The sequence below is a fragment of the Trachypithecus francoisi genome, unplaced genomic scaffold (genome assembly GCF_009764315.1).
Source record: "Trachypithecus francoisi isolate TF-2019V2 unplaced genomic scaffold, Tfra_2.0 Lachesis_group12, whole genome shotgun sequence".
In the NCBI taxonomy this organism is placed as follows: Eukaryota; Metazoa; Chordata; class Mammalia; order Primates; family Cercopithecidae; genus Trachypithecus; species Trachypithecus francoisi.
In genome coordinates, this window is record NW_022681457.1 from 104,163,400 (window position 1) to 104,444,976 (window position 281,577).

A 281,577-nucleotide genomic window follows, 5' to 3' on the forward strand; every position below is an offset into this window, starting at 1 on the left:
CCGGGTTTACGCCATTCTCCTGCCTCAGCCTCCGGAGTAGCTGGGACTACAGGCGCCCGCCACCTCGCCCAGCTAGTTTTTTTGTACTTTTTAGTAGAGACGGGGTTTCACCATGTTAGCCGGGATGGTCTCGATCTCCTGACCTTGTGATCCGCTCGCCTCGGCCTCCCAGAGTGCTGGGATTACAGGCTTGAGCCACCGCGCCCAGCCGACCAATTCTTAATACTTACTTTAAAGAGCCTGTGAAATTATTCTCTCAGGCTGTGATCGTCTTGCCATCTTGCTATGTCATGAGAACGAAGCTCACCACCCATGTCCATTAAATACTGCATTTAACTAAGAGAAACTAAAAATTTAGGATTATAGTTAAGGTCTCCTATCTTTGGAACCTGATTAATTTATCTTTCTTTGGATTAAGCAAAAATTCTAATTTTAGCTGTGAAAGAAGAGAAATTCTATTCTTAATTGGAAAAGACCATTAAACTGTTTCCCCACAGGTTCTGGTTGACATTACTCTCTAGCATGTAGATTTTGCTTTTGCATTTTCATGGTGGAACAGATGGTCACTCACTTCTGCAGAGCCAAAGCCAAGGAACCAGAACTGTTGAAGCTCTTGGCTTAGGAACCACTTGACAAAGATTTGTTTAGAAGCCATTACAGATGGCTAAACAGTACCCCTAATCAGCTACATTATTTTCTTTTTTAAAGAAATTAAACTCTATCATCTTTATAGCTGTATTCTTTTACTTATTTTTTTGAAATGGAGTTTGCTGTGTCGCTAAGGCTGCAGTGTAGTGGTTTGATCTTGGCTCACTGCAGCTTTGAACTTCTGTGCTCAAGCAGTTCTCCCCATCTCAGCCTCCCAAGTAGCTGGGACTACAGGCAAGCTAATAAATGCCTGGCTAATTTATCTTTTCTAGAGATAGGGCCTCATTATTTTGCCCAGGCTGGTCTTGAACTCCTGGCCTCACACGGTCTTCCCACCTGGGCTTTCCAAAGTGCCAGAATTACACGTGTGAGTCACCATACCTGGCCCTATTCTTTCTTCTGTTCTTTTCCACAAGATTGCTAATTTCAGTGGCTTTTTTCCTGTTGGAAAAACTTTCTACCTTTGATGATTTATCAACTTTTTGACTGTTTTAACTGTTCTTAATTCTGTCTTGTCAACCGCTGGTATGGCAAAGGAGGCCTCAACAGGCTGAAGCAATTTTCCTCAAAAATTACAACTCTTTTTTTCTCCTGATATTGTATATAATATATAATTAACACTGTTCACTATCAAATCCTTGCTTGGCAAAAGAGAACTCTGTGGTGCCTAGAGTATGTCTCATAAAGTATAGTTTGGCTTATTAATGTAACTAGTAATAGTCATAACACCTAACACTAGCTGAGCTTCTTCCACATCAGGCTCTGTTCAGATATTTTTATTTTATTTTTGAGATAGAGTCTCGCCCTTTCACCCAGGCAGGAGTGAAGTGGTGGGATCTTGGCTCACTGCAGCCCCCGCCTCCCTGGTTCAAGCAATCCTCCCGCCTCAGCCTCCTGAGTAGCTGGGACTACAGGCATGTGCCACCACACCCAGCTGATTTTTGTATTTTTAGTAGAGGTGGCGTTTCACCAGATTGGCCAGGCTGATTACGAATTCCTGACCTCAGTTGATCCTCCTGCCTTGGCCTCACAAAGTGTTGGAATTATAGGTATGAGCCACTGCACCCAGCCAAGCACATGTTTAAGAGCAGAGGGCTTGGAAATGAAATTATTGCCAATTTTGCCAATAGTCAAGTCAGTGTGGCTTTTAATTTTGATAACTGTCAAAATTAGACCTTGGATTACTGGAGGATACTATCTTGGCTACACTTTGGGGGTTTTTTGTTTGTTCATTTTTATGTCACAAGTTACTAAGCGATCCCTTAAGTCTTTTTTTAGGACACTTCAGGTATTTGGTCATTTTTGTGGGACACTCTGGTTTCCTCACGGTGTACTCATTGTAGGAAAATTGATCCTGTGAATTCGTCCAGTTTGCAGGACGCTGATACTCGTGAGAGCTTTTCCCCACCAGGAGCCACAGCTTCTATCAGAACTTTATGTTGCTAAATGAGCAGCTTTCTTTTATAAACTGTGAACTTATATTCCAGGAAGCAAGAGAAATTCCAGAATGGGGATTTGCTCAGAAAACTCAATTTTTTGGACATGGGATCTGCTTAGTAATCATGAGCTGAAATGTTGGAAATCCTTGCTCTTTTATTTATGATTCTGAAAGAAACCTTAGTCATTCAGTCTCTCCTATCTTTGTGTGCTTTGTCTAATACCAACAAATACTCTTTTTCCTAATTCGCAGAGCTTCACATCCTGCTCATCCATTCTACTGTTTTGAGAACTTTTGCTCTGGTGAATTTATTCTGTCAGACCTAAATTCCTTGTTACCGGTTTGTGTAACTCAAACTTGCTGATATAGTCTATAGAATAATAAATGTTCTTCTGTTTCAAATTGAGATTGACTCCTGGTGAGAGTATACATTCAGTCCAGTGTCCTAACATCTGTGGCTGTGGTCCTGCACAGTGGTCGTTGAAGACTGCATCACTTACCAGATGTATGACCTTCGCCACCACTTAATCTCCCTGAGCCTTGATTTCCTCATCTTTAAAATGATGGGCTTCACGTTCACAATCCTTGTTTTTTCAGAGTAATACCTAGAAGCAACATGAGAGTCTTCAATTCCAAAGAGATACTGAACTATGTTCACTACACTACAGTTAGTAATGCATTTAGTATCTTAGGAAAGACTTTTAAAAAATAAGAGAACCAAAACATCCAATTTCACAAAAGTTCTGTTTTGTTTAAACTACATTGTAGTTTCTTATTGCTAGATGCTTTAAATCACATCTCAAATTCTCACAGATATATTTTCAAAGATATATGAAATTATCCTCAATTTTCAGAAGCAAATAAATTTAGTTGATTTCCCCCAACTTCAAGATGTAGTAAGTAAAGGAGTTAGATTGAAGCCAGGCTTGACCACTCATCCTTCTTCGGTGCCTCCTTTAGTGGTTTTGTACACTGATAGTTCAAGCAGCAAACTCTGACAGCAGGGACGAGAGGGTCATGCCATAAAATTAATGGGCATTGGTTAACGTATTTTTTTTTTGATTCGCAGATTTTAAAATCAAATTATTAAACTGTTAGAAGCTTACTTAGTAAAAGATGAACAAGAACAAAGGAAGTATATACAGCCTCGAGTTTCAAAAGCCAAGGAGCAGGGAAGAGAAGCCAGGTGAGCAAGAGATGTGAGTTCCTTCTGAGCTGTGGCCACCAGATGCCTAGGTAGCCATCAGCTGCCAACCCGGGTCAAACCTGGTGCCTCAGTTGGCTCACTTGTCCGTGTAGATGAAGAACAGAGCTGCAGAGAAAACTGAAACTACTTGATGTGCAATCTTTATTTATTAAAATTTCCATTAAAGAATACCAGCTTAAGTCTTTCAGCATAGGCATTATTTTAATACTGGTTAATACCTGCCTTACCTTACTTTCTGGAATGCATTTCAAGACCTCCTGTTTTGTCTCTGGTAACAAACTTTGTAAAAAGCATTTCTGGGAAGGAGCCATCTTTTTCCAGACCTGTGCTTTTCAGTTGGGAAGGTACTATAAACCATTCCTCGTTTCTCTGCCTCTCAAATGGGATAAGCGTAGGAACAAAAGAAATATGGTGCCTCTTTCTGGGGCATCAGTTTTATTCAAAGATACTGCAGGGAGTGGCTTCATGGTAATATTGACACAAATGGAAGGTAGTATGGAGCCCACAAGAGTTGGTAAGATGAAATGAGATTTCCCAGAAACAAAGCGGCAGGAGTGCTTCAGGTAGGCTCTGCTGTCTGATCCCCAAGACATGTACGTTCACTCACCTTGGAAAACACGAGAAGCAGTGCCTGGGACCCTCCGAGAGTGTACAGCTACCTGTAGTCTATGTCCAATTGGGAACCGGGACTAGCAGTGCTACCTTGGGCAAGTCACTTAACCTGATTCTCTGGAAAAGTGAGTTGAACTCAAATCTTTATCTGTTGCAGCCCCTCCAGCTCTGACATTTCTCTGTATAACCTCCACACTTTCTGCCAACCAGAAGAATACACAGGGAAGAAGAGCCAAGCAATACTGTGTTGTGGCCCATTTCCTGATGGATAAGGAGCCTTACGTTTCTTAGAGATGGGGGTCTCACTGTATTACCTAGGCTAGACTGAAACTCCTGGCTCAAGCGATTCTCCTGCCTCAGCCTCCCAAGTAGCTGGGACTACAGGCATGTGCCACCATGCCTGGCCAGGAATCTTATTTTAATCACTCTATTAGTTTTCTAGGGGGGACCATAACAAAGTACCACAGACAGGTTTAAACAAAAATGTATTAATATTTTCTCCAGTTTTGAAGGCTAGAGGTCCAGCATCAAGGAGTCAGCAGGGTTGGTTTCTCCTGAGGCCCCTGAGGGAAGGATCTGTTCTAGGCCTTTCTCCTTGGCTTACAAATGGCTGTCTTTTCCCTGTGTATTTATGTCACCTCTGTACTTGTCTGTGTCCAAATTTCCTCTTCCTATAAGGACACCAATGTTACCGGATTAGGACCCACACTAATGAACTCTTAATTTACCTCCTTAAAGACCCCGTCTCCCAATATGACTCTGAGGTACTGGAGATTAGGACTTCAACATAAGAATTTAGGGAGGACAGTTCATGAACTGTCTCTGAATTTTTTTTTTTTCTTTTTTTTTTTTTTTTCTGGAAACGGGATCTTGCTCTGCCGCCCAGGCTGATGTGCAGTGGCATGATCATAGCTCACTGCAGCCTCAAACTCCTGGGCTCAAGCTGTCCTTCCACCTCTGCCTTCCAAATAGCTAGGACTATTAAGTGTGTGTCGCCACACCCAGCTAATTTTTAACTTTTTTTTTTTTTTTTTGGTAGAGTCTTGCTCTGTTGCCCAGGCTGGTTTGGAACTCCTGGCCTCAGGTGATCCTCCCACCTCAGCCTCCCAAAACATTGAGATTACAAGTATGAGCCACTGTGCCTGGCTCGGAATATTTATTTATTTATTTTTTTTTTTTTGAGACGGAGTTTCACTCTTGTTACCCAGTCTGGAGTGCAATGGCATGATCTCGGCTCACTGCAATCTCCGCCTCCTGGGTTCAAGTGATTCTTCTGCCTCAGCCTCCTGAGTAGCTGAGATTACAGGCACGCGCCACCACGCCTGGCGAATTTTTTATTTTTAGTAGAGACAGGGTTTCTCCATATTGGTCAGGCTGGTCTCAAACTCCCGACCTCAGGTGATCTGCCCGTCTCGGCCTCCCAAACTGCTGGGATTGCAGGTGTGAGCCACAGCACCTGGCCGGAATGTTTTTTAAAATCACTGTTCTAGGTCGCTTATTTTTGGGGGACAATGTTGGTAAATTGCAGGGACGGCCGCCAGGACACATCTGAGAGAACAGAATGATAGTGTTCAAAGGTGAAAGTAACTCAACATGTGAAGGTGTTGGAGACTTGAGATGGAGTGTGCACTGTTAAAAGTGGATGTGGATGACCTGTTACTGTGCTAAGCCTGTTGGGAGCTCATCATCTTGGCTCTGGTTTTCAGTCCTGTTGTTGGAGAACAGCTTCTCAGTGATGTGGTGGTACTTCCCACACATTTGTCAGCTGCCCACTCCAGCACCAGATTCTGGGATTTTAGAGAAAAGGAAAGATTGATAGCAAGCTCACACATGTGTGGTTTAGTCATTGTCATTGACTCGTCAGGATATACCATGACATGGCATGTGCACCAACATGTTCAGCAGTCATGACTCCCACCCCCAGCCCAGCTTGCCTTTTTGTCGTCCTTCCCTGCTTAATACGGGTCCTTTGGGCTTCCTGCACACATGAGTCATTAATCCAGTGGCTGAAGTTTTACACCTGGTGGCTCCCAAGAGCTTGTGTTGTCATGAATGTGAGATCACAGACATTTGGCAGATGACACAGTGATGGCCGTTTTATGCTGCAATCCTGAGCGGAACCCAGGAAATGGCTAACACCCACTGAAGTTTGTTACATTTGATGTAAACCTTTCAGTTTGTACATCGAATATACCTTTAGCGAGGCTACATCTGTGGTACAAGTTTGGTGTTTCTGCGCTTTTAGGAGAGGCAGGAGAATTGCTTTTAGGACCAACTGAATTTGGTAACCTGGGGGAATAACTCAGATAAGCAGTTATATTATTTCTATGCATAAATTAAAATGAAGGCCGGGCACAGTGGCTCATGCCTGTAATCCCAGCCCTTTGGGAGGCTGAGGCAGGTGGGTCACTTGAGGTCAGGAGTTGAAGACCAGCCTGGGCCATCTCTACCAAAAATGTGAAAATTAGCCAGGCGTGGTGGTGTGCACATGTAATAGGCTACTTGGGAGGCAGAGGCAGGAGAATTGCTTCAACCTGGGAAACGGAGGTTGCAGTGAGCAGAGATTGCACCCTAGTACTCCAGCCTGGGTGACACAGCAAGACTACATCTCAAAAGTCTCACTCTGTTGCCCAGGCTGGAGTGCAGTGGCACGATCTCAGCTCACTGCAAGCTCCGCCTCCTGGGTTCAAGACATTCTCCTGCCTCAACCTCCTGAGTAGCTGGGACTACAGGCGCCCGCCACCACGTCCAGCTAATTTTTTTGTATTTTTTAGTAGAGACAAGGTTTCACTGTGTTACAAGCCAGGATGGTCTCGATCTCCTGACCTCGTGATCCACCTGCCTCAGCCTCCCAAAGTGCTGGGATTACAGGCATGAGACACCGTGCCCAGCCACAAAAATTTTTTTAAGTAAAAATAGAAAATTTCAAATATATAAATGCATTTGGTTTTGAAACCTTGTATTTCTGAGTCGGACTGAAGACCAACAAAAAGAAGACCCTTCTTGGTAGTAGAAGTCAGTAGTCAATGTCACAGACTTTGAACATACTTATCTTTCTAGATTTTCTTTTTCTTTTTTTTTTTTTTTCTGAGACAGAGTCTTGCTCTTGTTACCCAGGCTGGAGTGCAGTGACACGATCTCAGCTCACTGCAACCTCCACCTCTTGGGTTTAAGCAATTCTCCTGCCTCAGCCTCTCAAGTAGCTGGGATTACAGGCGCACACCACCATGCCCAGCTAATTTTTGTATTTTTAGTAGAGATGGGGGTTTCACCATGTTGGCCAGGCTAGTCTCCAACTCCTGACCTCAGGTGATTTACCTGCCTTGGCCTCCCAAGTGCTGAGATTACAAGTGTGAGCCACCGCACCTGGCCTCTAGATCTGGTTTTTGCAGCACTTTGTATGTTTTATTGTAAATCTCTGTGTTCCTGGGATCTAGCACAGTGCCTGTCACTCAAATATTGACCCTCTGTTTCCTTCTGAGAAAGATTTAGAAAGCGGGATTCTCCTCCTGGTTTTGACTATTTCATCATCTGAATTTAAACTTTTGTCATTTTGATCTGAAACAGATTCCAGCCACTATTTTTTAAATTACATGTATCAGAAATGAATTGTATGCATCAGAAAACTTGTTAGAGTTAGTATTTAACGGAGCTGTGCCTCGTGTTGCTTTCTCTGAATATTCTCAAAACGGGGACTGGGGAGCTAGTAATTGTCGAGTCCTCTATTTAAAATGTATGCGTTTTTCTCCCTCCCGCCCCACTCAAGAAAGCTAGGAATTAACCCTTTATTCTTTGTGAACTCCGAGTTTAATAAGCTGGATTTGCAGAGAATAGGAGCGACTTGTAAACCATCTTGGTCCCTCTTGTCACTGGACTCGAGGCTGGCAGATGGCTGTGGTGAAGTGTTGCCCAGAGCACTTGACATATAGAAGTCAAGAGAACCCTTGCTTCAGCCCTGGGCAATATAGTGCGACCTCGTCTCTACTAAAAAACAAACAAAAAAATTAGCTGGGCGTGGTGGCATGCACCCGTAGTCCCAGCTGCTCGCTGCTCGGTGGCTGAGGCAGGAGGATCGCTTGAACCTGAGAGATGGAGGAGTGAGCAGTGATCGTGATCGCGCCACTGCACTCCAGCCTGCGCGAGGGAGTCAGACCCTGTCCTAAACTTTACCTTGCTGTACTGTCATACAAAAGAAAATCAAGAATAAAAGTAAGGTCTAATGTCAGCTAATATTTATTGGGTGCCTCACTTCCTGTGGATCAGGCACTGCGCTACGCACTTTGCTCGTTTGAATGCTCACGTGGCTGTGAGTCAGGCGTTAGTAACGCTCCTTTCCATACGAGGCGCTCACAGATGAAAGTGATGAAGGCGTTTGCCCAAGGCCTCACGTTCGTAAGAGGAAGCGCCCAGATTGGGGCCACGCCTCATTGCTGCCTCTGGGTTTCCAGATCCCCTGAGGAGGAATGGCCAGCATGGCCTCTTGGCGCAAACCCGCCTCCTCTGGAACTCCAGGGACCCTCAGGCCCTCTGCGCTGTTCCCGCCTGTCAGGGTGCCCCGCTTCCGGGCTGCAGTCTTTGTCCCCCCACTGGCCCTGAGCCCCTGTGTCCTGATTTCTCTGTGGTGTGGTGCATGGGCAGGTTCCGGGGGGGTTTCTGCAGATGTCAAGTTTGATACACAGCAGCCTTGGCTCGTCGCCCGGTCTCCTGGGACGTTAGCGCTCCCCGTCCCAGTGCCGTGGCTGCAGCTGCTCGCCCGATTCCCCACCTAAAGGGCCCGAAGGACGGGGCCACGGCCCGTGTGCGGTGAGCAACGTTCCTTCCCAGACTTCTCGGTGCTGAGCCCCGGGCCTAGGCAGGATCGGTCAGTTCCCTGCTGAGAACGTCCAGGCGGGAAGAAAGTGAGGAGGAAGAGGATGCGCAACGACCCTCCACCCACAAAGGCCGGGCCCGAACCACTCCTCCCTGAGCGCCTCCACCGAGCCAGGCTCGGTCCTACACAATTGGGACGGAGACACTCCGGTCCAGTGTCACTTGTCCTCGAGTAAGAGGAGAGGGATGACAGGCGAGCAGGGGAGTCACAAGGGCTCTGCAGAGAGTGAAGCGGTGGTCATGGAAGGCTTCCCGGAGGAGGCGGTGCGGTAGCCGCGGCTCCGAAGACGCGGCTCGGAAGACGCGGAGGAACCAGCCAGAGAGGGGAGGGGCAAAGGCTCTTCAGGAGGAGGGACCCGTGAGTGAGGCACGGGGGATTCAGCGCCCCCAGCCCGGGAGGAGGTGCCTTCGGAGCTCGGGGCCAGCCTCTACCGCCCTTCCAGGCGGAGGGCCGGGCGTGGGCGGTGCCAGGGCCCCTCGCGGCCGCTGATTGGGCGGCGCGGCGGAGAGGAGCGGCTCCGCGGGCGCCGATTGGTGAGTGAGGGGAGTCGCCGCCGCCAGGTAATCCGGGGGGTCGGTTCCCGCGGCCACGTGTGGGGGCGCGGGGACGGGGGCGGGGGCGGCGGAGGGCTGGCACCCGAGCGCGGGGCGGCGGCGGCGGAAGACGCGGGGGTCACGGGCCGGAGCAGCGGGGACCGGACTCGAGAGGCGGTGAGTAAGCGCCGGGAGCCGGGCCGGGGCTGGGGGCTTGGTACGCGGACGCGGACGCGGGAGGGTCTCGGGAGTGAGGGGCGCCGGTCACTCGCTCGGTCATCTGCCCTCCCTGCCACCGTAAGCCTCCTCCGTGCCCTGGAGCAGAGCCCAGCCCGCTCCTGGGTCCGGGGACTGCCGGGGCCCCTGGTCGTCCTCCGCAGCGCCCCGAGCGAGGTAGCGCAGCGGCACCGGCAGCCCACTCTGGAGCGCCTCGCACCCCCGCGCCCGCCCCTCAGGGGCCTCGGTCCACCCACCCCTGGAACAGCACTTCCCGCTCCCGTGTCTCCTGTTTCGAGAGGCCGTGAAGCAGCACCCCCAGCACACGCACGCACCTCGCCTTCTCCTCATCCCGCTGTTCTCTTCTCATTACTTTACCCCCATGCCGCCTCCACCACCCCAGCTGGGTGCCCCTAGAGGGCGGGGACCTTCGTCCACTGGCGGCGGGGCCTGACACACAGTCAGCCTCAGAAACATTCCAAGAAGGACCAGAGCTACGAGCACCCCAACAGGTAGTGCTGGGGGATTCCCACCCTACAGCTGAGGACCTGGAGGCTGAGAGCTTAAGTGACTTGCCCAAGGTCACGCCAGCCAACCACGTTAGACCCCACAATCCAGGTTCTTGACCCCTGGCTGGGTGGCCTTGGGTTTCCCCGACCCTGTGGCCCAGGACAGGTGGGCGCTTGTTGGGGCAGTGGGAGGAGACCCTCCGGCCAGAAGGCAGCACCTAGTTCCCTAGCCGGCGGCTTCCTTGCCTCGCCTCCTCCTGGACTGGCGAGGACCCCTACCAAACTCCAGCAGTGGACACTCTGCTTATCTGTGGGAGGGGAGATCGAGCAGAAAGGCACCGCCATGGCCTGAGGAAACAGCAGGAGACATGGATTTGCTTCCCTGCTCTCTCACTTAAGCTGTGTGACCATGGCCAAGTGACTTCACTCCTCTGAGCCACCCTTTGCTGACCCAGGGTCTGCGGGCTGGTGGTCTCCCCAACTCAGCTATGGTGCAGTGCCCCAGAGGGCTTCTGCGCCTGGCCCACGAGGCAGGTCAGCCCATCCAGTCTCCTGCCTCTGAGCAGGGCCACCTGGAAAACCTGAGGACAGCCCCAGCCTCATTCCAAGTGTGTCCCCTTCGGAAGGTGCTGGCCCAGCCAGACTGCAGTGGAAAGCCTGGGAAAAGCAGATCTGCCCCCAGAGAGATAAGTGGGTGTTTTGTGCCTGGAATGGGTAAGGTCTGTTTCCAGGGTTAGAGTGAGTCCCGTGCCCTCCCTGGTTCCCCGGGAGCCCCCCACCCCAACTCCAGGCCTGGGCTGAATGCACTGTGCTCCTCAGGCTTAGGAAGGAGGGAGGAACTTCCAGTTTCCAAGGAGGCTAAGGACCAGGGAGATAGGGAAAGGATCAGGTGATGGTGGGTGGGGTGGGGCCACTAAGAGGGCCAGTGGGTGGCCTCCGCACCCCCACAGCTGGGATACTGGGGACGCCGAAAGCTGCGGCTTTGGGTGTGGAGGGAGGGGCTACAGTAGCCCTGGACACAGCTGTGTGTGCGTGTGAGTGTGAGATGCCCACGCGGCTCCTCCCCATCTCTTGGTGCCTGAGGGGCTGTGTCCGCCAGTACAGGATGAGAAACGTACCCTTCCCCTCTCCTCCCCATAGCTCTCCTTTGTCTCCTTTGCTTTGTCTTTCTCGCCCTTCTCTGTTCCTGCCTCTGTCCCTGGCCACCCCCCAATCCTCTGTACCTTCCCTCTCCTTTTCTCCGCCTTGCGTTGTCTTTGCCTCCTCCCTCCCCACTGCCTGCCATCCTGGCCTATCCTGGCCCCAGGATGTGACTATGAAGTTGAAAGGTGGCTTCACTGGAAGCCCCCCGCCCTGCCACCTCCTTACCTGGAAATGATGTCACTGGAAGCCCCCCACCCTGCCACCTCCTTACCTGGAAATGATGTCACTGGAAGCCCCCCGCCCCGCCACCTCCTTACCTGGAAATGATGTCACATGGCTTTAGTGCCAGTTGCACATCTAACTTTGCTTTATTTAAACATAAAAGGTATAGTAGGTAAAGGATATGACATGAAAATGATCAGGGTGCAATAGCCCAGAAAAGCAGGAGGGCAGCCAGGGTAGGAGGGGGTGCCAGGAAGACTCCAGGGGACGGTACAGTTGCAGCGTTTTTTTTCCTGGCTCCTGGCTGCTCACTGAAAGTGGATCAGTGCAGGCACCTCCACCCTGGCCTGAGCCTGGGGTTAAAGGTCATGGGCGGGCAGAAACAGGGTCCCTTCCTGGGCTCTTGGTGCTAACAGAGTCAGTTCCAAAGCACCCCAGCCCTCCGCCTTGAGCGAGAGCACACCCCAGACCCGTCCTTGCTGCCCAGGGCTCTGTTGGATACCTGCTCTCTGTGGTGGGAATCTGAGCCCCCAGGCAGGCCTCCCCTGCCTGGCCCTCCCACCCTGGGTGGGCGCCTGTCAGGGTGGCCAAGGACAAGGAGGAAAGCGGAAGTGGTCAGACCCCGCTGTCCTCCCAAGCTCCCTCCTGAGCAGCAGGCTTTGTTGAGCTTTGGATCCAAGCCTGGCTGATGTCGGGCTGGGCGCCTGCTCCTCCATTCTTGTCCCCATCTCCTTCTCACATGATCCCAGGTTTGCAGATGAGGAAGGGGAGGCTCAGAGGGTTGAGGCAGCTGGCCGAAAGTCACACGGGATTTGGACCCAGGACTCTGATCCCAAGTCAGTGATGACAAGCAGGCTGGTGAGAGAAGCCAGCCAGGATGGGACACAGAGGTGGCTTTCTCATTGGTCCCAGCAGAGACCGAGGGAGCTGAGTCCTGGGGGAGCTCGCCAGAGGCATTCAGCCGTTCTTTCTTGGAATCATGGGGCTATGATGTGTTAATTCCACATTAATTGAGCACCAGCTGTGTCCTGGGCTCCCATGGGAAATAGTGTGCTCCCTGCCCTTGAGGACAGTCGCCTAAGAGGGGGTCCACTCCTCTTCCACGACTGGATGTGGGAGAGGGGTCCCAGGAAAGACCCGAGCCTGGATGGGCTGGGCAGTTGGGGGGGGGTGGTCCTTAGCCCCCAGGGCAGTTGTCTTCCTTCCCCACATCCTGTCTGCGTCAGCGCACTGTCTGGCTGAGTTCTGGTTTTCATGATCTGCAAGGGACTGGGGGGTTCAGGAAGGGGCTGGGGTCCGTTTGGGCTGAGTGAAGCATGGTCTCCTGCAGCAGGTCCCTGGCCTCATCAGCTCTGGCCATCCAGCTTGTAGCCACCTTCATGAACTACAGAGCTCCTGCCCTAGAACCTGCTATAGCTCCCACTACCCACAGGGTGGGGTCTGAATTCCCGAGCCTGGCATCTAAGGCTGATCCCAAACTGGATCCAGCCTGCTGTTCTGGTCTTGCCCCCGCTGCCTGCCTGCCTGCCTGCCTTTGTGTCTTTGCAGTCTGTTTCTGCTGCTGTCACTGCCTTTCTCTTTGATGGCGCCCTCTCAGGTGGCCCTACCTTCCCTCGGGCACTTTGTGAAAGCTGGTTACAGGTCTATCCCTTGACTTCCACCCCCTGGGGGAGGCCCCAGCCCGGAGCACCACAATCCTCAGAGCTTGCTGAGTGAATGAGTGAGTGACCCTGGGCATGTACCGCCACACCCTTCAGATCTTGAACCAAACCTCCCCTCCTCAGTGAGGGCTTCCTGGCAACAATCAGCCTAGCCTCTAAGCTGACGTTTCCTATTCTCCTCCTCGCTCCATCCGCATCTCACGTGTGATCTATCTTACTATTTAGTTCAATGTCTTTCCCCCCAGCAACAATGTAAGCTCCTTGAGGGCAGTCAGAGATGTCATCATTTTCTTCGGGGCTGGCTCCGCAGTGCCCAGGGCATTGCCCAGCATTGCTGCACACATAGCAGCTGCTTAGGAAGCCAGTGAATGAATGGCCTGTCGGGGGCACTCTGTGGCTTGCCTGTCTCGAAAGCAGCCCTTCTCCCTCTGCCCTTTGCAGCCTCCCCTCCTGTGGAGCTAGAAGCCAGGCACTCCGAGGGCCATGCAGAAGGCAGGGGCTGGGGGCCGCAGGGCCTCTGACTGCGGGCTGGCCCCTCACCGGCCCAGGTGCATCACCAAGTTTGCCCAGGTGGGTGGGGACGCCCTGTCCAGGTGTGCTCTGGTGGGTGGCCCTCAGGTAGCAGGCGCTGGTGGTTGGGAAGTGCTGTGGGTCTAGGACCTATTTCTACCTCTCTCTTCCCTGACTTGGGCTGGGGAGTGTGTGTGTGCCCTGATGAGGGACTGGGACTTCGGAGAGCTTCAGTGACCTGACCAAGGTCACCTGCCGGGAAAGCAGCAGAGCCTGGGCTGCGAGAATGGAGCTCTGTCTGTCCACAGCCTGCCTGGCAGAGCAGATGTGTGTTTGGGGGGAATTTGGAGGATGGGGTTAGGAGCCATGGACCTGACTCCCTGACGTACTCCCTTCGCCCCACCGCTGAGCAGTACGTGGGCTCCTTCCCTGTGGACGACCTGGACACCCAGGAGAGCGTGTGGCTGGTGCAGCAGCAGCTGTGGGCGCTGAAGGTGGGTAGCCTGGGAGGGCACTTCCCTAGTGAAAGTCACAGCCTTGAAGACCAGATAAACCCCGAGACCAGATCCACCCTCCCCACAGTTAGAGAGGGGCAGGACACAGGCAGTGTTTGTGGTGGGCTGGTCAGGACACACACCCAGGCTCCAGAGGCCCCATCCCTTATGCCCTGGGCTACTGCGACCTGGGCCCCACAGCTGGAAACCACAGAGGGAGATGTGGGTGACAGTCATAGCCTGGCCAGTGGTGGCCCTAGCTAGGGGTCGTCTGCCAGGAGCCATCCACACTTCCCCAGCGCCAGGGGGTTCCACCAGCCAGGGCCCCACCCCGTGCCAGGGGTGGTGGAGTGGGCTAACCAGCCTTTGGTGGATGGTACTGAGGCTGGGCAAGCCAAGGCAGGGTCTGGGAGGTGGTGCCTGTCCCCACTACTATTTTCCACCCAGGACTGTCCCCGACGCCGGGCCGTCATCCTGAAATTCAGCCTTCAGGGTCTCAAGATCTACAGCGGGGAGGGTGAGGTAGGAACCCCTGTGGGTGCAGGTGAGGACTGGATGGGTACAGGTGTCTCCAGCCTCAGGATGTGCTCTCCACCTAGGTCCTGGCTTCAGCTCGGTCCCCTTGCTTCCCCTGGGGTCCCCCTGGCGCACCAGCCTACCTGCTCTGGGCCTTTGGACTTGCACCAAGGGCCGCCTCCTCCCAGGGCTGGCTCGGGCAACAGCTTCCCACCCCTGGGCCTCCAGAATCCCTCCAGGGCCACCTCCCCGCCTGAGCATCAGGAACATCCAGCCCACTGAGGCTCTCGCAGCTTCCCTGCCCCGCCCTGGCTGGTGGGCCATGGGCAGCTTCACCCAGGTGCAGTAGGGCTGCTCCTGGCCACTGCTTCTCCTCCCTGCCCTGCTGCAGGCTCGTCCTCCTGCTGAGCCAGCGTGGGGCGGGTACTAACTGCGCGCCAGACTGCACCTCACAGCTGCGGGCATCAGTCACCTACCACTGAGGCACACCTGGTGTCCCCAGAGCTGGGCATTGCGGGGCCCTGGGGTCAGGTCCTGTGCCACTCACATGAGCTCCCACTGATCCCCAGCAACAGCCCTGTCAAGAGGTGCTGGTATCTCCTTACCTGACGCGTCACCACAGGCGCTCAGAGGACTGCCCTCACCTGCCTGAGTCACACAAATGAGTGGCAGAGCCAGGATTCGCACCCCAGTCACCTGCCTCCAGGGGCCAGGCGTGTCACCCCAGTGCCTGCCGTCACTCCCGTTCTCTGGGCCCCGGCAGGCCGAGTATCCCATGGGGGCGGCGATCTTGAGCCCAGGGCCCATGTGAAGGATGAGGGCTTGAGACCGGGCGGGATGGAAGGAGGGAGGGTTTCTTCACCCCCGCAGGCTGGCGAGCAGGGGTGGGGCTGCCCGGTGGGTCTGATGGGGGCCTCACGCTGCTGCCTCGCCAGGTGCTTCTGATGGCGCATGCCCTGAGGCGCATCCTCTACTCCACCTGGTGCCCTGCCGACTGCCAGTTTGCCTTCGTGGCTCGAAACCCACGGAGCCCAGCCAGCAAGCTCTTCTGCCACCTCTTTGTGGGCAGCCAGCCAGGAGAGGTATCTGGGGCTCGAGGCAGGGGACCACCATGGAGGCCAAAGGGACTGTGTGCTGGGCATCAGGGCAGGTTCCTTGAGGGCTTTGTCAGGGCGGCCTGATCCCCCTCCAGGCATGCACCCCTTGCCTCTTTCTGTGGCTCTTTCCACTGAGGATACCACAAAGCAAGTCAGCGGCCTCAGCATTCCCTAGGGCCCAGGGCGGGAACCTGGCCACATGCTTAGAGAGTGGAGAGTCACACCACTAGGCCTTCGCTCATGCCATTCTGTCTGGCATCTCCCTCCCCTTCTCATCCTGGCACATTCCACTCACTCTTCAGGGCTCAGCCCAGATGTCTGAACCCCGCCTTGATTCCTCCGGATGGCCCCTCTCTCTGGGGTCCTGTGACATGAACCGCACGCTACCATCGTTTGTCCTAATTACAGGCACTTGAGTTCTTTGAGAGTAGAGTCTGGGTCCAGGTCTTGAGACAGTGCTTGGCCCAGAGCAGTCGGGGTGGGCAGGTGGATCAGAAAGTCAAAGCCAGGCTGGCTGTCGCGAACAACAGAGCCTCAGCAGCTAGGCGTTTGGCAGACAGGCTCTGAGTTTGGTTCTAGCTAGCAACCATTTGCTGTCATCCTGTATATCCAGGCCCTGTGCTGGATACTGGGGTGACAGGTGGCTGAGTCATGGTCCTTGATCTGATGCTCATGGGTCTGACACATTGGGTCTGGATGGTGTGTGTGGTGGGTGGGATGCGCTGCTCCCAAAAAGCACTGGGCCTGTGCTGGGAATTTCCTGTGCTCCATTTCACTGACTCCTCAAAGGGGCACAGGGAGGTGGGAAACCGAGGCACAGAGAGGTGCCATGCTCTACCCAGGGTCCCACAGCCGCTCCTATGTGACAGAGCCAGGATTGGAACCCAAGTTCTGACTTCAGGGCCTGGGCTTTTGGCCCTTCCTGGAAGAGGGTGCTGATGTGGCGTGCAGCTGATGTGGCGGGGGTGGTAAGCCTGGGGGCAGGAGTGCGTGAGCTCATGCTTCCATTCTCTGCTCCATGCGTGATACCTGGACCACAGAAGGTCCTCAGTGTTTGTTAAATAAAGAGAGGAAGCTGGTAAGGAAGCCTGCATGGTGGTGAGGTTTTGAAGGGTAAGTAGGAGCTTTCCCAGGAAGAATGGGAAGAGCCTCCGAAGCCAAGGGGCTGCATGCACCCACCGTGAGTGGGCTGAGGCCCAGGGAGACGGAGACCTCCTCCAACTGAGCCCACCTCTCTCCCTCCCTCCCAGGTCCAGATCCTGTACCTGCTCCTGTGCCGCTCTTTCCAGCTGGCTTACCTCTTGCAGCACCCTGAGGAGCGGGCACTGCCAGAGCCCTGCCCAGGACCCACAGGGGAGGTGCCCCTAAAGTCACTGTCCAGCTCTGGGGGCCCCCCTGGGGGCCTGGTGCGGGAGCCCTTCAGCCGTGATCAACTCTCTCAGAACGTCCATGCATTGGTCTCCTTCCGGCGGCTGCCAGCAGAGGGGCTGGTTTGCAGTGGGGTACGCAGCACCCCAGCCAAGGAGTGGGCAGTGGACAAGGGAACTGGGTATGGGTTTGGGGCCATGTCGGGGGCAGGTGCTTCACTTGGCCTGACATGGCTGGACCTGAGTCTGCCTGCCTGGGGGCCCCTCTTGGTGCCCTAGAAGGAGCTGCCAGAGTCGGAAGGCCGCGCCCGCCATGCCCGCCTGGGGAATCCCTACTGCTCGCCCACGCTGGTGCGCAAGAAGGCCATTCGCAGCAAGGTGATCCGCTCGGGGGCCTACCGCGGCTGCACCTACGAGACCCAGCTGCAGCTGTCGGCTCGGGAGGCCTGTGAGTGGTGGGAGCATGCCTGCCCTGTGTGTACCTGGGACACGTGCCTGTGCGCTCCTGGACCAGCCAGAGGTGGGCGTGCGTGCCCATTCCTGCAAGGCTGTGGCCACACCTCCAAGTGATGCCTGTGCATTGTGTGTGTTTGCCTGCATCCGGGTCCGTGCACAGGGGACTGCGTATAGCTGCATATGGACCAAAACTGGCGGGTGGAAGGCCTGTGTGCGGATGTGTCTGCTGAGCAGGGCAGAGAGGTGATGGGTGATGAGGCCTGCAGCTGTAGGGAATGGGAGGGCTTGGTCACTCTCCTCCTGACTCCTGGATGGTCTCCACAGTTCCTACCGCATGGGAGGCATGGCCCCGGGGTCCTGGTGGCCACTTGTGCCTGGTGGAGAGCGAGGGCAGCCTGACGGAGAACATCTGGGCCTTTGCTGGCATCTCCAGGTAGGAAAGGCCTGGCCTGGCCCAATGCCCAGTCCCTTGGAGTGGGCAGAGAAATACGGGCTTCCCAGGCCCCTGAGGCACACACTCCTGTGCACGGGCAGAGCGCTGCCAACCTCGGTGACCTCAGGCCTGGGACTTCACCTCCCTGAGCATCCATTTTCTCTCATGTAAAATGGGCTTAATAAAAGGAGCTTCATCTTAAGGCTGTGGAGAGGATCAAATGAGGTAACTCGGGTAGAGCCCTCAGCACCTGGCCTGCACAGGGCGAGGCCCCTAAGCGTCAGCTCTTTAAGCCTCTTTCCTGAGAAAGTCTTGATGTTGCCAACAATTACAGACCCTGGAGAAACCTTCTAAGCTTCTAAAAACTTCTTTCTGTTGAGCCTGACTCTGAGTCAGGCCCCATGTTGGGTTTTTGCGGGTTTTTTTTGTTTTTAAATTTCACTTTAGAGACAGGGTCTCATTCTGTCACCCGGCCTGAAGTGCAGTAGCATGGTCATGGCTCCCTGCAGCCTTGAACTCCTGGGCTCATGGGATCCTCCTGCCTGGGCCTCCCAAAGTGCTGGGATTACAGGCATAAGCCACCAAGCCCAGGCAATGCACAGTGTGTTTAGGGGCATTTAATCCGCAGGCTGCCTCGATGCTGCTGGGGTTGTGATGATCATTGCCCAGGAGAGCAGTCCAGCCTTTACCCTCTCCCCTCTGTGCCCCTAGGCCCTGTGCCCTGGCCCTGTTGCGGAGAGACGTGCTTGGGGCCTTCCTGCTGTGGCCTGAGCTGGGTGCCAGCGGCCAGTGGTGTCTGTCTGTGCACACACAGTGCGGCGTGGTGCCCCACCAGGTCTTCCGGAATCACCTGGGCCGCTACTGCCTGGAGGTAAGAGTGCAGCGACCAGAGGGGCCTGGGCCCCGCCGCATCATTGGCTCTATCCCTGGTTCTTGGTGCCTTCCCTTTTCTAACTGCTGAGGTCCTGAATGCGCCTCACTGCCATCCCTGTCTCCCATTGTCTCTCCCTGGCGTCGCTCCTTGTCCAATTCCATCCTGCCTCTACTGTCCTGCTCCTTCCTCATGGGCCCTGCTGGCCTGGCCCCCAGCTGGCCCACTTGGCCCCACCTCTGCTGGCTCTGCTCTGCTCTGACCTGAAGGCTCTTGGAGGGGAAGAGAGGTGCCTGGTCACTGAGGGCCCTTCTCTCCGGAGGGGGCTTCGAAGGGTACCTCTAATAAAGAGTCTTGAGCTGGGGTCACGTCTAACATTTCTACAGGAATCCTGGCTTTCCCACACCCTAGCCCAAATTAGCAGAGGAGGAAACTGACTCAGAGAGGGCAGGGGCTTGCCTAAGCTCAACAGCCTCTGAGTCTCCAGTGTGACGTCTTGTCCTGCCCCCCAGTTTCTAGGGATGGGAGGGGGTGGCGGGACTTTTCACACGTGTGCCCTGACTTCCAAGCTTAACATCTCAGTCCTACCCAGGCTGGGAAGAGAGAGGGTGGTGCTTGGCCTTGCCACGATAGCACATGTGAAGTCTCTGGCCTTCGTCCCCTGCTCTCTGAAATGGGCAGGTTCCTGTGGGAGGAGGTGGCTGGTGCCTGGCATGAGCCCTGGGGAAGGGGACGGGAGCTGAAGGCCCTTCCTCCCCTAGCACCTGCCAGCAGAGTTCCCCAGCCTGGAGGCTCTGGTGGAGAACCACGCGGTTACTGAACGCAGCCTCTTCTGTCCCCTCGACATGGGCCGCCTGAACCCTACCTACGAGGAGCAGGACTGTGGGCCCCCGGGCAGGCCGCCCCGGACTCTCCGGCCCCTCAGCCATGCCAAGTCCGAGGCAGAGCTGCAGGGCCTGGGCTAAGAGGTAGGGCCCGGGTCCCACAGGCCCCGCCTCATCCCGGCTCCTGGGCCCCGGCAGTGTCTCTGCCCTTCCTGCACCCCTCTGGTCGCCAGTTCCATCCAGTCACCCTGCCCTTGGAGCAGTCTTCCATCGCCTCACTGTCCGTGGGAGGGGAGCCCTGACGTTGGGTATCGCCAATGGCTTCTCGCAGAACATGTGGGCCGCTGAGATTCCAGGAGGGCAGGTGGAGTTGCAGGCTTTGGGTAACCCATTGGGTGGCTTTGGATGACCTGCTGGGTGGCTTCGGATGCTTTGGGACTTCTGGGCTTCCGCTTTACTCCTGGGACAGCAGCTTGTTCACGGCGGAGTTGCGGCCCTCTCCTAAGGAGGCCAGGCCTTGGGGCCCTGACTGGGAGTCTCCAGAAAGCTCATGAGACGAGTGAGGGAGAGGGGTTTGGGGAGGCAGGAGTGAGTTTTCACTCTGGGCAAAGACCTGGAGTGAGCCACTGTGTCTGTGAGAGCAGAGATGACTCTGTGGAGCTTGCGGGCAGGAGGCTGGGGATGACCCCATCTGGGCTGACAGAGCAGGGCTGTTTCTCACATGTATCTGAGAGCGAAGGAGGGGTGGGAAGGTGCAGAGAGGGCAGGAGGGACAGAGAGCTGTACCCAGTGCTCACGCACGGGTGGGCTCCTGTGTGCACAAAGGGATGCCCACAGCAGATAGGGCCAAGAATCTCCATGCTATCTCCACTCAAAACCTCAGGGCTGTGACTCCCACTTTCTCCGAAGGGATGCACAGGCTCACCCCTTCTCCCTAGGAATCATCAGGGCACCCCCACCCCCAGCTCATCTCCTTTAGCCATTTGATAGGGAGGGGCCAGCAGTGAGCTGCAGGCTTAGAGGGGTGACCAGGGCTCTCCCCAGCTCGACCACATGTGGTTTGGTGGCTGCCTTGGGAGGGAGGCTGTCCGATGCTGACATTCCCCTTAGCATGGCACTGACCATGGCTGTCAGGGGCCACCTTGCCTCACCAGGCCAGCCCCACCGGGAATGGGGTCAGTCACAGCAGAACTGTCGAAAGGTGGACCTGGTGTGGGCCCTGCCAGGGGCACTTGGCCTCAGTGGGCCATGGGAGACCCAGGGAAGCGACTCTAGTGTGAGGCAGCGGTCCTGCCAGGGACCGACAAACCCAGGTAGCCGTCTTTGTAAGCAAACTTGACAAACATGAATCTACTGAACTCAGTAATAGAACAAGTTCATTTTGCATGAACTTCTCTTATTGAAGCAGAAGCCGCGTCATGAGCCTGGGGGCTGCCCTCTCCCCGTCTGGGAGTGGGACAGAACTGTTCAGTGCCTTGAAAGTCACAGATTTCTGACTCTTGGAAGGAAGTGGGCAGCCCCACCAGAGCAGAAAGAAGGGAGGCAAACTTGGGGAGTGAGAAGCCAGCCTCCCAGAGGCCCAGGCCTCGTGTTCCCCACCTCCAACCCTCCAGCGAGGACAGGGGCTTGGCTTGGAACCTGGTAACTTCCTTGCAAGTTAAGTGAGCTATCCTGTCACAAAAGATAGAAGGAACTGCCCTTTGGGACTTCTTTATGTTGAGTGTGAGTGGGAAGCTGGGACTCTGCTTTACAGCCATCTGTGCTGGAGCCATCCCCTTCCTCGACCAACCACTGGTCTCTATGGGAGGCCCCAGCCTCACATTTCCCTGGCAAGGAGAGAGGTTTAGCGATGTCCTGGGCCCAGGATGATAGCCCAGAGATGGGCAGTTAAGGAGACCTGGTCATTGGTCCAGACTTGGGCCAAGGCTCTCCTCTGTGAGGGATGGGTTTTACTGGTGAATTACCTGTATGGAGAAGCTGTCAGGGCCATGTTTAGCACACTGAAGGGACCAGTCTCCACCAAGCACTTTAACATCCCTCCAGCCAGCATTGATTGATCTCATGTTACAGAGAGGGCAAGGTTTTTGGCACCTGTTTGCAGACTCCATGTCTTAATCAGAGCCCACAGTTTTCTCTTTGTTCCAATCAGTGCCACCTCGGTAGCCCTGCTTTCCTTGCTGTGTGGATTTGAAACAAAATAAAATGTGTTGCTTCAGATTATCTGCTACAGCTTTTCTTTCTTTCGAAAGGTGAGGTTTTTATCCAGTTTCCCTATTTCGTTTTTGCCAAACATTCCTTCAGCTGGTGCTGAATGGTGAACCAGAGGTCCTGTCCTCAACGGCTCAGAAGGAATTGCTCAGGGAGACTCAATCAAATTACATTCCTCTTCTGCTGTAACTTTCAGTGGATATGTCTATAGGAAAAAGACTCAAGTCCTTCTGCACTGACAACCCGGGCTTGCTTTCTGCTTCTGCAATGTGCCACAGGACCTCCGCACAGCCCAGACCGGCATCCTCCACCTCCTCCCTTCCCTTCACCTTATTAACCACTCAGCCACTATATTTCAGCTCCAGTCAACCTCAAGATGCCTGCCCTAAGCCCTGGGCTGAGTGAGGTTCCTTTTTTAGATGTTCCATGGGCTGGGTGCAGTGGTTTGTGCCTGTAATCCCAGCACTTTGGGAGGCCAAGGTGAGAGGATTGTTTGAGCCCAGAAATTGGAGACCAACCTGGGCAACAAAATGAGATCCCATCTCTACAAAAAATTAGCTACTGGGGAGGCTGAGGTAGGAGGATCACTTGAGACTGTGAGGTTGAGGCAGCAGTGAGCTATGATTGCACTCCAGCCTGAGTGACAGGGCAAGACCCTGTCTCAAAAAAATACGTTGCATGGAACTCATTATTCAGTTTTGTTTTTTTTTTTTTTTTTTTGAGATGGAGTCTCGCTCTGTCGCCCAGGCTGGAGTGCAGTGGCCGGATCTCAGCTCACTGCAAGCTCCGCCTCCCGGGTTTACACCATTCTCCTGCCTCAGCCTCCCGAGTAGCTGGGACTACAGGCGCCCGCCACCTCGCCCGGCTAGTTTTTGTATTTTTTAGTAGAGACGGGGTTTCACCGTGTTCGCCAGGATGGTCTCGAACTCCTGACCTCGTGATCCGCCCGTCTCGGCCTCCCAAAGTGCTGGGATTACAGGCTTGAGCCACCGCGCCCGGCCTCATTATTCAGTTTTTAATTACATTTTCGTTTAAGGGATTCTGTTTGTGGGATTTTGTTTCCTGTGTCTGTCTCTCCAGCTAGATCATGGGCCAGGAGGGCTGTCTCCCCAGTATCTGTCACGGTGCCTGACATGGAGCTGACACTCAGTGTTGCAGTGCAAGGAAGAGCCCAGAGGTGTGACAGAGGTGCTCTTCTGGCTGGGGAACTTGCGCTGAGCCAGGAGGGATAGGCCAGGCAGCCTTCCATCCAAAAGACGTGGTTTGTTGTTGTTTTTTTTTTGAGATGGAATTTTGCTCTTTTTGCCCAGGCTGGAGTGCAATGGTGCAATCTCAGCTCACTGCAACTGCAACCTCTGCCTCCCGTGTTCAAGTGATTCTCCCGCCTCAGCTTCCTGAGTAGCTGGGATTACAGGTGCCCACCACCAGGGACGGAGGTTTCACCATGTCAGCCAGGCTGGTCTCGAACTCCTGATGTCAGGTGATCCACCCGCTTGGCCTCCAAAAGTGCTGGGATTACAGACGTGAGCCACCGCGCCCGGCCCAAAAGACTAGGCTTCTAAAGTGTTTGTTTGTTTTTTTTTTTTTTTTTTTTGAGACGGAGTCTCGCTCTGTCGCCCAGCTGGAGTGCAGTGGCCGATCTCAGCTCACTGCAAGCTCCGCTTCCTGGGTTTACGCCATTCTCCTGCCTCAGCCTCCCAGTAGCTGGGACTACAGGCGCCTGCCACCTCGCCCAGCTAGTTTTTTGTATATTTAGTAGAGACGGGGTTTCACCGTGTTAGCCAGGATGGTCTCGATCTCCTGACCTCGTGATCCGCCCGTCTCGGCCTCCCAAAGTGCTGGGATTACAGGCTTGAGCCACCGCGCCCGGCCTAAAGTGTTTGTTTTACAATCTCGGGTCTTAGAAATAACAAGGGTGGCATGACAGGAAGCTGTCCAGGGGCTGTGGGTTGTGGGCAGCCTTCCCCTGAGCCAGTACGGGGACATGGATAAGGGGCAACAGGTCCTTGCCGCTGTTCTCAGTTAGGTCTAAGGCCGGGGATCTCTCTAGGCCGGGGGCCCCAGTCTTACCGCAGCCTCTGCAAGCTGCGCAACATCTCTGAACTGGGGCTGTGCGGATTCGAGAAGACAGCTGACGCGAAAGGAGCCCAGCCAGGACTGGCGCTTCTCGCAAGTGGTCGCGCGTGGCTGCCCAGGGATTACTCGGGCGAAGCTCGCGGGCCAGGCCAGGCATTCCCGGGGCCCCTCCTGTGACGCCACGGGCGTTGCCCAGCAACCGCGAACGCCGAGGCGGTGAGCGTGCTGGCGGGCGGCTGGGGAGGCTCCGGGCTCGGGTCCTGCGGCGGCGCCTGCAGCGCAGATCCCCCACGTCCCCGCTCGGGCCGGGCCTCAGAAACGGGCGAGCCCGGGGGCGGGAGGAGGCGGCGGCCCCGGCTCGGGTCTTGCGACTCCCCGCTCCCCTCGGGGCGCCCCCCAAAGAGTCCCCCCCCCCCCCCCCCCGTCGCGGCCCCGCCCCCGCCGCAAGGCCCCGCCCCCCGTGGCTGGCGCTGGCCCTGCCCCTTGGCCCGGGCTGCTGGGGGTCCCCGGCGGGGCGGGGGTCGGCTCCGGTCCCGGTGGTCCTGTGCGCGGCGCCATGGCCTCCGAAGCGGTGAAGGTTGTCGTGCGCTGCCGCCCCATGAACCAGCGGGAGCTGGAGCTGCGCTGCCAGCCCGTGGTGACTGTGGACTGCGCGCGCGGCCAGTGCTGCATCCAGAACCCGGGCGCCGCGGACGAGCCGCCCAAGCAGTTCACCTTCGACGGCGCCTACCACGTGGACCACGTCACCGAGCAGATCTACAACGAGATCGCCTACCCGTTGGTGGAGGTGAGGGCGCCGGACAGGCCGCCCTCCAGGCCGCAGGGCATGAGGCCGCCCCGAGGATACCCAGGGGGCGGCGCTGCCCCCCAGCCAGGCGGAAAGGCCCTCGAGGGGCACAGGCAGACGGGAACAGGTAGGTCCGGAGGCTTTTGTCCAGGCGGGACACAACCACAGCCTGCCTCTGGTGTCGCCTCCAGGTCTGCACTGTCCCCAGCGCCTCCGCCTCCTGGGTTCAAGCGATTCTTGTGCCTCAACCTCCCAAGTAGGTGGGATTACAGGTGCTTGCCACCACGCCCGTCTAATTTTTGTGTTTTTAGTAGAGATGGGGTTTCACCATGTTGGCCAGGCTGTTCTCGAACTCCTGACTTCAAGTGATCTGCCCGCCAAGTGCTGGGATCATAGGCATGAGTCACCGCATCTGGCAGAATGGTGACTTTTTTCATCTTCCCTCACTGGCAAGTCGGGGCACACCCAGCCCTGTTTTGGTTACAGCATGCGTCTTTGCAGTGGAACTGGGCATAGATGCCATGTGGGCCCTTGGGGCCTCAGAGCAGTTCTCTGGGACGATGTGCTCACACAGGATCCACCCCAAGCCCACACTAAGGTCTAGAATTTGCAAGCTCATGAGCTCTGCAAGGACAGGAACTGTATCTACCTGGTTCACCACTTTGTCCCTAGGCTGAGCATAGTCCCTGTTGAATGAATAGAAACAGCGATGAACAAAGAATGACTTTGGGAACGGCACCGGGTTTCCCTCCTCTCTTCCTTCCAGGCCTCATCTTCCACCCCTCCCCCAGTACCTCCTGCTCTTCACACCTCACCTGTGTGGCTTTACTCAAGCTGTCCCCTCAGCCTGGAATGCCTTCCTCTTCCTGTCACCTGCCCAATTCTCCCTGTCTTTGCCGCCTGGAAAGCTGTGCTTTGTTCTTCCTGCACCATCCTGTTTTCACTTCTTTGTACTCCCCATCCCTGCTGGCTGCCTGGACTCTTGTCGCTGTGTGCCCGCCCCATAGCCCGCCACGAGAATCACCTGTGTGTGTCCAGCTCCCTCCATTGCAAGCGGACATTGGGCGATCACCTGTGTATGGCGGTGCTTCCTGTGCCAATGCACAAAAGAATCCCCATATGCACCCTGCGGGAGCCTCGCAGGTGCTGTTCTTACCCTTTAAGATGTTGATCCTTTTTTTTTTTTTTTTTCTTTTTGAGATGGAGTCTCACTCTGTCGCCCAGGCTGGAGTGAGTGGCGCGATCTCGGCTCACTGCAAGCTCCGCCTCCCAGGTTTACGCCATTCTCCTGCCTTAGCCTCCAGAGTAGCTGGGACTACAGGCACCCGCCACCTCGCCCGGCTAAGTTTTTATATTTTTTAGTAGAGATGGGGTTTCACCGTGTTAGCCAGGATGGTCTCTATCTCCTGACCTGGTGATCTTCCCGCCTCGGCCTCCCAAAGTGCTGGAATTACAGGCATGAGCCACCGCGCCCGGCCGATCTTTTTTTGTTTGTTTGTTTGTTTGTTTGGATGGAGTCTCACTCTGTCCCCCGGGCTGGAGTGCAGTGGCATGATCTCGGCTCACTGCAATCTCCCAGATTCAATAAATTCTCCTGCCTCAGCCTCCTGAGTAGCTGGGACTGCAGGAGCTCACCACCACACCCAGCTAATTTTTGTATTTTTAGTAGAGACAGGGTTTCACCGTGTTGCCCAGGCTGGTCTCGAACTCCTGACCTCAGGTAATCCGCCCGCCTCAGCCTTCCAAAGTGCTAGGATTACAAGCGTGAGCCACCCCGCCTGGCCTAAGGTTGCTCTTATCATCTTATCAATGTGCCTCAGTAAGGCCAGCCCAAGGGCACACAGTAAAGGTGGAGATGGATGTGAGTCCAGGGGGCCAAGCCCACAGCGCAGGCTCTTCCCCACCCACACACAGGGACAGCTTCTACCCCACCAGACAGTCAGCTCCTTGAGGACAGAGCTGGGCCTTGTTTATCTGCACACTCCAGTGCCATTGTTGGGTGGGGGGGACCAGGAAGGGCCCTGAGTCTGTGAGTTAGGGAGCCCTGTCCCGAGCCCTGCTGTGCCTGGTCCGCTGATCACGGGGTCCTGGCTTCCTCCCACTTAGGGCGTCACTGAGGGCTACAATGGCACCATCTTTGCCTACGGCCAGACAGGCAGCGGAAAGTCCTTCACCATGCAGGGCCTGCCGGATCCACCCTCCCAGAGAGGCATCATCCCCAGGGCCTTCGAGCACGTGTTCGAGAGCGTCCAGGTACGGGCCTCGTGGAGGAAAGGGGCAGGGCCAGAGCTGCAGCTGGGCCCCAGAGCACTTCTGACAGGTGGCAGGGACACGGGAAGTGTTCGGAGTCCGGCCTGACCCCGTGCGGGTGAGCAGGGAAGGCTCCGGGTTCTGAAAAGGTGGTGGGAAAAAACTTAAAACAGAGAAAATTCTGTCCATGCTTTTCTCGCGTCATTTTTGGCTTCTAACCCTTAGTGGAGCATTTCTTGTGGATCTGCTGACCCTGTGCACTGGGCCAGGAAGTGGTTGTAACGATCACAGCTTCCCTCTTTATTGAGCAATTGTTATGGACCAAGTCGTATGTGAAGCCCTTGGCATCCTTATCTCACTGAATCTCCAGCCTGACCCAGGAGGTAGCTGATAGCCCCATTTTTGAGATAGGGAGGTTGAGACTCTGAGCCTTTATGGGCCAGGTTGAGACTGGACTCTGAATTCATCCCAGTATCCAGGCTGCAGGTGAGAATTACCTGGTGACCATTTGTGGCAGTGCATGGGGAATGGCGGATGGGGATGACCCTGGTCAGCTGCAGTGTCGCTGTCACACCTGTGCCGCTCCCAGGACTCACCATGGTAGCCAGAGCAATATGTAGGGCCTCGGAGAGCTGCCAAGGACCAGCCCAGAGCCAGTGCTTGGCCCAGGCCTTCCCTGTGGCCTCAGATTTTTGTTGTTGTTTTTTGAGACGGAGTCTTGCTCTGTCACCCAGGCTGGAGTACAATGGCGTGATCTTGGCTCACTGTAACCTCTGCCTCCCAGATTCAAGCAATTCTCCTGCCTTAGCCTCCCAAGTAGCTGGGATTACAGGCACCCGTCACCACATCCGGCTAGTTTTTATACTTTTAGTAGAGATGGGGTTTCGCCAGGTTGGGTCTTGAACTCCTGACCTCAAGTGATTCGCCGGCCTTGGCCTCCCAAAGTGCTGGGATTACAGGCGTGAGCCACCACACCCAGCCAGGGTTTTTGTTTTTGGTTTTGTTTTTGAGATGGAGTCTTGCTCTTTCGCTCAGGCTGGAGTGCAATGGCACAATCTTGGCTCACGGCAGCCTCTGCCTCCCTGGTTCAAGCAGTTCTCCTGCCTCAGCCTCCTAAGTAGCTGGGATTACAGGCGTCTGCTACCACGCCTGGCTAATTTTTATATTTTTAATAGAGATGGGGTTTCGTCGTGTTGGTCAGGCTGGTCTTGAACTCCTGACCTCAGGTGATCCACCCACCTAGGCCTCCGAAAGTGCCGGGATTACAGGCATGAGTAGCGCCTGGCCCTGTTTTTTTGTTTGTTTGTGTTTTTTTTTACCCTGAATAGTGGGGAGGCCTCTGTTTCCTTTCCCATGAGGATTGTAGACAGAGCATTAGACAGCAATATGAAGATTATACAACTCAAAGAGGCCTGAGCACCCACCAAGCTGGAGACGAGGAGAGAGCTTGCCAGGAGGGCCAGCAGGGTGGGTTGGGTTGGAGACTCCTCTTGCCTCGACGTTCCTTCTCCTCCCATGATGTCCTGGTGGCAGAGGGCCCAGGGCCCAGGGCCCAGAGCCAAGCCTGGCAGCAGGTGGACTTGGAGCTCTGATGTCTAGATTCTTTCTGTGTGCTCCGTGCAGTGTGCAGAGAACACCAAGTTCCTGGTCCGGGCCTCCTACCTGGAGATCTACAATGAAGATGTCCGGGACCTCCTGGGGACTGACACCAAGCAGAAGCTGGAGGTGGGCACAGACCCAGTGTGGGCAGGTGGGGCTGGTAGGGGGGAGGTTGGCATTGGTGCTGCTCCCTCAGAAATACGGGAAAGTGTCCTGAGGGTGCCGGCACTGGGACACTGGAGTCGGGACATTTTTTTTTTTTTAATAAAAAAATTTTTTAGGCAGGGCACGGCGTCTCTTGCCCATAATCCTAACACTTTGGGAGGCCAAAGTGGGCGGATCATTTGAGGTCAGGAGTTCGAGACCAGCCTGGCCAACACGGTGAAAACCCATCTCTACTAAAAATACAAAAACTAGCTGGGCGTGGTGGTGCACGTCTGTAGTCCCAGCTACTGGGGAGGCTGAGGCAGGATAATCACTTGAACCCAGGAGGTAGGGGTTGCAGTGAGCTGAGATTGTGCCACTGCACTCCAGCCTGGGCAAAGCAGCGAGACCATTTTGAGACAGAGTCTCGCTGCGTTGCCCAGGCTGGCCTCGAACTCCTGGCCTTGAGCCTTCTACCTCAGCGCCCCAGTAGCTGGGACTGCAGGCATGTATCACCACATGCACCCAGCCACTTGGTGTTTTTTATGCGGGAGCCTGCAGCCTCCCACCTAGAGTTTTTCTACCACATTCTCTCTCCTAGTGCAGCTGAATCATAGCTCATCCCCCGGACAGGGAATCAGAGACAGGAGGCAACACAGGGTGTTGTTCCCACATGTGAGTCCCAGAAGGTCAGCCTGTGGGGTTAGGGCACTCTGGCCCCCTGCAAACCTTCTGCTAACCTGCACTGGAGCAGCAGGGAGCCCTCCTCCCCCTTCTCACTACCCTGGACCCTAGAAAGGCCTCAGTTACCCGGGCTTAGAGGGGCCAAAAGCTGGCAGCTGCGCACACTTGCTGCAGCTGAGCCACGGGCCTCAGGCCTATTGAACCAGCTGCCTTGGGGGCTGCAGTGACAGATGCACTCTCTGAAACACACTCCGGGGGCCACCGGGCTTTAGACACGCTCCCTCGAGGAGGATGTGCAGATGGCTCTCATGTAAACCTCCTGGCAGTCCAGGAGGAGGCACCTTTCTTATCCCTTATAATGACAGATGAGGAAACTGAGGCTCTATGTGCTTAGCTAAGTAAGACCAGCCCAAGGACACACAGTCAATAAAGAGTGGCGATGGGATTTGCTCCACAGCACACACTGTTAACCCGTGTTTAACAGAGGCCCGATTGTGGTTATAATCAGAGGTTATTACATCACTTAAGGCCAGCAAGAGGTTTGGGGAAGCAGAGTTCTGTGCCCTCCCCCTAGCCAGTGTAAACTACCATCCCAGAACCCAGCCCTGTACTACCTGATCTGGTGAGGTCTGAGGGGGCCTGTCCAGCGGGTTCTCCCCACCTATGTCCCGGCAAAGTGTCAAGGGCTCCCCTCCCTGTGGCAGCGATGGACACGTTCCTGCCATGCTCCCCTCTCTCATCCTTGCCGCATCCCAGCTGGTTGCCATGGTGACCCGGCTCTGGCCTCCGCAGCAGAGATGAGCAGTTACCAAGGAGCCTGGTGTGCAGCTGGGAGCTGTCACTCAGCGCCTCCCCAGGTGTCGGGGGTGGAGTGAGGTTGGGAGTGCTGTGGAGGGAGGACCCCTGAGGCCGTCACAAGTTTGGGAGCAGGGAGCCTTCCTGGGCTGGAAAATCTCGTGGCAGGAGACCTCTTGGGTGACGGGTTGTCTCCTCGGGTTGCTCAGGCCCGAGATGGCGACCTCATCCTTTTTGTAACTGAGCCCCTGCTGAGTACCCACAGAACTTTTTTTTAGATCTGTTCTCTTCCTAATCCTCATAATGATCTTGTAGAAATAGGAGTTATCATCCCCATTTTACGGAAGAGAAAATTGAGACCTAGAGAGGCAAATTAACTTCCCCAACCAGCAAGTCACAGAACGGGGTGCCCTCCGGCCACATGCAGCTCCATCCTCTGAGCTCCCTCCTCACAGCTGCCACCTGGGCCAAGACCCACCCTCTGTCATCTCAAGCTTCAGCCACTGCAGGATGCTCCGGCCTGTCTCTGTGCCTTGCCCCTGGAGCCTTCCATCGGCTGTGACCCCCACTAACAGCTGTGACCTTCACCTTCTCCTTTCTGGGTGTCAGTTACTCTTCTATTCCATGAAGCCCAGTCCCTTGGTGGGGCTTGGCTGTTTTTCCACGCTGCAGCAGATAGGACCACCCCTGACCCCCACCCATGCCCCTCCTACAGCAGGGGCCTGAGCCCACCTGGGACCCCCCTAAAGCTACTGGGAGCAAAGCAGCTGAGCCTCCTGTGGCTCTGACCTGCAGAGCCACTTGGCAGACTAATGCCTTTTGTCCTCATTCATTCTGCTCTTGTGCCAGAGTGGTTTTATTTCCTCTCACACTTGAAAAATACTGCATTTCACTGCTCTGTGTCTGCAACAAAATGACTTTGCTGCCTGGAAAACCAGCAGGGAGCCAGCAGATAAATTAATTTACTGCTGCCATCGCCCTGAGGGCTGGGGGCCTCCGGGCTGTGAGCCTGTGGGGTTCTGGGCAGCTAGTGGCCTCACCTGTGATCTGAGGGTTTGGGGATATTCCTGTTGTTCTAGAGCCACGGCGGAGGGGATATGGAGCCCTAGCAACAGGGCGAAAGGAGACAGCACTCGGGGCTCATGGGTAGCGACAGGCACAGCCCCTGGGATCTGAAGCTCCCTGACGGAAAACCGCCTTTGCAATCATAGCACTAACAGTGGCTGGCATCCATGGGGCACTTAGGTGCTGGCACCATGCTAAGCATTGTATGTGCCTTATTTTACGGATTCCTCCCCATATCCCTGTGAGATAGCTGTCTCATGCCCATTTTATAGATGTGGAAACTGAGGCTTAGGTTGTCACTGGCTGAAGGTCCCACAGCAAGTAGGAGGCAGGGGTAGGTCTGAGGCTGGCTGAGCCTGGAACACACCCCTCCCTGTGACAGGCGTGTGAGGTGCCAGCCTGCACTGCAGGAGGGCGAGGGCGGTCCGCATGGGGCCCTTCTCTCTGGTTCCTTGACCATCCCTGGTCCTAACCCTTGGGGGCTGGAGGTTCCACCCCTGACCCGTTTCTCTTCCCTCAGCTGAAGGAGCACCCAGAGAAGGGCGTGTACGTGAAGGGGCTGTCCATGCACACGGTGCACAGCGTGGCCCAGTGTGAGCACATCATGGAGACTGGCTGGAAGAACCGCTCAGTCGGCTACACGCTGATGAACAAGGATTCCTCACGCTCCCACTCCATCTTCACCATCAGCATCGAGATGTCTGCTGTGGGTATGCGAGCTGCTGCAGAGGGGGCGGGGGGACAGATGACCCAGCCACACTTCCACTCCCACTAGCCAAGGCATGCCACCTCTCGGGGTCGCAAGAGCCCCTGGAAAGTGGGAAGAGATGCTCTAACAGCCTGGAGGAAACCCAAGAGGATCCTTGGGATGCTGGGACCGTGTTCCCAGGATAAGCAGCAGCAACGACAGTAACACTGGGAGCCAACATTGAGCACTTACTGTGTGCCAGACAATTTTTATTTATTTTCTTGTTTTTTGAGACAAGGTCTCACTCTGTCACCCAGGCTGGAGTGCAGTGGTGATCTCGGCTCACTGCAACCTCTGCCTCCCAGGCTCGGGTGGTCCTCCCACCTCAGCCTCCTGAGCAGCTGGAACTACAGGTAAACCACCATGCCTGGCTAATTTTTTGTAGAGATGGGGTCTTGCTATGTTGCCCAGGTTGGTCTTGAACTCCTGAGCTCAAGCAATCCTCCCGCCTTGGCCTCCCAAAGTGCTAGGATTACAGGCGTGAGCCACTGCGCCCAGCCAATATGCCAGGTAATGTGTGTGCATTGTCTCACTTACTCCTTCAGCACTCCCATGAGGTGGATACTGAATCATCCTCATTTTACAGATGAAGAAATCGAGGTCACACAACTAGGAACTAGCGTCAGAGCCCGGCTTCTCTCCCGGGGTCTTCCTCTGGAGTGTGTGTCACTCCAACCCTGTGGATTCTCCTCTCTCTCTCTAACGTTCTCTACTCCTCAGTCATCTCATTATTATTTTTTTCTGGAAGAGCTTCTGAGAAAGCGAAGAGGAAGGAAAGAAACCCATGTTTATTTGGGGGCCCCTATTGGCCATCTGCAGTGCCAAACTCTTTATACCTTTCATTCCATTTAGAGACAGGCACTAGAATCCTCATTTTATAGATGAGGAAACAGAGGCTCTGAGAGGGAAAGTGATTTGCTTGTTCAAGGTCTTACTGCCGCTAACTGGTGGCGCTGGGATTTGAACCCGGGTCTCCCTGATGTCTGGGTTTTCCCATGAATACTGCAGCTGCCTCCAAGTTGTGGTCCATCATGACTAGAACTCCAAAGAACAGTGGGGCAGGAGGTGGCCTCAGCCCAACTGGGAACATAATTCTGGAGAGATCCCTGACCCAGGGATCAGGGTCAGGAATTAGCTGGGTGTGGTGGTGCATGCCTACAGTCCCAGCTACTTGGGAGGCTGAGGTGAGAGGATTGGTTGAGCCCACCGAGGTTGCAGTGATCTGAGATCGCACCACTGCACTACCCAGGGTCAAGGCCTGGGTAGATGGAACCTCCTGGACATATTGCCCAACCGGTGTGGTGACCTGGCCTTGGGCCAAGCCCCATTGCTTGCTTGGGTATGAGGCCATGAGTCTCAGTGTCCCGGGGGTGCTGATATGGGGAAGGCTGGGACCAGCGTGGTCACAGCCTCAATGCTGCAGCTTGGGGAGGTGCAGAGACCAGGGCAACTGAGGACAGATCAGGAGGGAGGAGGGGGGAGCGGGTTTGGGGGGGCACCTCTTGGTCTTTGCAGGAAGGTTTGAAGGATGAGGCAGGCCGGTTGCACATTCACCTTATAAAATAATGTGAGCTCAGTGATGATGGTAAGAAAGTAGGGAATGGGGCCGGGTGCGGTGGCTCAAGCCTGTAATCCCAGCACTTCGGGAGGCCGAGACGGGCGGATCACGAGGTCAGAAGATCGAGACCATCCTGGCTAACACGGTGAAACCCCGTCTCTACTAAAAATACAAAAAAAAAAAAAACCTAGCCGGGCGAGGTGGCGGGCACCTGTAGTCCCAGCTACTCCGGAGGCTGAGGCAGGAGAATGGCCTAAAACCTGGGAGGCGGAGCTTGCAGTGAGCTGAGATCCGGCCACTGCACTCCAGCCCAGGCGACAGAGCAAGACTCCGTCTCAAAAAAAAAAAAGAAAGTAGGGAATGGTAGGGAACAGTTACTCATGGTTCTGACACCTAAACACCACTAACATTTAAGCATTATACTAATATATAATAATTATTTATATTTATAATATAATTATTTATATTATGTTTATTTATATATAAATATACAATATATATACACACACATATATACACATTGGTTTGTTTGTTTGGTTTTTTTTCTGAGACAGCTCTGTTGCCCAGGCTGGAGTACAGTGGTGTAATCTCAGATCACTGCAACTTTGGTCTCCCAGGCTCAACCAGTCCTCCCACCTTAGCCTCCCAAGTAGCTTGGAACTATAGGCATGCACCAGCACACCCAGCTAATTTTTATGTTTTGTAGCAACAGGATCTCGCCGTGTTGCCCATGCTGGTCTCAAGCTCCTGGACTCAAGCAATCCATCTCAGCCTCCCAGGCATGATTAAACGCATGAGCCACTGCGCCCAGCCCATATTTTCTTTTGATCCTTTTCTTCCTATGAATGTTTTAAACACAACTGAAATCTTATGCCATGGTTTCCCCTGGTTCCATCTCCCTTGCCATCACTAAGCATTTCTGCATGTTACTGTCACCGTGTCTTCATGACCATGTGTAGTGGCCTGGCTCATGACCTTTTCCAGCCCGTCCTTGATCAGTGGTTTCCAGTTTCCCCGTGCTGGAAGTCATGCCATGATGGACATCTGTGTGCACAAAGCTTTTTCTCATCTGAGAGTCATTTCCTCAGACTCGGTTCCCTGGAATGGAGTCCTGGAGCAAAGATAACACACGTGGTTAAGACTCCTGTTCCGTTCTGCAAAGAGCTTCCCAAAGGGGCAGCACCAGGTTCCTTCCTGTCCTATTTTTAGAGACAGGGTCTCACTCTGCCACGCAGGCTGGAGTGCAGTGGTGCAATCATAGCTCACTGTAGCCTTGAACTTCTGGGCTCAAGCATTCCTCCCATCTCAGCCTCCTGAGTAGCTGGGACCACAGGCACACGACACTACACACCCAGCTGTTTTTGGTGTGGTTTTTTTTATGTTTTCTTTTCTTTTTCTTCTGAGTCAGGGTTTTATTTTGTTGCCCAGGCTAGAATGCAGTGGCACGATCACAGCTCACTGCAACCTTAACCTCCTAGGCTCAGGTGATCATCCCACCTCAGCCTCTGAAATAGTTGAGACCACAGGCATGCACCACCACACCTGGCTAATTTTTTTTTTTTTTTTGAGACAGAGTCTCGCTCTGTCGCCCAGGCTGGAGTGCAGTGGTGCAATCTTGGCTCACTGCAAACTCTGCCTCCCAGGTTCACACTATTCTCCTGTGTCAGCCTCCCGAGTAGCGGGGACTACAGGCGCCCACCACCATGCCTGGCTAATTTTTTGTATTTTTAGTGAAGACGGGTTTCACCATGTTAGCCAGGATGGTCTCGATCTTCTGACCTCGTGATCCACCCGCCTCAGCCTCCCAAAGTGCTAGGATTACAGGCGTGAGCCACCGCGCCCTGCCCTGGCTAATTTTTTTGTTGTTGTTGTTAGAGAAGGGGTTTCACCATGTTGCCCAGGCTGGTCTCGAACTCCTGGGATCAAGCAGGAGTTGCAGTGAGCCGAGATTATGACACTGCACTTCAGCCTGGGCAACAGAGCAAGACTCTGTCTCAAAAACAACAACAACAGGCCAGGGGCAGCAGCTCACACCTGTAATCCCAGAACTTTGGGAGATGGGCAGGAGGATCACTTGAGACCAGGAGTTTGAGACCAGCCTGGGCAATATAGGGACACCCAATCTCTAGAAAGAAACAAATTAGCCAGGTGTGGTGATGTACACCTTCAGTCCCAGCTACTCAGGAGACTGAAGCAGGAGGATTGCTTGAGCCTAGGAGTTCGAGGCTGTATTGAGCTAGGATTGCACCACTGCACTCCAGTCTGGGCAACAGAGTGAGATCCTGTCCCAAAGGCAAAAAAAAAAAAAAGGCCGGGCGCGGTGGCTCAAGCCTGTAATCCCAGCACTTTGGGAGGCTGAGACGGGCGGATCATGAGGTCAGGAGATCGAGACCATCCTGGCGAACACGGTGAAACCCCTTCTCTACTAAAAACTACAAAAAAAACTAGCCGGGCGAGGTGGCGGGTGCCTATAGTCCCAGCTACTCGGGAGGCTGAGGAAGGGGGTAAACCTGGAGGCGGAGCTTGCAGTGAGCTGAGATCTGGCCACTGCACTCCAGCCTGGGCGACAGAGCGAGACTCCGTCTCAAAAAAAAAATAAAAATAAAAAAAAAAAGAGACGTCCTACTGAGGATAATAGACTGGGGCCTACAGCCCAGAGCGGCTCTGTCAGTATTTCAGGTCACAGTTTATATACAGGTGGTGAAGGCAGCACCTGCAGAATAGCATCTGACTTGCTCAGAATCACATCAAGGTTTGGGTGCAAGAGCACATCTGGTGATAGATTCCAGAGGCTTCCTCACAAACCCTGGCAGACATTATCTCATGTGTAGGAAAAGGCATGGCCTAGGGTCTGTCTTTAAGTGAGGTGGTGACTCAGCCAGAGACGTGGGGAACTGTAGACTCCATTCAGTTTTGTCTTCAAAGCATATCTGCGGAGCTCTGCACAGCTCTGCACGTTGGCACAGAGGCAGCGGCTTTGTGAGCTGATTATGCTGGCAAGTGGAAAAGAGCAAACGTGGCTTCTGACATCTGCCGCTTTGTCTCACAAACCCTAATGGGGTCTCATTTTGTTGATGTGGGGAATTGAGAATCTGGGAGATAGGTGGCTCTGCTACTGCCACACAACAAGGAGAAGACAGGACTGGGTTGGGAACCGGGTCCAGGAGTCTCCAAAGCAGATGTTTTCTGTGTTGAGTGACATAACTCCCTGGCGATCCAGCCACACCCCTGTCCTTCTCCACCTTTGACCTTGCAGGAAGCCTTCGGGAGCTGCTGTGGCAGCCAGAGGCCCTGTTGCACTCAGAATGGTCTCCAACTCCAACCCCTGCTCCTGGAGACAGCCTGCCCTGGGTTCTGATGGTGGCTATAGCTTTTAGCAGCTGTGTGACCTTGGGCAAGTTCCATGCCCTCTCTGAGCCTCAGTCTACCCATCTGTAAGATGAGCCCAATAATAGCACCTGCTTCCTGGGGCTCCTGTGCAGCTGAGGGGAAACCCTCGGTGGGCAGACATTGAGCACCCAGTGCCTGGCACTGATTGCCCTCGATACATAGGGCTCACCCAAGGCCCTCGCCCCTCTGCCTGGTCTGTCTGCAGATGAGCGGGGCAAGGACCACCTCCGGGCGGGCAAGCTGAACCTGGTGGACCTGGCGGGCAGCGAGCGGCAGTCCAAGACCGGGGCCACGGGCGAGCGGCTCAAGGAGGCCACCAAGATCAACCTGTCGCTGTCGGCGCTGGGCAACGTCATCTCGGCGCTGGTGGACGGGCGCTGTAAGCACATCCCCTACCGTGACTCAAAGCTGACGCGGCTGCTGCAGGACTCACTGGGTGGCAACACCAAGACGCTGATGGTGGCCTGCCTGTCGCCTGCGGACAACAACTACGATGAGACACTCAGCACACTGCGCTATGCCAACCGGGCCAAGAACATCAGGAACAAGCCACGCATCAATGAGGACCCCAAGGACGCGCTGCTTCGCGAGTACCAGGAGGAGATCAAAAAGCTCAAGGCCATCCTGACACAGCAGATGAGCCCCAGCAGCCTGTCAGGTGGGACCATGTTGGGGTAGTGGCGGGAGGGCCGGGTCCCCAGGAGAAAACTTCCTCCCCTCCGTTTTCTCGCCTCCAACTTCCCATCTAAAAGACAGTGGCAGCGGCATCCTCCCGCCCCTCAGCCCCATGTGAGCGCAGGGCCCTGGTTGGAGATGGCCCAGATGGTATCTGCTTGTCAGTGCCCTGGGAGGAGGGCAGTCTGTCTGGCCTGTCCCATCTGATGCAGGCTGTCGCCCACTCCCTGCCTCTGATCTGCTCATCCATTATCCCCACCCCCCGCACCCCCCGTCTGCTGCTGTCCGTGGCATTGTCGCAATGCGTGTTCGCTGCTCAGCGGCTGGCAACTCGCTCCCCACAGCCGCATCTGCTCTTCACGGGCACCTCGTTATAGCAGCTTGTGCGCCCCGGCATTTGCCTGTCACCTGGCAGGTGGAAATCCACACCTGGAGCATTGGCCTGAAGGGGCTTTGGAATTGAAGGAGTCTTAAGATTTTTTTTATCTCAGAAGCTCTTAGGGAAGGGAACACAAAAAACCTTGTGTCCATCTGTCCATTCATCCCCCTCCCACCCACTTTCCTCTCCATCTGTTCATTCTACACACACCCATTCACCTACCCAGTCATCCACCCATCTGCCCATCCTCCCATTTACCCATTCATCCACCCACCTTTTCGTCCACCTACCCACCTTCCTACCCACCCCATTATTTATCCATCTGCACAGTCCCCCATCCACCCATCCACTCACCCACCTATATATCTATCCATCCATCCATCCATCCATCCATTGATCCTTCCATCCTTCCATCTACTCATCCCTCCCTCCATTCCATCAATCCATTTCTTCCTTCCATCCATCCATCTACACAGCCACCCACCCACCCATCCATTCATCCATCAATCCATTCACTGACCCTTCCTTCCTTTCTTCCATCCATTCATCTGTCATCCATCCATGCGTCCATTCATCCATTGATCCTTCCTTCCATCCATTTGTCCATGCATCCATCCATTCATCAATCTTCCTTTCATCCACTCATCTATTCATCCAGAGATGCTTTCTTCCTTTCTTCCTTCCATCCTTCCGTCTCCCATCCATCTTTCCATCCATCCACCCACTCATCCATTCATCCATCCATCTCCATCCTTCCTTCTATCTACCCACCTACCCATCTTCCATTCATTTTATCTACCCATCCATTCACCCATTCTAATCACCCACCCCATCCACGCTATCATCCATATATCCACCCATTCATTCACTCCATCCTATCATCCATTCTTTTATCTATTTTTCCACTCGCCTGCCCATCCATCCATGCAAGGTTCCCTGAGCTGCTCCTCTGTGTGTGGACCTGTGCTGGGTACTGGATACACAGAGATGAATCAGATGCAGGCTGTGCCTTGTGGGGTACCTAATCTCCTGAGGAAGAAGGACACTCCAGCAGACCATCACATGCAACCTGACACACTCTAGGGCAGACAGCTGTACAGGGCAGAAAGGAGTGCATGGTCAGCCAGGTCTGTCTGTGGTGGGATAATGTCAGTGAGGGAAGGCTTCCCGGAGGAGGCAGTAATTGAGCAAAGTCTTGGAAGAGGAGACATTTCCTTGTTAGGATAAGAGTGTCCAGTGTGTGCAGAGATGCGCAAAACTCTAAGGTGCATTTGGGGAACTACAAAGCCCTCCGCTGGCTGCCTTGGGTGATGGGAGGTGGTCAGGCAGGACTGGGGTGGAGAGGGCCTTGAACACCGTTGCAAGGCATTCCACCTCAGCCATCTGCCTTCCTCCTCTTTCCCTACTCCTCACCCCAACCCTACTCACTCCCAAGATTGGTAAGGGGGAAGACAAGAATGGTGAGGGTACCAGGAGGGAGTGGGGGAGGCTAGGCCTGCGGCCCCCGCACCCAGCAGCTGACACCTATGCAGCCTTCCAGTGGTGACGGAGGCAGTCCCCAGGGTAGAGGCTGCTAGCATCCCTTCTCCCTGGATGAGGAGCAAGGAGCCCAGCCAGCAGAGTGACTGGAGTGGTGCTGGGTGGATAGCTGAGGGCTGAGCAGTTATCACCGGCTCACCTCCCAGCTCCGCAGACAAGCAACTCAGCCACTGAGAACCTCAGTCTCTTCATCTGTAAAAGGAACATCATAGCGATACCCACCTTGTGTGTGCTGTGAGGCAACTGGGAAAATTGCCTGAGATCATGCATGTGTGGGCTCAGCACGAGGCCTGGCACGGTGGGCTCCAGAGACAATGCGTGCTGCCTTCACTTTGGAGCCGGGCCTTGAGACCAGGCGTGCCTGACCCAAAGCTGCCTGTGTTTGCCCCGCCCAGGACTCACTTTAGGCATTTCCCCCTTAGCCCTTGTTCTCCCTCTAGCATATCCCTCTTTTTCTGTTTCAACAAAACTTGAAAAATCCATCTACTTTTACCAGTCCCAGTTTCTCTCCCTCCACTCTCTCTTGCCCCTACCCAGGCAGGCCCTGTCCTGGCCCACTGATGCTGTCCTTGTCACCTATGGCCTCCTGTTGTGGAGCACAGTGACTGTCCTGGGGCAGGCCTCACCTTGCCGCCTCAGCACCAGTTGGCTCAGCAGACCCCCTCCCTTCATGAGAGCTTTGCTTCTTACATGCCCTCTGCCCTGGCTCCCCGTATGCCCTCTGCCCTCAGTCCCCTCCTGCCTCCCCACCCACCTCTCCTCAGTTCCCAGGGGCAAGTCCTCCCTGCTCCCTGGTCTCCTAACCCTGGGCTGTCCTGGGCTGGTCCTCTGCTGTCCTCTCTCTGCATTCGCTGCTAAGGTGGCTTCACCTGGGTCCCTGGTGTTACCACCAACTCTGCGCTCCCGACTTGCCCACATGCACCTCACAGCCTGGCCATGCAATTTGTGTTCGTGTCTTTTTTTTTTTGGGACGGAGTCTTGCTCTGTCGCCCAGGCTGGAGTGCAGTGGCGCGATCTTGGCTCACTGCAACCTCTGCCTCCCGGGTTCAGGCCATTCTCCTGCCTCAGCCTCCCGTGTAGCTGGAACTACAGGTGCACGCCACCATGCCCAGCTAATTGTATTTTTGATAGAGATGGGGTTTCACTGTGTTAGCCAGGATGGTCTTGATCAGGACCTCGTGATTCGCCCACCTCAGCCTCCCAAAATGCTGAGATTACAGGCGCGAGCCACCTTGCCCAGCCTCGTGTCTTAATTTATAAAGGTGACTGGGTGACAGCACAGAGAGGTCAGCGCCACTGAAAGGAAAGTTCACTGTGACTCACAGTGCTCCTGGGAACCCAGGGTCCATCACGCCCACGGGGCCATAGGGAAGCACCAGCATTGGTCTGGAGGGAGAAGGGAGTGGGGCCCGGGCCACAGCCTTTACTGGGCTTCCTGTGGGAAAAGCACGGCAGGGCCTGGGAGGCGGATTGGGACCAGCTGATTTGAATAATTCTGGTAGGTTTTGGGGTCAAGGGGCTGTTCCTTGTTGTCTGTGCCTGGCCCTGGGTCTGTTCAGGGCAGGGGGAATCTTGGCCTGGTGTGAGAGTTATATACAGCAGGTGGCTTGGGGTGTGGACTCGGGCTCGGCTGGTTTATATACCAAAGATGGACTCACTGACTCGTGGTTTACGGTTTCTAGGAATTATCTAGCCCTGAAGGGCAGTCTAATCCTGCCCAGCAAGTCCTTCAAGATAACAGAACATCATGCAATGTAGAAAAAAAGTAAAACATGCTATCCATGTCCCCTGAATTCCGGATTTGAATCTGCAGCTGTGTAATAAGCATTTCAAACCCAACATGTCCCACTGTCAACTCGATGGGCCCCCAAATCTCCTAGGCATGCTTCCCCCCAACAGCTGAGGGCGGCAACTCGGGTGTTCAAACCAGGCACCTTGGGGTCACCCCTGGCTTCTCACTTTCTCTCAAATCCACATCCAGTTGGTCAGCAGCTCCTGCCACCTCCACCTTCAAAACTGGCTACAGCCTGGCCGGGTGCAGTGGCTCATGCCTATAATCCTAGTACTTTGGGAGGCCGAGGTGGGCAGATCACTTGAGGTCAGGAGTTTGAGACCAGCCTGGCCAACATGGTGAAGCCTCGTCTCTACTAAAATAGAAAATATTAGCCGGGCGTGGTGGTGTGTACCTGTAGTCCCAGCTACTCGGGAGTCTGAGGCAGGAGTATCACTTGAACCTTGGAGAGGGAGGTTGCAGTGAGCCGAAATTATACCACTGCATCTAGCCTAGGTGACAGAGCAAACACCCCATCTCAAAAAAAAAAAAAGAAAAGAAAAAGAAAACACTGGCTACAGCCTGTACACTGCTGCCCTCCAGCCTGAGTTTCTGCACCACCCACCACGGGTCTCCTAGCACCTGCTCTGGTTCCCCTCAGTGCACTCTCCACGCAGCAGCCAGGGAGAGCCTGTTCAAATGCAAGGCCTGTGACTGCCCTGTGCACACCTGCTCCGTTCAATCCAGAGTCACAGCCAAAGCCCTCACCCAGCCCTCCACAGCTCTCACAATCTGGCATTATCCCTCTTGGACTTCTCTGCCTGTCCTGTCCATCACTCCCTCCCCTCCAGCCACACTGGCCTCCTGGCTGGGCCAGGAACAGTGCAGGCTCACAACTGCCTCAGGACCCTCGCACTCACCACTCCCCCGTCTAGCAAGCTCCTCCTGTGCCTGCCCTCTCCTTGCTGCTTCCTTCATGCCTTGACTAAAAGGCCTTCAATAAATAAGCTATTTATTTATTTATTTTTGTAGATGGAGTCTTGCTCTTTCGCCCAGGCTGGAGTGCAATAGCACCATCTCAGCTCACTGCAACCTCTGCCCACCCGGTTCGAGCAATTCTCCTGCCTCAGCCTCCTGAGTAGCTGGGATTACAGGCTCCTGCCACCATGCCCGGCTGATTTTTGTATTTTTTGGTAGAGACGGGGTTTTACTATGTTGGCCGGGCTTGTCTTGAACTCCTGACCTCAAGTGATCCGCCGCCTCAGCCTCCCAAAGTGCTGGGGTTACAGACATGAGACACTGTGCCTGGCCTAACACACTAAATGGCAACTTGGGCCAGGCAAGGCAGCTCACACTTTAATCCCAGAACTTTGGGAGGCTGAGACGAGAAGATTGCTTGATCCTAGGAGTTTGAGAGCAGTCTGGACAGCATGGTGAGACCCCATTTTTACAAAAAAATGAAATAAGATTAGCTGGGCATGATGGTGTGTGTCTAGTCCCAGCTACTCGGAGGCTCAGCTGGGAGGATCAGCTGGGAGGATCATTTGAGCCCAGGAATTTGAGGCTTTGGTGAGTTATCATCCCACCACTGCACTCTGGCTTGGGTGGTAGAGCAAGACCCTGTCTCAATAAATAGATAAGTAAATACATTGCAACCCTTCTAACTGCTTCTAACTCCCAAGCACCTTCCCTACTTGCTTTTTCTTCTCAGTGCACATCACCTTGTAACGTGTTACCCATTTTGCTTATTTATTTTGATGGGAGGTGGTCAGGCAGGGCTCAAGTGGAGAGGGCCTTGAACACCACCACGAGGCATTTCACCTTGTCCGTCTGCCTTTCTCCTCTTTTTCCCAGTGGAAAACTCAGCATGGGTGTGGAGTTTTGTCTTTGTTCAGTGCCGCATCTTCAGCGTCTAGAACATCGAGGTGCTCCATAAATATTTGTTGGGTGACTAACAGCCTTTTACATGGAGATGTGTTTGAAATAAGCTCAATACTTTAAAGTCTTTTTGAATGACCATGAGGTCGTCTTTTTACAGATTTCCATTTAATTCCTGCACACCATCTGCCCTTTGTCCTGGCTGCTAATTTCTGTTTCTCCTCCAGCCTTGCTGTCCAGGCAGGTGCCCCCAGACCCTGTGCAGGTGGAGGAGAAGCTGTTGCCCTCGCCTGTGATCCAGCATGACATGGAGGCCGAGAAGCAGCTGATCCGGGAGGTGAGATCCAAATGGGTGGGAACATGGAGAAGGGGCAGGCAGGTGGGGCCCAGCAACAAGGCCAGAGCTGCCGCTGGGGTCCAATGCGGTATCACTGTACCTTCACCTTGGGGTTGGTCCTGAGAAAGTTGAGGCTCAAAGAGATGCCAGGACTTGCCCAAGGTCACACAGCAAAGAGTCTGAGCCAGGATTTCAACTTGAGTTCTTGACTCCAGACTGCAGTCAATACTGCCTCAGGGCCTGCATGGCGAGAATAGAGGGGTGCAGAGGCATCTCCAGGGGCATGTTCTCCCTTCAGTTTTGAAGGAAGGGGTAGCTGTGCATTGATGGAAGCAGAAAAGGCTTCCCTGGCTGTGGAAATGGCCTGTGCAGAGGCGAGGCAGCCAGGGTGGGGAGGAATGTGTCCCGCAGCAGCCGTCAACAAGCCGGGGTCTTAGAGCCAGGCAGCCCATTTGACCAGCAGGTGAGTGTGGTGTTGGCCTCCTGGAAAAAGCTGTCACCTGGGGCACCTGGGTCCTCTCATGTGAGTGCCTCCCAACATCCCTGGGAAGCAGCGGGTGAGATGATGCCCCTGATTTCCGAAGGCAGAGCTGGTCCCCAGAGCGGGACTTCCACAGCCAGGCGTGGTGGGGCCTCCCCACTCCTGCCTTTGGCTCCATCCCTGACTCCAGGCTCTGTTGGTTTCCAGAGATTCCCGCCTAAATGCTGCATCCTGAGACCTGAGTGTGCGGTGGGGTTTGACATGGGGCAGTCCCTTTATTCATTTATTTATTTACTTATTTATTTTTGAGACAGCATCTTGTTGTCACCCAGGCTGGAGTACAGTGGTGCGATCTCAACTCATGCAGCCTCAAACTCCCTGGCTCAGGTGCTCATCCCACCTCAGCTTCCCACGTAGCCTGGACCACAGGTGCACATATGTCATTACGCCTGGCTAAATTTTAAATTTTTTTGTAGAGATGGGGTTTCTATGTTTCCTAGGCTGGTCTTGAACTCCTGGGCTCAAGCGATCCTCCCACCTCAGCCTCCCGAAGTGTTGGGTTTACAGGCATGAGCCACTGCGCCGGGCCTGATGGTCCCTTTAGAGCCCTGGCGTTTCCTGATTTGGAACCCGATGCCTGGCAGGACGAGCTATCCAGGGGCTGGGCCTGGATGTGTCCGCTGCTGGACCCCCTGCCACTCAACTACGACCTCCCATTCGGGTCCGCCCTCAGGCCTCGGAAGCCCCTGTTGGGCTGTGGGGACCTGGGGCCCAGCCTCTGGGGCAGACAGGAGAAGGACTGTGGGGGGGTCTCAGTCCCGTGGGCCAGAGGCCTGGGAGAAATCCATCCAAGAGCCTCCGGTGCTGTACGTGACGGGCGGGGCCTGTGCTGTTTGGGGAGAGGCTCGATGGTGCCCCCAGCGGACGCCGTCCGCCCTGCCGGCTCTGGGAGCTCTGCGGCGGGCACTGCCTTTCTGCCTCCACTGCGGTTTCCAGCCCGGGTGTCAGGTCCCTTCCTGTAGCCCTGGGGAGGCTCCCGGGGAGGCTTTAGCAAGACGGGCCCTGGGGGATGGCTGAGCTCAGATAAGCCCACAGAAACCAGAGAAGTCAGCCTGCTGGAGTTCGGAGTGGGTATGGAGTCGCACAGGGGGGTTCGGAGGCTGGGAGTCACACATGGAGTCGCAGCCCGGGGGCTTTGGTCACAGATGGAGGGGTGGGGCGCGTTGTGCAGGACGGGGACGGAGGCTTCCTTCCCGGGAAGCCCGATGGGGCCGGCGGCCCCCACTCTCCAGTAAGTAGGGCACTGCCTCCCCCTGGTGGTCACCAGGGAGAAGCGACGCCATTCCTGGCGTGCCCCCGGAGAGCCACGGATGGGGGTGCCTTCTGTCCTGGGGATGGGGTCGCCTGCCTCCTCCTCGTGGGGCGTCCCAGTGGACACTGCGTCAGAGTTCTGCTGCCTGACGCCACCGCCACCAGGATTCCAAGAAACCCTGAGGTTTCTTCTGTGAGCCATGCTTGCCGGAAGCGTTGAAGATGTGTGTGCCCCCCGCCCCTCTGCTATCCCTGCTTCCTTCCTCCCTCCCGTTTGTTCTTTGTCTCAACTCTCATATTTATTGAGCTCCTGCTGTGCTCCTGGGACCATGTTTCCCTTTATTCCAGAACCATTCAGGAAAAGGGAGGCGCCCCCTCTGTGTAGGGAAGAGGGCACGGGCCGGGAGCCGGGTTTCGGTCCCCAGTCTGAACTAGGGGTTTGGACCAGAAGATTCTTAGGGTCCGTCCAGCTTTCACTTTCTGCAAGTCCATCCTTATAGACTCTGCGACCTTGGGCAGGTTGTTTGTGCTCTCTGAGCCTCTGTCTCATCTACAGAACAGGCATCATAGCGCCTTTCCTGCTGCTGCTTAGGGATGTAAGAGGATGAAATGAAGGGCCGTCTTCTCCTTGACAGGCTGTGTATCATGTACCGAGCAAGAGTTGGGGGTCAGCTCCGCCATTCAGACCTTAACAGGCATATTGTGAGCGCTTGCTGAATGCTGGACACTCTAGCCAGAGGGAGATGTGGGGCCAAGGAAGGGTTTTTCATGCTTTAAATATTGGAGGAGAGCATGTCTTGTAGACTGTCGAGAATTATCCAGCACAGAGGGAGAAGGCGAGGTACAGGAAGGAGGGGGCGGATTGCAAGCACAAGGTCCTGGAGCTGTGCTGCGTGGGTTGAGAGGAGGTGGAGATTCCGGGTAGACCTGCAGGTGGACGGGAAGGTGAGGGAGTCCTGTGCCTCCCTGTTCTCTGTGATTTACCAGGCAAGGAATGTGGGAGGAGAGGAGGGTTGAGAAGACAGAGTGAAAGGGTGGGACTGGGGCTGTGGGCTCAGCCATGTAGAAAGCCCACCTTCCTGAGATTCAGGTCTCGTGTTTAAAAGTGAGAATGGGGTTGGGCACAGTGGCTCATGCCTGTAATCCCAGCACTTTGGGATGCCGGGGGGGGGGGGGGGGGGGTGGATCCCTTGAGGTCAGGAGTTCAAGACCAGCCGGGCCAACATGGCGAAACCCCGTCTCTACTAAAAGTACAAAAATTAGCTGGGCATGATGGCACGTGCCTGTGATCCCAGTTACTTGGGTGGCTGAGGCAGGAGAATTGGTTGAACCTGGGAGGCGGAGGTTGCAGTGAGCCGAGATGGCGCCACTGCACTCCAGCCTGGGTGAGAGTGAGACTCTGACTCAAAAAAAAATTAAAAATTAAAAAAAAAAAGGAGATTGGTGGTGCTGTGCACAGGCATGTGTTGTGTGCGTGTGTGCTTGTGTGCATGTATGCCTGCATGCGTGTGCATGTATGTGTGCATGTGTGCCTGCATGTGCATGTGTGTGAATGTGTGTGCATGTGTGAATGTGTGTGTGCATGTGTGTGCACATGTGTGCCTGCGGGTGCATGTGTGTGTGCGCATGCGTGCCTGCGGGTGCATGTGTGCCTGCATGTGCATGTGTGTGAATGTGTGTGTGCATGTGTGAATGTGTGTGTGTGCATGTATGTGCACGCATGTGTGCCTGTGGGTGCATGTGTGTGTGTGCATGCGTGCCTGCGGGTGCATGTGTGCCTGCATGTGCATGTGTGTGAATGTATGTGCGCGCATGTGTGCCCGTGGGTGCATGTGTGTGTGCGCATGCGTGCCTGCGGGTGCATGTGTGCCTGCATGTGTGTGCGTGCGTATGTGTGTGTTTCCATCCATGTATTGCTAAGGTGAGGCCTGGGTTTAACCAGGGTCAGGGCTGTGCTGGGAGAAAACAATAGAGGGGCTGGGTGAGGGAGTCAGGGATGTTTACTGACTCTAGCCATGGGTCCTGGGATGCCAACTGGTGAGGAGGGCAGCGAGAGCAGGGGGCAGTGGAGGAGAGGGCTGCAGGGTTCTGAAGAGCTGCCTGGTCATGGAACCTCCCTGGGCCTCAGTAACACTGTGAGCATTGCTTTGAGGTTCAAGTGTATCTAAAAATGTACTGAAGAATGCACGGTTACATCTGAATTATTCTCCGTCCCCGTCTCTCCCTCCCTAAGAGCCTAAATCAGTGCTATCCATGCCAGTTTGTATTTGCCAAAGGGATCCGGAGATGTGGGAGTATGACGTGGTGCTTGCCCACCCCATCCCTGTCCTTGTCACCTCTCTCTGGCTTACTACAGTGGCAGGCGCCTCTGGCAGCAGTGGCTCCAGAAGACAAAGGGTCCCAGACTATCTTTAATTCATAAATGCCCTGCCCTTCTCCTGGGACGTGTGTGTCAGAGGCCTGAATATATTGCATGCCCATAACCTGCAGTTCTGCCATTTACTGGCTCCACAGGTGTTTCTTGAATCCCTCTTCTGGCAGGCTCTGAGGTTACAAGACAGGATGGTCTTTCCAGCCTGGCCAAGATGGTGAAACCCTGTCTCTACCAAAAATATAAAAAATTAGCTGGGTGTGGTGGTGTACACCTGTAGTTCCAGCTACTCAGGAGGCTGAGGCAGGAGAATCGCTTGAACCTGGGAGGTGGAGGTTACAGTGAGCTGAGATCACACCACTGCACTCCAGCCTGGGCAACAGAGCGAGACTCCGTCTCACAACAACAAAAAAGGACAGGATGGTCCTTGCTCTCTGGAGGGTGCCTTCTGGTAGGGGAGACCAACAATAAACTGTAATCAAATAAGTAGAGATTATCATGAAGGAAGCAATGGGTCAGGCAGAAGTAGCAGCTCGTGTGATTACTAGGAAGCTGGAGAGACAGAAGAGACACAAGGAAGGAAAAGAAGCAACTGGCGGCCCTTGCCCTGGTGTCAGAAGACAGCAGCTGTGCAGGGCTGTGAGGAAGGGGGCACTGCTGAGACAGCTCACACACTGTTCACACTCATTCACACACCACACACCCATTCACACCCATCCACACACCATTCACCCAGTCACACCCGTTCACACCTGTTCACACCCATTCACACCCTTCCCCGGGCAAGTGTGTCCTGCCCTTGGCTGTCTCCCAGGAGTCCTCATCCTGGGGTAGTGAAATGATTGAAAACCCCATCTCTACCAAAAATACGAAAATTAGCCAGGCATGGTGGGGTGCGCATGTAATAGGCTACTTGGGAGGCAGAGGCAGGACAATCACTTGAACCTGGGAGGCAGAGGTCGCAGTGAGCCGAAATTGAACCACTGCACTCCAGCCCAGGTGACAGGGTGAGACTCTGTCTCAGGGAAAAAAAAAAAAAAAACAGTAGAGGAAGGGACAGAGAGCAGTGCAGGAGGGTTTCTGAGAGTATGGTCAGGGAAGGCCTCTCTGAGGGGTGTTACTAAGCTGAGGCCTGGGAAGGTGCTTGCCAGGGAGCAGGGCACAGGCCTTGGGGCAGGAAGGAAGTGGGTTTGTCTAGGAGGCCCCAAATGTGCATCATAGCCATTGAGGGGTAGGCAGGGCCAAATCACTTGGGACTCAGATCAAGTTGAGGAGCTTAGATTTCATCCATGAACATGGGATTCCATTAGCAGATCCTAAGCAGGGGAGACACCTGGATGGGCACCATGGCTGTGTCAGAGAGAGGTTGGGGCCAGAGTGAGAGTAGAGGTGAGGACCAGGTGGCTGTTTGGATGAGAGCTGGCAGTGATAGCAAAGATGGAGAGAAGTGGGTGAATAAAAATATATTTTGTCATTGATGGATTGAGGACCATTGGGCAGAAAGGTATTTGCCAACATGGAAAGGTGTTCTTGATATATTGCTATGTGGATAAAATAGATTGCAAACAAACGCACATATTATTAATCTGTTAAAAATGCACTGAGCAGCCTGGGCATAGTGGCTCATGCCTGTATTCCCAGCACATTGGGAGGCTGAGGCTGGCGGATCACCTGAGGTCAGGAGTTCAAGACCAGCCTGGCCAATATGGTGAAACCCCGTCTCTACTAAAAAAAAAAAAAAAAAATTAACCAGACTTGGTGGTGGACACCTGTAATCCCAGCTACTTGGGAGGCTGAGGCAGGAGAATCGCCTGAACCTGGGGGATGGAGGTTGCAGTGAGCCGAGATTGTGCCATTGCACTCCAACCTGGGCAACAAGAGTGAAACTCCATCTCAAAAAACAAACCAACAAACAAAAAAGAAGCACTGAGAGGCTGGGTGTGGTGGCTCATGCCTGTAATCCCAACACTTTGGGAGGCCGGGGTGGGAGGATCACTTGAGTCTAGGAGTTTGAGAACAAGCTGGGCAACATAGTGAGACCCCTACTCTAGAAATTTTTTATTTATTTTTATTTTTATTTTTTTATTTTTATTTTTTTTTGAGGCGGAGTCTCACTCTGTCGCCCGGACTGGAGTGCAGTGGCCGGATCTCAGCTCACTGCAAGCTCCGCCTCCCGGGTTCACGCCATTCTCCTGCCTCAGCCTCCCGAGTAGCTGGGACTACAGGCGCCCGCCACTTCGCCCGGCTAGTTTTTGTATTTTTAGTAGAGATGGGGTTTCACCGTGTTAGCCAGGATGGTCTCGATCTCCTGACCTCGTGATCCGCCCGCCTCGGCCTCCCAAAGTGCTGGGATTACAGGCTTGAGCCACCGCGCCCGGCCCTTATTTTTATTTTTGAGACAGAGTCTCACTCTGTCACCCAGGCTGGAGAGCAGTGGCATGATCTTGGCTCACTGCAACCCCCACTTCCCAGGTTCAAGCAGTCTCATGCCTCTGCTTCCCCAGTAACTGAAATTACAGGCACGCCACCATGCTTGGCTAACTTTTGTATTTTTAGTAGAGACCGAGTTTCGCCATGTTGGCCAGGCTGGTCTTAAACCTTGGCCTCAAGCGATCTGCCTCGGTTTCCCAAAGTGTTGGGGTTACAGGCGTGAGCCACTGCGCCTGCCCTACAAAAATTTTTTTTTAAATTAGCTGATGGTGGCATGCCTATAGTCCCAGCTATTCAGGAGGCTGAGGCAGGAGGATCACTTGAGCCTGGGAGTTTGAGGCTGGAATGAGCCATGATTATGCCATTGCACTCCAGCCTGGGGGACAGAGTGAGACCCTGTCTCAAAAACAAAACAAAACAAAAAAGCATTGAGAACAGTTTAGAAAGGTCTTCACTAGCAAGTAATTATCACAGTGTTGTACAATTGGATTCTCTTGGCTTACTTATATGTTCTGTATTGTTTGAATAACAACAAAGGAATACCTAAAGCTGGGTTTCAAAATGATGATAAAATGCTGCCTGCCCTCTGGTCCCCCCTCCCCACCAGGAGTATGAAGAGCGCCTGGCCCGGCTGAAAGCCGACTATAAGGCCGAGCAGGAGTCTCGGGCCAGGCTGGAGGAAGACATCACTGCTATGCGTAACTCATACGATGTCAGGCTGTCCACACTGGAGGAGAACCTGCGGAAGGAGACAGGTGGGCACCCCTTGCCTCCCCAGGCTGTCTCGAGGGAAGGTGGCCTCCTTTCTGCCTCACTGCAGTAACTGCATCACAGAGCATTTTCTACACCCCAGGCTCAGATCTGTTTTGTCCTCACAATGGTCCGGTAAGGTAGGTACCACAGTTATGCTCACTATATAGATGAGGAAACTGAGGCACAGAGAGGGTAAGTAAGTTGCCCATGGTCACACAGCTGATAAAGGAGAGCCAGGATTTGAACCCAGGCAGTCTGGCCCCAGAGCCAGTGTTCTCACCCACAACACTGCACTGGGATGGCTTAGCCGTGGGCTGGGCTCCAGCTCGAGGCTGACTGTGAGCTGTGAAGTACCACTCTTTCTGTAGAGGCAAGCCCCTGCCCCTAACTTCTGTGTTTTCCATTTTCTCCTCTTACTTTCGAGCCTCTCTGTTACCAAAGCAAACACATCCCATAATAAGGATTTAATCCGTAGCCACAAATTTTTACCTATCTGGAAGTTTTTGTCTTTAAAAAAAAAAAAAAAAAATTTGTTTTGAGATGGAGTCTTGCTCTGTCGCCCAGGCTGGAGTGCAGTGACATGATCTTGGCTCACTGCAACCTCTACATCCCGGGTTTAAGCAATTCTCATGCCTCAGTCTCCTGAGCAGCTGGAATTACAGGTGCACACTACCACACCTGGCTAATTTTTGTGTTTTCAGTAGAGATGGGGTTTCATCATGTTGGCCAGGCTGGTCTCGAACTCCTGGGCTCAAGCAGTCTACCTGCCTTGGCCTCCCAAAGTGGGATTACAGGCGTGAGCCACTGCACTTGGCCTTTAGTTTTTGTCTTCTTTTTGCCACCCTAGGATGTTCTGCTGTACCAGTGTCAGTCAAACACACATGCTGCCTGGAGGTTCAGACCTCCTAGCACTCATGAATAGTGTAGAATCCAGGCCTGGAATGATGATGATACTGATCGCACCATCGGTACCATTTGTTGCACATTACCACGTGTCGGGTAATTTACTTGCTTTACCTGTACCTTCTCTTTTTTTTTTTTTTTTTTTTTTTGAGACGGAGTCTCGCTCTATCGCCCAGGCTGGAGTGCAGTGGCCGGATCTCAGCTCACTGCAAGCTCTGCCTCCCGGGTTTACGCCATTCTCCTGCCTCAGCCTCCCGTGTAGCTGGGACTACAGGCGCCAGCCACCGCACCCGGCTAGTTTTTTGTATTTTTTAGTAGAGACGGGGTTTCATGGTGTTAGCCAGGATGGTCTCGATCTCCTGACCTCGTGATCCACCCGTCTCGGCCTCCCAAAGTGCTGGGATTACAGGCTTGAGCCACCGCGCCCGGCCTTACCTGTACCTTCTCACTGAGCCTCTCTTTCCCCAGTCCAGCAAGGTAGGACTCCCTGAATCTTCCCATAACCATGTGGAAACCAAGTCTGAGAGAGATCCAGGCCATTTAGCTAGGGAGTGGATGCCATATTTCAGCAAAGGGAAATACCAAGACCCGCTTACAGGGGTCTGGGACACAGGAATGAAGAAATGGGTGGGAGGAATGAGAGGCGCAGGGAGCCCCCTGAGCCGGAGCACTAAGGGGTCCATGTGAATGCAGCCCTGTCTCCACTGCAAGGGAGACGCACTCCTGGAGGAGACCCAGGGGAAGAGGAGGGAGCCGATTCTAGCATTTTCTGCCCTTTGGAGTGTTCCCTGCAGTCCGGATTGAATATGAGGCCTCCAGCTGCTCTTTGGCTTCTGGAGCTCTGACCTTCATCCACAGCATTCATTTAGCTCTCGCGGACCTAGCATATCCAGTGGACAAGAGCCCTGGGCTGGGCACTCCAGTGGGGGCTCCTAGGGCACCTGGGCATGAAATCTGCTGAACTCTCAGCCTTGGAAGGCAACAAGGCCCCAGGAAGCCTGCCAGTGTGTGAAGAGTGGTCCCAAGGCAGGGCATGCCGTAAGAGCCCAGCACTTAGTGGCTGTGGAGGTCAGAAAATGGAGAAATCACAGTGTTGGTCAGGGAAGGCTTCCTGGAAGAGGTGGGAGGTAGTAGGTTTGGGTTCTGATAAGAGCAGAGATGGGAAGGCAGGCAGGCTGTAGCCAGCCTCTGGAGGGCCTAGGAGGCTCTGACTCTTAAGCTGGTCTTTTAGAAATGATGGGCTTGGGCCGGGCACGGTGGCTCACGCCTGTAATCCCAGCACTTTGGGAGGCCGAGGCGGGAGAATCACGAGGTCAGGAGATCGGACCATCCTGGCTAACACAGTGAAACCCCGTCTCTACTAAAACTACAAAAAAATTAGCCAGGCATGGTGGCAGGTGCCTGTAGTCCCAGCTACTGGGGAGGCTGAGGCAGGAGAATGGCATAAACCTGGAAGGTAGAGCTTGCAGTGAGCCGAGATTGTCCCACTGCACTCCCGCCTGGGCGACAGAGCAAGACTCTGTCTCAAAAAAAATAAAGAAACGAAACACTGGGCTTGGGACCGCCTTCTATGGAAGGGTCTCTCATTCTGACCCTTTAAAAATCTGAAGGAAGTTCTCCATTTTGCAGAGGCTGTCCTGCAGGCGGAAGTCCTCTACAAGGCTGAGGTCATGTCCAGGGCCGAGTTTGCCAGCAGCTCTGAGTACCCGCCTGCTTTCCAGCATGAGACAGTGGTAAAACCCGAGGTCTTCTCCACGACCGACACTCTGCCCAGTGACGACGTCTCCAAGACTGAGGTTTCCTCCAGGTTTGCGGAGCTGCCCAATGTGGAACCCTCCAAGTCTGGGATTTCTCTGGGCTCCAGTGAGTCATCCTCGCTCGAAGAAACCTCTGTGTCTGAGGCTTTCCCTGGGCCTGAGGAGCCCTCCAACGTGGAGGTCTCCATGCCCACTGTGGAGTCCAGGAGCAGATACTTCCTGGATGAATGCCTCGGGCAGGAGGCCGCTGGGCACCCGCTGGGGGAACAGAACTACCTCCCGGAAGAGGAGCCGCAGGAGGTGCCCCTACAGGGGTTACTAGGCCTGTGGGACCCGTTTGCCGAGGTGGAAGCCAAGCTGGCCAGACTCTCCTCCACCGTGGCCAGGACAGACGCACCCCAGGCAGACATCCTCAAGGTCCCCGTGCAGGTAGCTGATGTCATGCCTGGTGCCATCGAACACTGAGCAGGCAGAGCTTGCCCGGGGTCTGGAGCTCACTGTCCACACACTGTTCACACACATGGCCTCTGCTACTCAAGCCGTGGCTCCACTGTGTCTGCTGTGGCTCTGGCACTGGTGGCTGGTTCAGGGGCACTGGTGTCCAGGGGTTGGGAAAGGAGAAGCTCTGTCTCATGCTCTGTAATTCAATAAGAAAGTTGGGGTCGAGGTGCAAGGTTATGCCAGGTGGGCACCTGTTCTGCAGATGGGGTGACAGCTGTACAGGGCATTTGCCCAGTTGCCATGGTTACAGTGAGTGTCCAGGCCTGACGGAGTCTTGGGCAACCCTCACCGGCTCATGAGCTCCGTAGTGAGCTGGGTGGGGGGGTCTGTGGGAATCCAGCCACCTTTCAGTGACTGTGAGGCTTCTGGGACACTGCTCTTCATCTGGCCCCCTGACCAACATCTTCTCCCTTTTCAACAACCCTCTTGTTTTTAAAAAATGTTCCTTTTGGCCAGGCACATTGGCTCACTCCTGTAATCCCAGAACTTTGGGAGACTGAGGTGGGTGGATCACCTGAGGCCAGGAGTTCAAGACCAGCCTGGCCAACATGGTGAAACCCCATTTCTACTAAAAATATAAAAATTAGCCAGGTGTGGTGGCGTGCACCTGTAATCCCAGCTACTCAGGAGGCTGAGGCAGGAGGATCACTTGAACCTGGGAGACGGAGATTGCAGTGAGTCAAAATCGTACCACTGTGCTCCAGCCTGGGTGACAGAGTGAGACTCCATCTCAAAGAAAAAAAGAGTCCTATTTTCTTCTCTTTTTGTTCTCTGCTTTCCTTTCCTTTCCTGTGTGTGTGTGTGTGTGTGTGTGTGTGTGTGTGTCTGTGTGTGTATTTAGAGAGAGCGATCCCAGGTCTACCACTTCCTTGGTGTGTGACCTTTCTGGGCTCGGTTTCCTCATCTGTAAAACGAGGATGCTTCAGAGGAGTGGATGCAGGCAACGCTCCTGGCATACAGCAGGAGCCCACCACACGCCCTGACCTGCAGCCCTTGTCCCATTTCCTCTCTTCCCTGTTCTCTCCCTCATCTCTTCCCCCACTTTGTGCTCCTTCTCTCAGGAGTGACAGGCAGGGGAGGGTAGGGGGTGGTGGGAGACCTTGGGGAGTTGAAGTGAGGCCAGGGGTAAGGGAGTAGAGGATGGTTCTGGCCCAAATCAGCCTTCTTCCTCCCCCATCCCCTCTCTCCTCTCAGGCCCCCGTGCTGACAGACCTGCTGGAGCCCAGGGATGCCAGACCAGAAGCCGAGGCGGCTGATGACTTCCCGCCCAGGCCTGTGAGTACCTCCCTGGGCCTCCGTGTTGGGGACGGGGTTCTCTTCAACTTCCTGGGAAACTGCAGCTTGTCTTCTCCCTCCCTGCGCCTCAGTTTCCTCATCCATGAGCTGAGAACAACAACCCCAGCCTTCCCCGGGCTTGTGGCTCATGGCCCGTGACCAGGCAGTATGCAGTGGGAGGAACCATCATCATCTTATGGAGTGAAAGAGGCCTGTTAGCCGGGCGCGGTGGCTCAAACCTGTAATCCCAGCACTTTGGGAGGCCGAGACGGGCGGATCACGAGGTCAGGAGATCGAGACCATCCTGGCTAACACGGTGAAACCCCCGTCTCTACTAAAAATACAAAAAAACTAGCCGGGCGAGGTGGCGGGCGCCTGTAGTCCCAGCTACTCGGGAGGCTGAGGCAGGAGAATGGTGTCAACCCGGGAGGCAGAGCTTGCAGTGAGCTGAGATCCGGCCACAGCACTCCAGCCCGGGCGACAAAGCAAGACTCCGTCTCAAAAAAAAAAAAAAAAAAAAAGAGGCCTGTTGTTCTAGATGGTGGCTTTCAAACCTTCCTCAGCCTTGGTGCCCTTTGTGTAAAGCAACTGAGGCCCAGTGTATGTAAAGGACAAGGGCTGCAGGTCGGGGCTGGTAGCCCCTAAGACACCATCAGGGAACCCAGTTTGAACTCCCCAGGAGAGCGAGAGGAGGCTTTAAATCTCCCCACATTTATAGAGAAGAAGACAATCTAGACTCAAGTGTGGGCTGGACACAGGGCCTGCAGCAGACTCTCAGCAGGGCGTAGATGGAGCGGCCGGGGCAGCCCTGGCTAGGAAGTGACCCTGAGATGGGACCCAGGCGTGAAGGAGGGACGGGGGGAAGCAGCAAGCAGAGGGGACAGCAAGTGCCAAGGTCCTATGGCTGGAAAGACCTTGACTTTCTCAGCGATGGAAAAGGAGGCCAGGGTGGTGGGGGAGGCCGTGGAGGCGGGAGCTGGCAGAGAGGAAAGTGGACTTTGCTGCTAACGCGACGGGAAGTCACGCGGGGCTCATTGGGAACGGGATGTGATCGGTTTCTATTTTAAGATGGCCCTGGCTGCCTGTGGAGACTGGATTGTGGGAGGTGAGAGAGGAAGCTGGGAGCTTTCCTCCCAGCGTGGGGGTGTCAGTGGGAATAGCGGCAGTAACAGGGCGTGTTTTTGTGTCACTGGTGTCCCTGAGCTGGAGGTGATCTGTCGGGGCTGCAGCAGGTGGAATGGCCCCATCTGGGACTGAGCTGCCTGGGAGACATCGGGCGTGGGGGAGGGGGTGGCCTTCCCACCCTCCACCTGGGTTTCTCTTTACACTCAGGAGGTAGATCTGGTCTCCGAAGTGGCCTTGGAGGTGGTGCCGACAGCAGAGCCTGGCGTGTGGTTGGAGACTGAGGCCCCAGTGTCCATGGTGGCTCAGCCTCAGTCCCTGCTGGCCACAGCCAGTGTGAGGAGGGAGAGCGTGGGCATGGAGGTGGCGGTGCTGACCGATGACCCGCTGCCCGTCGTGGACCAGCAGCAGGTGCTGGCCCGGTAAGCAGCAGAGCATGGGGCTGGTGGGACCCCACGGTGGGGTGGGAAGGGGCTGCGTTCCAGGATGGAGGTGGGGGTGCCATAGCTTCCTCCCAGCTCTGCCTTCTAACGTGGCAGGGCGGCCCTGATTCCCCTCCAGGCACAGTGGGGACTGGGCGGGCAGGGCTCTGCTCTGGAAGCTACACAGGCTGCCTGCTGGCCTTCAGGTTCAGGAATCCCAGGGCAGAGTGTCACAGGCTTTTCTCCCATCCCAGTCAAGCCCCCAGCCCCCTGGCCCCCAGTGCCCTCCCTGATGTGATACCCACTCACCCACAGGACAAGTCATCCCCAGGCACTCTCTGAGACCGCCTGGTGAGCTGGCCTTTCCTCACTTGCCGTGTGGCTTTGTTAGGTTGCTTAACTTTTCTGAGCCTCGGTTCTCACTTCTGTTAATGATGTCAGTCCGACCTCCATGCCATAGTCATCCAGGGGTTCAATGGGGGAGACCCAGTCCCAGAGGCCACAGTTGAAACACTAACTGAATGACTCCTGAGTGCTGGGCACAGGACGCAAGGATGAGCAAGCTGCTGTCCCAGTCCCAAGGGCCCACAGGCCAGGGCAGGGGACAGGCAGAGCCAAGAGGGTCCTGTTCTCTAGCAGTTCCCAGCCTGCCTCCTCCACTAGCTCTGCCATCTCGGGCCAACTTGAAACCTCTCTGTGCCTTCACTGCCCATCTTCAGAATGGGCGATATCAATAGTCTCAGCGTGAGAAGCTTGTGGTGAGGGTCAAAATGAGGCATTGCCTGCAGCGTGGCAGCCCCGCACCAGGCACGCAGTAAACACTTGGCACGTGTCCTGGCTATTTTCGCAGTGTGCTGTGGAGGGAAGGCTGGGGTGGGGGGGGCTCTTCACAGAAGTGGAGACACCTGAATAAGGTTTGCTGCAGGGGTGGCATCCTAGAGAAAGGGCACAGCACCTGCAAAGGTGGGACCCGGCCTGGGCGTTTGGAGACGTGCAAGCAGTGAGTGAAAGCTGGAGTGAACCGGGGAGGGGGTGCAGGGGAGCTGGAGGGAGGACCCTGTGTGCCCTCCTTGGGTGCTTGGGCTCCACCCACAGCAGGATTTTTTGTTTCTTTTTCTTTTTTTGAGACGGAGCCTTGCTCTGTTGCCCAGGCTGACTGGAGTGCAGTGGCGTGATCTCAGCTCACTGCGACCTCTGCCTCCTGGGTTCAAGCCATTCTTGTGCCTCAGTCTCCCAAGTAGCTGGGATTACAGGTGTGCACCACCATGCCTGGCTAATTTTTATGTTGTTAGTAGAAATGGGGTTTAACCATGTTGGCTAGGCTGGTCTCAAACTCCTGACCTCAAGTGATTCGCCTGCCTAGGCCTCCCAAAGTGCTGGGATTACGGGTGTGAGCCACCACACCCAGCCCCGCAGCAGGATTTTAAACAGAGCAGTGACATGGACGTGGTTCCCTTTTGCACCAGCTGCCATGGAGCCTGAAGGGGTTAGAGCCTGGCTGCTCAGGTTGCAAAGTTCCATTTTTTTTCATAAGCATGATCCTCTCCTCCTTTTGTGAATCCTTATCAAGCCTCTGGGCTACTCACTCCCTTTGGAAAGAGGCAGGGTTTGAAAAATTTTTGTGTTGCTTCATGAGGTGGCAATTCCCATAAGCTTTTCTCTATAGTTATTTAAAATTTGTATCTTTTTTTTTTTTGGCATTGGTGTATTTTTATTGATTTTTTAAAGTTTATTTTATTTTATTTTATTTTTTGGTAGAGATGGAGTCTCTCCATGTTGCCCAGGCTGGTCTCAAACTCCTGGGCTCAAGCAGTCTACCTGCCTCAGCCTCCCTAAGTGTTGGGATTTTAGGCGTGAGCCACTGCACCCAGCCTAAAATTTGTACGTTTAAAGGGCAAAACTCTAACCATTTTTGAGCATTTTGGACATAATAGTCTTAACAATGTATTGTGCATGTCCCTGCCTGATTAAATATTGTGCGTTCAGTGCATTGAACATTTTTCACAACCCAGGGTTCTTCTCCTCATGCCAGTGGCCTCAGACACAGAACGCACCTGCTCAGCTGCAGGGAGCACCAGCGTGGGAAGTCCACGGGGTCAGGGGTGGGTTAGCTGAGCCCACAGGAAGATTCCCGCCCTGACCCACCCCTGTGGTCGAGTGCACAGGCAGGGAGTTGGGCAGGAGTCCTGGTTGTGACCCTGAGCAAGCAGCGTCCTGTCGCCGAGCCTCGGTTTCCCTCCCTGTGAAGTGGGGTTGTTGGAAGGATTTGGTGGGCTCACACGTAGCCTGGAGCCTGCTGGATGGCACGTGCTCGGTGATGGGCAGATATTTTCTTGTTTGCTTTTTCCTCTGCGCCGGCAGTCTGCAGCTGTTGGAGCAGCAGGTGGTGGGTGGAGAGCAGTCCAGGAACAAGGACCTGAAGGAGAAGCACAAGCGGCGTAAGCACTACGCAGATGAGCGCAGGAAGCAGCTGGTGGCTGCCCTGCAGAACTCGGATGAGGACAGCGGGGACTGGGTGCTGCTCAATGTCTACGACTCCATCCAGGAGGAAGTCCGGGCCAAGAGCAAGCTGCTGGAGAAGATGCAGAAGAAGGTGAGGCCCAGGTGCAGCCCCCCATGCCCAGCTGTCCAGAGATGGGTGAGACCCCCATCCAGGCATCCCTACACCTTGTGGGAAGCCAGGCAGCCCTCTACTCTTTATATAGCAGGCATGCATGCATTGATTATTTATTTTCAGAGACAGGGTCTCTCTGTTGCCCAGGCTGGAGTGCAGTGGTACAATCAGCTCCCTGCAGCCTCCACCTCCCAGAATCGAGCCATCTTCCCTGTCTCAGTCTCCTGAGTAGCTGAGACTACAGGTGTGCACCACCACACCTGGCTACTTTATGAAATTTTTTGGACAGTCAGGGTCTTACCATATTGCCCAGGCTGGAAAGCACTTATTAAGTGCCTGCAGTGTGGCACACCCTGTTCTGATGCTGGCAGGCAGAGCAGTCACAGTGACAGATGTGTCCCTGTCACTGTGGAGCTTGTCTCCCAGTGTGTGTGTTGTGTGTGTGTGCATGCATGCGGGTATGTTGTGTGTGTACATGCATGTATGTGTTGTGTGTGCGTGCATGCGGGTGTGTGTGTGTAAGAAATAACACAGCAGAGAAATAAGCAAGAGAATATAGAGGAGTGGTCAGTACTGTGAAAAGAATACCAGAGCGAGACAACTCCGTTTTTATGTTTTCATTTTTGTAGATGCTTAAGTGCACACATTATAAATGCACAACTTGATTCATTTCTATAAAGTGCTTTCCACAAAGCATGCCCATGAAACAAGCACCCAGACTGGGAACCTCAGAAGGACCTGGGCTACCACAGGTCGGGGACAGGGACGTTCTCCTGGAGGTAGAGACTTCTGGAAGAACTGAGAGAGACAGAACCAGCCCTGGGTGGTGTGAGGAGGAGCACTGGGATGGAGCCTGAAGCAGGAGAGAGGTCAGCATGTTCTAGGAGCAGAGAGTGGGCAGATGCGGCTGGAGAAAGGGAGTGAGGCCGGAGTCAGGGAGAGCGCGATTCTGCCCGCAGTGAGGGTTACATGCGCTGCCTTTGGAGCTTTCTCTGTGCTGTCTGGGTTTCCTGATCCTCATGATGGCTCCTTGGCCATCTTCAGGGTCCTCCCCACTCCTCCCCGCCCCCACCACCATCCTGGCAGCCAAAGGATCTTGCTGAGCATAAAACTTTTTGCCTCTTTGGGCTGGGTGCGGTGGCTCTCACCTGTAATCCCGGCACTTTGGGAGGCTGAGACGGGCGGATCACCAGAGGTCAGGAGTTCAAGACCAGCCTAGCCAACATGGTGAAACGCTGTCTCTACTAAAAAAAAATACAAAAATTAGTCCGGCCTAGTGACGCACGCTGTAATCCCAGCTACTCAGGAGGCTGAGGCAGGAGAATCACTTGACTCTGGGAGGTGGAGATTGCAGTGAGCTGACATCGCACCACTGCACTCCAGCCTGGGCAACAGAGCGACACTCCGTCTCAAAAGCAAAACAACAAAACAAAACCTTTTTGCCTCTTTAACCTCCTTAGTTTTTTATTTTCTTGGCTTTTTTTTTTTTTTTTTTGAGACAGAGTCTCACTCCGTCACCCAGGCTGGAGTGCAGTGGCATGATCTCGGCTCACTGCAAGCTCTGCCTCCTGGACGCCATTCTCCTGCCTCAGCCTCCCGAGTAGCTGGCACTACAGGCACCCGCCACCACGCCCGGCTAATTTTTTGTATTTTTAGTAGAGACGGGGTTTCACTATGTTAGCCAGGATGGTTTCTATCTCCTGACCCTGTGATCTGTCCGCCTGGGCCTCCCAAAGTGCTGGGATTACAGGTGTGAGCCACCATGCCTGGCCCTTCTTGGCTATTTTTATGTCTTTTCTTAATGCTTAATGCTCCTTGTTATATTTCCAGTTGAATTCATTCTCACGTAAATATCTTGAATTAGGTCTACATTTCTAGTATTTTTTCCTTTCTTTTCATTAATGTCCTATTTCGTATCTTGATTTTTTTGTCCCTTTCTCAGTTTTTTGATTTTGGATTAGAAATGTTCATACCTGTGACTGCCTGTTTAAGAACATTTTATTCAAATGTATTCTAATTGGGGTTATTTTTTAGTTTTTAGTTTTAAGAGTCTCACTTTGTCACCCAGGCTGAAGTGCAGTGGCACGAGCATAGCTCACTATAACCTTGAACCCTTGGGCTCAAACAATCCTCCCGCCTCAGCCTCCCAAACTGCTGGGGTAGGTGTGAGCCACTGCATCCGGCCTTGTGTTACATTTTTAATCTGCTGGCTAGGTTCTGTGAGCTTGTGCTTTCGGGGAGAATTTTCTTCACTGAAATGTTTTGATTTTTATTTTCTGTTTCTTCTAGTAGCTTTGGTTAGACACATCTGTTCTTTCCTTCTTTTCTGTTTACTCTGTGATGTCTTGTTTTTCTGGACTATCAATAACAGCTGAAGGCAGAGATGAAGTCTGGGGTGATATCTTATGTTTTTTCATTCAATAGCACACTCTTCTCTTTGTATAGTGAAGTGTAGTTTCAAATAGAACTCTAGGCCGAGCACGGTGGCTCATGCCTGTAATCCTAGCACTTTGGGAGGCTGAGGTGGGCAAATTGCTTGAGCCTGGGAGGTGGAGGTTGCAGTGAGTGGAGATTGTGACATTGCACTCCAGCCTGGACAGCAGCATGAAACCCTGTCTCAAATTAATCAATCAATCAATCTCTGATTTGTTTCCTATTACTGTGTTAACAAATTACTATACATTTATTTACTCAATATACACAAACATACCATCTCACAGTTCTGTAGGTCAAAGTCTGGGTACAGTGGGGCTGGCTTCTCTGCTTAGAATTCCACGAGGCTGAAATCAAGGTGTTAGTGGGGCTGGTCTTCCTTCAGGAGATTCTAGGGGAAGAATCCTTGTCCACAGTCATTTCAGGTGTTGGCAGAATTTAGTTCGATGAGGTGGTTTGCGGGGCTGAAGCCCTCATCTTTTTGCTGACTGTCGGCCACTCTTGGCTTCTAGACACTGCCTGCACTCCTGGGCTCCTGGACCCCTGCAAAGACAGCCAGGGTGGGGAGCAGTCCCTCTCACGCATGGAATCTCTCTGACTCCACTCCTGCCTCATCTTTCAGAAACATCTTTTCTACCACATCGCTCCTGCCTGCCTCTCTGCCTTCCTCTGTTGCTTTTATTTTTATTTTTCATTTTATTTTGAGATAGGGTCTCGCTCTGTTGCCCAGGCTGGAGTGCAGTGGCACAATCATAGCTCACTGCAGCCTTGACCTCCTGGGCTCAAGAAATCCTCCTTCTCAGCCTCCTGAGTAGCTGGGACTACAGGTACGCACCACCACACCTGGTTAATTTTTTTTTTTTTAATTATTTTTTGTAGAGAAGGGGTCTTGCTACGTTACCTAGGCTGGTCTCAAACTCCTGGGGGTCTTGCTATGTTACCCTGGCTGTCCCAGGCTCAAACGCTTCTCTTGCCTCAGCCTCCCAAGTAGCTGGGACCGCAGGTGCGTGCCACTGCACCCAGCTAATTGTTTTGTAGAGAAGGGGTTTTACCATGTTGCCCAGGCTGGTCTCGAACTCCTAAGCTCAAATGATCTGCACCCCTCAGCCTCCCAAAGTGCGGGGATTACAGGCATCAGCCACCGAACCCGGCTGCAGTCTTTTTTTTTTTGCCGAGGAAGATACCATATTCACAGGCACAAAAATAGGGGGCAGAAATCTTGGGGGTGAAAGGAAAGCTTGTTTTTTTTTTGGTAGTTTTTGTATTTTGTGGTTTTCTCTTGTTTCTGCAGGACTTTCAGTTTCCACATCAAGGGTGCTTCCCACTTCTTTTTTTTTTTTTTTTTTTTTGAGACAGAGTCTCGCTCTGTGGCCCAGGCTGGAGTGCAGTGGCTAGATCTTGGCTCACTGCAAGCTCCGCCTCCCGGGTTTACGCCATTCTCCTGCCTCAGCCTCCCAAGTAGCTGGGACTACAGGCGCCCGCCACCTCGCCCGGCTAGTTTTTTGTATTTTTTTTTAGTAGAGACAGGGTTTCACCGTGTTAGCCAGGATGGTCTCTATCTCGTGACCTCATGATCTGCCCATCTCGGCCTCTCAAAGTGCTGGGATTACAGGCTTGAGCCACCGCGCCCGGCCAGTGCTTCCCCTTCTAAATGCAGCACCTTCTGGAGACTAACTCCTCTGGTCCTGTGCACATACTGGTCTCTTCCATCAGTTTCTCATTTTCAGGTTTCAGATCTGTTTTTAGGATTTTCTTGCTCCTTGTGGAGGGACTGTACCCTGCCTTTCATCACCTCATTCCTCCTCGCCCCATGCTGTCCTGGGTACTCTCTGCTTACCTCCCCATGGGGTGGCTCAGGGGCTGTCTGCTGGACTTGAGGGTTTATCTCTGTACTTCCATGTAATTCAAAGCTTCCAGCATTCTCTGTCTTCAGGTCATGCTGTAGGCTGGTTAAGGGTGGTTTTATTTTTCTCTCCCGGTTCTTCTGTATGTTTTTTTGGAGGTCTTATGGGAGAGATTCAGACTTAGATAGATCTTTTCATCCTAAGGTACCTAGAGAGCTGGTTTTTTGTTTTTTGTATAAGGAAATATGTATGTATGTTTGTGTACACACTGACATGGTTTGGCTGTGTCCCCACCCAAACCTCATCTTGATTTATAGCTCCCATAATTCTCATGTGTTGTGGGAGGGACCCGGTGGGAGATAATTGAATCATGGGGTCCGTTTCCCCCATATTGTTTTCGTGGTAGTGAATGAGTCTCGTGAGATCTGATGGTTTTAAAAGGGGAAACCCCTTTCGCTTGGTTCTGATTTTCCTTTTGCCTGCCACCATGTAAGACGTGCCTTTCACCTTCCACCGTGATTTTGAGGCTGCCCCAGGCATGTGGAACTGTGAGTGCATTAAACTTCTTCTTCTTTATAAATTACCCAGTGTTGGGTATGTCTTTATGAGCTTTGTGAAAACGGACCAATGCGCACACACAAGCACTCAGGCTTCTAGACACTGCCTGCACTCCTGGGCTTCTGGACCCCTACAAAGACAGCCAGGATGGGGAGCAGTCCCTCTCACACGAGAAATCTCTCTGACTCCACTCTTGCCTCATCTTTCAGAAACATATTTTCTACCACATCGCTCCTGCCTGCCTCTCTGCCTTCCTCTGTTGCTTTTATTTTTATTTTTCATTTTATTTTGAGATAGGGTCTCGCTCTGTTGCCCAGAATGGAGTGCAGTGGCACAATCATAGCTCACTGCAGCTCTTTCGTAGATAAAAGTAGCTCTAGTGCACGCTTTCTTCTACCTAGCTTTCCTTACGTAACAACATATAATATCCTGAAGGCCACAGCAGTATGGAAAGATCCTCCTCATTCTTTTTTGTTTTTGAGGTGGAATCTTGCTCTATTGCCCAAGCTGGAGTGCGGTGGCCCAATCTCAGCTCACTGCAATCTCCACCTCCTGGGTTCAAGAGATTCTCCCACCTCAGCCTCCTGAGTAGCTGGGACTACAGGTGTGCACCACCCATGCCCAGCTAATTTTTCTATTTTTTAGTAGAAATGAGGTTTCACCATGTTGGCCAGACTGGTCTTGAACTCCTGATCTCAGGTGATCCACCCATCTCAGCCTCCCAAAGTGCTGGGATTACAGATGTGAGCCACTATGCCTGGCCTCCTCATTCTCTGACAGCTACATAGCTCTCCATCGTGAGGTGGGATCATTGCTTATTGAGTCAGTCCTCTCTTGATAAACACTTGGGGTGTTTCCAATATCTTGTAATAATAAAGGCTGCTGTAGTAAACAGCCTGTGCATATGACTTCTGTATTCTTGGTAGGTTTCTCTAGAATCTATTCCTCCAACTGGGGATGCTGGAACAAAGGGTAATGCAAGTGTGATTTTGCTCAATGTCACTAGATAGGCCAACTTCTCCTCCATAAGGATTGTATTGTTTGGTATTTCTACTAGCATATATCCATGTGTTTCTCACCAACAGAGTATATTCACAAAAGCCTGGATTTTCTTTTTCTTTTTCTTTTTCTTTTTTTTTTTGAGACGGAGTCTCGCTCTGTCGCCCAGGCTGGAGTGCAGTGGCGCCATCTCGGCTCACTGCAAGCTCCACCTCCCGGGTTCACGCCATTCTCCTGCCTCAGCCTCCTGAGTAGCTGGGACTACAGGCGCCCGCCACCATGCCTGGCTAAGTTTTTGTATTTTTAGTAGAGACAGGGTTTCACCGTGTTAGCCAGGATGGTCTCGATCTCCTGACTTCGTGATCCGCCCGTCTCGGCCTCCCAAAGTGCTGGGATTACAGGCGTGAGCCACCACGCCCGGCTCTTTTTCTTTTTTGAGATGAGATCTCACCCTGTTGCTCGTGCTGGAGTGCAGTGGCACGATCACAGCTCACTGCAACTTCAGCCTCCTGGGCTCAGGTGATCCTCCTACCTCAGCCTCCCAAATAGCTGGGACTACAGGCGTGCATCACCATGTCTGGCTGATTTTTGTGTTTTTTGTAGAGACAGGGTTTCACCATGTTGCCGGGGCTGGTCTCAAACTCCTGGGCTCAAGTGATCCTCCTGCCTTGGCCTCCCAAAGTGCTGGGATTACAGGCATGAGCCACTGTATCCGGCCCCCAAAACTTGGATTTTTACCACTTTGTTAGGTGAGAAATAATATCTTAGTGTTTTTTGTTGTTGTTGTTTACTTTATTTTATTTTTCTGAGATGGAGTTTCGCTCTTGTTGCCCAGGCTGGAGTGCAATGGTGCAATCTCGGCTCACCTCAACCTTCGCTTCCCAGGTTCAAGTGATTCTCCTGCCTCAGCCTCCCAAGTAGCTGGGACTACAGGCATGTGCCACCATGCCTGGCTAATTTTTTTAATTTAATAGAGATAGGGTTTCACCATGTTGGCCAGGCTGGTCTCGAACTCCTGAGCTCACGCGATCTGCCCGCCTTGGCCTCCCAAAGTGCTGGGATTACAGGCGTGAGTCACCATGCCCAGCATCAGTGTGGTTTTAATTTGCATTTTTCTTATTGTGAGCAATGTTGAATACTTTTTCATATGTTTTGTGGCCATTTGTAGTTTTTCTCTGAACTATTTTTATCTCTTTTGCTCATTTCTCTATTAGGGTGGTTGTTCTTTTTCTTTTCTACATGTAAAAACTCTTTATACACTAGGAATATTAACTCTTGGTCTGTGATATAAATTGTAAATTTTTTTCCAGGTTGTCTTTTGTCTTTTACTGTGCTTTATGATATTTTTATCATATGAAAATTTTCAATGTTTAGATTTTGTCAAATTGACCAACTATTAAAAAATTATTGCATATTCATTTTCAATCATAGTTGGGAAAATTCCCTCATGTTTTTTCTAGAACTTCTATGGTTTCATCTTTTTTACATTTAAATCTGTGATCCTTAATCTGCCACTGAATTATCTTGGCATCCTTATCAAAAATCAATTGACAGGTTGCACGTGGTGGCTCAGTCCTGTAATCACAGCACTTTGGGAGGCTGAGGCAGGTGGATCACCTGAGGTCAGGAGTTCGAGACCAGCCTGACCAATATGGTGAAACCCCATCTCTACTAAAAAATACAAAAATTAGCCAGGTGTGGTGGCATGTGCCTGTAGTCCCAGCTATTTGGGAAGCTGAGACAGGAGAATTGCTTGAACCTGGGAGGCAGAGGTTGCAGTGGCAAAAGGACAGTCTTGTCAATAAATGGTGCGGGGACAACTGGATATTCACATGCCAAAGAATAATGTTGGACTCTTACCTCACACCACATACAAAAATTAACTCAAAATGGATCAAAACCTAAATGTAAGAGCCAAAACTGTAAAACTCTTGGAAGAAAACGTAGGTATAAATCTTTGTTACCTTGGATTAGGCAGTGGTTTCTTAGGTATGGCACCAAAAGCACAAGTTACTTAAAAAAAAAAAAAGAGGGATAAATTGGATGGTGCAGTGGCTCATGCCTATCATCCCAGCACTTTGGGAGGCCGAAGTGGGAGGATCGCTTGAACCCAGGAGTTCAAGACTAGCTTGGATAACGTGGGGGAAACCCTGCCTCTACAAAAAATTTTAAAAATATTAGCCAGAAGTGGTGGCTTGCACCTGTAGTACCAACTACTCAAGAGACTGAGGACTGGGAGAGATGGAGGACTGGAAGGTCGAGGCTACAGTGAACCAAGATCACGCTACTGCACTCCAGCTTGGTGATAGTGAGAATTGTATGGCATATGAATTATATGAATTATGTCTCAAGAAAACTGTTACAAAAATTATCATGCTGGGTGCGGTTGCTCATGCTTATAATCCCAGGACTTTGAAAGGCTGAGGCAGAAAGACTGCTTGAGGCCAGGCACTCCAGACAAGCCTGGGCAACACAAGGAGATCCTGTCTCTACAGTAAATTAAAAAATTAGCAGGGTGTGGTGGCTCACACCTGTAGTCCCAGCTACTTGGGAGGCCGAAGTGGGAGGACTGCTTGAGCCCAGAAGGTCGAGGCCACAGTGAGCTGAGAAGGTGCCGCTGTACTCCAGCCTGGGCAACAGAGTGAGACCCTGTCTCTAAAAAAAAAAAAAACAACAAACAAAAATTATTGTGTGTGATTCCAGATGTCCAAATATATATACTGATTATTATACCCACTAACACCATGTGCTTACTACCCAGTCTAAGAAATGGAGCAGGGCTGGGCTCGGTGGATCACACCTGTAATCCCAACACTTTGGGAGGCTGAGACGGGCAGATCACCTGAGGTCAGGAATTTGAGATCAGCCTGGCCAACATGGTGAAGCCCTGTCTCTACTAAAAATACAAAAAATGAGCTGAGTGTGGTGACTCAAGCCTGTAGTCCCAGCTAGTCGGGTGCTGAGGCATAACAGTCGCTCAAACCCTGGAGGCAGAGGTTGTAGTGAGCTGAGATCTTGCCACTGCACTCCAGCCTGGGCGACAGAATGAATCTGTCTCAAAAAAAAAAAATGGAGCAGACTGGGCCATTGTGGCTGCTGGCAGGAGCCAGCCATAACCACCAGCCATAACCACCCTCTCCCTAAGCCCCAAGACTCCCTGGTACACAGTCTGTTTCCTCAAAGAGCAGGTACAGTTTGATTAGTAAAGAGGGATGTTTGAGGTTGGGCGCTGTGGCTCACACCTGTAATCCCAGCACTTTGGAAGGCTGAGGCGGTGTCCTGCCAGCTGTTCTTAAATGGGTGTCAGTGCATGAATTCAAACATCCTTCTTATTTATTTATTGTGAGACAGAGTCTCACTCTGTCGCCAGGCTGGAGTGCATTGGTGCTATCTTGGCTCACTGCAACCTTCACCTCCCGGGTTCAAGCAATTCTCCTACCTCAGCCTCCCAAACAACTGCGATTACAGGTGCCCACCACCACACCTGGCTAATTTTTTTGTATTTTTAATGGAGATGGGATTTCACCATGTTGGCTAGGCTGGTTTCAAACTCCTGACCTTAAATGATCCACCCGCCTCAGCCTTCCAAAGTGCTGGGATTACAGGTGTGAGCCACAGCGCCCAACCTCAAACATCCCTCTTTACTAATCAAACTGTACCTGCTCTTTGAGGAAACAGACTGTGTACCAGGGAGTCTTGGGGCTCAGGGAGAGGGTGGTTAGGGCTGGGGCTGGCAGTCACCTGTGCTCAGGAGGGACCAGGGGGACCAGTCTAGCAGACTTGAGCAGGAGACCAAAAGAATCTGGAACCCTTGATCAAATCAAGGTGGGCCTTACTCTTAGGTCCAGTGTTTGTCACACCATAACACAGGGCTGTAGCAGTGGGAGAGTGAGGATTGTCAATTGGAGAGTTTGTGCCTGTTGTCCTCCTTAGAGATGTCACTTGTGCAGTTCTCTGAGATCCTTTAGAACTGTGATGTTGGATGGGGGGCCTCTAAAAGGCCCCTGAATGAAACGTATACTGGGGGATAGTGACTGAGGGCTGGCTGTTGGAGGTGCTGATCAACTTTTCCCCTGCATTTTGCAGGGCTGGGGGGACACATTAGGTGCTTATTTAAATGCCAGGTGGAGAGGCAGCAGGGTGGTTGGATAGACGGAAGGATTGGTGGGTGTGAGAGAAGGTGGATGGATGGATAGAGGGAAGGATGGCTGGATGGATGGTGGGGATGAGAATGGATGGCTGATCAGGCCAATGAACAGACGATGTGTGGCTGCTGGCAGGACAGTGAGTGGAGAGGGTGGTTAGATGGAATGGGAGGTATCTTTCCTTACTCACTGCTTGTCATCCTTTGCTTTCAGCTTCGGGCAGCAGAGGTGGAGATCAAAGATCTGCAGTCCGAGTTTCAGCTGGAGAAGATCGATTACTTGGCCACCATCCGCCGGCAGGAGCGTGACTCCATGCTCTTGCAGCAACTCCTGGAGCAGGTGCAGCCCCTGATTCGCAGGGACTGTAACTACAGCAACCTGGAGAAGATTCGGCGTGAGTCCTGCTGGGATGAAGATAATGGCTTCTGGAAGATCCCACAGCCCATCATCACAAAAACCAGCCTCCCAGTAGGTCAGGAGCTTGGCTGGCCCTTGCCCTCCCCTGCCTCCTCCACAGTTCACCATCCTGCAGACTGGCAGGGAGCGTGGGCCTCTCCTTGCAGGCTGTGGGTGTAGCAGACACGTGGCCCTGGGTATCTGATGCGTCAGGACTCTGAGAAAGTGGTGTGTTTCCACACTGTCTGCAGGCAGACAGATGTGGGTTGGAATTCTGGCAGCACCATTGCCTGTGTGCCCTTTTTGGGACTCAGTGTCCTCATGTGAAATGGGGATGAATAACAGCACCTTTCTTAAAGTTGCTGTAAGGCTTGAACTGTGTTAACAGGCCAGGTGTGGTGGCTCAAGCCTGCAATCCCAGCACTTTGGGAGTCTGAGGCTGGCAGATCGCTTGAGTCCAGGAGTTCGAGATCAGCCTGGCCCACGTGGTGAAACCATCTCTAAAAAAAATACAAAAATTAGCCAGGCATGGCAGCGTGTACCTGTAGTCCCACCTACTTGGGGGGCTGAGGCAAGAGGATTGCTTGAGCCCGGGAAGTCAAGGCTGCATTGAGCCAAGATTGTGCCACTGCATTCCAGCCTGGGTGACAAAGTGAGACCCTGTCTCAAAACAAACAAACCCCCTCCAAAAAAACCAGAAATGTGTTAATACGCATAAAACGCTTAGAGCAGTGCCTGGCACATAGTGAGGGCTTGCTGCATGTTATCCTAATCAGCATTGTCACTGGTTCATCCTTACAACAGCCCTAAGAAGGACAGGTTTTCTACCCCTTTCACATAGGAGCACACAATCTCAGAGGGTCCAGTCACAGTCACAGCAGTGAGTGGGAGGACCATGGATCGAAACCCACAGTTCAGAGTTTCAGGCCTGGTTCAGCTTCCGCTCTTGCTGCTGACCTTACATGTGACCTTCCGAAGATCACTGTCCCTCTCTGGGCTTCTTTACAAAGAAGGGGTTGGATAAGATGACCTTGAAGGCCTCCTCACCTCTGATGAGTCTCAGAGTAAAGCCAGACATGCTGTGGCTCTTTCTCCAGCCATGGACCTGACTCTGCGCATTTGGGGAGCCCGCAGTGCCCCCCAGGAGTCCTCCCTCTTGCTCAGAGTGTTCATCCAGGTCCGACATCTCTGATATTTATAGATGGCATTGACACCATCCCTGCTGAGACCCCAGCCCGCTCCATTTCCCACATGCTCTCGGATGCAGCAGCCTTCCTGTCTGTCCCCACCCTCGCCTGCTGTCTTGCCTGGAAGCCCCTTGGCTGCTGTCTTGCCTGGAAGCAGATGAGGGTCTTCTCTGGTGTCTGAGCCCCTCCTGCTGTCTGTTTCTTAAAATTATCCCTTGGCTTGGGCTGGGAAGTGTCCTCCCCTGTTTAAGCCTGAGCCAGGCCTGACCCCCACCTCCACCTGTGCCCTCCTCTGGGCCTTGCACCAGGCAGCAGTGACTTCAGCTTTTGTTTTCTCATAGCAGTTTCAACTGGGCCACAGAACAAACCAGCCCGCAAAACCTCTGCAGCAGACAACGGCGAGCCAAACATGGTGAGGACTCCCTCCCGGTGAGGAGAAGGAGTGGGGTGTCAGAGGCTGGGAGGGCTTTGCCCCCAGTGCCGTGGGTCAGCGTTACTGCAGAGAGCTGGTCTTCTACTTTCCTCCTGCCTAAGGATTAAAGAAGGGTCCAAAAGGGTCCTCAGAGGGTTCATGAAGCAGTCATTGGGATTCCTAAGTCACTTTATTTTCATCTCTTTCGTATTCTTTTTTTTTTTTTCTTTTTCTAAGCTCAGTGGCAAGACCTATCTCCTATATTTTGCAGTGCAACAGAAATGCGTGTTCTTAAAGCATGGGTGGTTTTTTTTTTTTGAGATGGAGTCTCACTCTGTCACCAGGCTGGAGTGCAGTGGTGCGATCTCGGCTCACTGCAACCTCTGCCTCCCAAGTTCAAGCGTTTCTCCTGCCTCAGCCTCAGCTGGGATGACAGGCATGTGCTGCCATGCCCAGCTAATTTTTGTATTTTTAGTAGAGACAGGGTTTCACCATGTTGGCCAGGATAGTCTCCATCTCTTGACCTCGTGATCCGCCCGCCCTCATGATCCGCCCGCCTCGGCCTCCCAGAGTTCTGGGATTACAGGTGTGAGCCACCATGCCTGGCCTCTTTTTTATTATTACTATTATTATTATTATTATTTTGAGACGGAGTCTCGCTCTGTCGCCCAGGCTGGAGTGCAGTGGTGCGATCTCGGCTCACTGCAAGCTCTGCCTCCCGGGTTCACACCATTCTCCTGCCTCAGCCTCCCAAGTAGCTGGGACTATAGGTGCCCGCCACCACGCCCAGCTAATTTTTTGTATTTTTAGTAGAGACGGGGTTTCACTGTGTTAGCCAGGATGGTCTCAATCTCTTGACCTCGTGATCCACCCGCCTAGGCCTCCCAAAGTGCTGGGATTATAGGCGTGAGCCACTGTGCCTGGCCAAGCAGGGTGTTTTCAACGAAACTCTTCAAGTTTGTTAACTTAGCTGGGAGCTACTGTCCCCAGCAGCCACCAGAGGCCCAGACAGAAGGGCACCAGCGGGGAGTCCACCGGTCCCTGGGGGTGGCCTGGTCAGCAGGCACAACTTCCATGACACAACTCCATGAACAATGATATGAAAGTTGTTATTATTTACAGATCCCCAGGCTAGGCAGGGCCACCAGAGAGGGACCCAAGCAGCTGGACCTCCTGTTGGTGTCCTTGTGTCTGGGCCTCTGGTGGCTGCTGGGGACAGTAACTACCAGCTAAGTTAATAGAGAAACTCAAAGAGTTGTGTTCAAAATAAGGGGTCAACAAACTTTTTCTGTAAAGGACCCGATCATAAATATCTTGGGCTTTGTGAACCATGTGGTCTCTGTCACAACCACTCAACTCTGCCACTGTAGCACAAAAACAGCCACAGGTAATACACAAATGAATGGTGTTCCAATAAAACTTTATTTACAAAAATAGTCTGCAGGCCAGATTCTGCCTTAAGCCATTACAAATATTTCAGAAAACCCACATAGAATATACCCTTACAGTTATGATAAGATCACTCCTAGGCTAATGAATTCCAACCAAACATCTTTGGCTGAGCAACTCAGGCTGCAAGGGGCCACTTGTGGTGGTCTAGAGCTTGATTGGCAGTTTCATAAAAAGGAAATTTGCTGCCAGGAAAAAAGACATTCTTAATCTGGGACCACAAAGAGGTTATGTCAGAATGCTTTCAGCTCCAAGTGATAGATACCAAAGCAAACAACCCTAAGAAAAATAGGGATTTTTTTAGTTCATGTAAGTGGACCAGTTTCAGGCATGGCTGGATCTAGGGGCTGAAACAGTCAGGGTCTGTGTCTGTCTTCACCTTTTTTTTTTTCTTTTGAGACAGAGTTTTGCTCTTGTTGCCCAGGCTGGAGTGCAGTGGTGTGATCTCAGCTCACCGCAACCTCTGCCTCCAAGTTCAAGCGATTCTCCTGCCTCAGCCTCCAGAGTAGTTGGGATTACAGGCATGCACCACAACATCCAGCTAATTTTTTTGTATTTTTAGTAGAGACAGGGTTTCTCCATGTTGGTCAGGCTGGTCTCGAAACTCCCGACCTCAGGTGGTCTGCCTGCCTTGGCCTCCCAAAGTGTTGGGATTACAGGCGTGAGCCACCACTCCTGGCCTATGTCTTCACCTCTTGTTCCTGCTTCCCTTGGTATGCTAGCTGCAGGCTTTCTCCACATGGCTGGAAGGATAGCTGCTGGCCATTGGTGATCCAAAAGGGAGAGAGGCCTGGTCTGTTAAAGCAACCGTCCCCTGTCTTTTTGGCACCAGGGACCAGTTTCGTAGAAGACAATTTTTCCACAGATCAGGACAGGGTGGGGGTTGGACAGTTTCGGGATGATTCAAGTGCATTACATTTAATGTGGACTTCATTTCTATTAGTATTACATTGTAATATATAATGAAATAATTATATAACTCACCATAATGTAGAATCAATGGGAGCCGTGAGCACGTTTTCCTGCAACTAGACGGTCCCATCTGGGGGTGATGGGAGACAGTGACGGGTCATCAGGCATTAGATTCTCATAAGGAGCGAGCAACCTAGATCCCTGACATGCGCAGTTCACAATAGGGTTTGCACTCCTATGAGAATCTAATGCCACCGCTGATCTGACAGGAGGTGGAGCTCAGGCAGTAATTCAAGTGATGGGGAGCAGCTATAAATATAGATGAAGCTTCACTTGCTCACCTGCCGCTCACTTCCTGCTGTGCAGCCCATGGACTGGTACCAGTCCATGGCCTGGGGGTTGGAGGCCCTTGTGTTAAAGCATCCTTAAACTACAGCTCGGGGAGAGATTCTGATTGGCTCTGCCTGGGTCATGGACCTACTCTTAGACCAATTACTGTGTTTAGGAAGATGTGGTTCTGTGATTGGTGCAGTCTGGGTCACACGTCCAGCTGTGTAGCAAAGGGTTGGGAGTCAGATGTAGTATAGGGCTCTATGAATGCTCACCCCACTGGGACCTTCAAGTGGGAAAAGGACAATTCCCTGAAAAGGGAGATTTAGACTGAAGAAAACAAGTCCATAATAGTGGTGAAAAATAATAGCTCTTGGTGATAAAAATGCTAGGATTCCAGTTCTAATGGTCACAAATGTACCTGTGAGCTGAGGATAGCATCGCATTGCCTATTCTATGAACATGTGATAGATTTGGGGTTTGTGTATCACCCTGGCCCCTGTTGGAGCCGGCAGGACACCCTGTTTTGAGCTTTGGAAGACAGAATAAGGCACATCCCATCTCAAGGAAGGGGAGGCCAGGTGCAGGCGTGGCTGGAGACTCTGACTTCCTGGCCCCAAGCTGCCTGGGATGCCACCCACGAGTCCAGGGCCTACGGTGTAGGGTACACCAGAGTGCGCAGTGCCTGCTCCAGCCCTGTGATAACTTGGGGGAGGCTCGGAGTGGCCCCCACTGCCGCAGGATGCCAGAGGCTGCAGAGCCCTGTGCCAGGGGCACAAACAAGGGGGTGTGACCACGGGCATCTGCATCTCGGCAGGAGGAGGACCGCTATAGGCTCCTGCTCAGCCGGAGCAACAGTGAAGACATCGCCAGCAACTACTTCCGGTCTAAGCGGGCCAGCCAGATCCTCAGCACCGATGCCAGGAAGAGCCTCAGTGAGTGGCCCTCCCCTGTTCCCACCCTCTCCACACAACTGGGAGAGGCATGAAGGGGATAGTTTTGAAGTCAGACAGACCTGGGTTCAAAAACTCCTTTCCCTCTCGGAGCCTCAGTTTCCTTAGCTACAAAATGTGGGGGGTAACACCAACTTCTCAGGATTAGGTGAGACGAGATGAGGAAACGGCCCAGCCCGGGGGCTGGTGCTCAATACAGAGTCTCCTCTTTGCTCCACCCTTGCCTCCCCTGGCCCTCAGCGCATGGCTCAGGGGCCCGGCTGGGGATGCACAGGTTTAGGTCTCACTAGTTACGCACCAGCTTCCTGGCGAGTTACACGCCAGCATTGTGACTTCCTCCAAATGCGGATTGACTTCACTTGTCAAGGGCCACAAATGCGAAATACGCTTTTAAGAATTAAGCATCACTTCATTTATCTGCTTTTAAAACTGAAAGCAAAGCCCGCAGAGCTTCCAATAAAATAGCAATAAAAAGCAAATCTTGGCCAGGTGCGGTGGCTCACACCTGTAATCCCAGCACATTGGCAGGCTGAGGCGGGTAGATCACTTGAGGCCAGGAGTTCGAGACAAGCCTGGCCAACATGGTGAAACCCCGTTTCTACTAAAAATACAAAAATTAGCTGGGCGGTAGTGGCGTGTGCCTGTCATCCCAGCTACCTGGGAGGCTGAGGCAGGAGAATCATTTGAGCTTGGGAGGTGGAGGTTGCGGTGATTTGAGATTGCACCACTGCATTCCGGTCTAGACGACAGAGTGAAACCTTGTCTCAAAAAAAAAAAAAATTAGCTGGGTGTGGTGATGCACGCCTGTAATTCCCGCTACTCAGGAGGCTGAGGCATGAGAATTGCTTGAACCTGAGAGGCGGAGGTTGCAGTGAGCTGAGACCATGTGGGCTGAGACCGTGCCAGTGCACTCCACCCTGGGTGACAGAGTGAGACTCTGTCTTAAAAAAAAAGCAAATTTTAGTTGTATATATTGAGGTTATTTAAGAGACAGGATGGGTAGAGTTGAGGAATAAGGTGGCGGGGGATGGGTGGGGAACTAGGATTAATTGAGCGCCCGGCATTGTGCCTATGTTGCAGATGAGGAAACTGAGGCTCAGAGATGAAACAGCTTCTCGAAGGTTATAGGAAGCAGTGGAGCTGGGCTTTGAACCCAGGCTTGACTGGCTTGAGATCCCAGGCTGCCTCAGTCTGAGGCTTTAAAACCCCAACTCCCCAGCCCAGCCTCTTTAGATGCAGACACAGTTGCTGGGTCTGAGACCTCAGCCAGAGCAGCCTTGCAGAGCCTGGGGTCCCAGCTGCAGGGCCAGGGCCTCTGGCTGGGTAGGGGGCGGCGGGAGCGGGGTGGGCCAGGCTCTCCATCCTACCCACTTAGGGCATTTTCTCTCCATCCCTGCTCTCTTGGCTTACCAGCACCTCTGCCCCTCTTCCCCACAGCACATCACAACTCGCCACCAGGCCTCAGCTGCCCACTCAGCAACAACCCTGCCATCCCACCCACCCAGGCCCCTGAAATGCCCCAGCCCCGGCCCTTCCGCCTCGAGTCCCTTGACATCCCTTTCACCAAGGCCAAGCGTAAGAAAAGTAAAAGCAACTTTGGCGGGGAGCCTCTGTGAGCACAGCTGCCTGCCATTGTCTGCCTTATAGGCATCTAGAGCCTGCCAGGCCCTCCCAGGGCAGTCCCAGCCAGGCCTCCTCCCACCTGCCACAGCGCTGCGGGGCCTGGGCTCCCTCAGCCCTGGGAAGACACATTCCCTTCCCTGTTCCCCAGAGAGTCCACCTCTGCCCTGGGCAGGAGCCCCTTGGAGGCTGAATAGTCCACCTTAGAGAGGCCTGCTCCAGCTGTTCACACCACATCAGTGTTTCTGTCTGCTCACCTGCCACGGAGCCCACACCCATGCCCACCAGTGTTGGTCTTTGCTTCAAAGCCTCAGACCTGCTTCATGGCCTTCACCAGCCCTGATGGAGTGGGCAGCAGCTGCCACGTGGAGGAAGCTCAGTATCCGCTGAGAAGGAACTGTGCCTCTGTCTGACTGGCCCCACTTCCTGAGAACTGCCCTGCCCCGTGGGGTGGAACAGGGGTCCCACAGCAAGTCTTCCTGCACTGCTCACCCCCGGCTAGTCTGTGGCCCAGGGAAGGCCACTCCACATTAAGCTGCCCAATAAACTGCTTTTAAGATAAGCTCCCCTTCTCTGGCCCTCTGACCGTGTCACTTGGGGCCCCTCCCTGCCATTGTGGCCTGGCTGTCCCAGGGAAGCTCTTTCTGGAAGAAGGGTTCTTTTGCATGGGACCTCCAGGGTTTCTGCAGCTCCCTACAATCGTGAGTGCATTCTCCTGGGAAGAGCGTCTGAATTTTCATTAGATTCTCGAAGGACCTGTGACCCAAGAAAGCAGACCCCTTGCTGTGGAAAATAGGGCCATGTCTCACTGAGGCCAGACAAGGGCCCAGCTTTTGACAGTCCTGGGGGCTGTGCTGGGACTGGGTTCCCTGATACAGCCAGAAATGAATCCAGGCCAACCTATTTGTGCCCACATAGGGGGGTACCTCCCCTTGCCCATTCTATCCCAGGCCTCTCCTGTGGGGGGCCCCACAATCTAAGGGAAAAGGCTTGGCCTTTGGCACAGTCCTGGAACCCATTTCACTCTGAGCTTCATCTGTGAAATGGGGATAACGCCCACCTCACAGGGTTCATGTGAAGATTAAATGAGATAGTAGGTAAAGCTCCTGGGGCATAGCAGGTGCTCTGTTCATTCTCCACCTCCCTATTTTGTATCAATTTCCACGGCAGGCCCCACAAGACACATGCCCGGGCTCACACTCTGGAGAAGCTCACACTCTTTTTTTTTTTTTTTTTTTTGAGACAGAGTCTCGCTCTGACGCCCAGGCTGGAGTGCAGTGGCCGGATCTCAGCTCACTGCAAGCTCCGCCTCCCGGGTTGACGCCATTCTCCTGCCTCAGCCTCCCGAGTAGCTGGGACTACAGGCGCCCGCCACCTCGCCGGCTAGTTTTTTGTATTTTTAGTAGAGACGGGGTTTCACCGTGTTAGCCAGGATGGTCTCGATCTCCTGACCTCGTGATCCGCCCGTCTCGGCCTCCCAAAGTGCTGGGATTACAGGCTTGAGCCACCGCGCCCGGCCAAAGCTCACACTCTTGAGAAGCTGGGGTGGAGGTGCTTAGACAGCTACAGAGATGTCCAGCCAGTGGCAGGCGGCAGTGCGTCCTGAGTCAGAACAGGTGACATCAGGTCTTTTTAAAATTATTTTTATTTTCTTTTTTTGAGATGGAGCCTCACTCTGTCACCCAGGCTGGAGTGCCGTGGCACCATCTCAGCTCACTGAAACCTCCGCCTCCCGGGTTCAAGCGATTCTCCTGCCTCAGCCTCATGAGTAGCTGGGATTGCAGGCGCCCGTCACCACACCCAGCTAATTTCTTTTGTATTTTTAGTAGAGACGGGGTTTCACCACGTTGGCCAGGCTGGTCACGAACTCCTGACCTCGTGATCTGCCCGCCTCAGCCTGCCAAAGTGCTGGGATTACAGTTGTGAGCCACCGCACCTGGTGGAGATCCGGTCTTTATGGGGAACAAAGGGTGCCTTTCTGAAGGAAGCAGTGCTGTGTGGGGCGCCCAGAAAGATGGAGAAGATCCCGGGAGGTTTAAGATGGGGGTGTAAGGAGGGCGCTCCTGGCGGAGAGCGCTGCAAAGCAAAAGGCAGGAGGTGTGGAACTCAGGGTGTTTAAGGCTGGGCCATTCCTGTTGCATGGACGCCCTGAGCAAGGACTGAGGGGGATGAGGCTGCTGAGATGAGTGTAGGTGGAGACCTGAGAGCAAAGAGCCTTGGGGTGTCCCTGTGCTGTGGCCGACTCCTAAACAACAGTTTAACACCGTTGGCTCTGAATTAGAGGTGTGCGGATGTGGTACTGTGTGTCGAGGGTGGAAGGGCAGGAGTTAGGGTGCAGGAGCCAGGAGCTCTGCAGAGGCTTAACTTGGGGCGGAGCCAGGGGGAATGGAGAGCAATCAGAGTCCGTTAAGAAGATGCATGGAGGGAGGTTTTGATTTTTGCCCCATTTTTGGGTTGGTGGACAAGTGTCAGAAAGGAACTGCTACCTTCTGTCTCTACAGTTGCCGTCACCATTGGCCTCAGGATTGTGGTTGGGACGCAGAGAACAGTGGAAGTCTTGCTGCTTGTGGTAGTTTTTACTTAGACCCCTGGTGGACAAATGCAGGTCTGAGGTGAACCGGGTGGCCTACGTATTAACCTAGAAGAGGTGGGAGTCACATTATTGAATGGATGTTCAGTCTAGCCCGGCGCTAAGTGCTTCAAAACCTGCCATGTTCCTCCCAAGAGCCCAGAGATGAGTTAATTAAATAGCTGTTCCTAAGGCACAGAGATAAGCAGCGAAGCTGGACCTCGTTCTTAGCCCTATTTACAGCCAGGGAAACTGTACTGGAGAGAAGTGCAATGCCCGGGTAACGGCTAGTGAGAGATGCAGCTTGGAAACAGAACCATCGCTAGGCCAGTCCACTGCCCATCCACGGTCTCCAGCGTGGGCCACCGAGCTGGGCAGGACAGGCCCGTCCATGCCATGGCCCCTGGAGCCGTGAGCCCCAGGAAGTTGGCTCCAAGTGCCCTGGCCCTGATTTTACTCTTTCAACCCCCCTTCCCTAGAGATGGTGGAGGTGGGGCTTAGTTCCTGATCCCGAGCCTTCCCAGGCCCAGTGAAGACCCCGCCAGCGAGAAGGTGACCCCACAACCTGTCCGGGACGCGACGGTCAAGCCCAGGCAGAAACCCGCAAGCTCCAGCGGGCAGCGGGCTCCAGACTAGGGGGCGGGAGGCCGGCTTGGGCGGAGCAAAGGGCGCTTGGCCTCGTTGATTGGCCGCGGCTGCAGAGCTGTCTCTTTAGGATTGAACCTTTTCTTTAGGGAGGCGGGGCCTTGATACACTCTCACCAATAGGGTTCAAGGAATCCGCCTCCCATCAGGACATTTCCGGTTGTACTCTGCGCTCCTTACTGCCAAAGCTACGGCTCTGGCGCCTACCCCCGGCGTATGCCGATCACTTCCGGGTGATACTCCACGGCCACGAGCCGCGATTGGGCTACCGTAGACGGGGTACTTCCGGTGTCCAGGTGCGGGGTATTTTGGTAGGAGGAGGAAGATGGAGCCCAGCACCGCGGCCCGGGCTTGGGCCCTCTTTTGGTTGCTGCTGCCCTTGCTTGGTGCGGTTTGCGCCAGCGGACCCCGCACCTTAGTGCTGCTGGACAACCTCAACGTGCGGGAGACTCATTCGCTTTTCTTCCGGAGCCTGAAGGGTGAGAGCGGGGTCTGAGGGAGGAGCGTGTGGGGGTCTGGGGTTGTTACGGCATCGAGGGCATTGACCACTCTCCTCCCCACTGCCTTTCCTGGAGCAGGCTGCCCGGGTCTGGCCTGCCGCTTGGGGTGCGGGTCCGCGAAGTCTGCAGCAGGGGTTTCCCTTCGCGTCCCGTCTTCCTCAACTACCTGTTTTTTCTTGTCCAGACCGGGGCTTTGAGCTCACATTCAAGACCGCTGATGACCCCAGCTTGTCTCTCATAAAGTATGGAGAATTCCTCTATGACAATCTCATCATTTTCTCCCCCTCGGTAGAAGGTAAGGGTTCCGCGTCGCCCCAGCACTGGGATTCGAGACCCGGGACTGATGGATTGCTTTCTTCTGTTTCTTGGGCATGTCCTGGGTGATAGGATGGGCGCTGCTACCACGGAGATGAGAAAAATGCTCATTTCTGACCTGAACCTAGGAGGGGAGATCTTTCTGAAAGACACAGCTAAGGATTATGGAGTCAAGTGTTGCTGCAGACCATGGAACCCAGGACCCTGCTGCTCTACTGAGAAGGGAGTTTACTCTGTAAAGGGCCTGACAGAAAGATGGAAATCTCCTGGGTTGGTTTCCCTGGGTGGAAAGAGGAAATGGCCTGTTATTAATATGGATTGCTCTAAAGAGGCATTGTGCATTGTGGCAGTTGATCTTAAGAATTCGGATAGATTCATAGCCTTGGGCTGAAAAAAGAGCCTTAGCAATTATCTACCAGTCTACCCCTCCTCCCATTTGAGGCTGGATAGATACGTCCAGCAGCCTCGCAGAGGGCTAGTCGTTTAACAGAATGAATATCTTGGCTAGATTATCCAATTTATACTTGAGTATTCCTGTTTTACGAGGCAATCCACTCCACCACTGAACAATTCTGTTAAGAAATTCTTATATTAAGCAAATACTGTCTCCTGCTTTATTTTGTTCTTAAGCTCCCCAGCACCTTAGAGAATAGATCTAATGCTTATCTCACTTGGAGGCATAGCCTCCACATAGTCATAGCTTATTCAGTTGTTTCTCCTCCAGGCTGAACATCCCCAGCTCCTTGGCTGTTTCTCTTTTGCCATACTTTTTTGGTGAGCATGTTAGTCATTCTCTTATTTGCTTCAGTTTATCTTTTTCTCAAAAGACTCAAGTTATCCCTAAGTAAGACAGGACTACCTTCCTCCCTTCAGTTGATGAAGCTTAGAAAGTTCTTCATTGGTGCCTTTTTTTTTTTTTTTGAGACAGGGTCTTGCTCTGTCCCCCAGGCTGAGTGCAGTGGTGCGATCATGGCACACTGCAGCCTTTACCTCCCAGGCTCAAGGGATCCTCCCTCAGACTCTCGAATAACTGGGACGTGGCTTGTTTATTCTCTGTAGTTCACGTGAGATTCCGTTCCACCAAATCCCTCAAGTATTTTTCCTAGGCTTCTGTTACTTACTGTGTCACTACCAACTCCCTTGCAACATGTGCTTTTGGAATTGGCTTTCTGAAGGCGAGATTAGTTAGGCGGATGTCACCCCCCATTGGTATAAGTTGAAATCTTCAGATGACTGGGCAGGTGAATGGAGGCTTCAGTGTAGTAATGGGTGGTTTGCCAAGTTTTTACTGTGTTTGAAACTTTGAAATAGGTACCATACAGTGGACTGGGGGAGATCTTAAGGATAGGGAGTCTGCCCTCGAGGAGTTCTTTCAGTCTGTTTTTGAGGAAATAAAAGTAAAGACCTGAAATGAGTTACCAAACCCTGTGTCAGGATGTAAGATGAAGTGGAAGCACTGTCAGCTTGTATCGACTAGAAGGAAAGAGGCAGTGAATGAGGCTGGTCGGGAGTGTGCTGAGAGAGGATTCTGTTGGTGGGAGAAATGGCAGAGAATGTAAAACAGTGTTTCCCCAGCTTTAGTCATTTGCACACATCCTTCATGGTTTTTACCATATTACATATCTCCTGTGCTAATAACTACCTAGTATTTTTCTTCAAATTGACCTGTTAAAAATTTTTTTAAAAAGGCTAGGTACAATAGATTATCTCTGTAATCCCATCACTTTGGGAGGCCGAGGCAGAAGGATCGCTTGAGTCCAGGAGTTTGAGACCAGCCTGGGCAACATAGTGAGACCTCATCTCTACAAAAAATGAACAAAATGAGCTGGGCGTGGGGCACATGCCTGTAGTCCCAGCTACTGGGGAAGCTGAAGTGGGAGGATTGCTGACCCTCGGTGGTCAGGGCTGCAGTGAGCTGAGATCATGCCAACTGCACTCCAGCATAAGCGACAGAGCAAGACTCTGTCTCAAAAAAGAAAAAAAAAAAAAACTAAAATAACATTTTAAAAGGGAACCAATAGTGAGCCCAGAATCACCACTGAAAATGGAAATCCAGTGTCGTCACTTGATGTACTTAGAAGGTAACTATAAATAGAATAAAAACAACATCCATAAGTTCTAGCCAGATACTGCTGCCTGCTGAAGGCTTTGAACCTGAGGTTCCCTCTTGAAAAGAGATTAGCAAGCATTCGAAGTTCTAACAACTAGTATCAAACTAAGACATTCTCTTTGACGGAGAAAGCTTGAAAAGGAAGGGGAGTAACTTTCTGTCTCTGAGATTCAAGGTTATTTAAAGCCCGGTTCCCGCATTCCTGTTGCCGCCTTTTCTGCCTCTGGTGGAGTGGGTCCCACACTTTGGAAGGTGCTGCTGCAGGAAATCCTCAGGCATTCCTTGGGAGGAGGCTACAGGGTAGGGTTCAGGGTGTAGGGGTTTGGTGTCTGCTCCCAGGGCCCTGCCCTGGTCCCATGACCACTGTACTGTCACTATCATTCTCTCAGGTTTGTGAGTTCTGGCCTGGCTTCCCTCTCCATGTTCCAGTGGCTTCTTTGCCCTCTCTGACATCGGAAGGCTCCCAGGTCACTGGCAGTCATGGCTACAAGGGAAGAAATTTTCAGCACATCCTCTATGCCCGGGAAAAACTGGATCCCTGTTATAGATGGGGAAATGGGTTCAGAAGGGTGAAGGAATTTGCCTAGTTTTAACCCCAGGTGGTCTCAATTTCAAAGCCCGTGTTCTCTCTACCTTACAAGAGTTCCTCAACAGGTGCACTCTTGACATTTCAGACTGGATAATTTTTTACAGTGAGGCTGTCCTGTGTACTGTAGGGTGTTTAACAGCACCCTGGGCCTCTGCCCATTAATGCTGGTAGCCACTTCCCTGTTATGTGACAGCGAAGAAATATCTCCAGACATTGCTCTGAGGGGCAAAATCGCCCAAGACTGCAAACCACTGCACTGTGCCAATAGGCTGCTTTAGGAATGTTTAAGACTGCCTGGCCTCTCTGAAGGAGAGTGGATAGATGGCTTTTTGAATGTAGCATGAGAGGCAGAGGTAGAGAGTACAGGAGCTTCTGTGTATGCCTGAAGGTCAGGTAAGGCACTTTTATTTTCTGCTGAAGATTACCCCTCAGGACACAGGACTCTTCTATTCAGATCTTTACAAAGTTATTTCCACCTGCTACTGAGGGTCTAGTGGACACACTTCTCTGTCCAGTCTCAGAAATTGGCACATCCATCCTTCCGGTTGCTCAGCCAGACTCCTTGGAGCGTTTCTGAGGCCCCTGTCGAAGCATCAGCAGGCCCTACGGCTGTGCCCTCAGAAGGCGTGGAAGCCTGCTGCGCCTCCCTCTGTTGCTGCTGCACGGTCAGCTCAGCACTCTTCACCGCCTAGATTTTCACAGTGGCCTTCTAACCCATCACCACGGCCACTCTCACCCTCGTACCCTAGTCTCTACCCTGCTGCCAGGATCATCCTTCAAAAATAGGAAGGAGATCCTGCTAGGCTCCTGCTCAGAATCCTCCAGCAGCTCCCCATGATAGGGCCCTTGTGTGGGGTGCAGAGCCCTGCGCAGCCCAGGCCCTCACTTCACCCGGCCTTACCTCCTGCTGCTCACTCCTTTCTTTCCAGCTAAGCCACACTGGGCCCCTTGCTAGTGACTGTGCCCACCCGCCTTGGGGACTTTGTACCTGGTATTCACTATGCTGGGAATCCTCTGACCCCCCAGACTGCCTGGCTCACGCTTACATCTTCTCAGATGCCACTTGCAGGTCTTCCCTAAACAGCCTTGGCACAAGAGCTCCCCTCCCACACTGTCCACTTTGTTTTTCTTCTCGGCTCACATAATTACTCATTTAATGAATAGATGGATTACCGAGCACTTCCTTCATTACCTTAGGTTGAACATCAGAGTACACTTTGGGGAGACTCTGGAGCCTCAAATAGCCCCACCCAGTGCTAGTTTTAGATGTTTATGGCAGTAGTCACATGACCCAATTCATTGACCAAAAAAGGATAGGATCTCACAGTTACAAATGTTGGAAATTAATGAGCCCTTTTAGTGATCACTTTTTAAAAAGCAGTGTACTGGGTGGCTCTGTTGTGGATGTCATGGATAGAATCTGTAGGATTAATAAGGAAAAATGGATTAATGCCAGACCAGGGAGTACTGGTGTCAAGTGACGGCATCACCAGCGATGCAGAAGTGCTCTTCCTCAAACCATTTAGACGGAGTGGAGTTGACAGGCTCTGGAAACTGACTCCAGTGATCAGCGTCACTAGTGTGAAAGGTGCAGGTGATGAGATGAAATATGGGCAGTACAGCATTTCCAAATGCGTATTTCCTATGTGAGTTGAAATACATACAGCTTACTTGACCAGTGCAATTAGTGGATGTTTGACTGTTTCCTCCAAACCTTCAGAAGTTTCTAAGTCCGAGCCATAATTTTGAGTCTTCACGCTGGAAGGATGGGGCCTTTCCCGTTCTGTGATGTGGTGCTCGTAACCTCTCCCTCATTGTGGCCCCTAGAGGGTGCTGCTCTGTGAGTGATCCTGGCTGCTCTGCCCTTCATATCCCCTCCCTGCCAGTGTCAAGAGGAGCGGGGCGAGGAGACCTCTGGGTCACTGTGTCTGGTGCCTGCTTTCAGATTTTGGAGGCAACATCAATGTGGAGACCATCAGTGCCTTTATTGACGGTGGAGGCAGTGTGCTGGTAGCTGCCAGCTCAGACATTGGTGAGTCCGACCTGGGAGGTTCTGGTGCTTTCCACTTCTCCAGGGAGTTGGAGAGCATTACAAACAGAAGCTGCCAAATTAGCATTCACTGGGTGGGCCTTAGCTGGGGAGTCAGTGAGGGAACTGTTTTATCAGTTCAGATTGTGACTCTTGGAGGCAGAACACCACGCTGCTGTCCAGCGGTCCATTCGGGGCTGAGCCCAGCCGGATGAAGCTGCAGGGCACTGGGGCTGACTGGCAGAGAGGGAGTCACAAAGAAGCCAGGACACTTGGCCCAAGGTCCCCCTGTAAGCGCTCAGCCAGGTGTCTCTTGGGTCTCTGCAGGTGACCCTCTTCGAGAGCTGGGCAGTGAGTGCGGGATCGAGTTTGATGAGGAGAAAACGGCTGTCATTGACCATCACAACTATGACATCTCAGACCTTGGCCAGGTAATCAGGCCTGTCACCCTCCAGGTTTCAGGGACATATGGCAAAGCTCTGCCTAGCCAAAAACCAAGAGGGCGTGAGGAGGTTCTCCCCGGCTTCAGGAACCTTTTCCTGACCACCCACCTTTCCATCTGCTCTTCGCAGCATACGCTAATCGTGGCTGACACTGAGAACCTGCTGAAGGCCCCAACCATCGTTGGGAAATCATCTCTAAATCCCATCCTCTTTCGAGGTGTTGGGTGAGTGAGCAGGAAGAGACCAGCAGAAACCTAGGGGAATAAGGGGGTCACTTAATTTTTTTGGGAAATCAAGCCAAAATTGTGATTCTTTGGGGGTATATAGATGGGATTAATTTATTATATTAAGTCAAGGCCAAGTACAGTGGCTCACACCTGTAATCCCAGCACTTTGGGAAGGCCTAGGCAGGAGGATCACTTGAGGCCAGGAGTTTGAGACCAGCCTGGGCAACATAGTGAGAGCTCCTCTCTTAACACACACAAAAAAATATTTGGCTGGGCGCAGTGGCTCATGCCTGTAATCCCAGGACTTTGGGAGGCTGAGGCTCAGATCCCCTGAGTTCAGGAGTTCGAGACTAGCCTGGCTAACATGGTAAAACCCTGTCTCTACTAAAAATACGAAAATTAGCTGGGCATGGTGGTGTGTGCCTGTAATCCCAGCTACTTGGGAGGCTGATGCAAGGGAATGTCTTGGACCCGGGAGGCGGAGGTTGCAGTGAGCCAAGATCGTGCCACTGCACTCCAGCCTGGGTGACAGAGTGAGATCTGTCTTCAAAACAAAACAAAAAGTCAAACTCCATTGTTAAAGCAAGACAACAGCTAAGTGGTTGACAATTAAGAAAAAAGGATTCATTCCTGGGAAGAACTGGCTCTCGGGGATCCCATGTCCTTGGACTCAGTTCCTGGGGCCAGTGTTGGGTTGCTCTCGTCCTCCTGCAGGATGGTGGCTGATCCTGATAACCCTTTGGTGTTGGACATCCTGACGGGCTCCTCCACCTCTTACTCCTTCTTCCCAGATAAGCCTATCACTCAGGTAAGGGCGTCACAACCTTGAGCCTTTGAAATAAGAATGCAGCAGAACAGCACATTTGGCTGAGGTGGAGGAAGTGACGAGTTGGTGGAGTGGGGCATGGGCAGAAGCGGTGTGGTCTCAGGCTTCCCCTTCAGGGTCGTTTTGGTCTGGCCTGCTGTCCTCTTGCTCGGGAGGCGTGGCCACTTTTCCCTTACTTGGAACTGCTTGGGTCACAGCCTTATTTTGTTCCCAGTATCCACATGCGGTGGGGAAGAACACCCTCCTCATTGCTGGGCTCCAGGCCAGGAACAATGCCCGTGTCATCTTCAGCGGCTCCCTCGACTTCTTCAGCGACTCCTTCTTCAACTCAGCAGTGCAGAAGGCAGCACCTGGCTCCCAGAGGTAGCTGCCAGGAGGCTTAGGGGCCGGGGATCCAGGTGGTGCAGTCTGTGTATATGGGGAGGACTCAGAAGGGGAAGGAGGAGGCTTTTAGCTCAAAGTGTCAGAGGCTGAGTGTTTCAGATGCTGTCAGATTCTTTCAGGGCTTTATTGGTATATTGCTGGTATTGGCACTTCCAATTCTTTAAGGTAGTAGTGACATCTAGAGATCCCTAACCTCCCCGTTCCTTTTAGAAAATTGTGTATTTGTTGTGCAAATGACACCCAGAGCAGTAACACCCAACCACCCATATCTTTTCGTTTTTTCCTGTGTTCCCTTTAACCATGGGTCCCTACAGGCAGAACTTTGCGAGGGCATTGTCGTGGTGGACATGAGTGGTCCTGCCCATCAGGCACCACTGGAAAGAAGGTGGCTCTGGTGCCCAGGCTTCTTCTGTTTCCCTCCTGCAGGTATTCCCAGACAGGCAACTATGAGCTAGCTGTGGCCCTCTCCCGCTGGGTGTTCAAGGAGGAGGGTGTTCTCCGTGTGGGGCCTGTGTCCCATCACCGGGTGGGCGAGACAGCCCCACCCAATGCCTACACTGTCACTGACCTAGTGGTAAGAGATGCTTGGGGTGGGAGGGCCCCAAGGGTTTGCCAAGCTGACTGGGCTCAGCTCAGAAGCACTTATTGAACACTTCTGTGCTGGCCTAAAGGGCATACATAAAGATGAAGTTAATCCTTACACCCGAGCATGCCAGGTTCAATGCAGAGCCTGGCATGAAAACTGATGTCCGAATAGGAGCCCTTCTTTTGAAGAGGTATGTGTATTTGCTAAGGGTGGCAGCAGTGGGAGGGGCTTCACTGATTAACTCTGCCCAGGAAGTTGGACTTAATAAGAGAAACGACATTTCGGTTAGGTCATTAGGAAGAATTTGTTAGGTGAGAGAAAGCGAATATGGAAGCATGAATGCTTGAAAGTGCCTGGCACATTCCGGGTCAGCAGGGTGGTCTAGGTCCAGACTTTGATGGGCCCTGAATACCGTGTGAAGGCATTTGCGCCTTCAGAGAAGCAGCAGAGATGCTGTGTTGGGGGATTAACCTTGCTGAGGAGAGAGACTGGTTACTGATCAGGGCCAGGTGGCGGGGCATTTGCAGGTCTTCTGAACTCCTGGGCGTTCCTGCCATGTTTGTCAGGTGGGAATTAAGTGCAGCTCTGCCTGCAGGTGGTGGCACACCTCCAGTCACGGTCAGCCGTGGCTAACCTGGCCTTTTATCTCAGGAGTACAGCATCGTGATCCAGCAGCTCTCAAATGGGAAATGGGTCCCCTTTGATGGCGATGACATTCAGCTGGAGTTTGTCCGCATCGATCCTTTTGTGAGGACCTTCCTGAAGAAGAAAGGTGAGGGTAGTTCCTGCACAAGGATACTGCCGGAAACGGCCCCAGGCCTCACTTGCTCCCGAGGCCCAACCAGGAAACGCTCTGGGAAACCCCTCCCGGTTATTCACGTTGGTTCTTCCGCAGGTGGCAAATACAGCGTTCAGTCTCCCGGTTATTCATGTTGGTTCTTCTGCAGGTGGCAAATACAGCGTTCAGTTCAAGTTGCCCGATGTGTATGGTGTATTCCAGTTTAAAGTGGATTACAACCGGCTAGGCTACACACACCTGTACTCTTCCACTCAGGTAACCATAGGTGACAGCCCGTTTTCAGCTAGCATGTGCCCTGCCTGGGCTCTGCAGTGGCCAGGTGTTGCTACCTCTGTCCTGCAGGTATCCGTGCGGCCACTCCAGCACACACAGTATGAGCGCTTCATCCCCTCGGCCTACCCCTACTACACCAGTGCCTTCTCCATGATGCTGGGGCTCTTCATCTTCAGCATCGTCTTCTTGCACATGAAGGAGAAGGAGAAGTCTGACTGAGGGGCCAGAGCCCTGGGACTCTGCACAGCGTGGAGATGGGGTGGGGCGGGGGTTATTAGGATTGGTGGTTTTATTTTGCTTTGTTTAAAGCCATGGGAGAATGGCACAACTTTACCTCTGCGGGAGATGTAACACTGAGAGCCAAGGGGTGGGAGTTGGGATAATTTTTATGTAAGTTTTTCCACTTCGAATTGCTAATTGGCATTTTTCATATGTGCAGTCCCTCTCATTTCTAAAATAAAAAGCGACGTCGCCCTCAAATTTCACCTTGCCTCTGTCCTGCTTTGCTAACGGCTGTGGGTGGGGATTGCTGTTTGGTGATGACTGGATACAAAGTCTTAAGTGGCTTCATGAAATTTTGCCTAGGACTAGACTGTCTTTAACTGTGAAATGATGATTCTTCCTAACATCTCCTCAAAGGATACAAGAAAGTTGCTAGTAGACTGAGGGGTGGGAATCACTGAAATGGAAAATCTAGAGTGACAGTGCTGGGGAAGAGAAAACTAGAACAGCTTAGTTGAAGAGAACCTTAACTGCATGTTGACGTTGCTTTATTTAGGCAATAGCTGTGTTCCTAAAAATCATGTATCAAGTTAGATGTGAGATATCTTCCCCAATGTTGATACCTGCCCACAAAATGTTCTCACCTTCAGAGTGTACGAATCCTTCTTAAAGCCGAATATTCAGTTCAAGGCACATACGTCATCTGCAGTTGTAAATTTGCATTTAATATTTCACAATTCCTGTAAGAGAGGCTAGTCAGGAGGGAAGCCCTCAAGTGTAAATCTCCACACTTACTGCTCATCAGTCACTTTCGCTATGTGAGATTAATTCAGTAGCTGGTCCAGAACACACAGCTTGGGAATACAGAGGCCCAGGCCTCATGCAGACGTTTCCCACTCCGTAACAACGTGCTGACCCATGCTGATAGCTGCCTTCGTCCAGGTGGCAAATGCAGACACACGCTATGCTGCCTCCTTCAAACGAGTTCCTCATGTTAGGGGCAAAGGTCACAGCCAAACTCTGCCATTGACAGCCAGTGCCTTGGCCTGGAGCCTCTACGTGGATGCAGGCTTACCCCTCCTCAGTTCAGCTTCATCTACTAGACTGGCTTGGCCATTCAATTTTCAGATGTCTGTGAGCACAGGACTGTAGACTGAACTCTGACTCAAGTTCTTCCATTTGCCAAGCCGGAGGCCTTTTCTGGCTAACCAGCCCTCTCTGCGCCATCTTGTCTCCTGACTCCCACCCTCACCATTCACAGACCATCGCGACACAGAGGATGCCAAGTTCTTTTAGTAATTCACCAGCTCCATGCAGGGACATCACAGGGCTGCCCTCCATGAGCAGAGAAGGAGGGCTGCCTGGCAGAGCGTTTCACACTCCAGGTTAGCCAAAAAGAGCATCTTCATTTTTGTTTCCACACAACACTTCTCTGTGAGCCTGTTGGCCAACAAAGTGGCAGCCGATTGCTGGAGGAGCCAGCCAACCATCTTATCTAACTTCAGATTCTTCAGGGCTAGAATCTGTTCACCCCAGAGGCTTAGATGAAGCACATTTGCAGCTACTCGGGCAGATGGTCTCTGCAACAGGAAGGCAAGCTAAAGTTAGAACATCTGTTAATGCTGTCTCAACCCAAAGCCTGCTTTGTTAGTGAGGGTCTTCCTTTCTCTGGTCCCAACCCAGTTCTTCCTCTACCCTATCTCCTACTGATGCCCTTCACTCAGGTGACAAATACTGCCTGCCCCCTCCCCGTGCTCCAAGCTTTTCCACATGTACACCTCTGCATGGGGTAGCATGCATTGTTGAAATAGCCTTTCCCCCTGGTGGAAAGCCCAGTGCCTCTTGTGCACAGCTATCTGGTCCCTTGTACCAGGTAAGTTGCCTCCTATCATTTCATAACTGGTTGCACCTGTTATTCTAACCCTCACTGTGCACCAAGATAGCCGGCCACTTACAGAGAGCGGTTAACGGAGTGGCAGAACAGTGCTGGGATGCAGTTATGGCTCGGCTCTTTGCACTAAGCCTGCCCCTGAGCCAGCTGCCACTCCAATTATGGCTTCAGATAGGTCTGCCTATGCATTCCTTTATATCAATTTCACAACATCCAGATCTGCTCTCAGGAGATGTTCTCCATCTCTCTCTCTCTGATCAGTTCTCAGCTGTTTCCATGCTACATCTCCATTAAACGTTTCTCAAAAATACATCCTTTTCTCTCTGAATAGCTATTTTTTTTTTTTTTTTTTTGAGACGGAGTCTTGCACTGTCACCTAGGCCGGAGTGCCGTGGTGCGATCTTGGCTCACTGCAACCTCTGTCTCCCGGGTTCAAGTGATTCTCCTGCTTCAGCCTCCTGAGTAGCTGGAATTACAGGCATGCGCCACGGCACCTGGCTAATTTTTGTATTTTTATTACAGATGGGGTTTTACCACGTTGACCAGGCTGGTCTGGAACTCCTGGTCCCAAGTGATCTGCCCACCTCAGCCTCCCCAAGTGCTGGGATTATAGGCGTGAGCCACCGTGTCTGGCCTCTGAACAACTTTTTAAGCAACTAAAAAAGCCACAGGAGTCGAACTGCTGGGATTCTGACTACGATGTGACTAGCGCTCCTACTCCTATCTACATTAAAATGTTTTTTGTTCTCCTGTAACTAGCCTTTACCTTCGTAACACAGAGGATCTGTCACTGTGGCTCTGGCCCAAACCTGACTTTCACTCTGCAACGAGAACAGAGGTTTCCATCCACACCATCCCCTCGAAGCCCGAGACAGCCTCACCTTGCTGGCCTCTCGCTGGAGCAGTGCCCTCACCAGCTGTCTCACGTCTGGAGGCACCGACTCAGGCAGTGCGGGTAGCTGAGCCTCTTGGTAGCTGCGGCTCTCAAGGTGGGCCTTGCCCTGGCTGTAGAAGGGATTGACAAGCCCGAAGATTTCATAGGCGATGGCTCCCACTGCCCAGGCATCAGCCTTGCTGTAGTCAATCACTGCCCTGGGGCCAGGACGGGCGGTGGACACCTGTTCAGAAGCAGTGGGTGAGACACCATGCTGCCCGCCTATCTAACCTTTTCATGTCCTGCACGTCACCTGATTCATGGGCTAATCTGAACTCTGTCCCAAGGAACCCGGAGCTTGAGTGAGCTGTGGCTCAGACTCAGAAGGGGTCTGCTTAGACCGCCTGGTTTATGTGACAGGACTCACACTGCCCTGGAACATGAGGGAAAGTCGGAGGAAAGCGAAGTGGCAGGGAAAGAACTTGTGCCAAATTATGGATCAGAAAAGATGGAGGTGTTGGGTGATCACAGGCATCAAGTCTCCTTCTGCACTCTGTGGACGCGTGGGGGAAGGGCTGCCGATGGCGCATGACATGCTCGGGACTCACCTCCGGGGCCATCAGGCAGCCGTTTCCGCCTCGATCCACATACCAGCTGCTGAAGGGCAACTGCAGGCCGATGCTCTCATCAGCCAGGCAGCAGCCAAAATCTGCGATCACCAGCCAGGGGCAGCCGTCTGGGAAGAAGCAAGCAAAGTGATCGATTCTCCTCCCCTCCTTCCCTCCAAGAGGCCCTCCTATGTCCCTACTAAAGCCACCAGCAAGACATGGCTGACAGGGGCTAATGGCTCAGTGTTGGCCCAGGAGGCCAGCAAGGCCTGAGAGCTGATCAGAAGGGCCTGCTGTGTGAACACGGAAATGCCTCCAGGAAGTATGGGCTGCAAAATCCCCAGGCAAAGGACTGTGTAAGAGTGTGGCTCAATTTAGATAATGTTCTAGCAACTGGAGCTGTCCCCAAGACCAAAGCTAGAGCTACAGCTTGGTTCAAATGATCTCCCAAGGGCCCTTTATGCCCCAAGAGTCTTTGATTTGAATTTGAAACCCCAAATCCAAACGTAAGAACCAGGTGCATTAAGAATCAGTTATTGGCCGGGCGCAGTGGCTCAAGCCTGTAATCCCAGCACTTTGGGAGGCCGAGATGGATCACGAGGTCAGGAGATCGAGATCATCCTGGTTTACACGGTGAAACCCCGTCTCTACTAAAAAAAAAACAAAAAACTAGCCGGGCGAGATGGCGGGCGCCTGCAGTCCCAGCTACTCGGGAGGCTGAGGCAGGAGAATGGCATAAACCCAGGAGGCAGAGCTTGCAGTAAGCCGAGATCGCGCCACTGCACTCCAGCCTGGGCGACAGAGCGAGACTCCATCTCAAAAAAAAAAAAAAAAAGAATCAGTTATTGCCGGGCATGGTGGCCTGTAATCCCCAGCATTTTGGGGGGCCAAGGCGGATAGATTACCTGAGGTCAGGAGTTCAAGACCAGCCTGGCCAACATGGTGAAACCCCCTTCTCTACTAAAAATACAAAAAAAACTAGCCAGGCATGGTGGTGTATGCCTGTAATTCCAGCTACTCGAGAGGCTGAGACAGGAGAATCCCTGGGAGGTGGAAGCTGCAGTGAGCTGAGATGGTGCCACTGCACTCCATCCAGCCTGGGCAACAGAGCAAGACTCTGTCTCAGTCAATCAATCAATCATGCCAGTTCCTCTAGTCAATTATTTTAAATCTTCTAGATCAAAAATGTATCAGATGTATGACTCTCCTTTACAATTTTCACAGGCAAGTGGCCATTCAGCTTCTACTTGAATGCTTCCAGTGGTGGGCAGCTCATTTCCAAAGGCAATTGGGCTTACATTTGGACAGCTTTCATTGTTTGAAAGTTTTATTTACTTATTTTGAGACGGAGTCTCTCTCTGTCACCAGGCTGGAGTGCAGTGGCATAATCTCGGCTCACTATAACCTCCGCCTCCCGGGTTCAAGCAATTCTCCTGCCTCAACCTCCCGAGTAGCTGGGACTACAGGCATGTGCCACCACACCCAGCTAATTTTTGTATTTTTAGTAGAGATGGGGTTTCACCATGTTGGCCAGGATGGTCTCAATCTCTTGACCTGGTGATCCACCTGCCTCGGCCTCTCAAAGTGCTGGGATTACAGGTGTGAGCCACCGCACCCGGCCGAAAATTATTTTATATAATGAGCTAAAGTCTACTTCTCTTTTACTTTATTAATTTTTTTTGACAGGATCTCACTCTGCTGCCCAGGCTGGAGTACAGTGGCACATTCATACCTCACTGCAGACTCTTAACTCCAAGTCTAAAGTGATCCTCTGACCTCAGCCTCCCAAGTAGCTGGGGCTACAGGTGCATGCCACCATGCCTGGCTAACTTTTTTTCTGGCTAATTTAAAACACACACACACATATATATATATATATATATATATATATTTTTTTTTTTTTTTTTGTAGGGAAGGGATCTCATTCTGTTTCCCAGGCTGGTCTTAAACTCCTGGCCTCAAGCAATCCTCCCACCCTAGCCTCCCAAAGTGTTGGGATTACAGGTGTGAGCCACTGTGCCTGGTCTCTTTATTTATCTAGGAAAACTTGCAGCACTGAGGTCCTTGTTCTTTAAGTGGGCAACAGAAAGGAACTTGGGAAGTGCTGTCTCTCTGCAAAGAGAGAACAAAAACCCCCGTTCTGAGGGAGAGATTGCTCACCTCTCACGTACAGAGCTCAATGAAGATATGACTTAGAAGACAAAACCAGAGAGGACCTAAGAGTCGGTCCTAAATGCTCCTGATCCACCCTCTAGGGCCCCTGGACAGCTCTGATGGTGCAGTAGGTTCCTACCTGGGTCCAGCTCCACAAGGATGTTGTCAGATTTCAGGTCTCTGTGCGCGATGCCCTGTTGAACCAGATGGTCCACGCCTTCCAGCAGCTGCAGCAGCATCATGGTGGCGAGGCGGGGGCTGGGTGTATTCACGCGAAGGTACTGGCGCAGGGTACAGGGATAGCTGGTGGAGAGGGGACAGGGCCTCTGGCTACCACACATCGACAACTTCCAATACCTTTTTTTTTTTTTTTTTGAGATGGAGTCTCACTCTGTTGCCAGGCTGGAGTGCAGTAGCATGATCTCGGCTCACTGCAACCTTCACCTTCTAGGTTCAAGCAATTGTCCTACCTCAGCCTCCCAAGTAGCTGGGATTACAGGTGCCCGCCACCACACCAGGCTAATTTTTGTATTTTTAGTAGAGATGCAGTTTTGCCATGTTGGCCAGGCTGGTCTCAAATTCCTGACCTCAAGTGATCTACCCACCCTGGCCTCCCAAAGTGCTGGGATTACAGGCGTGAGTCACCATGCCTGGCCTCCTAATACCTTAATCACTGTTTGGGTTAGGTTGTTCCTCTCCCCCTTCTAGGAGCATTTTGACTCCCATTTTCCCCAGCATCCCCCAGCATCCTTTCTCTTCTCTCCCACTCACCATCCTGAAATTAGGAAGTAAGGACTGGGGCTCCCTATGTTCAAAGTAACGGTGCAGATAATTATTTCCTTAAAATAAAACGCCCACTATAGCAAAGTGAGGGGATACAGAGGGTGAGGAAGGAGGACTGTTTTTATGTTAAAAACAGATAAGGCCAGCCACAGAAAAGGTTACCAGTCAAATGGACCAAAAGGACTAGGTGACAAGTATGTTCTGGATGAAGATGAGAGTTTGTTTCCATGAAAAATTGTCCCACAGGGAAAATGCTCTCCAGGGCAGATATGCTCCCTCTGCATAGCTTTTGTCTCCCGAAGGGTGATGACCCTGTTCTCCGAAACCCCCCGGTCAAGGTGTGCGTGGAGGGCAGGGACCACCTCCCCTTGGGAGATGTAGCAGCTCCAAGGCCCTGCCGCACCACTGCCACTTACTTCTTCATAACGAGGAACAGCGTCCGGCCGTGGCCCAGGCCTTCAGGGTGGAGGCGTGGGGGCAGCACATCAGGGTAGTCAACCAGGGCCCCGGGTAGCAGCGGCACGGAAGAGGTGAAAGCGCGGAGAACCCGGATGATGTTGGGGTGAGGGGCTAGTTGCTTGGGACCTCTCTTGGATTTTCTATTCAGCCAAGTGAGACAAACATATGAGGCCAGCATCAGATACAACACCTGGAAAGACAATAACCTAAGGCAACACCAACACTGGCACTGACATTCATTATTCACTTACTAGCAAATGTTTACCTTGCTATGTGCCAGGTACTGTACATGGTGTTGGAGAACACATCTGATGACTCCCCTACCCATCCTTCAATCCATTTGTCCATCCATCCATCCGTCCACCCATCCATCCTATCCATCCCAAGTGGCAGAACATAGGTGGAGACACCCTAGAATCAGACTGCCTAGGTTCCAGGTCTACCACTTGAGTCCTTGGCTGAGTTACAGTAGCCCCAATCTTATCCACAGTTTTGCTTTCTACAATTTCAGTTATCCACAGTCTGAGAATAGGTGAGTACAAGAAGATATTTAGAGAGAAGACAGAGAGAGAGAGAGGCCACATGCCCATAACTTTTATTACAGTATATTGTCATAATTATTCTATTTTATTAGTTATTATCTTTAATTTTTTACTGTGCCTAATTTATAAATTAAACTTTACCATAGGTATGTGTGTATAAGAAAAAACACAGGGGCCGGGCGTGGTGGCTCAAGCCTGAAATCCCAGCACTTTGGGAGGCTGAGGCGGGTGGATCACAAGGTCAGGAGATCGAGACCATCCTGGCTAACACGGTGAAACCCCGTCTCTACTAAAAATACAAAAAAAAAAAAATTAGCTGGGTGTGGTGGCGGGCGCCTGTAGTCCCAGCTACTTGGGAGGCTGAGGCAGGAGAATGGCGTGAACCTGGGAGGCGGAGCTTGCAGTGAGCCGGATCACGCCACTGCACTCCAGCCTGGGCGACAGAGCGAGACTCCGTCTCAAAAACAAACAAACAAACAAACAAAAAAAACAAACAAAAAGAAAAAACACAGTATATATAGGGTCTGTTACTATTTGTGGCTTCAGGCATCCACTGGGGGTCTGTCTTGGAATGTGTCCCCTCTGTTCTTCTCTGGGCTCAATCTCCAGGGTGCAAGGGGAATGTGGTGTTAACTGTGGGGAAAAGAGAGGTCAGCTTGTTACTATGTTTATATAGAAAGAAGTAAATTTAAGAGACTCCATTTGCCTCTGTATTTGAGATGCTGTTAATCTGTGACTCTACCCCCAATCTTGTCCTTGCTAGAGACATCGCTGTGCTAATTAAAGTTGAAAAGATTTTGGGCTGTAAGGAATGTGCTTTGTTAGGCAAATGCTTAAAGCCTGCATTGTGGTTGAAGGTCGGTGCCATTCTCTTAAATCTCAGTAAAAGAAAAACATCTGTCTCCTGCCCGTCCCTGGGAAATGGAACATCTCCGTGTATCTGTATGTCTTACTGCTGATTTACTCCCTTATCTTTTGAGCAATAAATACTGAGGGAACTCAGAGACCGGTGCCGGTGTGGGTCCTCTGTAAGCACAGCACCGGTCCCCTGGGCCCTGCTTTTCTTTCTCTATACTTTGTCTCTGTGTATTATTTCTTTTCTCAAGTCTCTCGTTCCACCTAACGAGAAGCACCCACAGGTGTGGAGGGGCAGGCCACCCCTTCATCTGGCGCCCAACGTGGGGCTTTTCTCTAAGGTGAAGGTACGCTGGAGCGTGGTCATTGAGGACAAGTCGACGAGCGACTCCCGAGTACGTCTACAGTCAGCCTTGCGGTAAGCTTGTGCGCTCGGAAGAACCTAGGGTAACAATGGGGCAAACTAAAAGTAAATATGCCTCTTCTCGCAGCTTTATAAAAATTCTCTTAAAAAGAGGGGGAGTTAAAGTGTCTACCAAAAATCTAATTACGCTCTTTCAAACAATAGAACAGTTTTGTCCATGGTTTCCAGAACAGGGAACTTTAGATCTAAAAGATTGGGAAAAAATTGGCAAAGAATTAAAACAAGCAAGTAGGGAAGGTAAAATCATCCCACTTACAGTATGGAATGATTGGGTCATTGTTAAAGTAGCTTTAAAACCGTTGCAAACAGAAGAAGATAACATTTCAATTTCTAATGTCCCTAAAAGCTGTGCAGTAGATTGTGAAAAAGAGGCAGGGATACAATCCCGGAAAGGAAAAGAAAGTTCACACTGTGAATGTGTAGCAGAGCCGGTAATGGCTCGGTCAACGCAAAATGTTGACGATAATCAATTACAGGAGGTAATATATCCTGAAACGTTAAAATTAGAGAAAAAAGATCCAAAATTAGCAGAGCCATCAGAGTCTAAACCACGATGGCCAACTCCTCTTACAACAGCTCAGATGCCTGCAATCTTAGAACCTCAAATGCAGGTTAAACAAGTACAAACTCCGAAAGAAAATCAAATAGAGAAAGATAGAGTCTCTGTCACGGCAATGCCAATCCAAATACAGTGTCCACAATATCAGCAGTAGAAAGTAAGACCCAGCCGCCAGTAGCCTATCAGTACTGGCCGCCAGCTGAACTGCAGTATCTGCAGCCTCCGGAAAATCTGTATGGACAGCCAGGAGCATTTCCAGTGCCACAGGGCAAGGCGCCATATCCTCAGCCGCCCACCATGAGATTTAATCCTACAGCACCGCCTAGTACACAGGGTAGTGCAATACATAAAATTATTAATGAAGCAAGAAAACAGGGAGATATTGAGGTGTGGCAATTCCCAGTAATATTAGAAGCAAGACCACCTGGAGAAGGGGCCCAAGAGGGAGAGCCTCCCGTAGCTGAAGCCAGATATCAGTCCTTTTCTATAAAAATACTAAAAGAGATGAAAGAAGGAGTAAAACAATATGGACCCAACTCTCCTTACATGAGAACATTATTAGATTCCATTACTCATGGACATAGACTCATTCCTTATGATTGGGAGATTCTGGCAAAGTCATCACTCTCACCCTCTCAATTTTTACAATTTAAGACTTGGTGGATTGATGGGGCACAAGTGCAGGTCCGAAGAAATAGGACTGCCAATCCTCCAATTAACATAGATGCAGATCAACTATTAGGAATAGGTCAAAATTGGAACACTGTTGACCAACAAGCAATAATGTCAAATGAGGCCATTGAGCAAATCAGGGCTATCTGCCTTAGGGCCTGGGAGAAAATCCAAGACCCAGGAACTGCCTGCCCATCCTTTAATACAGTAAGACAAGGCTCAAAAGAGCCCTACCCTGATTTTGTAGCAAGACTTCAGGATGCTGCTCAAAAGTCAATTACCGATGAGAATGCCCGTAAGGTCATAGTGGAGTTGATGGCATATGAAAACGCCAATCCAGATTGTCAATCAGCCATTAAGCCATTAAAAGGAAGGATTCCCGCAGGAACAGATGTAATCTCAGAGTATGTTAAAGCCTGCGATGGAATTGGAGGAGCTATGCATAAAGCTATGCTTATGGCTCAAGCAATCACAGGAGTTACTTTAGGAGGACAAGTGAAAACGTTTGGGGGAAAATGTTATAATTGTGGTCAAATTGGTCATCTAAAAAAGAATTGCCTAGTCACAAATAAACAAAATGTAACTACTCAAGTTACTACAACAACAGATAAAGGGCCACCTGGCCTATGTCCAAGATGTAAAAAGGGAAAACATTGGGGTAATCAATGTCGTTCTAAATTTGATAAAAATGGGGAACCACTGTTGGGAAACGAGAGGAGGGGCCAGCCTCAGGCCCCGCAACAAACTGGGGCATTCAAAATTCAACCCTTTGTTCCTCAGGGTTTTCAGGAACAACAACCCCCACTGTCGCAAGTGTCTCAGGGAATAAGCCAGTTATCACAATACAGCAATTATCCCCCGCCACAAGTGGCAGTGCAGCAGTAGATCTATGTACTTTACAAGCAGTCTCTCTGCTTCCAGGGGAGCCCCCACAAAGAATCCCCACGGGGGTATACGGCCCATTGCCTGAGGGGACTGTAGGACTAATCTTAGGAAGATCAAGTTTAAATCTAAAAGGAGTTCAAATTCATACTGGTGTGGTTGATTCAGACTATAAAGGCGAAATTCAATTGGTTATTAGTTCCTCAATTCCTTGGAGTGCCAGTCCAGGAGACAGGATCGCTCAATTATTACTCCTACCTTATATTAAAGTTGGAAACAGTGAAATAAAAAGAACAGGAGGGTTTGGAAGCACTGATCTGGCAGGAAAGACTGCATATTGGGCAAGTCTGGTCTCTGAGAGCAGACCTGTGTGTAAGGCCATTATTCAAGGAAAACAGTTTGAAGGGTTAGCAGACACAGGAGCAGATATCTCTGTCATTGCTTTAAATCAGTGGCCAAAAAATTGGCCTAAACAAAAGGCTGTTACAAGACTTGTCGGCGTAGGCACAGCTTCAGAAGTGTATGAAAGTACAATGATTTTACATTGTTTAGGGCCAGATAATCAAGTACTGTTCAGCCAATGATTACTTCAATTCCTGTTAATCTATGGGGTTGAGATTTGTTACAACAATGGGGTGCAGAAATCGTTATGCCCACTCCATTTACAGCCCCATGAGTCAAAAAATCATGACTAAGATGGAATATATACCAGAAAAGGGATTAGAAAAAAATGAAAATGGCATTAAAGTCCCAACTGAGACTAAGAAAAAAAAAAAAAAAAAAAAGGAATAGGGTATCCTTTTTAGGGGCGGCCACTGTAGAGCCTCCTAAACCCATTCCATTAACTTGGAAAACAGAAAAACCAGTATGGGCAAATCAGTGGCCGCTACCAAAACAAAAACTGGAGGCTTTACACTTATTAACAAAGGAACAATTAGAAAAGGGACACATTGAGCCTTCATTCTCACCCTGGAATTCTCCTGTATTTGTAATTCAAAAAAAGTCAGGCAAATGGCGTATGTTAATGGACTTAAGAGCCGTAAACGCTGTAATTCAACCCATGGGGCCTCTCCAACCTGGATTGCCCTCTCCGGCCATGATCCCAAAAGACTGGCCTTTAATTATAATTGATCTTAAAGATTGCTTTTTTACCATTCCTCTGACAGAGCAGGATTGTGAAAAATTTGCCTTTACTATACCAGCCATAAATAATAAAAAACCAGCCACCAGGTTTCAGTGAAAAGTTTTACCTCAGGGAATGCTTAATAGTCCATCTATTTGTCAAACTTTTGTAGGTCAAGTCCTTCAACCAGTTAGAGACAAATTTTCAGATTGTTATATCATTCACTATATTGATAATATTTTATGTGCTACAGAAACAAGAGACAAATTAATTGACTGTTACACATTTCTGCAAGCAGAGGTTGCCAGCGCAGGACTAACAATAGCATCTGATAAGATCCAAACCTCTGCTCCTTTTCATTATTTAGGGATGCAAATAGAAGATAGAAAAATTAAGCCACAAAAAATAGAAATAAAAAAATACATTAAAAATATTAAATGACTTTCAGAAATTGTTAGGCGATATTAATTGGATTCGGCCAACTCTAGGCATTCCTGCTTATGCCATGTCAAATTTGTTCTCTATCCTAAGAGAAGATCCAGATTTAAATAGTAAAAGAATGTTAACCCCAGAGGCAACAAAAGAAATTAAATTAGTGGAAGAAAAAATTCAGTCAGCGCAAATAAGTAGAATAGATTCTTTAGCCCCACTCCAACTTTTGATTTTTGCTACTGCACATTCTCCAACAGGCATCATTGTTCAAAATACTGATCTTGTGGAGTGGTCACTCCTTCCTCACAGTACAATTAAAACTTTTACATTGTACTTGGATCAAACAGCTACATTAATTGGTCAGACAAGATTACAAATAATAAAATTGTGTGGTAATGACCCAGACAAAATAGTTGTTCCTTTAACCAAGGAACAAGTTAAACAAGCCTTTATCAATTCTGGTGCATGGCAAATTGGCCTTGCTAATTTTGTGGGAATTATTGATAATCATTACCCCAAAACAAAAATCTTCCAGTTTTTAAAATTGACTACTTGGATTTTACCTAAAATTACCAGACATAAACCTTTAGAAAATGCTCTGACAGTATTTACTGATGGTTCCAGCAATGGAAAAGCAGCTTACACAGGGCCAAAAGAGCGAGTAATTAAAACTCAATACCAATCAGCTCAAAGGACAGAGTTGGTTACAGTCATTACAGTGTTAGAAGATTTTAATCAACCTGTTAATATTATATCAGATTCTGCATATGTAGTACAGGCTACAAGAGATGTTGAGATAGCTCTAATTAAATATACATGAATGATCAGTTAAACCAGCTATTCAATTTGTTACAACAAACTATAAGAAGAAGGAATTTCCCATTTTATATTACTCATATTCGAACACACACTAATTTACCAGGACCTTTAACTAAAGCAAATGAACAAGCTGACTTACTGGTATCCTCTGCATTCATCAAAGCACAAGAACTTCATGCTTTGACTCATGTAAATGCAACAGGGTTAAAAAACAAATTTAATGTCACATGAAAACAGGCAAAAAATATTGTACAACATTGTACCCAGTGTCAAGTACTACACCTGCCCACTCAAGAGGCAGGAGTTAATCCCAGAGGTCTGTGTCCTAATGCATTATGGCAAATGGATGTTACCCATGTACCTTCATTTGGAAAATTATCATATGTTCATGTAACAGTTGATCCTTATTCACATTTCATATGGGCAACATGCCAGACAGGAAAAAGTACTTCCCATGTTAAAAAACATTTATTATCTTGTTTTGCTGTGACGGGAGTTCCAGAAAAAATTAAAACTGACAATGGACCAGGTTATTGTAGTAAAGCTTTCCAAAAATTCTTAAATCAGTGAAATATTACACATACAACAGGAATTCCTTATCATTCCCAAGGACAGGCCATAGTGGAAAGAACTAATAGAACACTCAAAACTCAGTTAGTTAAATAAAAAGAAGGGGGAGACAGTAAGGAGTGTACCTCTCCTCAGATGCAGCTTAATCTAGCACTCTATACTTTACATTTTTTAAACATTTATAGAAATGAGACTACTACTTCTGCAGAACAACATCTTCCTGGTAAAAAGAACAGCCCACATGAAGGAAAACTGATTTGGTGGAAAGACAACAATAATAGGACATGGGGAATAGGGAAGGTGATAACCTGGGGAAGAGGTTTTGCTTGTGTTTCACCAGGAGAAAATCAGCTTCCTGTTTGGATACTCACTAGACATTTGAAGTTCTACAATGAACCCAGCAGAGATGCAAAGAAAAGCGCCTCCACGGAGACGGAAACACCGCCATCGAGCACCATTGACTCGCATGATGAGTCAAGGGGTGATATTAGAAAAACAGATGAAGTCACCACACACCAAGAAGGCGGAGCTGCCGACCTGGGCACAGTTAAAGAAGCTGACACTGTTAGCTAGAAAAAGCCTAGCTAGCACAAAGGTGACACAAACCTCAAAAAAAATGCTGCTGGCAGCTTTAATGGTTGTATCAACGGTGGTAAGTCTCCCCATGCCTGCAGGAGCAGCTGCAGCTAATTATACCTACTGGGCCTATGTGCCTTTCCCACCCTTAATTCGGGCAGTCACATGGATGGATAATCCTATTGAAATATATGTTAATAATAGTGTGTGGGTAGCTGGTCCCACAGATGATTGTTGCCCTGCCAAACCGGAGGAAAAAGAAATGATGATAAATATTTCCATTGGGTATCGTTATCCTCCTATATGTCTAGGGAAAGCACCAGGATGTTTAATGCCTGCTAGCCAAAATTGGCTGGTAGAAGTACCTACTCTCAATCCCACCTGTAAATTTACTTATCACATGGTAAGCGGAATGTCACTCAAACCACAAGTAAACTATTTACAAGACTTCTCTTATCAAAGATCATTAAGGCCGGGCGCGGTGGCTCAAGCCTGTAATCCCAGCACTTTGGGAGGCCGAGACGGGCGGATCACGAGGTCAGGAGATCGAGACCATCCTGGCTAACACTGTGAAACCCCGTCTCTACTAAAAAATAGAAAAAAATAGCCGGGCGAGGTGGCGGGCGCCTGTAGTCCCAGCTACTCGGGAGGTTGAGGCAGGAGAATGGCGGTAAACCCGGGAGGCGGAGCTTGCAGTGAGCTGAGATCCAGCCACTGCACTCCAGGCCGGGCGACAGAGCGAGACTCCGTCTCAAAAAAAAAAAAAAAAAAAAAAAAACAAAGATCATTAAAATTTAGGCCAAAAGGAAAACCTTGCCCCAAGGAGATTTCCATAGAAACAAGAGATTTAGTTTGGGAAGAATGTGTGGCTGTGGCTGATAGTGCCGTGATTTTACAAAACAATACATTTGGAACTGTTATAGATTGGGCACCTCGAGGTCAATTCTACCACGAGTGCACAGGACAAACTCAATTCTGTCCCAGTGCACTAGTGAGTCCAACTGTTGATAGTGACTTCACAGAAAATGTAGACAAACATAGGCACAAAAAATTACAGTCTTTATACCCTTGAAAATGGGGAAAAAAGGGAATCTCTACTCCAAGACCAAAAATAATAAGTCCTGTTTTTGGTCCTGAACATCCAAAATTATGGAGGCTTACTGTGGCTTCATACCACCTTAAAATTTGGTCTGGAAACCAAACTATAGACACAAGAGATTATAAGACTTTTACTCTATCAACCTAAATTCCAGTCTAACAGTTCCTTTACAAAGTTGTGTAAAGCCCCCTTATATGTTAGTCATAGGAAATATAGTTATTAAACCAGACTCCCAAACTATAACGTGTGAAAATTGCAGATTGTTTACTTGCATTGATTCGACTTTTGATTGGCAGCACCGTATTCTGCTAGTGAGAGCAAGAGAAGGTGTGTGGATCCCTGTGTCCATGGATCGACCATGGGAGGCCTCGCCATCCATCCATATTTTAACTGAAGTATTAAAAAGCATTTTAAATAGATCCAAAAGATTCATTTTTACTTTAATTGCAGCGATTATGGGATTAATTGCAGTCACATCTACAGCCGCTGTGGCAGGAGTCGCATTGCACTCTTCTGTTCAGACAGTAAGCTTTGTTGACAATTGACAAAAGAATTCCACAAGGTTGTGGAATTCACAATCTGGTATCGATCAAAAATTGGCAAATCAAATTAATGATCTTAGACAAACTGTCATTTGGATGGGAGATAGGCTCATGAGCTTGGAACATCGTTTCCAGTTACAATGTGACTGGAATACTTCAGATTTTTGTATTACACCCCAAATTTATAATGAGTCTAAACATCACTGGGACATGGTAAGACGCCATTTACAGGGAAGAGAAGATAATCTCACTTTAGACATTTCTAAATTAAAACAACAAATTTTTGAAGCCTCTCAGAGTCACTTAAACATTGTGCCTGGAGCTGAGGCGTTAGATCAAGTGACAAAAAATCTTTATGGATTAAACCCCACGACTTGGATTAAGTCTATTGGAAACTCTACTGCAATAAGCTTTGGAATTATGTGTCTCTGTTTAATCGGTTTGTTTTTAGTGTGCTGGACCAGTGGAAGAATCCTGCGCCACAATCGAGAGAACGAACAAGCCTTCATCGCCATGGCACATTTATATAGAGGGAAAGGGAGAGAAAATGTTGCGGGAAGTCAGGGACCTTGAACGGAGGGACTGGCTGGAGCCACAGCAGAAAAACATAAAATATAAAGATTTCATGGACATTTTATTACTTCTCCAAAATTAATACTTTTGTAATTTCTTATGTCTGTCTTTGATCTCTTAATCGCACCATTTTCTTTGTAAGCTGAGGAGGATACATGTCACCTCAAGACCCTGTGATGATTGTCTTAACTACACAGATTGTTTGTAAAACATGTGTGTTTAAACAATATGAAATCTGGACATCTTGAAAAAAGAACAGGATAACAGCGGTGTTCAGGAAACAAGGGAGGTAACCTTAAACTGGCTGCCAGTGAGCCGGATGGAACAGAGCCATATCTTTTCTCCTTTTGCACACAAATAGGAGAGATATCGCTGAATTCTTTTTCTCAGCAAGGAATATCCCTGAGAAAGAGAATGCGCTCTAAGGGTAGGCCTATAAACGACCCCCTTGGAGGCGTGCCGCCTTTTACAGTTGAAGCCAAAGGGATGAAATAAGCCCGGGCCTCCTGTAGTGCTCTCAGGCTTATTAGGAAGAGGAAATTCCCACCTAATAAATTTTCGTCAGTCAGGTTGTCTGCTCTCAAACCCTATTTCCTGATAAAATGTTATCAATGACTATGGGTGCCCAAAATTTCATTAGCAATTTTAATTTTAACACCATCCTGTGATCTCATCCTGCCTCCACTTACTTTGTAATATTCTATTACTTTGTAAAGTATATAATCTCAGTGTCATGATGACAATGGTAGTTTTGTTGAAAAGAAAAGGGGGAAATGTGGGGAAAAGAGAGGTCAGCTTGTTACTATGTTTATATAGAAAGAAGTAAATTTAAGAGACTCCATTTGCCTCTGTATTTGAGATGCTGTTAATCTGTGACTCTACCCCCAATCTTGTCCTTGCTAGAGACATCGCTGTGCTAATTAAAGTTGAAAAGATTTTGGGCTGTAAGGAATGTGCTTTGTTAGGCAAATGCTTAAAGCCTGCTTGTGGTTGAAGGTCGGTGCCATTCTCTTAAATCTCAGTAAAAGAAAAACATCTGTCTCCTGCCCGTCCCTGGGAAATGAAACATCTCCGTGTATCTGTATGTCTTACTGCTGATTTACTCCCTTATCTTTTGAGCAATAAATACTGAGGGAACTCAGAGACCGGTGCCGGTGTGGGTCCTCTGTAAGCACAGCACCGGTCCCCTGGGCCCTGCTTTTCTTTCTCTATACTTTGTCTCTGTGTATTATTTCTTTTCTCAAGTCTCTCGTTCCACCTAACGAGAAGCACCCACAGGTGTGGAGGGGCAGGCCACCCCTTCAGTTAACACTCTGCATAAGGTTGTCAATGGGTGGAAGGCACTTAGAATCGTGTCTAGCACAGAGGAAGTCTCAGCTGATATTAGCTCTACTATTATTCATTCAACCAATACGCATTGTTTGCATGCTAAGTACCAGACATCAGGCTGGAATGCTGTGGAACTATGGCACAGAACAAGACAGAGTCCCTGTCCTCATGGATTTGCAGTCTATCAGGGGAGACAGACATTCATCAATAAGTAATCATGTGAGCTCCCTAAGAGCAAGGACTATGCCTGAATTTTCTCCATTATTCCCAGTCTACTACAATAGTTGGCATGGAATATGGGTGTAATAAACCTTTGCTGAATGAGTGAATAGATCCAGAATAGTAGTGGTGGTGTCATCTGCCTGCCCTGGCTGTTCCTTCTCCTGTGGCAGTGCCCCCCCCACCCCCAAACCACAGCCCTGCTGAGGCACAGTGGCTAGATTTTGGATGGGGTGGCTCTGCCAGCTGTGTGCCAGCCCTACCCTTCAGCCAAAGCCGGCTGACCCAAGGGGTCACTTGCCCCAAGGGCAATGAACCTACAGTGACACTCGAGACCCAGATGTTTGGACAAAGGGAAGGGAGGGAAGTAGATCCTCTCTTTGGGAGTGTGAGTGAAGGAATCTGCCAGTCCGCAGTGGAGAGGAAGCCACGAGACTTCACTGGGGCCATGAGGAGCCTGAGGTGAGCAGGCCAAAGGGAAGTAGGAACAGGAGATGCGAGGAAGAAACAGCATGCGGACAGTGGAACCATGTCCCCACAAGTTCAAGAAATCAGTAACTGGTGGAAATTCCTGCAGCTCACTCCTGTAATCCCAGCACTTTGGGAGGCTGAGGCAGGTGACTGCTTGAGCCCAGGAGTTCGAGGCCAGCCTGGGCAACATGGAGGAACCCTGTCTCTACAAAAACTACAAAAATTAGCTAGGCATGGTGGCATGTGCCTGTAGACCCAGCTACTTGGGAGGCTGAGGTGGGAGTATCACTTGAACCCAGGGAGGTTGAGGCTGCAGTGAGCCAAGATCACGCCACTGCACTCCAGCCTGGGCAACAGAATGAGACCCTGTCTCTGGAAAAAAAAAGAAAAGAAAATTTGAGTTTGTAGAAACCACTTTCTGAAAGGCTGAAACTCCCTCTGCTTATGAGATAAAAGAATTGGCTGAAATCAGTTGGAACCAATAAGGCCAACAACAGCTTGCACAGAACAAGTTTGCTGATGTCACAGCCTGAATTGCCACTGCACGTTTCATACTCACTCCTCCCAAATCTGCACAGGGACCTGTGAGTTGGCATGAAGAGATAACTGCGCATGTCCAAGGACTGTCCAAACTTCTTTCCTTCTACCAATCACCTGCTAATCTTAGAATCCACCCCTTAAACCTCCTCTAACAAAATTACTGCCTTAAAGCTAGTGAAGACAGGGTTGAATTCGACTCCTGTCTCCATGTGAGTAGACTCACAATGGAAAGCTTAGCTTTTCTCAAAAATCCAGTGTCATTGCTTCTAGCACATCAGGCTAGAGCCCCCTTTGCTGCATAACAATGGTAGAGGGAAGTGAATGGGGCGGAGCCTAGACTGCGGTAGGGAGAGAGCAGGGTGCCAGCCTCTCCCAGCGCTGCGTGGTCCCCAGGCTGTGTGGCTGCAGTCCACGTGTGCTCACGCACTGCTCCTGCTCTTGAGTCAACCTGAGTGGCCCCTGTTCTATGCAATCAAAGGAGCCAGAGCACTGTTTCCACCCTCAAGCCCCTGGGCGTCATGATCACAGCCCCAGGCTGTCAGGGCCCCAGCAGGTTTCATGGGAGCTCAGGGGCAGAGGGCTATGGCTGTACTGGGGAGATATATGGCAGGGTCGGGGGTGTCTGAACTGAGACCTGAAATATGGGTGGAGGGCAGCACAGGTGTAGCCAGCTGTACGCTCAGGAGATGGTCACAGAGGAGCCTGGCATGTTCGGGGAAGGAGCTATGAAGCCAGCCTAGTGGAGTGTAGGGTGCTGATAAGAAGGGTGAGAGATAAGGTGGGAGACACACTGAGAGGAGCAGGTTGCAAAGCACCTTGAATCTCCCGGCCCCAGGACAGCAGAGGCTAGGAGGAAATGAACCCAGGGTGCTCTCGGGGAAGCTTTTCCCAAGGTGCACCAGCAGTTGAGGTAATGTACCTGCTGCCACAGCCATCCGGTCATTCAACAGGTATTTACTGAGCCCTGGGGGTATGCAGCAAACAGAGCGTGTACAGTACAGCTGGAGCAAAAAACAACCAACAGAAAAAGACGTGTGATGTGAGGCTGGACAGTGAGAACTGCTAAAGGAACAAAGTCCCTGGAGAGGGACAGGGACTATGTCAGATGGGAGGTCTCGGCAGCAGACATCACGGTGTTCCCGGCAGCAGGACAGCGCCACGTCGGCCAGCTCCCACTCACACCACAAGAGGAGGCACTGAGGATCACGTTAGCCCCAAAGCAGCTGACCTTCAGGTGTCTACTTTCTCCACAAAGGCCTCAGGAGGAGAAGCTGCCACCTGAGCAGCTGACTCCACCAGCCTGCAGGGAATCCAGTCACACTGGACCCCTCCAAACCATGGAAGGGGTTTTCCATGTCCATTCCCTTAATTTCATACTTCTGCCTTCCTGCTTCCGACAGAACAAAGATCTGTAAACCAGCGCTCCAGTAAATCACCAAAAATGCAGCGACCCACCTCTTCTTGGTGGGCTACAAATACATATACATATATTTTCGAGACAGGGTCTCACTCGCTCGCCCGGGCTGGAGTGCAGTGGCATGATCTTGGTTCACTGGAGCCTCAACCTCCCTGGGCTCAAATGATCCTCCCGCCTCAGCCTCCTGAGTAGCTGGGACCACAGGCATGTGCTACCAAGCCTGCTAAAATATTTTATATTTTTTGTAGAGGCAGGGTTTCACCATGTTGCCCAGGCTGCTCTTGAACTCCTGGGCTCAAGTGATCTGCCTGCCTTGGCCTTCCAAAGTGCTGGGATTAAAGGCGTGCACCAGGCTGTAAACATTAAGGTGGGCACAGTACCGCCTCCGTCATAGCCTGTGCATCAGTCCTCACCACCTGTGTACATGGGCTTTTCTGGGCTGGAAGTGTAGCTGCTGTTCATTTGCTCTTCCCTCTGCTGGGAATGCCTCTTCCCTACTCCTCTGCCCAAGTAATGCCAATTAATCCTTCACAAGGTGGCACAAACTTTCCCTTTGAGAAGTCTTTCTGAGCAGCCCCTCCTCTGCAGCACACGCCTCCACTGGGCTTCCTCAGCCCGAGCATACTCAATTCTAGCACTTACACCCTGGGCCCTCTGCTGCCACACTGAGAGCTCTGGGCCAACAGACCACTTTTTGTTTTTTAAAAAATCTCTTAACACCATCAGTGCACATAACTATTGGTGAAACGAGTGTTCCCTCCGCTGGGGACAGAGTTCAGTTTATTCCGATAGGTGGCGCTCTACCCGTGCATTTCTTAGGAGGAATCAGAGAACCGCGATCAATCATGCAACACTGCGAATTGGGCCTTTTTGGGTGGCCTTCTCTCCCCTGCTCCCATGTGAATTACGCATGGGCATCATCATCTGGGGTCAGATCACCTGCAATCTTTCCCAAGTGAAATTATCCACTAACTGAAAATCCATCACCATCATTAAGCCTTTATTATCTACTGTCATGTCAGACACTATACCAGGTGCTGATGACACAAGTGATGGATGAAGATGCTCTCAAAGAAGCCCCAGTCAGTCCGGCAGGCAGAGGGCACTGACCTGTAAGTGACTGCTCCATACTCCCCGACCAAGGCCACTCGGCTCGCTGGGACCAGCTCCTGGCTCATTGTGTTCAAGATAGCTTCGCTGGAGGAACCTGCCTGGAACACCCACAAGGAACCCAGGGTTACACAGGCTGGAGCAGAACAGTAAGTTCCTTGTAAGCCCTGCCTGTAACCTGGAGCAGGCCAGCTGCTCTGACCTTCGAGATAAGATGACCTCTCTTAAGTGGTAGGCTGAGACAAGCTACTCCTGGGAGACAGACAGAGGTACCATCCACGCCAACTCAGAAGATGCTTCACGCTCCTCAAACTCTTGCAGCCTAGGTGCCAGGGCTGGAGGAGATGCCAAGGTGATCAGGGTATGGGGTGCTGCTTCCTGCCATCGGTGCCTCTGGTCCCCACCAGTTTGAAATTGACCACTGGATCAGTAACTCATTCTGCAGGCTCCCTTCACCAGCCAGGCCAGAGCCTGACATGCTCCACCCTGGGTGAAGTTGTACTGAATCATGGAACAGCCTTCCTCCATCTTCCACAACGAATAGACAAAACCCAAAGAGTGGGGAAAGCACCTTATTGTCTTCATTGTATTAGGAAGGGCTCTCAGGACATATGAAACCTGTCAAGAAGATCCTGTAAGAATGAACAATCTTGTAGCTTCTGTGAATGCAACAGCTGTCTTGCCCCAACCAGTGCATGTTTGATGCTAAGACTGGATGTTTCGCAGGCAAAGGATTTGGCTGCTTGTTAGCTATTAACCCAATAACCTTCATTCCCCAAATCAGAACAAGAAACTGCATCCTCTAGGGCCCACCATGAACAGCTGTAGCCACTTCCCACCTCGGCCTTGAATGGATGGGCAGGAGACAGAGCATCGGGTCTTGATACATTTTTAAAGCCCACCTAGCAATCACAAGGTAAATAAATTAAGTGGACAGAAATTGTTTTCGTGGGGGAAAAATACTCTTCAATTTCCCAAAGCCTTGAGTCCTTCCAAGAGTTGAGAGCAGGGAGTTGACAGGCAAGCCTCTGAGCTGGAGGTGGGCTTGCAGAGTAAGCTTAGAGGAAAGAGATCCAGTTCCCCCCTCTCCAGTGAGGTAGGTTACAGGAAGGAGGGGATGGTGAACTGACCAATTAGGGTAGAAACCAGTGGTTTAGGCCCTTGTTACTTGAAGTGTGGTTGACAGAGCAGTGGCATTGGTATCATGTGGGAGCTTACTGGGAAGGCAGAATCTCAGGCCCCACCCCTGACCTGCTGAATCAGAATCTACCTTTGGGTTTTTCTGTTTTTTTTTTTTTGAGACAGGGTCTCACTCTGTTACCCAGGCTGGAGTGTAGTACTACAGTCTTGGATCACTGCAGCCTCTGCCTCTTGGACTCAAGTGATCCTCCCACTTCAGCTACCAGCCACCCAAGTAGCTAAGACTACAGGTACAAGCTGTCACACCTGGCTAATTTTTGTATTTTTCTTTTCTTTTTTTTTTTTTTTTTTTTGAGACGGAGTCTCGCTCTGTCACCCAGGCTGGAGTGCAGTGGCCGGATCTCAGCTCACTGCAAGCTCTGCCTCCTGGGTTTACGCCATTCTCCTGCCTCAGCCTCCCGAGGAGCTGGGACTACAGGCACCCGCCACCTCACCCGGCTAATTTTTTGTATTTTTTTTTTTTTTGAGGCGGTGTCTCGCTCTGTCGCCCGGACTGGAGTGCAGTGGCCCGATCTCAGCTCACTGCAAGCTCCGCCTCCCGGGTTCACGCCGTTCTCCTGCCTCAGCCTCCCGAGCGGCTGGGACTACAGGCGCCCGCCACCTCGCCCAGCTAGTTTTTTGTATTTTTAGTAGAGACGGGGTTTCACCGTGTTAGCCAGGATGGTCTCGATCTCCTGACCTCGTGATCCGCCCGTCTCGGCCTCCCAAAGTGCTGGGATTACAGGCTTGAGCCACCGCGCCCGGCCCAATTTTTTGTATTTTTTAGTAGAGACGGGGTTTCACCGTGTTCGCCAGGATGGTCTCGATTTCCTGACCTCGTGATCCGCCCGTCTCGGCCTCCCAAAGTGCTGGGATTACAGGCTTGAGCCACCACACCCGGCCAATTTTTGTATTTTTCATAGAGATGGGGTTTCATCATGTTGCCCAGGCTGGTCTCGAACTCCTGAGCTCAAGTGATTGGCCTCCCAAAGTGCTGGGATTACAGGCGTGGTCCACCATGCCTGGCCAGAATCTACCTTTGAACGTAATCCCTGGGTGATCTGTGGACAGAATACAATTTGAAACATTCTGGTCTACTTCTGTGTAACAGGGGGAGGCAGCCTGACTATACAATAGGCACCTTTTCGGTGAATAATCTGTCTTTTCCTACCTACTTCCTGGAAAAAAATCCTCACCAGGCTCACTAAGATGAGCATTTTGAGAACATCTCCTTTAAAGATGAAAGGCGCCGGGCGCGGTGGCTCAAGCCTGTAATCCCAGCACTTTGGGAGGCCGAGACGGGCGGATCACGACGTCAGGAGATCGAGACCATCCTGGCTAACATGGTGAAACCCTGTCTCTACTGAAAAAAACACAAAAAACTAGCCGGGCGAGGTGGCGGGCGCCTGTAGTCCCAGCTAACTGGGAGGCTGAGGCAGGAGAATGGTGTAAACCTGGGAGGTGGAGCTTGCAGTGAGCTGAGATCCGGCCACTGCACTCCAGCCTGGGCGACAGAGCGAGACTCTGTCTCAAAAAAAAATAAAAAAATAAAAATAATAAAAAAAAAGATGAAAGGCCTGTTGCTTACCGAGATGTTCCACATCATCTTGATGGCCAAGGGGAAGGCAGGGGCCCCCAGAGCTTGCTCCTGCTCTTCTCCTGGTGCACTGGTACCTGGGCCTCTCCCTGGAAGTGAGCCGGTGCTCTTTGTCACCTCCAGGTTCTGGGGCAATGTAGGCATGGTGGCTTCATACACAGCAGCACTGCAGCCCTTGCCAATGGACTGCCCTATCAGATACTCCTCCAGCCGAAAGCCCTGCCAGCGTCTCGTCTCCAACGGGTCAGGCCCTGGCTTGCTTTTCTGGGTAAAAATTGCCTGTGAGGAAAAAAGAATGCACTGTGAGCCAGGGAGCCTAGGAAGGCCCAAGAAAAGGGAAACGGGAGGCAGAGAGAGGTGCAGCGAGGCATGGTCCGCACCGACCAGATCAATAAACCAGAAAAACAACCCAACCGGGTTCTACTGCTCAGCCTGGGTCTAGGCCATCTTCTTTTTCATTATTCAGAATGATTTTTCTCAAACTCTGTTGCTTCACTGTGATCACAATACTCAATGATCTGAGAGGTCAGAAACCCCGCGTCCTATAGCCAGTGCGCCTCTCCTTGCTGCCTTCACTCTCCAGCAGAGCTCTGGAGGTGTCTGATTATGGAGACAGCTCGCTCTCCAAAGACCTTGGCAGACAGCTCCTGGGCAACTAGCAGGAGTGTGTGATCCACAGTGATCTCCGAGGGTCTGGCAGGCAAGTGGGTGAGATCAGGCGCATCCCCAGAGCAGAGGGATTCAGTCCTGTCTTCTGTCTCTGCCTCTAAAAGCTCCGATGGGGCTACTCTGTCCAGAAAGGTAACAAGAGTACAAGAATTCAGACAGAAATGGATGGAGGTGCAGGTGCTGGGGGTAGTGCTGCACTAGGAAAGAGGCCATGTGACAAAAATCTGGGTCTTCCCCTGCTTCAGGCAGCGGTGATGTCACTCTTCCAGTCACCCATGCTCCACTTTCCCTCTCAAATGGTCTGATCTGCTGAGCTCTTCCTTTCCAAGGTTAATCACCCCTAGGTGCCAGGCACAGCTCTGCATATGTCCCTTGGTCGTAGCCTACCAGGCACCATCTCGTGCCTTCCATGCTCTGAGCCACATCAAAATACATTGCTTTCATGTGTCACTCAGCTGTTCACCAGACTGTCCAGGATCTTATCTGTGTTCTGGCTGCTGCCAGGCTGGTCTGCACACTGCCTGCACTCATCCTTTGGGTGCCTCTCTCTGAAAGCTGCTCACAGCATCCTTCCAGCCCCTGTTTCTACAATATTGCTCTGTCTGGCTCATCCCTGCTCGGCCATCAAGCCCAACTCAAGCTCCTCCTTCCTCTGTGACCAGCCCTGATGACCCAGCTCATAGCAACTTTCCTTCTAGAGGGTTCCTAAAGCACCTGATATCTGTAAGCAACTTAACCTTGCACTATAACTTTGAACTTTTTTAAAAAAATGAAAATCCAGGCCGGGCGCAGTGGCTCACGCCTGTAATCCCAGCACTTTGGGAGTCCGAGGCAGGCAGATCATGAAGTCAGGAGTTCAAGACCAGTCTGGCCAACATAGTGAAACCCCGTCTCTACTAAAAATACAAAAAGTTAGCCGGGTGTGATGGTGTGCACCTGTAATCCCAGCTACTCGGGAGGCTGAGGCAGGAGAATTGCGTGAACCCGGAACGCAGAGGGTGCAGTGAGCCGAGATAGTGCCACTGCACTCCAGCCTGGGCGACAGTGTGAGACTCCATATCAAAAAAAAAAAAAAGAAAAAAGAAAATCCATCTTCCCTTATAAACTCCATGGAGCAGAAGCAACATGTGTTTGTGTGAGTGTGTGTATATATATAAAATATATATCCACATTATATATAACATATACTATATACTACTATATGTAACATATAGTATACATAACATATATACACATATTATATGTTATATATACACATTATACACATACTTTTATAAGATAAATTTTTAGAGCTTGCTACTAGCACACTCCTGCTAGTTGCCCAGGCTGGGGTGCAGTGGTGCAACTATAGCTCACTGCAGCCTCAAACTCCTGGGCTCAAGCAATCCTCCCACCTCAGCCTCCCAAGTAGCTGGGACTATCGGCACATGCCACCATGCCTAGCTAATGTTTTAATATTTTGTGGGAACAAGGTCTCACTATGTTGTCCCAGCTGGGCTTCAACTCCTGAACTCAAGAGATTCTATCACCTTGGCCTCCCAAAGTGCTAGCATTACAGGCATGAGTCACCATGCCTGGCTTCAGAATTTTTTAAACGTGAAATTAATTCCAGCAAAAGTAGCCAGTGAAAACAACTTTTTTTCCCCCAAGACGGAGTCTTGCTCTGTCACCCAGGATGGAGTGCAGTGACGCGATCTCGGCTCACTGCAACCTCCGCGTCCCAGGTTCAAGGAATTCTCCTGCCTCAGCCTCCCACGTAGCTGGGATTACAGGCGCCCACCACTGCACCCGGGTAATTTTTGTATTTTTAGTAGAGACAGAGTTCCGCCATGTTGGCCAGGCTGGTCTCGAACTCCTGACCTCGTGATCTGCCTGCCTCAGCCTCCCAAAGTGCTGGGATTACAGGCATGAGCCACCGTGCCTGGCCCCCCAAAATTTTTTTTTAATGTGAAATTGATAACTAATAACATTTTCAGGCACAGGAGGGTGAGGTGTGTGAAGAGGGTGCGTGAATGGTAAGTTTAGGATCAATCTCCTCAGTTAAAAAAGCCTCTTTAGTTTTAAGCAGGATTGGTCAAATTTCCCATCCTTAGCTTCTGCCAGTTAAGCTGTGGCAAAAGACAAGGTCAGGGGCTGGGGACTAGGCCAGATGTCACCTGTCACCCCTAACTGGCCAGAGCTCAAACATGACACAGTGGTGATGAGCAATAAAAACCGGGCTGGAAACCAGGAAACCCAGGAGCCACTGCTTGACCCTAGCAGCTGTGTCCTTGGGCAAGTCACTCCCTCTTCCACCACCTCAGCCCTAACCTAAAAAATGCAGGGGCTGTGCTAATTTAGTGAGTGACTCCACACCCCAGGAAGAAGAGTGACCTCCCTGGAAGAAGGTGGAATTCTGCCAGCGGCCAGGCTTCAGACCTGAACTGCACCTCTGGCTCCTCCCTGGCTCTCCAGCCTGCCCCCCTACTCTGCGGCTTTTAGACTTTGCCAATCTCCATAGGGAGCCAGGTCCTCAAAATAAATCTGCCTCTAAATAGACACCTCCTATTGGTTCCGTTTGGAGAATCCTCACTAATACAGACTTTGGTTGGGCAAAAACAGAAGTCTTGTGCTATTTTAAGCATTTAAAGAGCCTAAGAACCCTTGTGTATCCAGTCAGCAGGGATAACTCTACACAGGTAACTAAAATGTCAGGTCTGTTTTTCTCGCCGTTCATAGTTTTTACTGCGGTTTCAGCTCTGTCACTACTAATCCTTTGGTTAAATCGTGGAGGCAGCCTGGCTCAGTGGTTAAGAGCATTGCCTTTTATTAGCTGTGTGACTTTGAGCAAGTCCCTTCACCTGAGGATTTTCCTTCTCCATAAATTAGGGACGACAACTACCTCAAAGGGATAGGAATGTTATGATTTACTTGTCAGTGCATTTTAGAAAATTAACACAAAGCGTTTTGCTGTGCTGTGACTGGAGCTGCAATCGGCAGCACGTCTTCATTTGAGGAAGGGAAACATTAAAACAAATGGGAGGTGCTGGCTTTATTTATAGCAGCCGATCAGTAATGGTGAAACAGATGCGCTTTAATGCCCCTCTCCCCGCCCTACTCCGGCCGAAGCCTCGGCCCTCGACCGGCCCAGGGCCCCGCCTCCACACCTAGCCCTGCCCCTGGCCGCATGCCACGCCCCCGCCCGGCTCAGGACCCGACCCCGCGCTTAGCTCCGTCCTCCGCCCGGCTTAGGACCCGGCCCCGCTCACCTGGATCTCCTGACAGGCCGAGACCGCCCGTCGGCTCTCCGCCTGCTTCTCCTCGATGAGGCCCAGCCCTAGCCCCAAGGCCAGAAAGACTGCCCGGCCGCAAGGGCCCGCGCAGCCCCAGGCCCGCACCACGAACTGCCGCTGCAACCGCGCCGCCAGCCCGGCCACCGACTGGCGAAAGAAGCGGAGGCGGTTGGGGAGCCCGAGACCGACCCTGCGAGGCTCCGCGCCCGGTCCTGCGGCCCAGCCCGGACGTTCCCCGCGCACACAGCCAGCCGCCGGGCCCGGCCGCCCCAAGCCGTAGGCCCGGCCCGGCTTGCCGGTGAAGCGCAGCAGCAGCTCTCGACCCAGCTGCAGGCCGCGGCCCAGCGCCTGTCGCACCGCCATGGTGGCGCCGCGGCCCGCTGTCCCCGCCGCCGCTGCCGCCACCACCGGCGTCCCCCGCCGGTCACAACAAAACTTGGGGTGACGCCTCTGCGCAGGCGCTGGTGGGCGGGGCCGGCCCCCGCGGCAGTTCCCCGACTCGGCGCGCGGGGGCGCTATGCTCGCACTGGCGCCTCTAGCAGTGACTTTACCTTTGCACTTTGGACCCGCTTGGAGGGCTTGCCGGTTCAGGCAGGTCCTGCATGTGAACAGCACTGGTCCTGGGCAAAATCGAGAAGTCGAGAAGGGAAGCCGATATTATTGCCATCTACCATGCCAGACCCTTTACGTCTTTTAATTTATTTCACAGCTCCACCAAAAAGATAAAAATGCCGTTTTTACAGATGAGAAAACCGAAGCCTAGCAAGGGCAGCATTCGAGGTCTCGTGCAGGTACCTAGCAGAGCTGAGGCTAAAGTTCACGTTGTCCTAACTGTGGAATGCTTGCCCTCCTCGATGCCGTTAAGCTGCAGTATGTGTCCTCAGGCTCGGGGGTTTTGAGGACCCCAAGAGAAATCTCACCCAAAGGACACAATTTGTGAATGAGTGTGCTGAGGTCCCAAGATAGCAGCTTGCCCAAAGCCACACCATTTGTTTAATGGCATACGCCTGCTCACCACAGAACAAACACACACACACGCAGGCACATCACTGAAACAGTTTGCTGACAGAGTTGTTCACTTGTCCCCTGGCCAAGGGTCCACCCCATAGCCAAGTAAGCCCAGAGGACAGAACTCTTCAGACAAAGAATACCCCCTTCAGCAACAGCTCCTATCTACATGACTTTTGAATTCATATTTAAGGAGAAAGGAATTTATGAACAGAAGCCATAGTCTCTGGCTTCAGCGGCAGGGAGACAAGATGGTGGATCCCCAAACCATTACCCCCAAGACCCAGGGCCTATATGCTGTAGGAAAGGAACGTGAAGGACATTTGAAGTCACTCCCCCAGGGAAAGGCAAGAATGCTGTGTGAATCTGCCTAAGGGCAGGATTTATGGTAAGTACATGCTTTTACACAAGGAACAATAGAGAAACTGGAAATCTTAGAGGCCTTCCTGAAAGCTGGTTATTCAGAAGTCAACTTGGTTGGCGGGGTGTGGTGGCTCACGGCCTGTAATCCCAGCATTCTGGGAGACTGAGGCAGGTGGCTCTCTTGAGACCAGGAGTTCGTGACTAGCCTGGCCAATGTGGCAAAACACCATCTCTACTAAAAATACAAAAACTAGCTGGGCGAGGTGGCACATGCCTTTAATCCCAGCTACTCGGGTGGCTACTGCAGGAGATTTGCCTGAACCCAGGAGGTGAAAGTTGTAATGAGCAAAGATCACACCACTGCACTCTATCCTGGGTGACAGAGTGAGACTCTGTCTCAAAACAAAACTGGAAAACCAATAAAACACATCAACTGGGTGGATTAGCATCCAAGATGGGGTTGCTTTAGCTTGTGTGTGTGTGTGTGTGTGTGTGTGTGAGTGTGTGTGTGTGTGTGTGTGTGTATGTTCTGGTCTCTCTCATAATCTTCCTTAAGGGAGGAATTTTATGATTCTTGTGATATCCAGTCACATTTATTTGGGAGACAGGCCTAGATGAATTTCCCATTTGTATAGAGGCGTATGAATATCAAATATTGTCCTTAATTTTTTGGATCCACCTCAGGGAATTTTTAATTATAATTTTAAATGCTCCACTGAAGTTGTCATTTGAAGAATGGTAAGGGAAAGAAAGTTGGAGAAACCTCACACTCCAGTAACCACAGGCTCACTCATGGAAACTTAGTTGGGGCACAGATGAGTGGAATTTAAAGTTTAAATCCACTCGTCTGAAGCCACGTTTGCAGTGATTCACTCCAGCACTTGGGGAGGCTGAGGTGGGAGGATTGCTTGAGGCCAGGAGTTCAAGACCAGCCTGGGCAACATAGGGAGACCCTGTCATTACAGATAGTAATAATTTACAAGACCCCAGGCACATGCATGGTGGTATGTGCCTGAGGTCCCAGCTACTTGGGAGTCTGAGGCAGGAGGATTGCTTGAGTCCAGGAGGTTGAGGATGCAGTGGGCTGTGATTGTGCCACTCCACTCTCCGCTCCAGTCTGGGTGACAGAGTGAGACTGTCTTAAAAATAAAATAAATCTCATCTGCTGTGTCTCATTACTGTAAACCAAAAATAAGGTCCTAAGCTCCCCAGCTGACTAAATGGACCCCCTCTGGGCCAGAGAAAACCTAAAACTAAATTTCAGGCCATGACAGGAAGGGACGTTGGACACGCCTCCTTATACCCCCTCCCTTTTGGAGTTTAGCCACAACTGATCAGCATTAATATTCAATAGTGCACATAACACTGACAAAACAGACTCTCTAGCAATAAGATACCAAATTCTAACCTGATGCTGGTATTGTAACTGTCCGTTGGGTTCTCCTTGTTCATTGCCTGGACAGGGCTCATTTATCAAGACAGGGGAATTGCAACAGAGAATGGGTTTAATTCTTGCAGAGCCAGCTGTATGGGAAACCAGAGTTTTATTATTACTCAAATCAGTTTCCCTGAAAACTCAAGGATGGTGGTTTTTATGGATAATTTGGTGAGTAGGGGGTCAGAAAGTGGGGAGTGCTGATTGGTTGGGTCAGAGATGAAATCATAGGGAATTGAAGCCATCCTCTTGTGCTGAGTCAGCACAAAAACCTTGGCTTCTGCAACCTACCTTATCTTAACTCAAGCATTTCTTTCTACTGAGTTCAATTCTTCAGACAAAGCTTAACTCTTTCAACCAACTGCCAGTCAGAAAATCTTTGACTCCCCCTAGAACCTATGAGCATCCACTGCTTTGAGATGTTCCACTTTTCCAGGCTGAACCAATGTATACCTTCCATGTATTGATTTATATTTTTGCCTGTCACTTCTGTCTCTCTAAAATGTATAAAACCAAGCTGTAACCCGGCCACCTTGGGCATCCTTTCTCAGGACCTCTTGAGACTGTACTCTGAGCCATGATTGCTCATACTGGCTCAGAATAAACCTCTTTAAATATTTTACACAATTTGGCTTTTTTTTTTTGGTCAACGTTACCATTATAGCTCCTCTCTTTAATGTTTATAGAAAAGAAACAAGAGGTTCTCTGAGATATTTAATGTTTCAACTACAAGGATTTTCTTTAATCTCCCAGGAACATAACTTTTTAGTATAAGGCTTATGATGACCACACAGCTTATAAGACATTGTATTGGTTATGAGTTAGACATTATAAGACATTGTATTGTATGAGTTAAAGAGTGCATTTGTCTTAAGCCTTTGCATTTGTTCCCCTGAGCTGCAAATGAACTCACTAGACCTGCGATATGTAATCCATCAGCTGGAAATGAAATCTCCAGACTAATGTTAATTAACCTTCCATTGTAGGCTGGACTTACTCACTTCTGCATCTGTAGAAAAATCTAAGTTGCTTCCGACAGGTCTGAATCAAGCACAGCATGAAGCTTGATTCTTTGGCAGACATCTGTATGGAATGGACAAGTAAGTCGATTTTGGAAAAGAGAGGCTTCCAGCAGGGATTGCAGGGGTTCCACATTCCTCACCTCTCAGGTCAGAGATAACAGACTTACTGTGGCAGAGGCACAGGCATGCGTTTCCCAGGGACAATGGTCCTGACTCCATTCATCCCTGTCTATCCTTCTAAGACGGAAAAATTCTTTTTATGGTGGTGCCATGGATATCAGGTCTCAAGGAATCATCTTGAGATTCTTCCATAACATCTCTTACTTACTTACTTACTTATTTATTTATTTATTTATTTATGAGACAGGGTCTTGCTCTGTCACCCAGGCTAGAGTGCAGTGGTACGATCATGAGTCATTGCAGTCTTGAATTCCTGGGCTCAAGCAACCTTCCTGCCTCAGCTTCCCGAATAGCTGGGACTACAGCCCACACCACCATGTCCAGGTAATTTGAAAAATGTTTTGCTGGGCACGGTGGCTCACACCTGTAATCCCAGCACTTTGGGAGGCCGAGGCGGGTGAATCACCTGAGGTCGGGAGTTCAAGACCAGCCTGACCAACATGGAGAAACCCTGTATCTACTAAAAATACAAAAATTAGCCGGGCATGGTCCTCATGCCTTGCACTTATAGCAAGGGTGCGTTGGGGCTCGGGGACCTTGCGGACACCTGTTGGCATAGTGTCCTGCCTTGCCGCACTTATAGCAGGCTCCTTTCCTAGCCTTGGAGTCTGCGGAGTGTGTGCTCTCTGGCCTGGGGTTACGACTGGGCTGTAAAGCCGCTGCTAGGAGCTGTAACTTCTGTTTGAGGCGAGCCTGCCGTCTCCTCTCTGGAGTTATAGACCTTAAAGGCTAATTTAACCAGGTCTTGTATTGGTGTCTGAGGACCATCCTCTACCTTTTGAAGTTTCTTACGAATGTCAGGAGCTGATTGAGAAATGAAATAAGACGCCAAAATGGTGGCCCCTGTGGGGGAGGCTGGATCTAACCGGGTGTATTGGGTTAGAACCTCAGTCAGTTTAGGGTAGAGGTTAGGATAACCTGGAGGTTATGCCAAGTTAAGTCATAGGCCTGACAAAAGTATCTAAATTCCTTTATGTATATGGTAGGATTAGCTGAGAAATCACCTAAATGCTTCTCAATTTTGGAAAGATCGGCCAATGAAAAAGGGACATGTACTCTGACTACCCCCTCCACCCCAGCTACCTCTCGCAAAGGTGCTAACACTGTAGGAGGGTGTAGGCAGAGATAGGGGACTTAAGACAGCCAGTTGGGGGCCCCGAAGGAGGCATGGGACCGAGTGGATTACTAGTAGGTAAGGAGGAGGAAGGAGGAGTCTGGGCAGGAAGGGAGGGGTTGGAGAGAGCGGGGCGAGAAGGAGGAGTATAGGGCAGGTCGGGACGAGAGCGTAAGGCCCAAAAGCCTTGTATGTAATTAATTTCGGACCACTTGCCTAGCCACTGGCAGAAATTGCTGAGTTCAATCGCGCCACAGTGGAAAGGAAAATTAACCGCTTCCTCCTAAGGTCTTGTTCGAGCTGTAAGGTTTTTAAATTGGCTAGGAGGCACCCTAAGGGGGTGCTCTTTGGAAATTTGGACTGGGGGTTTCCCGTTTGTTTCCTCTTTACTGACACAATGGACACAATGGAAATGGAAATGGATCCCTGCCTGGCTTCAAAGCGTCCTTTGGAACCAGCAGAGACAGACTGGAGGCTCATGGAGCCAAAGTGGAGATTACCTTCAGGCGGACGTCTCCGTCCTGAACGGGTCTCCCGAGCCACTTGGTGGCTCCAATGGACCTCGGACCTGCGCAGGATTTTGGCTGAGGGAGGTAAAGAGGAGACAAGGGCACTTACCCCAGAGAGGCCGTGAGAGTGAGGGAAGCGGGTCTCAGGTCCTGGTCCGTCTGCCGTGTGGGAGCAGGAGGAGGTTCCTCAACCCTTAGAGGCCTGAGGAGGGGTCTCCTCCCGGGTCTTCAGCACCAACTGATTTGTTTTTCTAAGACCACCAGAGCGGGCACAAAAGAACCAGCGACTAGGCAAGTGTAGGAGCAAAACTGCAAGTTTATTTTGGTCACCTAAGGTGTGGGGAAGAGGTCTGTCGGCCTCCGGCAAAGAAGGCCGACAGAGTCCCCTGGTGGGGCTCTCGGAAGGCGTTCCTGGAGTCCTGACATCCCGACAGGAGTGAAGGACTGAGGAAGGCCGCGCGTGGCGTCCCTCCGGAGCGGCTTTTCTAGGAGTGGGAGGGCAATAGGCGGGGCACGGGCGTGTCAGGGGGCGTTCCGCAGGTGCGACCAGGTAAATCTTGGTCTCTTCGGATTGACATCACCTGGCGCATGCCTAGTTGGTCTGCACCTTCCCGGGTCGCCGGCTGCATTTTCGTGCGCGGGGGAAAAGTTGGCGGGGAATGAAGAACCCGGAAGTGCACCATCTTGCCTCCGTTCATCCAAACACTGAGATCCGGCCACAGCACTCCAGCCTGGGTGACAGAGCGAGACTCCGTCTCAAAACAAAACAAAACAAAACAAACAAACAAAAAATATTTGAAGAGGTTTATTCTGAGGAAATATGAGTGACCCAATGCCCTGTGACATGGCCCTCAGGAGATTCTGAGAATAGGTGCCCAAGGTGGTCAGACTGCAACTTGATTTTATACATTTTAGGGAGACATAAGACGTCAATCAATACATGTAAGATGTACATTGGTTTGGTCCAGAAAGGTAGGACAACTGGAATTGAGGGCTTCCAGGTCATAGGTGGATTCTGAGAGTTTCTGATTGGTAATTTGTTAAAAGAGTTATTGTCTAAAGACATGGCATCAGTAGGAAGAATGTCTGGTTAGATAAGGGGCTGTGGAGAACATGGTTTTATCATGCAGATGAAGCCTCCAGGTAACAGGCTTCAGAGATAATAGGTTGTAAATGTTTCTCATCAGACTTACAGCCTATCAGTCTTAAGGTCTGTGTTGATGTTAATGCTGGTCAGCTGGGCCCGAATTTCAAAAGGAAGGAGGGAATAATGAGGCATATCTGAATCCCCCTTCCTATCATGGCCTGAACTAGTTTTTCAGGTTAAGTTTGGAATGCCCTTGGCTGAGAGGGGGAGTCCATTCAGATGGTTGTGGGGTTTAGAATTTTATTTTTGGTTTATATTTCACTGTACCCTTTCCCTCCTGGTGGGCAAGGACTGTGGAGTTTTGGGAAAGTACATGATATTCTTAAGAAACATCTAACCTTCCCCCCACCCAAAGGACATGGGGTTGGGGAAGCTGATTTGAATGTAAAAATGGAAAAAGGCAAGACTTCAACAAAGAGAATGTCAAGGGCTGTTTGACCTTCCCTTTCTGGACAGCATCCTTTGGCACGGTTTCAGTGCCTCCCGCTGGCAGGAGGCAGACACATTTTCCCAGAGCAGCAACATCCTTTATCCACAGACCATTTCAGAAGTGCTATCTCTAAATTGCCTGCAGAGGTGGAAGGAGGTTTTGCTAAAACTGTTGACAGAGCAAAGCTGCAGCCAGATCAAAATCCTGCTGCTTGAAACTCCTGGGCTGTAGTTTTTGGAGGTTAGAAGAAGACCACAGTGGGCAGAAAGTGAGATTTCACTGGAAGGAAGCATCCCTATGTTGTCTGGGCAAGATGGATGAAAACATAGTGATGGTGGATCAGGGAGAGATTGCTGTGTTAAGAAACCCAGGCAATCTGTGGTTCCTTCATCCAGAATATTTGCTGCCCTGCAGTGATTGTTCAAATTACAAATATGGACATGTTGCCTACTGTGGATAAAACCTTCATAAGCTCTGGATCCTTGCCCACTGCCCTTGGGATAAAGCCCAGACTCCTTAACCTGGCACACAACATTCCTCACTATTTAGTCCCAGCATCCTTCTTACTGTCCCCCACCCTGCCTTTTATGGTCCAGCATCACTCAATTACTTCCAGTTGTCTCAACAACCATGGTGACTCCTCTGGGTTGATTTACTGCTCTGAAAGAATCCCCATTCATACTTGAGGTCACCTCCTCCAGGAAGCCTTCTTTGACCTTCTCTGGACTGCACTAGATGGCCCTTCTTTGTCTCTCCCACTAAAATGTGAGTTCTGTAAGGACAGGGATTGTGATGTTTAAATCTCATATCCCTCAGCACCTAGCATGGGGCCTGCTGGGTCCCTAGCCCTTGTTTGAGAGACAACTGGGAATTCAGTCCCTCACTGGGCAGGCTCATGCCCAAGGGGAAGGTGAGAGGAAGGGGCTGGGCGACACTTTGAAACTCCCCAGTCATGAGTCACTCTTCCTTCCAAGCAGGAGTGAGGGGAGGGGTAGAGAAAGGCTGGAAGGAAACAGGAGTATTAAGCACTCACACCCCCTCCCCAACAGAATCAACTACTGCATTTATGCTTTAGAATGTCCACCACATCATTGCCAAATGAATTTCCTTTCCATGGTTTCCTTTTTATCCACTTTCTGTTTGTTTGTTTGTTCATTTGTTTTGTTTTTTAAGAGCTGGGGTCTCACTATGTTGCTCAGGCTGATCTTGAACTCGTGGGCTCAAGCAATCTGCCTGCCTTGGCCTTCCAAAGTGCTGCGATTACAGGTGTGAGCTCTGCGGTTGTTGTTTTTTAATTAAGAATTATTTTAAATAAAAGCAATATAAATACATGGTTTTAAAAATACTAAGAGTTTATGTAGATCAGCTTATAATGAAAAGCAACAATCTTCTGTCCCAACTCTTTGTAAACCTAATGCCCCAGCCTAGAGATAATGATTTTTTTACCTTTTTAGCTATTTTTTTCTGATAGTTTTCTTCATAGCTCTACTTTTCCTTCCTCCATCCCTCCCTCCCTCTCTCCCTCCTTCCCTCCCTCCCTCTCTTCCTCCCTCTCTTCCTCCCTTTCTCCCTTCCTCCCTTCCTTTCTTCCTTCCTCCCTTCCTCCCTTCCTCCCTTCCTCCCTTCCTTCCTTCCTTCCTTCCTTTCTTCGTTTTCTTCCTTCCTTCCTGCCTTCCCTCCTTCCTTCCTCCCTTCCTTTCTTCCTTCCTTCCTGCCTTCCTTTTCTTCCAAGACAAAGTCTTGCTTTGTTGCCCAGCCTGGAGTGCAATGGCGAGATCATAGCTCACAGCCTCCAACTCCTGGGTTCAAGCGCTCGTCCTGCCTCAGCCTCTCAGGTAGCTAGGACTATAAGTGTGAACCACTGAAACCACCTTTGCAAAAATTATAGCAGTGAGAAAATTATGGCAGTGGGAGAGATCTGATATAGCCAGCCTCCCCGCTCTTGCCTTTAGCTTTCAAGTTGCCTTAATTATTCCTGGGCTTAGGCTGAGCTAACTCTGAAAGACATTTAGTTTTTAGTTTAAATGTTAATAGCCCTTCTCCAAACTCAACTGCCTTTGCAAGGCTAATGAAAGACCCCCCAGGCTGGGGGAAGAGGAGCCTGAACTCTGCTAAGGTATAGACATAAAATTGTCAGCCATTTTTCTGGAGGTTACAAGATATACAACTTCCCAATTCCTCGTGCAAATAACATCACTATTGTAGACTGGCCTTTTGAGATACCTTTTCAAGTTTTTTGCGTGTCAGACACCCATGGCTCCACCTGGACCCCCCAGTCAATAGCTCCACTGCAGGAGCAACCCAGTACAAGAAGAGGCTTCAGCTCCCTATGATTTCATCTCTGACCCAACCAATCAGCAGCAAGCACCCATTACCCAGTCAGCCCCAGCCCTTTCCCCAAACTGCCTTTGAAAAACTCCTAACCCAGGAGCTTTTGATGAGATTGACTTGAGTAATGACTTTGCCTCTCAAGTGGCATGGCTGGCCTCATGTCTATTAAACTCTTTCTTCGCTGCAATGCCAGGATTTTTGTTTGTGCAGTGGGCAGGAAGAACCCATTGGTGGTTACACCACCACATCAAGCTAATTTTTAAATTTTTTGTAGAGACAGGGTCTCGCCACATTGCCCAGGATGATCTGAAACTCCTGGCCTCAAGCGATCCTCCTGCCTCAGCCTCTCAAAACGCTGGGATTACAGGTATGAGCCATTGTGCCCAGCCTCTACTATTTCTTGATTTCACAAACTGAGATATTTAAGGTACACAGCTGACCATGTGACCCCCACGTGCAACTGATGGCTGCCCTTTCGAATAAAGTCAAACTCCTTAACAGGGCTAACCAGGCCTGCATCTTATGACCCTTCCACCATGTTTATCTACTGTTTAATTTTATTTTGTTTTCCTTGCTCATGTACATTGTGAATTTTTACATCTTTAGAACACCTGCCCCCTGGCGTGTGTGCCATATATATTACCCCCTCCTCTGGATTGTGGGCTGGATGTGAATGATTTGCTTCTGTGGACTAGATTTGTCAAAAGTGATGGCATGTCACTTTCATGACATTCCAAAGACTCTGGTTTCTCTCTTGCTTGCTTGTTCTAAGAGAAGTGAGCTGCCAGGTTGTAAATTGCCCTGTGGAGAGGCCCACATAGCAAGGAATTGAATAGTAACAGCAACAGTCCATAGTGAACTGAATCCTGCCAGAAACTGTGAGTGAGCTACTTGAAGTAGATCTACTACTTGAAGTAGATCCACCCCCAGTCAAATCTTTGGATGAGACTGCAGCCCTTCCTGACACGTTCATTGCCACTTTATAAGAGACCTTGAGCCATAGCACCTGGCTCAGCCCAGATTCCTGCCCCACAGAGACTGTGAGATGATAAATATTTGTTGTCCTCAGCCACTAAATGGAGTAATTTGCTATACAGCAATAGATAACTAATGTCACTATTATGCCATATAGTTTTCTATTCAGTCATACAGTATTCTTTTTTTTTTTTTTTTTTTTTGAGATGGAGTCTCACTCTGTCACCCAGACTAGAGTGCAGTGGTGCAATCTCGGTTCACTGCAACTTCCGCCTCCCAGGTTCAAGTGATTTTCCAGTCTCAGCCTCCTGAGTAGCTGGGATTACAGGCGTGTGCCACCACACCCGGCTAATTTTTGTACTTTTTAGTAGAGACAGGGTTTTGCCATGTTGGCCAGGCTGGTCTTGAACTCCTTACTTCAGGTGATCCATCTGCCTCGGCCTTCCGGAGTATTGGTATTACAGGCATGAGCCACCATGCCCAGCCTAAAAATTTAATCTTCTTAACGCCTCTTTCCTGTACCCATAAAAAACTGTGTTTACAGATTGGGCATTCCTTCCACATCTGTTCCTGTGCTCATATCACCATATACAAAATATTAAACGCAGGCCGGGCACGGTGGCTCACGCCTGTAATCCCAGCATTTTGGGAGGCTGAGTCAGGTGGATCATGAGGTCAGGAGATCGAGATCATGTTGGTTAACATGGTGAAACCCTGTCTCTACTAAAAAATACAATTAGCCAGGCGTGGTGGTGGGCACCTGTAGTCCCAGCTACTTGGGAGGCTGAGGCAGGAGAATGGTGCGAACCCGGAAGGAGGAGCCCGCAGTGAGCCGAGATTGCACCACTGCACTCCAGCCTGGGCAACAGAGCAAGACTCCGTCTCAAAAAAAAAAAAAAAATTAAACACATGAGGGACTTATTAGGTCATTCCATTATTTATTTATTTATTTATTTTTCCATCATTTATTCTTGAACAGTGTTCTCTGGCTTGATTTCAGACACAGAGATCCAAAGTACCCCGAATGTCTGTCAATTATAGCTGTGCTCTCCTCCCTGCCAAAAGGAAACCCTGAAGAGTCACATGGTTTACGTGAGCAATTAGCAGCAGGCGGCCAGAGCAGAAGAAATACACATGCTTCTATTAATTTCCACGGGAATCTGGGACTGTGCTTTAGGGTCCTAAAAAACACAGACAGGCCGGGCGCAGTGGCTCAAGCCTGTAATCCCAGCACTTTGGGAGGCCGAGACGGGCGGATCACGAGGTCAGGAGATCGAGACCATCCTGGCTAACATGGTGAAACCCTGTCTCTACTAAAAATACAAAAAACTAGCCGGGCGACGTGGCGGGCACCTGTAGTCCCAGCTACTTGGGAGGCTGAGGCAGGAGAATGGCGTGAACCCGGGAGGCGGAGCTTGCAGTGAGCTGAGATCCGGCCACTGCACTCCAGCCTGGGTGGCAGAGCGAAACTCCGTCTCAAAAAAAAAAAAAAAAAAAAAAAAAAAACACACAGACAGCACTGGACAATAGAACACACGCTTGGCTGGGTGCGGTGGCTCATGCCTGTAATCCCAGCACTTTGGGAGGCTGAGGCGGGCAGATCACCTGAGGTTGGGAGTTTGAGACCAGCCTGACCAACATGGAGAAACCCCGTCTCTACTAAAAATACAAAAAATTAGCCAGGTGTGGTGGCACATGCCTGTAATCCCAGCTACTAGAGAGGCTGAGGCAGGAGAATCAGTTGAACCTGGGACGCAGAGGTTGCGGTGAGCCGAGATCAGCCATTGCACTCCAGTCTGGGCAACAAGAGCAAAACTCCCTCTCAAAAAACAAACAAACAAACAAACAAAACACATGTGCTCTGAAAACACATGTCCTCAGCACTGCCCTCTGCACAATGGAACTGCAAAGTGAAAATGCTTTTATTGCCTTTCTACAGGCAAATGAGTATTGTTCTTCCAAGAGGCCATTGTTGAAGAATCTCTAGAATTCTTTGAGAATCACCTTCCACAGACTGTTTCCACAAAGTATAAGGGCGCTGGGCTTAGTCCTTTGGTCAGTCTCATATTTTACCCTTCTCCAAACCCCATTCCCTTACTGGATGACACTTCTCTGCTCTGTCTAAAACATCCTGTACTCCAGGTGGTCTTGCATGAAGGCAAGTTTTACTTTTTGTTTTTTCTTTCTTTCTTTTTTGTTTTGTTTGAGACAGGGTCTGGCTCTGTCATCCAGACTGGAGTACAGTGGTGCGATCTTGGATCACTGCACCCTTCACTTCATGGGCTCAAGCGATCGTCCCATGTCAGTCTCCTGAGATGCTGGGATTACACGTGCTTGCCACCACACCCTGCTAATTTTTCTGATTTTTTTTTGGAGATAGAGTCTTGCCCTGTTGCTCAGGCTGGACTACAGTGGCGCAATCTCGGCTCACTGCAACCTCAGCCTCCTGGGTTCAAACGATTCTTTTGCCTCAGCCTCCTGAGTAGCTGGGATTACAAGGCAAGCGCCACCACGCCCGGCTAATTTTTGTAGTTTTAGTAGAGACGGCGTTTCACCATGTTGGTCAGGATGGTCTCGAACTCCTGACCTCGTGACTCACCCGCCTCGGCCTCCCAAAGTTCTGAGATTACAGGCATGAGCCACCATGGCCGGCCTAATTTTTAAAATTTTTTGTAAAGATGGGGTTTCACCATGTTGCCCAGGCTAGTCTTGAACTCTTGGACTCAAGAGATCTACCTGCTTCAGCCTCCTAAAGTGCTGGAATTACAGGTATGAGCCACTGCGCCCAGCCAAGTTCTACTCTTTCTGCTGCTTGCTGCCAGGGCTTTCTTCACCTTCGGGGCCACTTGTCATGAAGTACTATAATCACATAGATCTCATTTTCCCACTGATAAACTAGGAGCTCTGTGAGGGCAAGGACTTTGCCTCGCTTACTGCTGTGTCCCTCGGAACTGGTCTCAGCAGTAAGCACTGATAAAGAATTGTGAAAAGAGACCAGGCGTGGTGGCTCATGACTGCCTCGGCCTCCCAAAGTGCTGGGATTATAGGCATGAGCCACTGCACCCAGTCAAGCCGTGTGTTCTATTGTCCAGTGCTGTCTGTGTTTTTTAGGACCCTAAAGCACAATCCCAGTTTCCCGTGGAAATTAACAGAAGCATGTATATTTCTGCTGCTCTGGCCAGCTGCTGCTAATTGCTCATGTAAACCATGTGTCCTCGGTCAGGAGACCGAGACCATCCTGGCGAACACGGTGAAACCCCGTCTCTACTAAAAATACAAAAAAATTAGCCAGGCGTGGTGGCGGGCGCCTGTAGTCCCAGCTTCTAGGGAGGCTGAGGCAGGAGAATGGCGTGAACCCGGGAAGAGGCGGAGCTTGCAGTGAGCGGAGATCGCGCCACTGCACTCCAGCCTGGGCGACAGAGGGAGACTCCGTCTCAAAAAATAAATAAATAAAAAATGAAAATAATAATAATTTTGAAAAGAACGTATAGGCTGGATGCAGTGGGTTGCGCCTGTAATCCCAGTACTTTGGCAGGCCGAGGCAGGCAGATCACTTGAGGTCAGGAGTTCGAGACCAGCCTGACCAACATGGTGAAACCCTGTGTCTACTAAAATACAAAAATTAGACAGGCGTGGTGGCAGGTGTTTGTAATCCTAGCTACTCGGGAGGCTGAGGCAGCAGAATCGTTTGAACCCTGGAGGCAGAGGTTTCAGTGAGCTGAGATCATGCCACTGCACTCCCCGCTGGGCAACAGAGGGAGACTCTTATCTCAAAAAAAAAAAAAAAAAAAATGCTGTAAAACACTGCTGCTTGTTTGCAAAAATCAAATCCATCTTTAAAAAAAAATAAAATTTGTCACCCTTGATGAGGGTTAACAGTCAAGATTTACGGAGAATTTACCGAGGGTCAAACACTGGGCCTTTATTTTATTTATTTTATTTTATTTTTTTGTGATGGAGCTTCACTTTTGTTGCCCAGGCTGGAGTGCAGTGACGTAATCTCAGCTCACTGCAACTTCTGCCTCCCGAGTTCAAGCGATTCTCTTGCCTCAGCCTCCTGAGTAGCAGAGATTACAGGCGTCCGCCACCATGCCCAGCTAATTTTTTGTATTTTTAGTAGAGACAGGGTTTCGCCATGTTGGTCAGGCTGGTCTTGAACTCTTGACCTCAGGTCATCCACCTGCCTTGGCCTCCCAAAGTGCTGGGATTACAGGCGTGAGCAACCATGTCTAGCCAACACTGGGCCTTTAAAATTGCATTATTTCAGTCAATCCTTGCCACAATCCTAGGGACTGGATACTATTATCCCCATTCTGCAGATGAGGAAATTGAGTCTCAGAATAATGAAATAACTTGCCCAAAGTCACAAAGTTTGGAGGCTGTTCAACCCCAAAGTGCAAACCTTTAACCATTATGTTATACCCTTTTTTTCTTTCTTTATATATTGTTGTTATTAATTTTTTTAATGTTTTGGAAATTAAAAAACAGATGTGTACAAAGAAGAAAATGTCAGTCATTCATATTTCCAACAAGCAGATTAATAACTGATGGCCAGATTTTCCTCTAGCTTCCTCTTTTTAAAAATTTCTCCACCTGCCTTTGCTGAGAACATTCAGAGGAGTGTGCTGAAGGCCCCCAAAGCCATTTCTTTTTGTTTTATTTATTTATTTGTTTATTCTGAGATGGTGTCTCACTCTGTCGCCCAGGCTGGCGTACAGTGGTGCGATCTTGGCTCACTGCAACCTCTGCCTCCGGGTTCAAGTGATTTTCCTGCCTCAGCCTCCTGAGTAGCTGGGATTACAGGCACACACCACCACGTCCGGCTGATTTTTTTGTATTTTTGGCAGAGACAGGGTTTTGCTGTGTTAGAGAGACTGGTCTCGAATTCCTGACCTCAAGTCAGGAGTGATCTACCTGCCTCGGCTGCCCAAAGTGCTAGGATTATAGGTGTGAGCCTCTGCGCCTGGCCTGTTGTTGTTTTAGAGACAGGATCTCACTCTGTTGCCCAGGCTGGAGTGCAGTGATGCAGTCATGGCCCACTGTGGCCCTGAATTCCTGGCCTCAAGAGATCGGTCTGCTTCAGCCTCCTGAGTAGCTGGGACCACAGGCGAGCACCATAAGGCCAAGCTAATTTAATTTCTTTAACTTATTTTATTATTTAATTTGTTTATTTTATTAATTATTTATTTTAGAGACAGAGTCTCACTATGTTTACTTGTCTGGTCTTGAATTCCTGACCTCAAGAGGCCCTCCTACCTCAGCCTCCCACAGTGTTGGGATTATAGGTGTGAGCCACTGTTCTCGGCCACCAAAGCCATTTCTAAAGAAAGTCAGGCCGGGCGCGGTGGCTCAAGCCTGTAATCCCAGCACTTTGGGAGGCCGAGACGGGTGGATCACAAGGTCAGGAGATCGAGACCATCCTGGCGAACACAGTGAAACCCCGTCTCTACTAAAAATACAAAAAACTAGCCGGGCGAGGTGGCGGGCGCCTGTAGTCCCAGCTACTTGGGAGGCTGAGGCAGGAGAATGGCCTGAACCCAGGAGGCGGAGCTTGCAGTGAGCTGAGATCCGGCCACTGTACTCCAGCCTGGGCGACAGAGCGAGACTCCGTCTCAAAAAAAAAAAAAAAAAAAAAAAAAAAAAAGAAAGTCAGGCCAGGCATGGTGGCTCACACCTGTAATCCTAGCACTTTGGGAGGCTGAGGCAGGTGGATCACGAGGTCAGGCGTTCAAGACCAGCCTGGCCAAGATGGTAAAACCCTGTCTCTACTAAAACTACAAAAATTGCAGGCGCTGTAATCCCAGCTACTTGGGAGGCTCAGGCAGGAGAATCACTTGAACCCGGGCAGCAGAGGTTGCAGTGAGCCGAGATCGCACCACTACACTTCAGCCTGGGTGACAGAGTGAGACTCCATCTCAAAAAAAAAAAAAAACAACAACAACGGCAAAATAGAGTTGTGTGTCAAACAGCCATGCTGGAATGGCTGGGATGCTCCCAAGATGCCAGCAGATAAGTCTGAGTATGTTGTGGCAAAGCCATTCTCATCAGGTGGCAACACTGGATCAGGGTGGAAAGGGCTTCCAGGGAACGGGTGATGATATTTGGTTGCCTCTAAGTACTTGCTTGCCCTGGGAACAGGAAACCTAAGCTGTATTCTTACCCCACCCAATGAGCCAGCCCCAAGGCCAACTCCTCCTGGGAGGGCTCCCGGAGCTGTCATCCCCCTCCAGAGGACCCACCCTGGCTCCTTCCTTATTCAGTCCTGACCTTCCTAATGTGCGTGTGTATGTTGTGTGTGTGATAACCAGTGAACCCATGAAAGAAACAGTCCCTCTGTGTCCTCACACTCCAGGCAGCAGCGGGCTCCCCGACACACCCACCTGACACTTGGTTCTGCCTGGATCACAGTGTGCACTCCTGTGCGTTAGACCCGTGTACGCCTCACTCTCTCAATCTGTGAGGCTGGGAGTTCCTCAAGGGCAGAGGCTGTTTTTTTCTGCACTATTTGGCATATTTGACATATAAAAGATAATCAGTAAATTGAGACATCAGCTATGGGGGAATGGAAAAAAAATGCTTGGAATAAGACAGACGTAATTTGTTGTTGTTGTTGTTGTTGTTTTGAGATGGAGTCTCACTCGGTCACCCAGGCTGGAGGGCAGTGGCGCGATCTCAGTTCACTGCAACCTCTACCTCCTGGGTTCAAATGATTCTCCTGCCTCAGCCTCCTGAGTAGTGGGGATTACAGGCACTTGCCACCACACCCGGCTAATTTTTGTATTTTTTAGTAGAGACGTGGTTTCATAATGTTGGCCAGGCTGGTCTCGAACTCCTGACCTCCGGTGATCTGCCCTCCTCGGCCTCCCAAAGTGCTGGGATTACAGGCGTGAGCCACCGCCCCTGGCCCAGACAGACCTAGTTCTGATTCCAGTTCTGCCACATTAGCTGCTGTGTGACTTTGGGTGAGCAACTCAATCACTCTGAGCTTTGAGTTGCTTATTGCTAAATTGAGAACACTATAATCAACCTTTGAGTTTGATAAATGAGGACTGAACGGGTCCAGGTATGTCACATACCTCAGTATAGTGCCTGGCAAAAAGCATGCAATGTTTCCGGACCACAGTGGGGGTTAAGGGGCCTGGATTCTGTTCTGAGCTTTGCTTTTGTCCTAGAACAGGGTATTCAACTTCTCCAAAGCCCAGTGCTCTCATCTGTGAGAAGGGGGCATCTCCACACCCACCTCACAGAACTGTGGAGCACTTTCAACTTAAAATGATGCACACGACAGTACCTGACACACAGTAGCTACTGAGAGAAACCTTTGTTACATTGTCTAGACAAACCGTGCCTAACACTTTATACTCTGGAATCTCCCAGTGCTCAGGTCTAAAATGAGACAAAAACACACTCTAGGATAGTTATTGGCAGTTAGGTCCAGCCCAGGGGAGCTTCCCATTTAGAGAACACGCGGACAAGTTTGCCTAAAACCTCAGCTTTCCACACCACAAGGTCCATGGTTCCAAGGTACCCATTTCCTTTCCCAGCAGAAAGAGTCCAGGTCTTCCTATAAAGACAAATCACGCCGTCCCTCCTAAGAGCTGCAAGCAAGGATAGAGACAGAGCAAGACACACGCTTTGATTCAGGATGTTCTATGATGTTTATAATTAGAAAAGTTGCTCGGAACAGGACAGAACCTTGGGGAGGCTGATGGAGAAGCAGTCCAGACGAGGCTGGACTTTGAAAGAGGACCCACAGGAAGGAAAGGAAAGGTGGCTGGGGGTGGAGGGTGGGGTTCTACGTCCCAAGGTAGGTTGCTAGGAGGGGTGCTGGCCTGGGCTGGAGTGTGATTTGGAAACATCATCTTTGCCCAGCCTCTGTAGGGCTGGGGCCCACTGGGCAGGTGTCCCCAGGGCTGTGAGAGATCTTTATGAAGTTCTCCAGGTGGCTGTCACAGGCAGTGGGCATTCTCTGGCTGTCACTGGGTCTTCTGCAGGTCCTCAGGCCCAAAGGAGGAGGGCAGCAGCTCCTGGACCGTCATGACAATAAACGTACCATCCGGCTTGGTCATGTACACGGGCCAGTTGGTGCCAAACTGGAAAAGAGGCAAAGCCGGCGTGAGAGAGGCAGCGTGGCTGAGGGGTCTGAGACTGACTGGGTTTGAGTCTGACTCTGCCACTCACTGGCTAATGTTCCTCTCTTTGCCTTGATTTTCTCATCTGTAAAATGGGAATGACCATAATTGTTCCTGGATCATAGTGCTGTAGGGAGGAGGAAATGAAAGAATGCTGTGAAACTGAACAGTGCGTGGCACATAGTGAACAGGCATCATTCAGGACTCACCCAGGGTTTCATAAGAGCAACAGCTGGCCGGGCGCGGTGGCTCACGCCTGTAATTCCAGCACTTTGGGAGGCCGAGGCGGGCGGATCACAAGGTCAGGAGATCGAGACCATCCTGGCTAACACAGTGAAACCCCGTCTTTACTAAAAAATACAAAAAAATTAGCCGGGCGTGGTGGCGGGTGCCTGTAGTCCCAGCTACTCGGGAGGCTGAGGCAGGAGAATGGCGTGAACCTGGGAGGCGGAGCTTGCAGTGAACTGAGATCATGCCACTGCACTCCAGCCTGGGTGACAGAGCAAGACTCCATCTCAAAAAAAAAAAAAAAAAAAGTGACAGCTAACCCCTGGAACCAGACCTCCTTCTGCTATGACAAATGACAACTAACACCTGCTTCCCTTACAGTATCCCCTTTACACCTCACACCAGGAGAAGTCGCATGCCTGCTACATACACTCAGTGTATTAGTCTGTTCTTAAGCTGCTAATAAAGACATACCCAAGACTGGGTAATTTATAAAGAAAAGAGGTTTAGGCCAGGCGTGGTGGCTCATGCCTGTACTCCCAGCACTTTGGGAGGCCGAGGCAGGAGGAACTCCTGAGGTCAGGAGTTCGAGACCAGCCTGGCCAACATGGTGAAACCCCATCTCTACTAAAAATACAAAAATTAGCCAGGCGTGGTGGTGAGCCGCTGTAATCCCAGCTACTCAGAAGGCTGAGGCAGGAGAATCTCTGGAACATGTGAGGCAGAGGTTGCAGTGAGCCAAGATCACGACACTGCACTCCAGTCTGGGCCATAGAGCAAGACTCTGTCTCAAAAAAAAAAAAAAAAAAAAAAGCCTAGGCGCAGTGGCTCACGCCTGTACTCCCAGCACTTTGGGAGGCCGAGGTGGGCGGATCATGAGGATAGGAGATCGAGACCATCCTGGGTGAACATGGTGAAACCCCGTCTCTACTAAAAATACAAAAAAATTAGCCACGCTCGGTGGCAGGAGCCTGTAGTCCCAGCTACTCAAGAGGCTGAGGCAGGAGAATTGCTTGAACCCGGGAGGTGGAGTTTATAGTGAGCCAAGATGGCGCCACTGCACTCCAGCCCGGGCAACAGAGCAAGACTTCATCTCAAAAAAAAAAAAAAAAAGGCCGGGCGCGGTGGCTCAAGCCTGTAATCCCAGCACTTTGGGAGGCCGAGACGGGCGGATCACGAGGTCAGGAGATCGAGACCATCCTGGCGAACACGGTGAAACCCCGTCTCTACTAAAAAATACAAAAAACTAGCCGGGCGAGGTGGCGGGCGTCTGTAGTCCCAGCTACTCGGGAGGCTGAGGCAGGAGAATGGCGTGAACCCGGGAGGCGGAGCTTGCAGTGAGCTGAGATCCGGCCACTGCACTCCAGCCCCGGCGACAGAGCAAGACTCCGTCTCAAAAAAAAAAAAAAAGACAAGAAAAGAGGTTTAATGGACTCACAGTTCCACATGGCTGGGGAAGCCTCACAACCGTGGCAGAAGACGAAGGAAGAGCAAAGGGATGTCTTACCTGGCAGCAGGCAAGAGAGGACTTGTGTGAGGGAACTCCCGTTCCGTCATGAGACTTATTCACTATCATGAGAACAGCATGGGAAAGACCTGTCCCCATGATTCAATTGCCTTCCACCAGGTCCCTCCCATGACACATGGGAATTATGGGAGCTACAATTCAAGATGAGATTTGGGTGGGGACACAGCCACACCATACCACATAGATACTGCACATGCATGGTTTCATTATCTACCCTGTGAGGTAGGTGCTATTATGATGCCCATTTTACTGATGAGGAAACGGAGGCTTAGCAGGGTAAAGTCAGTAAAGAAAAATTTGTCTCTTGATTTTTCTCCTATGCTATGAGGAGCACTGTTTGTTCCTTAGGAACAAACCTTAGGAAAATGATACTTACCTTAGGAAAATGATAACTTTCTGGGGCTCACTCAGTGTCTTGGTCCATAGAATGGTTTTAGGTATGGGTGAATGCAGGGTGGGAGGCAAGAGGTTAATCAGCAGTGGCATCATGACAAGAGCCCTGGAGGTGGGCTCAACAGACCCAAGCTCTTCCTAGCCAGGTATTGTGAGATGCCGAGATGATTCATGTAAAGCGTCTCTATGCACATAGTAGGTGCTCAATTAATAGATGTCATTCTTATGGATTATGTTGGTAACCAGTGACTACTTAGGTCTGCAGCCTCCTGTTCTTCCACACTTCTCTCTGAATCACCAAGTTATTGCCAGGCACACTCAATGTTCTGGCTTTTTTAGAATTAATGTTTTAAGGAAGGAAATTTTTCTGCTTGACTGGCTCTGCCTGAGGGTAGGTATGGATGAAAGTTGAGCGGAGGGCGAGTTTACGTGCCAGGTCCCTGGCCCCAACGCCTCATCTCTTATTATTTGCATTTTGGTTTCAGTTTCGCCCCTGCCTCCTTCAGCTTTTTCATTTGCCTTCTGTCGTTTGCCAACATCCAATCTGTTTGGAGAAAACAGCACTGAGCAATTGGATCACGTCGGGGCCTTGGGAGCCAGGGACTTGGCGCCCTGTCTGTGGTGGTTTCCTTATATGATCTTTGACATTTTCACTGTACAGGCCAGCTATTTCTGACCCTCTTAAGTGAGATAAATTCCGCAGTGTAAATTCACTGCTTTCCCGGTGGTATGTTTTTGGATTTGGGAAATGTGTCTGATTTGCACTCCTGGCAGGAAACAGGAGGAAGATGGAAGTGTCTGCATCCCCGGATGCTTGGAAACCCCACGGCACAAAAACAAAGCTAAAACAACCCCCTTTCTCCCAAAACACGACTCCAAAAGCAGAAACTCCCACGGTACAAGCAGCATTCGCATGCCAAAGTAACATGATGTTTCCTCCATGGCTGAAAATAATTTTGTCCAACTTACAGAATCACAAAGACAGAGGCAGCCGTGAGGAGCATGGGCTTCAGAGTCAGCCTGATGGGCCATGGATACCCGTGTGTCACCGCCTGGCAGGGGGCCCTTCAGTAAGTCGTTTTACTCCTCTGAGCCTCAGAGTAGTCACTGGGCAATGGGAATAATGACATGCACTTCCCTCAGTCTCGGGGAGGGGATTAAACAAGATGCTGTAGGTGTGTATTTATTTTTGAGACAGGATCTCACTCTGTCGCCCAGGCAGGAGTGCAGTGGCTTGATCACGGCTCACTGCAGCCTTGACCTCCCAGGCTCTAGTGATACTCCTACCCTCAGCCTCTGGAGCAGCTAGGACCACAGGCATGCACCACCATGCCTTGCTAATTTTTAAATTGTTTGAAGGGACCAGGTTTTACTATGTGGCCCAGGCTGGTTTTGAATTCCTGGGCTAAAGTGACCGTCCTGCCTCAGTCTCCCAAAGTGCAGGGCTTACAGGTGTGAGCCACCATGCCCACAAGATGCTGTGTTTCCAGGGGCTGACGGTACTATGCTGGAGCTCAGGGCCTGTGGGATTCTCTAATCTTTTGGGACTCTAGAGGACACAGATCTCTTTGATAATCCACAATAGTTACTAACATTCCCCCTTCCCCAAATGTACACATAAACATGAAAACCTTCCCTTGAGCCTGGATTAAGAACCCATGATCTAAACTATCCCTTCATTTTCATTTTTTTTGTTGTTTTATTCTTTTTTTTTTTTTTTTTTTTTTTGTGGAGAGCAAGGTCTATGTTGCCCAGGCAGGTCTCGAACTCCTGGGCTCAAGCGATCCTCCTGCCTCTGCCTCCCTAACTGCTGGGATTACAGGCTGAGCCACTACACCTGGCCTACCCTTTTGGGTTTTTTTGTTTGTTTGTTTGTTTGTTTTTTGGAGACAGAGTCTCGCTCTGTCGCCCAGGATGGAGTGCAGTGGCGCTATCTCGGCTCATTGCAAGCTCCGCCTCCTGGGTTCACACCATTCTCCTGCCTCAGCTTCCCCAGTAGCTGGGACTACAGGCACCCGCCACCACACCCAGCTAATTTTTTTGTATTTTTAGTAGAGACGGGATTTCACTGTGTTTGCCAGGATGGTCTCTATCTCCTGACCTCGTGATCCACCTGTCTCAGCCTCCAAAGTGCTGGTATTACAGGCTGAGCCACTACACCTGGCCTACCCTTTTGTTTTTAGAGTTGAAGAAATTGCAGCCTTCCATCAAGAGGACTTTTATAAAAAGTACTTCAGATCCCTCAAGTCTCTTCTTGAAAATACCCAATGGCTTACCTTTATTCTCTTTTTTCCCAATGTATTTAATGTGATAAAATATATATAACATAAGATTTGCCATTTTAACCATGTTTAAGTGTACACTTCGGGCTGGGCACGGTGGCTCACGCCTGTAATCCCAGCACTTTGGGAGGCCAAGGCGGGCGAATCATAAGGTCAGGGGTTCGAGACCATCCTGGCCAACATGATGAAACCCAGTCTCTACTAAAAATACAAAAATTAGCCGGGCGTGGTGGCACGTGCCTGTAGTCCCAGTTACTTGGGAGGCTGAGGCAGGAGAATTGCTTGAACCCGGGAGACGGAGGTTGCAGTGAGCCGAGACTGTGCCACTGCACTCTAGCCTGGGTGACAGAGTGAGACTCTGTCTCAAATTTAAAAAAAAAAAAAAAAGGCCAAGCGCGGTGGCTCAAGCCTGTAATCCCAGCACTTTGGGAGGCCGAGGCGGGCGGATCACAAGGTCAGGAGATCGAGACCATCCTGGCTAACATAGTGACACCCCATCTCTACTAAAAAATCCAAAAAACTAGCCAGGCGAGGTGGCGAGCACCTGTGGTCCCAGCTACTTGGGAGGCTGAGGCAGGAGAATGGCATAAACCCGGGAGGCAGAGCTTGCAGGGAGCTGAGATCCGGCCACTGCACTCCAGTCTGGGCGACAGAGCGAGACTCCGTCTCAAAAAAAAAAAAAAAAAATGTACACTTCAGTTTTGTTTATTCTTGGAATAAAATGTACCCTTTATCCCATGGCCAGGCCCCATGTGATCTGGCCCCTGCCTACCCTTCTGACTTTAATCCCATTGCTTTCCTTCCACTTACCAGACCCTAGCCTCTTGGTGCCTTCTTGCCTCTTCTCAAATTCACCAAGAGTCTGAGCGCAAAACTTGCTGCTTATGCTGTCTCAGAATCTCCTTTTCTAGACCTTTGTTCATCTCATTTTTTTCTCATTATTTATATTTCTGCTCAAATGTCATGCTCAAAAAGAGGCCCTTCCTGGACATCTAAAGCAGGGGTTGGCAAACCTTTTTCTGTCATGGACCAGACAGTAAATATCTTAGGTTTAGAGGCCATGTGGCCTTTGTCATAATGGCTCACCTCTGCTGTTGTCAGGGCAAAGTGGCTATGAACAATAGGTGAATGAATGGCCATGGCTGTGTACCAATAAAACTTTATTTACAAATATAAGCAGCAGGCTGGATTTGGCCCATGGGCTGTTGTTCACTGACCCCAGTCTGCAGTGTCCCCTGCTTGCCCCTTTGTCACTGGACTCCTTTTATTTTTCTGCATTTTTTTTTCCTCTATAGCCCTCTTGACTCTCAGAAATGTCACTGTTTGTTTATTTATTTTGCTCCTTGTTTATCATCTGTCTTCTGCATTAGCCTATGAGCTCTGTGAGGGCAGGGCCTGGCCCATCTTTTCCCTGCTGCCTCCCCAGACCTACCTCAGTGCCTGGCACAGAGCAGACACTCGCTCAGTAAGTATTTGTTAAATGAAGGAATAATTTCCAGTGACTCATGCAAGTGTAGGGAGGCCTTAGAAGTCAGCCAACCCAGCAAACGGGCCAATAGCTGTGTCTCCACGCCTGCCACGCCTGCAGCTTGGCATGGCTCCCATAGCCTGCGACAAGGAAGAGATTTGCATTCCAGAAAGCAAGAGAAGCTGCTTACCTCTCTCATGACTTGCCTGCAGGCCCCACATGGAGAGATAAAATCATCTTGCATGTCACTGGGGAAGCAAAGAGTCAAACTCAAATTAGTCTCTCCCAAGGTCTGAGGACAATTGCTAAGATTTAGGCAATTGTCTTGGCCTCGTTCCTGATTTGGGTCATACCCCATCAGGCAGTTCCTGATTCACAGATCCGCTGTGTCCTGAAGGCTGAGGTGGCTTTCCACACTGCCACAAGGCAGGGCCACAAGCAGGACTTTCCTTAGTGCCGTCCATAAACGTTTAGTGAGCACTTACCGTCACCCACACCCAGGGAATACAAAGGTCAAAGAGAATTTGTCTCTGGTCTTCAGGAGATTGTTCAGCCCAGTGGGTGATGTAAAAAACCAGCTGAGTTATCATTTTAAACAAAATGCAGCTGGGCGCAGTGGCTAACACCTGTAATCCCAGCACTGTGAGAGGCTGATGTGGGTGGATCACCTGAGGTCAAGAGTTTGAGACCAGCCTGGCCAACATGGTGAAACTGCATCTCTACTAAAAATACAAAAAATTAGCCAGGTGTGGTGGTGCAGGCCTGTAGTCCCAGCTACTCAGGAGGCTGAGCTGGGAGGATCACTTGAGTCTGAGAGGTGGAGGCTGCAGTGAACTGCCATCTGGCTGACAGAGACCTTGTCTCAAAAAACAACAAACAAACAAACAAAAACACGGTATGTGCAAAGGCCCTGAGGCATGAAAGAATAAAGTGCGTGTGACTCAGAGAGAAAAATGGGTTGTTTGCACTGGAGAAAGCCTGGAGAAGAGAAGCTCACCAGCCAGGGATTGCCTGTGAGAGTTTAGCCTCCTACAGGCAGACCTCTAGGTCTGAGCAGGACAAGGATTGGTCCCTAAAACAGGTGGCTTTGGCCAGGCGCAGTGGCTCACGCCTATAATCCCAGCACTTTTGGAGGCCGAGTGGCTCATGAGGTCAAGAGACTGAGACCATCATGGCCAACATGGTGGACCCCGTTGCTACTAAAAATACAAAAATTAGCTGGGCGTGGTGGTGCACGCCTGTAGTCCCAGCTACTCGGGAGGCAGAGGCAGGAGAATCGCTTGAACCTGGGAGGCGGAGGTTGCAGTGAGCCGAGATGGCGCCACTGCACCCCAGCCTGAGCGACAGAGCGAGACTCTGCCTCAAAATAAAACAAAACAAAACAAACAAGTGCCTTTGATGATGGAAAATTCCAAGCCTGCTGGAGCACCACAGGTGAAGCCAGCAGCCACCATCCTCCTTATTCTTTTGGACACACATCTTTGTGATATATCTGGAAGAACATAGGATTTTTATTTATTTATTTATTTATTTATTATTTATTTATTTATTTATTTGAGACAGGGTCTTGTTCTGTTGTCTAGGCTACAGTGCGGTGGCATAATCATGGCTCACTGTAGCCTCTGCCTCCTGGCCTCAAAGGATCCTCTTACCTCAGCCTCCTGAGTAGCTAGGACTGCAGGCACACACCACCACACTCAGCTCATTTTTTGACTTGTTGTAGAAATAGGGTCTCACTATATTGCCCAGGCTGGTCTTGAACTCCTGGGCTCATGAGCCACCGTGCCTGGCAGAACACAGGATTTAAATTTTGGTTCTTAGTTGGCTCTTCCTTTTGCTATGGGTGACTTTGACTAAGTCATTTTGACTCATCCAAGGCTCATTTATTTGCTGTAAAATGTGGATGCTACGTCATCTGCTTTGTAAGAATGCTGGAAGATAAAATGAGATAAGGTGTATGGAAGACTTTGTAAACTTTAGAATGTTAGATACATATTGTTACTGCCTGTTCTAAGTGCTGGATATTTGTTTCCTCACTATGTAAGCTTTGTCATAATTTTAGTCCTTTATCATATACAGTTTTATTATATGCTATGTGTTTTATGTACTATTTAATAATTCATCTTATTATATCTTAACAACAATTGTTATTAAGATAGTGTGTGCCTGTGCCTGCAATCCCAGCACTTTGGGAGGCCGAGGTGGGTGGATCACAAAGTCAGGAGTTCAAGACCACCCTGGCCAACATGGTGAAATCCCGTCTCCACTAAAAATACAAAAATTAGCCGGACGTGGTGGCAGATGCCTGTACTCCCAGCTACTCGGGAGGCTGTGGCAGAGAATTGCTTGAACCTGGGAGGCAGAGGTTGCAGTGAGCCGAGATCATGCCGCTGCACTCCAGTCTGGGCAACAGAGCAAGACTCCGTCTCAAAAAAAAAGAAAAAGAAAAAAAAAAGATAATGTGTGTCTAGAATGTGCCAGGCATTCTGCAAAGCATTTTATATGCATCGTCTCATTTCAACCAGCAAATAGTTACTGAGCACCTACTATGTGCTGGGCACTGTCATTGGTGCTAGGAGTGCAGCAGTGAACAAAACAGACAAAATTCACTATGCTCAGGAGTTTATAGACTAGTGAGGGGAGCTAGGCAACTGATTAACCAACCAACCATGTGGAGACAGGGATAGATACTCTGATTAAAATAAAGCAGCCGAGATGCGATTTTCTTTAATTCTCACCATAACTACCTTTTATATGTGGGGGTCCAGTCAATGAAAGGTTCTGTTCCATGGGAAGATGGGGTTCTCTCTGAGCACGCTTCCAGCTTCAGAAGAAAAACCCATGGGTACATGAGAGGGTGGCGACTCCTGCCCAGGACGCTGAGTGAACTCTTGCAATTACTGGATAACAGCTGTTGCAGCCAGGGCCTCTCTTAAGCTTTTTGGGGGTTATTTTTCACTTCATTCCACACATGTCGACCAAAACCCTTCTCTATGCCAGGCAGGCATGGGAAAGGAGCAACAGAGACCAATCAGACAATCCCGGGAGCTTACCCTCTGGAGGGGTAGATAAAATTTCACAGAAATGCTGTAACAAAGGCACGATTAGGGCCATGGGAGAGTTGCTCTGAATGAAATTCAGCCTTCCTTCCATGGCCTGTAAGGCCCTGTGTAATCTGACCTCTGCTGAGCTCACCGCTTCCTTTCTGAATCTTTTTCTTTTTGAGACGGAATCTCTCTCTGTCGCCCAGGCTGGAGTGCAGTGGCGTAATCTCGGCTCACTGCAACCTCCACCTCCCAGGTTCATGCCATTCTCCTGCCTCAGCCTCCCGAGTAGCTGGGACAACAGGCGCCCGCCACCATGCCCGGCTAATTTTTTTTTGTATTTTTAGTAGAGACGAGGTTTCACCGTGTTAGGCAGGATGGTCTCGATCTCCTGACCTCATGATCCACCCACCTCGGCCTTCCAAAGTGCTGGAATTACAGGCATGAGCCACCGCGTCCGGCCTTCTTTCTGAATCTTGTGGCATCTGTGGCCCACTACCCAATGGCTAGCTCCCTGGACAAGGTGATCTGCATCAGGGATTTCAAGGTAAGCATGCATTCCACTGGGAAGGTAGATTTGGTGTAGGCTTCAACAACCAAGTCACAGGATGGTGTTTTTAAGCAGCCTAGCACTGAGGATGTAGCGACAGCGTGTTAACATTAATGGCTTACCCGTACATGGTGGTTCTGTGTGCCAGCCTCTGTGCTAAGGACCTTAAGTGAATTAGTTCATTTAATCCCCCAACAACCCTGTAAGGGGCGGAGGTATGCAGGCACTCTTATCACCTGCATGCTGTAGATCATGAAAGATGAAACGGCTTGCCCAAGGACACAAAGTTAAGTGGCAGAATCAGGATTTGAACCCCAAATCTACACATTCTGCCTTTGGTAGTTTTGCGGCTTGCAGAATAAATAACGATAACTTTAAAACAATGTAATAGTTTGAGGCTGAATGTGGTCACTCACACCTATAATCCCAGCACTTTGGGAGGCCCAGGTGGGTGGATCACTTGAGGCCAGAAGTTCGAGACCAGCTTGGTCAACATGGTGAAACCCCATCTCTACTAAAAATTCAAAAATTAGCCAGGCATGGTGGCAGGCACCTGTAGTCTCAGCTACTCAGGAGGCTGAAGCATGAGAACCGCTTGAACCTGGGAGGCTGAGGTTGCAGTGAGCCGAAATCTTGCCACGGCACTCCAGCCTGGGCGGCACAGCGAGGCTTGTTCTCAAAGAAAAACCAAACCAAACCAAAAACCAACCAAAAAAAAAAAAAGCAACTATATAATAGTGTGAATGTATTACATACCCTGTGTCAGGAACTTTATAGAAATTGTTTCATGAGACCCTGTAACAAACCAGTCTCCTCCATTTCACAGATGAGAAGCCAGGCTCAGGGTCTAAGCAGCATGCCTAAGGTCCATAATGCAGCTGGATTTGGAAACAGGTTTCATTGACACTGAAGCCTGGGCTTCTAACTTACTCAACGTTCCTGCCGAGAGAGACTCAAGACTGAGTGAGCACTTGCTGGCTGCCTCAGGATGTTTCTTCACTGCTTCACTGCTTCCCCCTTTCTCCCTCTCCCCTGCCCTTCACTCTGTCTTGCCTTTTGCTGGCTATTTACAGTTTTCTGTGGTTTGTGCTCACCTTGATCACACACTGAGGCCATGCTTATCAGACTCAATGGGCTGGAAACCTACTGACTCTGATCATGAGAGCTGGGACCCAGCGGGGCGAGCTCACCTGTCTGAGAGCAATGAGACACATGGACCTTTCCTGAGTGCGGTCTCCATCCTTAGAGACCTCAGAGGGGTTCCCTCTGAGGCTGCTCAGACCCATCTGATGTTAATGAGGGAGTTGGTACTTCTCATTCATCCTCTAAATCCACAAACGCTCTCAATTTAACAAATCATGAGTGTGATAATGAGTGTATTTTGGGCTCAGGGACACTGATGCAGGCTGAATACCCAGAGTACAGCAGTTGGGGGCTGGAAAAAATGGCAGGGTTTGTGTAAATAACGACATTTGCTAATCATTGCTAGTGACATTTCGTTGTGTTTGAAAGTAGATAATGACCAAGAGAAAAAGCCTCTCATTTGGAAAATTCTAAACAGAGCAAGGCATCATTATCCTTTGGTTGACTTTGGCCTCTTTTTCCCTAGAATATCATTATTTTCTTGGATCAGCTTTGAAATTGAGTTATTTCCCTCCTTTTTTTTTTTTTTTTTTCCATAAATTGCAATTCACATCCTGATCTCGGCCTATCTGCACAAAATGTTCTCAGCACAGCATCATTTATTCCTCTGGAAGCCTTAAGGAAGCCAGGGCACACCTCGGTCACGGGGAAGCCTCTCGGATACTGGGGCCCTTCTCCTTAAGTGCACCTCGGGCTTTACTTACTCAGAAACAAACCTTGAATAAGCTGGGCACCTTGGGGCCAGACTGAGGCAAAGTTGAGGATCTTATAAAAGGCACATGGGCTCGCTTCTGTACAGTCCCCACTGACCTTGCACTAAACCCCTGCATTTCCACATTTTAGCCAGAAAGGTGCTAAAAGGTGTAGCTCTTTTTCTGCATTTTAGCCAAAAAGTGCTGTAGCTCTGCCACAGGAATTAATTCCACTATGAGTGAAGAGGTAATTCCCTCATAGAATGTGACCTATGCACCCAGATGTTGCTAAAGACCAACAAGCATGCAGCCTCCTTCTGGGTGGGATAAACATTTCCCATGTCATTTTTCTTGCATCAATAACTTGTTAAGAAAACTGTCATATACAATGCAAAGGTGCACACTGGAGAGATTCACCATTAAGTCATTAAATAATGGAGTCCAGTAAAAGGGCTAATTTATACATGCTTGGATCCTGAAACCACTGAGTCTAAGGCCAGAGCCAACAAGAATTCAACATGCTCCCATGGAGAGGAAGCCATGCCAACTAGGATATTTATGTTTGGGACATATAGGAGCATTGATTGGGGCTCTTGTTCAGCCAGAACCCGGGCTGGACTCTGATTAGTTTGAACCATGACTAGTGTTTACCTGGCTGATTTTGTATCCTGGTTCTTGAACCTTGAGGCGAGTGTTGCCAAATGAAGGAGTGAGCAATGCTGAGTGGCTCATTCAGGATCCTAGCATCAGCTTGCGGAGAGCAGGGAAACGTGTTCCATCTCCTAGCACAGCATGATACAGTGGAATGAGCCCTGCAGTGAGACTCTGGAACCTGGGTTTTATCCCAGCATTGGCACTAACTCCCAAGAAAGTTGCTCAACTTATCTGGGCCTCGATTTCATCAGCTATAAAACGGGGGTGGTGGCAAGGGAGTCTATAGCAGGTGATTTTTAGGTCCTCCCCACTCTGTGTTTCAAGGCTGCCTTTCTGTTGTATCTTGTAGGAAAGGAGTCTGTGTCACTTTGTGTTGCTGGAACAGGGGCATACCGGCCCTTGTATGAGTTGCCTTGCTTATTTACCTGCCTTGCCGGCTCACTGAGGGCAGACTCCATTTCTTATTTGTCTCCTTATCCTCAGCACTCATCCCAGGGCCCTATACAGCGCCTGGCACATAGGAAGTCCACAACAAACATATGACAGATGAATGAATGAATGAATAATATGTGTAAGGAAGATGTTGGCTAAAGAGATGAATGAATATTGTTGCAACCTGGGCTTTCCCACTCACCTGGCAATAGCAATTGCCCTGAAATCCTTGTACCCTTCTGAGACGGCCTTCTGGATAGCGGTCCGTTCAGCACAGATGCCCAGAGGGTAGCAGGCATTTTCTATGTTACACCCTGAGAAGAGAGCAGAGTCCAGTGGTAAGTCTGGCAGAAACACTTCCTGCTGCATGTGTTGAGTAAGAGGCTTGCCCCATTCCAAAGCAGGAAGGAACTGGTTACTCCAAACAAGATGGGGAGAAGGAAAGGGCAATTCGACTTGGGGCACCGGTAGACTCTTTGGTCCATGGTAGTGGCCCTTCCCAAGAACCTGGCACTGTCTTAATTTACCCAGTGCCTCCATGATGAAGCACAGCTTGGGAGCAGGGCAGCACAAGAGGCAGATTAGGCAGCCGCATCACCCCTGCAGAGGTCAAGGCCAGGGGAGATGCTGAGGCTTACAAAAACAAGTAGAGCCCCCATACCTGCATCTAAGAGCCCCACGGTATGAATGTGTTCCCATCAAATTCGTATGTTGAAATCCTAGCCCCCAAGGTGACGGTATTAGGAAGTGGGGCCTTTGGAGGAACGATTAGATAATGAGAACAGAATGAAAGGGACCAAGCCTAGGAATGGGAGTCATGCACTTACAAAACCAGAGAACTGCCTTGCCCCTTCTGCAGCATGAGGACATAGCAAGGAGTCACCGTCTATGAGTAAGCAGGCCCTCACTGAATCTGCCAGTGCCTTGACCTTGGACTTTCTGGTCTCCAGAACTGTGAGCAATACACTTCTGTTATTTACAAGCTACCCAGTCTATGGTATTCTATTATAGCCGCCTGAACGGACTAAGATCCTGATTCCAAGTTTGAGCCTGGACAAAATTTTGGGGGTTAGGTACTGGCTGTCAGAGTTCAGCCAGGGTTCTATTTCAGCTGTGCTGCAAAACAAACTGTCAAAACTAACTAACAAGAAATCAACAAAAAAACAAACAAACAAACAAAAAAACCCTGAGCTTTGTGCAAGTTGCCTGTGATTGCACAAGGCTTAAAACAATCCTTGGGCTTCCAATGGGATGTGGGCTTCTAAGATGGCCCAGCCCTCAGTAAGGGAGTCCTTCCTATTGGCTCTCTCAGGGTAGTTCCTGGGGTACGATAAGCCAGGGCTGCTCCCAGGAGACAAGATGTTTGCATCACCAGATTGGCTAAGAAAGTCCCCATATTCAGGGAAGTGAGTCTACGAACAAATCACCATGGAACCTGGGTTTTCCCTTGACCAGCAAGATGTGGTATTTGGTCTGTACCACTGTTTGTAAATTGCCTTTTTCCCTGAGGCAGAGATAGGAATTGTTCCCCAGTATTCATTTCCTATTTCTTCCTTTAAGTAATATAAGTGCCTCCCATTCCAGCATGGCCACTCAGCTAGGGACTGTAATTCCGAGACTCCCTTGCAGCACAGTGTGGTCACATGATGCAGTTCTGGCCAATGGGATGTGGCCCAAAGTGATATGGGGAATTTCTGGTAAGGAGGTTGCTTGCCTATTACTTCCATTCTTTTCTCCTTCCACAGGCTGGAAGGTGGAGGTGATGGAGTGGGACACTTTTGACCTTGTGGCCATGGGGATGGAGGAGCAGCAAGGAGAGAGAAGGAATTTGGAAACCTGGTCAACTCATGGGGCAGAGTTGCCTGTTTGCCTGGGGCCTACTTGGAATTGTTGTGTGAGAGAAAAACAGAATTCTATCATGTTTGCGTCACTGCATCTTGGAATCTGTTTGCTATAGTAGTGTAACCTATAGCTAATGCAGACATTTGTGCTGAAGGTGAGATGCAACTTGAACAAAAAAAATCTAAATATGTGACATTGGCTTAGTGGCTGAGCAACGCAAAGGAGAAAACACAGATGAGGGAAGATGGCCGGACGGTGACTCCTCCTAGTCTGTTATTTGGTAAAGCTCCACCTGCAATTACTGGGAAGGCAGGCTGTTGTACCTACCACTGAAATTTCTCTTCCTGGCAGTGGGAATCAACCCTGTGGCAAAGATGTGATGTGTCATCTGCCCACCCAGCCTGTTGTTTCAGTCACCACAACAGCCAGCATTAAGATGGGGCAGCAGGGATGGGTCAGGCATGGGAGCTAGTTAGGAAAATGTGAGAGTTGGCAGGCTTCAGAACCATGTCCAGAAGGGATCTTTGGGTGTGGCATTTCTGTATGGAAATAATTGGAAGCAAATAGATCAGCATGTTTCTAACTTTTTGATAGAATTGGATCGCCAAAGAAGCCACAAGTCTGGCCTATAAAAACCCATGATGAGGCTGGGCGCAGTGGCTCACACCTGTAATCCCAGCACTTTGGGAGGCCGAGGCAGACGGATCACAAGGTCAGGAGTTTGAGACCAGCCTGGCCAATATGGGGAAACCCTGTCTACTAAAAATACAAAAATTAGCCTGGCATGGTGGCAGGCGCCTGTAGTCCCAGCTACTCAGGAGCCTGAGGCAGGAGAATCTCTTGAACCTGGGAGGCAGAGGTTGCAGTGAGCCAAGATTATGCCACAGCTGCACTCCAGCCTGGGCGACAGAACGAGACTCCATCTCAAAACACAACAAAAAAAAACACCATGATGTGGGTGTGATGATGTGTGTCAGTTTGAACATGCAGATGAGGACACAACTCTAGGGATGGTGGAACACCTAGTCAGAAGGAATCTGATTTCCAGGACAACTTTGCAGGGCAGAGAAAAGCATCTCCTATGCTGTGGACTCCAGCCCACCCCTGGTCTGTTAGATGAGGGAAATAAGCCACCATCTTGTTTGAGTCACTGTATTCTTATTTATTTCATCAACTTAGCCTCCCCTCCCCTCCCCTTCCCTTCCCTCCCCTCCCCTTCCCTCCCCTCCTCCCTCCTCTCCCCTCTCCTTATTTTTGACAGGATCTTACTCTGTTGTCCAGGCTGGTGTGCAGTGGCACGATCATAGCTCACTGTAACCTCAAACTCCTGGGCTCCACTGACTCTCTCATCCTAACCTCCCGAGTAGCTGGGACCACAGGTGTACACCACCACACCTGGCTAATTTTTTGTATTTTTTGTAGAGATGGGGTTACCCAGGCCAGTCTCAAACTCTTGGGCTCAAGTGATCCACCTACCTTGGCCTCTCAAGGTGCTGGGATTATAGATGTGAGCCACGGTGCCCAGCCTACACCTCCTTTTCTAAGTCCAAGTCTTCATTGTGATTATGCAGTATTTTGTTCTGTGTTGATCACATTTGGGAATTATTTGGTCATTATCTTCTTGTATATTTTTCCTCACATATTTTCTGGTCCCTTCATTATTTACATTGGCATGTTAGGAGTGATTAGTCATTTAGCTCATTGTTCTCAGGATCACAGGCATTCATGTCCAGAGTTGACAGATGTCATTAGACACCACTGGGTGCCACAGCTGCAGGTCCCTTGTCGGGGTGAGAGTGAATGTGGTCACAGTGGTGCATGGGATGGCTATATGGTGTTAGGTGGGGGCTGGTTCGGAGTTCTACTTTGGGGAAGAAAACAGGCGTGTATACTGAGCACCAAAGTGTAGACTACAGTGAGCATCTACTGTTTTGACAGCTTAGCACCTCTTACTTTTTTTCCCCTGAGGGATGACCCTTACTTTATTTCCCAGCATGTAGTTCAAATGGGAGCTGCCATCTTGTCTCCTATGACCTTGCTATGGGATTAAAGATGAGCAGCTGACTCAAACTGGCCAATCAGAGTTCATCTCGGCGTGGGAACTTCAGTTTCTCTCGGAGACGCTGAGTGGGGTCCGCCATGTTTCCATTCATTATGGAAGAGACCGGTGAGGGAGGCTGAAATGGGCACTCAGAAGAACGGATGACAGATGACAGCTAGAAAGGAGTCTGGCCGGTGCCAGTTGCCCCTGAGGTCTGACTACACTCCAGCTCTTCCCATGGTTTAGTTACAGGAACCAATACATCCTCCTTTTGTCTAAAATAGTTCATGTGTATTTTTATCATTTGAAACTGTACAGAGATCAGTTAATACAGTTGGAATATGGGGCAGGGAACAATCAGGAAGTTGCAACCCTGAGAGCTTTTGTTTATTTAAATGTTAGTTATTATAGCTGGGATAACTGGCCCCTTATTGCTCAGTCTGTCTGCTGAGTCAATGAAAGTTGAATGAATAAAGGAATGAGTGTCTCTTGCTCCCCACCTTCTCTCCCCAGCCAGGTTCCTGATCCTCACCTGAAATGACTTTCTTTTTCTTTTCTTTTTATTTAATTTAATTAATTAATTTATTTATCTGTCGCCCAAGCTGGAGTGTAGTGGCACGATCTCAGCTCACTGCAATCTCCACCTCCTGGGTTCAAGTGATTCTCATCTCAGCCTCCCTAGTAGCTGGGATTACAGGCGTGCATCACCATGTCTGCCTAATTTTTTAATTTTTAGTGAAGACGGGGTTTCACCATGTTGGCCAGGCTGGTCTTGAACTGCTGGCCTCAAGTGATCCTCCCAGCTCGGCTTCCCAAAATGCTGGGATTACAGGTGTGAACCATGATGCCCAGCCCCTGAAAATGACTTTCTTTAAACACCACTCTCACCTACTGTATCTGCTCACCACTCCCACCTTCACTGACATCCCTACACTTGGTTTCTGCCTCTCTCCCAGATTACGGTCCCTGCCAGCCTCACTCCAAGTCTAGTGACTCTCCCAGTCCCACCCTTACAGCTTCCCTGCCCCATCCCTGACTAAAGTCTAGCACTTTTCCCATCAAAAGTGATGTATGCAGATCTTGGGTTTTGCTGATGTGCCATTAAAGCACATTTCCATACTTGCAGAAGACCCAGTCTCTCAGGACAGTCACATGTGTCTGCATTGGAAGTTCAGAAAGGCCTCAGAGAGAGAAATCTTCCTTTACTATGTGTAAAACGTGTCAATAGGCCAGTTAATGACAGAGAAAGATGGTTGTGGCAGGGGGCACACTCACACGCCCCACTACTCAAACAGTGCCCTGTAGAAAGAGGTTCTATTAGGTTTCATTCTGCCCTGGGACTCTTTGCCCTACTGGCTCTGAGAACTGGGGAAAGGGACTGAACCTCTTTGAGACTCACTGGCTCATTTGTAAAATGCTAATGATAGAATCTCTGTTATAGTCCTCTTGTGAGAATAAATTGAGATCACTCATGTAAAGCACTTAACACAAAGCCTGGCACAGAGGAAATGGTCAGCAGCTGTTAGCTGCTGCTGTTATCATTTGCGTAAAAATAAAGGCTTTGGTGACGGTAGGGCTATGTGACCCTCTGCACCTTCTCGACAAGGTATGCCAGTGGTCCTGTCCCTATCTTTCAGGCACTTTGAAATATTTTATTCTTATTTTATTTTATTTTATTTTTGAGATGGAGTCTTGCTCTGTCACCCAGGCTGGAGTGCCGTGGCACAATCTCGGCTCACTGCAACCTCCTCCTCCCAGGTTCAAGTGATTCTCCTGCCTCAGCCTCCCGAGTAGCTAGGACTATAGGAGTGTGCCACCACACCTGGCTAATTTTTATATTTTGGGTAGAGATGGGGTTTCACCATATTGGTTAGGTTGGTCTCGAACTCCTGACCTTGTGAACCACCCACCTCAGTCTCCCAAAGTGCTGGGATTACAGGCGTGAGCCACTGTGCCTGGCCTGAAATCCTTTCTATGACTACAAGGTCATACGTGATCTGGTGCCAAGGTCATATGTGATCTGGTACCGAGGTCATAAGTGATCTGGTGCTACCTCTTGGCCCTCATCTCCTTTTGTTCTCTAGACCTGCTGTCCTTCCAGGTGCTCCCCCAGGGTACCCAGTATGCTGCTGCCACAGGGTCTTTGCACTGGTTGTTCCTACTGCCTGGAACTCTCTTTCCCTTTTGTGCACTATTCACTCTACTCAGGGCTCAGCTCACATGTCACTTTCTCAGAGACGCTTTCTCCGATCACCTATCTAAAATGGCTTCACCACTGCCTCCAACCCTCTCTATCCATTTCTCCTGCTTTAATTTTCTTCATAGCACTTAAGACTCTCCTGAAATGAATGTCTTCATTATCTAATTCCTCCTATTATATTACAAACTTTCCGAGGGCAGAGATTTTGTCTCTAGCATGCTTTGTGCTATGTCCTGGGCCTGGAACAGTGAAGCCAGGGGGCTCTCAGTTTTCCTTAAGGATTAAAAGTTTGTGTTTCCCTAAAATTCTTCTGTTGAAGCCCTAACCCTCGATGTGATACTATTAGGAGGTGGGGCATTTGGGAGATAACCAGGTTTCAATGAGGCGGTGAGGGGGCAGCCCCCATGATAGGATTAGTGCTATTATAAGAAGAGGAAGAGACTCTTGAACTCTCTCGCTCCATCATGTCAGGGCATAGTGAGAAAATGGCCAAGTTGGAAAGAGGGCCCTCGCCAAGAACTGAATCTTGGACTTCCCGGCCTCCAGAACCGTGAGAAATAAATGTCTGCTGTTTAAATCACTACTCTGTGGTATTTTGTTATAGCAGCCTGTTTTAGTCTGTTTTGTGCTGCTGTAACGTAATATCGCAGACTGGGTAATTTATAAAGGACAGAAATGTATTTGTCATGATTCTGAAGGCTTGGGAGTCCAAGGTCAAGCTGCTGGCAGGTTGGTGTCTAGTGAGGAGCTAGTCTCTGCTTCCAAGATGGCGCCTTGAACATTGCATCCTCCGGAGGGGAGGAGCACTATTCCTCATGTGGCAGGAGAGTGAAAGAGAGAGAAGCTACCCTGTAAGCCCTTTTTATAGCGGTATTAATCCATTCTCGGGGGCAGAGCCTTCATGATCTAAATACCTCTTATTAGGCCCCACCTCCCAACACTGTGGCATTGGCAATTAAACATAGTGAGACCCTGTCTCGAAAAATGTATATAAATAAATAAATTTGAAAAGAGAAGCCCTCCAAAGTATGCTTATGCATTTTGGACAGGCAAACCTTCAAACCACAGCATGGTCTGAGCTGAGATGGCTAACCATTATTGAAAGAGTGGAATTTTCCACTTCAGTGCCAGCTGCTTAAGATGCAGAGGAATAACTGTATTTGGAGCCTCTAACAAATTCGCGTAATTTCCTTGAATTTTCTAGCTTAAAAAAAAAAAAAAAAAAAGGAAGGAAGACTTTGTCCACGTACTGCATCCTGAAATGCTGCGCAATTTTATTTTGCTTCTCTAAGCCCAGAAAGCCGGCGTCATCTGACCAGGCAAACCAATTCTGCTTCTGCTATTGCCTTTGCTTACTTCAAAACACACATGAGAGAGATTGGGATGGTGCTAAGTTAGAAATCCATAATGATAAGATTGGACAAAATAACACTACGATCATAGTGCCAGTATTACTAACTGCTTTCTTTTACTGGGTACTCACCTACCAGGCACTCTGTGGAGCGCTTTACCTGCATAATGTCAGTTAACCCTTTTAACTGTGGGGTAAGGTAAATACTATTAGAACACCATTTTACAGAAGGTAAAAGTGGAGGCTGGTGGCAGGAGGCCAAAACAAATATCCTGGTCTGTGAGATACGATGGACTCTTCTTATTCTCTATGGCCTTGCAGGAAGGGAGGCCATGTTTTGAGGTGGTTTGGTACTTAAGGCAGGGCTGGGGTCAGATGTTATTAAGGCATCAGCAAGACTGGGTGTGGTGGCTCACGCCTGTAATCCCAGTACTTTTGGAGGCTGAGGTGGGTGGATCATTTGAGTCCAGGAGTTCGAGACTAGCCTGGGCAACATGTCAAAACCCCGTCTCTACAAAAAATTTTAAAAATTAGCTAGGCATGGTGGTGCACACCTGTGATCCCAGCTACTTGGGAGGATAAGGTGGGAGGATCACCTGAGCCGGGGAGGTCGAGGCTGCAGTGAGCTGAGATTGTGCTGAACTCCAGACTGGGCAACAGAGTGAGACCCTGTCTCAACAAAACAAAACAAAACAAAACAAAACATCAACAAGGAAAGAAGCTCACAATGAGGCAATTTGGGCCCAGCCACCCAAAGAAAACAATAATGCCAGAGAGCACTACACCGGCTCTCTTTTCTGAGGGATCTTGAACAACACCCTCTTTAATCTGAGGGATTAAAGCAGTATTTCTCACACTCAAGCAAGTGGGCATCAGAATGTTTTGGAGGGCTTCTCTTTTTAAATTTATTTATTTACATATTTTTTAGAGACAGGGTCTTGTTATGTTGCCCAGCTGGAATTTGAACCCTGGACTCAAGCAATCCTCCTGCCTTAGCCTCCTGAGTAGAGGGCTTCTTAAAACACACTTCTAAGCCTCTTTCCTGGAGTTTCTGATTCAATAGGTCTGGGCTGGGTTGGAGCTCAAAAATTTGAAATTTTCACAAGTTCCCAGGAGCTGCTGAGGCTGCAGGTCTGGGACCACGTTTGAGAATGACATGAGGGGCCGGGCGTGGTGGCTCACGCCTGTAATCCCAGCACTTTGGGAGGCCGAGGCGGGCGTATCATGAGGTCAGGAGTTCGAGATCGGCCTGACCAACATGATGAAACCCCGTTTCTACTAAAAGTACAAAACTTAGTCGGGCGTGGTGACACGCGCTTGTAGTCCCAGCTACTCAGGAGGCTGAGGCAGGAGAATCGCTTGAACCAGGGAGGCGGAAGTTGCAGTGAGCTGAGATCGTGCCACTGCACTCCAGCTAGGGTGACAGAGTGAGACTCCGTCTCAAAAAAAAAAAAAAAAGGAGAATCACGTGAGGAATGTTCTGTCCATATACTTGAAGAAATACGATACTCTCTCCATGTTCCTAACCTCCTCCCACTGCAAATGCACCATTTCTGGTATTAATTATGTTTGAACTCATCTATAGAGTCGAGAGACTGTAGTAAAGTTCGCCTTTGTAATGAGCCACTTTTTTGTTTTTTTGAGATGGAGTTTCACTCTTGTTACCCAGGCTGGAGTGCAACGGTACGATCTCGGCTCACTGCAACCTCTGCCTCCTGGGTTCAAGTGATTCTCCTGCCTCAGCCTCCTGAACAGCTGGGATTACAGGTGCCCACCACCATGCCTGGCTAATTTTTGTATTTTTAATAGAGATGGGGTTTCATCATATTGGCCAGGCTGGTCTTGAACTCTTGACCTCAGGTGATCCACCCGCCTCAGCCTCCCAAAGTGCTGAGTGAGATTACAGGTATGAGCCACCATGCCTGGCCTTTTTTTTTTTTTGAGAGAGAGTCTTGCCCTGTTGCCCGGGCTGGGCTGGAGTGCAGTGGCATGATCACAACTCACTGCAACCTCCACCACCAGGCTCAAGCCATCCTTCTGCCTCAGCCTCCAGAGTAGCTGGGACTCTAGGCATGTGTCACCACACCCAGCTAATTTCTGTATTTTTTGTAGAGATGGGGTTTCACCCTGTTGCCCAGGCTGGTCACAAAATGAGCCACTTTTGAGTGACAGTGGAGAGGACTAACTGAAGTTCCTTGGCAGGCGGAAACAGCGGGAAACGGGGTGTGGGTGGAGCTGGGCTGTAAGCTGAAGACCCAAGTTAGAGAAGCTTGCTCTTACCTAGACCGGAGGTGCTGTGGTGTTGGGGGGATGGGGCCTGGGGTCCATCAGCTGCTGAAGAGAGGGGCTGGTGTCAGGCACCAAGAAATGCTTCTAGGAAAATGCATCCAGGCAGAGGAAGGGAGCCCAGGGACAGAATCAGAAGAGCAGGGGCTGGTTTGAGGGAAAATGGAAGACTCAGATTTAAGAGTTAAGCCAAGGTAAGCTGGATTCAGTGGTTAATTAACCAAGACATCCTCAAGTGTCTTCTAAAATGTGGTGTGTTTTTCTCAGAATTCACCCCAGCTGGTCCAGTAAAGTGGCTTTTTCCCTAAATGGCAGAGAGGGAAGGAGGAGGAAAGAGGGAGCGAGACCACTGTCCCAAGGTCATGAGCTGAAGAAGATAAACCCTCCCATCCCTTGGGTTGTGCCAGCAGAGTTGGCAGAAACTACAGCTAAGAAGTCTTGTGTCGGCACCATCTTGGGACCCTTTCTGGCCCTCTCATGGTCTCATCGCCAGGTGCCTACTCCCCATGAGCCCAGGGACACCTCACGCAGTGCCCATAGGGTTACAGGTGCTCCTTCTCTTCCTTGCCCATCACCCACCAGGTGCTGCATGAACACTGGCTGAGCCTCCCCCATGTGCAAGGCCCAGAGTTGACTCTGTTTCCCCAGCCCATTTTCTTTGCTTTCTTTTCTTTTTCTTTTTTTTTTTGAGATGGCGTCTTGCTCTGTCACTCAGGCTGGAGTGCAGTGGTGTGATCTCGGCTCACTGCAACCTCTGCCTCCTAGGTTCAAGCGATTCTCCTGCTTCAGCCTCCTGAGTAGCTGGAATTACAGGTACCCACCACCATGCCTGGCTAATTTTTTTGTATTTTTAGTAGAGACGGGGTTTCACCATGTTGGCCAGGCTGGTCTCGAACTCCTGACCTCAGGTGATCCGCCCAGCTCGGCCTCCCAAAGCGCTGGGATTACAGACGTGAGCCACCGCGCCTGGCCCATTTTCTTTGCTTTCTCAATCCTCCTTCTGTACCATCTCCACTCTCCTCTTTGTGTCCTCTTTGTGCAGCTCTTTCCTCACCAGTGAGCTCCTCTTTCTGTACCTCTCCTTTGGCTTTCCCCGCAAGCTGTCACGAATGTCACCAGCCCGAGGTGCATCATGAAAACCTAATCACCATCCCGGGTGGCCCATCTGTGAGGGGCACAATGTCCTGGCCAGGGTTGGGAGTAACAGAGAGAAAATGATGATTATTATGAAGTCGTGATAGCAAGGCTGTCTTTGCAGCCAGGCCTGCTTTAGAATTGGGTGTGAAACCAGCTGCCTTGGAGGGGGAAGCCTTCACCGGTGCTGGTCTTGTGTTCAGCTGGAGGAAGTCACAGACCTGGGCAGACCTGTTCTGCCATAAGCTGTAAACTCACAGTGTCTAAACTCAGCTGTGCCATTTCTGCCTCCTGATCAGCTCTGTTTCACCCCGTGATGCCACACCAAGCTTCCTCTGGGTGTCCAGATGCCCCCTGCTCCAAGCCCCAACTTACAGCATCCACCTCCTATTCTGCACCTGACCTCATTTCCTACTTCAGTAAGGAGATCCAGGGATTCTGATAAACACCTTCCATTTGTCCCCCTTCCTTTTCAGCACAAATCTCTCTGCTCCCTTCCCTATCCCCACCCTGCAGCAAGGGGTGGCAGAAAGAGCACGAGTCAGATAAAATAGCCTCAGGTATCCCCAGGCTTTGATAAAGTGTGAGTGCATTGGTTATTGGTTTGGTCTGCTCAGCTCTCCCCACCCCTTCTCGTGGTAACAGACCCACCCACTCCCCACTGAGGAGATATTTTGAGTTAGCTGGCCAATCACACTACATGACCACAGTGATTGGCCCAGGGATGTGCCTGCAATTGGAGATGGACCAATTGGACTTCTTTTTTGGAATTTTTCCATGTAGAATTGGTGGGGAAGAGTTCTGTCCTCTCTGGTTTTGAGGCTGTATGAATGATAAACAGGCCAGATGCAGTGGCTCATGCCTGTAATCCCAGTACTTTGGGAGGTCAAGGTGGGAGGATCATTTGAAGCCAGGAGTTCGAGACCGACCTGGGCAACGTAGCAAGACCTCATCTCCATAAAAATAAAAAAATTAGCTGGGCATGGTGGTACATACCTGTAGTCCCAGCTACTTGGGAGGCTAAGACAGGAGGATCGCTTGAACTTAGGGGTTTGAGACTGCAGTGAGCTAGGCTTGTGCCACTGCACTTCCAGTCTGGGCGGCAGAGAGAGACCCTGCCTCTAAAACAAAATCAAAAACAAAAGAATGGAAACCAGAGACTACTTGCACTCATGTTCCCTGATGCCCAGAAAAAGCCTACCTGCAGGACAAGAGAAAGAGACCAGCCCCCAGAAGGATAAAGAAGGACATGGTGATGTCTGTGTTCCTGGGTCCAGCTGCTCTGAGACAAGTGCTACCCTTGCCCACTCTGGTTCTGGTTGCTTTCTGACATTGACCATAGGAAGTACTCTGCTTAATGCACGTGAAACTCATTGTCCCCCATCATGAGTTGGCTGTGAGATTACGGAAGGTCATCTAAATGAAGTCCTTAGTGAGCTCACTCCATTGTAGCTTCGAATACTGCTGCTGGTCCCTGCCCAGCACATCCCCAGCACACAGTCCAGCCATGCCTTCAGTGCCTCATCTCAGTCAGTGCCTCATCATTCACCTGGGCCACCTGGCTGGAAATCCTAAAGCCATGTGCCTTTACTTTATTTAGCATTTTATTTTTTATTTTTTGAGACACGGTCTCATTCTGTCACCCAGCTGATATACAGTGGTGTGATTACAGCTCACTGCAGCCTCGAACTCCTGGGGCTCAAGTGATCCTTCCACCTCAGTTTCCCAAAGTATCTGGGACCACAGGTGCACGCCACCACATCCAGCTCATTTTTGTATTTTTGTACTTTTTGTAGACACGAAGTCTTACCATGTTGTCTAGGCTGGTCTCGAACTCCTGGACTCAAGGGATCCTCCAGCCTCATCCTCTCAAAGGATTGGGATTACTGGTGTGAGCCACTGCACCCAGCCTTTATTTGTAACACTGCCCATGCCAGGCCCGGTCCATGTGTCCCACACAACATCTCTCGGATCATTCCTTTCTCTTCATTCTACCTGTCCCACTCCTAGTAAAAGCCTTTCATTCATGTATTCGACAAACCTTATAGAGTCCCAGTGATAGGTCAGGAAATGTGCTGACACTGCGGACAGGTCAGTGAGCAGAGCAGATACTGTCCCCTGCGGACAGGTCAGTGAGCAGAGCAGATACTGTCTCCTGACACTGTTCCTCTGTCCCCGCCCTTGTTGAGCACCTGTCACACTAAATGTCATCACACACCACTTTTATGTTACTCTTCTTCTTAATAACATTCCCTGGCTCCCTACTTCCTACGTCTTCAAATCTTAGTGTCTCTGTTTGGCCTCCAAAAGTCCTCCACAATCTGCCTCCAGATAATAAGAATAATGATAGCATTAATAGTGGTAGCAGAAGCAGCTATCATTTGTGACATTCTTATTACGAGGCAGAAAATGTGCTGAATGTTTTATAGGCATTTACTCATTTAAAGCCTCACAACCAGGGGTGAAATTCAACATATTCAGCACAGGCACCAACCGATCAGAGTGGATGCTGCCTGCCATGTCGTGCCGTGCCAGGCATACCAGCTGAATCTGGTTCTGTTCACAGTCATCCTGAAAGGTGGGTTTTATGATCCCTGGCTTAAAATGTGTGAGCTGGCCGGGCGCGGTGGCTCACGCCTGTAATCCCAGCACTTTGGAAGACTGAGGCGGGTGAATCACCTCAGAGTTCAAGATCAGATTAGCCAACATGACAAAACCCCATCTCTGCTAGAAATACAAAAATTAGCCGGTGTGTAGCGGATGCCTGTAGTCCCAGCTACTATGAGACTGAGGCAGGAGAATCGCTTGAACCTGGATGGCGGAGATTGCAGTGAGCTGAGATTGCGCCACTGCACTCCAGCCTGGGCGACAGAGTAAGACTCTGACTCAAAAAAAAAAAAAAAAAAAGATAAATAAATAAAATGTGTGAGCTGACACTCAGAAGGGTGAAGGGTCTCACCCAGAGTCACACAGTTGATAAACACCAGCCTTCCAACCCAGGACCTTCTGACTCCAAAGCCTCCATTTCACTCTCTAAATCCCCCTCACACAACCCTTTCTCTGGTGACACCAGGTCTTTCCCTGCAACGCACATGGGCCACAGTCCTGTTTATCTCCTCCATTCATTCCTTCCACAATCATTGAATGAGGCTTCCACCTTCAGTCATCACCTGTGCAAGATGAGGGGCCTGCCATGGGGGCAGGGACTATGTCATCCCTGTTCACTGTGATATCCTCAGCACCTGGCACCTTACCTGACGCAGAGCTGATCTTCAGCAAATATCTGTTGAATGATCAGTATGAGTGTGACAAAGGCATGGACTTCACTGGAAGTAGCTCCCAGGTGTCACTGATGAGTGAAAGTGTGCCTCCTTTATTGTGGGTTTTAAAACGAGAAAGGACCAGAGCATTCTGGCATGGGGGCCCCCTGGCTCTGGAGGCACGATGAGGCTGTCTGACCTCTTGCTGGTCCAAGCAGAACACCAGTCTCAGAGCTGGAAAGCATGGATGGCAGGCAGCCACGCTGGCCCCACAGGCCAGGAAATGCCATGGCCCAACATGCTGAGCCCCCATCACCACCACCTGCCCTGCCATCCCTCTTCCTTCTGCTTCTCCAAACGTACTCAGCTCATTCATTCATCCAGTCAGTCGCTCAACAGTTATCGAGTGCCTGTTCTGGGCCAGGCAGGTTCTAGGTCACAGCACGAGAAAGTCAACGGTACAAAGATTCAAGACACAGCCCCTGCCCTCTGCAGCACAAAGTCCCAAGGGAGAGGCAGATACGTAAGTGGACAGTGATAAGCATGGCAGGAGGGGTCAGTGCAGGTGCAGGGGGATTGTAGGAGGGCCCTTTCTGTGCCATTTGGAAAGGATGTGGAGGTTTTTGTAAGAATCAAGGGCTGATTCCACATTCAAGACTCTGTAATGTTGCGAGTTGCAATGGTGTTTGCAGTGGTGGTTAATGTTTGTTGTTTGTGGTGGTGGTTAATGTTTAATATTCATCTCAGCCACCAAAACAGGTCTGAATTTCAACACGGTACTCAGAGATCCTTCACTCCCCACAGAACAACAGCTTTTGGAATCAGGGGAACTCTGGGTTCCAGTCCCAGCTCTGCGATTTTGAGCACTGAAACTTTCCAAACCTGTTTCCTTCTCTGCCTTTCAGGGTTGCAGGGGTTAAGTGGATAGCATTAATCACCTTCCTTTCACAGGCCGTTAGCACTCAATCAAACCTGCTTCTCCCTCTCAAAGATGTTTAAGACCCAGGCAAGTCACAGAACCTCAACAGAAAAGGAGTAACATCAAGGGGCACCTCCACATCATGTTCCCCACTGCCCTGAAGGAGAACACCTCTAAGCTTAGCAAAAACAAGTTTGAATTTTTGTTCACAAGAACTTTTCTATAAAAGCAATACATCAACGAAAAAAGTTTAGGAACAGATTAGAGCAGACTCAGACGGGCTCAGTCTCCCTTACCCGCCCCCGCCCCGCAGGGCGCTGCTCACTGCTGGACTCAGAAACCCCAGCTGGCTTTTCACCTCCAAGATTCTCCAAGGACCACACCCGACAAACACGTCACCACCCTGGCCGGCACAGAGCACAGTGGGTGGAAGGAAGAGAGCAGGGCTTTGGGGAACCTCCCGCCCAGGGTTTCACCACCAGCGCCCCACAGGACCTTGGGCAAGTCATGTCACTTCTCGGGACCTCGGTAGTTTCATCTAAAGACGAGCATTAACACCTAGGTCCAAGGTGCCAGACACATCCGAGGCTGGGAAAGCACGAACGCTCTCCCCGCCAGCACCCCAGGACTGTTGATGTTTTTGATTTATGGCCTCCCCTTCCTGCCTCCTTTCCAACTTCCTTCCTCATCCCAGTCCTCCAAGCATTGACAGCCCATGGATTTAAGCCACATTTGAGCGCGGTCTGGGGCAGTCGGCATGGTAGGAACAGTCCAGCGTAGGCTGGGGGAAAAAGGGACAGAGTCGCGCTCTTGCCACTGCCTGTGCCTCTGCGCCTCTTCCTGTGCATCCTCCTCTGACCCGCCACCCAGGCTGCTGGGCTGGGGGACACTGGGGTGCCCGCTTTTACCTTTGAAGATTCTCCCCTCCTGGGTGAGCAGGGCGGCCCCCACGGGAAAGTGACTGTAGGGGCAGTAGGCTGACTTCTTGGCCTCCTGGGAGCAAACCAGCAGCTGCTGGACACACTCGGGCTTCAGGGTGCAGGCGGGAGGCTTCTGGGCCATGTTGGTACCCTAGGCAGGCAACAGAGCTGTGGAAACAGGACCTCTGGCCAGCCTGGGCTGGGGCCCCAGACACGATTGCAGCTCCTCCCCCGGGGTGTGTCCCTGCAACCAGATGGCAGGCTGTTAGGTACGCGGCTTTCAGGATGCAGAGTCTAGGAGAGGAGCCTCCCATGGTTTGGACTCAGCAGGTGTGGTGTAAGACGGTGCCTGCGTGTGCTTCACACTCTCCCTTGGGGACCACTCTCACTATCGGACACACTGAGGGGTGGGTCGTAAGGTGGTGCCACGCTACTAGAAGGGGAAGCTACTGGGTGGGTCAATGTGGGATCTCAGAGGTCCAAGCTCCAAGGGCTGACAGCCCTCGGTTTGTTAAATCACTTTTTCTCTCCTCCACTGAGGGAAGGACTGAGGCTGAAAGGGCAGGGCTGGAGCAGCCAGTGTGGCATCCCCGAGACAGGAGGCGTGAACAAGCTGCAGTGCGACTGAGAGCTTCTTTATTTTCACCCATTGTCCTTCCAACTTCTCTTTGCCCCAGCCCAGAATTAAAAAGTATCTCAGCTGCTGGGTGCAGTGGCTCACTTTGGGAGGCTGAGACAGGAGGATTGCTTGAGCCCAGGAGTTTGAGAACAGTCTTGGCAATATGGCAAAACCCCGTCTCTACAAAAAATACAAAAATTAATTGGGCATGGTGGCATGTGCCTGTAGTCTTAGCTGCTTGGGAAGCTGAGGTGGGAGGATGGCTTGAAACTAGGGGGCAAAGGCTGCAGTGAGCTCAGATTGCACCACTGCATTTCAGCCTGGGTGACAGAGAGCCAGATCCTGTCTCAAAAAAAAAAAAAAAAAAAAAAATTAAAAAAAAAAATGGCCAGATGCGGTGGCTCAAGCCTGTAATCCCAGCACTTTGGGAGGCCAAGATGGGTGGATCACGAGGTCAGGAGTTTGAGACCATCCTGGCTAACACGGTGAAACCCCGTCTCTACTAAAAAATACAAAAAGCTAGCCGGGCGAGGTGGCTGGCGCCTGTAGTCCCAGCTACTCGGGAGGCTGAGGCAGGAGAACGGCGTTAACCCGGGAGGTGGAGCTTGCAGTGAGCTGAGATCCGGCCACTGCACTCCAGCCCGGGCAACAGAGCAAGACTCCGTCTCAAAAAAAAAAAAAAAAAAAAAAAGTATCTCAATTGGAGAGTGGAGGGAACCATTGAGATTATTTACTTGGGCCCCCTCATTGTTTTGTTGCAAAATAGATATTGGTGTTGGTGGTAAAGAAATGTGTTTGCATCCTGGTTCTACTGCTTTCCACGTGTACAAGCTTTGGCAGGTCATTTGACCTCCCTGAGCCACAGTTTCCTCGTGTCAACAGCAGGGATAGTAATAATCCCTGTTCTAGATCCTGAGACTATAGAAGAGCTCCAGCTTTGGAGTTTAGTAAACCATGGTTTGAATTCCATTCCTGCCATTTATTAGCCATATGACGTTGGGAGAGTCACACACAATATCCCTAAGCCTCGCTGTCCTCATCTGCAAAATGGGCGCACTAACATGATTTCACTTCCAGAGTTGTCACGAGGATTGAATGAGATAATGCGTGTACAATGGGTGTGGCTGGAGAGTCTGGTGACATCATGATGTGAACACCCTTTATGACTCCACACAATCTGGGTTATTATCATTAAGTGACTCAGCCAAGATCACATGGGGTAGAACTCCAGCTTGAGTGGCCAAAGACATTCAACTGTTTCCAAACCCCTGCCTAGCAGGAGAGTTTGGATGGGGAATGGGGAAGGGGCAGGCAGAAAGGCAGGGGAAAGGAGAAAACAAGGCAGCATCTCATGTCCTGCATGCTGGCATATCTGTGTCCCAGACTTGGAGCTCTCAGCCATATGTGGACACCGCAAACACCCAGGTGGGCCGCCGAAGACTTGGGTAAAGTTTACTTCCTTTCCTCCTCCCCTCCCCTCCCTTCAGATCCCCTCCCCTCCCACTGCATCCAGCCCTCAGAGAGGCAGCCTATTCCCTCCTGCTGGGGCTGAGGGCCCCTCCACCCATGCACTTTTCTCCTGTCTCTATACCTTTGGCATCTAGAGCAGTTTCCTGGATCTCAGACGGCCAAGGATGTCTCAGGACACTGTGTGCCCACTCGACGTGGGAATAATTCTAAGGCTCTTTGGGGTTAAGTATAATTACAACTGGGAAAAGAGTTGTAGTGCCCTGCTGGCCTGACAGGCCTGTCAGAGATCTCAATAAGTCATCCCGTTTCTGTCCCCTGCCCTGTCTCAGTTTGCCCCACCCAGCCCTGCCCAGGCCTGGGACCGGACTTCAGGACTCCTTGACTCCACAGTGCTAGGAGAACCTAGATGACCTCCCGAGCTAATTATAGCCCTTGGCACCTTCAAAGCTCTTTACCTGCACGTGGTCATACGTGAGGGCAGCGCTCATTCCAAACCCAGCTGTATGGAGCCTGGGTGCCAGTGGTGGCTCTAGAATTCCTTTTTCTTTTTTGAGGCAGAGTCTCACTCTGTTGCCTAGGCTGGAGTGCAGTGGGAAGATCTCAGCTCACTTCAACGTCTGCCTCCTGGGTTCAAGCAATTCTTGTGCCTCAGCCTCCCAAGTAGCTGGGATTACAGGTGTGTGCCACCATGCCCAGGTAATTTTTTGTAGTTTTACTAGAGATGGGATTTTGCTGTGTTGGCCAGGCTGGGCCAAACTCCTGGCCTTATGTGATCTGCCCACTTCAGCCTTCCAAAGTCCTGGGATAACAGGTGTGAGCCACCGCACCCGGGCTAGAATTCCTAATGGAAGGGGCTTGGGGTGGTCATCCGGTTGGAGGGAGAAAGTGGGCTTGGAAACTTGCTTAGAGCTAAGTCACAGATCAATAATATGAACAGTACTTTCTAACACGCTTTTCTTTTCACTTTATGTAAAATTAAGAAAAGTTGGCTGGTTGCAGTGGCTCACACGTGTAATCCCAGTGCTTTGGGATGCCAGGGTGGGAGGATCACTTGAGGTCAGGAGTTTGAGACCAGCCTGGACAACATAGAAAGACCCTATCTTAACAACAAAAAAAATCCACTGGGCATGCTGGTGTGCACCTGTAATCCTAAATACTCAGGAAACTGAGGCAGGAAGATCACCTGAGCCTAGGTGTTTGAGGCTGCAGCGAGCTATGATTGCATCACTGTACCCCAGCTTGAGTAACATTATGTTATGAGACCCTGTCTCAAAAAAAAAAAAAAAGAAAGAAAGAAAGAAAAATGAAGAAAAGTTAATTGCCCAGCTCAAAGAATAGAAAATCCATGGAGAGTGTTTTGAGTCGTAGTGGAGATTTTCAAGGGTCCAAAGCCCTCCCTAAACCCTGCTCCCAGGCCTTCACACTGTGAGATGAACCACCAGAGTCTTCATGTTAGAGTCTAGGCACCATGCATTCACTTACTCATTCAATGAGCAGTTATTGATAATAGGAGCAAGCATTAATTTAGCTCTTTTTGGTGCCAGGCCCTATGCTAAATACATTATTTGAATGATTTCATTTAATCCTCATCACAAGGTAAAGATACTATTATTGCCTGTCTTCGACTGATGAGGACACTTGAACTCATAGACATCACAGCCTCAAAAATGGATCTCAGGCTGGGTATGGTGGCTCACGCCTGTAATCCCAGTGCTTTGGGAGGCTGAGGTTGGAGGAGGATCGCTTGAGGCCAGGAGTTTGAGACCACCCTGTGCAACATACTAAGACCCTATCTCTACAAAAAAAAAAAAAATTAGCCAGGTATAGTGGCACATGCCTTTAGTCTCAGCTACTCATGAGGCTGAGGTGGGAGGGTGGTTTGAACCCAGGAGTTTGAGGCTACAGTGAACTATGATGTTGCCATTCATTCCTGGGTGACAGAGCAAGATCCTGTCTAATAATAATAATAAATAATAATAATGATAGATCTTAAACCTGAGTTTGCCTGTCTTCTGAATCCTGGGCTCTCATCCATTCCAGAATTCATGGGAGGAGCCAGTATAATGGATGGGCAAGGGGTGCAGGACTTGGCATCAGACCCATCTGTTTAAATATCACCAGTGGTATCCCCAGGCAAGTGATCTGTGCCTCTTTCCTCATTTATACAATGGGACAACACAAGGACCCATCTCTAGTGGATCGTGGTTTTATCCTGCTCAGGAAGGCTTCCCATCTCTTTTGTTTTATTTTGATTCTTTTAGGTGAGACCTCTTGGTGGGCTGCCAATCATTGTGCTTCCACTCCATGAGCAGGTACAAGCAGTTGACAAAGGATGTGCCAATCAGAGACCTCGCTTTTCTGCTGAGTCAGTGCGAATGTTGGTTTTTCCCATTGTGGCTGCTAAGCTAGGAAGATACAACGGTTGCTGGCAGCTAGCTTCCCCCTCTTGGTAGAGAGAGCTTGCTTGCAGAATGAAGCCTGATGGAGAGAAACAGAGCTGAGAGATGGAGTAAAAGAACCCCAATTGCTTGCTGAGTGTCTGGATCCAGCCATGCCTGAAGTCATGCTTTTAGATTTTCCTTTAATTGAGCCAATACAATTCACTTCTATCTTAAACTTGTTTGAGTTTTGTTTCTGTCAATCCTGTGGCATCTAGAGGAACATATTACTTCCTAGGATGTTTGTAAAAATCAAGTGAGATAATATACATAAAGATTTTAGCATGGCGAATGGCATGTGGTAAGTGCTCAAAAAGTGTTAACACATGTTATAGCAAATACTGTGTGCCAGGCCCTGTGTTTGGTACTAGAGAATCAGAGGTGGATGAGACTTGGTGCTTGTCCTGAGGATCTCACACTAGTGAAGGAGACAGATAAGCCAACAGACAGGTATAAAACACTATAAAACAAGATTAGGTACTGGGTCTCATAGCAATACAGAAAAACTATTGTTTGAAAGGAGTGGTGGGGTAGGTAGGTTAGGGAAAGCTTCCCAGGTAACAAGAGGATAAAAGGAGTCTTTTTAATTTTATTTATTTATTTTTATTTTTATTTTTTTGAGATGGAGCCTTGCTCTGTCATCCAGGCTGGAGTGCAGTGGCACGATCTTGGCTCACTGCAACCACCGCCTCCTGGGTTCAAGCAATTCTCCTGCCTCAGCCTCCCAAACAGCTGGGATTACAGGTGGGTGCCACCATGCCTCGCTAATTTTTTGTATTTTTTTTTAGTAGAGATGAGGTTTCACCATGTTACCAGCATGGTCTCAATCTCCTAACCTTGTGATCTGCCCCCCGCCTCAGCCTCCCAAAGTGCTGGGATTATTACAGTCGTGAGCCATTGCACCCAGCCCAAAAGGAGTGCTAAATGATGGGTGACTGTTCATATTGGACAATGTGGGTATAGCAAATACTGTCGGAGCCTCACCCACACCCCCTTAGCCATCCCAGATGTCACCTCCAGCTTTAATGGATAGTTTCTAAATATACCCATGGTTTCTTACCTTAAGCATTCCCTGGGCATATGAGTCTGCTCAGCCCATGCATAGGGTAGGCCAGAAATGCCAGGGAGTTAACACTCCCTGGAAGGATTATGACCCATAATATATCAATAATTCTTTTTTCTTTTCTTTTCTTTTTTTTTTTTGAGACAGAGCTGCTCTGTCACGCAGGCTGGAATGCAGTGGCGTGATCTCCGCTTCCTGCAAGCTCTGCCTCCTGGATTCTCTCCAGTCTCCTGCCTCAGCCTCCAGAGTAGCTGGGACTACAGGTGCCCGCCACCATGCCCAGCTAATTTTTTTGTATTTTTAGTAGAGACTGGGTTTCACCATGTTAGCCAGGGTGGTCTTGATCTCCTGACCTCGTGATCCACCCGCCTCGGCCTCCCAAAGTGCTGGGATTATAGGCGTGAGCCACCGCCTCTGGCAATATATCAAGCATTCTTAAAACCAGTAAGAAAAAGACAAACATCCCAACAGAAAAGTAAGCAAAAGACTTGAACAGATGTTTTACAGAAGAGATGGTGATGGAAAAAACTTCTCTACAAACTTTCAAGTCTTCAAACTTGGCTACATAAAAATTAAGGAGTTTTATTTGATGAAGGACTTCATGGACAAAGTCAGTAAAAAGTTGAAAAAAACAGGAAACAGATCTTTTCAGCTGGGCTCAGGGGCTTATACCTGTAATCCCAGCACTTTGGGAGTCCGAGGTGGGAGGATCACTAGAGGCCAGGAGTTCCAGACCAGCCTGGGCAACATGCCGAAACCCCATCTCTACTGAGTAGTAGTCCCAGCTACTCAGGAAGCTGAGGTGAGAGGATGGCTTGAGCCCAGGGAGATTGAGGTTGCAGTGAGCCATGACTGAGCCACCGCACTCTAACCTGGGTGACAGAGTTGGGACTCTGTCAAACAAAACAAAACAAAACAAAACAAAAAAAACAAAAACTCTTTTCGATGGCTGAAATGATTGCGAATAATTAATATAGTGACTACGTAAGGGACGCATGACAAACCAACAAGAAAAAGACAAGGAACTCTATAGGGAGATGGTCAAAAGATATGGATGGGCAATTTACAGAAAGGGAAGTATTTGTTTTTATTTTTCATTTTATTTTTTGAGATGGAGCCTCGCTGTGCTGCCCAGGCTGGAGTGCAGTGGCGCGATCTCGGCTCACTGCAAGCTCTGCCTCCCGGGTTCACGCCATTCTCCTGCCTCAGCCTCCCGAGTAGCTGGGACTACAGGCCCCTGCCACCATGCCCAGCGTTTTTGTATTTTTAGTAGAGATGGGGTTTCACCCTGTTAGCCAGGATGGTCTCGATCTCCTGACCTTGTGATCTGCCCGCCTCGGCCCCCAAAGTGCTGGGATTACAGGTGTGAGCCACCGCGCCCGGCCAGAAAGGGAAGTATTTGTACAACATTTTAAAGTATTCACAGAGATGAAATTAAGACAGTAAGATGTCACTTTACACTCATCAGAATAGCAAAAAAAAAAAAGAAAAAAAAAGTTGGATAATGATAAGGGTTGGCAAAGATGAGGAGAGACTTGAGTCCTCCTGCACTGTTGCTGGGATTTTAAACTGGTGCAACCTTCTGGAGAGCAACTTAGCAGGGCTCAGTAAAATTAGGCACGCGCTTACCTTGAGATTCAGTGATTCCAGCCCTAGGTCAACAGAGACACTCTTACCTGTATCCATAAGAAGATCTGAATGAAGATACATTTTGAAAAGTTTTACTTTTTTTTTTTTTTTTTTTTTTTTTTGAGACGGAGTCTTGCTCTGTCGCCCGGGCTGGAGTGCAGTGGCCGGATCTCAGCTCACTGCAAGCTCCGCCTCCAGGTTTACGCCATTCTCCTGCCTCAGCCTCCGGAGTAGCTGGGACTACAGGCGCCCGCCACCTCGCCCGGCTAGTTTTTTTTCTATTTTTGGAGAGACGGGGTTTCACCGTGTTAGCCAGGATGGTCTCGATCTCCTGACTCGTGATCCGCCCGTCTCGGCCTCCCAAAGTGCTGGGATTACAGGCTTGAGCCACCGCGCCCGCCTACTTGTTATTATTATTATTATTTTTTGAGACAAAGTTTCACTTACTCTGTTGTCCAGGCTGGAGTGCTGTGGTGCAGTCTCAGCTCACTGCGACCTCTGCCTCTCTGGCTCAGGCGATTCTCCTACCTCAGCCTCCCAAGTAGCTGGGACTACAGGCACGTGCCACCATGCCCGGCTGATTTTTTGCATTTTTGGTAGAGACAGCGTTTTGCCATATTGGCCAAGCTGGTCTCAAACTCCTGACTTCAGGTGATCCACCCACCTCGGCCTCCCAAAGTGCTGGGATTAGAGGCGTGAGCCACCGCTATCAAAAGTTTTAAAGTTTTACTTTTCACTTTTTTTTTTTTTGAGACGGAGTCTCGCTCTGTCACCCAGGCTGGAGTGCAGTGGCCAGATCTCAGCTCACTGCAAGCCCCGCCTCCCGGGTTTACGCCATTCTCCTGCCTCAGCCTCCGGAGTAGCTGGGACTACAGGCGCCCGCCACCTCGCCTGGCTAGTTTCTTGTATTTTTTAGTAGAGACGGGGTTTCACCGTGTTAGCCAGGATGGTCTCGATCTCCTGACCTCGTGATCCACCCGTCTTGGCCTCCCAAAGTGCTGGGATTACAGGCTTGAGCCACCATGCCTGGCCTACTTTTCACTTTTAAGTCTTTCATTCATCTGGAATTAATTTTTATTAATTCTCGTATAAGGCAAGGATCCAATTTAATTTTTTCCATATGGATATCCAATTATCTCAGCACTATTAATTGAATACTCCCTCCTTTCCCCAGAGATCTACAATGCCAGCTGTGTTAAGTTTCAAATTTCTATTTGAAATTCTATTTGAGTGAGAATGATTTTGGACTCTCCATTCTGTTCCACTGGTGAATTTGTTCATTACTGCACGTATACCATACCTATCTTTATTATTACAGTTTAACAATAAGTCTTGATTTCTGGAGATTTATCTCCCCGTTGGGCTTTTGCTCTTCTATATAAATTTTGGAATCGATTTTTCAATTTCCTTTGAAAACCATCTTATCTTGCCTCTGGAGGAGTTTGCTGGAATAGTTCATTCCTTGACATTTTGGTAGGTAGGATCTTTCTGTAAAACCATCTGAGTCTGGTGTTTTCGTTTAAGAAAAAAAAGCTAAACTATTCGCTGCATGCAGTGACTCACACCCGTAATCTCAACTTTTTGGGAGGCTGAGGTGGGAGGTGGGAGGATCCCTTGAGGCCTTAGAACTTATTAATCATGCTCTTCAAAAAACGATTATCTCCCTTATTTCCATCTAACTGATCTATCAGTTTCTGGAAGAGGTTTGTTAAAATCTGCAACTACAACTGTTCATTTATATATATTTTCCATGTATTCCCATCAGTTGTTGCTTTATATCTTTTGAAGCTATGTTGTTAGGTACATATATATATATAGATTTGTTAACATTATATCTTCTTGATTGTCTCTTTTATTTGTATATAATGTCCCTCTCTATTTCTCATGCTTTTTACTAAAATCTTATATCCTTTTCTTTCTGATGTTAACGTTAATAGTTTAGGAATCCCTTTAAGAGTTCTTAACCTGTATTTTACTATAGACTATGTTGGCAACCTGGTGAGGCCTAAGAGTCCCTTTTTTTTTTTTTTTTTGAGACCGACTTTCACTCTGTTGCTCAGGCTGGATGGAGTGCAGGGGCACGATCTTGGCTCACTGCAACCTCTGCCTCCCTGGTTCATGTGATTCTCCTGCCTCAGCCTTCTGAATAGCTGGGACTACAGGCGCGTGACACCATGCCTGGCCAATTTTTGTATTTTTAGTAGAGACCGGGATTTCACCACATTGGCCAGGCTGGTCTCGACCTCCTGATCTTGTGATCTGCCCACCTTGGCCTCTCAAAGTGCTGGGATTACAGCACTTTGGGAGGAGTGAGCCACAGCACCTGGCCCTATGAGTCTCTTTTTAAAATAATGGTTTTATTTCATTTTATTTCACTTTTTTGAGATGGAGTCTCACTCTGTCACCCAGGCTGGAGTGCAGAGGCACGATCTCTGCTCACTGTAACCTCCGCCTCCCGGGTTCAAGCGATTCTCCTGCCTCAGCCTACTGAGTAGCTGGAATTATAGGTACGCGCCACCACGCCCGGGTAATTTTTGCATTTTTAGTAGAGACAAGGTTTCACTATGTTGGCCAGGCTAGTCTCAAACTCCTGACCTCAGATGATCCACCCGCCTTGGCCTCCCAAAGTGTTGGAATTACAAGTGTGAGCCATCGTGCTAGCCAAAATAACAGTTTTTTTTTGTTTGTTTTTGTCTTTTTTTTTTTAACATTCCTATTTATTTTATTTTTACTTCAAAGGCTACATACATGCAAAAATTAACATATCATCACATATGCTTTAAATAAAGTTCAAAAAATAAAAATACTTCAAAATCCATTTATTTATGGAAATATATATGACAATTATAGTGAAGTCAATTATATCCTTTTTTCTAATCTATCGGAAAAATACTTATAAAAAAGAGTTTTAATTCATGTCCAGAATAATTTTTTAAAATTCTTGAGTCATAATTTTAAAATAAGTTGTATGTTAGCACAATGTTTGGAGAAACAAGTCCCAGGCTTTTGCTAACGGGATCTGATATTCTCATACTTCATTTTGAAATCACTAAGGAAACTCAAGTTTAGGGGGAGAAAAAGCATTTTAGAAAACCTATGACGATAAGTATTCTGGCTGAGGTGGTTACTAACCAAGTGAAGGGCACGACTTCCATAAACAGATAATGTTCAAAGTCCTTTAAAATGTTTGAATGGAGATTTTTATCTACAAGCACATAGTGAAGGCTTAAAGTAGCCTTGAGTCTCTCTGCTGGTCAACACTGCAAGAGGAATTAAAAATCCCAGGGACCGTGAAGTTCTGAGTGCATTGCCCTTTTGAAAAATGTGTGAGCAGACACTAGCTCCCGTGACTCCAAAAACAAGCCGACTGGGAGAAGAGTCTTTGAATGGCCCTGCCCTTTATCAGGCAAAAGCAGAGAAAGGCTTGGCAAAGTCAGGAGAGGGAAATCGGCGTATTCTGAGCAAGTCTCCATGGTCCAGAGGATGACCATTTCCTTCTAATACAACCAACATTTCTTTGGTAGTATAATACAATATATATCCACAATCCCAATAACTAATATGAGCAGAATGCACTCAAAGTTCAACTTTGTAAACGTTCACATGCATCCTGGAAATGAGATGTAACTTCCTGCACCTACATGAAGAAGGGTAGGGACAGCTGCCCAGGCTGGAGGACTACTGATGATGAGAAATGACACACAACGTGAGCAGGGAAAGGGATCATTCAACAAAATGTGTTAGCGTTGACTGGGAAAGCCCTAAGTGGATAAACACACCCGAACTTTGCAAGGAGCTTAATCCAAACAATTAAAATATCACCTTCTCTTTAAATCGGAAACATCAGGTTTCCTATTGGGAGAAATTGCTTGCTACTATTCTAAGCCTTTGGTTGAAAAGGCCAAATTAAAATTTGGATTAGAAATGTTTTTACAAAGGGTCCAAAGACTTAGAACTTGATTTATATCCTGATACTGAATTGTGATTATAGTTTTCATGTTAAGCAATACAACTATTATTTTCCTTTTATCCAATTATTATTTTCCTTTTATTGCTAAAAAAAAGTTTTAAAAAGGAAAATTAAAGATTTGAGTGCAATCAGTGTAAAATCAGATTAAATATGTTTTTTCTTTTGCCTGGGACAGAAAAAAACAATGCCCAGCTCACAGTATATAGGAATGTGTCACAACAAATAATCAGAAGACAGGTTTCTCCAAGCTAGTATTCCTCCTTGTACAGTGTGGTATTCAAAAGCAGTATTGTCACGATTATGCATATTCTCATTAACTAGGTACAGCAGAGCTACTTAAAGGGAAACCAATTTCTCATGCCTCAATGAAAGGGGAGTGTAGAAAACAATAATTAGGCTGAATAAGGAATTTTAAAGGGCACAAAAAAAAATTCACAGTGAAAAAAGAACAGAGAATTTAGAAAGCCAAAAAAAAAAAAAAGGTTTTTATTTTTTGTTTTTTTGTTTTTAAAAAAGCAAGTAATGTGATGGTAGAAACCCACACAATCTCCCTCAACCCCACCTGCCACTTTGAGTCCTAATCGCCCATCTGCAAGGACAGAAACCCACTCTAAATTGACCATCATCGGCTTCCGCAAGTCTTCTCTTCACTCTCCCTCCTGTTAAGATCGATTCCAAAACCAGGGAAGGACAAAGAATTCTTTAAAGAGTGCAATTAGTGTTTTCCACGTCCACCTTCAAAAGCATGATGCTCTTTATGGGGTTTATAAAATACTGCTTTTTTTTTTTTTTTTGAGACGTTGTCTCGCTCTGTCACCCAGGCTGGAGTGCGGTGGCCGGATGGATCTCAGCTCACTGCAAGCTCCGCCTCCCGGGTTCACGCCATTCTCCTGCCTCAGCCTCCCGAGTAGCTGGGACTACAGGCGCCGCCACCTCGCCCGGCTAGTGTTTTGTATTTTTCAGTAGAGACGGGGTTTCACTGTGTTACCCAGGATGGTCTCGATCTCCTGACCTCGTGATCCGCCCGTCTCCACCTCCCAAAGTGCTGGGATTACAGGCTTGAGCCACCGCGCCCGGTCTCTTTTTTTTTTTTTTTTTTTTTTTAAGAGATGGGGTCTTGCTCTGTCATTCAGGCTGGAGTGCAGTGGTGCAATCACGGGGCTCACTGCAGCCTCGAACGCCTGGGCTTGAGTCATCCTTCCACCTCAGCCTCCAGAGTAGCTGGGATTACAGCATGTGCCACTACGCCTGGTTATTTTTTTCTTTTTCTTTTTTTAATAGGCTGCATCTATGTTACCTAAGCTGGTCTCGAACTCCTGGCTTCAAGACATCCTTTGGCTTCTGCCTCCCAAAGTGCTAGGACTACAGGTGTGAGCCACCATGCCCAGCCTCTTTTCTTTATAAATTATCCAGTCTGTGATATTTTGTTATAGCAATACAAAACAGACTTAAGACAACTTCTTTTAAATTTCTGAATCAGAAAAAATAGAGAATATCCTCAAATAGCAAGCAAACTGTTCACAAATAATAACCTTAGTAGATGCTTTTCTATGAGAATGAGGATTTCCTTGATACCAGCCATTTATACAAAACACAGGCATCAAATGGATGCTTGAAGTGGCAATAACATTGAAGTAGCCTCTGTGACCTCCAACTCCAAATAAAAAAAAAAAAGCACTCAGCCTCATTATTCTCAATGACTGACTTTAGAATAAATAAGTTTATAAAATTTAACCAAAAAGACATGTGCATTAATAATATATTGCTCTTTTCTGTTTTATATATTGAGATTACCTATAATTTTAATTTTATTTGAAAAACATTGTTTTTTTTTTTTTTTGAGATGGAGTTTCAAGCCCAGGCTGGAGTGCAGTGGCATGATCTCAGCTCACCGCAACCTCTGCCACCTAGGTTCAAGTGATTCTCTTGCCTCAGCCTCCCGAGTAGCTGCTATTACAGGCATGCGCCACCAGGCCTGAATGATTTTGCATTTTTAATACAGACAGAGTTTCTCTATGTTGGTCAGGCTGGTCTCAAACTCCTGACCTCAGGCGATCTGCCCGCCTCGGCCTCCCAAAGTGCTGGGATTACAGGCGTGAGCCACTACCCCCGGTCATGAAAAAAGTGTTCATTGTTAAAGCACATGGGGCCAGGCACAGTGGCTCACACCTATAATCCCAGCATTTTGGGAGGCCAAGGTGGATGAATCACTTGAGGTCAGGAGTTCAAGACCAGCTGGACCAACATGGTGAAAACCTGTCTCTACTAAGTACAAAAATTTAGCTGGGCATGGTGGTGTATGCTTGTAATCCCAGCTACTTGGGAGGCTGAGGCAAGAGAATTGCTTGAAAACAGGAGGCGGAGGTTACAGTGAGCCGAGATTGTGCCATTGCACTCCAGCCTGGGGAATAAGATGAAACTCTGTCTCATAAAAAAGCACATGGGGACCAGTGGACTGGCTGCACGACTGCATGGTCTTGGACATTACCTAACTTCCCTCTGAGCCTCATTTTTCTCATCTGCAAAGTGGGGGTGACCTCACAGCACCTCTTTTGCAGGGTTGTTGTGAAGGTTACAGGAGATCAAACATGTGGGGTGCTTAGCATAAGGGTTAGCTACTATTATTGTTTTTGGTGGTGATGATGATATTATGATAATTATGAACCTTGGGATTTTGGGTACCTGCTTGACTAAGCCATGTCTTCCTGTCCCATCCACTTCTTCCTAGCCCCAGGGCCCAGTCCCCCTGCTTCAAACATCCCCCAGACTCAAAGCTTCTAAGTTAGTCCCTCCCCTTCTCAGAGTCCAGGCACAGAGGAGTAGGGCAGAGCTGGTAATGGAGGGAGAATGGGGGTTGGGGGGGGTCACTGACAATTTCTTCTGGAACTCTCTGCAGTGTGGCCTGCCCTGGGCATCATCAAGCACTTGCAGATGTATTGTTAAAATGGCTCATGGGAGTCTAAAGGTATGAACTCCAGCCTTGAGAGTCTATGGGATCCTATTCCCTCCCAGGGGTCCCTGGAGGGAGTAAAATCCAGCCTCTGGAGGAGGCCACAGGGAAGCAGAAGATAAAGGTGCACCCCCTGTGGTTACCCTGTGTGCACTTCAGACCAACTTGAGCCAGGAGTTGTCTCTTCTGTGCCCCTCCCCTCATAGGCCATGGCTACAAGGAGGAGACAGGAGAGACAGAGGAGGAGGATTCTGTCTGCCTGGGGAGGGGGCAGCAGGAAAAGCCCCAGAGAGGAGATGCAATTGCAGCTGAATCCTGAAGGATGACTAGTTCCCCAGGAGTTGAGTAGGGAAGGGCATGGTAAGACGAGGGAACAGCTTGAACAATGGCTCAAGGCACTGCCCACCCTATTTCCCCATAGATATTAATGATGGAATCTTTAAAATGTCAAAGGTATGTGGTCTTGTTCTGGGGCCTGCAGAGGAGGATGCTGGGGAGAGTCCCAGGCTATGACAAGTTCCAGGGAAAAGACATCCCAAGTGATTGCCTGAATTGGGAAGCTATGAGAGGGGGAACAACAGAGTCTCATACAAGTGCCCACCATGTGCCCATGAGCTGGGCACTGTGACACATCTGCCACCTCGCAGCCACCTTGCAAGGTAGGTGTGCTGCTCATTGCATAGATGAAGAAACCAAGGTTCTGAGAGGTGAAATCTCTTGCATATGTTCCCTCAGAAAGCAAGAGAGTGGCAAGATTTGACTCTAGATTCTGTGACCCTAACTACTAATAAGGGAGAGCACAGAAGGTTCAACAGTGTATTAGTCCACTTGCACGCTGCTGATAAAGACATACCCAAGACTGGGTAATTTATAAAGAAAAAGAGGTTTAATGAACTCACAGTTCCACGTGGCTGGGGAGACCTCACAATCATGGCAGAAGGTGAAAGGCATGTCTTACATGGCAGCAGGCAAGAGAGAGAATAAGAACCAAGTGAAAGGGGTTTCCCCTTGTAAAACCATCAGCTCTCAGGAGACGTATTCACTACCATGAGAACAGTACGGGGGGAACCACCCCCATGATTCAATAATCTCCAACCGGGTCCCTCCTACAACACGTGGGAATTACGGGAGCTACAGTTCAAGATAAGATTTGGTTGGGGACGCAGCCAAACCATATCAACCAGAAAATATATATTTATTTGGGGTCTCCTTTAGGGACCCCAAAACATAAGACAAAAAAAGGCAGCTGCACTTTCCTCCTAAGCATGAGCAACTCAGTAGAAACTGGGCCACTCCTGGGTGCCTGTAGTCCCAGCTATTCCGGAGGCTGAGGCAGGAGAATGGCGAACCTGGGAGGCGAGCTTGCAGTGACCTGAGATGGTGCCACTGCACTCCAGCCTGGGCTACAGAGCGAGACTCCCTCTCAGAAAAAAAAAAAGAAAGAAAGAAAGAAACTGGGCCACTCCTGGAGCAATCCCTTTATTATTATTATTATTATTTTTTGAGACAGAGTCTCACTCTGTCCCCCAACCTGGAGTGCAGTGGCACAATCTTGGCTCATGGCAACCTCCGCCTCCTGGGTTCAAGCAATTCTCCTGCCTCAGCCTCCCAAGTAGCTGGGATTACAGTCATGCACTACCACACCCGGCTAATTTTTGTGTTTTTAACAGAGACGGGGTTTCATCGTGTTGGCCAGGCTGGTCTCGAACTCTTGACCTCAGGTGATTCCCCCGCCTCGGCCTCCCAAAGTGCTGGGATTACAGGCATGAGCCACTGTGCCAGGCCAAGCCCTTGTCCTTTAAAGACAGGGGCTTCCTACTCTGTGTGGGGTGAGGTTGTAGGGCATGGGTTGGGGATGTGTGCAGAGAGTCCCTTTGCCACACCAGCTGTGGGGACAGGCAGGCAGGCCACGCCCTTGTAGGGCCCAGGACATGACATGCCCTCTTTTCCCAGCCTCCATGCTCAGGGACTTGCTGGGGGGGAGAACAGTGAGTGGGAGAGAGGAACTTTAAGACGACCCCTGGGTAGGGGCTCATCCCAGGGTGAGGAACAGCGATCTGTTAGGGGCCCCTCCTGCCAGCAAGGATTCAAAGATGGGTGTCTACACGGACCAGGTTCTGCCCGCAATGAAGCCCATCCATGGATGAGAATCTCCCCTGGAATAGAGGATGAGGAGATTGAAAAGGGCCCGGGGGTGTCAATGAAAGGACCAAGACTCGTACACAGCAGGCCTGCTGTGCCCTTGCCTCCCTGCGAGAAAGGCCTGGTCCCTCTTCTCTTCTTCTACCCACTCCCGCCCAGCTGAGCGGTCCCGGGTTACTTCCTCCCCATTGGTCTTTGTAAACCACATTCCACCCAGATAGGGTGGGTGCGCCCCCTACTGGACCCCGGGGCCGCTCAGGGATGGAGGGTGTGAGCTGCGGAAAGGAGATAGGCTTTTTGCCAGGTGTTGGCTTTGAGACCGTGCAGACTGCGGAGACAGGGCTCCCTCATCTGGACCCCTGTTCCCTCCCCCAGTCTTCTTCCCTCGACGTTCCACACCCCATTTCTTTCAAATGTCCCTGCACAAGCTGTGACTCCCAAACCATCACTATCCAGATCACTTCTCCAGATCCGCAGGCGCTGAAAGCCTTGCTGCCTCAGGGCCCTTGCGGTTGCTGTTCCTGGAGCCAGGGAGGCTCTTCCCTGAAACACTTTCCTTCAGGGCTCACGTCAAATGTCAGCTCCTCAGGAGGCCTTCTCTGACCACCCAGGCTGGGTCAGGGACCCCATAAGTTGTTCTTTGGGCACTCGGGTTTTTCCTTTAAGGCCAAGTCGTGACTTCAATTACAAATGAAGGAGGTGACAAGTAATTCAGAGTCAGTCTCCCCAGAGAGGCCTCTCCAACTTCATAAACGTAAACTGGATCTTGAAGGATGAGTCGTTTGGCAGGAGTTGAGCAGAGAAGAGCACGCCAAGAAGAGGGAGCAGCTTGAACGATGGCTCAGAGGTTCTGTCAACTCTCTTTCCCTATAACTATGAATGAGAAAATACCCTATAGATAAGATTGTCAAAGATATGTGGTCTTGTTCCAGGACTCGTGAAGGAGGATGCTGGGAAGAGCATCTTAGGGATTACAGGGACTAGCACAGGGGTTCCACTTTAGGTAGGAAGAATGAAGAAGGCCTTTCGGCCTGAGGAGGTGACAGTCACGTGCCCCACTGTGCCTGCAGCTTCTCCCATGGTGCCTGCCTTTTCTAGTGTTTAATAGACCATGTGCTGGAACAGGGACGAGAGACTGACTAAAGATGGTTCCCTTGACCTCAATCTCCCTCCAGCCTCCACCTCTTTTAGCTGCTCACAGTGAAATCCCCTCTCTCTGTCTCTGTTTCCTGTTTCGTTTCCTTTCTTTAATGTGCTCCTGCTAAGGCTTTGATCCCCAGCAAGATGCTAAGATGGCTATTGCTAAGATCTGACACCATCATTTGCAACTTTGAAGATTATCTGATGTGTTAACTCCTTGTTTCTTATTGTCTTTTCACTTTTTCTCTTCCTTTCTTTCTTTCTTCCTTCCTTCCTTCCTCCTTCCCCTCTCCTCCCCCACCCCTCCCCTTCCCTTCCCTTTTCTTCCCTTACCTTCTCTTCTCCTCCTCCCCTTCCCTCCCTTCCCCTCCTCTCCTTGCTTTCTTCCTTTCTTTCTTTGATAGGGTCTTGTTCTGTTGCCCAGACTGGAGTGCAGTGGCAAGATCATAGCTCAAAGTTACTTCAAACTCCTGGGCTCAAGCATCTTCCAGCCTCAGCCTCCTGATGTTTTCTTTACTGGGCTTCTAGGATGCCATGTTCTCCTGGTTTTCCTCCTACTTCTCTGCCTTCTCCATCCTTGCCTACCTTCTTTTCTACTCATCTACCAAACAGGGCAGCATCTCATAGCTCAGTGTTAAGGTCTCTTGGCTTCTGTCTACATTTGCTCCTTCTCTCCGAGGTGATCTAATCCACAGTTATAGCTTGAGATGCCATTTTAGAATAATCATTCCCATACCTGTGTGCCTTGCTCTTGGAAGCTCTTGCATGGATCCAACTGTCCACTTGACCTCTGCACTTGGATGTCTAATTAGCCTCTCAATGCAGGAAGGTCTAAAGCAACTTCTGTTTCTCTTCTCACTCAACCCTGAACCTGTTCCCACCCCACCCCAGTCTATGCTTCAGGCTAAAGTCACCCAGTTACTTGGGCTAGAAGTCGAGAAGTGCCCCTGAATGCCTTGTTTCCCTCACCCCCACATTCGATCTATCTCCATGCCCTGGCTCTACCTTCAAAACCTGTTTTGACCCATCAGTCAACGAGTGGATAAAGAAAATGTTTTATATATACATATATATATATGAAAATGTGATATATATATCTGATGTGTGATATATATATATCACACACCATGGAATACTACTCAGCCATAAAAAGGAATGAAATAATGGCATTTGCAGCAACCTGGATGGAGTCGGAGACCCATTATTCTAAGTGAATAACTAAAGAATGGAAAACCAAACATCTTACGTTCTCACTTCAAAGTGGGAGCTAAGCTATGAGGATACAAAGGCATGATGCAATGGGGACTTGGGGGGAAGGGTGGGAGGGGGTGAGGAATAAAAGATTACACATTAGGTACAGTGTGCACTGCTCGGATGATGGGTGCACCAAAATCTCAGAAATCACCACTAAAGAACTTATTCATGTAACCAAACATCACCTGTTTCCCCAAAACTATTGAAATAAACAACAATAAAAAACAAACCTGTTTTGAATCTGCCCACTTGTCACCATCTTCAATGTTAGAACCCTGGTCCAAGATACCATCATTTTTCACCTGGACCCTCTCAGGGGCTTGCTGACTGGTTCTCCTGCTTTCTCTCCTACTGTTTTTTCCACTATGGCATCCTCCTCCCAATCCTATCATTTAAAGAGTGGCCTGAGTGCACTTTTCAAAACATAAATATCCCAGACGTATTCCGACACCTAGACTGGAACACCAAACCTTCATCATAGCCTGGCCCTGCCCGCCTCCATGGTTCTATCCAATGCCAGTTTCCCACCGTCCACCAACCACATCTAGTCCCAAGGAGGTTTTAGACATATCAAGGTGAGTCTCATTATAGGATCTTTGCACAAGCTGCTCTCACTACCTGGATGTCTCTTCCCTGGTGTCTTCAAATAATACCACCTTCAAGAGGTGCACACCCCATCATTCATGACTGTTCCACTACCTGGCTCAGTTTTCTTCAAGCACTTATTGCTGTCTGGTAACATTAATTATGGGCTTACTATCTGTTTGTAACGATAGATGAATGTCTATCTTATATCCTGCTTTGTCTGGGCAGCTAGATCTGTGTCTGGCACACAATAGAGGTTCAAAAAACATACACAGAAAGAAGGGAGAGAGGAAACCCCTGAAGTGTAGTTTAGGGCAATCTCTGGGGCTCCATAAGAGACCAAAAAGCCCATACTATAGGTGCCAATCTTGGTTCCTTGATCTTAAATGACTCCTGATGGGAGTGATGATTCACTATCTGAAATTCTTCTCTCCTCCCTACTCTTTTCTTCTTCATACTTAAGAGTAGTCAGACTAATGTCTACCCAAGGCAACTGTTAACCTCCCAAACCCACAGCCACTATAGATAGATTTAGGGTGACCTCACAGAATTCTCCAGTATCTATCATTTTATACTTGAGTAACTACAGAGGTAAACAGAGTTCTAAAAATGAAGAAACTTGGCTCTAAATGATATAGTGACAAGAATAGCTATATTTTGGGGCTATTGTTTTGTGCCAAAAAAGATTTTAAATGCTTTCGGTGCATTTCCTCATTCAATCCTCAGAAACGCTCCTTGAAGTTGTCCAGTGAATTATCTGTTACTGCATACAAGCCACCTTAAAACTTAGTGGCTTAAAAGAACAACTATTTTTTTTGGCTCATAATTCTGTAGGCCAGCAATTTGGATTGGGCTCAGCTGGGTGGTTCATTTGCTGGTCTCCCTGGGGTTGCTCATGTGCAATCATCCAGTGGCACAACTGGGGCTAAGATGGCCTCACTCATGTGTCTAGTGGCTGCTGCTGACTGTCAGCTGGGACCCATGTCTCCAGCAGGCTAGCCTGGGCTTCTTTCACATGATGGCAGAGCTCCACAATAGCAAACCTTATGGCATTTTTCAAGCTGTTGCTTGAGTTGTGTTTGTTGATGTCCCATTACCAAATGAAGTCACAGCCAAGGCCAGAGTCAATGTGAAAGGAGACCACACAAGGGAAAACTTGTTTATTGGGGTCATTACCAAGCAATCTACCACAGAGGTTAGAACTTTATTTTAATTAATTAATTTATTTATTTATTTATTTTGAGATGGAGTCTCGCTCTGTTGCCCAGGCTGGAGTGCAGTGGCAAGATCTTGGCTCACTGCAAGCTCTGTCTCCCAGGTTCACACTATTCTCCTGCCTCAGCCTCCTAAGTAGCTGAGACTACAGGCGTCTGCCACCATGCCTGGCTAATGTTTTGTATTTTTAGTAGAGACAGGCTTTCACTGTGTTAGCCAGGATGGTCTTGATCTCCTGACCCCGTGATCTGCCTGCCTCTGCCTCCCAAAGTACTGGGATTACAGGTGTGAACCACTGCACCTGGCCAGAGGTTAGAACTTTATTATCCATGTTTTACCGGTGAGGAAACTGAGCTTCGGAAAGGGCAAGAAATCTGCTCCATGACCCAGAGCTACTAAAGGCAGAGGGGAACAGAAATCCTTTGCTCGCAGCCTCAGTATCTCCACTGCCTTCCAAAGGCAATTAAGTCCTCACCTGGAGGAACCAAGACACGACCTTGTGAAATGGCAAGATGTCAAGTTCGTCTTTGAGCTCTCAGCTGCACTTCTTTTATTATAGTTAGCCAAAATTATATTAGCTTAAGTCACCTAACCCATTTGTTCTGCAGATTTCTCATCTATAAAGTGGGTTTGTAACAACAGTCTTATTTTTCCTTCCCTTCTTTTCACAGATGTTGATCTTGTCTGGGCAAGGTGGCTCATGTCGGTAATCCCAGCACTTTGGGAGGCCAAGGCAGGCGGATCACTTGAGGTCAAGAGTTCGAGACCAGCCCCGCCAACATGTCAAAACCCCATCTCTACTAAAAATACAAAAATTAGCCGGGCATGGTGGCATGTGCCTGTAATCCCAGCTACTCGAGAGGCTGAGGCAGAAGAATCACTTGAACCTGGGAGGTGGGGGTTGCAGTGAGCTGAGATTGTGCCACTCACTCCATCCTGGGTAATTGAGTGAGACTGTGTTTCAAAACAACAAACAAACAAAAACCCCACAGGTGTTGATCTTTTCTTATCATTTTGTTTATTGTCTGTTTTTGCTTACTAGCTTCTTAAGGGCTGGGGTTGTTGCCTAGCAGTTCTAGGCACTGCTATATCCCCATTACCTAGAACAGTGCCTGGGATATACTAGGTGCTCAGTAAATATTTACTGAATGAACAAATAAATAGATTAATGAAGGATTTGGAGTAGCAGTTGGGAGAAAATCGGGGAAAAAAATAGACCTGTGGCATGGAGAAATCTTTAAAGAAATCCCTAAAAGCCCCTGGCTTCTCTTTGCTGCCTAAAATGGATTGCAAACCATCCCCCACTGGTCTTCAGGTCCAGTGATGAGCCATGCCCCTACATAAAGTCTAACGGGTGGGGGCCAGGGGGTTGCCTCTCTATGTGGTCTTCAGGGACCCAGTCCCCTTCTACCTGTGGCTCTGCCCTTCTCTAGGTCCTCAATGTCCCCTCCATTCAGCTAGAAGATGGGGAATGATGGAACAAGTCTTGCTCAGAGGGTGGGAAACTGAGGGATTGGGAAGTATTTATGGGCCAGGTTTGAAAGAGTCTCACATCCTATTGGCTAGAACTTAGTTACATGGCTGCAGCTAGCTGCAAAGGAACCTGGGAAATGTGTTGCTTTGGCTCTGGAAGAAGAGGTGATGGGTTTGGTGAACATCTAGTTAGTCTCTGCCATGACTACTGTTCCTAGCCTAGAGATTTGATAATCTTGGAATTTTCCATTTCATGGGACCAGGGGAGAGGAGAGGCACTCACTTTCCTTACACCTCTCTACTTTTCCTCATCCCCCTCACCATAATAGCACATGTCATTTCTAGTGTAATTTATGCATTTATTAAACCTCTTGTTTATTGTTGGTCTCTCCTCACCAGGATGTGTCTCCCCAAGGGCAAAGGGCTTTCTGCGGTTTATTCACCACTCTCTCCTCCACACTGGGACAGTGCCTGGCATGTAGTAGACACTCAATAGGATATTTATCAAAAAAAGTTAATTCCATATCTTGGTTATTGTGAATAGTGCTACAATAAACATGGGAGTGCAGATATATCTTTGATATACTGATTCTTGTTCTTTTGGATGTATACCCAATAGTGGAATTACTGGATCATATGGTAGTTCTATTTTTAGTTTTTGAGGAATCTCTATACTCTTTCCCATCATGGCTATACTAATTTACATTACCTCCAACAGGGTGCAAGCAAACATTCTCCTTTCTCCATATCTTTGCCAGCATCCATTATTCCCAGCCTTTTTGATGAAAGCCATTTTAACTAGGGTAAGATGATATCTCATTGCAGTTTTCATTTGCATTTCTTATGATCAGTGATGTTAAGCATCTTTTCATGTATCTGTTGGCCGTTTGTAGGTCTTCTTTTGAGAAATGTCTATTCAGATCTTTTGCCCATTTTTAAATAGAATTATTATTATTATTATTATTGCTACTGAATTGTTTGAGCTCTTGATGCATTCTTGAGCTCAGGAGTTCGAGACCAGCCTGGCCAACATGGTGAAACTCCGTCTCTACTAAAAATACAAAAATTAGCCAGGCATGGTGGTGGACACCTGTAATCCTAGATACCTGGGAGGCTGAAAAAGGAGAATCGCTTGCACCTGGGAGGCAGAGGTTGCAGTGAGCTGAGATCACACCACTATACACTAGCCTGGGTGCCAGAGCAAGCTTCCATCTCAAAAAAAAAAAAAAAAAAAAAAAAAGAAAAGAAAGTGTGGTTTATATACACAGTGGAATATCATTTAGCCATAAAAAGAATGAAATTCTGTCATTTGCAGCAACATGGATGGAACTGGAGGAAATTATGTTAAGTGAAATAAGCCAGGAACTGAAAGACAAATATTGCATATTCTCACTCATACGTGGGAGTTAAAAGAAGTAGATCTGGGCTGGGCGCAGTGGCTCATGCCTGTAATCCCAGCACTTTGGGAGGCCGAGACGGGCAGATCACGTCAGGTCAGGAGTTTGAGACCAGCCTGACCAACATGGTGAAACCCCGTCTCTACCAAAAATACAAAAATTAACCAGGTGTGATGGCGTGTACCTGTAGTCCCAGCTACTTGGGAGCCTGAGGCAGAGAATTGCTTGAACCCAGGAGGTGGAGGCTACAGTGAGCTGAGATGGCGCCATTGCACTCCAGCCTGGGCGACAGAGCAAGACTCTGTCTCAAAATAAATAAATAAATAAATAAAAAAAGTAGAGCTCATGAAGACGAGAGTAGATGGGTGGTTACCAGAGGCCAGGAAGGACACGGGGGGAGGAGAGATGAAGAGAGCTTGACTGGTAGGTACAGATACACAATTAGATAGAAAAAATAAGACCTAGTGTTTGATAGATTAGTAGGGTGACTATAGTTAACATTAATCTATTGTACATTTCAAAATACCAGAAGAGAATAATTACAGCATTCCTATCATGAAGAATATATGAATATTTAAGGCAATGGACATCCCAATTACCCTAATTTGATCTTTACTATATGTATCAAATGATCACATGTACCCACTCAAATATGTACATCTATTACATGTCAGTAAAAACAATTTCAATAATGAAAGAAAGTTGAATGAATGAGGGATGTGGAACCCTGGCCTACAGTCCAATTTCCAGAGCACATTAGGTCCTAGATAGATGTCTCTCCTCTGCCTGCTGGGAAAGCTGTAGGGGGGCGGAATTCCCCACCCCAGGATGCTGGACCTTTCTGGACCAGGCCCCAGACTCCATTAGAGCCGAGAAGCTTCCTCTGGACAAGAGGTCATGGTGCCGTGTCACTTACATGCTATCCTCTTCCACAGGGCAGCCTATTCTTCTAGTCTCTTTTCCACCCAGGGCCTGATTGTTTTTCACGTAAGATACAGAAAGGAGGCCGGGCGCGGTGGCTCATGCCTGTAATCCCAACACTTTGGGAGGCTGAGGTGGGTGGATCATCTGAGGTCAGGAGTTCGAGACCAGCCTGGACAACTTGGTGAAACCCTGTCTCTACTAAAACACAAAAAATTAGCCAGGTGTTGTGATGTGGACCTGTAATCCCAGCTACCCAGGAGACTGAGGCATGAGAATCGCTTGAACCCAGGAGGCAGAGGTTGCAGTGAGCCGAGATTGTGCCACTGCACTCCAGCCTGGGAGACAGAGTAAGACTGTCTCAAAACAAAAAAAAAAAAAAGAAAAGAAAAGAAAAAGAAAGAAAGAAAAAAAAAAGACACAGAAAGGAGCCTGGTTCCTCTTTTCCAGTTTTGAAGGATAAATGCAATTATCAGGCAGCAACTTTTGAGTGTCCAAGCTTTAGAGTCATCCAACGGACATTTCCTTTTTCTTTTTTTTTTTTCAGACAGGGTGTTGTTCTGCCACTCAGACTGGAGTGCAGTGGTGAAATCATATCACACTGTAGCCTTGACCTCCCAGGCACAAGTGATCCTCCCACTTCAGCCTCCTGAGTAGCTGGGACACAGGCATGCACCACCACATCTGGCTAATTTTTAAAAAATTTTTGGTAGAGATGAGGTCTCACTATGTTGCCCAGGTTGATCGTGAACTCCTGGGGCCAAGTGATTCTCCTACCTCGGCCTCCAAAAGTTCTGGGATTACAGGTGTGAGCTATTGCACCCAGCCCTGTCCCTCATTTTCAAGAGGAGATAAAGCTCTGAGAGGTGAAGCGGCTTGGCTAAGACTGCCCTGTGCACTGGTGACGGAGAACGCCAAGCCAGCGCTGCACATCACATTCCCAGAGGAGAAGGCCTCTAGGTCCCCATCCCCACTTGCTCCCCATCTTGGATCAAGCACCAGGGATGTCTGTGGGCAGGAGAAGGGGCAGCTGGGAGACAAGGAAAGAAGAAGCGCCTTGAGGCAGGGAGAGGAGATGACATGAGATCACTGTCAGCTCCGGCTTGAAGCACACCTATGGGGTTTGGGGACTAAGGTGGAGGCAGCAGACAGAGGTGGTGGCCCCAGGGTGTCTAGGAGAGGATTCAGAGACACCCTAGGGCCACGACCCTAGACTCTGGCCTCGGCTTGGCAGGTGGAGAAAGAATATTGTTCTGGGCCAGGCACGGTGACTCACGTCTGTAATCCCAGCACTTTGGGAGATTGAGGCAGGGGGATCATGAGGTCAGGAGTTCGAGATCAGCCTGGTCAACATGGTGAAACCTCTTCTCTACTAACAATACAAAAATTAGCTGGGCATGGTGGCATGTGCCTGTAATCCCATCTACTAGGGAGGCTGAGGCCGGACAATCACTTGAACCTGGGAGGTGGAGATTGCAGTGAGCTGAGATTGAGATCGCGCCATTGATTCCAGCCTGGGCAATAGAGTGAGACTCCATCTCAAAAAAAAAAAAAAAAAAAAAAATGGAAAGAAAAGAAAGAACATTACCCTGACTTGTCACACCTGAGGCTTTTGAATCCTTATAGGGGCCATACTTCTTCCCCAACCTCCGCAGAAGGAGCTTTCACCAGGAGCCGGGCCTACCCGCCTCTGCAGCCCTCATGTAGCAAAGACACTAATAGGCATGGAGGGAGCAGGCACCCCTGGACCAGCAGTCAGGACACCCAGGCTCCATTATTTCAAATCTTGACTAAGCACCTACTGCGTGCCAGGCACTGTCCTCCTAAGCCTGGATGTGTAACTCACAGGCCTTCTATTCCAATGGGGGAGTCTGCTGATGAATAAGGAAGCAAAGACATGATCAAGATCATTTCAGATGGTGACAGTGCAGTGAAGACAATAAGCACAGGAAGGGGACAGAAGGGGCCGGATGCATCAGGACTGCTTCAAGTGGAGGCAGAGGCTGGAAACAAGGAGGGCCTCCCCGAGGAGTGACATTAGAGCTGAGATCCATGTGTGGGAAAGAGGCAGCCATACAGAAGTTGAGGGCTGAGTAGTCCTGGTGGAGGAATGGCGAGTGCTAAGGCTCTGAGGCAGAAATAAGCTTGGAGTGTTGGGAGAAAAATGCTGGGTGAGGGCGGTAGAAGGAAGAATATCAAGTGAGGCCTTATCCTTTTGCCGTTAACTCCCTTGAGGTTTGAGTACAACCCACTTCCTAACTTGGCCCCTAAAGTCTGGGCATCTGTGAGATTAAATAAACCTTTCTCTGGGAGGCTGAGGTGGGAGGATCACCTCAGCTCAGGAGGTCAAGGCCACAGTGAATTATGATCACACCATGATACTCCAGTCTGGGTGAGCGAGCAAGACCCTGTCTCAAAACAAACAAACAAACCTTTCTTGGATCAATTTTTACTTTTATTTTAACAGTTTTTGTAAAGGGAACAGGACATTCGTCAAGGAGTCAGCTAGCTTAAATTCTGGCTGCAGCTTTTCAGCAGCGAGTTATATGACTTTGGACAAGTCCCTTTTCTTATCTGTAAACCAGGGGATTGGATCACAAGTTCTAAGGGCTCTTCTGGCTGAGACACGGGGCACCAGGAATTCATGTAAACTCTTCTTGATCCTGTTTATTTTCAGCTTGATATGTTCTGCTTATGTCTGCTCCTTCTTGCAGGAAGCGTGCATGCAATAGTCACATGGTAGACATTTTTGCGAACAGGAGGCAATCAAAACATACATTAACAGGGAATGGTCTAATACATTGTGCAGCTAGCTAGTCAAAGAAGAATGAGCTGGGCGCGGTGGCTCATGCCTGTAATCCCAGCACTTTGGGAGGCTGAGGTGGGTGGATCATCTGAGGTGAGGAATTTGAGACCAGCCTGGCCAACATGGTGAAACCCCATCTCTACTAAAAATACAAAATAAATTAGGTGGGTGTGGTGGTGGATGCCTGTAATCCCAGCTACTTGGGAGGCTGAGGCAGGAGAATCGCTTGAACCTGGGAGGCGGAGGTTGCAGTGAGCCGAGATCACACCATTGCACTCCAGCCTGGGCAGCATATTCACGAATATGGGGAAAAGTGGAGGAGGATAAACTCCAGGCTATAAGAGGAGTAACCTAGGAGTGTGTGTGTGCTACGGGTGTGGGGAATGAGGAATGGGGAGTGGAGAGGGGATAAGGGAAGGGCGTCATTTTTTATTTTTGAGATGGAGTCTCACTCTGTCGCTCAGGCTGGAGTGCAGGGGTGCGATCTCAGCTCACTACAACTTCTGCTTCCTGGGTTCAAGCGATTCTCCTGCCTCAGCTACCCAAGTAGCTGGGATTACAGGCACCCACCACCACATCCGGCTAATTTTTATATTTTTAGTAGAGATGGGGTTTCACCATTTTGGCCAGGCTTGTCTTGAACTCCTGGCCTAAAGTGATCCACCCTCCTCAGCCTCCCAAAATGCTGACATTACAGGTGTGAGCCACTCTGCCTGGCCCATTTCGTCTTAATAGTTGCTGTTTCACTGGTTTCAAATAAAAAGGTATTGCTTTTTTTTTTTTCTTTTATCACCTTAGAAGGAGAACTTAACACATCTCTAAGGAGTCAAACTGCCGGGGAAACATCCTTGCAGACATCTACTGGCCACTGACAGCATGCACTGCTCCCTGGGCCATGCCTAACCCCATGGTTGTCATCCCCCACGTATGCTTCCCCAAGGAGATCAGGAGACATCCCAGGGCCCAGCCAGCCATCTGGGCCTGCGTGTATCAGTGGAATTTTGGCAGAGGGTTGATATGATGCACGATCTCTAGGTCTTCGGTTCTTTGGGGATTGAGAGAAGTAGGGGAATGGGAGTGAGCAGGACCCAGTCTTATTTTACAAGGATGTCCCCCTCCCCTCGCTGCATCCCCACCCCCATCTCGAAGGCTGCAGAATGATCACATTCTGTGTTCCTGTGGGATATGAGATCACAGGCGTGATTAGGGCATGAGACGCTCCAGCTGCAAGGGTCTTCTGGGACCTCCTAGCCATTCCTCTGACTGCAGATGGGGATGTACCTACCACTCCTGAGCCCATGATGGGGGCGGTGGGGGGTGGGGGAGTTTATTGTTGGAGCTCAGCAAGCTGTTTCCCCGTGATGTTCTCCCTCCAGGAAATCCCTGCAGATGCCCATTTTAAACCTCCCTTCCTGCAGTCTGTGCTTTCTTCCTTGGCAGGGGTCTTCATCCTCCAGGCAAGAGCCTTTAAGGAAGGCCAGTAAGTAAGTTACTGCCTCGCTCCAGCTTTCTTGTCTTAGAGCCAGTAAGGAATCATCCTGCCCCTGCCTCTTCACGGTACCTGATGCTTTTCAAAGTCCTCTTGCATTTCCTCTCCTTTGAGTGACCCCTCAGAATAATCCTTGAGGCAGGAACAGCCGGGATTATTACCTCCATATTGCAGAGAAAATGGAGACTGAAGCAGTGAAGGGAGTTGCCCATGTCCCAGAAGGAGTAGCAGGCACTCCCAGGTTTGGGCTCCAAGATCAGCCTGTTCAGCTCATCCTGCATCCTCAGCAGTGCCCCTCCCCGTTGAAGGTCCCCTAAGAGATTGGCTAAATAAGCCCAATTTATAGCCGATGAACTCACTTCCCAGTTGCAGCTGAGTAGATCAGGGTGGACCCCTGATCTGGGGACCACCCAGAGGCTGAGCTGTGACCACCAGGTGACCACCAATCAGCTTCATGCCTTTGCACTTGACCAGAGGTCACAGGCTTTGGTTGGACTGAACTGAAGAGATGTGTGAAGTCAGCATCAGAGCCACGTGCTGATGGAAGGCACAAGGGATGGGTGCTCTGAACAGGGAAGGAGGAAGGAAGCCAGTCCATAGTGCAGAGACTGGGAAAGTGTGCGAGGGGCAGCCAGGTGGCCCCAGACAGACAAAGGGCCTGGGGCTTTCAGATCCCATGTGCTGGCTGGATGTCTTATAATCAGGCAATGTGTTGGGTCCCCTGAAGCCTTTCAGTGACTTTACTTTTTCAGAACTGGGACCGGATGAGAACAGCAATTGTGGGGCTAGGGTTCTCCCAGACACAGGGACAGAACGCCCAACTCACACTGGCCTAAGCAAAAAGTGCAACTTTTATTTTTTTATTTTTTATTTTTTTTAAACAGAGTCTCGCTTTGTCGCCCAGGCTGGAGTGCAGTGGTGTGATCTCGGCTCACTGCAACCTCCTCCGCCTGCTGAGTTCAGGCAATTCTCCTGCCTCAGCCTCCCGAGTAGCTGGGACTACAGGTGCATGCCACCACACCTGGCTAATTTTTTGTATTTTTAGTAGAGACGGGGTTTCACCATGTTAGCCAGACTGGTCTCAAACTCCTTAGCTTGTGATCCATCTGTCTCAGCCTCCCAAAGTGGTGGGATTACAGGCGTGAGCCACCGCGCCCAGCCAAAAAGTGCAACTTATTGGCTCAAGGAGCTGAAAACTCCAAGGGCAGATCTGGGCAGGCTCAATGGGATCCAGGGGCTCAAGCAGTGCCATTGGACATGGTCTCTGCTTTCCACTGTGCTGGCCTCCTTCTCAGATGCCCTCCCCTCATGTTGGCAAGAAGGCTGCCAGCAGCACCAGACACACCTCCTACCTTCTCAGCAACTCCAGCAGAAAGTGAGCATCTCTCTTCCCAACAGTTTTAACAAAAATCCCAGAACTAAGTCCCACCGGCTCTGATGGTGTCATACGGCCTATCCTGAATCCATCTCCGGGGCTAAGGAGATGGGCTATTCTGACGGGTCAGGACTGAATCAGACATCACATGGATCACGTGTCCTGCCCCGGAGCCCATGTGGAGTCACCTCCATTGGACCTCCAGGGACTGGGAGTAGGGAATGGGTGATTTCACCAGAAACATTAGGGTAGTGGGTTACAAGGAGAGTGTGTTAGTCAAGGTAAGCAACGTGCTTGCAATAAACAACCACAACATGTTAGTGACCGAACATAATATGACTTATTTCTGCTTCCAATGGTGGCAGGGGCAGGGCTCTACTTCATGTGGTCACTCAGAGACCCAGGCTGATAGAGGGGCTCTGTCATCTTTAACGTGTAGCTTCCAAGAAAACCCTAGGCGATAATATCCAGAGGCAGGCAGGGAAATAAAAATCATGCTTTTTTGTTGTTGTTGTTTGTTTGAGCCAAGGTCTTGCGCTGTCACCCAGGCTGGAGTGGAGTGGTGCAAACATAGCTCACTGAAGCCTGGAACTCCCAGGCTCAAGCCTCCCAAGTAGCTAGGACTACAGATGCACGCCACCATGCCTGGCTAATTTTTTAAAAATTTTTTGTAGAGATGGGGTCTCACTATGTTGTCCAGGCTGGGTAGGTCACGTTTTTAGGATCCAGGCCTGAGAGTGGCATGCATCAATTCTATTGGTCAGAACTCGGTCACATGATCACATCTAAGTAGGAGGGACTAGACAGGGAGTTTGGTTGTGTGCCTAGGAGGAAGAGGAGGCAGTCTCCAGTGTAAAGGAGGATTACATGGACGCTGCCCAGGCAAACACAAGAGTCTTCCTGACCTTTCTAGTACAGTCCAGCTCCTTTGGATTTTTTGGTCAAGGGTTCCTGGCACCTAGGACTATTGGTCCCATCTTCCCAACTGAGGTCTCCTCTTTGGCGGCTTGGACTTCAGCTTCCCCTCCGATCCTTGCCCACCCAACCTCCTTCCAACTTTTAAGGGCTGATGCACATCAGTCACTCTGGATCAGCTGATAAAACCCATATGTGCTCTGAGGACAGGCAGGAGTGGAGCAAAGGGTGACAGGGAACAGTTTTGGCCTGGAGACCTGCCAGATCTGCATGCCAGCCACCCGATGCTTTTCTGCTGTTCTTCCCCTCAGCCAAAAGCATCCTCTTCTTCACCTGAAATTCAGGGCAAACGGACCAGGAAGGGAAGCAAATACATTTGTCACAAAGAAGAGGCATCCCAGCCATTGGAAGACCTTGGCAGGGAAGGTTGTGTGCCCACATTGCTGTTGGCAGCAGTGAATCCTTCATGCAATCATTCATTTATTCACCTCTGAATGTGTACTGTGTGCCTCGCATTGTGCTGGGTGCCAAGGCAAAAAGGATATACAAGAAATATAATATATTGTATCCCTGACCTGGTGTCAAAGGAACCAGGCTTATGTAGGTTGAACAATGAGATAGAAATTGTTAATAAGGCAATCTATTGGTTTAGAGATGAATGGAACTTTAGGTGAATAACCATCCTGGGCATAAACAAACAACATATTTAGTGTCTCAATGACTAGCCACCTGATCTCCTTCCTCATCCTAGAGCTGTCTGTTAGGAGAATTCCAGGTAAAATGATAACAATAAACAGAAGAGCAATAACCATCACTTACTGTGTGCATCTGGCACTGTGCTAAATATGTTATCCAGATGTCATACCTTACATCACTCCCCCAACAACCGCATACAATGAAGACGCGATTAAAAAATTGGCTGGCGGCCGGGCGCGGTGGCTCAAGCCTGTAATCCCAGCACTTTGGGAGGCCGAGGCGGGCGGATCATGAGGTCAGGAGATCGGGACCCTCCTGGCTAACACGGTGAAACCCCGTCTCTACTAAAAATACAAAAAACTAGCCGGGCGCGGTGGCGGGCGCCTGTAGTCCCAGCTACTCGGAGGCTGAGGCGGGAGAATGGCGGGAACCCGGGAGGCGGAGCTTGCAGTGAGCGGAGATCGCGCCACTGCACTACAGCCCGGGCGACACAGCGAGACTCCGTCTCAAAAAAAAAAAAAAAATTGGCTGGCTTGGTGGTACACGCCTGTGGTCCCAGCTACTTGGGAGGCTGAGGTGGGAGAACTGCTTTGGTCCAGGAGGTCAAGGCTGCAAAGAAGCCATGATCATGCCACTGCACTCCAGCCTGAGACCTTATCAGAAAAAAAAAGTACTTCATTGTGTTAAAAATTTTAAAAATTAACATTAAAAAAAAAAAAAAAGACTGGGTGCAGTGGCTCACGCCTGTAATCCTAGTACTTTGGGAGGCCGAGGTAGGTGGATTGCTGAGTTCAGGAGCTCGAGACCAGTCTGGGCAACAGGGTGAAACCCTGTCTCAAAAAATAAATAAAATAAATAAAAATAAACACCACACACACACACACAAACACACACAAAACAAAACATAAAAAATTAGCCAGACATGGTGGATGGTGGCAGCATGTACCTCCAGCTACTCAGGAGGCTGAGGTGGGAGGATGGCTTGAGCCCAGGAAGCAGAGGTTGCAGTAAACTGAGATTGCACCACTGTACTCCAGCCTGGGCAACAGAGAGATCCTCTTTCAAAAATAAATAAATAATGGTTAGGCGTGGTGGCTCATGCCTGTAATCCCAGCACTTTGGGAGGCCGAGGCAGGCGGATCACAAGGTCAGGAGATTGAGATCATCCTGGCTAACACAGTGAAATTCCGTCTCTACTAAAAATACAAAAAAAAAAAAAAAAAGAAAATTTATTCGGGCGTGGTGGTGGGTGCCTGTAGTGCCAGCTACTCTGGAGGCTGAGGCAGGAGAATGGTGTGAACCCGGGAGGTGGAGCTTGCAGTGAGTCGAGATCATGCCACTGCACTCCAGGTTGGGTGACATAGCGAGACTCTGTCTCAGAAAAATAAATAAATAAATAAATAAATAATAATAAAAATAAATAACTCACCTATCCCTATTTTCTTTCTTTCTTTCTTTCTTTCTTTCTTTTTTTTTTGAAACAGAGTTTCGCTCTTGTCACCCATGCTGGAGTGCGATGGCACCATCTCAACTCACTGCAACCTCTGCCTCTTGGGTTGATTCTCCTGCCTCAGCTTCCTGAGTAGCTGGGATTACAGGTGCCCTGCACCATTCCCAGCTAATTTTTGTGTTTTTAGTAGAGACGGGGTTTCACCATGTTGGCCAGGCTGGTCTCAAACTCCTGACCTCAGGTGATCTGTCCACGTTGGCTTCCCAAAGTGCTGGGATTACAGGCGTGAGTCACCGTGCCCGGCCCTCTATTTTCAAAGTTGGAAAACCAAGGCTCCAAAAGCCTTCAGGAACCTGCCCAAAGTTACACAGCCATCAGGTGGCAGTGCTGGGGTTGGCATTCAGGTCTCTCTGATGCCAAATCCCAGGTTTGACTGCCTGTGTGTCACATTATAAACCGCACCTGTCACGACGGTGCTCTCAACACCCTTTTCAAGTCTGCAACTCCCAGCCAGTGTGTCTGGAGGGTGGTTGCCCACTGCCAAGAGCTACTGTTACAATTTTGAGACCTGCTGTTACAATTTTGAGTGTCAGCTGTGTTTTGTGGGCTGGATAAGCCAAGAGAGTCAGCGGCCCAGTCCTGAGGCTGTAGAACCTGGAGCAGACCCAAGGGACAGAGGCTTCAGCTTCCTTCTCTGGCCTCATCTCTTCGGCTGCTGATCTTCTCCCCCACGAATAGCCGTCCATCTGAACAGGGCGTGTGAGGACAGTTCTCCTTCAGTATCTCCAGGCAGAAGCTTGGCAGAGGAAATGCTTCTCCACCCACTTGGTTTCCTGTCCTATGATGGCTCTTCCATCTGGCTCATTCATTCATGTATTCATTCAACAAATCATTACTGAGCACTAACTCTCTGCCTTGCTGTGGACAAGGTACTGAAGGAGGTGGGGAAATGAAGATGGATCAATATGAAAGACTAGACACTCATACACAAAGAGTAGTCCAAGCCGGGTGCGGTGGCTCACACCTGTAATCCCACACTTTGGGAGGTCAAGGCGGGCAGATCACCTGAGGTTGGGAGATCGAGACCAGGCTGCCCAACATGGAGAAACCCCATCTCTACTAAAAATGCAAAATTAGCTGGGCGTGGTGCCATTTGCCTATAATCCCAGTTACTTAGGATGTAGAGGCAGGAGATTCACTTGAACCCGGGAGGCGGAGGTTGTGGTGAGCCAAGATTGTGCCAGTGCACTCCAGCCTGGGCAATAAGAGCAAAACTCCATCAAAATAAATAAATAAATAAATAAATAATAAATAAATAAATAAAAAAGAGTAGTCCAAGGTAAACATGAAGAGGACCATGAGAAAGCACAGCCCAAGACCTGTATGAGGTTGAGAGGAGAGATCACAACCAGATTCGGCAGGAGTGGAGAAGGGGTACGCGTTAAGGCAAGTTTCAAAGAGGTGAAATTTGTGCTGTGCCTTGAAGAAAGGGTAGGATTTGAAAATGTGTAGCCAAAGGGAAGGGCATCCCAGGGAGGCAGAATAGCGTGAGCAAAGGCCTGACGTGGGAACGTGTGGTGATGTCTAGGAAGCAGCGAGCTGTTCTGTGTGGCAGGGTTGTAGGGTGGAAGTAGAGCAGTGGGGCCCAGGATGGCACTGGTGGCTGGGCCAACTGACTTTATTTTGTGAGCTATGTGCTGTGTCACATGTCACATTGGTCACAGTCCACCCCTGCTGGAGTAGGATCAGAAGAGATGGAGATAGGTCCCGGAGGTCCCAGGAAGAGTCTTGACCCCAAGTTGCTGGCTTCCCTGGGGACACACTTCTGCATCGTCCTTGGCTGCCTGTCGTTCTTGAAAAGCCCCTGTGTTGCCACCACATTTGAGAATCTCTGACCTGCTCCAGTAATACGTCTCACACCTAGTCAGCCCAACAGGCCTTAGAGCCTCAGGGCTGGAAGGGAAGGTTTAGAGAGCCTCTTGCTCAGTGATTTCAATTGTTTCAAAAATCTGTAAATGCCATTATTCAAATGGAATCACAGAACCCCCATACAGGTAATACCTACTGCTCTAGTTAAAGCGAGGCAGGGGTCTCCCTACTGCATCTCCCCGTCACTCCCCACAGCAGCTCCTGGGGCACCCCTGAAAAGTCTAGGACAGGAGGAATGTGGTTTGAAAACCACTGGTCCACTCCACTTCCATTTTCATTTCACAGGTGGGGAATCTGACACTGGGAGAGATACAGGGGTTGACCCACCTGACCACTGATTCAGGGTTCATTTTGCTATCTTGTGCCTAAGATCAGGGAGAACGTCGAGTAAACGCACAGACAAAGGCATGTGTGGGTGCCCAGGAGATGCCCCCTCTCCCCTGGATAGCAATGCCACCAGGGGCCTTGTGGCTGGAGCAGTCCCATACACCCAACTCTGCAGCCCAGCAGCGGAAGCTATACAGGTTCACCAGTGGCTCACCTGTCCCTCAGTCCATCATACACACTGATAATGGAGATGTGGTCAGCAAAACTTACAGCCACTCTCACCAGGGAGACAGGAGTTGGAGTGGTTGTTCTTCACATGTACTGGGCATTTTATTATTTACAGAAGGGTTTTCACAGAGATGATTCTATTTAATACTTACACCAGCAGGTGAGGTTGTAAGAGGAGATACTATCCCTATTTCACCTTTGTTTAATAGGAGGCTCAGAGAGGAGTCCTCTCACCCAGGCCTTCTAATTCCAGGTCTAGAGAACACAGCATGAGTGAGGGAAGGTGAGAGGCTGTGTGTGTGTGTGTCTGTGTGTTGAGAGGCTGCTGGTGAACCATGGAAGAGCAGGGGCTGAGGCTGGGAGCAGGCTTGTAACTCATCATTATTATTATTATTTTAGAGACAGGGTCTCACTCCATCACCCAGGCTGGAGTGTAGTGGCGTGATGATAGCTCACTGCAGCCTCAAACTCCCGGGCTCAAGCAATCCTCCTGCCTCAACCTCCCAGAGTGCTGGAATTACAAGCATGAGACACTGTGCCTGACCTGTGAATTATTATACAGTAACAGCTCCTTTAATTATATGTATCTCATTGCAAATGTAAGAACAATAGAGGGCTTCCTGGACCTCCCAGTGTCTAGCAGTTAGAAACTATCTGCTGCATGAATTTGATTCAAGAGGGCAGGCCGTGATCTTGATCCTAGACAGGTCTGAGGTTGTCAGCCACATCAGAGGCTGCCCTGCAGTCCATCGTCCTTTCCTAGGTCTCACATCTTCCCACTTCCTTTTTTTCTGCAAATGGGGAGAAACACCAACAAAAGTCCTGGCAATGTGTAAGAGGGAGGCAAAGAACAGGCAGGGAGACCTTGCCCAGTGGGTTCTTGTTACTCCTGACATACGGAGCCAACCCCAGCTTTTCCCTGCAAAGCCCCTGACACCGCCTGGGTTCTGCAGGGTGAGATGGCAGTGCTGTCCTATTTCCTGGCAGTTGCAGGAAACAGAACCATTATGATTACTGGCAATGGCAGAGGCCACTCTTTTGGGTTCTGGATAACTCTGGGATCAGTGCCCAGCTCAGCACAGGAATAAAGAAGATACCCAGCTGAAGTGTCACGCTGCCACAGGGTCTGGACAGGTTTCTCCAGAGCCTCTGAAAGAAAACTGGGCTGCCCACCCCATTCTCTTACAACCTGCTCTGCACTCATCCCTGAAGGCACACACACAGTCTATACGATCTGCTCTGACATACACATGAACCTTCTCAGAGATACGAATACATGCTTATGAGAAGCCCCCAACCAGTGCTCCCTCCCTGACAAATGTTCCAGACACCTGCATCTGAGTGCCCAGGCATACAGACATTCTGGGAGGCTGAGACAGACAGCCGACGTCCCTCCAGGGAGCCTGGCGCACGTGATTTTCAGACAAGGCAGAAGTTACTGCCTCTTCCTCCAATATTAAGGAACAGCTTCTTGGCAGCAGTCCCCAGCCCCCGTCCTAATCCTGAGGTTGGCTCGAGCTGCTCAGAAGAGCTACTTTCAGGGTTCTAATGGTAACCAGGGGGAACTACACAGGCTCACCTGTGGCTTATCTGTCCCTCAATCCATTTTTTCACCCCCAGCAGGCCTGGCATTAAACACAACACAGGAGTAGTGACAGGGCTGAAAAAGCAGGTCCACTTTATTTACAATGATCAGTGACACATAGATCTCTGGGCTTTTTGTGGTCTCGCGGAGACACCTGGGCAGGGCGGGGGGCCCACTCCCTTGGTTGGGTTAACACACCCTCCTTCGTCATCCTGCTGGGAGAATCCGCTGCTGTCAGGACCCACCTGCTGTGACTAGCCTCGACTTGGGAGTATCTCTGCTGTGTCTACTTTCTAGGTAGTCAGTGTCCCCAAGCACCTGCCAAAGGTTCTCCTTACCTCCTTTGGAAGCCCCATCTTGGTCCTGGTTGCAGGGCACCTAGGAGGGGACCACATACATCCGTCTGCAGAGATGGGACGGGCAAGGAATCCCGCGGGGGTGCCTGGGCAGAGGCGTGGGCAGTGGCCTGGTGCAGGGCTGTTACCTGACCTAACCTGTTGTTTGAACGTCGGTGGGACTGTCTCAGTGTTCTCCAGAGGCAGAGCAGTGAAGTTCCAAGAGTCCTCCAAGGCGTAAAGAGGCGGGGCTTGGGCCTGCGAATTCCTCCGTGTGTATGGCAGTGGATTCTGCCCACCACTGGCCCAGCCCCAATTCTCCCAGACCGCTAGATTCTTCCCCTACACGAATGCCTCTCCAGGGTCATTTATTTTTTTTTTTTCACAGGGAAGAAAGCTAGAGGGACCAAGGGCAGGGTCACTGCCTCCACCCTGCCCAGGGTCCAAACCCACCCTCCTGATTTCTGGAAACTTCCTCCCTTGAGAGGATGTTTTGGGAGGGAATGAGGCGGTCTGTGGGCAAAGAGACTGGGTGTAAAGCATAGGGGGCGGGTCCACAATGGCAGGCCCGGGAAACTCCGGGTGTGGGGAGAGATGAACACCCCCCAATAACGAAGGGCGTATCAGGCATCACCCTGAGCCAAAATGAGGCGGCGGGGAGGACAACACGGAGACCACTGGGGAGACACGGGCCGGGAGCCGGGGCAGCCGAAGCGGGCAGGGCCGGGGTTGGAGGCTGTGAGTCTGGCGGGCCGGGCCTGGGGCCGCGAGTCCTGTCCTTAGGCTCTCAGCGCGCCTGGCCCGCCCGCTCCCTGGGGCCGGCCTTCCAGCGGCGGGGCTGAGCGGGCGGTGGGGGCGCCGGGACGCCCCGCAGGCTGCACGTCCTCAGCTCCCGGGCCAGGCTGAGCACCTCCGGCCGCTCGTGCTGGGGGGCTCCTCCCTCTCGCTCCTCCGCGTCGTCCTCCTCCTCCTCTTCGTCCTCCTCCTGGATGCTGCTAAGGCGCGGCGCCCCGCGGCTGCGTTCGCTCGGCGGCGGCCGGTAGGCGCACTTGGCATTGAGCAGGCGGCGCAGCGGGGCGCGGGGCACCGAGGCGGCGGCGCCCCCCGCGCGGAGATGCTGCTGGCGCACGTGGCGCGCATCGCTCTGGCGCTGCAGGCGCTTGAAGTCGCTGAAGGCCGCCAGCGCGGTCTGGCGTAGCAGGCGGGCCAGGGCGCGCGCCTTGTGCGCCCGCGCCAGCAGCACAGCGTGGCAGCGCAGCACCACGGCCTTGTGGCGCGCCTGGTGGCGGTAGACCCAGGCAAAGACGCGCGGGTGGCGCCCGTCCGCCGTGCAGTAGGTGATGCGCGGCAGCAGGTAGGCGTGCGCCGGCCTGCGGCCCCCCGAACCCCCGGCGGCGCCGCGCTCGCACGGCTGCATGCGGATGCCGTGCGGCCCCAGCGTCAGCTTCATCTTGGTGCCCCCGCCCGGCCCGCAGCGAGCCCAGATCTTGCCCACGGCGTCGTCGGTGCAGCCGTCGCCCTTGGCGTGCAGGGTGACGGCGTTGCCCAGATACCACACGGTGTAGGTCGGGTCCTCCTTGTTGAGCTCCACTTTCTGGCGCCGGCTGCGGAACACGCGGCCCAGGCGCTCCAGCGGCCAGTCGGGCAGCAGGTCCGGGCAGGAGCGCAGGAAGCTGGAGAGCAGCGAAGTGTAGGTGAGCCCCGGACTCAGGCTCTTCGCCTTGCACTTGGCCTCGTCCTCCACCAGCACGAATTTGTTACGTCTCCAGGGCAGCATCGCGGCGGCGGCCAGAAGGGCTGGGGGCGCGGGGAGCTCACCGGCGTCCTGTCAGGAGGCCGCGGGAGGGAAGGCGCGCAGAAGTCCACAGCCCTGGAGTCGCGAGAAGCTGGGCAGCGCCGGAGACAGTCGGTGCCCGGAGATGCCCAGTGCCAGGCAGGGCAAGCTTCGCAGATGCCCGGTGCCCAGCCGGGCCGGCAGCCGAGGTGCCGGACGGCGGCCGAGTGGCTGGGAACAGCTTTTCCCGGGAGTGGCTCCAGCCGTCTGGGAAGCGAGAGGGGCCGGGGCTGGGGGTGGACTGGGCTGGACGCCCCCCAAGCCCAAACAGTGGGATTTCCGCCGTCCCTGCCGCCGCAATTTGGGTCGCCGGAGCCTCTGGCGGCTGCTCGGTGGGGCAGACCGAGAGCGCGGCTGCGGTGGGGACTCCTTCAGGCGTCGCGGCTCCACCTCCCCCGGCTGCCTACATCACCGGGCGGGACCGCTAGCTCTCTTGTCCCCTCCCCTTGCCCTCTTCTCCCCTCCCCCCGCGCAGGCTCGCGCTGCCCGGGACCCTGCACAGGCGCGGTGGAACGGGTTTAATCATTATTAGTGGAGGGGTGGGGTAGAGAGGGCTGTTAAATACTAGGAATCCCCTGAAATATACATGAGGGCTTTGTCCATGCTAATTTATTTGGCCTCGCTACTGGCCTCCAAGCTCCCCTTGGCGCATTCGGGAACCCCCGCACCCCAAGATTCCTGCTGTCCCTCACCCACAGCGTGTCATTACCCCCATTCCTGGGAGTGGGAGTTAGGGTGAGTTCCTGAAGGGGCCGGCCCTGGCGCACTTTGCCTGGTCTGCACAGCACAAAGCCAGCCGAGGTGGCCGAGCAGTGCAGTGGAAAAGTACTGTCGCTTGGTGAAGCTTTCTCCCAGGTTCCTCCAAGGTCGTGGGCTAGACCGCTGGGCCTGAGCTGAGAGACCTGGCCACTGCTCCAGTGGCGGGCAGTGCCCCTCGCCTGGCCTGAAGCAGGGAGGGTACTCTTTGAAGGTGGGGGAAACTTTCAGAACAGGGTCTGTGGTAATTGCAGTTGAAAAGCTCCTTCTGGCTAAAGGGCAGCCCCTGGGCTCTGCGAAGATGAAATCAGCTCCTGTTTGTGAACTCCTGTGAGTTCCCAGGGGTTCAGCATTCATTATCTCATTTAATTCTTGGAACAAGGCCAGGCTCAGTTAAATGACTGGCCCAAGGTCTTCAGGCTGGTAGGAGGTAAAACTAGGGCTTCACTCAGGCCTGGGTGACCCAGGGACTGCCCCTAACCATCCATCCTCCCCTGGGACCTCCTAATGAGAAGTGATGAGCACCTGCTAGGGAGGAAGTTCTGGAATTCTGAGAGACAGTTGTTCATGGGTATGGGGACATAGCTCCCTCTTTCAAGATTGGTTAAGCCACAAACTCCCTAGAACTCCCGGACTGCGCTCATGTGGGCCCAGGAGTCTTGTTGGCTTGGGCTCTCACAGAGCCAACACTCAAGCTCTTTCCTTGGCTTCTGAACAGGTCATCTGGGGTGGTGTCCAGGTCAGGAGTGAACCCAGGTCTGGGCTGGAGCTGAATTGAGAGCTTGGGCTGGGCCAAGCCAAACCACATGACCTCCAAGAGTGGGAGCAGTGGGAAGATTTGGGAAGATGGTGTGCGCTATCTCGGCTAGCAACATCATGCCAGTAGGTAGGAGTGGTGAGTGGCTGGGGTCAGAATCCCCGGGGGAATATAAGTAAAATAACAAATCATGACAAGAAAATAATATGTAAATAAAGAATAGGAAATTACTCTGAATTGCAGTATCTTTGGAGGGTGACTCCCAGATGATCTGGTCGACTGTAGCCTCGTTCATTTTCCGTATGGCAATAGCTTTATCACCTTTTGCTGATTATAAAAGGAATATGTGCATGTGGTAAAAATTCACAGAAGGACGTGAAAGTAAGTCTACTATTCCCCACCCCGCAGATGTGGCCTTATTTTCCAGGGGGAGAGAACAGGTTCTGAGAAGCCAGTGATCATTGCAGTGCTTTTCATGGCGCCACATTTGTCTCCTGGGCCAATGGAGACATTAACTCAACCAAATTCCTTTATAGGAGGGAATGCATGTGGTTTTGACCTGAAAGTCAGTTCACTGTAAAATTCTGCCATGTCCTTCCTTGAGTCTCCTAGGGCCGTTCTCTGGACCTTGTCACTGGGGGTTCCCTCTCTCCGCTGGCAGTGGGCTGGTGGGAGTGCTCAGAAGCAGTCTCAGCTTGCAAGCCTGAGAAAACTGCAAGCTTTCTTTTTTTTATTTTGAGACAGGGTCTTGCTGTCTCCCAGGCTGGAGTGCAGAGATCACTGCTCACTGCAGCTTAACCTCCCGGGTCCAAGCTATCTTCCCATGTCAGCCTCTTGAGTAGCTGGGACCACAGGCATGCACCACCATGGCTGGCTAGTTTTTAAAATTTTTCTGTAGAGGCCAGCCATGATGGTTTAAGCCTTCAATTCCAGCACTCTGGGAGGCCAAGGCGGACGGATCACCGGAGGTCGGGAGTTTGAGAACAGACTGATCAACATGGTGAAACCCCATCTCTACTAAAAATACAAAATTAGCCGGGCATGGCGGTGCATGCCTGTAATCCCAGCTACTCGGGAGGCTGAGGCAGGACAATCTCTTGAACCCGGGAGGCGGAGGTTGCGGTGAGCCGAGATCGCGGCATTGCACTCCAGCCTGGACAGCAAGAGCGAAACAATGTCTCAAAAAAAAAAAAAAAAAAATTCTGTAGAAACAGGTTCTATGTTGCCCAGGCTTATCTCAAACTCCTGGACTCAAGCGAACCTCCCACCTCAGCCTTTTGTATGGCTAGGATTATAGGTATGGCTACCAGGTCTGGCTGAACTCCAGCTGTTGATGGAAGGAAGGTGTAACCAGCCCCTTAGGCTTGCTAGAATTAACATATAAAGACACAGGAAATGTAATTAACAGGAAATGTAATTAAATGTGTTTCAGAGACAACAATTTTTTTTTTTTTGAGACAGCGTCTCACTTTGTCACCCAGGCTGGACTGCAGTGGTGCTATCTCGGCTCACTGCAACCGCTGTTTCCCGTTCTCAAGCCATTCTCATGCCTCAGCCACCCAAGCAGCTTGGATTATAGGCATGCGCCACCACACCCAGCTAACTTTTGTATTTTTAGTAGAGACGGGGTTTCACCATGTTGGCCAGGCTGGTCTTGAACTCCTGGCCTCAAGTGATCCACCTGTCTCAGCCTCCCAAAGTGCTGGGATTACAGGTGTGGGCCACCACACCTGGCCAAAAACAGCACTGTAAAGTCTAAGTATGTCCAAGTATTGCATGTATCTGGCAACCCTAAGCCTCCTGCCTACCAGCGGGCGAGAGATCAAGTGGCCACAGGTACATGTGTGCTGCACGCTGAGGGTCTCTACTCACTCCGAGCCTGCCCCACTTTCCTTAATTCTGGTGGTGTGACTTCTATTCCCATTGTTCCTTGGAAAAATTCTCAGGGAATGGGGAGGGTGTCACCTGGGACTGTGAGACCACAGGAAACCCAGTAGTCTGTTTTTATGTTACAATCCCTTGACCTCAAAGCAAGCTTGGTCTTGGGCATTCTGTTCTTCCTCTAACCTTTTTCCTGTAAGAGCAGTGGTCCCCAGCATTTTTGGTACTAGGGACCAGTTTCATGCAAGACAATTTTTCCATGGAGGGGAGGGGGATGGTTTCAGGATGAAACTGTTCTACCTCAGATCATCAGGCATTAGTTCAATCCTTTTTTCTTTTGTTTGTTTTTGAGATGGAGTCTTGCTCTGTCACCCAGACTGGAGTGCAGTGGCACGATCTTGGCTCACTGCAAATTCTGCCTCCTGGGTTCAAGTGATTCTCGTATCTCAGCCTCCCGAGTAGCTGGGATTACAGGCACAAATCACCACACCGGCTAATTTTGTATTTTTAGTAGAAACAGGGTTTCACCACGTTAGCCAGGCTGGTCTCAAACTCCTGACCTCAGGTAATCCACCTGCCTCGGCCTCCCAAAGTGCTGGGATTACAGGCGTGAGCCACCGCACTCGATCATCAGGCATTAGATTCTCATAAGGAACATGCAACCTAGGTCTCTTGCATGTGCAGTTCACAGTAGGGTTCATGCTCCTATGAGAATCTGATGCTGCTGCTGATCTGACTGGAGGTGGCGCTCAGGCAGTAATGTTCGTTTGCCTGTCACTCACCTCCTGCTGTGCATCCCAGTTCCTAACTGGTTACGAACTGGTACCAGTCGGCAGCCCAGGGGTTGGAGACCCCTGGTATAGAGGGCTCAGCTGCCCTCTAGGCTTCCACCATCCTTTCTATTTAGATGTCGTGAAAAGCTGACCTGGTCCCAGGCGTGGAGGCCAAACTCATCATGAATGGGACCAGGGCTGCCTTCTCTGTTAAGCTTTCTCTTTACTCCTTTCCTTGGTAAGAGCGCCTAGACTGGCACCAAGTTGTCACTACTTCATAGACTGGCATGCAGTTGGATCTTTTCTCTTTTTTCAAACATCGATACCATATTTATGCTAATATTAATTTAAAAAGCCAAATACCTGGCTTATAGTAGGCTTATAATTTAAAGCAAATCAATCCCTTACCCCATTCTTTTTTAGTCCCAATTCCCACTTCCAAAGACAACCACTCTTCTACACATTTTATTTTTTTTATTTTTTGAGATGGAGTCTGGCTCTGTCACCCAGGCTGAAGTGCAGTGGTGTGATCTCAGCTCACTGCAACCTCTGCCTCCCAGGTTCAAGCAATTCTCCTGCCTCAGCCTCCCAAGTAGCTGGGACTACAGGCGCTTGCCACCACGCCCAGCTAATTTTTGTATTTTTAGTAGAAATGGGGTTTCACTATGTTGGCTAGGCTGGTCTCAAACTCCTGACCTCAAGTGATCCGCCCGCCTTGGCCTCCCAAACTGCTGGGATTACAGGCGTGAGCCACTGCACCGGGCTCTTCTATACATTTTAGATGGCATTTCTGTCATATGCCTCCATCTCTCTGACCCTTCTAATTCAGACATTTCAGTTTTTAAATTCTTATATATTGTCTCCCTGTTACAGAAGATGAGGAATATTGTCCTTTTATCCACCCCATCACACAGTTTTCCTCCTCCCTCCCTCCCAGTTGAGTTAGAACATTTTATTGTTTCTGCTGCACGAATATTCAGGGTTTAATTGTTATAACTATGTAAATATTGTTCAGAGCTGAGCCTTAAAGTGTGCCATGATTCCACTTACTTCCCTTGTTGGACAACTTTTTTGTTTTTTTCAGAAGTTAAGACTTGCCTCATTTTTTAAGAAAAAATCTTTCTTGCTGGGCACGGTGACTTGTGCCTGTAATCTCAGCACTCTGAGGCTGAGGCGGGTGGATCACGAGGTCAGGAGATCAAGACCATTCTGGCTAATACGGTGAAACCCCATCTCTACTAAAAATACAAGAAAAAATTAGCCGGGCATGGTGGCGGGAGCCTGTAGTCACAGCTACTCTGGAGGCTGAGGCAGGAGAATGGCGTGAACCCGGGAAGTGCAGCTTGCAGTGAGCCGACATTGCGCCACTGCACTCCAGCCTGGGTGACAGAGTGAGACTCCGTCTCAAAAACAAAAGACAAAAAACAAAAAACAAACAAAAAAAAACTTCCTCGTGTACCTATCACTAATTTATCCTCTACTTCTCCAATGGAACAGTAAAACTCCTCTTGACCTGGTTGAACATACCAGGTGATTTTTCCAGTTCTTTGTGTTTCTTAGGGACATCCCTCTTAGAGGAATCCTCTTTGGGCTCCCACCTGGAATGCAGAGACCTGTGGAGCTACTGTCCTGGGACCTTACACTACTATTATCCTGGGAGTTTCCTTTGCTTCTTTCCTATGTTGGATCCTGCTTTCTGGATCCCTTGGTTTTTGTTGTTATTTTCTTGTTTTGACAGAGCATATATTCTACTAACTTTGATTGATAGTGTGCCTTGGTGTCTGTGTTAGTTCATTCTCTCATTGTTATTAAAAAATACCCGAGACTGGGTAACTTATAAAAGGTTTAATTGACTTGGTTCTGCAGGCTATACAGGATGCACAGTGGCTTCTACTTCTGGGGAGGCCTCAGGAAACTTACAATCATGGCAGAAGGCGAAGGGAGAACCGGGTGTCACATGGAGCAGGAGGAAGAGAGACGGAGGGGAGGTGCTATACACTTTTAAACAATCAGATCTCACAAGAATTCACTATTGTAACACAGTACTAAAGGGAAAGCTGCCTCCATGATCCAATCACCTCCCACTGGGCCCCACCTCCAACGCTAGGGATTAAAGTGCTACATGAGATTCGGGCAGGGACATAGATCCAAACCATATCAGTGTCAAATTCTACAGTAGAGATACATTTCCCTGAGAATTTTGAAGACATGATCCATGGTTGCTGTTGAAAAGTCAAATGACAATCTGATACCCTATCCTGTGCGTATGGCTTGATTTTTCCCTCTGGAAGTTTTCAGGATCTTCCAGAGGCCTAAAGTTTCACAATGATGTGCATTTTCTGTGGGCACTTGGTGGGCCTTTTATTCTGGAAATAAATCTCTTTTAATTTGGAAATCAATTTTGGGGAAATTTCTGTGGGTGCTAGTTTCCTCTTTCCATTTTCTTTTTTGTTTTTTGTTTTCTTTCCAGATCTATTTTAGTTCAATCTCTAATTTTCCAAAGTGTTCTTTGCAATTTTCCATTTTAAAAAATGTTTTTTTCTATTTCCTGGGACATTACTTCAACTTTATCATCCAACTTTTCTATCAGATTTTTAAAAGTCCTTCTCCTCACAGATCTTCGCTTCTAAGAGCAATTTCTTGTTTTTTTTTTTTTTTTTTTTTTTTTTTCTATAGCATCTTATTCTCGTTTCGTGGACATAATATTCTCTCTTGTGTCTCTAAGAATGTTAATTGTGGTTGCTTTTTGAAATTTTTTATCTTTCAATTGTGGTAACATACACATAACATGAAACTGACCATCTTAACCATTTTTAAGTGTACAGTACAGTATTGTTAAGCCTATTTGTATTATTATACAACCAACCTCTAAAACTTTTTCATCTTGGAAAACTGAAACTTTATATCCATTGAACAACAACTCCTCATTTCCAGCTCTCTGTAGCCCCTGGCAACCACCATTCTACTTTACATTTCTATGGATTTGGCTACTCTAGATGCCTCATGTAAAGGGATCATGGAGTTTTGATCTTTTTGTGACTGGCTTATTTCACTTAGCATGTCTTCATATGTATCAGAATTTCCTTTCTTTTTGTGGCAGAATAATATTACATTGTCTGTGTACATCACATTTTGTATATCCATTTATCTGTTGATGGACACTTGAGTTGCTTCAATCTTTTGGCTATTGTGAATAATGCTGCTGTGAACATGTGTGTGTAAATATCTTTTTGAGTGCGGGCGCGATGGCTCACGCCTGTAATCCCAGCACTTTGGGAGGCTGAGGCAGATCACCTGAGGTCTGGAGTTCGAGACCAGCCTGGCCAACATGGTGAAACCCCGTCTCTACTAAACATACAAAAAATTAGCTGGGCGTGGTGGCGAATGCCTGTAATCCCAGCTACTCTGGAAGCTGAGGCAGGAGAATCGCTTGAACCCGGTGGGGTGGAGGTTGCAGTGAGCTGAGATTGTGCCATTGCATTCTAGCCTGGGCAACAAGAGCAAAACTCTGTTTCAAAAAAAATAAAAAATAAAAAAATCTTTTTGAGACCCTGCTTTCAATTGTTTTGGATATCTATCCAGAAGTAGCACTGCCAGATCATATAATTCTATTTTTACTTTTTTGAGGAACCACTACTGTTTTCCATAGCAGGTATACCACTTTACATTTCCGCCAACAGTGTATAAGGGATCAAATTTCTTCATATCTCTGTACGCTTTAAGAAGTTGTCTGATGGGTGTGAGGTGACATCTCATTGTGGTTTTTGATTTTGTACTTCCCTAATGACTAGTGATGTTGAGCATCTTTCACATTCTTGTTAGCTATTGTATATCTGTCTTATTTGGAGAAATGTCTATTCAAGTCATTTGCCCATTTTGAAATTGGGTTGTTTGTATTGAGTTCTTTATATATTCTGGATATTAATCCCTTATGAGAGGTATGATTTGTAAATATTTTCCTTTTTTTTTTTTTTGAAATGGGGTTTTGCTCTATTGCCCAGGCTGGAGTGCAGTGGTATGATCTTGGCTCACTGTCATCTCTGCCTCCCAGGTTCAAGCGATTCTTCTGCCTCAGCCTCCTGAGTAGCTGTGATTACAGCTGCCTGCTACCATGCCTGGCTGATTTTGTATTCTTAGTAGAGATGAGGTTTTGCCATGTTGGCCAGGCTGGTCTTGAACTCCTGACCTCAGGTGATCTGCCTGCCTTGGCCTCCCAAAGTGCTGGGATTACAGGTATGAGCCACCGTGCCCGGCCTCTTTCAGCAATGTTTTGTTTTCTGGTGTACAAGTCTTTCACCTCATTGGTGAAATTTATTCCTAAGTATTTTATTCCTTTTGATGTTATTGTAAATGGAATTGTTTTCTTAATTTCCTTTTCAGATTGTTCATTGTTAATGCATGGAAGTCCAACTGATGCTGGATGCTGAATTAATGTATTAGTACTGCAAGTCTTTTTGGTGGAATAGTTAGGGTTTTCTAGGGATAGTTGTTTTGTTTTTGAGACAGGGTCTCACTTTGGTGCTTAGGCTGGAGTGCAGTGGCAGGATCATAGCTCACTGCAGCCTTGATCTCTCAGGTTCAAGTGATCTTCCTGTCTCAGCCTCCTGGGTAGCTGGGACTACAGATGCCTGCCATCTGCCCAGCAAATTTTGTTGAATTTTTGGGAGAGATGAGCTCTCAAGCTCTTGCTGTGTTGCCCTCCCACTCCTAAGCTCAAGTGATCCTCCTGTCTTGGCCTCCCAAAGTGCTGGAATTACAGGCATGAGCCACTGCACCCAGGCTATAGTTGTTTTTAAAAGTCTTCTTCAGTTTCCTGCATTGATCTGCTACCTGAGTTCCTTTCTCCTGTTTAAAAAGAAGTTAGGCCAGGTGTGGTGGCTCACGCCCTGTAATCCCAGCACTTTGGGGGGCCAAGGCGAGTGGATCACCTGGGTCAGGAATTCGAGACCAGCCAGGCCAACATGGCAAAACCCCCGTCTCTACTAAAAAATACAAAAATTAGCCTGGCATGGTGGCATGTGCCTATAATCCCAGTTACTTGGGAGGCTGAGGCAGGAGAATCACTTGAACCGGGGAGGCGGAGGTTGCAGTGAGCCGATATTGTGCCACTGCACTGCTGCCTGGGCAATAGAGTGAGACTGTCTCAAAAAAAAAAAAAAAAAAAAATTAGTTTAGGCCGGGCGCGGTGGCTCAAGCCTGTAATCCCAGCACTTTGGGAGGCCGAGACGGGCGGATCACGAGGTCAGGAGATCAAGACCACCCTGGCTAACACGGTGAAACCCCGTCTCTACTAAAAAATACAAAAATTAGCCTGGCATGGTGGCATGTGCCTATAATCCCAGTTACTTGGGAGGCTGAGGCAGGAGAATGGCGTAAACCCGGGAGGCGGAGCTTGCAGTGAGCTGAGATCCGGCCACTGCACTCCAGCCTGGGCGACAGAGCGAAACTCCGTCTCAACAAAAAAAAAAAAAAAAAAAAAAAAAAAAAAAAAAATTAGTTTAAAAATGTAAATGTCTGAATCTTATGTTTGCAGCTTTCCTCTAATGTTTGGTATTAGTGTTATCCAGTCCTAAGCTGAGAGGCACAAAAGCTGATTGGAAGCTCCTTATGTGTGAGGGCCAGGGAGCGGAGGGAAGGACAGGGTTTACCATACGTGAGTGTCATTTTCTGTTGACAACTGAGCCATTTGTAAGGAAACCGAGAGTTGCGATCACTGTTCCCAGAGAACACTCCTCGAGTCTCCTGCTCTCATGGAGCGGGTGTGTCAGTCTGGCTGTCCCCATACTGGGAGTGCACTGAAGATGGGCCCAGGGGGTCTCATTGATCTATCAATGCTGTGTTCAGGATCACAGCTCCCTCAACCTTGGCTGTGCCTGGGGGCTTCAGTCTAGCACTCATTGATTCAGTCCCTCAGAGGGTAAAGCTCTGGTGCAGCTTCTGATGTGGAGGGCAAAGTGGCCATCTCCATGCTGCTCCGGATCCTGGAGGGTAGCTGGGGCTCTCACTGCGGACTTTCAACGGGTCCTCCCTTCTCACCACCCGCGCCCTCATCACCAGAAATGTCTGCTGCTTGGAATTCCTGGGTGTACAGGCTCCTCCGCACGATGCGGCTGGGCTGGTTCTCGTTGGGTTGCAGTCTTCTCCCCTCTGCTGAGCTTTTGCCCCTTGTCTTTCATCCTCCAAAGTGTCGCCGCCACCTCTCAGCTGCTGCCACCTCTCATTTGTTTCTTGTCACTTAGGTCACTGTCGTTCCTTCCTGTTTTAGTGAGGCTTGGGGAAGAGATGGGGAATTCATCTCAATTTTCCACGTCTAATGAGGAGGTTCTCCTTGGTAGTTTTCTGGTGGTTCATATTGTGCTCAGGATTCACGTATCCTACTTACAAAGACTTGATTGCATTATCACTTGCTTCTGGAAACGTAAAAGTACCTCCATGTTGTAGTGTTAGGATAGGTGCAGGTTTTCCCTCAGGTCCTCATGGTTCCTGGCTCATGATGCTATAACCCTTGTTACAGTCTTTTGTCATAATGTTGGGTGCTTTAGGCCTCAGGGGCAGGGCTCAGGAAACAGAACCTCAAAGACCTTCTTCCACCTCCTTTCACCTGCTCCAAGGCAGGACTCTGCTTTTCCCACCCACTTTTCTAAAGACTCTCATTCCAGAGAGGGTCCCACCCCATACCCTGGAGGCCAATCACATTTTGACAACGTTGTCATAAAAACCCAAGGGGCAGATCACTTGAGGTCAGGAGTTCAAGACCAGCCTGGCCAACATGGTAAAACTCCGTCTCTACTAAAAATACAAAAATTAGCCAGGCATGGTGGCAGCCTCCTGTAACCTGGGAGGTTGAAGAAGGAGAATTGCTTGAACCCAGGAGGCAGAGGTTGCAGCAAGCTGACTAGCCCCTCTCTTTAAAGGACAAGGGCTTGGCCGGGCGTGGTGGCTTGCGCCTGTAATCCCAGCACTTTGGGAGGCTGAACCTCCCGCTTGAGGTTGGGAATTTGAGACTAGTCTGACCAACATGGTAAAACCCTGTCTCTACTGAAAATACAAAAATTAGCTGGGCATGGTGGCGTACGCCTGTAGTTCCAGCTAGTTGGGAGGCTGAGGCAGGAGAATTGCTTGAACCCAGGAGGCAGAGGTTGCAGTGAGCTGAGATCGCACCACTGCACTTCAGCCTGGGAGACAGAGAAAGTCTCTATCTCAAAAAACAACAAAAATAAAAAAACCCAAGAGGACCAGGTTCAGGAGCTTCCGGATAGCTGAACACATGGAGGTTCCTGGAGGGTGGTGCGTCCACGAGAGGCATGGAAGCTTCATGTCCCTTCCCTATGCATCCATGCTCCTCACCCTATGCATCTCTTCATCTGTCTCCTTGCAACATCATTTATAGTAAGTCAGTACATGGTAAGTGCTTCCCTGAATTCTGTGAGCTGTGCCAGCAAATTAACTGAACCCAAAGTGGGGGTTGTGGGAATCCTGGTCAAAAGTTCTGGAGACCCAGAATTGCAGCTGGGATCTGCAGTGGGGAGGGGGAGGCCTGTCTTGGGGACTGAGCCCTCAACCTGTGGGATCTGATTCTATCTACCTGTGGAATCCGGTAGTGTCAGAATTTAATTGAACACTCAGTTTGTGTCCGCTGCTTGGTGTATGGTGGAAAACCTGCCCACGTTTGGTCAGAGAAGTCTTCTGTGTTGATGACTGCTGTTGCAGTGGTGCGAGAGCAGAGGAAAAACACGCAAACACGCTTTGTGTTCTTCCCAAACAATGCCTATCAGTTGATAAATTTGTTCATATTTGTGTATTCACTCAGTTTTTTTTTCTGACAAATGAAAGGGGAAATTGAACTAATTGCCATAGTCCCTTGTGGTTTGTAAATTCGACCTACCATCTTAAGAATCTTTTTTTTTTTGGAAACAGGGTCTCACTCTGTCATCCAGGCTGGAGTGCAGTGGCTCGATCATGGCTCACCTCAGCCTTGAGGTTCCTGGGCTCAGGATTTCCTTCCACCTCAGTCTCCTGAGTTCCTGGGATTATAGGTGTATACCATCACGCCTGGCTAATTTTTTGTGTGTATTTTTTGGAGACAGGGTCTTGCCATGTTGTCCAGGCTGGTCTCAAACTCCTGGCCTCAAGCAGTCCTCCCACCTCAGCCTCCCAAAGTGCTGGGATTACAGGCATGAGCCACCAAACTTGACCAGGAATCATTTAAGTGGGTGCTGAGTTCAACACTAGACACTGGGGTGGGGGGCACATAAGAGATATGGAAGACATTGCTGTTGTGGCCAGACTACAAGATGGCACCCAGTGATTCTCACGTCCTGGTGTTCGTGCCTCTGTGTATTCTCCTCCCACAATGAATGGGGCTGACTAAGTAATGCATAAGACATTGTGGAAGTGTCACTGTGTGATTTCTGAAGGATGCTGTAGCTTCTGCTTTGTTCGCTCTTGGATTACTTGCTATGGCAGAAACCAGTGGCCATGTCATGAGGATACTCAGGCCATCCTATGGAGACATTGCAAGGAATTGAGGCCTCCTGCCAACAGGCAGCACCAAGTCAGCATCCCTGTGAGTGAGCATCTTGGAAGCGGACCCTCTAGCCCCAGTTCAGCCTCCAAATGACCACAGCCCCAGCTCGTGTGTAGACTGCAGCCTCCTGAGAGACACTGAGCCAGGGCCTGCAGCTAAGTTGCTTCTGACTTCCTAACCTATAGGAACTGTGAGATGATACATGAGTGTCATTAAGTTGCTAAGCTTTGGGACAGTTTATCTCTCAGCAGAAGATAAATACCATCCTAATCTGTCACACTGGTCCCCGAAACTCTGCAAGGTTGCTCTCTCCCTAGTTTCCTTGTGAGCTCGTTTCCAACAACATCTCTCTGCCCAAGCCATGCTAGGCTGGCTTCCTTCCAGTTTCTGTAATCCCTGAGTACCTTGTTGTCTTGGGTACTTTCCAGATGCTGTTCCCCCTTGTCCCCATCCTTCCTTCTCCCCATCTCTTCTTCTATTCATCTTTCAAGCCGATGATTAAGTGTCACTGCTCTAGGGAAAGTTTCCTGACCCCTCCTGACTTCCATGGGTCCTGCGCCTCAACATAAACCCTGCAAAGCATCTATCAGAATTAGAATCAGTTAACTATATGTGTGATCATGTATTTGGTGCCTCTCTCTTTCTGTTCCCAAGACTCTAACACGTAGAGGGCAGGGAATGCATCTATCTTCAACACTGCCAACTCCACAGTGGCCTGGACAGCATCTGGAACACAGTAGATACTCAAAAGATGTTGGCTGAATAGCTGAATGTGACCTGCTTCTGCCAGCTCCCCTCTGTTGTCATCACCTCCACTGCAAGAAAACAGCTGAGAGCAAGCTTGTCCAAGCCACGGCCCGAGGCCGCATGCGGCCCAGGATGGCTATGAATGCGGCCTAGCACAAATGCATACTTTCTTAAAACATGAATTTTTTGGCCATTTTAAAATTTTTTAGCTCTTCATCTATCATTAGTGTTGGTGTATTTTACTGGTGGCCCAAGACAGTTCTTCTTCCAGAATGGCCCAGGGAAGCCAAAAGATTGGACACCCCTGGCTTAGAGCAAACGCCTCACTGACAGCAGGTTAGTGTTATTCTTAAAGGACAGCACATATACTTTTATTACTTTTTAGAAATGTTCACTTCAAACAGTGACTCACTTTGTGACCTTGGGTTGCTTGATAGAGATTGGTACAATGCCTCATTCGAAGGCTGGGAACTGTTTCATTTAGAGAGGTGTTGGCAGGATTTTCAATGCTCTTGAAGTACAATTTTCTTAATATCTAGGTGGTTGTAAATGATTATGTAAGTGATAAGTAGAAATGAACTGTGATTGACCATGTGAATGTATCTCCATTGTAGGCAGGGGTGTGTGTGTGTGTATGCGTGTGTGTGCACCTTTTGGTGCTAAATGTGCATGCATATTCTTCAGAAGAGTCTGTTTGCTCTAGAATGCTCATGGATATCCTAAATTCTGCTGCAGACCTGTTTAAAGATGTAATTGACTTTGAAGCTATATTCATTTCTAATATAACAAAACCAATATTTACTTAAAGCTTAGTAAATACTTAGGCATTATGCAAAACCAGTTTCCTTTATCATAGCCAATCTTCACAGTTACTTTTGCAGGATAGGAACTATTATAACCTCATATGACAGATGAGGGAACTGAGGCTCAGAGGTTCAATAATTTGCCCAAGGTCACACAGCTAATAAGTGGCAGAGCAGGCCGGGCGCGGTGGCTCAAGCCTGTAATCCCAGCACTTTGGGAGGCCGAGACGGGCGGATCACGAGGTCAGGAGATCGAGACCATCCTGACTAACACGGTGAAACCCCGTCTCTACTAAAAAATACAAAAAACTAGCCGGGCGAGGTGGTGGGCGCCTGTAGTCCCAGCTACTCGGGAGGCTGAGGCAGGAGAATGGCGTAAACCCGGGAGGCGGAGCTTGCAGTGAGCTGAGATCCGGCCACTGCACTCCAGCCTGGGCGACAGAGCGAGACTCCGTCTCAAAAAAAAAAAAAAAAAAAAAAAATAAGTGGCAGAGCAATAACTAAAATCTGTATGGCATGCTCAAAGTCTTTGGCAAAATTGTACATGTGTATTTGTGACTAAGAGAATAAGGAAAAAGAGGAATGTGACAAAAGTCACCATTCTGAAGGATTTTAATCATAAAGGAGCCCTCAGAATAGCATTAGTCTATAATCAGATGCTCAGGTACTGAATGGGATGGATGCAAGAAGTGAGCAAAGCTGATGGATCCAAATGTTACCTGCAGTGCACCTGTACCCATGAGATAAGCTCTTGGCGCATCCATCAAATTACAGTCCAGTTCAAAGCAGAATCATGTTTGCATAACAAACAACAGAACAGTCCAAAAAAAGGCCAGTATTTGGATACAGCTGGATCTCAGGAATGCAGATGAGGAGACACCTGCAGCTCACCAGGCTCTGAGCCAGAACAGACGGATCGAAGACAGGGCCAGAGAAGGGGATTTTGAGGTTGGCTACATCTTTCTTTCTTTCTTTTTTTTTTTGAGACAGGATCTTGCTCTGTTGCCTAGGCTGGAGTGCAGTGGCATGATCTCTGCTCACTGCAGCCTCGACCTCCTGGGCTCAAGTGATCCTCCCACCTCAGGTGTATGCCACTACACTCTGTTTATCTTTTGTAAACATGGGGCCCTACTATGTTGCCCAGGCTGGTTTTGAAATCCTGGACTCAAGTAATCCTCCTGCCTCAGCCTTCCAAAGTACTAGGATTATAGGCATGAGCCACTATGCCCTGCCAAGGTTGGCTACGTCTTGTACTGAAACTGGTATTAACACAAATCCTTCCACTTGAGCCCCAAATCTAACCACATACAGATGCTATTCATTCACCCCAGCAGTCATTCAACAAGTAATTTCTGAACACTTACCTGCCAGGCATTGTGCGAGGCAGGTGGGTAGGCAGGAGAACAAGGGAAATGTTCCTGCCCTCCTGGAGCTTACAGTCTTGTTTGGGAGTGGAATCCATATCAGTGGAGTATACATTAAACAAATTATTATTTTTTATTTTTGTATTTTTGGAGACAGAGTCTGACTCTGTTGCCCAGGCTGGAGTGCAGTGGTATGATCGTGGCTCACTGCAACCTCTGCCTCCCAGTTCAAGCAATTATTGTGCCTTGGCCTCCCGAGTAGCTGGGATTACGGGCGTGTGCCACCATGCCTGGCTAATTTTTGCATTTTTAGTAGAGATGGGGTTTCACCATGTTGGCCAGGCTGGTCCCGAACTCCTGACCTCAGGTGATCCACCTGCCTCAGCCTCCCAAAGTGCTGGGATTACAGGCATAAGCCACCGCGCCCGGCCCCATTGTCACACTCTTGACCCTGCCATTATCAACAACTGCAGCCCCTTCACAACATCAGTTTACAGCATCCCCCAGTACAAGAATGTAGTACCCCATATCTCCAGTTCTTTGACCCCCTTACCTGGGCCTCCAATTCACTAACCTTTCTACCTTTTCCTTCTCATAGTTCATTTCCCTCCTTACTCAGCTTAAGTCTCATTGCTTCCTTGTGTATCCCTGTATTTGTTCTCTGTTGCTGCTGTAAGAAATTACTGCAAACCTAATGGCTTAAGACAACACAAATATATTATCTTACCGTTCTGGAGGTCAGAAGTCCAAAGTGGGTTTCACTGGGCTAACATTAAGCTGTCGGCAGGGCTGGGTTCCCACTGGAAGCTCTAGGAAGAATAAATCTCCTTGCCTCTTCCACTTCCTAGAGGCCATCTGTGTTCCTGGACTCATTGCTTCTTCTTCCACCTTCAAAGTCCATAGCATTGGCTGTATCTTTCTCACCATGCCATCTTTCTGCTTCTCTCTTTTCTACCTTTTTTTCCTCTTCTGAGGACTCCTGTGATGATACCGGGCCCAATCTCCCCATCTCATGGTCAACTGATTAGCTACTTTAAAAAGAATATTTTAAGATCGGGGTCTCATGATGTTGTCCAGGCTGGTCTCAAGCAATCCTCCTGCCTCAGCCTCCCAAGTAGCTGGTACTACAGGTGTGCACTGCTGCACCTGGCTTGATCAGCTACTTTAATCCATCTGCAAACTTAATTCTCATTTCCTTTTGCTATGTCGCCTGACATATTCAAATTCCAGGAATTAGAAGGTGGACATCTTTGAGGGGCCATTATTTTTCCCTTCTGTTTATTGTACTGGCCTCAGCAAAAGCCCAAATCTCGTTGAAAACAAGTGTCCACCTACTCCAAGCCTGCACGCAAGCAGCTAAGCACCCAACATGCTAAGCACCCAAGCAGCTAAGCACGGTGGAGAAAGAGAATCTTCCTCAATCGTCTCCAGTAAACTCCCAGGACTGCCAGGCAATTCTACTATATTTCCCTCATCCGTTTATACTCCTTCGCTTCTAGACGCTAATTTCACACCTCCTCCTCTCTCGAAGCCCCCACATTTCCTTCCCTGTTCTTATTCTCAGCTGAATCTTGATTCCTACTTCCTAGAGAAAATTGGAGCAATTGGAAGAGAACTTCCCCAGACTCATCAGCGCCCACCTGCATCTGTGCTCAGGCACGGCCTTCCCTCCGTCCTGTGGCTAAACAGCTGAACGCCAGCCTGAAGGCAGCCCCTCCCCTGACGCCTGGGCCTATCCCTGCTCACTGCCTCCAGGGAGGCCAGTCCAGCCAGCCCTTGCGTTTTCCTATGTTATCAATTACCCCCTTGCCTCTCTTTTGGACTATTTTCCATCAGCATACAAACGTTTTATCATTTCTTCCATCATACAAAACAGACCTAAAAAAAAAAAGTAAATAAGCCTCTCTGTTGTTCTTACATCTCCTCTCCAGCCACAGCCCTATTTCTCGGTCTTTCTTTACAGCACAACTTGAAAAAAATGCTGCCTGTTGGTCCAGTTCCTTCTCTCTTGGATCCACTCCTATCTGGCCTTGTCTTCCACAGTGCTTCTGAAGGTCACTGACAATCGCCACACTGCTAAATCCAGCGGTCGATTCCCCTACTGAGCTCTCAGCAGCATTTGATACAGCTGATCACTGCTTCCTCCTGAATATGTTTTATTTACCTCCTGTCTTGGTTTCCTTCTTATTTAGTGGCAGCTCCATCTCAAGCTCCTTTGCTGATTTCTTATCTCCTTGACCTTGAGATGCTGGAGTGCCTCATGCTCCCCTGGTGAGTGCATCAGGCTCTTGGCATAAAACACTGTTTTATAAGCTAATGACCTCCAAGTTATATCTGTAGTCGGGACTCTCTCAGTTCCAGACTCTTTTCTGCCCTCCACTTGGAGGTAAATACACTCAAAGTGAAAGTGACATAAACCAGCCAGGTGCAGTGGCTCATGCCTACAATCCCAGCACTTTGGGGGGCCGAAGCAGGAGGATTACTTGAACCCAGGAGTTTGAGGCTACAATGAGCTATGATCGCGCCACTGCACTCCAGCCTGGGTGACAGAGCAAGACCCTATCTCACTCAATCAATAAATAAAATGACATAAACCAATGATGGCAATGTCAGCCATGGTTGCTCAGGTCAAGAACTTTGGCATCAATCTCAGCTCTTCTCTTTCCTTCATACCCTTTAACCAGTCCGGGCAATTCATGTCAGCTCTATCTCCAGCTACACCCAGGATCTGACTCGCTCTCATCATGTCTGCTGCTCCTACCCCAGTCCAAGCTACCATCATCTATTATCTGGATCAGCGCAGTAACCTCCTGCCTACCCTGCTGGGTCTGTACCGCAGACCCTAGCTGACGGATAAAATGAGTACTCAGATACAGGCTTAGCGGCATAAGAGCAGCTCAGGGACTGCCTGGCTCTCATGGCCAGAGAGCAGCCCCAAGAGGATGAAGCTGCTTTCTTTTATTCAGTGCGGGCACAATGCCGAAAACCTGGAGCAAACACAACCTGTAGGTAATTAAGATTTATTGTTCCCCTTTCAGGGAACCTCACGCGCACAGATCATCAAAGGTCAGTTCCTGGTCAACATAAGTAAACAAGCCTGTTTAAGATAAATTCTCCCACACTCCCGTGTACCTACTCCTTGCCCTCTGCTTCAGGGTTATAGAACAGCTGCCTTCAGCTATTCTTCCCCAGGGTTCTGCAGAACCTTCTGATCTTTCAGAAGGTTTGCGTCCTTTCCCTATAGTTTTTCCCACCACTCTGACCGGTCCCCCACACTGCCCTCCATGTCTCTTCCCAGGATCTTGTACAATCTCTTCTCAGCAGAGGGGCCCTTTTAGGATTGCAAGACTCTATCTTGTATCCAAAGAGTGCTAATCAAACACTTTAAGCTAGATCCTTAAAGAGTGAGTCTCACTGGCCGGGCGCCGTGGCTCACACTTGTAATCCCAGCATTTTGGGAGGCCGAGGTGGGTGGATCACGAGGTCAGGAGATTGAGACCAGTCTGGCTAACATGGTGAAACCCCGTCTCTGCTAAAAATACAAAAAAATTAGCCGGACATGGTGGCGGGCACCTGTAGTCCCAGCTACTTGGGAGGCTGAGGCAGGAGAATGGCGTGAACCCAGGAGGCAGAGCTTGCACTGAGCCGAGATTGAGCCACTGCACTCCAGCCTGGGTGACAGAGCGAGACTCCGTCTCACAAAAAAAAAAAAAAGTGAGTCTCATCATGTCCCTCCCCTACCCCAAATGCTTCATGGCTCCCCATGGCCAACTAGGCCTTGTCTCAACCATCCCCGTGGCCTCTCTGACCTCATCCCCTAGTCCACCCCTCAGAGCGTTGCCCCACTTTGACTTCCTTGCTGTTAACCCCAACAGGCCAGGTACTCTCACCTGGGAGTCTTCATATGGGCTGTTCCCTTGGCCAGGGATATTCTTCAGGCACCCAGAGGGCTCCCTCACTACTCCCTTCACATCTGGGCCCAAATGCCACCTTCTCTGAGCAGCATGCCGGTCACACCATTTCCAGCTCCCACCTCCCCACTTCTGCCTCAGCTCACTCTGCTCGCATCTCTGCTGTAGTCTTTACTAGCACTCCTCACCATCTGTGTTAGTTTCCCATTGTTCCTGTAACAAATGCCACAAACGGTGGTTTAAAACAACACAGTTTATTATCTCACAGTTCTGGAATCAGACGTCTAAAACAGGGCCACAAGGCTGTGTTCCTTTTATTTATTTATTTATATATTTATATATTTATTTATTTATTTGAGATGGAGTCTCTGTTGCCCAGGCTGGAGTGCAGTGGCATGATCTCGGCCCACTGCAGCCTCTGCCTCCTGGGTTCAAGCAATTCTCCTGCCTCAGCCTCCAGAGTAGCTGGGATTACAGGCATGTACCATCATACCTGGCTAATTTTTGTATTTTTAGTAGAGATGGGGGTTTCATCATGTTGGCCAGGCTGGTCTCGAACTCCTGACTGCAGGTGGTCCACCCGCCTTGGCCTCCCAAAGTGCTGGGATTACAGGTGTGAGCCATGGCCTTCTAATTTATTCTTATTTTTTAGTGACAGGGTCTTGCTCTGTAACCCAGATTGGAATGCAGTGGCATGATCTTAGCTCACTGCAGCCTCGGACTTCCGGGCTCAAGTGATCCTCCTGCCTCAGCCTCCTGAGTAGCTGGAACTACAGGCATGTATCACCATGCTTGGCTAAGTTTTGTTTGTCTGTTTTTAAGAGATGGTATCTCACTATGTTGCCTGGGCTGGTCTCAAACTCCTGGCCTCAAACAACCCTCCTGCCTCGGCTTGCCAAAATGTTGGGATTACAGGTGTGAGCCACTGTGCTCAGCCAGCTATGTTCCTTCTGGAGGCTCTAAGGGAGAATCTGTTTCTCCCCTAGCTGCCTTTTCCAGCTTCTAGAGGCCACCTGCATTCCTGGGCTCATGGTTTCTTCCTCTGTCTTCAGAACCAGCAGCTTAGCATCTTTTCTCTCTGATTTCTAGCCTCTCTTTTTAGAGATAGGGTCTCAGGCCAAGGTAGCTCACACTGTAATCCCAGCATTTTGGGAGGCTGAGGCAGGAGGATCACTGGACCCCAGGAGTTCGAGGCTGCAGTGAGCTGTGATTGTGCCACTGCACTCCAGCCTGTGTGACAGAGTGAGACCCTGTCTTGAATAAATAGAAGGATGGAGAGATAGAGGGATAGCAATGAAGTCTTGCTTTGTTACCCAGACTGAACTCGAACTCCTGGCCTCGAACGATCCAACTCCTGCCTCAATCTCCTGAGTAACTGGGATTATAGACATGCGCCACCACACCCAGCTTCTTCCTCCTCCTTGCAATTACCTTGGGCCCACTCAGAGAATCCAGGACAATCTGATGTCAAGATCCTTAACTTAATCACATCTGCACAATCCCTTTTGCTACATAAGGTAATGTATTGACATCATTAACAGGGATTGAGAAGTGGACATCTTTGGGGGTTTCACTACTCGGCCTGTAACACCTGCTGATAAACTACAGTATACTTCTTTGTTTACCATCTACCATCTTTAAAAAAAAAAAAAAAGGGCTCTCACTTTGTTGCCCAGGCTTGTCTCAAAATCTTGGGCTCAACCAATTCTCCCACCTCAACCTCCCAAAGTGCTGGAATTACAGGTATGAGCCACCGCTCCTGGCCTCATCTGTGTTCTCAAGGGCAGGTTGTAGACTCCTCAGGGATGATTTGTATCTGTATTCACAGTGCTTAGGACAATGCATAGCTAATAGCAAGTGCTCAATAAATATCTATTTTTGAAAGAACATCTGGCTTTTTAGCTGTGGCTGTGTCTGCCTGCTCTTGGTATATGTGCCAACCAGCAACACTGCTGGTCTTTGAAAGCACTTGCTCCCTATGTGATGGGCAGTATCAACAATGCCTGGGATGGCTTGGAGGAGGGCACTGGGCAGCCCCTCAACCCGGGCAGGCTGAAATGGGAGCTCCACTCCTCTTCCATCAGATATTTTTCATAGGCTGCTTCAGTGCAATTCCATTGAATTCCTCCGTGTTTACTGAGCCCTGAGGTGACAGGTGTGGTCCCACCCTGCCACTCCAGGAGATGTCTAGAAAGAGCGTCATCGCCCTCAGATTTGAACCAGAGATTTATCTTTAGTCTGGAAAATGGTATTTGTTACCATAGCAACCAGACTTCTAAAAAAATGGATGTCAAGTAACATGCGGATCCCAGTGCTCATGGCAACCGCCATTCTGCATATTATGGGGAGAAAATGTGCCTCGCCTTTCTCCTGCCTGTGAGTTGGGCAGTGGGGAGGTGAGGTTAACACCAGGTTTCCTTCTAGAATTGATGAGACACTGAGGTTTTTGGTTAGTGGAGTTAGAGGCCGGACCCCTCTCTGACTCCCACTGTGAAAGCAGCTCTCTTCTACAAAGTCACATAATCAATGCCTTTCCCCAATTATTTGGAAGGAGGTCTCTCTTCTGCTCTTGCCTTCTTTGATGCTGCTCAAATCCCTGGAGACATTCTTGGATTCTACCAGGAACACACATGATAACAGATACACACACACACATCCCCTGTGCACTGAGAATCTGACAGGTGCGGGCATCACCCTTCATCCATTCTCCTATGTATTTGCTCGTTGATTCATTCGTGCCTTCTCTTAGTAAATATTCATTAAATGCCTACTACGTATCTAGCTCTGTGCTGGAGACTTGGAAGCAAACAGGGCATGATTAAGGATGTGATTCTCACTCTCCAGCCCCGTATTACAGAAGAGATAATAACACATTCATTACTCAACAGCTTCACTGAAAGAGGCGTGCACGGGAAGGAAGGGAGTGATTAACTGTAGCAGAGATGTGGGTGTTGGGTGGAAATCAAAGAATTTAGCCTTGTTTTAGGTTCTCTTACAGAAAAGATTGGTCAAACTGTATTCCTTCCAGGAAGATTTAAGAAGAGAAGTCCTCTAACAAGTTTCCCGGAGGCATCTTTGATGACCCCATCGCTTCAATTGAAGATGCAGATTCTCTCCATTATAATGTTTCTGAAATCAGAATGTTTCTCGTGACTGATGTGTATATTTAATGAAGTGTTTCTTTCCTATCCCCAATTAAATTGGTGGTGTGTCTTACAATCAATGGTGTCCTAGAATCAAGGATATTTGAGATTTCCCGTTTTTACTCCCAATATTCATTAGTAACTAAGCCTGAGTCCTCAGAGAATCTTCTTGGCCTTGGACTTCTGCTCACATTTCCTCCCTGAAGAAGTGTAGCTTTCCCCATTAAAGACAGTGTATGGTTTCAGCTACAAGGCTTTTGAGGGACTTCTGTGCATTCGTTGGCAGTTGAGTTGGTATTGAGGAGCATGCATTCTGCAGCCAGATTGCCTTGGTGAATTTCCAGGAGCCATCCCTTTCTAATTTGCGTCCCTCTCTGAGCCTCAGCATCCTCATCTATAAGATCGTAAGATTACTTACCTTTAGTGTTAATTATCCTTCAATTAATCAATTCAACACATATGTACTGAGTGTCTACTGTGTTCAAGAACTATGGAAAAGGTGGAAATGTGAAAGTGGACAAACCGCACAAAATTCCTGCCCTTGTGAGCTTACATTCTATTGGAGGAGACCAATGGTAAATGTGCAAATTACTCAAATGTAATACATTAGCTGGTAATAAGTGCTCTGGAGAAAAATGAAAGCAGGGAAGGGGGTAGGGACAGCCAGTGCAAGGGAGTTACGAATAGCAGTTAGGATTAGGTTTGGTTGGGAGTAACAAAAAAAACCAAACAACAGTGGCTCAAAAAAGACAAAGGTTCACTTTGCTATAATAAATATGAGAAGTCCAGGGTGGCTTTACAGCCACTGGGGACCCAAGTGTCTTTTATCTTCTTGCTTTGTCATCCTCAATACCTAGCCACTACCTCATGGTCAAAGATGGATGCTGGAGCTCCAACTGTCTTGACTACATTCCAGTCAACAGAGAGAAAGAAAGAATGTGCCTCTTTCCCTTTAAGAACATTCCCTGGAAGGCCAGCACGGTGGCTCACGCCTGTAATCCCAGTACTTTGGGAGGCTGAGGCAAGTGGATCACCTGAGTCAGGAGTTTGAGACCAGCCTGACCAACATGGAGAGACCCCATCTCTACTAAAACTACAAAATTAGCTGGGTGCGGTTGCGCATGGCTGCAATCCCAGCTACTTGGGAGGCTGAGGCAGGAGAATCATTTGAACCCGGGAGGTGGAGGTTGCAGTAAGCTGAGATTGCGCCATTGCACTTCAGCCTGGGTAACAAGAGCGAAATTCCATCTCAAAAAACAAAACAAAACAGAACAAAAAACATTCCTTAGAAGTTTGATGTGACACTTTCCTTTCTTTTCCCTTGGCCAGAACTTAGTCACACAGTTATACCTCTGCAAGGAGGGCTGAGAAATGCAGTTTTAAGTGCCCAGCCAAAGAGTAGAGATTTTTTTTTTTAAACCAAGTAACAATGGATAGAACAAATATGGGGCAAAATTAGCTGTCTCTGCACAGGTTATCACAAAGATTTGATCAGATGATGCATGCAAAGGATTTAGCACAGAATAAGCATTTGATAAATATTAGTTGTCTTTTGACACAACGCTTTCTCAATGTACGTGTTCTTGGTAAACAGTGAGCAGATGAGGAAAATGGAGGCTCAAGGGTCTTAGGGACCAACCTATGGCTACTTGAAAGGTGGCAGATCCTATCCTGTGGGCATCGAGATCCTAGAAACCATCCCCCAGCGGGCACTGTGGCTGGTGGGGCATTGAGGCTGTGCTCCGCAAGTGCTGCCCGCTGATTTCTGGGCCTGGGACAACCTCTCCAGCAGGTGGGCTTGTTGTCTCTCTTCCAGGATCACCCATAGTTTGTTGGCTTTTCAGAGCAGTTTCTCTTACTCTGACATGCCTCTGCCCAAAACAATCCTTGCTGCTTACAGAGTAGAATCCAAACTTTACCATTCCTGGCACTGAATAGGCATTTAATGCAAATGTATTAAAATAATGAACTCAAGGGCCTCTGTGAGCTGGTTCTAATTTCTCCTTTCTAATTTATCTCTTTCCCCATTGCCTCTTCCTACCCCTGAATGGAATCTATTCTATAATTCAATAGCTGCATTTTTTTTTTCTTTTCTTCTTCTTCTTTTTTTTTTTTTTTTTGAGACAGAGTCTTACTTTGTCGCCCAGGCTGGAGTGCAGTGGTGGGATTTTGAATCACTGCAATCTTCGCCTCCTGGGTTCAAGTGATCATCTTGTCTCAGCTTCCTAAGTAGCTGGGATTACAGGCACACACCACCACGCCTGGCTAATTTTTGTATTTTTAGTAGAGACATGGTTTCTCCATGTTGGTAAGGCTGGTCCTGAACTCCTGACGTCAGATGATCAGCCCACCTCAGCCTCCCAAAGTACTGGGATTACAGGTGTGAGCCACCGCACCTGGTCGCTTTTTTTTTTTTTTTCTTATTTTTATTACCGGAACAAATATAGTTGCATTTTAAAAGAAACCTCAGATTATCAAACTGTGTGATTTAAAAATAATTGTTTCAATAGGAAGATAAAAATAAAGGCTGGAGTATTTCAGACTTGAAATACTAACAGTTGTCTTGGTCTGCCCATCAGACCCTCCTGTCTTCTGGTCTCAGCCTCCAGCCCCTAGACCACGGGGGTGAGTTCTGTCCAACACTAGGCAAATATATTATCACCACAGTGATTGGTCCAGGCATGCACACTGGCCCAAGATAGCCAGTGGGAAGTCTTTCTCCTAGTCCTCTGCCTCCCCCTAGTTCTGCTTGCAAGACAAAGAGCTTAGCCTGGTGCTGTATATGACTATGAACTAATTGTAAGGAGAAAGACTAATGGTGGTAGGAGAGACTGAAGCAAACTGCCAGAGAAAAGCAGAGGAGAGAATGAGGAGGGAGATAGGAGGAGGCAGCGGGAGAGAAGAGTAAATAAATATGGGTGCATTTGAACCCTGGGTCCATGTGTACTCTGGGCCAGCTTCATCACTGTGCCTTTTCTAGTTCGGCTATTGAGCCTGTAATTTTTCCTTTTTGGCTTAAGCTAGTTTGAGTTGGATCAGAAGTGGGAACAGAGCAAGTCAAATGAGGCACTTGAGGAGCACAATTGAAGGAGGCATCTTTACAAGCCTGACAGTGAGTACCTTCCTACATTTCTCACCCTGAGCTCCTCACTGGCCTCCTCTTAGTCTTGACTTTGAGTTGCGTTTTAATAACTTGTAACCAAACAAATTCTTGGCTAATATAAGCTCTACTTGTTATTTTCAATAAATAACGAATTCTTGGCTAATATAAGCTCTACTTGTTATTTTCAAATTGCAAGTTAAAAACATTATATTAGTTGATCCAGTTGGTCAAATACACCCCAATTTTTTTAGGCTGCATTATTTTAAATTGGGTACAAAGATCTTATTAACATATCACCTAGACACCATTTCACCCACTGCTTTTTGTAGGCTGCCAGTCTCGTCTGCCTCTTCAGCAGTGGTGAGGTGGATACCCTTTCCTCGGGAAAGAGAAATCCATGCTTTGTTGCCCTTGCCAATAACAAAAATGCTGGAAAGCCAGGTGGCAAAGCTGTTGCTGTTGGCATCTTTCAGATGAACCACATCAAAAGATGCAGGGTGCCTCTTTCTATTGGTGATCACACCAATTCTTCCCGGGTTCTCACCTCCTGTCACCATCCACAGGTTACCAGTGTCGAACTTGATGACATCAGTACTCTTGCCAGTCTCCAAATCAACTTGAATGGTGTCATTCACCTTGATGAGGGGACCAGGGTAGTGGATGGTGCCAGCATCATCGGTCACCAGATGAGGGATTCCTTTTGTACCCACAAGATTTTTCTCACTTTGCACAATTTGCACTTGGCCTCCTCAGCTGTAATACGGTGGATGGCAAAGTGATCCTGATGTTACAGATCAGACGGAAATTCTCTCTGGTCTTGTCGATGATGACATCTGTGAATCCAGCACTGTAGGTTCTATCAGTTTGGACCTTGTCGTCAATCTTAATGAGCCGCAGCATCCAAATCTTTAGTTCATCTCCGGTCAGGGCATACTTAATTCTGTTTCTTAGGAAAAATGATGAGGGGTAGACACACTCTCAGCTTGTGGAGACTGGTGGATGGATTAGGAGCAAACACACCAGTCAGTGTCCCCAGCATCCATTGCTTTGAGCTACTACCACTTCAGATGCTTCTTGGGACGGTAACCCATGGCTACCTTAGGCATGGAAAGAAGTTCACCTTCCTCCCCTAAAGATTCAATGAACAGGCTGGGCGTGGTATCTCACGCCTGTGATCCCAGCACTTTGGGAGGCTGAGGTGGGTGGATCACCTGAGGTCAGGAATTTGAGACTAGCCTGGCCAACATGGTGAAACCCCGTCTCTACTAAAAATACAAAAAATTAGCTGGGCGTGGTGGCGAGTGCCTGTAATTGCAGCTACTTGGGAGGCTAAGGCTGGAGAATTGCTTGACCCTGGAAGGCAGAGGTTGCAGTGAGCTGAGATCACACCACTGCACTCCAGCCTGGGCAACAAGAGTGAAATTCCATCTAAAAAAAAAGTTAAATGAACATATCCTGAAGAACACAGGCCCACAGACAACTGGGTCAATGTCAGTGGGTTTCTACAGAGGCTAAGAAAGTAGATGTGACCCATTTCACAATTGCCAGCAACTGACGTGGCTCCAGCACCAGCGATTCATTACGGAACGTGGTGTGTGTTGGTTATAACTCAGTTGGATGTCAGTTGTCACTTTCTCAGAGCTCCTGTCTTTCTGACTTGTCTTATGGTTGGTGGAATAGATACAGAATTCATTTCCCCTTCTTTGGGCAGCAGTACCTGGGATAGTGCTTGTCACCTAGAAGGCACTCAACACATACGTGTTGAATTGAACTGATCTGGTCACGCCTCACCCTAGACACATCTAACAATGGGGCATCACTCGTTCTTGGCCAGTTGATTCTTTTCCTCCTCTGGCTTTGATGCTTAGCTCATGGGAGGACGTGACATGAAGCAGCCTATGAGACTTAAGTGCCAGGACTTGTTTTGAAACTATTGGGAAAGAACAGTCCTCTTCTTCTGGGGCTGCAAAGCTGTGAGACTGTGGGTCCAGTGGCCTTTTTAATGATCTGGGAGTGACAGCCTAAGAATGGAGCTGGTGGAGCAGAGACAGAAAGATGAGTCCTGATTTTCTGAATCCCTGGATGTAACCAACTCTGTACTTTTCAGTTATTTGAGCCAACAAATTCTGTTCTGTTTGTTTGTTTGTTTTGCTGAAGTGAGCCAGAATTGGGCTTTTGCACTTGTCACTAAAGAGCCCACATTAATACAGTCCATTTTTAAAATCTGCGTATCTATTAGGATGCTCATGGTGGTGGTACTTGCCAGTGGCCAATTCACTGGGATTACACAATAAGGTTTATGATCTCACTTACAGGAAATCAGGCATAGAACACCTTCAGGCACAGTTTGATCAAAGCTCCTGCTCCACTTCTCTGTGATTCTTAGTTATGTCCCGCTCCATGTATCGGTCTTGGTGGCAGCAACATGACTTAAGCGGTTGCAACACATTCAGATTCATCAACCAGAGGCAGAAAAGGGGCTGTCTCTTCCAGCTTGTGCTGCTTAAGAGAAGCCCCTCAGCAGACTTCCCTTCACATCTCACTGGACATAACTGAATCACATGCTCATTCCTAAGCCAGTCCCAGGCAAGGAGGATGGGACCACCATGTTCGGCTGGGACTGAGGCCAAGATCCACCTCCTTATAGCTTAGGTCCCATAGAGGGACATATATTTATGCAATCCTCTCCCGCATCTTCATTCTGCTTGCTCTTCAGGTTCCATCCCCTACCACCCAGACAACTTCCTCCCATTTTGAGGAAAAGCTCTTCATATGACCTTGTGCCCTTTCCAGCCACCGTAATATTTCTCTACTTCCTTCCGTCAGAGTTAGGTGGACCCATGGTTGGCAGAACCCACAGGAAGTTTCTGAGGTGTGCGGAAAGGCTCCATGTTCAGGATAGGCAAAGGCTCTGGGTGGCAGAACCAAGACGAAGGAGGTGAAGTGTTACAGATTCAAGATGGCTGACAATAAACTCCTTGAGAGGTAGTGAGCTCTCCACCAAGGGAAGTCTTCAAGCAAAGTCTGGATGGCCCTCTCTGAATCATTATAGAAGGACCTCATCTATTAGGAGTGAGTTTGGACTGGATTTGTTCATTCATTCATGTATTCAGCAAATATTTATTGAGCACCAGGTACTATCCTGAACACTGAGAATATGCCTGCATTTTACAAGCCAAGAACATAAATAATAATGAAAAGGAGAATTCCTAACCTGCCTACAGCAATTTCCCACACATTAGCTTATCTGGGCCTAGGGCAGTCCTGTGCAGAAGGCAGAGCTATTACTCCCTTTTTCTAGCTGTGGTGGAAACTAAGACTCTTAATGTTGAGATGGTCTGCCCAGTACACAGAGAGGAGGATGCGTTCCTTTCTCTAGTTTTCAGGTCGTTTGAATAGAATCCCAGCTGAGGCCGGACATGGTGGCTCATGCCTGTAATCCCAGTGCTTTGAGAGGTGAGGCAAGCGGATCACCTGAGGTCAAGGAGTTCGCCAACATGGTGAAACCCCGTCTCTACTGAAAATACAAAAATTAGCCGGGCGTGGTGGTGGGCGCCTGTAGTCCCAGCTACTCAGGAGGCTGAGGCAGGAGAATTGCTTGAAGCTGGGAGGCAGAGGTTGCAGTGAGCTGAGATCGTGCCACTGCACTCCAGCCTGGACAACAGAGTGAGACTCTGTCTCAAGAAAAAAAAAAAACATATCCCAGCTGAAAAACACCCGAGGAATCATCTATTTCCATCTCCCCATTTTGCAGATGAGAAAGAGACTCAGGGACCTCAGGGCACTTGCCAGAGATAACATGGCGGGTAAATGGCAGCGTGGATCCCAGACTCCGGTGCCTCACTCTCAAGCCTGTCCTAGTTCACCCTTTCCCAATCCACAGGGTACCGGCAGCTTTCAGGTGACCAGCGGGCTCTTTGATAAAGACGGTGTTCCTGTGGTTCTCAGGTGAGGCTGGAGGTGAAGGTAGTTACAGGTGACAGGCCCAGGGCTTGCTGGCAGATAGCAAGCCTGGGGCTGAACTGGGTGCCTGGACACAACCTGGCCACAGTTAGCCTGTTCCCCTTCAGTCTCCAGATCTCCTTCACCCTTCCGCCTTCACCTCTCATTCCTAGGTTCCAGATCCTCCTTCAGGGCGCTTTGCTTCGCCTTCTCCATCCTGTGCTCCTGGTGCCTCCTTGTGGCTAAAAATGTCAACTGCATCAATGATTGACTAAATTCCCAGGAAAACCCCCGAGATCCTAGGATGCTGAGACTGAGGGACCCTTAGAGATGATTTTGGAAATAATTTGCATTTTTTCCCAGCGGCGATACTGATCTGAGCCCAGGTTAGAACCCGGGAACCCTGGTTTCCAGACAAGTTCTCCAAATGGGCGGTCACTGCCTAAGTATTTGAATAGGAGTGACGTGTAATTTAAGGAAGAAAATGACCTGATCAATCAATCAATCAATCTGTGGACTCAACTTCATCAATCAAGTTGATTTTAGGGACAATAACATGAACTAAATAAAAGCGAATATAGTTTTGTCCTTAAGCATATAGCTCTGGAGAAAGAAGGAGTTGGTTAAACCCTGCAACTTCATCTCACAAAGCCTCAGTTTCCTCATCTGTAAAATAGGAGCAAAAATAATACCTGATATCTTGGATGAAATGATGTGAGAATGGCATGAAATGGTTCATGGAAAATAGTGCCTGCACACCGGATGGAAACATTCACTCCAAGATGAATCTTAGACCTAAATGTAAAACCTAAAACTATAAAACTTTTGGAAGAAAACATAGGAAAAACAAATCTTTGTCACCTTAGGTTAGGCAAAGATTTCTTAGATGCAGCACCAAAAGAATGATCCATAAAAGAAAAAAATGGATAAATTGGACTATATAAAAATGAAGAACTTCTGCTCTTCAAAAAGACAATTTAAGAGAATAAGAAGTTGATATTCATTTATCAAATTAGTCTTTCTTTTTTTTCCAGGAGACCAGAGTTTTAATCATTACACAAATCAGTCTCTCTAAGCATTCAGAGAGCAGAGTTTTAAAGGATAACTTGGTGGGTGGGGGGAAGGCAGTGAGCCAGGAGTGCTGATTGGTCAGAGATGAAATCATAGGGAGTCGGGGCTGTCTTCTTGTGCTCAGTCAGTTCCTGGGCTGCGGCCACAAGATCAGATAGATCAGCCAGTTTATCGATCTGGGTGAGGTCTGGGTGAGGCCAGCTGATCCATCAAGTGCAGGGTCTGCCAAATATCTCAAGCACTGATCTTAGGAGCAGTTTAGGGAGGGTCAGAATCTTGCAGCCTCCAGCTGTGTGACTCCTAAACCATAATTTCTAATCTTGTGGTTAATGTTAGTCCTACAAAGGCAATCTAGTTCCCCGGCAAGAAGGAAGTCTGCTTTGGGAAAGGGCTGTTACCGTCTGTTTCAACTATAAACTACGTTTCTCCCAAAGTTACTTCAGCCTACACCCAGGAATGAACAAGGGCAGCCTGGAGGTTGGAGGCAAGATGGAGGCAGTTAAGTTACATTGCTTTCACTGTCTCAGTCATAATTTTGCAAAGGCAGTTTCAGTCCCTCCCTTTGGGTTCCATAACACCTTAATCTTAAGGTGTAGGCTATGAAGATGGGAAAAGGCCGTCAATCTCTCTGGCTTCTTCCTGCTGACAGGGTACGGACGGACATAGTGGGAATGGGAGTGAACCCCAAGGTGAGAAGAATGGAACTGCTTTGCAACTGAGTGACTCCCGCAGGCCTGAATGGGCTTTCAAGGCTTGCGTGGCAAAAACATTCGTATCTCATCTATAGTTTTACTACAGTGTAACGAGTCCTAGGATTAGGAGTACAATTCCCAGTTTTAAAAGCAAAGCTTTGAAAGCATTAGTTTGGGGACTTCTAACCCACAAAGAATGTAGAATTTAGTCTAAACTGCAGAAAAAAACTCAAGAACAGCTAACAACAGTGTACTATAGTTTTTCTTTTGAAGCATAATTTATCTCTCTCCAGTCCTCATTTTTATTAAAAACAAATCATGATGGAACTGATTTGTTTACAAAGTATTAGTTTTACTGTACTTGGCCTGATTATTTGCATAAAGTGCAGAAAGAATAATTATTTTTCACTTAGGCTTTTTTAATTGGCTTTGATAGAACTCTGTTCCCCGAGGAGGGTGGATCACCTGAGGTCGGGAGTTCGAGACCAGCCTGACCAACATGGAGAAACCCAATCTCTACTAAAAATACAAAATTAGCCGGGCGTGGTGGCACATGCCTGTAATCCCAACAACTTGGGAAGCTGAGGCAAGAGAATTGCTTGAATCCAGGAGGCGGAGGTTGTGGTGAGCCAAGATTATGCCATTGCACTCCAGCCTGGGCAATAAGAGCGAAACTCTGTCTCAGAAAACGAAACAAAACAAAACCAACCAAACAAACAAAAACCAAACCTCTGTTCCATGAAAAATCTCAAGATAAGTCTTTTTAAAAGCCAAGCCCAGCCATGGGTTTTTATACTCAAATACTTATGAGTTGGGCAAATTCCTCTCCTCTTGAGGTCCCAAGATAACTTGGGGTCTCTGGGCCTGTTAGAAAGTGAAAATCTTTACTTACCACAGGTGAGGAACCTCGTACAGGGACTCGGTGTGGACAAGATATGAGGCCAGATTCCCCAACAGGCTTTACTTGGCTCTATAAGTCAACTTTGATTCTTTAAAGGAAGCATGTCATTCCAGTCAAACCCTTGGTGAAATAACCAATTTCTCCAATTGTGTCCTGTTACAAAAGAAAACAGATTCTTTTTTTTTTTTTTTAGACGGAGTCTTGCTCTGTCATCCAGGCTGGAGTACAGTGGTGCAATCTCGGCTTACTGCAAGCTCTGCCTCCTGGGTTCATGCCATTCTCCTGCCTCAGCCTCTCAAGTAGCTGGGACTACAAGTGCCCACCACCATGCCTGGGTAATGTTTTTGTATTTTTAGTAGAGATGGGGTTTCACCATGTTAGCCAGGATGGTCTCAATCTCCTGACCTCGTGATCCGCCTGCCTTGGCCTCCCAAAGTGCTGGGATTACAGGTGTGAGCCACCACACCCAGCCAGAAAATAGATTCTTACTGCACTTATGCAATTAACTATACTGCCATAAATTGAGAATATTCAAATAATTTCCAAATTCTGGAGAAATCAGGTAGAGAGGAACAAACATGCTACAAATTTTGTTCACAGGAGTATATTTTACTCACTTCTTAAAAGCTGCAAATAGCTCTAAAGAAATAAATTCTCTTGACTCTGAAAACAAAAAGTTTGACAATGTTTAACACATTAGTTCTCCATGAGCATCTTAGAAGTTTGGTTTTTTTCTCTATTCCAATAGCACAATTTTTAAAGTTATCTGAGACCTGCACTTAGAGTCCTATATCTGATTAAAAACTGCCTTTTGAAAATGACCAAAGTGAGACAAAAGGTAGATGACAAAAGTCTACAGTCACTATTAAAGCTACAATTGGGTAGGAATTTTGGTTACTTCTGTGGCATGCAGCAATTTTACATAAATTATAATTATTAATAATGTACACTAAATTATATCAACATTATAGAGGTTTCCCATAATTTTGGAGCACATATTAATAACATGTTTACAGAAATACAGTCCAAAGTAAACCAAACACCATTCACTCTTCTATTTGAAAGATTTTCCTCTATTCTAATGTCACAATCTCCAGCGTTATTAATCAGAATCCTGCATTTAAGAGCACCTGTTAAATTTTATAGCTGATTATAAAACCATCTTTTAAAGAGGACCAAAGCAAGACAACAACTGTCTGTGGATGACAGTACCATTTTAGGGCAGCCACAGTTAAAGACATAATGGACAAGGAAATTTGTTACCTCTGAGGCACATAGTCTGTTAAAATAATAATTATAATTATTACTGATAACATATACTAATTCATATTAGAATTTTAGAAGTTTTACATAATTTTGGAACATATAACAATAAAACATTTACACAAATATAGATCAAAGAAAGCCAAACACCATTTCATATTTGACAATGCTTCCTGTATGAGTTTTGTACCAAATAAGCAAATGTCATTTTTGGGCCTATATCTAAAATATTAGGTAAGAAAGAGATATAATTTATAACTTGATTTTGGATAGCCAAATATCAAAGGTTAAAACACTGGATATCACAAAATAGAATCCCAGGTCACCATAAGTCAATCATTTGGCCAAAATGATTAACTCCAAAAAAAATTTAAAAAAAAACAAAAAACCTTTACTCTGATAGAGGAGACTTAGCTTTCCAAACAAGACCCAATGAAGACAGCATGAAGCCAACTGAATCTGTCTCTTTTCTCTCTCCTCCCTTCTTTTTCCTGCCATTTACCCAAAGGAGAAAACAAAACTCTCTCATTATCTTTTAACATTACGTAAAAATCGTCTGCAAAAGAGAAAACCAAATTTCATGTCTGCATTAGTGTGTCTTTAATGTTAAAGCTAGCTTTTAAAATAAAACTTTATATCTCTATCCAGTTTTCATTAGTTTGACCATAAGGTAAGATTTTCATGAACTTTTTAGAACCCTTTACAATTTTCCATCAAACAGTAGATCAGTTTCTAAGAAAACCCTGTTATTTGGACAGATGGGCCCAGAATCTGGCCCCACGTTGGTATGATTTTAATATTTCTACCTAAGGAAAAAAGCTAAATAATTTCTTTTAAATTTTTGCCAATGTGTTTGTACCCAAAGAATTTTTTTCTTTTTTTTTGAGATGGAGTCTCTATCGCCCAGGCTGGAGTGCAGTGGCACAATCTTGGCTCACTGCAACCTCCACCTTCTGGGTTCAAGTAATTCTCCTGCCTCAGCCTCCCAAGCAGCTGGGATTGCAGATGTGCGCCACCACACCCAGCTGATTTATATATTTTTAGTAGAGATGGGGTTTCACCATGTTGGCCAGGCTGGTCTTGAACTCCTGACCTCAGGTGATCCACCTTCCTTGGCCTCCCAAAGTGCTGGGATTACAGGCGTGAACCACCACGCCTGGCCCAAGATTTTTTTTTTTTTTTTTTTGAGATGGAGTCTCGCACTTGTCTCCCAGGCAGGAGTGCAATGACACAATGTCAGCTCATTGCAACATCTGCCTCCTTGGTTCAAGCAATTCGCCTGCCTCAGCCTTCTGAGTAGCTGGGATTATAGGTGCATGTCAACATGCCCGGCTATTTTTTGTATTTTTAGTAGAGATCGGGTTTCACCATGTTGGCCAGGTTGGTCTCAAATTCCTGACCTCAGGTACTCCGCCTGCCTTGGCCTCCCAAAGTGCTGGGATTACAAGTGTGAGCCACCGTGTCCGGCCTGTATACCCACAGAATTTTTACAAGATCAACCCTTTACGAACCCTTTTCACTTTGCTTAAACCTTCAGTTTTGTTCTGTTAGTCTTTTAGATTAAGACAATCTTTTTTTTTTTTTTTTAATCCCCCTGAACTAGACAAAATTACATTCCCTTTAACAAAAGCCATATTCCCATGCCACCTTCTTCTTCTTCTTCTTTTGAGACGGAGTCTTGCTGTGTCACCCAGGCTGGAGTGCAGTGGCACAATCTTGGCTCACTGCTTCCCGGGTTCAAGCGATTCTCCTGCCTCAGCCTCCCCAGTAGCTGGGACTTCAGGTGCGTGCCACTACACCTGGCCAATTTTTGTATTTTTAGTAGAGACGGGGTTTCACCATGCAGGCTGGTCTCGAATTCTTGGCCTCAAGTGATCCACCGGTCTTAGCCTCCCAAAGTGCTGGGATTACAGGCATGAGCCACCGCACCCATCCTGCCTTCTTATAATCTTTTACCAAAAACACATTCCCTACACACCTTGTGTGTAAAACTATTTCTCCAGTGGTCTCAACTACATGTTACAATGTTAACTCTTAGCAACTTTTATTTCTAGTGAGAAATCTAATAGTGCTGCCATAGCTTACTATAACCTTAAAAGGGCTCATGTGACCCTCCCGCTTCGGCTTCCCAAAGTGCTGGGATTACAGGTGTGAGCCATTGTGCCTGGTCTCTCTCTCTCTCTGCCACTGCCTGGTCTCTCTCTCTCTGTCTTTCTTCAGAGTTTTGCTCTTGTTGCCCAATGGCGCAGTCTCAGCTCACTGCAACCTCCGCCTCCCTGCAACCTCTGCCTCCCTGCAACCTCTGCCTCCTGGGTTCAAACGATTCTCCTGCCTCAGCCTTCCAAGTAGCCGGGATTACAGGGTTGTGCCACCATGCCTGGCTAATTTGGTATTTTTTTAGTAGAGATGGGTTTTCACCATGTTAGTCAGGCTGGTCTTAAACTCCTGACTCCACCAGCCTAGGCCTCCCAAAATGCTGGGATTACAGATGGGAACCACTGCACCCGGCCCTAAATGTATGTATGTATGTATTTTTTGAGACAGAGTCTCGCTCTGTTGCCCAGGCTAGAGTGCAGTGGTGCGATCTCAGCTCACTGCAACCTCTGCCTCCCAGGTTTAAGCAATTCTTCCACCTCAACTTCCTGAGTAGCTGGGATTACAGGCATGTGCCACCATGCCTGGCTAATTTTTTTTTTTTTTTTGTATTTTTAGTAGAGACGGGTTTTCGCCATGTTGGCCAGGCTGGTCTTGAACTCCTGGCCTCAAGTGATCCGCCTGCCTTGGCCTCCCAAAGTGCTGGGATTATAGGCGTGAGCCACTGCGCCTGGCCCTATTTATTATTAATACATCTATCTTATGATGTGTTCCACTTAATGAAGTTATCTCAGATTTTTTTCACAAATAGGTGGGGATTAAATCATAAAATAGTGTCCCCTGTACCTTCCACGAGGCCAGGGAGCATGTCCTGCACATTACCCCTGGGTCCTGCCATGCATCCGGGGGAGTACATTGCATAGGATAAATGCTCACTAAAAACATGCTCACTGTATTGGATAATTCTTATGTCAGGGACTCTCCCAAGAGAACGTTCTGGAAGGAAACTGAGTGACCACCTGATGCTATTATTAACATCTTTTTCATTTCCTGTTTCCTGTGGCATCTGGGGCAATGTCAGTGGAGGTGCTAAGACGCCACTCTCATACCTGTTTGGTCCCTGGACCTTGGCGAATGCCTAAGAGGCATTTACCCAGTGACTCACAGGGAATTTTTGCTCCTCCGAAGGGAAATCTGAATCAAATCTAAAGTGAAATGCCTGCAGTGGCATTGTCCTTAGTAACTCTGTTTCTCCCAGGAAGCTCTGCCTCCTGTCTTAGGAATTTACCTCCCTTTCTTGAAGTCAGAGGCTCATCTTTAACTCGATTCAGTGAGGACAGCCTTGCGCATCTCTCATCGCTCCTAACAAGGTCCACATGATGTAAATTTCAGATTGTCCCAATAGGACTGTGCTCAGCATAGCTAATGAAGGATTTCAGCCTTTGGCAAAAAAATGGAAGGGTTATTTAAAACCACACTGAGTCATTTAAGAGTGATGGCTTTAACGAGCTCCCAAGGAACTCATAAAAGGGCCTAGAGAATAAAACAAGGAGGCCCAAAATAGTCAGAACCTGTAGGCAAAGACCCCTAACTTATCGCAGTGGAGCACTCGGCCCGTTTTCTTTTAAGGACCCCTTTTTGTTCTCTTCCTTGCTGTAACCTAAGGATGCAAGAATTTTGATTCTATATATATTTTAAAAAACAGGTTAGATTGCGCCCTTGCTGATCCTCAAAAAGCTTCACTGGATACCGTCCCCAAAATGATGAAGTTTAAAGTTTCGATTTGGCATTTAGGGACCTACAGGATCTGGCCTCAACCCTCCTTTTCAATTACTTGCTCCTTGCTCTCTGTCGCATATCCTGGGTTCCAGCTATACTGGGCCAACTCTTGCTAGCTTTGTACCTTTGCTGTCTTTTTCCCCCTCTTCATGAAAGGCTTTCCTACTTCCATCCCAGCCACTCCACCCTCCATTCTGTTAACAGAACTCCAATTCCTTCCCTGGTGGAAATAAACAGCGCCTCCCTACTTCAGGCAGCTGGTGGCATTTTCGTTGTCCTAATTTCATTGGACCTCAGACAATCTGTAACCTCCTCACAAGGCCCTAACCAACCAGAGGGAAGAGGCTGGCCATATAAGGTGTACCTCCTAATGCCCAGCCTAGAACCTTGGATGCAGGAGGCTCTCTGTAATTGTTGGTTGTGAAGTAAATAGCATATTCTTTTTTTTATTTTTCTGAGATGGAGTCTCACTCTGTCGCCCAGGTTGGAGTGCAATGGAGCGATCTCGGCTCACCACAAACTGCCTCCCGGGTTCAAGTGATTCTCCTGCCTCAGCCTCCTGAGTAACTGGGATTACAGGCATGTGCCACCACGCCCAGCTAATTCTGTATTTTTAGTAGAGACAGGGTTTCTCTATGTTGGCCAGACTGGTCTCGAACTCCCGACTTACCAACTTCAGGCAATCTGCCCACCTGGGCCTCCCAAAGTGCTGGGATTACAGGCGTGAGCCACAGCGCTTGGCCACACCCAGCTAATTTTTTGTATTTTTAGTAGAGGTGGGGTTCCACCATGTTGGACAGACTGGTCTCTAACTCCTGACCTCAGGTGATCCACCCGCCGTGGCCTCCCAAAGTGCTGGGATTACAGGCGTGAGCCACCTCACCTGGTCGCTTTTTTTTTTTTTTTAATTCTAGTTTTATTAATTCAAAATATGCTGTACATTCACACTCAAAAGATACAACAGAGTGAAAAGTCACCTTCTCTGTTCTCTAGCCACCTCATTCCCTTCTATGGAAAGAACCAATTATTATCAGCTTTTTGTGAATCCTTCTGGAGACATGCAATATATATAGTATACTCTTCTCTCTCCTTTTAAAAATAAATGGGGTTCCTCCTTAGTTTTGCAGTTTGCTTTTTCACCTGACTATGCACACATACACATATTTAAAAAAATTATTCAGCCAATTTACTATTGATAACATTTAGGTTACTTTCATTATTTTGTTATTAAAAACAATGTTGGGCCTGGCGGGACACATTTTACATACATTGAATCAGGCCACTAGGTAAGATGTGTTTAAAAACTGCAGATGATGTGTCTAAAAACTGTAGATTGCTCCACAAAAGTAAAATATCTTTATTAAATCAGCCTGTTATATATAACAGTTTTTTTTTTAAACTCCATTCCTTAAATACAATTGGGGTCAAATAAAAATTACTTTTTATAAGCATAGGGTTGGAATTGTTAGATTGTTAACACCCTGAGATATCTTTGATGATTTTCAACCCAAGGGATGATCATGAATTTGGTAAACACACACACATACACAAACTTAAAATGAGGTCTAACCTTAAATTTTTAATAGAACTTGTCAGAAAGTTTGTTAGCAAAAGTGTGGGTGAAAAGAGATTCCCAGCTAGGCACAGTGGCTTACGCCTGTAATCCCAATACTTTGGGAGGCCAAGGCAGACGGATCACTTGAGATCAGGAGTTCAAGACCAGTCTAGCCAATATACTGAAATCTTCTCCCTACTAAAAATATAAAAATTAGCTGGGCGTGGTCATGCATGCCTGCTACTTGGGAGGCAGAAGCACAAGAATCACTTAACTCAGGAGGCAGAGGTTGCAGTGAGCTGAGATCATTCCACTGCACTCCAGCCTGGGCTACAGAGCAAGACTCTGTCTCCAGAAAAAAAGAAAAGAAATTCCCACATATTGCTCATAAATGTAAAATTGGACATTATGGAGAAAAATTAGACAATGTTGATCAAGATTAACAGTGCCCACACCCATTGACCTAGCAATTCTACCTCTAGAAATTCTCCCTACATAAATACTCATACATGTAAACATGAAAATACAAGAATTTAGGTTTGGCGTGGTGACTCACGCCTGTAATCCCAGCACTTTGGGAGGGCAAGTCAGGAGGATCGCTTGAACCCAGGAGTTCCAGACCAGCATGGACAACGTAGTGAGACCTTGACTTTACAAAAAATTTTTTAAAAAATTAGCTGGGTGTGGCGTGCATGTCTGGTCCTAACTACTGGGGACGCTGAGGTGGGAGGATCCCGGGGTGGGAGGCTGCAGAGAGCTGTGATTGCACCACCATACTCCAGCCTGGGCGACAGAGCGAGAGCCTGTCTCAAACAAATAAAAAAATTAAAGCATAACCTGTAGGAGATAGCTCAATGAATGCTGATGTTTACAAGAAGGATTTGGGTTATCTCTGATAATTTTAGAAAGGAGATGCATTACAGAGATCAGGGAACAGTATCTGAAGAAGGATCCCCTGGGTTTGACGCCCATCCCTATTGCTTTTAGCTGTATAACCTTGAGCAAGTTACTTACCTGAGCCTCAGTTTCCTCATCTGTAATCTGCATTATAGTTGTGTTGTAAAGGTTCAATGGGATGGTGCCTGCAAAACTTCCCACCCCTCCCCAAACCTGACACATAACAGGCACTCAACATAGTTGTAATTATTATTTAATAAATATGTTGTTCTAAGTGGTGATGGCAGATTAAGGGGCTACTTTGGTGATATAATCTGCCCTCTTGGGGTAGAGTTGAGGGCTTTGCAGTTGCGTAAATTCCTCTCTAGCACTCACTAGACTTTGAGCACCTCATTCCCTAACCTCTATGGCCTCAGTTTTCTCATCTGTTAAAGTGGCCAGAATAAATTCCAAGTCTTAAGAGTTTGCTCTGAAACTTAAACGTACACTACTCATAAGAGTTTAATACACAATTATTTTATTTCCTGCCAATCTAATGGCGAAGACATGGAATAACCCAACAAACAGACCAGTAACCACAGGAAACCAGAGGGACGGAGACCAGGGCAATGGGCGAGTCAGCTGTGGCCAGTGCGCCGCGATTCGAAGGGGATGACCATGGAGCGGTGGGTGGTCGCTCAGCTCCCCAATCGGTCTCCCACACCCGGCTGGGGAGACAGGATCTCATTGTAGGCCGCAGCAGCTTGACTGTCACCCGGGCAACCCCAGCTTCCGGTTCGCTCTACAACCCCCTGGCTCCCGCTTCCGGTTCCGGCGTCCTGCGTCATCGCTGGGCGACGGATTTCGAGTTTTCGGTCAGGTTTGTCCAGGGGGTGCGGTCCTGGTCGGAAGGAGGTGGAGAGTTGGGGGTCACCAGGCGTATCCTCTGCGTCACAGTCGGCCACCGGGGCTTGGCGCCGTCATGGAGAGCGGAGGGCGGCCCTCACTGTGCCAGTTCATCCTCCTGGGTACCACCTCTGTGGTCACCGCCGCCCTGTACTCCGTGTACAGGCAGAAGGCCCGGGTCTCCCAAGAGCTCAAGGTCAGTGCTGGAGCCGGCCTGGCCTCAGCCGGGTCATCTCTGTCCCAGGTCCTGGGGAGCCCACGATTCACCTTGGCCACCCCACCGTCGGAAACTGTCCAGAAAAGGAAACAGCCTCTGAAGGGTGTCATCCAGCCAGTAAATGGAGGAGCGAGGGGCAGGATTCGGGCTCGGGATGACGGTTGCTCCGCTCCTTTTTTCCCAAGTCCCTCTTATGACTCAGAATGAATTTTGACTTAATTACTTTACTCGAAAAGTATTTATTGAACACCTGCGATGCGCCAGGCAGTGAATAGAACAGATGAAAGTCCCTCCCCTCGTGGAGATTCCGTTTTAATACGGCTAGACAGCAAACATGTAAATCAGGCAGTGTAACAGCTGGTGAGCAATGCTTTAGAGTAAGGTAGGGGAGAGGACATGGAATGCTGGAAAAAGGGGGATCTTCTATCTTAAATAAGGTGACATCTGAGCAGAGTCCAGGAAGAGACGAGGAAAGTCATGCGGATATCTAGCGGGAGATGGAGGGAATGGCAAGTGCAGACATCCATTTACTGAACCACTCCACTCCTTGATTTACAGACGCTTCCTTTTTATATTACAACTATTTTTTTTTTAGTAAATGGTGCCCGTTTTTGAACTGTGCCTTTCGGTTTACACAACACATTTGCATTTATTTTTATTTTTTATTTTTTTGAGACAGAGTCTTGGTCTGTCACCCAGGCTGGAGTGCAGTGGCGCGATCTGGGCTCACTGCAGCCCCCGCCTCCCGGGTTCAAGTGATTCTCCTGCTTCAGCCTCCTGAGTAGCTGGGATTACTACACCCAGCTAATTTTTTTTTTTTTGTATTTTTAGTAGACACTGGGTTTCACCGTGTTGGCCAGACTGATCTCCAGCTCCTGACCTCGGGTGATCTCCCTACCTTGGCTCTCCGAAGTGTTCGGATTACAGGCGTGAGCCACTGCGCCCAGCCACATTTTCATCTTGATTTTATTTTTTTCTTCACAATATATATATTTTTTCCTTTCTTTTTTTTCAGACGGAGTCTCGCTCTGTTGCCCAGGCTGGAGTGCAATGGCACGATCTTGGCTCACTGCAACCTCAGCCTCCCGGGTTCAAGCGATTCTCCTGCCTCACCCTCCTGAGTAGCTGGGATTATGGGCGCCTGCCACCACGCCCGGCTAATTTTTGTATTTTTAGTAGAGATGGGATTTTGCCATGTTGGCCAAGCTGGTCTCCAACTCCTGACATCAGGTGATCCCTCTGCCTCAGCCTCCCAAAGTGCTGGGATTATAGGCGTGAGCCACCGCCCCCGGCCCACAATAATTTTTTGAAGTAGATAACATGGCAGTTACCACCGCATTGCAAATCAGAAAATTGAGATTCGGAGGAAAGGCCATGCAACTAGTCAGCTTGAAACTTAAATTTAGGTATTTTGATTCCAAGGGTAGGATTTTAATCTGATTGACATTGCTTTATTGTGACTCTCTGACTGGTCCAGAGAGATGGGCCTCTTTAGGTCAGAGACAGGCTCTTATTCATCCATTCTCTTTCCTCTAGCTTCTGACACAGTACTTGACAAGTGGTAGATGCTCAGTAAATGTTTGTGGGTTCTTTTTGGCTGAAGTTTCACAATATGAGAGCTAAGGGCCTAACCTAATTTGATGTTTATATGAAAGATGGAGGCCGGGTGCGGTGGCTCAAGCCTGTAATCCCAGCACTTTGGGAGGCCGAGACGGGCGGATCACGAGGTCAGGAGATCGAGACCATCCTGGCTAATACGGTGAAACCCCGTCTCTACTAAAAATACAAAAAACTAGCCGGGCGAGGTGGCGGGCGCCTGTAGTCCCAGCTACTCCGGAGGCTGAGGCAGGAGAATGGCGTAAAACCCGGGAGGCGGAGCTTGCAGTGAGCTGAGATCCGGCCACTGCACTCCAGCCCGGACGAAAGAGCAAGACTCCGTCTCAAAAAAAAAAAAAAAAGAAAGATGGATTCCTAAACCTGACTAACTTCATTATCAGATTGTTTTCAGTAAGGGTTTAGAAACTAGTGGGTGGGCCAGGCTACTCCAGCCTGGGTGACAAGAGCAAGACTCCATCTCAGAAAAAAAAGAAACCAATGTGTGAAATCCCTGCTATGAAGGGAGTTTTGGAATCTGGAAAGAACCAAGTTAGGAGATAATTGGATTTGCTGTGCAGTGGCATTATAGTGAGATTCCAGCTGCCCTGTGTGTCACCTGATTAAATAATCAAGTTAATCCTGAAGTGATTAGCTCTGTGTAACTGATACTTCACTTTCTGACTCCAGATCACTTTGGCCTCAAGTTGGCTGGTAGTGGGATTCTTTGAAGCAGTGAACTCTTTAGGTCCCATCTTTGGGTGACCGTAAAACCTTTGCCGGGCCGGGCGTGGTGGCTCATGCCTGTAATCCCAGCGCTTTGAGAGGCTGAGGTGGGCGGATCACAAGGCCAGGAGTTCAAGACCATCTTGCCTAACACGTGAAACCCTGTCTCTACTAAAAATACAAAAAAAAAAAAAAAAATTAGCCGGGTGTAATGGCAGATGCCTGTAGTCCCAGCTACTCAGGAGGAGTGTGAACCTGGGAGGTGGAGGTTGCAGTGAGCCAAATTGTGCCACTGCACTCCAACCTGGGCGACAGAGCGAGACTCCTTTTCAAAAACACAATAACCTTTGCCAACCAGTTCCTAAATGAGAATGAAATAGCCCCTTCCTGGAAAAAGAGTTGGGACTCTTAACATATTATATTCTATTTTCTATTTCCTTCCTCTCTTTCTCCCTCCTTTCCTTTGTTTTCTTTCTCCTTGGCCTGCCTTCCTGTCCTTCATTTCTTTCTTCTTTTTTGCTCTATTTTTTTTGAGACATGGTCTTACTGTGTTGCCCAGGCTGGAGTGCAGTGGCACAAACATAGCTCACTGCAGCCTCGAGCTCCCAGGCCCAAGCCAGTCTCCTGTCTCGGCCTCCTAAGTAGTTAGGACCACAGGTGCACACCACCACGTCCAGCTAATTTTTTATTTTTCATAGAGATGAGGTCTTGCAAGTTGCCCATGCTAGTTTTGCACTGCTGGCCTCAAGCAGCCATCCCACTTTGGACTCCCAAAGTGCTGGGATTACAGGTGTGAGCTACCATGCCCGTCCTAGATTTTATTGATCGGATGACAAAACTTCCCGAGTGGGGCTTGTGTCCTATCCTGTATATCTCTTATAGGAGAATGCATATTTATTGCATGCCTCCTATGTGCCAGCCCCTGGACTGGATTCTTTCACACCTTAAAGTTCATTTAACCCACATAAAAATCCTGTGAAATTGCATTTTCCCTGTCCTTTACAGTTTTGGAACCTGAGACTCAGATAAATGAAGTTGTCCCAAGCCACAGTGGATGCATTGGAGCTTGATTAAACTCCAGGTCTTTCTGATCATATTCTCCCTCTTCCCCCTTTAAAATTCGAATTGGCCGTCCTGTGATGGATACTTTGCTAGCTGTCTCACTTTGGGCAAATCACTTCACCTCTCTGAGCCTGTTTCCTTATCTCTAATTGGTGATAATAATGTCTGCTGTAAAGGGATGGTGTGGGCATTAAGTGGTTTATGCATTTAAAGTGCCTAGCATATTGCCTGGTACACAGTATATTTAAAATGCTTATTTATTCATTAATTTATTCATCAAATAATGTATTAAATGCTTGCTGTGTGTCAGGCACAGTTCTCAGCACTAGGGGGATAGCAGTGAACGAGACAAACCATGTCCAAGCGCTCCTAGGGTTTAACATTCTAGTGGAAGGAGACAGATAAATGAGTACTTTGTTGTTATTGCTGTCATTTCGGATCTTCACAGTGTAAGTGGCTAAGAAATTTTGACTGACCTTGCTCCTGTCATTTACTGTGTAGCAGTAGCTAAAACTCCGAGTGACCTTCATATACATCTGGTGTCTCATCTTTAGAGGTTACTGAATCTGGCATCCTTAAGAGCTGTTTTTGGGTATACCCTGAAAGCAGAGGTGGTCGTTTATTCATCCCTGAATCTCTGGCACCCAGCAGAGTGCCCGGCACATAGATGCTCAGGAAATGATTGTTGATTTTATTCCTTTTCTCTTATTTTTGAAACAGCAGTAACAGGATTGGTTTCCCAAATGCAGTGGGTTGGATGCTCTGAGTTGGAAGGCAGAGGAGAATTAGGGATTGTTAGAGGAAGACAGCAGCAGAAGGAACCGTGCTCACTTAATTATGACCGTGAAAAAGGCAAAAAGTAGAACAGACTGGGTGCAGTGGCTCACACCTGTAATCCCAGCACTTTGGGAGGCCAAGGCAGGAGGATCACTTGAGCCCAGGAGCTCAAGACCAGCCTAGGCAACGTTGGGAGACCCTGTCTCTGCAAAATAAAAAAATTAGCCAGGTGTGGTGGTGCATGCCTGTGGTCTCAGCAACTTGGGGACCTGAGGTGGGAGGATCACTTGAACCTGGGAAGTTGAGGCTACAGTGAGCCGTGATTGCACTACTACACTCCAGCCTGGGTATAACAGTAAGACCCCAGCTCAAAAATAAATAAATAAATAAATAAATAAATAAATAAATGTAAAATGGCATTTGGCACCAGTTAACAGTCTTGCCCTGTTGAAGCAAAGGCAACCCCCCTACTTTGTTTTTTTAATTACATACAATGCAGAGCATTGGTTTGTAAAGATGTAGTAATGTTAATAACAACACCTACCAGTTCTCAAACCACTACCATGTACTAGGCAGTAGGTTAGGTACTTTATACCTGAATCCTTTGGACCATAGCTCTGTGTTGTCAAGAAGAGATTGAATGATGTTCAGTCTCTGGTATGTAAATTGACTAGTACCTTTTATATTTTCACTAAAAAGTCTTAACATGAAAAGGAGTGTAGGTTTTGGTTAACTGGAAAAAGAATGTATGTCACACCCCCATTCTGCAGTGATGGAAGAGGGCACAGGCATGGCACCGTTCCTGTTGATGTACACAGCTTTGAAATCTGATTCTCTGTAGTCACTTTCCTGTCCAATTTCCGTATTCTCTTGACATGAAAAAAATAGAATCTTTTTCTTTTTTTGCCTGTAAGTTTGACTGAGCGTGTCAGTGTTCAATGGCCAATTTATTTAATTTTTTTTTGTATTTAGGGAGCTAAAAAAGTTCACTTGGGTGAAGATTTAAAGAGTATTCTTTCAGAAGCTCCAGGAAAATGTGTGCCTTATGCGGTTATAGAAGGTATGTTTGCTTATAGGGCAATGGAAAACAACTTCCTTTTTCCAAAAGATTGATAAAGATCATCTTGGCTCATGTTAAGTGCCTTTTGTGGTGTTGGGTCCATGGTCCAGAACATACTTTGGGGTCAGAAAGACGTGGGTTATTGCTTTGTGATCGCTAAGATTACGAGACCTCCCTGAACCACTGTTGCCTGATCTCGAAAATAATACTTAACCTTTATAATGTTGTTATAAGACAAATTATGTGATCCATGCAAAGTGCTTGGGAGAGTGCTTCTAAAATCTGACTTACGGTGATCAGAATGTCATTGTTTTGATTAATTAGCAAAAGTCAACTGAAAACATTTAATTTTTAACATTTTTTAAATTAAAAATTTTTTTTTTCTTTTTTGAGGCCAGTCGTGGTAGCTCATGCCTGTAATCCCAGCACTTTGGGAAGCTGAGGTGGGCTGATCACTTGAGCCCAGGAGTTTGAGACCAGCGTGGCCAACATGGTAAAACCCCGTCTCTGCTAAAAATACAAAAATCAACTGGATGTGGTGTCATGGCACGTACCCGTAATCCCAGCTACTTGGGAGGTGAGGCAGGAGAATTGCTTGAACCCGGGGGGTGGTTGCAGTGAGCCAAGATTGCGCCACTGCACTCCAGCCTGGGTGACAGAGTGAGACTCCGTTTCAAATAGAGTCTTGACTCTGTCACCCAGGTAGCTGTAGTATGGTGGTGTGATCATAGCTCACTGCAGCCTCAAACTCCTGAGCTCAAGTGATTCTCCTGCCTCAGCCTCCCAAGTACCTGGGACTACAGGCACACGCCCTGCTAACTTTTTAATTTTTTGTAAAGATGGAATCTCACTGTGTTGACCAGGCTGGTCTCAAACTCGTGGCCCCCAAGTGATCCTTCTGCCTTGGCTTCCCAAAGTGGTGGGATTGTAGTTGTGAGCTACTGTGCTAGACCAGAAAACACATTTTAAACTATCTGAAAGGAGAGGGCAGAAAAATTCTTTAGAAATAATAGAATTTGTGTCCACTTAGGAGCTGTACGGTCTGTTAAAGAAACGCTTAACAGCCAGTTTGTGGAAAACTGCAAGGGGGTAATTCAGCGCCTGACACTTCAGGAGCACAAGATGGTGTGGAATCGAACCACCCACCTTTGGTATGTATCACTTCTCCACTGGCCAAAACCCTTGCAGTTGGTCCATTCAAATGCCGGGGTCCTGGGTGCTGTTGCCTTGTCTTCAGCTTCTCCTGAGACAGGTTGAAGACCAGTCTCTTAATGCAGGTCATATTCTTGTGTGTAGCCTGTGGGCCTCCTACATCAGAATCACCTAGGCATCTTGTTGAAATGCAGATTTCTGGGCTCCCTTCCAGACTTATCCAACCAGAATTTCCAGGATCAGGGACCTGGAATCTGTTGTTAATTACACTGAAGTTTGAGAACCAGTGAATCAGTGATTTCAGTATTTCCTAAAATGCTTTTGTGCCATCACATGAAATACCAGTTTTCCAGCTGGTCCTAGTGGGTTCTGTTTTAGATGTTTGTTTTACAGTGGAAAGGGAAATGAATGGTTTCCGTAGTCTGTGGCGGTATTTGTTGCTCACTGAGATCGCCCCAGGGCCTAAAAATGGAGCCTCCTTGTTAGGAGGCACCTGGAGATAGTGATCTTACTGTCTTCTGGTTACTTAAGACTCTGCTGTCTTCTGCATTTAGTTGATCTCCAGCTCTGCCTGGGTGTTTGCTACCCTGTATCTTTAGTTCTCTTATTCTTCTAGGAATGATTGCTCAAAGATCATTCATCAGAGGACCAACACAGTGCCCTTTGACCTGGTGCCCCACGAGGATGGTGTGGATGTGGCCGTGCGAGTGCTGAAGCCCTTGGACTCAGTGGATCTGGGCCTAGAGACTGTGTATGAGAAGTTCCACCCCTCGATTCAGTCCTTCACCGATGTCATCGGCCACTACATCAGCGGTGAGCGGCCCAAAGGCATCCAGGAGACCGAGGAGATGCTGAAGGTGGGGGCCACCCTCACAGGGGTTGGCGAACTGGTCCTGGACAACAACTCTGTCCGCCTGCAGCCGCCCAAACAAGGCATGCAGTACTATCTCAGCAGCCAGGACTTCGACAGCCTGCTGCAGAGGCAGGAGTCGAGCGTCAGGCTCTGGAAGGTGTTGGCGCTGGTTTTTGGCTTTGCCACATGTGCCACCCTCTTCTTCATCCTCCGGAAGCAGTATCTGCAGCGGCAGGAGCGCCTGCGCCTCAAGCAGATGCAGGAGGAATTCCAGGAGCATGAGGCCCAGCTGCTGAGCCGGGCCAAGCCTGAGGACAGGGAGAGTCTGAAGAGCGCCTGTGTCGTGTGTCTGAGCAACTTCAAGTCCTGCGTCTTTCTGGAGTGTGGGCACGTTTGTTCCTGCACCGAGTGCTACCGCGCCTTGCCAGAGCCCAAGAAGTGCCCTATCTGCAGACAGGCGATCACTCGGGTGATCCCCCTGTACAACAGCTAATGGTTTGGAAGCCGCACAGCTTGGCATGGTAGCTCTCCTGCCCCCTTTTCAGGGATTTTTATCTCAAGGCCTTTGGAGGAGCAGTGGCGGGGGTAGCTGTCACCTCCAGGTATGATTGAGGGACCCATGCCTCCAGTGGGCAAGATGCTGCCTTTCCCGCCTGAACGGGGACCCTGCCCACGGGGGGCCTGAGAATCAGAGCCTCGCCCTGGGAGGCTGCCGTGGCGTCTCCTCCCAGGAGCCAGATCAGTGCAAGTGTGACTGAAAATGCCTCATCGTTTAAGCACCAAAGTCAATGATCAGCAGCCCTTCTGTTCCTGTGTCTTCTGTTTTTTTTCTGGTGAATTGTTGCTTGCTGTGGACTTGGTGGAGGACTCAGTCAGAGGGGAGGAAAGGCTGGGCCCTGAGTACAACGGATGCCTTGGGTGCTGCCTCCAAAGAGATTCTGCCGCAGCTTTTCTTCTTTTTCCTCATGCCCCGGGAGATAGTCTTTCTTCAGAATTGTCAGGCTGGGCGGGTCAACTTGTGTTCCTTTTCCCTCACTGGCTTGCCTCCTAAATGCCTGCACGTGTGTAGAGGACAAAAGAAAGTGAAGTCAGCACATCTGCTTCTGCCCAAATGGTTGGGGCCCCGAGCAACAGATTGGAGAGAGAGCGTGTGAAGGGCAGTTGGTCAGGCAGCCCTCCTGGTTTTGCCGCTGGCCCTGATTTGAACTGCTACCACTTGGGAGAGCTCAGGGGTGGTCCCTGGTTTTCCCTCCTGGAGAATGAGGCGCAGAGGCTTCGCCTCCCGAAGGACACAGTGTGGACGCCGCTGGCTTAGTGTCCTGGCCTCACAGCTTCTTTGCAAGGCTGTCACAAGGAAAGCAGTCGGCTGGCACCCTGAGCGTACGGCCTTTCAGGGCTCCCTCATCCAGCCTGTCGCAGTGTTGACATCTTGGTGTGCTCATGTTGCTTCTCCTTTTGTCACCCCCTCCCTGTATTACCATTTGCCCCTCTCCTGCCCTTGGTGAGCCTTTGAGTGCAAGACAAATGGGGCTGTCTTCCCCCACCTCTGAGGTCACATACACAGCTCTTTTTTATAGCCCTTTTCTGCCTTTGAATATTCATATCTCGTCCTCCTTTGTGCAGGTGAGAAAGGGGTGCCGTCAGGGGCCTACACTAGTAGGATGCAGTGTCCAGTGTGAATAGCACAAATTAAACATGTTGCAACCAAGTGCTAGCCTGTTGCTTGTTAAAAAGAGTTAAATGGCTAAGCCTAAGCGTCCTCAGGATGGGATTGAATCCCCGCCGCAATGGAGTGAAAGGTGGGGAGTTTGAGGCCTCTGTGTCCTTTTCCTTGGCTGTAGTGGTTTGGGCCTCCCCCAGATGGTGTGATGCGGAGGCAGGGATGCCTGCCCCCTGGGGAGGAATCTGGACAGCCCGCCCGCAGGTTATAGCTGGACTTGCTGACCGTCTTTGAAGTCTGTCCCAACAGGCTACAAACCAGGGCAGTGAGATTTCACCTGCTGGGAGAATGGGATGGAGATGGGGCACTGGGGGACAGCAGAGAGGACATGAGCATTTAGCAATACCGCTGTGCACGACGTCCTGTGTCGCGTGCTGTTTCACACTCATTTCAGAGTGAGTTCATCCTCACAAAACCCCTGCAGGCCGAGTCCTGGTGTCTCTGCTGTACGGGTGAGGAAGTAGGCCTTGAGAGGGTACATTGACTGGGCTGAAGGCACAGATATAGCAAGTCACGGGTCTGAATTTAAACCCCAAGCTGTTTCTAAAGTCCTCATCTTCCTGCTCACTAAATGTGCGGCCAGTAAATTCCTCAGTGCTAACAGGAACACTCACAAGAGACGTGTTCCCCAAGTCCATAGAGGAGAACTGGTGGCCACACTAGAGCAGCAGGTGAAAGTTGGGGTAAGAATCCACTTGCCGATATTGAGTCCGTCCAGTGAAGTACGAAGACCCTGGTTTTACACAAGGTGTTGGAGGGTGGGGCAGAGTGAAAGGACCCTGATGGGAATGGCCTCTTTGTGCACTTTGAAAGTCTCCGTCCCCTTTTCATCATCCCTCTGGCACTTAGCTTGTAATGGAAGGTGAATGAACTGGCCCAGGGGAATTTGCATGGTAAGCTGAGTTCAGCCCTTGGCATAGCTGTCATGGGTAAATGTGATAGAAGAGATTAAAAAGGAGCAGGCAGGCTACTTTCCCCAGCCTACCTCAATGTTGGACAGACTCCATTTCTTTATCCCGAGTGTTCTTCCCCACTGAGCTTCCCAGCTGAGCTCCCTGTCGTGGGAGACCCAGGACCGGCACACAGCCCCTGCCTCAGGAAGCTGGCTTGTGCCTGGACCCCCTGGGTGCGAGGGCCCTGCTTGGTCCTAGCCTGCTGGGGACTGAAACTGTCCCATACTCTACTTCAGCTATCATTGGCCATTCCCACCTATTTTAGGAGCCTGATCTCCAGGAGGGTTGCATGGGTCCTAAATGGATGTGTGGAACCAAGGCTGGCAGGAAGGATGACAGGGAAAAGGGGAAGCAGGAAGTCAGTTCTGAACTGACCATGGGATGATGATGAATTTTGAGTGTCCCCTAAATCAGCCCTGTGCTCAGTCTCTTTACTCCCAGGCAGCCCGTATTGGGCAGGAATTCTTGAATAATTGCTGCTGGTGTTCTGACTGTCTGTGCCAGGCACTTCATTTGCGTTAATGTGGCCCTATGCAATGGATATTGTTACCTCCAATTAGTGGGGCTCAGTGGGGTTACAGTTTGCCTGTATCCATATGTAATCACAAGCCCAGCAATGTCAGGCTCTTCACAGGTATTGTTTCTAATATAGCAAACCAGCAAGGGAGGCTACATCACCCTTTTACAGGTTGTGTGATTTGTTCAAGGCTACCACAATCTGACTATAAAACCTGCAATCTTTGCTTTTTATCACATGAGGTCTAGGAGGCTAAAAAGAGTTGTCCATGAGACAACTGAGCGTTATCATAAATACACAGCATTTTACAAGCCGAGCAGCACCTCGGGAACAACCAATCACATCCCCAGCAGATCTAGTGGATGGGGGCTGGAAGGCAGTCTTTGGAATCCAAATTCATTCAGAATTCTAATGGAAAATCTAAAAAGGAACAACCTGTGGGAAAATGAAAGAGCAAACAATAACATGACAAACTAGCCACTCCCTGACACCCTCTGCAGCCCTGATCATAGGCCGTGACAACTCCAGTTGGGGGATGGATGCTGATGGCCCCACAGGGCCTCTGGAATGCTCAAAGTTGGTATTATGGATGGGCATTTATTTTTTGACATGGAGTTTCACTCTTATTGTCCAGGGTGGAGTGCAATGGCATGATCTCAGCTCACTGCAACCTCCACCTCCCGGGTTCAAGCAATTCTCCTGCCTCAGCTTCCCAAGTAGCTGGGATTAAAGGCATGCACCACCCTGCCTGGCTAATTTTTTGTATTTACTAGAGACGGGGTTTCACCATGTTGGTCAGCTGGTCTCGAACTCCTGACCTTGTGATCCGCCCGCCTCAGCCTCTCAAAGTGCTGGGATTATAGGCATGCCTCACCGCGGCCTGCTCATGGATGGGCATTTATTCACCCGACAAACATTTGCTGAATGTGTATTTTGTGCCTGGAAATACAAGATGATTAAGACAGTCCCTGCCCGCAAAGGGCTCAGAGTTGTTTCAAAGGATCGTAACTGAACAGGAGTAAACCCTGTTTGACAGGTGTATTACTCCCTTCTCACACTGCTAGAAAGAAATACCTGAGACTGGGTAATTCATAAAGAAAAGAGCTTTAATTGATTCACGGTTCCGCAGACTGTACAGGAAGCATAGCATCTGCTCCTCCGCTTCTGGGGAAGCCTCAGGGAGCTTTCAGTTGTGGCAGAAGGCAAGGGGTAGAAGCACTTCGTATGGCCAGAGCAGGAGGAAGTGGAGGGAGATGCTATACTCTTAAACAACCAGCTCTCACATCACTCACTGTCATGAAAACAGCACTGAGGGGGTGGTGCTAACCCATTCATGAGAACTTTGCCCCCACTATCCCATCACCTCATACCAGGCCCCACCTCTGACACTGGGGATTACAATTTGGCATGAGATCCAAACCATATCAGCAGGTATGGCGACTCAGATCCAAACCATATCAACAGGTATGGTGACTCAGTTGTTGGGAACATTTGTGGTTCACAGAATATAGGACTTGAAAGGAGCCTTTGTGACAGGCCTGGTTAGAGCACATTCTATGACCATTAGAGATCAACCAATCAAGGGTGGTATCACTGCTGAAGGGAAGCAGAGAAAACATACCCCACAGAGTCGAGGATGATCTGTTTAAACCACCAACCTCACCACGTCCCGCCTCTGCTTCAAGTTCATCTCCAGGTTCTCTGCCACCTGCAACATCGTGTCCTGGCTCTTCCATGGCATGAGAAGCCCTGCATGACCCCGTCCCTGGCCACCTCCCCACAGTTGTCCGTGTCCCTTTCAGTCTCCTACTTGTGACTCCAACAACACTGAACTGTTGAGTTTCCTTAAACATGCCATGCTGGCCAGGCAGTGGCTCATGCCTGTAATCGTAGCACTTTGGGAGGCCAAGGCAGGAGGATCACTTGAGGCCAGGAAGTAGAATTTGAGATGAGCCTGGACAACATAGCAGGACACTTTCTGTACAAAAAATAAAAACTAAAAAAGCTGACCATGGTGGTGCACACCTGTAGTCCCAGCCACTCAGGAGACTGAGGTGGGAGGATGGCTTGAGCCCAGGAGATTGAGGCTGCAGTGAGCTGTGATCGTGCCACAACACTCCAGCCTGGGCAACAGAGTGAGACCCTAACTCCAAAAAACAACGAAAAACAAAAACAGAAGCCCATGCCATGCCGTCTGTCTTTGCTCACATGAATTCCTGTCTCTGGAATGCTGGTCCTTTCTTCACCTTGCTAACACTGATTCACCCTTTAACACTCTGCTTTAGGGGTGTCCTCCAGGGAAAATCTTCCCTGTGCCTCCCCACCTAGGCTGGGTTAGGTATCCCTCCTCTGAGATTCCATAATAAGAGTCTCAAATCTCGATTCCTGCTGTTAGCCATATTGGCCATGTCTTGGGCAGGGACTCTCTCATTTCTTTTCCTTCTCCACAAATTCGGGGTTGTCAGTGCAGACTAATTAGAACTCACATCAGGGCTCACTATTTGCTAGGTACCCTGAGAAGTGCAGTACATAATGAACCCTTCCGGTCCTCATTTGAGAGGTATGGACGAATGTGTTTGTATTATTCTTAAACAAAAGGAAACAGGCCTAGAGAGGTCAAGTGTCTTGTCCAAGTGCACAAGAGGGATGGGACTTAAACCCAGGCAGTCTGACTCCAGAGCCCAAGCTCTTAACTACAGAGTGTACATGGAATGAATGAGTCAACCCATGAATGAAATAGTAGGTGTGGGCGAAACAATCCTGGAAGACTGCCTAGAGGAGCTGGTTTTTGGACCACAGATGAAAGTGGTGATTGTAAGGAGTGAGGACAGCCCCCCTTTTAGGACCTGGGAGCCAGGATGGATGAATTGTGCAGGAAGAATGCTATGTCCAGTGACCTGTCCAGAGCTTTGAGGACTCCACCCAGGAAAGTCAGGGCAGTGTCACCGGATGGAGATAAATGGTCTTGACTGGGAGCCCATAGTCTGGCTTTCTCTCTGGTTCTGCTCCATTGCTGTGTGATCTTGATCAAGTGATTTAACCTCTCTGGGCCTTAGTTCTGTCTATGAAAGGAGCAAGCTGGATTAGAAGCTCTCCTCCGTTCAGCTCTATTTTGCTTGTCTATGAGATGCAGCATGGGTGAGGGACTAGGGAGGGCAGTCCTGGGGCTGGTCTGAGAGATGAGATGTGGTTCCTCTACAGGCTAGCTGGGTGCCGCAGCCTCCAGACGGTGCTCCCAGAAAGCCGGGTGCTCAGCACATTTTCTCTCTAATTAGATAGTGTTAACTGATCAATTTTGAATGAGATCAGTTTCCATGTGTGCTGTCCCGAATTGCTCCCTGAAGTGCTCATTAGTCACTTCCCCTGCAGCTGCCTTATTGTTTTCCAGATGCCAGCAAGGGACTTGGCATTTCCCTTCCCTGAGACTGGAGCACGTGAGGCTGAGCCAGTGCCACTGGTGTGGGGCAGGGGGCGCTGAGCCCGTCTGGGTGAGTACCCTCATCTCCCGCTCTTAACCCTTAGTCCCTGCTGGAGCCATTGCTCCTCATTAGGGACCTCACATCCACATTTTGTGACCACATGCTGCTGCTGCTGCCATTGGGCCGTGACTCTGGGGGGACACAGCCGAACTCAACAAACATTTATTAAGCACTTAGTGGGCCAGGCACCTTGCATCTGTAACCTGAATGCTCCCTAGGCCTGGGGGGGGGTGTACAAACGAGGTGATACTAATGCTAATGTCCAGATGACCATAATTGTAGGCTTCCATCCCCTCACGGTCTTCCTTAGCTATTAAAGGTGATTCCTGCATTTCTAGTTATTGGGCTGTGCTCCACACGTGCTTGCAACAAATCGCTCATCTTCATTTCCTCATTTCCTTCCTTCCCCAGCCCCTCCTAATGCTGCAGTCTCCACAATGCCCTCCAGGTGGCGCTATGTCTCTATGGTCGAGGAGGACTTGGCGGACTTGGAGGACAAGCTGAGGTTGTGCTTCCAAAGGCCTGTGCAATTTTCCCTTCCCCAAGGGGTGGGGAACAGGCCTTGGAGGTCAGCAGAATCTGAGGAGGACGCTGGCCTCCTGATCCCAGGGCCAACTGGGAACAGCCTGGATAGGGCGAAGCAGTCTCTTCAGTTTCAGGGAGCTTGCTGCAGATGTGAAAGTTTTGAGAAACCCAGAAAATTCAGGGGGACCAAAAATCCCACATTTCTCCCTCTGTAATTTCCCAGGCATTCACATCTTTAAATATACTCACCATAATTTCTTTAAACAAAAACGAGATATGCATAATGCATTGCATGTTCTTAAAATATGCAAATGACTTCACACTGGGAGAGGATGCTTGAAAAAAAATTGTATGGCACAGATTTTGATTTTTCTCCCCAGAAGATTTTCCTCCGTGGAGAAATTCTGCTTCTCCAGGCTGGCCAGCTCTCCTCACAGCCTTGTCCTTTCTCCTGCGCTTCCGGCTTCTCTCTCTGCCTCCTCACTTCCCCATCTTCTGCTTCCTCTCTTCCTCTGTCTTCTACTTTACTTGGAAGTTCTGCTTCTTGTCTGCCCAGTTTATCTCCTGCCTCTGAGCCTGTGGAAGAGTTTCTTCCTCTGTGTGGGGATCTGTCTGCTTCTCTGAGGTTGTTTTTAGTCTCTTGGATTCTTTTTCTGCCACTCTCTGCGAGTCTCGTTTTCTTTTTTTTTTCTTTTTTTTTTGAGACGGAGTCTCGCTCTGTCCCCCAGGCTGGAGTGCAGTGGCCGGATCTCAGCTCACTGCAAGCTCCGCCTGCCGGATTCACGCCATTCTCCTGCCTCAGCCTCCCGGAGTAGCTGGGACTATAGGCGCCCGCTACCTCGCCTGGCTAGTTTTTTTTGTATTTTTTAGTAGAGACGGGGTTTCACCGTGTTAGCCAGGATGGTCTCGATCTCCTGACCTCGTGATCCGCCCGTCTCGGCCTCCCAAAGTGCTGGGATTACAGGCTTGAGCCACCGCGCCCGGCCATCGTTTTCATCTGTCCCTAGCACCTGCCTCCCCGATCAGATTGTCCTCTGCCATGTCCAGCCCAGGGCCTGACAGGGCTGGATGGGGAGGGCTTTTGTGACCACGCATCAGTGGCTCTGTAGTATCCTATTTTCCCTATTACGTAGGAAGTCGCTTCCTAGGAAGAAGAGACCTTTTTCGCCTCCCCTGAAGGCTGTAGGAGGCTCTGGGCCGTGGGACTCACTGCTGGAGCTGTCCCTTGCTCTCACCTTAATGCCTCATTTGAGCCACACAATCTCCCTTTGAGGCTGATCTTGTCCCCCTCATTTTATGGCACAGAGGCATTCTGGCTCAGAGAGTGGAGTAACTGCCTCAAGATCACACAGGTTGGAGGGGGTGGAGCTGGGATTGAACCCAGGCTTCTGGGTCTACCCTCATTTAACAGGCTTTTCCTGGGATTCAGTGAGCAGGGTGCTGCATTGGTTCTTGGGAGACCTGGTCTCAGTGCTGGTGACTCTGTCTACAGTTGAGCAGCTCATCTTCCTTATGTGGGACTCACTTTTCCCACCACACAGAGGGAAAGTATGCCTGCTGTGTCTTGCCCACTTTACAGGGCTATCATGGACATTAAATACCTCACGTTCATCGAGTGCGAAAGTGCCTGAATGCAGTGCTTGGGAACTGAGGGTCCAGAGACCTGCACAGCCAGGCTTCTCGGTGGGATCCTGGGCTCAGCAGTGAGGGGCCGCATCCCTCTGATCAGAATGGAGCCATCACAAGTCTGACCCAGATCTGGGGGCCTCCTCAGTCAGTCCTGGCTCCTCTTAGCTGAAGGAGTAAAAAGTTCTTCTGTCGTCACAGAACACTGGTGGGGAATCCTGTAATGCCACTTGAGGATCCAGCCCTGACTTTTTCATGAGGGCTCTTTGAGGTTCAGCGATCCCCTGGAAATTGTTTACGCAATGTTCTGCCTCTGGGAAAGAGAATTGTGTCTTTCATCAGATTCCGGAAGGGGTCCTCAGCCTGTGAGAGCTTTGGACTCTAATCTACGCCCACTCTGTTTCCATAGCTAGGCTGAGGTGTAGGGACTAGAAGAGGTTTGCCGGGCTTTCCTGGCCCCAGGCCTGCTCAGGGAGGCAGCGCCACCCAACAGTGGCGAGCCTGGCCTCTGGCGTCCAACCTGCTGCCTTCCATTGGTTGTGTGGTTTTGGGCTAATCTGTGAACTTTTCTGGCCTGGAAGCCCTCCTTCGTGGTATAGATGTGACAGTCACAAGCCACCTTCTATGGCAAGCTCTCAGTAATGACTGGGAGTGGGTATTGAATTTGGGATCAGAGGGCAGTGGCTGCCCCTTCTGAACTGGGGTGGGGTCAGCTCCTCCTTAGCCCCCTTTAGTAGCCACAGTTTGGCTCAGTTCATTGCTCTGCTGAAGTCAGGGGCTGCTTAGTTAGGGGGACTTCTAGCCTCTTGGGACCCCTGGGCAGGAGAAACTTGGTAGGCCATCTGACGTTTTCAGAGCCTGGACTTTGGAGCCAGGCCATGTTTCCAAACCTCCTGAGCCTCAGTTTCACCATCTGTCCATTGGGGCTAAAGTCATACCTGCCCTTGCCTGCCCCCCAGGGTCTTGAGGATACACTCCTGTGGTTGTAAGAGTCTGATTGTGCCAGGTCTGTCTGCTGTTTTCTCCTCCCTGTCCTGGCTTGAGAGGCAGCGAGAGTTTTCCAGGGTGCCTGGAGCCCCAGCACCTCCCACCAGGTCGGTCTGGGCTGGGAGTTGTAGACAGAATTTCTCCCTCAGAGCTCCAAGCCCAGAGTCCCCTGCCCGGCCCCACGCCCTTGGTCCTCACCCAGTCCTCATGCACTGCTGATATAGAATGATGGGGATGGAGGGGGCGGACAGGCAGGGGGCAGGATCGGGCACCTGGGTGGCCTACCCCCTCCCATCCCTGGTGAGGCTTGGCTCCTAAACCCCTCCAAGCTCTCATGGTTTTTTACAATTTCCTGAAGAGCCCATGAGACTCTCATTCTGTGGGTTGTTGGTGCAATAAAAACTTTAAACAACGACCCTGTGATCTTTGTATTTTATTTTAAAGAAACACCCCAAACTTCATTGTCAGAAAAAATGAGCTTTTATTTTGTGACTGATTGCTCATTGCTGGAATTTCCCTCCCTTTTGTGACTCCAAGTGTGACACATGTCGTGTCAGGGTGGCAGGAATGTGAAATGTAGTGGGGAAACCTGTGTTTTACTGTTCCCTGGCTGGGCCTCAGTTTCCCCAGCTGTCATGTGAGGAGTTAGACTAGATGAGCGCTAGGGGTGGTTTCACACCGAGCCTGGCAGGGCTTTGGGTGCTCTTTGGAGACTGTTGGAGACCAGCTGGGGGATGGAGAGCCCAGAAGGTGGAGTTCCGACCCCTGTGACCCCATCAGCTTACCCTTTGTCTAAGTTTCATCTACTGAATTTCCTTGTAAGATATTATTTGGAGAAGGGGTCTTAGTGATTAGACAGACAAATAAGTTAACACCCTTTGAGTTGTATTGGGGACAGGGTTGTGTCTGCCACAGAAGTCCTCAACAAGTGTTTGCTGAATGAATGAATTCTTCTCTTAACATTCCTTGATTCTGGATCTAAGCCACCTCCAGTCAGTCCGTGTGCTTGTCTCTCACCATGCGTGTGTGCATGTGTGTGTGTGGTCACGAGGTGGGGAGAGGGGCAGAGGCCCTGCCTTTCAAGGAGGGTAGGGAAGGGAAGTTGCTGCAACCCAGGCTCCAGTCACTGAGCTGAGAGGGTTAGTGGGGACTTGGGTTTTTATCCACCTCTGGCTCAGAGTGGTGATTCCCTGCTGGGTGGTCACTTAACCTCTCCCGAGGTGACCAGCTGGCTATTGACAGGACATTGTCCCCTGGCCTCTCTTCCTGACTGTCTAGGGTCTGAGCCGACCCTGGCAAACCTCAGCATTCCCAGCACCCCTTCTCCACAGGACCCTGGGCTTGGCCTGCCCTCCAGTGCCCAGGGAAGGAATGGACCCCAGAAGGCAGGCACAGAGGCCTGGACTGGGCTGTACCACAGCCACGTTCTTCCCTACGTCTTGCCATCACTGTCTGATGTCGCTGCCCGTGCTTCAGCTTCCCTGTCTGGATTGGAGGGAGAAGACTAGATCAAGGGGAAACTGATGTGTGCTGAGCCTCTCTTCTGTGCTGGGTGCTGCTGGGGCTGACCTTCCCCTTTCTTATCCCACCTGCTTGAGTGTGGGGCTTGGTGCCCAGTCTGGACTATCAAATACGTATTTTCAATCCTGGAATGTCTGTGCTGAAAGGCCCCATGGAAATGGCCTGGTCCTGTGGTTCTGAGTCCCGGGGTTTGCTGAAGGAGTTTCAGATGAAGTTTCAGGGGGAGGTTGGAGTAAGGCCCTGGGACGCCCCCCCACTTTGCTTCAATCAGGTTTTATCTACTTTGGATTTGGGAAAACTGGTTTTGCCACTGAAAAGATGTGATCTTCTCCAGGTTTCCCATTGGGTGATATAGAGTCAGAGGCAACTTTTCAAAGCCACAAAGAGAGCCCAGAGCAAATAATAACAACCACCTTTATTGAGGACGGACTCTGTGCTAGGCATGGTGTGTGTATGCTCTCTTTCCCCCAATAACCACCAAGTAATAATGATTCTTATGCCCATTTGACAGATGAAAAAACTTAGGCACAGAGAGTGAAAGGATCACAGACCTAGGAAATGACAGAGCAGGGCTTTGAACTTTTTTTTTTTTTTTTGAGATGGTGTCTCACTGTGTTGCCCATGCTGGGATGCAGTGGTGCAATCATGGCTCACTGCAGCCTCAACATCCCTGGCTCAAACAATCTTCCCCGATCAGCCTTCAAAGTAGGTGAGACCACAAGCGTACCCCACCATGTCCATTCATTTTGCAATTTTCTGTAGAGATGAGGGTCTTGCTATGTTGCCCAGGCTGGTCTCAAACTCCTAGACTCAAGCGATCTGACTGCCTCAGCCTCCCAAAGTAGGAGGGATTATAGGTGTGAGCCACTGTGCCCAACCAGGGCTTTGAACTTGACTGCCTCAGTGGGCTCTTCATCCTAGACTACTGCCCCAGACCATGTACTGTCAGGCTTCCTTGTGGGGAGGTGGGGAGAGAAGCCTTCATTCCTGCCTCATTAGGTTCCATCACCTGGGTCTGGCCTCTTCAACACAGCTCTGGGCCTCTGGGTCAGAGCCAACCTCTTGGCTTCCGAAGCTTGGCGATTAATGAGCGAATAGTCATGGAGATGCTTTTCAAGCTGTCAAGTACCATGTGCTGGGAGGCGCCTGTGCTTCCTGAAGAGGGTGGGTGCTGAGTTGGGAAAGTGGGATGCTGTCACCTTTAACCTTATTTGGAACAAGGCAAGGTAAACATAAAAACAGATGGGGTGGAAAAGGGACTTCTCTTCTTGCTCTCACTTGCTGTGCGTGCAGGGATTCGTCAGCCCTCACTGAGTCTTTCTGCTTACCCTCTGTGCAGTGGGACTGTCGTAGGTGCTCAGCGTGTAAATTGCTTTGTGCTTCTCAGCAGCAAGGAAGGAGCCAGGTGGATGTGAGAGAAATGGGGTGGTCCCAGCCCTGCACTGCAGGGAGTCCCCTACGGAATCAGGGCTGGCCACAGTGGCTTCTCCTGGCTCTATCGCTAGGCTGTGACCTTGGGCAAGTCACTTATCCTCTTTCTGCTATGTCAGTTAAACAGGGATGCAACGTCTCCTCTTTCTACCTCAAAAGGTATTTATTTTGAGAAGCAAGGTCAATAATAGATGTGAAAATGCTTTGGGGGAAAATAAGAAAGCAGGAGACAAATGTCAGTGCTTCTTGGAACTTTATCATCCTGCTTGTTATGCTCTTGTTTTCTCTCTTAGCACTTGGCCTTGGCGCTAACCTCAAAGCAGGCAAAAATGAACGAAGCCCTAATGAATGAGCCAGGTGGCTTGTGGAGAGGAACAAGGTCAGTCTGGGGACCTGAGGCTTCTGTCATAGACAAGCTGTGGGATTTGGGGTTAGCCCCTGGCCCTCTGGACTTCCGTTTCCCCATATGGAAATGAGGGATAGGCCCCGCTCATCTCTAAGGATTCTCCCAGCTCCTGTGGTCCTGAAATGGAAGCTAATGAAGTGCTATCGTTCTTTCTCACTCATTAAGTCATCTCTCAAAAGTCTATTGCACATCCACTCTCAGCCAGGCATCAGAGGCTGATTTTATTTTTGTTTTCATAACTGTCCTTCAGGGTACACAGGTAGTAGCTAGCCATATACCCATTGGACAGCTGAGACCATGGAAGCTCAGAGAAGGGAGATGACCCGCTTAGGGTCACACAGTCAGCAAACCACGGGGCTGGGATTCAAACCCAGACCTAAATCCAAGGGACATGTTTATTCCACCTGCCACATAGCTTCAGTCTCCGTTTTCTCTGCTCCCTTCCTCCTCCCCGCATGGGATCTGGCTTCCCGAGGCCAGCCAATCCTTTTACACAGTTTGGAGAGGGGGCTGGACTGACTCCCCCCTCCACCAGATGTTATACCAGGAAAAAACCTCCCCCTTCTGCCTCCAGCTCCCACCCACCAGAGTTCTAGATGGGAGGGGAGAGCTCCTTTCACTGTTGATGGGACCCCTTGCAGGGCAGCAGGATGAGCCAGGTGAGACACACCTGGGCCACCTGGATGTGTTTCCCAGCCCTGCCTCCAGCAGCGGGCATGACCTTGGGGCCATTGCCCCTCCCCGTGGTCAGGCGGCTCTGCTAAGTAAAGGTCTCAGCGGAGGGCAGGTGCTGTTGGCTCCGGCGAGGATAAGGAGCGCTCCTCATGCACCTTGCCCCCTCGGAGTTACCATCTGCTTGGCAGATGCGCCTCCCAGGCCTCTGGGGCTGCCCCAGTCTCCCTCCCGGCATCGAGAAGCCCGCTCCTCATCTCAGAGGCCGTAGTCTCTCCACAGGGCGCACGGCTGTTGCTGGAAGGGAGGCCCCCGAGGGCAGAAGGCGGCAGGCCCGGGACGTCCCCAGAGGAGGCAGAGGACGCCAGGAGCCAGGCATCCCGGGCGAGCCCGGTGTAATGAGGCGCTCCCTTCTCCTGCGGGAGGCGGGGCTGCCCCTTCTCTTTCCCCCTCCCCCTCCTGGAGGCCCCGCGGGAGCCGGAGTCCAGCGCCGTTGGGCGGGGGCGGTGGGGAGTGAGGCCTTCCAGGTCGGACTGAGCCAGGGCGGGAGGAGAGTGTGAGGCCCCAGTGGCTGGGCCCTCAGGGTCTGAACTGGGGAGCAAGTGCGGTGGGGAGGAGGGGCTCCCCGGTTTGCAGCTGGCGGGGGAGGCTGTGTTCGCGGGTCGCCCTGGAGCCCTCCGATCTTTGCCCCGCAGCATCGGCCCCCAGGGAGGTCAGCATGCTTCCGCCCTTCCCCGCGTGTGCGTCGTCGGTCCGCTCCCCTTCCGGCTCCCGGAACCCCCGCTCCCCCCGAGGTCCCCTCAGGATGCCGAGCCGGTTGCGGGGCGGGCGCGCACCAGCTCCGGGCCCCGTAAACACCCGCGAGCGGGACGGCGGGGGCTGGGGGCGGGGGCAGGAAGCTAGCGGCGGCCCGGGCCGGCCGGCGCGGCCCCGTGACGTCGCTCCGCTCGCAGGGATCTCTCCCCGAGGCCCGCGGGTCCCCTCCTCCCCGCCTCCTCCCGCCCTCCTCCCCGTGCCTCGCCTCGGCGCCGCGGCCGGCATTTCTCCTCGCAGCTCGCTGCCTCCTCTATCCCTGCCTCCCTCTCCCCCCTCTGTCTTTCTCCCTTCCTTCCCTCTCCGACCCTCTTCCTCTCCCTCCCGATCCTCTCCCTCCTCCTCTCATCTTTCCCCTGTCTCTCCGTTCTAGCTCGTCCCCCACCACCTTTTCTTCTTTCTCCTCCTCTCCTTCCTCTCCCCCTCTCCTCTGTCTCCTTCCACCGTTTCCCCTGCCTCCCTGTCTTTCAGTCCCTGTTTTTCTCCCCGTCTCCCTCTCGGTTTCTCTCCCCCACCCTCCCTCCGGGTTTCCTCCCCCGGTGCCCTCCTCCTCTCTCCCTCCCCTCCCCCTCCGCCCCTCGCAGCCCCGCGGCTCGCAGCTCCCAGTCTGCCTCCCCGAACCGGCGCCGCCGCCCGCACTCGCCGCAGGACCGGCCCGCCCGGCTCCCGGGGTGCACCCTCCTCGGTCCCGCGCCCTCCGGGCTCGCAGGGACGCCTCCTCCCTCCCGGCTCGCGGCCCCGCCCGGCCCGGCCCCCGCCCAGAGCCCCAGCGCGCCGAGGATGTGAGTCCTGCTCGCCTCTGGCGGAGCAGCAGCCACTCGCGCGCGGAGCCGGAGCGCAGCGCAGCGCAGCCGCGGGCGCTCTCCGGGCCGCTAGCGCGGGTGCCGCGCTCTTGCCCTAGCGGCGTCCCCCGGCCTCTCGCCGGCGCCACTGCCGCAGCAGCCCGCGGGCCGTCCCCGGCCGGCCGCCCCCGGCCCCAGCGCCGCTGACCCTGTCCGCCGCGGGCGGGGACGCGGGCGGAGGAGGCGCCGCGGCGGAGCCCCCGGACGCGACCATGTCGGAGGTGCTGCCCTACGGCGACGAGAAGCTGAGCCCCTACGGCGACGGCGGCGACGTGGGCCAGATCTTCTCCTGCCGCCTGCAGGACACCAACAACTTCTTCGGCGCCGGGCAGAACAAGCGGCCGCCCAAGCTGGGCCAGATCGGCCGGAGCAAGCGGGGTGAGTTCGCGGCCCCCTTCCCTGACATCCCCTTTTTCCCGCGCGGCGGCCTGAACACGGGTTGCGGAGGTCTCCCACCCGCTGGAGCCGGTTCAGACCCGACGGAATCTCCTCCTGCAGAATTGGGGGATCCCGCACTGCGGGTCCGGCTGAAGCGGGTCCCAGGAACGCGTCCTCCTAAGCCCGATCCCTGGCTGGGTCACCCCGGGGGCGTGGCGGCTTCTAGCTGCAGCTGGGGGTCCCCACCCTCGGCAAAGTTTGCTTTTTGATTTGCGCCCCCAACCCCCGCCTTTTGCGCAGTGTAATCGCAGCTGCGCTCGCTCCACAACCCTGGGGGGAGGGGGTCCCAGGGTCCCCCAGGGGACGGCGTTGGGACCTGCGTGGGGAGGATCCCATTGCTAGCAGGGAAGGCTAGGGCGTTCGGGTCTCACGGGGTTTTCATTGTTACTTGGCCTGGGAGGGGGTTTGCCAGGCCTGGGCGATCCGCGCGAGAGCTGGAAAAGCCCCAGAGAGGCGGAGAGGCAGAGAGGCTCCGAGAGGAGCTCCAGAGGCGCGGGGACAATGAGGGGGACCGACGGCTGCCAAGAGAGACTGAGACGCAGGGATGGAGGGGAGGGGGTACGCGGGAGACCGAGGGTGGCAGAAACCGAGACAAAGCTCTTGAGAGGGGAGCTGAAACGGGAGAGACAGAGCCGAGGACGCACGTATGGGGAGAACGGAGAAGCCGCCGAAACAATAAGGGCGACCGACGCCTTAGACAGGGAGACCCAGAGACCTCGATCCGCGGCTGTCGCGCTGAGGGACTGATGGAGGGACTGAGAAAGACGAGGCTAGGTCGAGACGGTGAGAGAGGCGGAAGTTACCGCGAGTGTCCCTGCCGCAGCGGGGAGCGCGGGCGGGCGGCGGAGTCCATCGGCCGGCGATTTGGAGAGGGCGCGCAGGAGGGGGCTCCCGCCCAGGCCAGGCCCTAACTCCCACCCGCTGCGCGTCGTGGGAACCGGCTTTGGCGGCCCCTCCTGGCTCCGCGCATCTCCACACCTAGCCTTGCCCACCGGAGCTGCGCTCGGGACTCCCCGGGGGTCCCGAGACCCAAAGACTTTGGCTCCCTCTCCTATCACAGCTCCAGACATTTCTGTCTAAATTAGTACACCTGGTGCTGGGAGGACTCGGCCAGTGCGCGCCCCGGCTGCAGCAGGAGCGGCTGGGTTGGCGCCCTGTTTCCTTTTCCCAGAATGGAGCTGGGACGCAGGCTGGAGGATAGGGGATGGTGGGGTGGTTCAGAGGAAAGCAGGGAAGGGACTCCTGGCAGGGGCGGAGGAGGATGGAGCTGTTTCACCGCGCAGTGAGCCCTGCTCCCTCGCCCTCTCCTCTCCCGACTTTCCACTCTGGGCAAAACGGGAAATGTCAGAGACCTCTGGCTAGGCCCAAGAGCGCTCACCTCTCTTTTCCCCCCTTTTTTTGCAGTTGTTATTGAAGATGATAGGATTGATGACGTGCTGAAAAATATGACCGACAAGGCACCTCCTGGTGTCTAACTCCCCCAAAGACAATGAGTTAAGGGAGAGAATAAGAACGGCGATAACAGTTATTGGCAAAAAGCATGAAAACAGAAAGCACTTTGAAATTTATTACTAGCTTGCTACCCACGATGAAATCAACAACCTGTATCTGGTATCAGGCCGGGAGACAGATGAGGCGTGAGAAGGAGGAGGAGGAGAAGGCTCTGGGCTTCTCTGCAAAAATAAAAATAAATAAATAAATAAAAATTTAAAAATAATAAAAAATCACTATATACACACATATAAAGAAATAAAAAGAAGTCTCAGTTGCAGCTATTTGTCAAAATTAATATCCATTTCTTTTTATATACGGTGAATATTGCGCAATTATAGATCTGGATTTTGAACCACTTAATGAAGCGGCAACACCAGGTATTTTGAGGTGTTGGCATTCTTCGCTGATTTGGCTGTTCCCAATGTTTACATTATTTAATCTTGCAAAAATGGTTCTGTGCACTTGGATGTGAAATGCTGTCCAGTTTTATTTTTTTTATGTTGTTATCCTTGGATGTACAAAAAATTCAGAAAATGATCTCTGTAGATACTCTGTTTTATTTTGGTCATCTTTAGAAGTTATCAGGAATGTGTTTAAAACAAGAAGAGAACTTTTCTAAGGAATGATACATAGAAAAGATCCTTGTTTTATTTTAAAATGAGTTGTAAAGCTTGTGTTTCTTTGTTGCTGCAAGCTATTTGCCCAAGTTAATGCAAATGGACACATTTTTTATGTCAGAAACACACACACACACACGCACACACACACGCACACACACGAAAAACAAAGAAAAAAATGCTTGAGCTTTTTCTAACCTCCCCTTGCAGTCTGTTGTGTGAGCAGCCTGTTTATTTCTCTAATATTATGTCAGTTTATTCTCTTTAATGGACTGTAAAAAAATGTAATCACAAGAGTGCCAAATATCTTGAAATGCCAAAAGGCATTTTAGTTTCTTTTCTCTGTGCTCTGAGTCCACGTACAGGAATGCTTGGAGTGTCTTTTCTGTTATTTATAGGGATTCTCTTAAGGCACACCAGCTGCCTGTTTTGCATGGTATTTGCAAAAATGCCTCTTGCGTGAGGAAATCTTTTACCATTTTTTGTTTGCAACTTTGGACCTCAAGAGGTTTCCCTTCCCTTCCCCGTTCCCTCTTTTCTTAATTCAATATTCTGTATGTTGCACCTTGAACCAGCACACAGGGCTATTTCTCCAATGTACAATAAAAGAATTGTTCCTGTGTCTCACTCCTCTCTTTCCTCTGTTTTGGCTAGGGGGTGAGGTGGGTTGGGGGGACATGACTTGCTGTTTGTGGGCTGGCTGCAGACAGGAAGGAGGAATGGTGGCTTTGGTCTGCGAGGCAAAATGGCAATGTTGGGGGCCCCTATGGGTGGGCTCAGATGAGAGGAAAGATGGGCTGGACTGGCAAGGCCATCCCCCTAAGGTGAATTTATTCCATTTTGGATTTGCAGTTTGAGCTCTCACTGCATCCCTGAGATTTCTGCCATCTCTGGTGGGGTGAGGGGAGAAAGGGATACTGTGCAGGGAAGCAGCCAATCTTGTTAAGAGCGACTTTGCAGGCCGGCAGAGTTGGATGCAAGTCCCAGCTCCCCGACTTCCTAGGTCTTTGGACTTGAGCCTGAACTTCTTTAAGCCTCAATTTCCTAATCTGTAAAGTGAGGATAACTCAGCCCCTGCCTCATAGGGTTATTAGGAGGATGAACACAATGCCAGCATGTGGGAACACTCAGTATCACATTTCATACTTCGCCAAGGGCCCCCTGTCCTCAGAGGCAGGGCTGAAGAGGAGTTGTGTTCTCTGCATCTTCACGTTCCGGGGCTCACAGGTCGAGGGATGCGCTGCTCCTGGGGGTGCACGGCCTGAGAGATCTCAGGCACCTGCACTTACCAGCCTTCCTCTAATCATCAGTTAGGAAGGCTTGATAGGTAGACAAATGTCAGCCCCTTGTTAGGCTTGGGGGAGCAGGGCCCCGGCGGGGGGAGGGTTTGGGAGAAGGATTTTGGCTGAAGAAAAACTGGGAGAGGTTTTTTTCTCCTGGGCTATCACACACCCAGAAGTGCTGGGAGGTTTTAATGTGTTTGTGGGAAAGCTGTCAGCTAGGCGTCACAACACAGCTCACGGTGACAAGAGCCTAAGTGTGACTCAGACATCAGGTAAGAGGCTAGGGGAGGGGGGGTGGGCAGGAGCAAGAGGGGCTCCAGAGGGCCCAGAGGGGGTGATGTCTCAACCTCCTTCCCAGGCAGTGGAGGCCCAAGGGCTCAGGAGGTCCCAGCAGAGAGCTCTCCATGCAAGCAGTTATTATTGGGAGCGGTGAGCAAGCTGGGGCTGGTGGGGCCAGCAGAAGTGCGAATGCCAGATTAATTTTCCCAGGTGCCTGACCCTCCAGAACCTGTTCTCCCTGCTCACCCGGGGACTCCCAGCACCTCGGAGCTGATGGGCACCATGGAGCTCAGCCATCCCCTGTGCTTTCCCTCTGATAGACTGAGGGGGACAAGGCATCAATCTGCCGAGGGGCAGAAGCCATGTGAAAAGGTTCTTTCGGAAGGCACGGTTTGTGTCCGCACCCAGGAGGAATTGCCACTGACGTGATCAAAGCACTGTGTAATTACAACGTGTTTTCTTTCCTGTTTTCCCGTGCAATCATCCCAGCACCCCTAGAAACCCACGAGTTGCTCTCTTCAGTAGGTAAGGAAATCGAGGCCCCAGAGAGGCCAAAAGGATTGCACAGCTTCTGCATTAATTGAGCTCTTACTGTATAGCAGGCTCACAAAGCCATATGAAATAGGCACTATTATTATCCTGATTGTACAGGAGAAACTGGGGCTCAGAAGGGTGAAGTAACTTGTATAAGGTGACTCAGCTAGTAAAGTCACGGAGAGAGGACCGGAACCCAGGACCCACGCTTCAGGAGGAGGATGCAGGGTCCTCTGACCCCAGGCCCAGGCTCAGTCCCAGCTATAGTCACTGTCCTTCAGCCTTAAAGGTCCTTTGTTGGTTTGAGGCCCTGTTGGCTCTGATAGTCACTGTGTAAGGGTTTAGAAGGGGGCAGGGCTTGGATGTGGTCAGCTAAGGCCTTGGGGCTGTCCTCTGTTGGGAAGCAGGGAGTATGGGAGCCCTCGGCCAAGGCTCCAGGTCCATTTTAATAAGTGATGTATTAAAACATTCCTGCTGGAGGCCACCCCGCCAGCGAATGCCAGATCCTCTGCTTGGGAAGACAGAGTCCTCCTTTCCCAAGGACTCCATTCAGCAAAAAGGAATATAAATCTTTTAAATATAGTGTAGCACCAGGTAAACATTTGTCGAGAGAGCACTTTGGGGACTGGGCAGATATCAAATTATACCGAGTGCAGGATATGTTTGAAGTGTCCGGTTAGGTAGCAATAAATATGGAAAAGGCTATTAAAAGTCTAAGGTGGGGGAGGTCTATAGGCCTCCACGAATCGATGGGAGCATGCCAGTGCTGCATTATTCAAACTTAATTAATTGAATGGTTGTAATAAGCATCCATCTCCCTGGATTCTGCTTCCGTGGCCTGTCCAGGCTGACAGCCTGAAGGAATATCAAAAAGCACCTCTAAGGAGGAAATTGGCAAATTAAGTTTTGGAAGAAAGAGACTTGAAAATTACTACTGTCTAGAGGCCACAGGTGAAGGAATGAGTAAGGGGTGCCTCTGCAGAGAGCCGAGAGGGAATTCCCAGGGTCTGGGGGCCTGGTGGGAAGCTCTGGCCTAGAGGGAGGGGTCAGCCATTAGGGAGGCTGGTGCATGGGCTTGGGACACAGATGTCTTGGATTTGAAACCTCTCTTCTATACTTTCTAGCTGTGACTTGGGCATTTCTCAGGTTCTTTGGGCCTCTGTTTTGCCTTCTATTAAATAGGGATAATGACCATTCTCACCTATCATTAGATGGGAACCCCTCCCTTCTCCCTGGCACATGGCCTGGTGCGTAAAAAATGGCAGCCATCCATAAGAACGTATATGAAGTGACTACCACGTGCCAGGAAATGAACTTTGAAGATCTAGCCAACCGTTTTTGTTGCATGAAGCTTCTTCGCCTATAGTTTTGGCAGTTGCCCTGAGGGTCAGTGGAGGCATCTTGGGGGTTTGAAGGGTGGGGCCTTGGGTGAGGAGGTGGGGAGTGGTTTTGGGGGATCAGCCTGCCTCTCATGATCTTCATCCAGCTCCCAAAATGCCCCAATAAATACAATCCTAAGTAAATCCACATGCTTGCCTTCCAAAGGCAGAGTCAAGAGGAGTCTCTACCCACTTCTAACCAGACTGCCAGAAGTCTTCCTTCTCTGGAGGCAGACTAAGAGGTACTGACTTCTTGCCCTGGAAAGGGAAGATCTTGGCCTTCTGCTTGGATCACTTCCTTCATGAAGACCTCCTCAAGTTTCTTTCATTTGACAAATATCAATTTAGCTCCTACTATGTGCTTGGTACTGTGCTAGGCTCTCTGCGTATAAAATGGTGAACAGAATGGATGTTTTTCCTGGGCTTGAAAATGATGATTGTTCCTATGGAAATGAGGTTGGGATCTAGGGGCTTGGATACTCCCCACATCAGAAGCTCAAATCCTTCATAAATGGCAAAAAAGGGGAATCAAAGATAGCTAGGTTTTGAGGATTACCTGAAGCCCAGACAGATGGCTCGCTGTTTAAAAAGTAAACTTTTAGGATAGTTTTAGATTTACGGAAAGTTATGCAGATACTACAGAATTGCCACATACCCCAACCCAGTTTCTCCTATTGTTAACACCTGACATTACTGCGGTACATTTTCCACAACACTGGTATGTTACTGTTAACTAAACTCTGTAGTTTATTTGGATTTTATTAGTTTTTACCCACCATCCTTTTTCTGTTCCACAGGGTCTCCCACATTGCATGTAGCCATCATATTTCCCTAGGCTGCTCTTGGCTGTGGTAGTTTCTCAGACTTTCCTTGTTTTTGATAGACTGTTGCTCAGGTGCTTTGTAGACTGTCCCTCAAGTGGGGTCTGTCTGCTGTTTTTCTTGTGGTTCAACTGTGGTTATGGGTTTGGGGGTGATGTGCTGTTCTCATCACATCATATCAAGTGTCCATGCTATAGACACGACTGATCGCTGCTGATGTTGACCTTGGCTATCTGGTTGAGCTAGTGTTTGTCAGGTTTCTCTCCTGCAAAATTACTCTTTCTCCCTGCTTTCCATACTATACTCCATAGAAGGAAATCATTATGCACAGCCCACACTTCAGGGACAGGGATTTATGTTTCACCTCCTTGAGGAAGGAGTATCTCCATAAATTATTTGGGATTCTTCTGCACAGGCGATTTGAATGACCCATTTTTCAGTAGTTCGAACTTCGCCCCTGTGTTGGGCAAAGCCACTGTGGTTTAGATTTAATAATGAATTCCAGGCAAATGGGAGCAGTAGGGGGAAACAAAAAAATGCCCACAGGTGCTCCCTGATGACCGATAGATAGTCTTACAAAAGAAGAGATAAAAAAATTAATAAAAGAACTTCCTGTGGAGGGGAACTGTCACCCTGGTTAGAAACTGTGCAGAATTTTTTCTTGGAAACCTTCAGGCAGCTGCTCTGGTTTATAAAGTCTGCCTATTGGAGGGAAGGAAAAGAGAAAAAAAAAGGTTGTCGTTATTCCAGCAACAGAGATTCTCCCAAACCATATGCAAAAATAAATCAGAGGCGACTGGGCCGTATCCGAGGAAACCTGGCAGCTGGGCTGGAGCTTGTGGGGTGGCCCCTAAGGACAGAGATTCTGCGTCCCAAAGTCCCTGCCACCTCCCTAGTGGGGAGGTGGGAGTGAGAGTCCCAGAAAGCCGCTGGATCGCCCCTACCCACATTGTGGCAGTACCAGGTCCCCATCTGTTTCCCCCAGGATCGGGGATGAGGACGGTTTACTTTGTTGCCTCTCTCATTGGAGGGTTTGTCCTTAACACAGGGGAAAGGAACACCTCTGGACTTGGAGGAGAGTCCTTGACCCCAAAACAGCCATTTTGAGGACAAAGGGTCACTAAGCGGGGAGGGAAGTCAGGGAGGGCAAGCTGAAGGGAGGAGGAGGACCCAGGCAATGTGCCATGGGAAATCCAAACAGCATGGTAATGGCAGTGGGGCGGAGTGGGGGTTGATGACAGGAAGTGGTCAGGGTAAGAGGTGTCCTGTAAGGCAGAGAGCTGGGTGGCCAGGGGCTTCGGAAGCTTGCTCTGGGAGGGTGTTTGGGTAGAAGAGATGAACTAATTAATTAATTAAATCTATATTCATTCAATAGCTCCTCTGCCAGGCACGGGGTGGAAAGCAGAGGTGCAGGAAGCGGGTGTGTGTTTGGCAGTGGGGAGAACGGGCTGGCTAAAGCAAGACCTTTTCTGGTTCAGGGACCTGACTGCCTGGTCAAGGACAATTCAATGACTGTGACTGTCAAGAGGTCAGAGAGGGGGCTTGGGTGGGCCTGCAGGAAGCACAGGTAACCCTTGGGGAATCCCAGTGTGTCCACCCTGGGTGTTTTAGGAAGAATGACAACTGCATTCCAATTCCAAATCTGCCAATAGCATGCTGTGTGACCGTCACCTTGGGCAAGTATTTTGCTCCTTTGAGACTCCGTTTCCCAACATGGAAAATAAAGCTTCCTCAGTGCTGGCTACAGACCAGTAACCCCTCTGCCCTCTTTGCATTTAGTCCATTCAATTTTCACAACCCTATAAGATAGCCACTATTGTTATCATCCCCATTTTACAGATAATGAACACCAAGGCGCAGGGTGGCCAAGTCCCCTTCCTAGGATCCCACAGCTGGAAAATGGTGGAGCGAGGCTTGCAACAAGGACCGGCAGGCCCCCAGAGTCCGTGGTCTCGAAGGAACTCCCATAAAACGAAGAGGTCAGACAGGATGATTCTGTAGGCTCCTGCAGCTGGAAGCTCCCAGAGAACAGAGTTGGGAGTCTAAGACGCCCAGCCTCCCGTGGGGGAGGGGAGACCGAGGATCCGGTTGGCCGTGAACCCTGGACCAGGCCAGCCGGTTGCCATGGGGACGGCTGGGCGGAGGCGGCTGGCCAGGCATGTTGCCCCGCGGGGCAGTTCCGGGGAGCTCCCTCCCGCCAATGGCAGGGAGTGGCACCGCGCTGGCACCTGGGGACTGTGTTTTCCTGGCAGCCAGAGTCCCACGAATTTTCCCCTCTCAGACAGGGGAGACCACAAGTCCCCCCAGCCGTCTGAGCCTCCTCCTACCTGAACTCGATCCTCCACAAAGCCCGCCCTTATCTCCAGTTCATCTGTGTGAATTATTTACTGCGTCTGGCGGACTCCCAGGCGGCCTCCCTGCCCCCGCAGGATGTGGAACCCACATCCAGGGTTCCGAAGGCCCCCTTTTCTCATTATCCAAGGAGTTCCAGAGTTAGACCTCAGGGGCACCTGGGGGAAGGACCTTCCCACCCCCTCCCACCTTCACCTAGAATTCTTTTCTGGAACCAGAGAGCCCTGACTGAGTTGGGAGCCAGGGTACCTGCTGCTCTGCTGGGTTCCCCTGTGAACCTCAGCAGTCTCATCTGTGACCCTGGGGTGGTGATTCCTGCCCTAGGTGCTTCCAGAACCGCTGATCAAACCCCACAAGGTAATGTGGGGGAATGATCTCTGCAGCCAAGGCATTGTATGAGCGCACAGTTATCACTATCAGCATTTGAATTTTTTCCATTATTTTAATTTTCTTAATAGCCTTCTTATCATGTGCCACAGTGCTAAGTGTTCCGTGTACATTTTCTTATTTAATTCTTACAGCAGCCCTAGGAATCATGTTTATTGTGTGTGCTGGTTACAACTATATATCATGCCCATTTCACATACAAAGAAACTGAGGCCCAGAGGGTCTGGGTAACCTGTCCTCAGTCAGGAAGGAGCCAGGAGTGGAAACTGAGTCTGAGTCTGGCTTCCGTTCTGAACTCTTTTTTGTTTTTTGTTTTTTTTCTTTTGAGATGAAGTCTTGCTCTTGTGCCCCAGGCTGGAGTGCAATGAAACAAACTTCCGCCTCACGAGTTCAAGCGATTCTCCTGCCTCAGCCTCCCGAGTAGCTGGGATTACAGGTGCCCGCCACCACACCCAGCTAAGTTTTGTATTTTTAGTAGAGATGAGGTTTCACCATGTTGGCCAGGCTGGTCTTGAACTCCTGACCTCAGGTGATCCGCCCACCTCGACCTCCCAAAGTGCTGGGATTGCAGGCGTGAGCCACCGTGCCTGGCCCACTCTGAACTCTTAACCACTGCTAAATTTCATGCCACGTTGCCTTCTAACCTGGGGACCCTTCACCAGCACCCAAGAGGCTGCTTGGGCACCAGTCTTATTTATGACAGCCATCTGCACAGAGTGATGACTCAGTCTGTGTGCCTGGCCCCATGCAGGGTGCCGGGGACACCAGGGGTGAGTCAGGCACAGCCCTCCCCTGGAGTTGGGGGTGGGTGTCAGGGACAGGGAACAGGGACGCATGGACATGTTCATGATCAGATATGATACAAAATGAAATGCCCATCATGATGAGGGCTGGGCACAGACAAATAATGTGTTCTAGGGGGTGAGGAGACCATTTAATGAGTGGGCGGGATTTCAGTGGGGCCTTGGAGAAGTGGGTAGGGGTGGCAAGGGCACTCTTGAGTGGAGGGACAGATGTTGGTAAGTCTGGGGTTTGCTTGAGAAAGGGGAGTCCATTAGGGTCTGCTTGGAACAAGGCATTTGTAGTGGTATTGGGATTGGGGGAAAGGAGGTTAGGGCTAGATCAAGAGGTTTCTGACGAAGGAGCTCAAGGGTCAGTTTACAGCAGTGCTTCTCAGCTGGGGCCGATTCGGCCCCCCAGGGGCCTTTGGCAACGTCTGGAGACATTTTTGGTTGTCACAATGCTGGGGAGAGGGCTAGTGCTACTGGCATCTGGCGAGTGGAGGCCAGGGATGCTGCTAAACATCCTACAGTGCACAGGACAGCCCCACCAGAAAGAATGATCCAGCCTCAAACAGCAATGTGCTGAGATTAGCAAATACTAGTTTAGAGCCTGTTTAAGAGCCTTTAAAGTGAGATTTAGGGCAAGTCACTTAACTTATAATACCTCAGTTCTCTCCTCTCTAAAATGGGCTGATGTAACAGTTAACATTTAAGGAAATCACTGTCATATATTTCACATGTACTGTGTGCCAGTTACAACCCTAAATGCTTTATGTGTATTATCTCATCCAGTCCTTACAGTCCACCAAGGAATGGTGCTACTGCCACCACTACCAAGTCTCTGTGGGCACTTATGAAGTGCCAGGCCCTGCACTAAGCTCTTTTTTTGAGAGTCAGGGTCTCGCTGTGTTGCCCAGGCTGGAGTTTATTGGCATGATCACAGTTCACTGTAGCCTCAACTTCCTAGGCTCAAGCAATCCTTCCACTTCAGCCTCCCAAGTAGCTGGGACTACAGGTGCACACCACCACACCTAGTTAATTTTAAAAATATTTATGTAGAGATGGGGGTCTCGCTATGTTGCCCAGCCTGATCTCCAACTCCTGGACTCAATCAGTCCTCTTGCCACGACCTCCCACAAGTGCTGGGGTCACAGGCGTGAGCCACCACATGCAGCACCGCACTAAGCTCTTATACATATTAATTTATTTAATCTTCACAGCAACTCTATGAGGTAGGCACTATTATAATCTCCATTTAACAGACGGAGAAACAGGCACAAAGGGCCAGAAGCTTCCTAAGGGCAATGCCTTGCTCGCTACTCTCTCTAGAACAGTGTCTAAATAAATATTTGTCAAGAAGGAAGCAAACCCTCCATGAACTTCAGTGGGCCCACCAATCTCGGGGAGCTGAGAAGAAACTGGGGCATAGAAAGCTTGAGGGTCTTGACTGGAGTCGCACAGCGGGGTCTTCTCCCCTTGCTTTCAGGAGGAGGTCTTGGGAAAGCTCCTGGGAGGTTTCTTTGGTCCACTGGAACCTGGCTGTGTTCCTATCACTGGCAGAGAGAAGCTGATGTGTGTGTGGGCATTTCTGAGATGGCCAGAGGGTGGGGGTGGGGGTGGGGGGTGGGCCCTGGATTTCCCCGCAGTCCTAGTCGAGGTGGAAAGCATTAGCATCTTGAAGTGACCAAACTGAGGAGTTAAGAGAGCACAACAAAGTCACCAGTGCCTGGGACTGGACTGGTCGACTCCCTGGATGAATGTGGAGAGATTTCAGATTTAACTCAATCCTGGTCTTGACCTCAGGAAAGGGGGACTCTGCAGGGCACATGGGAGAGGTGGGCGTAGCCTAAGCCAGCCATTGCAAGCTACTGTGTGGTCTGCATACGCATGCGTCATGCTCAGAGTACCCATCTCAGCGAGGCCCCACAGCCGCCCGCAGAAGCAACAGCACTGTTGTTATCCCATCGGGGTCTAGAGAAGCGGTAATTTTGTCCAAGGGCACCAACGGGGAAGCTGCAGACCAGTGATTCAGCCTGGTCTCTCTGATGGCTACGTTAACCTGAATGCTCAGCACACGATTCCTTTACTTCTCTGACCCTCATCTGTGAAATGGGGCCACGTATCAAGGCCTCAGAGGATTGCTGGAAAGGTGATAAAATGATCTATTACCCAGCACGTAGTAGGTGCTCAATAAATAGCAGATTCTTTCCCTGAGCCTCCTGGGGCTCCATCCTCAGGTCTGAGCTTTGGAGCAGTCCTTGGGGAGGCACTGCTGTGGAGTTGATATTAGAGAAAGGGGGGGCCCAGGGGCGGCAGAAGGAAGGAGAAGTTCTCTAATGACTGCGCTGCCCCACTCTATGAAGCAGGGTCCTGACTGTCTCGGTGGGTCCCTTCCCATTATGCTGTGCTACCCTTAGGCTATTCAGTGGGCCATGCTGCCCCGTCACCCACAGGTGAGCCCGGGGAGGCTGTTTTTCTGGGGATGGATTGCACAGCACCTTTCCCATTCTCTAAACAGTTCTGGGGATCACTGGCAGTTAAAAGAGCAGATGGGGTATGGTATACACTGCAAGCCTCATCTTCCTCCACTTCTCCATAAGCCCGCTTCAATGCCCTGGCCACTCTGTTGTTTCCAGAGTGCCATGCTTGTTATGCCTCTGCACTTTTGCACATGCTCTTCTTTTAGCCTCTTACCCTTTCCATTTAGCTAAATCCTCTAGGTTTCAGCTGAGATGTCACCTTCTCCAGGAAGCCTTCCCTGACACCCTTCTACCCGAACGGAATGAGCTCCCTCACTTAGGCTCCTGCAGTACCGATGCTTCCTTCTGTCCAAGCCCCATGTGCCATTGCTGATCGGGCCTCCTCCATCAGACCATGCTCCCTCTTGGGCAGGCGCAGGAGCTCCCTCCTTGGTCTCCACATCCCCAGGGCTTTGCACAAATGCCTGGCACACAGCAGCTCCTCAGGGAATGTTAGTGAATTAATGTTATGATAATAACAATGTCTAGCATAAACAGAGCTCTTTTCCAGTTTCAAAAGCCTTTTTTACACAACTGTGTCATCCGAGTCTCACAGAAAACTCGTCATTTAAGGTAGGAAGGGTTTGAATTGGTGTTTTCATTTTAAAGGGAAGAACCTGAGGCTGGAAGAAATGAGGTGCAGTGCCAGGTGGCTGGTGGCACAGGCGCGATGCCCACATGGTCTTGCCTGAGCAGGCCTGGATGCATTTGAGAGATATCTGGTCCACAGTGGGAGTCGTTTCAGAGTTCTGATCCCGCCTGGGGGCCAGTGAAGAGTGGGGGGCCAGAGTTTGTTGCTTTTAAGGCCTAGTGAAGAACTGGGGCCAGCTTTGTGTGGTGGTGATAGGGTGGTTATATTCTTGGGAGAGGAAACTATAGGAGGCAGTGGTTTTCTTCTGTGAAGATTTGTTCACCACTATGCTACTGATGATACAGAATACTGAAAATTCAGGAAAAAAAATATCCCAAACAGAGGAATGACTAAGTAAATTGTAGTCCAGAAACTTACAATATTTGATGGCCATTAATAATGTTTCTGCCAGGCACGGTGGCTCATGCCTATAATCCCAGCACTTTGGGTGGCTGAGGGAGGTGGAACACCTGAGGTCAGGAGTTCGAGACCAGCCTGGCCAACATGGTGAAACCCCATCTCTACTAAAAATATGAAAAATTGTCCAGGCATGGCGGCATGTGCCTGTAATCCCAGCTACTCAGGAGGCTGAG

At 49.8% G+C, this 281,577-nt stretch overlaps 8 protein-coding genes, 1 long non-coding RNA gene and 1 pseudogene across 25 annotated transcripts; 5 read left to right on the forward strand and 5 right to left on the reverse strand.

The window, feature by feature from the left end:
• Positions 1-7,977: 7,977 nt before the first annotated feature.
• On the forward strand, positions 7,978-21,844 carry SH2D5 (SH2 domain containing 5). Of its 6 annotated transcripts, none has more exons than XM_033227996.1 (10): positions 7,978-9,308; positions 13,501-13,629; positions 13,983-14,063; positions 14,511-14,585; positions 15,515-15,661; positions 16,927-17,178; positions 17,323-17,491; positions 17,824-17,932; positions 18,644-18,803; positions 19,565-21,844. In XM_033227996.1, the coding sequence occupies exons 2-10, from the start codon at positions 13,543-13,545 to the stop codon at positions 19,766-19,768; spliced, it is 1,284 nt and encodes a 427-aa protein (XP_033083887.1). In that variant the 5' UTR covers positions 7,978-9,308; positions 13,501-13,542; the 3' UTR covers positions 19,769-21,844. The 6 variants fall into 6 exon arrangements, with proteins under 6 accessions (XP_033083887.1, XP_033083890.1, XP_033083889.1 ...); XM_033227994.1 differs by lacking the exon at positions 7,978-9,308 and adding an exon at positions 9,360-9,485; XM_033227997.1 differs by lacking the exon at positions 7,978-9,308 and adding an exon at positions 9,506-10,036.
• Positions 21,845-24,112: 2,268 nt separating this feature from the next.
• On the forward strand, positions 24,113-77,250 carry KIF17 (kinesin family member 17). Of its 9 annotated transcripts, none has more exons than XM_033227988.1 (15): positions 24,113-24,698; positions 26,805-26,951; positions 28,572-28,673; positions 31,756-31,945; positions 37,137-37,589; positions 43,401-43,510; positions 50,711-50,858; positions 53,389-53,945; positions 55,212-55,292; positions 56,625-56,836; positions 59,198-59,429; positions 69,643-69,901; positions 71,354-71,424; positions 74,933-75,050; positions 76,506-77,250. In XM_033227988.1, exons 1-15 carry the CDS (start codon positions 24,468-24,470, stop codon positions 76,682-76,684), a joined length of 3,090 nt encoding a protein of 1,029 aa, XP_033083879.1. In that variant the 5' UTR covers positions 24,113-24,467; the 3' UTR covers positions 76,685-77,250. The 9 variants fall into 9 exon arrangements, 8 of the variants coding, with proteins under 8 accessions (XP_033083879.1, XP_033083880.1, XP_033083884.1 ...); XM_033227989.1 differs by having other exon boundaries at positions 24,114-24,698; positions 71,357-71,424; XM_033227993.1 differs by having other exon boundaries at positions 24,115-24,825.
• A 1,316-nt stretch (positions 77,251-78,566) lies between these two features.
• LOC117093186 lies at positions 78,567-79,883 on the reverse strand. The gene is made up of 3 exons (XR_004441059.1): positions 79,823-79,883; positions 79,175-79,326; positions 78,567-78,764 (listed from the first exon to the last, which is right to left on the reverse strand). It is a non-coding gene; the product is annotated as an uncharacterized LOC117093186 (long non-coding RNA).
• Positions 79,884-80,038: 155 nt separating this feature from the next.
• Positions 80,039-89,467, forward strand: DDOST (dolichyl-diphosphooligosaccharide--protein glycosyltransferase non-catalytic subunit). Of its 2 annotated transcripts, none has more exons than XM_033228003.1 (11): positions 80,039-80,380; positions 80,586-80,696; positions 85,361-85,447; positions 85,772-85,875; positions 86,017-86,111; positions 86,829-86,922; positions 87,155-87,303; positions 87,751-87,898; positions 88,562-88,682; positions 88,806-88,964; positions 89,052-89,467. In XM_033228003.1, exons 1-10 carry the CDS (start codon positions 80,227-80,229, stop codon positions 88,913-88,915), a joined length of 1,173 nt encoding a protein of 390 aa, XP_033083894.1. In that variant the 5' UTR covers positions 80,039-80,226; the 3' UTR covers positions 88,916-88,964; positions 89,052-89,467. The 2 variants fall into 2 exon arrangements, with proteins under 2 accessions (XP_033083894.1, XP_033083893.1); XM_033228002.1 differs by having other exon boundaries at positions 88,858-88,964.
• Positions 89,468-89,883: 416 nt separating this feature from the next.
• Positions 89,884-117,894, reverse strand: PINK1 (PTEN induced kinase 1). The gene is made up of 8 exons (XM_033228001.1): positions 117,421-117,894; positions 113,495-113,782; positions 110,728-110,828; positions 95,931-96,113; positions 94,871-95,034; positions 92,578-92,705; positions 91,977-92,213; positions 89,884-90,784 (listed from the first exon to the last, which is right to left on the reverse strand). Exons 1-8 carry the CDS (start codon positions 117,805-117,807, stop codon positions 90,527-90,529), a joined length of 1,746 nt encoding a protein of 581 aa, XP_033083892.1. The 5' UTR covers positions 117,808-117,894; the 3' UTR covers positions 89,884-90,526.
• A 17,698-nt stretch (positions 117,895-135,592) lies between these two features.
• CDA (cytidine deaminase) lies at positions 135,593-164,782 on the reverse strand. 3 transcript variants are annotated; one of them, XM_033228005.1, is made up of 5 exons: positions 164,446-164,779; positions 148,707-148,818; positions 148,070-148,200; positions 142,180-142,237; positions 135,593-136,051 (listed from the first exon to the last, which is right to left on the reverse strand). In XM_033228005.1, the coding sequence occupies exons 1-4, from the start codon at positions 164,597-164,599 to the stop codon at positions 142,185-142,187; spliced, it is 450 nt and encodes a 149-aa protein (XP_033083896.1). In that variant the 5' UTR covers positions 164,600-164,779; the 3' UTR covers positions 135,593-136,051; positions 142,180-142,184. The 3 variants fall into 3 exon arrangements, with proteins under 3 accessions (XP_033083896.1, XP_033083897.1, XP_033083895.1); XM_033228006.1 differs by lacking the exon at positions 148,070-148,200 and having other exon boundaries at positions 164,446-164,764; XM_033228004.1 differs by lacking the exons at positions 135,593-136,051; positions 142,180-142,237 and adding an exon at positions 145,478-145,665 and having other exon boundaries at positions 164,446-164,782.
• A 36,805-nt stretch (positions 164,783-201,587) lies between these two features.
• Positions 201,588-204,164, reverse strand: FAM43B (family with sequence similarity 43 member B). Its single transcript, XM_033229348.1, has one exon. It carries the CDS (start codon positions 203,633-203,635, stop codon positions 202,646-202,648), a length of 990 nt encoding a protein of 329 aa, XP_033085239.1. The 5' UTR covers positions 203,636-204,164; the 3' UTR covers positions 201,588-202,645.
• A 25,586-nt stretch (positions 204,165-229,750) lies between these two features.
• LOC117093574 lies at positions 229,751-230,548 on the reverse strand (annotated as a pseudogene).
• A 13,604-nt stretch (positions 230,549-244,152) lies between these two features.
• MUL1 (mitochondrial E3 ubiquitin protein ligase 1) lies at positions 244,153-253,684 on the forward strand. Its single transcript, XM_033228007.1, has 4 exons — positions 244,153-244,732; positions 249,884-249,971; positions 251,002-251,122; positions 251,740-253,684. The coding sequence occupies exons 1-4, from the start codon at positions 244,613-244,615 to the stop codon at positions 252,467-252,469; spliced, it is 1,059 nt and encodes a 352-aa protein (XP_033083898.1). The 5' UTR covers positions 244,153-244,612; the 3' UTR covers positions 252,470-253,684.
• A 13,143-nt stretch (positions 253,685-266,827) lies between these two features.
• Positions 266,828-270,644, forward strand: CAMK2N1 (calcium/calmodulin dependent protein kinase II inhibitor 1). The gene is made up of 2 exons (XM_033228008.1): positions 266,828-267,846; positions 269,311-270,644. The coding sequence occupies exons 1-2, from the start codon at positions 267,681-267,683 to the stop codon at positions 269,379-269,381; spliced, it is 237 nt and encodes a 78-aa protein (XP_033083899.1). The 5' UTR covers positions 266,828-267,680; the 3' UTR covers positions 269,382-270,644.
• Positions 270,645-281,577: the final 10,933 nt, after the last annotated feature.

What these genes read in the sequence shown, in the direction of transcription:
- FAM43B (XM_033229348.1), bottom strand. Translation starts at nt 203,635, where the DNA reads ATGCTGCCCTGGAGACGTAACAAATTCGTGCTGGTGGAGGACGAGGCC.
- CDA (XM_033228004.1), bottom strand. Translation starts at nt 164,599, where the DNA reads ATGGCCCAGAAGCCTCCCGCCTGCACCCTGAAGCCCGAGTGTGTCCAG. An exon ending in GGAGGGGAGAATCTTCAAAG is followed by an intron (nt 148,819 to 164,445) that starts GTAAAAGCGGGC and finishes CTCTCTTCTCAG; the next exon opens with GGTGTAACATAGAAAATGCC. An exon ending in CAGGATACAAAATCAGCCAG is followed by an intron (nt 145,666 to 148,069) that starts GTAAACACTAGT and finishes CTACATCCTCAG; the next exon opens with TGCTAGGCTGCTTAAAAACA.
- PINK1 (XM_033228001.1), bottom strand. Translation starts at nt 117,807, where the DNA reads ATGGCGGTGCGACAGGCGCTGGGCCGCGGCCTGCAGCTGGGTCGAGAG. An exon ending in CCTTGTGGAGCTGGACCCAG is followed by an intron (nt 92,706 to 94,870) that starts GTAGGAACCTAC and finishes GCTTCTTCCCAG; the next exon opens with ACGGCTGCCCCTGGCTGGTG. An exon ending in TCCAGCGAGAGGCCAGCAAG is followed by an intron (nt 90,785 to 91,976) that starts GTGAGGCTGTCT and finishes TTCCTGTTGCAG; the next exon opens with AGACCATCTGCCCGAGTAGC.
- KIF17 (XM_033227986.1), top strand. Translation starts at nt 24,468, where the DNA reads ATGGCCTCCGAAGCGGTGAAGGTTGTCGTGCGCTGCCGCCCCATGAAC. An exon ending in TCGCCTACCCGTTGGTGGAG is followed by an intron (nt 24,699 to 26,804) that starts GTGAGGGCGCCG and finishes CCTCCCACTTAG; the next exon opens with GGCGTCACTGAGGGCTACAA. An exon ending in GAGCCCCAGCAGCCTGTCAG is followed by an intron (nt 37,590 to 43,400) that starts GTGGGACCATGT and finishes TTTCTCCTCCAG; the next exon opens with CCTTGCTGTCCAGGCAGGTG.
- DDOST (XM_033228002.1), top strand. Translation starts at nt 80,227, where the DNA reads ATGGAGCCCAGCACCGCGGCCCGGGCTTGGGCCCTCTTTTGGTTGCTG. An exon ending in CAGATAAGCCTATCACTCAG is followed by an intron (nt 86,923 to 87,154) that starts GTAAGGGCGTCA and finishes TTTTGTTCCCAG; the next exon opens with TATCCACATGCGGTGGGGAA. An exon ending in ACCTGTACTCTTCCACTCAG is followed by an intron (nt 88,965 to 89,051) that starts GTAACCATAGGT and finishes TCTGTCCTGCAG; the next exon opens with GTATCCGTGCGGCCACTCCA.
- MUL1 (XM_033228007.1), top strand. Translation starts at nt 244,613, where the DNA reads ATGGAGAGCGGAGGGCGGCCCTCACTGTGCCAGTTCATCCTCCTGGGT. An exon ending in GGGTCTCCCAAGAGCTCAAG is followed by an intron (nt 244,733 to 249,883) that starts GTCAGTGCTGGA and finishes TTTTGTATTTAG; the next exon opens with GGAGCTAAAAAAGTTCACTT. An exon ending in AATCGAACCACCCACCTTTG is followed by an intron (nt 251,123 to 251,739) that starts GTATGTATCACT and finishes TTATTCTTCTAG; the next exon opens with GAATGATTGCTCAAAGATCA.
- CAMK2N1 (XM_033228008.1), top strand. Translation starts at nt 267,681, where the DNA reads ATGTCGGAGGTGCTGCCCTACGGCGACGAGAAGCTGAGCCCCTACGGC. An exon ending in GATCGGCCGGAGCAAGCGGG is followed by an intron (nt 267,847 to 269,310) that starts GTGAGTTCGCGG and finishes CTTTTTTTGCAG; the next exon opens with TTGTTATTGAAGATGATAGG.
- SH2D5 (XM_033227996.1), top strand. Translation starts at nt 13,543, where the DNA reads ATGCAGAAGGCAGGGGCTGGGGGCCGCAGGGCCTCTGACTGCGGGCTG. An exon ending in AGCAGCTGTGGGCGCTGAAG is followed by an intron (nt 14,064 to 14,510) that starts GTGGGTAGCCTG and finishes TTTTCCACCCAG; the next exon opens with GACTGTCCCCGACGCCGGGC. An exon ending in TGGGCAGCCAGCCAGGAGAG is followed by an intron (nt 15,662 to 16,926) that starts GTATCTGGGGCT and finishes CCTCCCTCCCAG; the next exon opens with GTCCAGATCCTGTACCTGCT.